The 288,358-nt window shown below is 42.8% G+C and overlaps 1 protein-coding gene and 1 pseudogene across 2 annotated transcripts; both read left to right on the forward strand.

Annotated features, from left to right (window-relative positions):
- The first annotated feature begins 68,301 nt into the window (after positions 1-68,301).
- Positions 68,302-229,638, forward strand: LOC310824594 (cytochrome P450 3A27-like; annotated as a pseudogene). The gene is made up of 10 exons: positions 68,302-68,328; positions 223,284-223,397; positions 223,878-223,966; positions 224,077-224,225; positions 224,547-224,674; positions 224,797-224,872; positions 225,096-225,256; positions 228,373-228,592; positions 228,796-228,958; positions 229,522-229,638. The product of its transcript is annotated as a cytochrome P450 3A27-like (transcript).
- A 36,648-nt stretch (positions 229,639-266,286) lies between these two features.
- On the forward strand, positions 266,287-267,594 carry LOC310824596 (uncharacterized protein; the record flags this gene model as incomplete). Its single annotated transcript, XM_083697861.1, has 2 exons — positions 266,287-266,527; positions 266,728-267,594. The coding sequence occupies 2 exons, from the start codon at positions 266,287-266,289 to the stop codon at positions 267,162-267,164; spliced, it is 678 nt and encodes a 225-aa protein (XP_083553987.1). The 3' UTR covers positions 267,165-267,594.
- Between the last annotated feature and the right edge of the window lie 20,764 nt (positions 267,595-288,358).

A 288,358-nucleotide genomic window follows, 5' to 3' on the forward strand; every position in this document is an offset into this window, starting at 1 on the left:
AAGATGTCGTGAAGAGGATGAAGACAGAAATGGAGAGAGAGAAGGAGAAGACTGAAAAGAAAAGAGTAATGGCGGCGAACCTGGAGTTTGCCAGAGAGAGCATGGAGAGGGCTTTCCATAAAGGGAAACAAAATACAGGTATGCCCTCTATTATCTGCTTACAGAGCATTCTAATCATGATCCTTTTGGCTTCTCAAATCACCTCAAAATAATTTAGATTTTATCTATACAAATGATAAGACAATTTTTCTCTTTCAGATATTTCAACACAGAGACAATTCTGGAAATCCACAACTATCCCGAACTTACTACCACAATAACTACCCTGCATACTACCACTATATCTACACTTGCCGTTTCAATTCTCTTTCATTAAAGTCATATTCAAAGGCAAACTGTGTGTCATGTTTGAAATGCTGTGTTTTACAAGTTGCATAGCTGTAAACTATGTTGAGTGATGATGAGTTTAGGAAGAAAAGGTATGTAAAAAAATTAATACTCCTGCACACACGATTGTTACCTCTGCTTATTTATTGTGTCGACGTTTCGGTTTATGACCTTTATCAAAACATTTTTATCTGTGAGGTCTGTATTCCTAACACCACAAAAAGACAAAGTGGTGGTGTTTGTGTTTTTTACATTTACAAGTTGAGGAAGAAAAAACATGGCACATGTATGCACATGGGTTAGATTAGAAACAATCTGGGTAAACCTTAATTTGAAGAGGTATGCATGAGGTCTGTTATGTTTTTCTCTATATCCCATAATATTGATTACAATGATCAACATATTTGTACCCTGAAAAGAACCCAAACTGAACAAGTTCCCCATTATAAGTACCTGGGCATTTAGATAGATGATACACTTTTAAAATACATGTTGAAAAAGTGATCAAGAGTTTGCGAGTTAGACTTGTACTTGTTTTGTAAAGAAATGTCTTGCTTCACCTTTGATAATAGGAGGAAGATTGTCTTGGCAACGCTCCTCCCTGTCCGTGATTATGGTGACACAATTTAAAATCACACGACAGCCTCAATTCTTAAACCACTTGACCCGATTTATCACTTCATTTATCAGTTCATTAGTAGGCATGTTTTCTGTACCCACCATTGTCTTTTGTATCAGTCTGTGGGTTGGGATTCTTTGACGTTGAGAAGGGCTTATCATTGGATTTCATCTGTATATAAAGCAGTTCTTTTAAAACTCCCATTTTACCTCACATCATTGCTTTTATGGCGACTTAGTGGCGATCAAACTTGCAGCTTGTTACTATTTAATGTGCTACAAGTGATTACAGAATTGAGAAGAACTTTTTAGCTGCTGTGCTCCTCAGATATGGAATGATCTTCAGGCTAGACTGAGGTTGGAGCACTTGGTCCCTTACACTTGTACCATCATCTGCTTTTTAGTGGACAATATATGCAATAAATACCTTTTTTACACAAACATCTTGAATCAGAATGGGTCAGCCCTAGCCTCTTACACAAACAGGGTCACAGTCAATGGGTACAAAACTGGAGCAAACGTGTGTATACCAAGATACTGTACCTCGACTCCTTTCCATTCCAAAAGAAATGTGTGCTTCCCTTTCCCTTCACTCAAATGTTGTGGATGACATGTACATAAAGCTATACACTGGTGCAGGTGTGATGTTATGAGAGCTTTAGCATTTAGCATTTCCTGTGTCCAGGCGTTCTATTCACTTCTAATAGGACAAATGAAGGTACACTTGCCTCATAAGGCTCATTCTTGTTTCATTTGTCCTATTAGCTCCTACTGACCTCACTTTACACAGACACAGAGGAGGAGAGACTCAGACTCATTAGAAGTTTATTACTGGATCAGTTTACAAAACAAAACAAAACTGCATGGAGTGTACAGTACAGCAGAGCTTGGAGTACCAGACATGAACACACACCTCACATGCACACACACATCGGAGCTGTCACAGTGGTATACCTTGGATCACACACAGACACACACACACACACACACACACACACACACACACACACACACACACACACACACACACACACACACACACACACACTCACTCTCTCTCAGGGCTGCATGCGGATAGCTCCATCCAGTTTGTTGACCTCTCCATTGATCATGGGGTTCTCGACCAGTGATGTCACCAGGTGGGCAAACTCTGCAGGGTCTCCCAGGCGCGAGGGGAAGAGCACTTGGCGGGCCAGGAATGAACGCACCTTCTCAGGTTAACCCGCCAGGAGAGGAGTGGAGAACAGACCTAAGGAGAGGGAGAGAGAGGTTGTCTGATATGGAGAGGAAGGGGGGGGGGGGGGAGGAGTGTGTGAAAGAGTGCGTATGTATGTGTGTGTGTTTACTGACTGGGTGCGATGGTGACCACACGGATGTCCATGGGTGCCAGGTCTCGGGCGATGGGTAGAGTCATCCCAACAATACCCCCCTTAGAGGCTGAATACGCAGCCTGACCCACCTACATAGAGAGAGAGTGAGAGTGAAGGAAGGGGCTGTTGAGACAGTGTTTGTGTGTGTGTGTGTGTGTGTGTGTGTGTGTGTGTGTGTGTGTGTGTGTGTGTGTGTGTGTGTGTGCGTGCGTGCATGGTGCAATGGAGGTCTTGGCGATCTGTTGGTTCTTGTGTGTGATTGGCTGACGGTACTGCAGCATGTTGACCTCTTCCTCACTGCAGGGTCTACTACAGTTGGAGCAGTCAGAGAGCACAGCCTGGGCCCCTGCAACCAAACATACACCCTGAAATATGGTTTGGACAAAGGATCCCAATGTCAAGATAATATTGCTGTAGGGAGGCTAGTCTATGACACAATACCATGTGGAAATGTCAATGATTTTCTAAAGATGAGTGGATAGTGGATAGTGGATAGTGGATAGTGCCTGGTGAGGTCGCAGACTTCAGGCAGATTGTTGACCTAATACGAAACATTAGTATTTTATTTGGACATTATATGATACTTTTGAAGCCCTGAAATAGTGGGAGTATGTTTACAAATGTTTTTTTAAAAACCCATTGAATTAAAGTTGAGAATCTCTACTTTGACCCCATAATAATTGTTTGATTTCAAATCCAAGTGTAGAGCTAAAAGAACAGAAAATGCTTCCTCTTTCCAATACTTATGAAGAGCACTGTATTCATGTTAATCAGTTGCTTCATTACTGTAATATGTGATGTGTTTTGAACTAGTATTTTGAAATACTGTTTTTAGGAGCCAATGATATAAAACAAGTGCATACATGTAAAGAACATAACACATTTTTAGAGGAGTTCAAATATGTAAAATTCAGTATTACTCGAAAGAAAATATTTGGCCAAAAATATTTGCCCCATAGTCCTTCTTGAATCAATGGGTCTGCAAACTATTAAAACCCGATAGGGATCAAACAGGCAGCAACTATTAGCAGGATGTTAAGATAAAGGCCGACAATAACATCACTGAGTTTTGCCCTCTGCGCAGGGATCCCCTTTCAATCATTCACTAGCCATGGCTTCAACTTCACCTCTCACATACTCTTTCGCCTGTGTTTCATGATCTGAAACACAGGTGTCATGACGGGATAAAATAATCACTTCAGCAGACGTGTCCGGGGTTACTCAGAAGAAGCGATTGAACCTGTAAAGATGGGTTACCTTCCGTACTTCTCCACCGAGACATGGACTCTCCTTGTCTTACTCATCTCTCTGATCGTAGTGTAAGAAGTTTTAATAAAAAATATTATTTGTTAGTTAGTTAGTTGTGATAATACATACAAATGATAGTATTGATAATTACAGTTATCTAACAGTTTCAATGATACCTATGACTTGATCGTTTTGCTTTTGTTTCAAGTCAGATTGTTGATTTATATTTGTTCTGACCAGGTATGGATACTGGCCATATGGAATATTCAAAAAACTAGGCATTCCTAGTCCTAAACCCATCCCTTTCCTCGGGACGATAATGGGATATAAGAAGGTTTGTAGAGATTAAGCCCATAAACAACAACATTGTAGACTCATCCATGATGTGTGTTGTTGTGGTGAAAGCCATGGGAGCTGAATATGAATTGTTTTACCCAGAAAAATGGGCAATAAAGCTTTTGAACGAAAACGAAAAGAGAGGAGTGAGAGCCGGTCTGTAGTGGAAAAGGGCCATCATAAACTAAGCCACAGTTCAGGTTTATGACAAGCATTTATGAACTGGCTATTTTTTTGTTTAGTTTTTTTGTTCCCAGGGTGGTTTCACCAATTTTGACACAGAGAGCTTCCAGAAATATGGGAAACTGTGGGGCTGAGTCTGCTAAACTGATCCTGGTTATTGTTAACTATGATGGATATATGTATCTCTCAGTGTCTACAGTATACACTCTTAAACCAGGCGGACACCGTGCGATTTTCACAAACACAGACGATCCAACCGACGAAATGGTCTCATACACCAAGACAAATGATCTGTCTTGATGCAAGTACACTGCCCAAGCAACAATTTCATGCTTCCACATTAATAATTTGAATCTGTTATTGAGCGATTTAAGTTTTAAGCTTTTAAGTATTCTGTAGTATGGTCCCAAACACAACTTGTGCGTTGCCAATGTTTGACAACATCCTGGATTCTCATTGGTTGAGGCTCCTATATTGCCTCTGAGCACGTCTCAAACTGCATGAATAAAGAGGAGCCACGACATGTCAGAATTCAAATCGGAAGTGATTGTGTCTTCCCTCCATGTCATTGAAAGGGCAAAAATGTAATTAAAAAAATAAAGAAAAAAAGGGTTCTAAAAGGATTCTTTGGTTGAATAACTCTTATGGGTTCCATTTGCAGTGCCCTGCGTAAGTAATGGGCCAAGCATTTTTTCTTCTTTTGCATTATGCAAATGTCCAAATTAAGCACTCATGTTCAGTATTTGGTCCCCAATCCTTTGTATGCAAAAGTGCAAAAGTCTGTGACCCATTGACCCAACCAGACGCTGGGTATCTTCTCTGGTAATGCTCTGCCAGACCTATATTGCAGCGATTGTTGTTTGTTTTTTTAGGATGTTTTGCCCTCCTCTTCAGCAAATTAAATGCATGTTCTATAGGATTCTATAGGATTCTCTTTTTGGCCCTGAATAATTTCCTAGTTGCTATGGCAGTATGTTTTGGGTCATTGTCCTGCTGTATGGTGAAATGCCGTCCAATGAGTTTGGAGCAATTAACTTGTACTTGGACTGACAAGATGTTTCTGAACACTTCTGAATTCATCCTCATCAAAGGAGACAAGTGAGCCAGTTACAGTGGAAGCCATACATGCCCAAGCCATAACACCCCCTCCCCCATATTTCACAGATGATGTGGGATGCTGTGGATATTGGGCAGTTCCTTTTTTTCTCCACACTTTACACTTGCCATCACTCTGGTACATGTTTTTCCAGAACTCTGCAGGCTCTTTTAGGTACTTTTTAGCAAACCGTAACCTGGCCAGCCTGTTTTTGTGGCCAAGTAGTGGTTTGCACCTTGCAGTGTAGCCTCTGTAGTTCTGCTGGTGATGTCTTCTGCGGATGGTAGTCTCTGACTCATTGACGCCTACCTCCTGGAGAGTGTTCCTAATCTATGGGGCAGTTTTTTTTATTTTTATTTTTTTATTATGGTGAGCATTTTTTGGTTATCCACTGGAAGTCTTCCTTGCCATTTGCGATTTCTTAGCTCACCAGTGCTTTCTTTCCTTTTAATGAAGTTCCAAACTGTTGATTTTGGTAGGTTTAAGGTTTTGGCTATGTTTCATTTTTTTCTGATATTTCAGCATCATAATGGCTTCCCTGACTTTCAATAACATCTCTTTGGTCCTCATGTTGACAAGACACCAATAGCAGACTGCACAAATTATGTGATGGAACACACCTGACGAACACACCTGTCAAGCCAATTGTCCCATCACTTTAGTGTAGCCTGAAATAGGGGGATTATGCATAAAAATGTTGTAATTTCTGAATGATAAACCAATATGTACACAAATAACATCAAATAAAAGATGAGAATCTCTACGTTCTCATTTCAACTCCAAAAAGAAGAAAAAATGCTTCACTGTCCCATTACTTTCGCACGGTACTGTATAACCTTCTGTGGAAAAGGGTTCTACATGGAACCCAAAAGGTTTCTTCAAAGGGAGAGTGGAAGAAGAACCCTTTTTGGTTCTAGGTAGCACTTTTTTTCTAAGAGTGCAGGATCTGTGATGGGTCTGTCTGTCTCTATCTACGGTATATTCGCTTGAATGCCACAGCCTATTTGAGTATTGTTGCTGACCATGTGCATCCCTTCATGGCCACAATTGACCCATCTTCTAATGGCTACTTCCAGCATGATAATGCACCATGTCACAAAGCAAAAGTTGTCTTAAACTGGTTTCATGAACATGACAATGAGTTCAGTGTTCTTCAGTGGCCTTCCCAGGATCTGAATCCAATAGAACACCTTTGGGATGTGGTAGAACGGGAGATTCACATCTTGAAAGTGAACCTGAAAAATCTGCAGGAATTGAGTGATTAATTAATTAATCCAAGACAAATTTTCATCCGGGACAATAAAGTATATTTGATCTTATCTTCGATAAATTCAGTGGTCAGATGACAGAGTATAGAATAATAGTTCATCTTTGGAGTCACTTATTCTTTGACATAATGTATCCTGTATGGATGTAAATTCTCAGGCTATATAAACATTAAAATAATTCCTGTTTCAAACATGATATTAATATATGTTTTGCACATATTAATCCACGTATCAATCATGATATTTTTCCATGTATCCTTCCCAACTCAGATGTTCGGGATCATGAAGCAGCACTCTGGTAACTTGGTCAGCAATCTGAAGAAGACGGCTGATAACGATGAGCCCATTGAACTAAAGGAGTGAGTATTTATCTCCGAGACGATAAGGTGAATTTGTAATTTCAGTGAACTCCCCCTTTAATTTTGTGGTTGTGGTTCTGGTAGTCAGAGATTGTGTGGTTGTGTTCCAGGTTCTTTGGACCATACAGTATGGATGTGGTCGTCAGTACTTCATTCAGTGTCGACATCGACTCCCTCCACAACCCCTCCGACCCCTTTGTGACCAACATCAAGAAAATGCTCAAGTTTGACATCTTCAGCCCACTGTTCCTCACAGTCGGTACAACTGCCCCCATATAACTTTCAGTCATTTTGTGCTTAATAAATGAAGCTATTGATTTCATTGATTAGACTGACATAAACCACACTGCCAATGGTTTGCGCTCTACTCATTTGACAAACACATGGGCCCTGTCCAGAACCAACCTCTAGTTCCTAAATGCTGGACACTTGGAGATCTGAGTGGATTGGATACAGAAGTGTCTAGGGATAGAGCCTAGGAGTTGTTTCTGGACAGGGCTGTGCATTGAATAGGATTGGAGTCACGTATCATGGTATTTCCTGTTCCTGTTTGTAACCGTGGCATTTCCTGTCCGTCCAGCATTCTTCCCCTTCATGGGTCCTGTTATGGCAAACAAGGAGGTATCCCTATTCCCTGCCTCGGTCACAGATTTCTTCTACGCTGTCTTTCAGAAGATCAAGTCCAATCGCGTGGCTAGCACCAGGAAGGTATGTAAATATATCTGATCAAATATACGATCTTCAGCCAGTATTGTGTAATACAATTGTAGAGATTTGGTAGCATCTGGTAGTTCTCATGTGATTTTGATCTGACGTAAGCCTGCTTCCAGAGTCGGGTAGATTTCCTGCAGCTGATGATAGACTCGCAGAAAGACAGCAACTCAAAGGGAGAGGAGCAGAGTAAAGGTGCCTGCCTTAAACACACACACACACACACACACACACACACACACACACACACACACACACACACACACACACACACACACTGTATACTAGCATCTAACACACACACATACAGTACCTGCCTCAAACACCTATACCTACAAACACACCTACCACCCCATTTCTCCCATCATCATAGGATTGAGTGACCATGAGATCTTGTCCCAGGCAATGATGTTCATCTTTGCTGGCTATGAGACCACCAGTAGCTCTCTGTCCTTCCTGGCCTACAATCTGGCAACCAACCCTCACATTATGACCAAGCTGCAGGAGGAGATAGACACTGTGTTTCCCAACAAGGTAACCCCTCTGCAGACTCCTATATAGTACTATTCATGTGGAACAGGTGATAGTGACAGTGACAGTGTGATAGTGACATGATAGTGACAGTGTTTTAGAGGGTACTGATGAGTGTGTAACCCCTGTGCACTGCAGACTCCTACAGATGGTTAGATAGGTAACAGTATTTTGCAGTGTGCTAATGTGTCTGTAGCATCCCTGTGCAGACTTCTGCCCAGTATTATTCATTTGAAACAGGAAGTAGATAGGTGTTGTTGGAATCTTCAGAATAGTTAAAAGGCCAGTACCTGAGGACCTGAGGGATCTACAGGGTATATACCTTAAAAGCATGTCTGACATGCAGTGGTGTGCATGACCATAGAGTGATTTCTAAACTAATACAATTATCTTAAAATAAATTATAAAACTAACAGGTAATCAGTGCAGAGACTTGTGTGATATGTGCTCTCCATCTGACTCGTGCTGCTGCATTTTGTATCATTTGCCAAGAGCTTTCTTTGGTCGACCAGACAGGAGAGTGTTACAGTAATCAAGGTTGCTAGTAATACAAGCATGCATTCGTCTCTCAGTGTCAGCCTGGGAGAGGAAAGGTTGCACCTTTACAGCTGTGTTCTGTAAAGGTCCATGTAATATTCAAGCGTTCTAAAAGCTTCCTAACGGTTGTAATGACTATCTTTAATCGGTAGCGATCAGGGAACAAGATCCCTTATAATAAATCCCTTATGAATAAAAACACGCTTTTTAAAATGCAGTGTCCTACCTGACATTCGGTTTGCATATAAACATGTTGTGAGTGCCAGGGGTGTTCTAGGGGAGTAGACTGACCTTTCTCTGGTGGCTGCCTCTCCCAATCGTGTGCGCATGTAGAAACACAACAGCTAATGTCCAACACTGCAAGTTCATTTCGGGGGGATATATTATTATTAGGGAGGATGTTGTTGTTTGGACAACTTCAGACAGAATTTCTCCACGATGGCAGATTTCCGGCAAACTTACTTACTCTTCTTTAAGTGATACAAATATGTTTTAGTCACATTCTTGATATGGGTTTCAAAATTAAGATCTGAGTCAATGGTAACACCTTGTTTTTTTGCCTAGTGCTTAGTGTTACTGTAAGTAGTGTCTTTAAGTGTGCAGACAGTTTGACCAGGACAAGGACAAAGAGCATTTTGGCATCAGCATTAATTAATTAATTCTAAGGACATTAAGAACCTAGTTAATAACTTAACAACATAGTGCTATCTCAGTGCTATGATCGGCACAAAAGCCAGATTGGAACATGTCAAAGGTACAGTTGGGAAGAAGGAGATTATTTAACAGTTTGAACACCTTTTTTTCAAGAATTATTATTTTTTTGCTTAAAAAGGGAAGGTTGGAGATTGGCCTAAAATCGCTAAGGACTGAAGAGTCTAAGTTACTTTTCTTCAGGAGGGGTTTCACCATGGTAGTTTTAGGTGCAGATGAACAGACCCCCACTTTGCTGAGCATTTCTGTATGACCACTGCAAAAGAGTTCATAGTGCTTCCATGTGGTGGAAGGTGGGGTAACAAGTCATCAAACACATCTTCAGGTCTTGCCTGAGTGATCCTCCTCACCTAATATTGGTTCTCTTATCTCAGAAGTATGTTGCAAATTCCTCACATTTGTAGGTGGAGAGCAGATCACCAGGTGTCTTGTGGGCGGGATTTATAAGGCTGTCAATCGTTGAAAAGAGCACTGTTTGAGTTGTTATGATTCATTATCAATTTTGAGAAATGATCCCGTCTGTCTTGGCGTTTTTTTATTGCCTTATTAAAAGCAGAAAGATGCTCTCGAAGAATATCAAGGTGGACCTGCAGTTTTTGTCCGCTCAGACTTTCTGCAAATTCTTTTAAATTTGGCCACAGCCTTTTTCAGTTTGACTGGTGCTACAGAGTCGATAGTTGCCCTTAGTTTGGTGTTGAAGCTGGTTGCTAAATCATTATCACAGGAGGAAGCTGTTGATGGTGTACTATTCATATTCATATTCATCATGAAATTCTCATCTGCTCAGCGACATGGCTAGATAAATAATAGAGTGAAAATATATTTTTCCCCACTTCTAATAGACTGACATGCATTCATGTTTAGCCAGGTTTCAGATAAAAACATTACAGTGCAGCTTTCGCTCTGAGATAAGATCAATAAAGGTTTTGCCAGATAGGGACCTAATATTCAAAAGCACCATGGTAATGTTCTCTGGGCTGTTCGGTGCTGCCCGGCCACAGTTAATGGAATGGATACCAAGTTATTCACATTTGAACCACCTGACAGTTTTCTTGTAGTCTGTCGACTGTGATAGGAAATAATAGACTGTAGCACATTCAGTATTCCAAGCAGTCAATCCACTAAAAGCAGCCCAGTTTAGTGGCATTTTGACTTCTGATTGATCCTTGTGTACATCTATCATTTACATTGTTCAGTGGAATCTAAATGTATTTTCTTCTAACTATCAAGATAACATTATTTAGCGATTTTTTTGTTTATTCATGTATAACAAAAAAGCAAGACACTATTACACACGTACATTGAAAGTAATGGCGTTCTGTATGCGGGTGTCATGAAATTAGGCTATGCAGATTAGAATAAGTATAGTACTGTGTTCATTTCCCCCCCAAAAAACACAAAAAACTAACAGCTCTTCAGATTTGCGACGAAAAAGAGTTAGTTCTGGGCTACGGCTACGTGAACGACCAATCACTAGTGCTCATGTGAGTGTAATATCCCTGTGCAGGCTCCTATCCAGTACGAGGCTCTGATGCAGATGGACTATCTAGACAGCGTGATCAACGAGTCTCTCAGGTTGTACCCCATCGACTTGAAAGAGTCGCCAAGAAATCTGTTGAGATCAGCGGCATCACCATCCCCAAGGGTATGGTCGTCATGATACCCATCTGGACCTTGCACCGTGACCCCGATGTGTGGGAAGACCCAGAGGAGTTCAAACCAGAGAGGTAATGGGCCACATCTTAACCACAACCACAATATCAATCACAACAGCAACGATAAGAGCAGTGTTCCACAAACAACCATAAAACAAACCTAAATGCGACGACCAAACACAAACAGGTTTCTTCAACCATGTATAACCATCATATTACTGTGATTTAATTGATATGTTCTTTAACCCCTCCTCCTCTGAACTCTCCGTGTGTAGGTTCAGTAAGTAGAACAAGGAGAGCATCGACCCATACACCTACATGCCGTTCGGGTTGGGCCCACGGAACTGTATCGGGATGCGATTCACTCTGGTATTGATGAAACTGGCGATGGTGGAGATTCTACAGAGGTTCAACTTCACCGTCTGCAAAGAGACAGAGGTGAGACAAAATAATGATACAATGATTGTAAATATAATTTTGTACCTATGACTTTGTTGCGTTTCTATATGTAGCAGAGGTGATTTTGGAATCACACTCGCGTGATGAGGTAGCCCTGCCTGAGACATGTAAACTGAAGTGTCGCCCTCAGACCTTGAGGATGTCCTCTTGGCTTAATAGTAGCGTTTGTGTCTTCCACATGGGAGACCCGGGTTTGAACCCCCATACTACAATTCTGTACTTGCGTACTGCATGAGTATGTACTCCCCATTTAATTTCCCAGATTGCATTTTTCAGTACTAGGCGCCAATCATCCTCAGTGTAGGCTACCTACTAAATGATGGAAGTGTGAGTTTTAAAAAAAAGCTATTTGTATTTCTGCAAAACTCCCTCGAGACTTCATAGGGCCATTTTAATGTATGTCGACCCAAGAGAGGTTGTCCAGGAGTTTGAGTTTATTTGAATTTATAGTGCAATGCTACCCGAACGTAACAGTGACACTGTATTAGGTAACATTCATAGTGTAACGCTGACATCTGTTTTACTCGTTCCTTCATACTTTAACTGTGTGTCAACTCTCACCAGATCCCCATTGAGATGGACCTACAGAACACTCTGATGCCCATACGGCCCATCAAACTCAAGCTGCTGTTCCGCTGCCAGGAGTCCAACGACAACCAGCTCAAAGCAGACAGCCAGTGATGAGGACCTGCCCTGCTGCAGGTCTCTCAGTTATTATGTTACACATAGATCTAGGATCAGCCCCAACACTGGCTACTTTCAAAAATGGAAAAAAAAAAAAAAAAAAGGGCTTCGCTTTTGCCTTAAATTGAAACTAAATTGGCGCTAATAATTGCACTGTGACCCTAAAATGCACTGTGACTTTTATTCTTTTTTTTATGTCTTTTATGCGTTTTTATTCTAATTTTTCTTTCATGCTCTTTCCTTTTTATCTATTTTACGTAAAGCACTTTGAATTGCCTCTGTGTATGAAATGTGCTATATAAATAAACTTGCCTTGCCTTGCCTTGCCTCGCCTCGCCTCTGGGCTCTGCTGCTACTGTATGCTGCTCTCTTTGTATCTGTCTATTAGTGGAGGTCCAGGACTCGTTGTACAGAGACAGTTGTTGTCTGTCGTCTGCAGTGCAGGGATTTGCATGTGACTTGTGTATGTTTTGTACTCGTCTGGTAGTGGGTCTCTATCATCACGCTAAAAACGTGTGTATAATCACAAACTAAATCATAACATGAGAATGAACAACATGCCATCAAAACATGACAATAAATAGGTGTTAGATTAGATTCAACTTTATTGTCATTGTGCAGAGTACAAGTACAGAGACAACGAAATGCAGTTAGCGTCTAACCAGAAGTGCAAAAAAGCAGAAAAGTGCAATGTGAACAATATATACAGGTAGAGCAGTATAAGCAATATATGAGCAGTATAAGCAGTATATGAGCAGTATAAGCAGTATATGAGCAGTGTAAGTAGTGCAGTATAAGCAATATATGTATTAACAGTAACATTATAAGCAGAATAAATATAGAATGCAGTATGAACAGTATAAGCAGTATATGAGCTGTATAAGTAGTGCAGTTACCAATGTATTGGGTCTATCTATGGGTATCGTAGTGCAGCAGTAGTCAAAATGTACCTGCATTTTATCGGTTGAAGTGCCATCTCATCTGTCATAAGATTTGACTTGTAAAACTGAAAAGTAGGATACAACTAATAGCCTAAATGTATAAACACAGACCACAACCAAAAAACAACATGGGAAAATCGTTTACGCATCCTCTGCAGCAGGAACAGTGCAGAGAAAAAGTATGTACAGTAAACCCCATAACTGAATACACTTCATACGCTTCAGCGCGACACAGAACGCCTATACTGCAACAAAGTAAAAAGATGACAGACACGTGTCTTCAATAACTTGCATGTTTAATCAAAATACAAGCATTCGGCACATCGTTAACTTGTAGGAAAGTTTAATCAGGTTTTATCAATTGTATTATTTTAAATGTGAAATAAATAGCATCAGTGTGTGACCAACTGGTAGTTTATAAGGTCTTGGCTCTGGAGTGCACGACAACGCCACCTGGGGCCTTTCCCACCAGGATATTACAGAGGTAAGCTGTTACACACCTTGCTTGAGACAAGCGGGTTCCCACACAGATACGAAACAAAGTAAGGACAGAGACGTGATCTCAATTATAAAAATAAACAAGATTTATTTATAAATAACAGTAAAAGGCCACTCTGTCATTTGTTTAGTTATGCCTTAGCAAAGAGAGGGGGGGTAATGGCTGCCACCAGGTAGGTAACTGTTACAACACAGCAAAGATATAGTAGAGCTGTTGGGGAAGGGGCGGTTACCTGTCCATGAGAAGTAGATGACACACCACTCGTGCTCTCGTTTCCAGTGCCTATCCACACAAACACACACACACAGGCACAAGACACTGCAAAATGTAGGTGATCACAGATATGGTGAATAAGTGCAGATTACCACTACAAAAACACAGTGCGCAGTGCAGGGGGAAGACTTGACTCCGGCGACCTGTCCCATGAACAGCTTCACTAGCTCTGGAAGGGAGAAGGGACAAGGAAAGCTGGACGTTAGATGTTGTCTTAAATGCAGCAGACTACCGGGACAGCCAATACCCCATGTATCTCAATGCCGTGGGGGAGGGAGCCAAAAAGAGGCAACTAGGTAGACGGCCGATTCAGATAATACAAAACTAAACAACCAGAGAAAGAAACAAAACCAAAAGGGGCAAAAGCTTCTATTACATCGTAAACTTATGGTAGGCAAAACAGCAGTGGCAACTGCTACCTGAGGACACAAACAGACAGAGTGAGCCATACATGAATACACAGCATGAACATAATTAACAATATTAATTACAAGGTGCACTAGGCATTATCCTACTATACACTTAAATAACAGGCTAATGACATGGTAAGCTCACAAGAGCTGTTCAATAACCAAAAGGCCGTGCTTCAGCTTAAGACAGAATACCAATTCCATAGTTAACAGACAACATTTGTATGGATAATGTTACCTTTGTTGACTGTCTCCAAGGCAACACTACAGTACGGTCGCTGAGCGTCTTTTCACCCGAGACCTACGTTAAGACATGCTATTAAATGTACGCAGAAACCTCTGAACAAGGCAGCCTGATGTTAACCAACCAGTAATACAAATGTAAATGTAAATACCTTCAGTAGTGCTAACGTAGCCGACTACTCGGAAGCGTCTGGTGACAGTAGAACGCCTGTAGCCCACAATTTAGCATTTAGACAGAACGTTAAACATATGCAGTGGTACAGCGTAACAGAGGAGGCAGTGGCACATACCTTTTTACTGACGAGCGCTGTGAAAACAGATAAGAGCTGCAACGTATACAGAACCCAGGAATGTCCAATAGCCTACTTGTGAGCTTGTTTTATAGAGTGGCTTTGCCGCTAATAGATGATTAGCCGCTGACCGGCTAGCTGAGGGGCGTGTCAGAGGGAACTTGGGCTACGGCACTCACAAGAGGACAAACCTCATATGGCAGCGGTTCTGCTGGTTACAAGTGCAGAGGCTATAACACACTACAAAAGTCACATTAAATCACGGAAAGTAGGCTAGGCTAATTAACGGAACTATATGAATATACAGCCCGAGCCCAGTCCAGGGTTCTGAAAGCGACAAGTAACAAGTGTGCCCATCAACTGTCTAGATATTAGGCCTATACGTAACATTTAGTCCTCCACTTTATATCACAGGTAGTATAACGTTTAAAATGACTACAAAACAAAAGCAATATAGTCTACAGTGAACGGCGCATTGTCCATTTGTCATACATGTCCAAACCTCTCGATGACTTTACTGTTGAAATCCATCTGTCCCTGGATCAATGCATTTTCAATGGAAATCATGTCAAGGCCGTTCAGTCGCTGGTGTCTGTTCTGTTCTGACAGATGTATAATGTCTTTGAATCCAGCCGATGCCCAAATAGTCTCCACCAAAAATCATACATGGGAAACAGAACAGCGCATGTTTCGAGGTGGTAGCGGTTAGCCATCTCTTTTTGTCAAACCATTCCTGTTGGCCCTAAACGTTTTATCTCCAACTTCTCTTCCAAAGGCAATGTACTGAACCGCATGGTCAACAAATAATCTACACGATTCATTGTGAAAACTTTAGCTAGCTAGCATTAGCGATAGACGTACAGTAGATGAACTGAATTGCTTTGTGATTATTTCCTGTCATGTCAGACCACGTTAACGACATTAGCGTTTAATAGTTTTTCGCCACCTGTTGCTAGGCAGAATTCATACCCAATATAATTTGCGTGAGGTTTTCCCTGCTTACGCCAATCACGCTCACGTTGTTCCCCTCGCAACGATGGGGCAGAGTGCTCCGCTGCCCCACAGCAGAAAGACGGGAACAGAGAGCGCAGTCCGCACACACTAGTAATTACTAGTAATTAGTAATTACTCCAAAAACAGCACTATACGAATTATGAGTCAAGTTTATTATATTTATACACACCAATTTCACCATTTAATCTATTTTGTATTAAATATAAAAGACTTATTATTATTACTAATAAAAAATAGGACTAATAATTGTTTCGAATTTGTAATGTACTTTATGAGACTTTATGTTTGTAATGTACTTTATAAAGAAAAAAAACCTGTATATCCCCAAATTTGATTCTATGCAATATGTTTTTTCAAATGTTGTATTTGTCTTGTAGGCTACTTTTGTGTAAGCCGTATATTGTGGGTAAAATGCACTATAAATTCAAATGAACTTAAACTTAAATGTGTATTGCAGTGGAATCCTAACTCGAGATCCGCGTGTAAATCGAATCAATTTCCCATTGACATGAATGCAAGATTTACGCGCGCGGATTTGGAGTTAGGATTCCACCCAAAATGCGTTGCTATTGGTATCATTATGACGTTGATATGTACACAGAATTGAGAATGTTCTGCAATAATACACAAAGTTCTTGAACTTTTAGTTCAGTGGCATAACGAGCTAAGACGCAACCTGAACCTGTGCAATCAGTATTACCAGAGTGAGATATAAAGAGATTATAACCGGAAGATTCGGCGCTTATACACAGCCTACTGACTGAGGTAGGCTAATGTAGGCCAGAGATGTAGTATAGTTGACATATAGTATAGTTTTATAACACTTGTATTTGTAAATACTTGAGACGGCATAGGCCGACTACCTTTACAGCATTTGGACAAGGGACGCGTAAAAATGTCACTGAGAGATATCTGTCACTAGGAGATGATATTCCCATTAAGTCGAATTCAGCGTTGGATATTTCTATATGCCTAAAAACTCACATCTTTAGAAAGGCCTTCCTTTAGGTCCTGTCCTCTTGTTGTTGTTAGTGTTTTGTTTGTGTTTTTGTTTGTGTGTCTATTGCACTCAACTGCACAGGCTTTGAAATTGTCGGCTACAAATGAAAAACACATTCCAAATCAAATATATTTTTTATTATTGTAACGACCCTGTGTAAGGCCCGTTAGCAGCTCCGCCAAGTGAGTTAACTCTCTTGGTGTTGTGGCTAGCGCGGCCGGTTTGTAAGCGGAAGGTTGCGAGTTCGATACCCGCTTAAGGCAAGCTGCTCTGCCCCGCCGTTCGTTACATTGGTGGTAGAAGTGGGATGGCGCCCGTGAGGCCATCGGAGAGGCGTGTCCACGTGAGAGACTTGTATAGTGAAGCGTGAGGGCACGCTCTCCCGAACGGAGGGGATAGTGTAACGACCCTGTGTAAGGCCCGTTAGCAGCTCCGCCAAGTGAGTTAACTCTCTTGGTGTTGTGGCTAGCGCGGCCGGTTTGTAAGCGGAAGGTTGCGAGTTCGATACCCGCTTAAGGCAAGCTGCTCTGCCCCGCCGTTCGTTACATTGGTGGTAGAAGTGGGATGGCGCCCGTGAGGCCATCGGAGAGGCGTGTCCACGTGAGAGACTTGTATAGTGAAGCGTGAGGGCACGCTCTCCCGAACGGAGGGGATAGTGTAACGACCCTGTGTAAGGCCCGTTAGCAGCTCCGCCAAGTGAGTTAACTCTCTTGGTGTTGTGGCTAGCGCGGCCGGTTTGTAAGCGGAAGGTTGCGAGTTCGATACCCGCTTAAGGCAAGCTACTCTACCCCGCCGTTCGTTACATTATTATTAGAGACCTAAATGCATGAATTGAATTAGGGCTATTTTAATTTTGCGGAGGTCTTCTGCTTCTTTGCCTATAGGCTCCTACCTGTACCAGGCCGATTCCAGTTAATAAAATGTGCCCATTATATGGCCACTGATATTTGACCTGTTGACCACAATTGTAGGCTATATTTCAAGGCGTGTCAACAAACATAGCCAGCCAACCCACACTGGAAGCTTTTGCTGACTCTAACATAGGCCTCTGACAGGACCAAGTCACTTCGAACCATTGCATCGAACGCTGATAAGAGTTGTTAGCCAGTGAATTACCATGATAGTCATTCCAAACCCATTATGACGCCAGCCGAACGCACATTATAGATAATAACATTTCTTTGCTGCCAATCGGTGTACTGGTATTTGTTGACTGATTCAGAAGGGCAAACTCAAAGATTGTTATCCCTTTCTCATTTGGGGAATCTTTCAGACATTCCTGTTGCATTATAGTATGGGTGTGTGGAGATTATTTCAATCATTTTTGTTTGTGTTCTATCTACTGTAGGTGCATAAAAACAATGGAGGTGAAAATATATATGAGTATTGAGGATATTAGGAAGGAGCATGAGAGGATTAAGACAGAGAAGGCAGAGTTTGAGAAAAAGATAGAGGAATATGAGAAACAAAAGAGAAGGGACCAAAAAGTTAGGCAGAGGGAGGAGGAGATCCTGGCCAGAAAGGCAGAAAGACTGCAGGAGGACAGGAATGAGTTCAATAGGGAGAGGGAGGAGATGGACAGTGGGATCAAGATCCTCATGATGGAGATTGAGAAAGAGAAGGAGTCCTCAAAGGAGATACTTAGAAAGGCTGAGAAGGCAGAGGCAGAGTTAAATATGATGAGGAAGGAGAGTGTGAAAATCCAAAGAGACTGACAGAAGGTGGAGCAAGAAATGCTCAGGATGTGGAAGGAGAAGGAGACATTTCTCAAGGCCAAGAAACAGATGGAGAAAGAGATGGAGAAAAATATGGTGGCAGTCAAGAGGAGAGAGGCCCTGGTGATGGAGGCCGAAGAAAGACTTAAGCTGAGCAAGGAAAAAGAGAAGGAAGAGCAGGAGATGGAGACCTCAAAGGAGATGCTAAGAAAGACAGAGAAGGTCGGAGCAGAGTTGCAAATGATAAAGAAGGAGTGGATGAAAATCAAAAGAGACGGGCAGAAGGTGGAGCAAGAAATGCTCGGGATGTGGAAGGAGAAGGAGACATTTCTCAAGGCCAAGAAACAGATGGAAAAAGAGATAGAGGCCATCAAGAGGAGAGAGGCCCTGGTGATGGTGGCTGAAGAAAGAGCGAAACAGAGTCTGGAAAAAGAGAAGCTAGAACAGGAGAGGGAGACATTGAAGAAGGTGAGCATGGTGACGATTAGAGAGATGGTAGAGAACCTATAGACTAAGTAGATGAAGGTGATTGTTGCTAGCTTTACTATAGCATTTAGTCCATGACCTTCAACTCTCAGTTGAATTTGTCCAATTCTTGTCTCACCTTGCACTCCCCTCTGATGTTACTTTTTTAATTTCAGATGAACGATGGCTCCAGATATGCCCCAACCCTCATGTTCTTGTTGAGAGCGACTCCTCTGATGGCTCAGCTGGTACACAATCAGGCAAACCAGGGGACGAGCCTTTCTGTCAAAAGCCTTGTTGATGTGGCCCTGGCTGAGAGCGTGTGGGGGTGCAGAGATAAGACAGGGGACTGCACATGCCGACACCGTTAGCCTGGAACCCTCAACACAATTGGCCGCTATTTAGGGATACATAGCAAATCAATTTATATAGTTGTCTTAAGTTCAATAAATTAAGTTGAACATTAAATTAAATTGACTTCCTTTCTCTACCACTGTGACTGCTTGTGGCATTTATTATTATAGAAAGTCTTACTTGTGATGACCGTGATGTAGCTATTTATTTTAAGTCGCTCTGGATAAGAGCTTCTGCTAAATTACTCAAACGTAGGCCTGAAGTACATCCGTAAAATAATGTATCCATTTCCTGTTAACCATCTCTAAACCCTAGATGGCAGTATTTACTCTTACACCAGAAACGTGACCAGTTGCACGTGTGGATGCAGAAGAAATAGCCTCCCAGTCTGTTTCTGCAAGGAACTTCTAATTTATGGATTCTGTACATTGTTTTATGTTGAGAGTCTTGTCAAGTCTGAATATCTTAGAGTTGGGGTTTGTCCTCTACCTCCAAATATAAACGAGGACAATCACTTTGTTTTTCATACAGGTACCACTATTGTATGTATTTCTATAATCTATGTTTCTATTACTTTACCATACTATGAAACTAATTGAATATGTTTTTAAGCGTTGTTAGAAATTATTTTTATAAAAACAGTTGCATCATAATGCTCAATAGCAGACGAGTAAATAAAGCTATTCAGTTCTTTATTTAGGGTGATTAAATTTACTAATTGTATTTGATATTCCATATGCAAATCAATTGAATTTATATGTTTTTTAATCATCTGAAATGTACTAATGTGATGGCCTGTTGAGATGAATCAAGCATTAAATGAGATGAATCAAGCATTAGTTCCATGGTACTTGGATTAATACATGAAGAGGTAAGGGTCAGGTCATCAAGATAGATGCTCCAACACACACATAACATAAGAATGATGTAATGGAAAAATACTAGGGTAGGAAAGGACAAATCAGAGTAGGTGTATGTTTTCTTCAACAGGTCAACTCGTCCCTCAAAGGGAACGGACCGGCGATATCTCCACCTGGAACGGATCGAGTGTCAGGGGCTGGGACCAGCCTAAAACACCAACAAGAGGAGAGCCAAGTCTAAACCGCGGCTCCTCCCCAACCAAACAGCCAATCATAATCATTCTGTTTACTGTAAAATGCTTGGTTTGACATTTTGAATGTATCCATTTTTGGAAGGTTGGTTACAGATTAACAGCTTGCTGACTGTGATTTTCTTCGCCAAAAGTGGTCCTTGTACAAGTCTAGAATTTTGACATATAAATAAATAGCTAAAATTAAGAAGTAGTTTGTCTTCTCCTTCAAATAAAGAACACGTTTTCTCACAAATTTGGTGACGTCCCGACGTGATTTGAAGAGAAGAAATTGGACCGAATTGAACCGACGGCGAAGTCCGGGAGACGGAAGCCAGACGGAGTTGTTTTCTTGTAACCCCTCAACACTCACAGAGGCTGGCCAAAAACAAAAAGGTAAGCAGAAACCTGTTGTTATAAACCGAATTCTGCATAGTTAACTTTGAATAGTGTAGACTGTGAGTGTGGAGGAGGTAAGAGTAAACCAACTACCAAATTTACAAATCTATGTATACGTAATGAAACCGTTAATGAAAATTTAACAATCAAAGTAATATATGTCAGAATTCTATTGTTCAGGGTTAAAGTCCCTGTACATTTTTTGTTTTAGGTTCAAGTCCTTTCAGGTTAAAGTCCTGATAAATGGGTTAGAGGCCCTCAGGGTTAAAGTCCCTGTACATTTTTTGTTTTAGGTTCAAGTCCTTTCAGGTTAAAGTCCTGATAAATGGGTTAGAGGCCCTCAGGGTTAAAGTCCCTGTACATTTTGTGTTTTAGGTTCAAGTCCTTTCAGGTTAAAGTCCTGATAAATGGGTTAGAGGCCCTCAGGGTTAAAGTCCCTGTAAATTTTTTGTTTTAGGTTCAAGTCCTTTCAGGTTAAAGTCCTGATAAATGGGTTAGAGGCCCTCAGGGTTAAAGTCCCTGTAAATTTTTTGTTTTAGGTTCAAGTCCTTTCAGGTTAAAGTCCTGATAAATGGGTTAGAGGCCCTCAGGGTTAAAGTCCCTGTAAATTTTTTGTTTTAGGTTCAAGTCCTTTCAGGTTAAAGTCCTGATAAATGGGTTAGAGGCCCTCAGGGTTAAAGTCCCTGTAAATTTTTTGTTTTAGGTTCAAGTCCTTTCAGGTTAAAGTCCTGATAAATGGGTTGGAGGCCCTCAGGGTTAAAGTCCCTGTAAATTCTATTGTTCTGGGTTGGAGGCCCTCAGGGTTAGAGTCCCTGTAAATTCTATTGTTCTGGGTTGGAGGCCCTCAGGGTTAGAGTCCCTGTAAATTCTATTGTTCTGGGTTGGAGGCCCTCAGGGTTAAAGTCCCTGTAAATTCTATTGTTCTGGGTTGGAGGCCCTCAGGGTTAGAGTCCCTGTAAATTCTATTGTTCTGGGTTGGAGGCCCTCAGGGTTAAAGTCCCTGTAAATTCTATTGTTCTGGGTTAGAGGCCCTCAGGGTTAAAGTCCCTGTAAATTTTTTGTTTTGGGTTAAAGTCCCATTCAGGTTAAAGTCCTGATAAATTATATTTGTTGTGTGTTAGAGTTAATGTTGTTATGAGTGGAGAGCGTATGGGACCAGGTTGTGTGAGTAAGTAAAGCATTGAAGCTGAGGGAGGTGAGAGCGTTTGGAGAGTAATTGTGTTTGAAAGTAAAAGAAAGTGACATACTGATGAAAACATGTTGGTGTAAACTGTTATAAAAATTGTGCGAGCGTTCGCTCTACTGTTGTTGTGGTTGTTCAGTAAGTGGGAGGCCGGCCCCACCCTGAAAAGTTTTCTTTGTCTCGTTACTTCCTTAAAGCAGAGCAACTAGTGTTTTGGCTTCATCTAGTGTTCAAGTTCAGCTTTATTGACTAGCTCCATTTAATGTTCATGTTTAGCAATTATTGATTAGCTCCAACTAGTGTTCATGTTCAGTAATTAATGATTAAGCTCCATTTAATGTTTATGTTCAGCAATTACTGATTAGCTCCATATAGTGTTCAAGTTTTGGAACTACTGCTTGACCCCATCTATACAGGCCGGTGATTGACACTAATTTGATTAAAATCAAAATTCATCCATACATGACCAGCATGGTGGAAAACTATGTGACAGAATGTGACACATGCAATGACCACGACCCAAAGATGGTCTACAAGTGTCCCATGGGAAAGTTCCCAGTACCAGACGCACCATTCAAGGACATCAGATATGGGTGCAGACAACAGAGTGAAAGGCTACAGATACCTACTAGTAATGGTAGATAGGCTCACTAAGTGGGTGGAAGCCACTCCCTGTAAAAAAGAGACAGCCAGCACTGAAGTAAAATGGCTAAATTCCCAACCAGTATGCCACGACACCAGATTGACATGGCTAGATGTACTTCCCCTAGCACTGATGTTGATGAGGAACTCATCAAACAGCAAAACACATCTAACACCTCATGAGTTGTTGACAGGTCGCTCAAATGCCAGGTCCTCCAAGACATGGAGGCCACCTGCCGTCCTTAGACATTTGGCACATAAATTGCAATGACTACATGAATGCATTGACTAACTTGTCTCGAGTTTTGTCTAACTAGGTACGGCAGGTGGAGGCAGAGCCTGAGACCGCAACACCCAAGACTCCTGTGGTAAAGGTTTAGTTCACACCTTAAGGGGTGTGAAAGGAGGGTTTTGTTGAGAATGTTTTATAAAAAACAATTTATTTTTGGTTCACACCTTAAAAGGTGTGAAAGGAGGGTTTTGTTAGAAATTATTTTTATAAAAACAGTTGCATCATAATGCTCAATAGCAGACGAGTAAATAAAGCTATTCAGTTCTTTATTTAGGGTGATTAAATTTACTAATTGTATTTGATATTCCATATGCAAATCAATTGAATTTATATGTTTTTTAATCATCTGAAATTTACTAATGTGATGGCCTGTTGAGATGAATCAAGCATTAGTTCCATGGTACTTGGATTAATACATGAAGAGGTAAGGGTCAGGTCATCAAGATAGATGCTCCAACACACACATAACATAAGAATGATGTAATGGAAAAATACTAGGGTAGGAAAGGACAAATCAGAGTAGGTGTATGTTTTCTTCAACAGGTCAACTCGTCCCTCAAAGGGAACGGACCGGCGATATCTCCACCTGGAACGGATCGAGTGTCAGGGGCTGGGACCAGCCTAAAACACCAACAAGAGGAGAGCCAAGTCTAAACCGCGGCTCCTCCCCAACCAAATAGCCAATCATAATCATTCTGTTTACTGTAAAATGCTTGGTTTGACATTTTGAATGTATCCATTTTTGGAAGGTTGGTTACAGATTAACAGCTTGCTGACTGTGATTTTCTTCGCCAAAAGTGGTCCTTGTACAAGTCTAGAATTTTGACATATAAATAAATAGCTAAAATTAAGAAGTAGTTTGTCTTCTCCTTCAAATAAAGAACACGTTTTCTGACAGCGTCCAAAAAGCATTGATACCAGCACTCCAAGAATCATTTTGCGTTGCTGCTGCAGCAGCCGCGCAATGTCAACACTTTACACACGCACTGGTGTAGCATGTAACATTAAAATCCATCAACTTCATATCACACCATTGATGATTGGTGAACTTGTTGGATCAGTTAAGGCCTGTGCCAGAAATCAGTACACACACCAATCACACAATGGGACTATAACAGGCACATACACTGCATTCTGAAAGTATTCAGACCCCTTCACTTTTTCCGTATTATGTTATGTTACAGCCTTATTCAAAAATAGATGAAATTATTTTTTTTCCTCATTAATCTACACACAATACGCAATAATGACAAAGGTGCTTCAACAAAAAACGTAAAGGGTCTGAATACGTATGTAAAGGTGATATTTCAGTTTTTTATTTTGAATAAATTAGCAACAATTTCTAAAAACCTGTTTTTGCTTTGTCGTTATGGGGTATTGTGTGTAGATTGATGAGGAAAAAGGCTGTAACATCACAAAATGTGGAAAAAGTGAAGGGGTCTGAATACTTTCAGAGAGCACTGTATTTACATCTTGATTCACAGAATCACACCTCGTACACACTTGCAAGTGATAGCAACGCCTATCACCTGTCCCAATAAAGGGATGCTACAAGCGCACCATTTCATCCTTTCCACTCTTCACTCTCTGACTGTCTGAAGTGTACTGTAGTTGTGTTGTTGTAGCTGGGTACACCTCAGCCTATGATTCTCATGTGGCGTTAGGTTGAAAAGTGTACTGTAGTTGTGTTGTTGTAGCTGGCTACACCTCAGCCTATGATTCTCATGGGGCGTTAGGTTGAAAAGTGTACTGTAGTTGTGTTGTTGTAGCTGGCTACACCTCAGCCTATGATTCTCACGGGGCGTTAGATTGTCTCTGATAGAATCCTACGGTTCAGCTCAACGATGATTTTCACCTTCTGAGCACCTGTTAACTCTCTGAGCTAACAGGCTAACCTGTGAGCTCTCAATTCTTTGTTATTGTTGAACCCTAGCTCGACGATAATTCCTCAGGTTATTATTAGAACTTGCAAGGTCACATGTGTAGGCTACAGCTAGCACTTGGGACAGACGGCTAACTAAGTTACTTGTTGTTTCCGGACCGTTGAGAACCTTGGCTAGCTTTGACAAGGTAATATTGAGAAATATTAGCACCCTGTTTGCAGGAGGGTTGGTCAGCTTGTGTTTGTAGCCCTAGGACTACTGAGCACTTTCTAGTAATTAATAATTTACTAGCTAGTTACCTCGTATAATGATCTGGAACATACCAGTTCTCTCTGGTGTGGGACCAGCACCATATCTAACTATATGGGTACCAGTTCCCTGGGGTGGCACGTGGGTGGAGCAATGCTGAGGTGTGCTGATATTATAACTGTTTGTTGCATCGTGCGCTGTATCTAAACTAACCCCACAACTAAGTCAACTAATAAACATGGGCTACGCATATCTTAAACATGCCTCTGTGTGTGTGTGTGTGTGTGTGTGTGCGTGCGTGCGTGCGTGCGTGTGTGTGTTTGTGCGTGCTTGCGTACATGTGTTTTTTCGGGGATGCAGAGAAAGTCTTCCAGCTGTTCCAATGACAACATCCATCCATCCATCCATACATAGACCTATGCATTTAATTCTGGTTTGTTTATAACTAAGAGGAAGACACATTTATCATCAAAAACCACTAGTTATCATCAAAAAGGATGGTCACAGTTTGCTAAAAAAGAGTCCCTAAAAAGCCTGCAGAGGTCTCGTAAAAGATATTGTGGACAGATGAGATGAATATTATCATGGACTAGAGTGACAAAAGTTTGGAGAAAAAAGGATCTGCCCAAGATCTACAGCATACCACCTCATCTGTGAAACATGGTGCAGGGGGTGTTAGGTGTGGGCATGTATAGTTGCCATTAGAACTTGCTAACTTGTCTTAATTGATGATTGTACCTGCTGACGGCAGCAGCAGAATGTATTCTGAAGTGCACAGAAACATCTTGTCTGCTTGAGTGCAAGCAAATGCCTCCAAATGCATTGGATGGAGCCACACCATACAATAAAACAATGACCCAAAACACTGCCATAGCAACTAGTGGAAAGATCTTGATTGGCCAAGTCAATCTTCAGATTAAAATTCAATTGAACATGCATTACATTTCCCTAATGATAAGAATTTAGGCAAAAAGACCTCAAAACAAACAACAACTAAAGATGGCTGCAGTACAGGCCTAGCAGAGCATCACCAAAGAAGATGCCCAGCGTCTGGTGGGGTTAGTGGGTTGCAGACTTCAGGCAGTTATTGTCCACTAAATACTAGTGGATTGTCCACTAAATACTAAACATGACTGCTTCATTTAGACATTTGATAAGTCTGTCCCATTACTTTTGGGTACACTGAAATAGGGGGATTATGCATAAAAGTGGGGTAATTTCTAAATGGTGAAACCAATGTGTATACAAATACCATCAAATAAAAGTTGAGAATCTCTACTTTAACCTTGTAGTAATTGTTTAATTTCAAATCCAAACGTTTGATAAAGTTCTTCATAACCAACATCAGGGAGATGTGACCAGAGAGTGGATCCTGGCTATAAGGGCACACTCTTGCCAACACACATTCTGGTGTGACATGTGGGATGTCTTATTGATCTATGTTGCTTTGGCTGTCTCCATGTGTGGATCATTGTAATCAGGGGTGGGGCTGGCCTTTTAAACACCTGTGCTTTGTTTCATTCAGGGAAAACAAAGAGATTTTTAACATTTCTTTTAAAGAGACAACACACATTTTCTGCCATGCCTCTGTCAATTGATTTGGCTTTAATCAATGGTTTCTTCTTGATGTTGTGTACATGTTTTCAAGCCTATGTCACCTTTCAGAGGAAATCAAGGAACCTATCCAGATCTGATGTCGTATTAGATGAGTCAAACCCTGTCAGAACATAGTTTGCTTTTGCTAGATTCTTTTCTTTTCTTTTGTCTAGTATTGGTATACATGGTCGAAATTATGCACTCATATTTAGTATTTGGTCGACAATACTTTGTATGCAATAACCGTCTGGGACCCATTGACCCCACCAGGTGCTGGGTATCTTCTCTGGTGATATTCTGCCAGGCCAGCCATCTTTTTGCCAGGTCTTTTTGCCCAAAATCTTACCATCAGATAATGAAATGCATGTTCAATAGGATTTAAATCCAAACATTGACATGGCCAGTCAAGAACTTTCCACTTTTTCGCCCTGAAAATCTCCCTAGCTCCAATGGCAGTATGTTTTGGGTCATTGTCTTACTGTATGATGAATCGCCATCCAATGAATTTGGAAGCATTGCTTTTACTCGACCAGACAAGATATTTCTGTACACTTCAGAATACATTCTGCTGCTGCTGTCAGCAGTAACATCATCAATTATGATAAGTTAGCAAGTTCTAGTGGCAGCTATACATGCCCAAACCATAGCATCCCCTCCACCATGTTTCACAGATGAGATGGTATGCTGTAAACCTTGGGCAGATCCTTTTTTCTCCAAACTTTCCTCTTGCAATCACTCTGATAATATTCATCTTATCTGTCCACAAGACTTTTTTCCACACCTCTGCAGGCTTTTTAGGTACTTCTTAGCAAACTGTAACCTGACTATCCTTTTTAAGAATAACTAGTGGTTTGCATCTAGCAGTGAAGCCTCAGCCATTTGCAATTGCTGAGCTCATCAGTGCTTGATTTTGGCAAGTCTAAGGTTTTGACTATGTTTCAGATTTTTCAGCTTTCACCATTTGTCAATTCCTTTGCTATTGTAATGTATCTCACACCTTGTCCTTTGTTGGGAATGATATTTAAGGAGAGGGACAGCGAGATATTCTTTGAGTTTTGGGTTAGGCCCACCACGGGCATCATTCTCCCGCGTTGTCCTTGACGCACGTTAACGTATGGTTAAAACTTACAGACGTATGTTGTTTTAAATTGTGTTAAATTGGTTATTTTGTTGATACTCTATTCTCATTCTTCCTATGGGCATTAATGTGATGTGCGCTCGATAAAGGTTCTGTTAATCAGGGTTGGCTCTAGCCATTTTGGTGCCCAAGCATTTTTCCTTCTTTTGCATTATCAAATGTCTAAATTAAGCACTCATGTTTAGTATTTGGTCCCCAATCCTTTGTATGCAAAAGTGCAAAAGTCTGTGACCCATTGACCCAACCAGACGCTGGGTATCTTCTCTGGTAATGCTCTGCCAGACCTATGTTGCAGTGACTGTTGTTGTTTTTTTAGGATGTTTTGCCCTCAGTCTCCTCTTAAACTATGGGAGCCTTTGCCTCCGAGAACTGTGCGCCCGAATGAAGGAAAGAAAGCAGCTATGGAGTCTAGAGAGGCGACCCATACACCCACGCTAGACAAAACGGCTAGCTGGCGAGGTGGAATACCTATAACTCCCCCACCCCAAATGTCTGACTCGATGGTTTTAATGGTAACTGAGGAGGAGAAGAGTGACAGTGGGTCTGAGGAGGAAATGTTGATGGGAAAGGGAATGAGAAAGAGGGCATTTGTAGGACAACCGAACAAAATGGCCAGCTGGCAGAAAATCAAAGAAAGGAGGAAAGGAAAAAAGAAAAGATGATGTTGAAAATGACATACACTTTAATTCACTTGTTTATGATGGTCACGATTGCCTCACTTAATGTCAATGGTTTGAATGACATGGAGAAAGTAGAGGAAGTCCTGGCAAGATTTACAACAGACATTTTGTTAATACAAGAAACAAAGTGGTCAACAGAAAAAATCACAGAAGTCAAAGGAAAATGGAGGGGTTTGTTGTTTGTAAATTATGGATTGGGGAAATCATGTGGGGTTGCAATATTTGTAAAAGAAAATGTGGTGCAAAATATAACAGAGGTTTTGAATGATGGGAAAGGGAGAGTGCTAGGTGTAGAGTTTGATGTCAATAATGTAAAGTATAGATTGATAAATGTGTATGCACCAAATAGGGAGATTGAAAAGAGAGAGTTTTTTGTTTCACTGGGTGTGCACTGTAAGGGAAATTGTATTCTGGTGGGGGATTTCAATGTATGTTGCACCAAGTTAGATACATATAGGGTAGATAGTTTTAGGCAGGATTCAGGGAGGAGGGGCTTATTAGAAATGATTGAGGTTAGGAATTTGATAGATGTATGGAGGGAGGGAAATGCGAGTAAAAGGGAATTTTCAAGGAGGCAGATAGTTAATGGGGTTTTGAAACAGAGTAGGATAGATTTAGTTTTAGCTTTTCAAGAAATCACAAAAGAAATAACTAATATACAGTACACATTTACAGGATATAGCGATCATGCAGCAATCACATTTCAATTAGGAAACAGGCAGAAAGGGAAAGGGGGGGGAGTGTGGTGTTTGAATGCGAGTGTGTTAGCAGAAAAGGAGTATAGAGAGATGGTGATGAAGTGTGTTGTGGAGCAAAGTATGTGTGAAAAGTATGAGGAGGATGTGTGTGAATGGTGGGAATGTGTAAAAAAGCAAGTGAAAAGTTTAAGTATGAGGTATTGTAGGAAAAGGAATCAAGCAAGAAAGAGAAAAGAATGGGTATTGAGAGAAAGAATGGCTGAAGAACTAAGACAAATAGAAAGGAATCCGAATAGAAACATAGCAGAATATATAGGTATCAAAGGGGAATTAGAAGCACATGAAAAAGAAAAATGTAAAGGAGCAATAGTTAAGAGTAGGGCACAATATGCGGTGGAAGGGGAAAAATGCACATCTTTTTTTTGGGGGTTAGAGAAACGGACACAGTGTAGGAGTTATATAGAAGAAATAGAGAATGAAAGAGGAGAGATAGTGAATGATTATGTAGGGATATTGGAAACAGTACAGGGGTTTTATAGCGATTTATTTAAGAAAGGTAGTGTAGATAAAGATAGTGTAGATGAGGTATTAGGGACAGTTGAGCATAGGTTATCAGATAGTGATAGGGGAGTGTGTGAGAGTGAGTTGTCAGGATTTGAAGTGAATGCGGCCATCAGAAGTCTATCTAACAACAAAAGCCCAGGCTCTGATGGCCTGCCAGGTGAGTTTTATAAATGTTTTAGCGAGTTATTTAGTCCAATTTTGTTAAAGGTATATAGGGAAATGGAAAGGATAGGGAAGGTTAGTGAAACAATGTCAACAGGTTTAATTACAATATTATATAAGAATAAGGGTAGCAAGTTGCGTGAGTGTAGACTTCAACAAGGCATTTGATAGAGTAGAACACGAGTTTATGTTTAGGACATTAGAGAGATTCGGGTTTGGAAATAGATTAGTGAATTGGATTAGATTATTGTATAGTAGCGCAAAGAGTAGGGTGAAGTGTAATGGGGTAGTGACAGATAGTTTTAGTTTAGAAAGATCAGTTAGGCAGGGGTGTCCATTATCATCTTTATTATACAGCAGAACCATTAGCCACCATGTTAAAAAAAGATCAACACATACAAAGCATCAATATTCCAGGGGGAGGGAGGAGTTTAATTCATCAATATGCAGATGACACAAACATAACAGTGAAAAATGTAGGCAGTTTAAATAGGGTTATGTATTTATTAGAGGAATATGGGAAAGCATCAGGGGCGAGAATGAACATAGAGAAATCAGAAATGATGTGTGTAGGGAATGTAGATATGAGGGAATTTGAGGTACCAATGAAAGTTGCGAAAGGGATGATAAAAGTGTTAGGAGTGAATGTAGGTGAGAATGAAAAGGAAGCAAGGGATGTTACATGGGCAGGGGTAGTGAATAAGGTAAAGCAGAATTTGAATTTATGGAAAATGAGGAAGTTAAAGTTGAGGGGCAGGGTTATAGTAGTAAATTGTTTAATTTTATCACGGGTGAATCACGTGTTGAGTGCACTAGAGCTGCCGTTGTGGGTTGTGAATGAGTTAAATAGGGCCATTAATAGTTTTTTGTGGGATGGGAAGCAGGCAAAAATTAGGCACAAGGTATTAATGAATGGGTTTAAGGATGGAGGGTTAAAATTGATAGATGTAGAGGTGAAAAAAAGGGCTTTGAGGGTTAAAACGATAAAAAAATATTTATATAATAGGGATGAGTATTGTTGGATGGGTTTTTTTGAGGATTACTTGCACAGGTGTGGTGGATGTGGTGTGAATGGTCTTTTTATGGTTTTTAACAAACCAAGGTGTGAGGGAATATCAGATTTTTATAAGGAGGTTTTTGAAGCGTGGGGGAAATATTTAAAACATGTGAAGTATGAGTGTGTGGACAAGGGTGAGGTGTTAAATCAACCAATCTTTCACAACACAAAAATAACTCATAACAATGCAATTCTGGTAAATAAACATTTTGAAAAAGCAATAACAATTTCAAATCAGAACAGGAAATCATACAGGGAATAAGAAGAGTAGATAAGGATGTAAGAAAGCAGGTTATTATAGGAATGTACAAGAGAATTAGGGACAGCATTAGTAATGGGTGGAAAATATTAATGTTAGGACAGGGAGAGGTAGGTGAATCAAACAGGATGGTAGAGTTGAGTGTAGAGAGGAAGGGTTTTAGGGTTAAATTTGAAAATGTCACAACTAAATGTATATACATGGATTTACTGGGTGATGGGATGGAGAGGCCAGCGTCAGAAAAGGTGTGGGAAAAGGTTTGAGGGGTTGAATGTCAAAGAAGTATGGGGAAATTTGAATGTAAAATATAATAGTATTGAATGTGAGCACAATGATTTTAAAATTAGGCACAATAGGGTTTTCACAAATGTTGTTTTGCACCAAATTGATAAGAATGTATGTAGGAAATGTGATGTATGCAAAAGGGAAGATGAAAATTTTGATCACTTATTTTTTGAATGCTCAATGTTGTCTGTACTGTTTGTGAATGTGAGAAATCTGTTGAATGTACACTGTGGGGTGAAAATTGAAAATGAAATGAAATGGAAGAAAATATTGTTATTTGGAATATGTGGAATAAAGAAAAATGTTAATATTAATTAGGTAAATATAATCATGAGCAATTTAAGATACGCAATTATATGTAGGAGGAATATAGCGCACTATGACCGAGGTGGTCGCCAGGCACCGCGACGTCTTCTCCTCCACCGCCGGGCGCACCACCCTGATCACCCACCCCATCATAACAACCCCAGGGAAAACGGTAAAACTCAGGCCCTACCGTATCCCCGAGGCCCGAAAGACGGCCATAAACCAGGAGGTGCAGGCGATGCTGGAGGCTGGCATCATAGAGCGGTCGCGGAGCGCCTGGAGCAGCCCCATCGTGCTGGTGCCCAAGCCCGACGGGAGCATTCGCTTCTGTAATGACTTTCGCCAGCTCAACGCGATCTCGCAATTTGATGCCTACCCCATGCCACGGGTCGACGAGCTGATCGAGAGGCTGGGCAGGGCCCGGTACATCACCACCCTGGACCTCACTAAAGGGTATTGGCAGGTGCCCCTCGCACCTGAGGCCAGAGAGAAAACTGTGTTCTCCACCCCGGACGGACTATTTCAGTTCGTCCAGCTACCGTTCGGGCTTCACGGGGCGCCGGCCACGTTCCAGAGGCTCATGGATCACGTGCTCCGTCCCCACCGCGAATATGCGGCCGCCTACATTGACGACATCATCATCCACGGAGAGGAGTGGGGGGCCCACCTGAAACAGATGGAGGCTGTGCTGCAAGCCCTACGAGAGGCGGGGCTCACCGCAAACCCAGCCAAGTGTCGGCTCGGCCTCCAAGAAGCAAACAAGTCGAGGCGATCCGCGGGTGGCCCCGCCCCCAGACAAAGAAACAGGTACGGGTTTTCGTAGGGCTTGCCAGCTATTATCGGCGCTTTGTTCCCCACTTCTCTTCCCTGGCAGGACCCCTCACCGACCTCACCCGCGCGCGCATGCCGGATCGGGTCGAATGGACGCCGGAGGCGGAACAGGCGTTCGCAGGGCTGAACGAGGCCCTCTGCACGGACCCAGTGTTGGTGACCCCGGACTTCCAACAGCCGCTAGTGGTACAAACGGACGCATCGGAGACCGGGGTGGGTGCCGTCCTTTCTCCGCTAAGAGAAGGCGAGGAACATCCCATCATGTATATCAGCCGTAAATTGTTCCCAAGAGAGAAAAATTACTCAACGATAGAGAAAGAATGCCTGGCCATTAAATGGGCACTGGAGTCCCTCCGGTATTACCTACTGGGGCGGCAGTTCACCCTGGTCACCGATCACGCACCACTGGTATGGATGGCGAGGAACAAAGACAGCAACGCCCGGGTCACCCGCTGGTTCCTCTCCCTTCAGCCCTACTCCTTCGACGTGGTCCACCGAGCCGGGGCCGCGCATGGGAACGCCGACGCTCTCTCACGGCGGGACGCACTAGGAGGCTGGGCCGCCCCTCCCACGAGGTCGGAGCTCAGGAGGGGGATATGTGGCGCCCGCCCCGTGCCTAAGCCCATGCGCGAGTGTGGGACGGTGGTAAATGGAGTATATATCTCGCCTCGCTTTGTCTCTGCTGTTTCTGCTGTCCCTCTCTTGCCCCGTGTTGTCTGTGGCAGGACCATGTATGGAGTTCCTGCGCCCCAAGGGGCCACAGCTGCAACCCGTGGAGATAATCACCGTATGCCCATACATGGAGTTCCTGATAATCAAGGCACAGCTGAAGGGCATCAGCAGGAGCAGCAGAGACCGTACAAAAGGAGCCAACGGAGCACCCAGTGGAGAAGAGTTGCTACGGCGAACCACGGAGCAGTTGATGAGAGAAAGAGTAAGCCAAGTCACCGTTGTCCTGTGTTTGATCCCTGACCATAGAAGAGCCCCCTTTGAAGCCCGACCCCGAGAACGACTGAGAGCCCGCTACGTTGCCAACCTTCGCCTGTCTGACTACACCGCTGCCGCCCCGAACTGGAACGTAAGAGGACCACCCACCGTGTACCGAACCCCCGGCTATCTTCCCGACGACGGATCTCCTGCGAGGCCCTTGAACGACACGACGCCTTCTCACCCCCACCCTCTCTCTATCATTTCCCTCTCCCCGCTAATCGAATAAATATTGTTGACTGTAATTCTGGTGTGGACCTCTCTGATTACACTGTGTTTGGGTCCGTGACGCGCCCGCACACCCCGGCGGTCGTCACACACTTTTAAAAAAGAATATTAGATTAGTGTACCCTTTTGGGAGGGTGGATTTTGAAAAATTCTTTGTAAAAAACAGCACGCTAATATCAGTAACCGGATCTGGGGATTTAGGTTTTGATGTGTAGCATTGGGCACTTTTTTTTTAGTTCTTTGATTTGATGGAGGCCCCCAGGCAGTTGTAGACACCGGGTGGGTACTCTGTCTTGTTTTTGGTAGGGGAATGTTGATTTCTTTGTTTTGACTGCGGGCTTGCGGGCTTGCGGGCAAAAAAACAGAAGCCTGTCGAGTTCCAAGGTCACCGTTTTATTATATTGGTTTCTTTGATTTGGATAGGAGATGGCGTTCAGGCATTTATAAGTCCTGGCAGGTCACTTCGCCACACGGGGTTTTGTTTTGGGGGTTGAGTACAATTTCACAAATGTTCTGTGTGTGTTATGTCCGTCACGTTTAATGTAGTGTGCTAATGTCATGTCCATGTTAGATGTATTGAACACCTGCTGTAAATAATGTAAAATATGCTTTGTAATATGTATTTTTGATAATAAAAAGATTAAAAAAAAAAAACACGCCCGATCTCGTCCGATCTCGGAAGCTAAGCAGGGTCGGGCTGGGTTAGTACTTGGATGGGAGACCGCCTGGGAATACCCGGTGCAGTAAGCTTTTCCTTATTTCGACCAGTAGGGTGTACTATTGTATCACCACTGTAGTTTGAACAGTTTCATATTGTTAGTACAGCTCCAGTTTCATATTGCTGTTTTTGAACAGTTTATACAGTTTGCTCCAAAACCACCTGCTAAGAATTGGTGCCTCACTCAGCCTTCTCTTGAGCTCGATTCTAGACTGACAACTATGAACTATGAGCTGTGGAGTGGTAAAGCAATGTTAATTGCAGTTTTGGTGTTTTCCCCAGATAACTCCCAGCCTTCTGCGTATCAACTGCAGTATTGTTTGTGTTGTCAAGTGGCGGGCGTCTCCTTTCCTTGACGTTATATATACAGTGCAGATGGCTGGGAATCTCGCTTACGGCCATACCACCCTGAACACAGCTGTGAGCGATTGCCAATCACAGTGTTTGGAGTGAGTGTGCGTGGAGGAGTGTGAGAGAGAAGAGAGTCGCTAGTGAGAGCGTTTAGGAAAGTGAAATCTTTATTTACTTGTTTTTTTCTAAGTTTAAGTGAGTTCCCCGACAGCCTTGTGCTGTTCGGGGATCGGAGATTGAAAAATGGATAACATGGCGTCGACCGGCGTGATTGAACCGACTATGAGAAAGGATAATAGACAAACGGGAAATGAAGAGAAAAAGTTAAAAAAAAAAAGTAAAAAGTACGAGAAAAAGCTAACGGTGGCGGTGGAGATTCAGGGGAAACAGAAGATTTCGATGATGGAGCTATTGAGAGGAATAACGGTGGTGTGTGGGAAGGTGGAGGGGTGTCGCTTCAAGGGAGACCAGAAGTATGAGGTGACCCTGACTTCGATGAGAGGGAAGGAGAAGTTGTTGGATGGATTTAAGATAAAGGAGGCAAACATTCTGGCAAAGGATTTGGTGGTGGACGAGATGGTGGTCTCCTTTTTAAATCTGCCAGTTTATATGAAAGATGGAGTCATATTGGAGAGGCTGAAGGAGTGGGGAGTGTCAGCGGCGTCTCCAATAAAGAGAAGGATGTGGCCGGGGACGGACATTGCAGACGGAACACGGTTTCTAAAGGTGAAATTCACGGAGACGGTGAGGTCGCTGCCCTACTCTACGAAGTTTATAACCCTTGAAGGAGTGGAGCACTTCAGGGTGATCCATGATAAGCAGGAGAGAGTATGCAGACTATGTATCAGGCCCGGACATGTTCTTAGAGATTGTCCTGATTTCATTTGCTACAAATGTCACGTGCAGGGGCATTACGCCAGGGAGTGCCATGAGAGGAGGGAGGACGGTGCTGGAGTGAGAAGGAGAGGAGAGGGCGAGGAGGACGAGGAGGAGTTGGAGGAGCGTGGGGAGGAATGCGAGCTGATCGTGGAGGAGACCCAGGGGAAGGAAGAGGTAGCTGGATCGCAGCCGCTGACTGGATCGCTGGGGGACAAGGAGATTCTTGGTGCTAGCCTGGATGCGGCAGGGAGAGATGGGCAACTGGATGGTGTGGAGGTCGGTGTGAGAGACGATGGTGTGGATTTGGGAGTAGCTGCGGAGGGGCTTCCAAGGGTTGGAGAGGCGAAAGCGGTGGAACCTGGGGGAGATGAGAGGGGGGATGCGGCAGGAGATCGGGCGATGGATGACAAGCGGAAGAGGCAAGAGGGTGAGGACGATGTAAGTATTGTTGAAGTGGAGAGGGTGAGGGCTAAGCCGTGGAGTAATACAGTGGAGAATGCAGGGAAAGGGAAGGGGAAGAGGCATGGCAGCGGACGGAGATGACGCACTTGATCTTACTTTGGCAATTGTTTATGGCTACGGTCTCTGTAGTTACAATCAATGCTAATGGTCTCAGGTCAATGGGCAAACTGGAGACGGTGTTGGCCGCATGTGAAGAGGACATTGTGTGCCTACAAGAGACACACTGGACTGAGGGCATGATGGAAGGAGTGAGGAGGAGGTGGGAAGGGCAGGTTTTTGTCAGCACTGGGACTGTGAGGGCTTGTGGGGTGGCGGTTATGATTAAGACAGGGGTGGTTGAGAATGAACGGTTTTTATTTAATGATAATGATGGAAGGGTGGTGGGAGTGGGATTTGAGCACCAAGCAATTGCTTATACACTGTTCTCTATTTATGCTCCGAATGAGGAGGGGGAGAGGAAGTTTTTTTTTGAGTCCATTAAGCAACACTGTGTGGGGAATTGTATTATGTTGGGTGATTACAATGTTAAGTTGGATAGGTTGGACGTGTCAAGGGGGATGAGTTTTAGGGCGGATACATCCAGGACGTTACTGATGGACTTGATGGATAGTAGTGGAATGGTGGACGTGTGGAGGGAGGGGAATCCTGGGGTTCAAGGGTTTTCCAGACGGCAGAGTGTGATGGGGGTGTTAAAACAATCACGGATTGATTTATGCTTGGTGAAGAGGGAGGTAATGCACCTGGTGGGAGAGGCGGGATATCGATTGGTGGCATTTAGCGACCATGATGCGCTGTCTTTCCGGCTGGGGGCAGCACAGACAGGGGGAAGGGGTGGGTCATGGTGTTTTAATGCTAGTTTACTTAAGGAGGAGGGGTTTGGGGAGGGGGTGAGGGTGAGGGAATGTGTGAGGTTGGCTATGTTAGATCGGGCATATGAGAGTGATGTGTGTGAGTGGTGGGAGGGTCTGAAGGCTAAATTGAAATTGGTTATTGTAGCCTATGCAAAGCGGTTAGGGAGAGAGAAGGTGAGGGTGCAGAGGGAGTTGAGGATGAGGTTAGGGAGGGAACAGGAAAGGGTTGATAATATACCTGGGTATGATATTTCTGAGTTTCTGAGGGTGAGGGAGGAGTTGAGGGGTTTAGAGAGGGAAAGGTGTGAGGGGGCTGCGGTAAGGAGTAGAGCTCAGTATGTGGTAGAGGGGGAAAGGAACACAGCATATTTTTGGGGGTTAGAGAAGAGAAGGAAGGAGAAAGGTAGAATTGTGGAATTGATAAATGAGGAAGGGGTAAATGATTTGGTGGGGATTATGGAAACGGTGGAATCATTTTATAGGGATTTGTATACTTCAGAGGGAGTGAATCAGGACTGCATGGACCAGATGTTAGGTGTGTTAGAAGCCAGGGTGTCAGCAGATGATGCAGAGATGTGTGACTCAGGCTTGAGGGTGGAGGAGATAAAGATAGCGATAATGGGGTTGAATTTAAATAAGAGTCCAGGTTCGGATGGGCTGACAGCTGAGTTTTACAGGGGTTTTGTTGACATCCTGGCTCCAATACTGTATAAGGTTTATGTATGTATGGAGAGCACGAGGGTGATGCCGGATTCTATGGGCCTGGGGGTGCTTACGTTGCTATATAAAGGTAAAGGACAGAAAACCAGGTTACAGAATTATAGGGCACTGTCTGTGATGAACAGTGATTATAAGGTATTAGCAAAAGTTTTGGCAAATAGATTGAATAAGGTTATGGCGAGCATAATAGCACCTACACAGGCCTATGGAGTCCCGGGGAGGGATGTGGCTGATACATTGGCTACACTGAGAGATGTGTTAAAGGATATGAGGGGGAGGGGGGGAGTGGTGTTATGTTTAGACTTTAATAAAGCCTTTGATAGGGTGGAGCATTCTTTTTTGTTGAGAGCAATGGAGAGGTTTGGGATTGGGGTTGGTATGAGGGAATGGATACGTCTGTTATATGGAAATGCTAGGAGCAGGGTAAAATGTGGGGGGTTGCTCACTGACTCCTTCCCCCTGGGCAGATCTATACGGCAGGGTTGTCCTTTATCAGCTCTGTTGTACAGTATGTCAGTGGAACCCTTGTCGGCTTATATCAAGGCACAGAAGGATATTAGGGGTGTGGATATGCCGGGGGGAGGAGTCAGTGTAATTCACCAGTATGCGGATGATACAACTTGTACGGTGCTTGATATGGGGAGTGTAAATGGAATTATGGGGTGTGTGAATGTGTTTGGGAGGGCCTCAGGGGCCAAGGTAAATGTGGAAAAGTCGGAAATGATGGTGTTGGGTCGGGTGGAGGTTGGGAATTGCACTTTTGATTTGAAAACTGTCAACGACAGGATGAAGGTTTTGGGGGTTTATTTTGGGAGGGATGAGCGGGAGGCGTGTGTGTTTACATGGGCTGAGGTGATGAATAAAATCAAAACCACCAATTTGATGAGGGGAAAAGTGGTGGTGGTGAATGCTTTGTTGATGTCAAAGTTTGTGTATGTGTTAAGTGTTTTGAATGTGCCAGAGTGGGTATTAAAGGAATGTAGGAGGTTAGTGTCTGATTTTCTGTGGGGGGGGAAAGGTGTGAAAATTGCTTATGATGTGTTGATAGCGGATTATGAGAGAGGAGGGTTGAGGTTGGTGGATTTGGAGGTGAAGATGAGGGCTCTGAGGGTAAGGAGAGTGAAAAGATTTCTATATGGGGAGGAAGGGCATGGGTGGAAAGGGTATTTTAGGGAGTGGGTGGAAAGGTGTGGGGGGTGTGGCGATTTCGGGTTATTGATGTGTATGAAGGCAGGTATGTATGAGGGAGTGCCAGATTTTTACAAAGAGGTGTTTGGGGCGTGGGGGGAGTTTTTGGTTAAGGTAAGGTATGAGTGTGTGAGGAGTGGAGAGATGTTGAATATTCCGGTTTTATTGAATCCGGTTTTGAGAAGTGAAGGGAGGATGTTGGATATGGTTTGTTTCAGAAGGGCAGGTCTGATTAAAGTGAGGGATTATAGATATGAGGTGGTGCCTGGTTTTTTGCCAGAACAGGCAATTGTCGACCTGGTTTAGGAGAAGGATGAGGGGGTTAGAAGAGGAATGATAGTAAATATGTATAGGAAGATTAAACTGAGTGTACCGGAGGAGTGGAATAGGAGGATGGATAGGGAGGTAGGTGTAGTGGAACAGGCTCGTTTACCAAAGCTACGGGTAGGGCAAGGGGAGACAGAGAGGGATTTTTCAGGGGTAAAGGTGAGGGAGTTTTATTGGAATTTATTAGAAAGCAGAGTGAGGGAGCCGGCAGCTGAGAGGGTGTGGGTGCAGGTGTTTCAGGGGTTGGACGTGAAGAAAATTTGGAGGAATGTAGCGGTTAAGTACAATAGCATAGAGTGCACTCATTTTGATTTCATGCTTAGGCACAATAGGGTGTTTACGAAGGTAGTGTTGCACCAGGTGGATCGGTTAGTGTCAAGGGTGTGTGATGTGTGTGGTGTGAGTGATGAAAATTTGATGCATTTGTTATTTGATTGTATAGAGGTGGTGGGTTTTCATGATAGGTTGAGGGGATTGGTGGAGGAGCACTGGGGGGTGGAGTTGGTGGCGAGGCAGGAGTGGAGGAGGTTTTTGTTATTCGGTTTATGTGATAGGAAGAGGGGATTGAATGTGGGGTGTTTGAATTTTGTGTTGTCGAATGCAAGGTATGCAATCTATGTGAGGAGGAATATGGCGAGGTTTGAGGGGAAGAGGGTTAATGTATGGGCGGTCTTTGAGAATTTAGTAAGGAAGAATGTGGGAGAAAAAAAAAATCAGCAGACAGCCGTGTGTTCTTTAGTCATGAGCCTGTTGTCAAAACGGCAGAAAGAAATGGTCACAAACGAAATATTGTTTCTACACTTAAAATGAACAAAGAAAAAATGAGCTAGCCTGATATAAGTCATGTTCATGACGATGCAAATGTAACGAGATTTCGAACTGTTCTGTTGCACACGTTGGGACTCATTTTATTTTTCTACAAAAAAAATTTGCCATGACGGGAATCGAACGCGGGCCGCCCTGCGTTACAAGGCAGATTCCTATCCGCTAGACCATTTGGGAAGACGTGATATGTGCACCCTAAGATATCTAAGTGTCATTTCGGTGAGGTCTGTAGCAGAGGCCATAGAGCACACCAAACAAATAATCATGTGTTTAAATATCCTTGTCGTTTTGAAAAAAACCCATTGTCACCTGCACAGGAATGCCATGCGGCCAACATTGAAGAAATGTGCTTCTCAAATCTGTCATTAACACTGTTTTCCACACGCTTTTTTCATTGCATTGCCATATAATCAATTGGTCATTGATGCGTCACGAATAACGACAATGCGTCGAAAATTAAAGAAATGTAAACATGAATTATGTTATTACTGTCTAAGCATCGCAAAGCTGTATGCGTAAAGGCGTCTGACGTCACAGTGGCTTGCCTGAAACAAAGGAATTAGAGAAACATGTGCTTACAGGGGCATCGAACCGGCTTCTCCCCATGATGGAGCAAAGTTGCTACAGTGACAAAGACAAGCTCCGCGCTCATGGGCAATTTATATGGGGCAACTGTGCTGCGAGTATCTAAGCAGTCGTCGTGCATGGATAAAATGCAATGTTTCAAACAGATCTGATGAATTCACCTACTTTGAAAAAGTGTGCGTTAGGGAGTCCTTTTGACACAAAGCGAAAATCTACAGTCAAGCGTCAATCAGCAGACAGCCGTGTGTTCTTTAGTCATGAGCCTGTTGTCAAAACGGCAGAAAAAAATGGTCACAAACGAAATATTGTTTCTACACTTAAAATGAACAAAGAAAAAATGAGTTAGCCTGATGTAAGTCATGTTCATGACGATGCAAATGTAACGAGATTTCAAACTGTTCTGTTGCACACGTCGGGACTCATTTTATTTTTCTACAAAAATCATTTGCCATGACGGGAATCGAACCCGGGCCGCCCTGCGTTACAAAGCAGATGCCTATCCGCTAGACCATTTGGGAAGACTTGATATGTACACCCTAAGATATCTAAGTGTCATTTCGATGAGGTCTGTCGCAGAGGCCAAACAAATAATCATGTTTAAATATCCTTGTCGTTTTGAAAAATTACCATTGTCACCTGCACAGGAATGCCATGCGGCCAACATTGAATTTACAAGAAGGGACAGAGCCTGCTGTACTTCCTGAGGAGGCTGCGGTCCTTCAATGTCTGCAGCAAACTCCTAGGGATGTTTTACCAGTCTGTGGTCGCCAGCGTTCTCTTCTATGCAGTGGTGTGCTGGGGAGGAAGCACTAAGAAGAGGGATGCCGAGCGACTGGACAGGCTGGTAAGGAAAGCTGGCTCTGTTGTGGGAGCTGAACTGGAGAGCATCACTTCAGTAATGGAAAAAAGAACTCTGAGCAAACTGCTCACCATCATGGACAATGAAGGTCACCCACTGTACCACACCATCATCCAGCAGAAGAGCTTGATCAGCTGGAGGCTACGAGCACTGACAAGCAAAACTGACAGACTGACTAAATCATTTGTCCCCAGAGCCATACAACTCTACAATAGGTCAATCAAGGGCAAAGAGATGGACTTCTCTGCATAACCTCCACCCTCTGTATCATATCACTATCATGTATCATGTCACTGTTTCACCTCATTATCTACAATGTTTACTAGCTATGCTAGGTCTCATACACAGCCCCTACCTCCCTCCACCAGCCTGGACTAAATGCACTTTTAAATAGTCCATATTTATGTAGCCCGTATTTAGTTTTTAGTATTTAATGCTATAATTGCACTGTCTGCCTTACCTTTTTGCACCTCACCTAACTGCAAAGACATTTACAACTGCACCTCGCCTGTATAAAATGCTGCTAATGTTGTATGTTGTATGTGTATGTTATGTGTGATACCCCTATGTCTGTATGCTACTTGGAACCTGAATTTCCCATTGGGATAAATAAAGTTTCTATCTATCTATCTATCAATGTGTCCCGGCTGTAAACACATGCGACACACTTTCACTTGTCTGTCATGTGTCACCCGAAAATATTCGGCACCCTTCTCTGTTTCAAATCTCGTTGAATACGGTAAGGACTTAACAGTTTCCGTGAACTTTACCTTGACAAAACGAGTGCCTTCACACATCCTCCTCTAAATAGGCGAAATTGCCTTCACTCCCCAGTCCAAAAGTTTTTTAAAAATGTCCCAGTCCGTGATATAAACCGGCAGTCCCAAGAACGAAACCACCATCTCATCAGTGGTTAAATCTTTCGCCATAATCCTTGTGTTCTTCATTTTGAAACCATCCATCAGTCTCTTATTCCCGTTGGGGTGACTCCTCGTCAGTTCATATTTATTAACTCCGGTAAATCGACATCCCAAGACCAGTCCACAGATATCTTTAGTCGTTTTCAGTAATTCCATCATCGTTATCCTGTCCTCTCCCACCAGCTCGACTGACACTGTCAAGTCTTTGCTGTAGCTCGGCCCCTCCGTCGCTGTCTCCTTCTCTCCACCTGTCTCGTCTTCCTCCGCATTCACTGCTTATTTTCCGCTCTCATTTTCTCCGCTCTCCCCTCCAAACGCACACCCTCCTTCAATTGACCATTTTCCGTGCCTTATTGTCCGCCGTTCCGTGTTCAAAAACCATGTCATCCGCCCGTGAAACAAAACCGTCGACAAATACCCCCCCAAACAGCACAAGCTGTTGGAATACACAAAAAACTGAACTAACTTTCACTCAAACAAACAAACTCCAATGCTTCCGCTCGCTGCAGGCTTCCCGGACTCCTTTGCACTAAGGGCGTGTTCAGGGTGGTTTGGCCGTAAATAAAGTTCGCAGCGGACCGTACTGCATATAAAGTTAAGGAAAGGAGGCATCCGCCACTTTACAATAAAAACAATACAATAGTTGATACACAGAAGGCAGGGAATTATCTCGGAAAACTGCAATTAAGATTGCTTTACCGCTATACAGCTGAAAAAGATTCATCTTACAGAAGACAATTGCTTGCAAACATTTGATTCTAAACTGAGAAGAGGGTGTGCCGTCAAGACATCATGCACCACTTTACGAAAAGGAGATCAATAGTATATACACTATCTTTAAACACAGTATTTGTCGACGGTTTTGTTTCACGGGCGGATGACATGGTTTTTGAACACGGAACGGCAGATCATTATAAAAAATAAAAAAAGCATTAAAATGCAATCACTCAATCTCCCCCTTGCACATAGGCCTAACCTATAATTGCCGTAATCACATAGAATTAGACAAAGATCTATCTTTCAGTGTCTTAAAAGAGCTGACAGACATTTTCTTGATCACCAGACCAAACATGTGGGGTAGATGGTAGGATGATTCATTGTTGTCAGTCTAGAATCTAGATCAAGAGAAGGCTGAGTGAGTCTCCAATTCTTATTCAGAATTATTAGCAGGTGGTTTTGGAGCAAATTTGGAGCAAACCAGAGTTTGCGAATTAGTGGTTATTTGCTTGTTTATGTCAAGTATTCTCGCTAAAAACAGTTTAGCGTACATATCGTACAGCCGACGAGAACTTTTGGACATCGGTTCCTGCATTCCAGACATCTTTATCAACGTAATACCTGAGATTGCCAAAACAGCGGGAGCAGCTACCTCCGCTACACCGACCGGGAGTAACCCCAGACCGGCTAGGAAACGTAAACACAGGCGTGGTAGCCGAGGTGTGCTGAGAGCTAGGCTCAAGCTAACTCCACATCGACTCTCACTACCAAGGCTTTTCCTCGGCGAACAAAATGGATTAACTGCGGCTGCGGATCACCACACACAAATAGATTATGGACTGTAACATGATGGTTTTCACGGAAACCTGGCTCAACAGCGAGGTACCCGACAATGCTATTAAGCTAGCAGGGCGCTACGTCCTCCGAGCAGACAGAACAGCGGGGGACTCCGGTCAGACCAGAGGTGGAGGTTTGTGCATTGATGTGAACAAGACGTGGTGCACGGTCACTACCATCACCGAGAGTCACTGCTCAGCTAACCTCGAGTTTCTCATGGTTCAGTGGAGACCTTTCTATCTGCCCAGAGAGTTCACATCCACTGTTATCACGGCAGCCTATATCCCCCCGGATGCTAATGCTAAGATTGCCATGAAAGAACTGCATACTGCCACTATTGACAGGGCCTACACACATCTGTATAACTATTGCGAGATATACTGTATTGTATGGATTGTGAGTTAAATAAATATCTACTATTAATAGCTTCTATAGCGTATTTTATTTTCTAAATGAAATGAAATGATTTCTCCAACATAAGCCTCCACATGTTTCCATTAACATTGACACCAAAACCCTTGTGATGCATCTGATCCCCGTCATTTGCAGCTACGACAGGTCTAAACTACAACAGGCAAGTCTAAACTACAACAGGCCTTATGGGTAGTGAAGTCTCAACTACGACAGGCCTTATGGGTAGTGAAGTCGAAACTACGACAGGCCTTATGGGTAGTGAAGTCGAAACTACGACAGGCCTTATGGGTATTAAAGTCTAAACTACAACCGGCCTTATGGGTAATGAAGTGGCGTCGTCAGTGGATCTGTTTTGCCTGTAGGCAAATTGGTGAGGATCCAGGGTGCAAGGGAGCATGCTGCAGATCTGGGCCTTGACATGCCTCTCAAAGCATTTGCTCACGATGGGAGTGAGAGCGACAGGGCGCCAGTCGTTTAGGCATGCTACCTTGTTCTTCTTCGGCACTGCGACAATGGTGGATGACTTGGAGGGGACTGTTCCTGTAAAGAGGGAGAGGTTGAATATGTCCGTGAACACACCAACCAGTTGCGCTGCGCACACAATGATCACCCGGTCTGGGAAGCCGTCTTGTCCGGCCGCTTTGCGGATGTTGACGCGCCCGAACTGCCTGCGCACCTCTGCTTCGGTGATGACCAGAGCGCTGGCAGCGCTGACCGCGGTGTGTGTCCTCTCTGGTGGAATGGCGTTGGAGTTCTCGAAGCGGGCGTAGAAGCTATTCAGCTCGTCCGGGAGAGAGCTTTGAAGTCCGATGGTGTGTAGCCCTTACCACATGCTGCATGAGTTGTTGCTGCATAGTTGTGACTCTATCCTTTTGCTGTATTCCCGTTTGGGTACCTTGATCACTCTGCAGAGGTCGTAGCGGGCTTTCTTGTCGCTGGTGATGTCACCGGATCCACGGTTTCTGATTTGGAAACAGCTGGACAGTCTTTGTGGGGACAACTTCCTGAATTCCATGTTGTATGAATCCCATGACTCCTTGCGCGTACTCGTGGATGTCATCATTCATCTTGCGGTAGATGTCCCAGTCCGCGTCGTCCAGGTAGTGTTGTAGCCTCGGACTCCTTGGACCAAATCTGGATCGTTCTCATGGTGGATGTCGGGAGTTTCAGCTTGTGTCTGTAGGCGGGCAGGAGCAGGATGGAGGAGTGGTCTGACCGAACGGAGGTCGAAGGAGGGGTTTGTAGGCATGACGGAAGGGGGTGTAGCAGTGATCAAGAATACTTCCGGCATGCGTGTTTACGTCAATGGTGTTTGGGGAAGTTTGACTCTTTCCAGACATACATTGATACATCAAGTGCACTCCATGTAAACATTTATCCATTGAAGTTACATAATTGAATATTTCACCACTGGGGGTGCTCTTGAGCCAAAAGGGGTCCCCTAAATAGTCTGAACATATCCAAAGATTACCTCATTGGACAGAAAGGGGTGCCCGTCTCCATGTCTATGGGCATCAGCGAAGGATTGTCTGGTTCAATCAGGCAAGAAATTGATTGATAATCAGAGCAGTATGATAACTACACACTCAACACTCAAAACAAAACATGAGGTAAAGAATTTGTAATTAAAACTTCCATAGTGTACCTTTAAATAAGACACATTGTTAAATAAGACAGATTAAAGAAGTGACAGATGAACAGGTTTAAGTACAAGGCTTAGGAAGCTTTAGAGACGAACACTTTTTTTGGGCCATCCAAATAGAATAGGGGAATGGGCTGGGCCCTGTCTGGTTTGGGCCCTGTTTGGGCTGGGCCCTGTCTGGTTTGGGCCATGTCTGGTTTGAGCTGGGCCCTGTCTGGTTTGAGCCCTCTGGTTTGTGCCCTGTCTGGTTTGGGCTGGGCCCTGTCTGGTTTGAGCCATGTCTGGTTTGGGCCATGTCTGGTTTGAGCTGGGCCCTGTCTGGTTTGAGCCCTCTGGTTTGTGCCCTGTCTGGTTTGGGCTGGGCCCTGTCTGGTTTGGGCCATGTCTGGTTTGGGCCATGTCTGGTTTGAGCTGGGCCCTGTCTGGTTTGAGCCCTCTGGTTTGTGCCCTGTCTGGTTTGGGCTGGGCCTTGTCTGGTATGAGCTGGGCCCTGTCTGGTTTGGGCCCTGTCTGGTTTGGGCTGGGCCTTGTCTGGTTTGGGCCCTGTCTGGTTTGAGCCCTCTGGTTTGGGCCCTGTCTGATAGCTGATGGCATATCACAGATGGCATATTACTGGAGTGCTGCACATTTTCAAGAGTGTGGGCAGAACAAGTTTCACCCTTCCCCTCTTACTTTAGGGTTAAGTTTTGCAAACCCTCCTCTTGTATTAACACTGATCAAAGTTATACATCGAGATAATGATGAACTCACCTTCTTCAGTAGTCCTGTCTTCTAGTATCCTGTCTTCTGAAACTGAGCTGTGTATCCTTAAAATCAATGATATTCATTGAATACAACAATGTGCCTGTGTTGATTGAGCAAAGTCAACTGAGTAAACTTTATGTCTGCGTCCATAGCGTCCATAGCGTGCTTATGTCAGTGTTTGAATAATTCATCACACCCAGGGACGGACTGGGGGGCGATATGCTGCACGAAGCTCACATATCGCGTCGCTCACCGGCCCCGCAGTCCACAGGTAGACCAGCACATCCACCGACCCCAAACTTTTCAAGAAGAAGAAAAGTAACAAGAAGAGCAAGAGATGGGAATTAAATACTTGTGATGAAAGGTTTACTGCTGTCACTGTAGCTAAATCAAACATTAAACTGAAAGCTCATTGTCTACTGCGCTGCAGATTGTGCTGATCGTATGCGAAAGACCTAGCTCCAGTGAGTGCCTTACTGTAGTGAGAAGTAGTCTTTACTATCTACAGAACTATGAGTAGGAGGTATACATTCATTGCAGTACCCAAACAATAAAACATGAACATCTGCCTTTTAACTTACAGGTAATATTCACATCTACCTAAAGGAGGCATGTCCAAAGTCCGGCCCGCGGGCCAATCACGGCCCGCCGTCAGATTTCACACGGCCCGCAGCTTCGGTTTTATAATGTATTCTTTATGGCCCGCTAGGACTGTCAAACTGAATAAATAAATCATAAAAGGTTCAAAATGCAATTTCTCCTTTCACCGCATGGTGAACTCTAACTCTATATGGCTCTGTGACCTTGCTGTGAACACTTCTCGCTAGTTTCTGCCATGGCGCCTGTAAATAAAAAGAGGAAAGTTAACAGTGAGGGCCGACGCTTCGAACAAATTTGATCATGTTATGAAACTCGTGGTAAAGGCAATCAATTCTATTCGCTCTAAAGCCCTATACATATACATATTTGTGTGAGCAGACGTTATCTGTCATGAACTTAAACAAGAACTGCTTGAGGTCAAGACTAAGTGACTTCCACCTACGTGACTGTAACAAAGTCCGTTTATACACAGAGGCAGACGCAGTATCACGATAAGGGAATTGGTCCCGTTTATTCATAAAGTATTCCGTTGGAAGTGTTTGGGCTTTCCAGCCTCGTCAAAAAGTCTCTCGCTCCCGTCTCAGCTCTCGGCTCTCCTCGATCGCCTCGCCTTCTCCAGCTTAGCTCGCCTACTGAAATGGCAGAAGCACACACATCTTAAACATTCGCCGACGAGACTTAATTCGCAGCAGGTGTGCAACAAAAGTCTCGCCGACACAACCCCGGCCACGGTCCTGTAGCTCCCTCTACAGGCCGAACGCTGCATGTCCCCCCACATACCCCCACCGCCCGACATAGGCCGGGGACCCGACGGCCTACTCCCCCCCCCCTGCACAGGAGAGGAAGTCTGCCACGACCATCTGCGCCCCCGGTCTGTGCACGACGGAAAAGTTGAAGGGCTGCAACGCGAGGTACCACCGGGTGATCCTCGCGTTTACATCCTTCATGCGGTGGAGCCACTGGAGAGGGGCATGGTCGGAGTAGAGGGTGAAGGCGCGACCCAGCAGGTAGTAGCGGAGGGTGCCGACCGCCCACTTGATGGCCAGGCACTCCTTCTCCACGGTGCTGTACCGGCCCTCCCTCTCCGACAGCTTGCGGCTCAGGTACAGCACCGGCCGGTCGGCCCCCTCCACGCGCTGGGTCAGCACTGCTCCCAGCCCTCTATCCGACGCGTCCGTCTGTAGGGAGAAAGGGAGGTTAAAATCAGGCGCATACAGGACCGTTTCTCCACAAAGAGCCCCCTTAAGGGCCTCGAACGACCCCTGGCACTGGCCCGACCATTGGACCGGATCCGGGGCTCCCTTCCGGGTGAGGTCCGTCAAGGGACTGGCCAGCTCTGAAAACCCTGGTACGAACTGGCGGTAATATCCCGCCAGCCCCAGGAAGGCCCTCACCTCCTTCTTTGTCTTGGGCCGGGGAGAGGCGGCGATGGCCGCAGTCTTTTCAATCTGCGGTCGCACCTCCCCCCGTCCCAAGTGGTACCCCAGATACCGGATCTCCCTCCGCCCGATCACGCACTTTTTCGGGTTGGCCGTTAGCCCCGCCTGCCTCAGGGACCGCAGAACAGCAGCCACACTCCGCACATGCTGCGGCCAGGTGTCACTGTGAATGACAATGTCATCTAGGTAGGCCGCAGCATAGGCGGCGTGCGGCCGCAGAATACGGTCCATGAGGCGCTGAAAAGTGGCTGGGGCTCCGAACAACCCGAAAGGGAGCACGGTGAACTGGAATAACCCGAGCGGAGTGGAGAATGCCGTTTTCTCCCGGGACACCGGCGAGAGTGGAATCTGCCAGTATCCCTTCGTGCAATCCAATGTCGTGAAGTACCTGGCCGTACCAAGCCGGTCCAAGAGCTCGTCGACCCGGGGCATCGGATATGCATCGAACTTGGAGACCGCATTAACCCGTTTATAATCCACACAGAACCGTATAGCCCCATCTGGCTTGTTGACAAGCACGATGGGGCTACACCAATCACTGCGGGACTCCTCGACCACACCCAGCTCCAGCATGGCTTCCAACTCCGTGCACACAACGTTTCGTTTGTGCACCGGCAACCTATAGGGACGCGTGCGCACCGTTAAACCCGGCTGCGTTTCTATATGGTGGTCGATGAGCGTAGTCCGACCGGGCAGGGGAGAGAACACGTCAGCGAACTTAAGCTGCAAATCTGCAACGTCCGCGGCCTGGCTAGCAGAGAGATGGTTATCAATATCGACCGGAGTGCTAACTTTCGATTTTGGGACTTCCGGACCGAACTCCTCTCTCTCCGGAATTACCGTAGCCAGAGCAACCGTGACCACGTCGTTCCATTTTTTTAGGAGATTGACGTGATACACCTGCAAGCTATCCCCCCGGTCCGAGCGTACAACCTCATAATCCACGTCCCCCATGCGACGTGTGACCACAAACGGCCCTTGCCACTTCGCGAGTAATTTCGTGCTGGAGGTGGGTAACAGTACGAGCACCTTGTCTCCCGGTGTAAACTCTCGTAGGGTAGTCCCCCTGTCATACAGGCGTTTCTGACGCTCCTGGGCTTGCAGCAAATGCTCACGTGAGATAGCCCCTAGGGCGTGGAGCTTTGTGCGCAAGTCGAGGACGTACTGGATCTCGCTCTTACTGTCGCTAGACCCTTCCTCCCAATTTTCTTTAAGCAGGTCTAGGACACCCCGGGCTTACGCCCGTAGAGTAATTCAAACGGGGAAAACCCGGTGGAAGCTTGGGGAACTTCCCGCACCGCAAACAACAGGGGATCTAGCCATTTATGCCAATTCCGACTATCCTCGTGGACAAACTTCCGGATCATTGACTTCAAGGTCCGATTGAACCGCTCACAAAGGCCGTCAGTGGCCGGGTGGTAAACACTGGTTCGAATCGCCTTGATGTTCAACAAGCCATACAGTTCCTTGAGGGTGCGTGACATAAAATTAGTGCCCTGATCGGTGAGAATCTCTTTCGGGATTCCCACGCGGGAGATGACTTGAAACAATGCTTGCGCTACACTCCTGGCAGAGATATTGCGCAGAGGTATTGCCTCGGGGTATCGGGTGGCGTAATCTATCAAGACCAACACAAATCGATAACCCTGTGTGCTCCGGTCAAATGGCCCGATAATATCCATCGCAATGCGGTCGAACGGGTTCTCGACCAATGGTAAGGGCTGCAAGGGGGCCCGTGGAATGGCCGGGGGATTTACTAACTGACATTCCTGACAGGAAGCGCACCACCTACGCACCTCTGCCCGAATCCCCGGCCAATAAAATCGAGCCATTATACGGTGCAGTGTTTTGTCATACCCTAGATGGCCCCCCATGGGGTTGAAATGAGCCGCCTGGAAGACCATTTCGCGGCGGCTGCGGGGAACCAGCAACTGGGTTACTTCCTCCTGACTATGTGAGTCACGACTTACTCGATATAACCTGTCACTGATAATCGCAAAATAGGGGTGGGCGCGCGCCGTGTCTGGCCGTATCAAAGTACCATCAATTGCTATCACTTGGTCAAAGGCTGATCTTAGGGTCTCGTCACGAGACTGCTCGAGGGGGAAGTCGCCTAGCAGCGGATAGTTCGGCGGGGAAGTCTCGGGGTGAGGCGCCCCCGCCGGCTCCGGCTCCCCGGCAGTGTCGCGAGGCGCCGCCTCGGCACAGAGCACATTACACGCCACACACCTCCCTAGCTGTCGTGCACGCATCCCGGTAGCCCTCTTTACCGCTTGAGGAAACCCCTCCCAATCCACACCTAGAATCAGGGGATGCGTGAGGCGTGGGCTAACCGCCGCCTGTACACTATGGTTTTTCCCCTCAAAATGAATTTCGATAGCGACCACCGGATATTCGTGAATGTCCCCATGCACACACCTCACCCGCACCCTCGATGCCTTCAACAATGCCCCCGGCCGAACCAGGCGCTCCTGGATCATGGACTGCATGCAGCCCGAATCCAAGAATGCCTGGTGCGTATCATGTTGTATCCTTACCGGAATACGATACGCCGCTCCTGGTCCGGGGGGAGGGCCCGGTATGTCGCCGATGCGGACAACCTGTCCCACGTCCATCGCCCGACACTCGGCCTGCACGTGGCCCGGCCGTCCGCACCGCCAACACACCCCCCCTGTCGCTCGAGGTGCTCCCTGTGGGGCCGGGGTCGGTTCCGGATAGGTGGGCCCCTGCCATCTCGTCCTCGGGGCGGGCGCCGGCCTCTCTCCTTCTGCTCCTCCGGTTCCTCCTGGGCGTTGGCCCCCCCCCCCTTGCCGCGGGGCCGGGGTTGGTCATTGTGGCCCCCGCGGTGGGAGGGAGAGATGGTCCTCGGCCAGTCCCACGGCTGTCTTGAGGTCCTGGGGGCGGTGGTACTGGACCCAGGCGGCGGTGCGGGCCGGGAGCCCCGCGAGGAACTGCTCCATTACCACCCGGTTCCCGACCTCCACCGCCGAGTTGTTCTCGGGGTCCAGCCACCGCCATGCGCTGTCCCCCAGCCGCTGGGCGAAGGCGAAGGGCCGGCACCCCTCCTCCATTGTCATGGCCCGAAACCGGCGCCGGTGTTCCTCCGGTGTCAGGCCCAGGCGGTCCCGAATCGCCCGGGCCAGGGACTGGTAATCCCGTTGGGCGGCCGCCGGCAAACTGTGGGCCGCGAGCTGCGCCTCCCCTGACAGGAGGGGCAGCAGATGGTAGGCCCACTCTCGGTCCGGCCACCCCGAGATCCTCGCTGTCCCCTCGAACACCGCGAGGAACGCCTCTGGGTCGTCCAGGTCCCCCATCTTCTGCAGCTGGACCTTGGGGGGACCTGGTGCCCGCCGGCCCTGGTGAAGTCCTGGAGGAGGGCCCTGTCCGCGACCCTCGCCGCCGTCAGCTCCTCCAGCGTCGCCTGCTGGGTCTGCTGCAGGGCCGTCTGTTGCTCGAGGACGAGCGTTATCCTCGATATTGCCGCTGTTAGCGTGTCCATCTTGCCTTTATTCTGTGTCCCAGGTTGGGCGCCAATGTAACAAAGTCCGTTTATACACAGAGGCAGACGCAGTATCACGATAAGGGAATTGGTCCCGTTTATTCATAAAGTATTCCGTTGGAAGTGTTTGGGCTTTCCAGTCTCGTCAAAACGTCTCTCGCTCCCGTCTCAGCTCTCGGCTCTCCTCGATCGCCTCGCCTTCTCCAGCTTAGCTCGCCTACTGAAATGGCAGAAGCACACACATCTTAAACATTCGCCGACGAGACTTAATTCGCAGCAGGTGTGCAACAAAAGTCTCGCCGACACAACCCCGGCCACGGTCCTGTAGCTCCCTCTACAGGCCGAACGCTGCATGTCCCCCCACAGTGACATTTTACACATCTCAACCACTGCCCTCAAACCAGACCTGGCCTGTCTACTGAAATCCAGATCTCATTGTCACCCTTCTCATTAGTGTCAGTAAGTTACCTGTTTCTTGGTCAATCTGAAATTCTGAGTGTTTTGAATGGTAACATCTGCCACTATTAACAGTGAAAAGCCAAAAGCACAGTTATAAATATATGCACTTGGACTTATAGTGCCATAAGTCCAAGTGCATATATTTATAACTGTATTAAACTTTTGAATAGGTTTGCCTGCTGATGTTATGTACCTGTAAAAATATTACTTTCTGAATGATCTTGTGAAAGACAAGAGCAAGTCATATGTTTTAAACTTAAATGTTAACAGACTTTGCATTACTCATAATAAGTCATGTTTAAAATGAACATGAGGTTAAGATTTTTATCAACTAAATGGAAGTTTAAGGTATTCCATACAGTTTGTTCTATGTTATCTGACTCCAGATGTGAAAGAAAGGCAGAATTTTGTATTTCTTTTTTAGATTTGTTCACGCCTTGAGTGGCTTACATTTGGTTCCATTGCAATTTTAAAAAATGATAATTGTGACAATGAAAATAAAATAGTTATAGAACAGTGCATTTGTATGTAACTTTTATTGTTAAAAAAAATGTCAGAAGGGACCATTGGCCCCCGAGCATCTTCACATTATCAAATCTGGCCCTCTTTAAAAAAAGTTTGGACACCCCTGACCTAAAGGGAATAATGCTCAACCATCATCAGTGTTTCCAGCAAGCTTCTTTAATGATATTTCAACATTTTCAGTTTTGTGGTTTTGGCCAATATTCCCCAACTAATTTCAACACATTTTTAATCTTTCCCTTCATTTTAAACAGTAGATCAATCAAATTTAAATCTCCCATCTAAAAGAACTATCCATGTTTTCAACAGAGCCATATTTTCCTCTTAATAATATAATACAAATATAATGTCTAGACAAAAATAATAAAAATACAGATTACATAAATATTTTAGGGATACCTTGCAGTCTTTTATTTTTTCGTAGTTTCTGTTAATACATGATTGTATGATGTAGAAAGCAGGAGAAAAAAAACAAGGAAATGTGAAGATTGCTCTTACTTTAAGATGCAGTGTTGGTCATAATTGTACACATTTTTACATTTAAAATAGTCCATAGAAGTCCTTTTAAAAATAAATAAATACAAAAAACAATTATTTTCAGCTTTTGTTTTGTAGTTTACTTCTTTTTCCATCCAAGAATCCAAGCCACAACTTCATATGTGCACACAATCTTCTGGCTGGGCTAACGGAATAAAAGTAATATATTTTTTGTGCCTTGCAGTCTCTTCTCAATCCAACCATGAAATTGCTTATTTGTGAGTGAAGAGTTCCTCAGTAGCTTGTATCCATGTACAGTAACGTAGAGAGTTTGAGATCTAAAAACAGTAAAAAGGAAGGTTGGTACAGTTTACAGCAACTGGGCACAGAGCTGAGGGGACATGCCCCAGTGTAGGGGGGAGAGGAGGAGGGGGGTGTCCCTGTCATTAGGAATGAAATGAATACGACATGACTTCGGGGAAAGTTAATACCAGGAATGATACTGTCCTCTTGTAGTCTGCTATGTCACGCCACGTAGTCCCCAAGGACCACTAATGCAAGTCTGAGAAGATACAGTCACACCAAAAGGTGAAAAAATAGATCTCTTATCACCTCACCACTAGCAGCATATCACTGAAATATCTCTAGAGCCAAAAGGGATTTTATTTTCATATAGCGTCTTGTGGTCTCTCTCTCCTCTCATGGACATGTCAAAAAACATCAATGATCTCAACAGTAGCCCCCTTTTCCCTATCTGCTGTGAGCCAGACTCCACTTGGTAAATGGAGCTCATGCAAACACATGAGGATCAAACTCCTCCATGGATAGATATGGGGTGGATGAGTGGTAGGGGCATGGGGATGACTAGGACAGGAGGCTGTGTCTCCCCTCCTCCTCTGTCACTCCTCTGTCCTTTTGATGTGGAGGTGAAGGAGGACCTGTGTCATCATTAACTCTTATCTGGAGGAAAAGAGCAAGAGAGGGGGGGGGGGTCTTTGAGATTAGTGTATGTTGAAAGACTACTTTTTGAATTGTTGAGTGCATAGGAGAGAGCAAAATCAACAGCACTTGAAGTTGTTGACACCAATTTAGCTCTAGTTGAACAGATGAACGTACAGATGGATGGATGGGTAAAATTCGATGATGCATTCAATGGGTAAATGGCAGAAAATATGCAATGGATAAATGGACAGCCTTACAACCAGATGTCTTGATACCTTGTGTGAGACTTGATGAGGACAATTATTAGAGCTTTATTTACAGAGCGTAAGTAATGGGACAGTGAAGCATTGTTTTCCTTTCAGTTCCACACTCCAAAAGTTTGTATTTGAAATCAAACAATTACTGTGAGGTTAAAGTAGAGATTCTAGCTTTTATTTGATGGTATTTCTGTACATATTGTTTTTCGCCATTCAGAAATTACAACACATGCATAGTCACCCTATTTTAGGGTAACCTATATAGCTCATTGCAATGCATTTCATTCAAAATGTTTACAGACCTTCAGTTCCTGCAGGTTAGCCTGTTGGAGTCGTAGGTGGGTCATGATCTGCTGGCTGTGGTTGGGGCTGGCGCCCCCTGTCTGTGAGGAAGAGGACAGCAGCTTCTTCAGGTCGATGCCAGAGTCAGTCACATGATGAAAAGCAGAACTAGCCAATTGAGCATTCAGCAGTCAGCACGGCTTGCCAAAATAAATCTCTTACCATGAAGTATCAACTCAGTTAGTTTGCGATGAATAACTGAAATGAAATTTCACGAGTAACAATATATATTTAGTGTTAAAAATGTCCCAGCCCACTCACCGTACTCCTCTGATGTCTCGAAGAAACCCGTGTCACCAGAGGGCAGTTCGGGGGTGCCTTCCTCCCTCCTTCCCGCCTCTCCTGGCCTCTCTGGGCCGCCGTTCTCGGAGGAGACTGTAGAGGGCGCTGTGGTCCTGGAGCCAGAGTCACCGCTGTCCTCCGGGAACTGTAGGGAGGTAGTCCTCAGCAAGCGGCCCCCGGGGGCTCGGCCCTTCCTCTGCTCCTTCTCTCCCTCCTCTTCAGTCACCATGTGGTTGAGGAGGATCTGCCTCAGGGCTGCCACTGGGAGATGGGGGAGACATGGCTGTTACAGTGGAGATACAATCTCTAGCAGGGTTGAGGGTCGTCAGTTCACATTTTAAATTAACTTGGCTCACAAAGTGAATTGAAATTCAGTTTCTGAATTCACAATTCCTTGTGTAAATCAATGGGCCCAAGAATGGGTCGGTCTTGGACCAGGTCTCTCTTGAAAAATCGATTTTATCTCAATGAGACTCACCTGGATGAATAAAGGTTAACTCACCAACTGCCAAAGAGTTCCGGAACAGTCACCACCTAGACTGCCAAGTGTTTTATGTGGTATCTACCTATCAACAACACTTTGATTGGCCACAAAATGAAGCATCATACACGTTATTGCATTTTTGGTGAATAAAGTCACCCTGGGTAAATGAGTTAAATTAAAAAATCTAATTATGGATTGAATTTCAATTCACTGCTAATATGTAGTCATTAGTGTGGTGGGAATAACACAATTGAGGCAATGACAGCTGTCAAAATAGGTATGCACAGTCCTGTATGCAGAAGGTGTACAATGTAAGTGTTCTGCTTAACTCATTTAGTGCCGAGGATGAATAAAGTTGCCAAAATTGTCAACATTACAAGTGCCAAGAATGACTTTATTCACAAAAAATGCATAAATTATAATGCTTAATATTGTAGCCAATCAAAGTGTTGTTGCTCAGTAAAATACCACATAGAACACTTGGCACTCTAGGTGGTGAGTGTTCCGGAACTCTTTGGCAGTTGCTGTGGTTAAACCCTGCCGCTGGCCATGTCATACAACACTGGGTTTAATCGTATCATGATAATTCATTTATTAGATACACTGCAACACTCACAGTAAACAGAGGGTGTGAACGTATTCTGCTTAAAGGGATAGTTCACCCAAATTACAAAATCACAATCGGTTGGTCAAGGACAAACTTCAATCCAAAAAAAAAATGTCTCAGGGCCTCCTCGGCTTTAGACGGGGAGGATCCCAAAGGCGTCAGGTTCCTGGTGGTCGACGGCGATGCCCTGACGTGACCTCTCCTGGAGGAAGGGTAGTCTGTCTGCCAGCTCGCCCTCTAGGACGGCTCCTTCTTCCACCTCCTCCTCCTCCTCTTCCTCCACCACCACTTCCATCACCTCTTCCTCCTCTCCCCTATCTGGCAACGGCGACTCTTCCTCCTCCTCCTCCTCCAATTTGACACCCTCAAATGGATTGGACCCTGTGGGCGGGGCTTGCAGACCCGGGGAGGAAGTGACTTCTTTTTCTAGGGGACACAAAGATGTTGGTGGAATCTATGTTCTTTCAGTCAGGTTTCAGGTTCACAACTTTAAAAAAATGTCAAATTTAAAAATCAAAATGAGAAGTGAATGAATTAACTCAAATGCAGTATTCTCTCTTTGCGCTAAAACACATTTCATTCATGTCAACGTACTGATTGTCTTGTCTTTGTTGACCTTCCAGGAGAGAGGTCCCTCATGCACCATCTTCCTCTTGGTGAGATCCACATTCTACAGGAGAATGTGAATGTGAAGACAGGTCTAACCGTCTCTGGTAGTCCTCTCGTCTCTGTAAGGATAGGAACGCGCACACACACACACACACACACACACACACACACACACACACACACACACACACATTTATGAGCACTAAACAATCACACATGTTGTCCTGTGGTAAATTATTAATCATTATATTACGAACCAAAACAATGAACATACCACATAAGTAATGACAGGTGCTTGCTAATATGCGTTCTGACCAACTTGCGCAGCTCAGTGGCATTCTAAACCACCTGTTCCATCATTTTAAGTATTTAAATCGCACTCCTGGTTGTCTGATCACAAATATCATCCGATTACCAGTATCAAGTCCGAATTTACAGAAACAAGTAATATGAGATCGGCACACCCCTCATCAGCATGTGACCACCAATGTTGGGTCTAATCAATGGCGTCTATTCACACGGTCCTTCTTACCTGTTTGTTCTCTGCCTCTTTGACGGCCTGGTTGACATAGTTGAGTATCTTCCTGCAGCAGTCTCCTGTCCTCTTCACCTTGTCCCTCTCCTCCATCTCCTCTAGGGGTCAAAAACAACAACCAAACGTCAACCGGTCATCCATCATCAACTCACCATCTCATTGTTAATGTGGGCCGATAAGTGCACTACACCAGAAAGTGAACAAGAGTTTTGAGCTGGAGGGGGTGGGTTGGGGGGTGTTAGGTAAAGGGGGCGGGGGTGCAAAAAAGAGAGGTGAAAGACAAAGCAGTTTTAAAAAGACAAGGTTTAAAAAGTGTGCAGGTGAGGCTAAAAACACGTAGGCTTGATACTATAAACCCAGACATTAAATATTAGTGAGGGGTGCTCAGTGGCGTAGCACACTAACGCGCATACCATATCATCGCAAGGTCCCTGGTTCGATTCCGGCCATCGACATATCCTGCATGTCATCCCTCCTCTCTCTCACCCATCCTTCCTGTCAATCTCTACTATCTCTATCCCAATAAAGCAGAAATGCCCTAAAACATATATTAAAAAAATATTTGTGAGAGAAGACATGAGAAGAAGGCCCTAAACAAGTGAGCAACCATGTTACTGCCGGGGGTGAAACAAGCAGAACAGTGTAACACATTTTAAATGGCTTTTTCAAGCTGTATTGCGTTGAAATATTTAAGAGATTTGTCAAGCTAGGCTTATTCAAAATGCCAAATGAGACAAGGTATTTGCAGTACGAAACGGCTCTATTGATGCTAATTTGTAACTGCGTGTGTGTGCGCGCACACGTACATGCCTGCGAGTGTGCGTGTGTGTGCATGTTTCAACGCATATGTGTTCTTATGTGCATCCATGTGTGTGTTCAGTGCTGAACCATGCCTTCATCTTGGGCAGGAAGTTGATGGGGACTAGTTTGGGTTCAAGGCTGCGAGGCTCCTTGACCTTCACCCCCAGGTGCTTCACATAGGTCAGGATCACATACTGCATGGTGGTGCTGAGACACAACATGTTACACAACCAGTTAACCAGTAGCTAGTTAGCATACGGTACGGCTTGTTAACAGCAACTTGGGCATATTATTAGTTATACAGTATATCAATCAATGATATACCCTATTCCCAAAATAGCCTACCCTACCTTCTGTCTTGACCATCTCAAGTCTCCAAACATGCACTCACTCACACACTCACACACACACACATGTACACACACGCACACACGCCATCTGTCCTAGCACACTGTCTCTTAGCCTGCATGACGATGCTGTAACCATATGGGTTATGGTCTATCATCATACCTACGATGACTCCACTCTATTATTCTGTAACTTCATAAATCTCTCCATTGGGCATACCAGTTCTAATCCATCTAATCTAACCCACATACGCACAGTACAGTATCCGCAACTGCTGCTTGAAAGTTAATTAACTTACTCTGTCATTAGCTTGGTCGTCCTGGCCTAGTTGGACTTTCTGCTTCTTTTTATTCCTCTTGGGAAGCTGAAATGTGAGATCAAATGAAACATAATATCTATCAATAGTCCCAGGTGAGAAAACATCAAGTCATTGAATTGTTAGAAATTATATCGGTGTGCTGCACAGAAGTTCAAACCGAGCATCAGAATGGGGAAGAAAGGTGATTTAAGTGACTTTGAACGTGGCATGGTTGTTGGTGCCAGACGGGCTGGTCTGAGTATTTCAGAAACTGCTGATCCACTGGGATTTTCACGCACAACCATCTCTAGGGTTTACAGAGAATGGTCCGAAAAAAAGAGAAAATATCCAGTGAGCGGCAGTTCTCTGGGCAAAAATGCCTTGTTGATGCCCGAGGTCAGAGGAGAATGGCCAGACTGGTTCGAGATGATAGAAAGGCAACAGTAACTGAACTAACCACTCATTACAACCAAGGTATGCAGAAGACCATCTCTGAATGCACAACACTTCGAACCTTGAAGCAGATGGGCTACAGCAGAAGACCACACCGGGTGCCACTCCTGTCAGCTAAGAACAAGAAACTGAGGCGACAATCCGGACAGGCTCAGAAGAAGATTGGAATAGAAGATTGGAAAAACGTTGCCAGGTCTGATGAGTCTCGATTTCTGCTGCAACATTCAGATGGTACGCTCAGAATTTGGCGTAAACAACATGAAAGCATGGATCCATCCTGCCTTGTATCAACGGTTCAGACTGGTGGTGGTGGTGTAATGGTGTGGGGGATATTGTCTTGGCACACTTTGGGTCCCTTAGTAACAATTGAGCATTGTTTAAACGCCACAGCCTAGCTGAGTATTGTTGCTGACCATTGTCTCCCGGCAAAAGTTGAGTTCCAGTTTAAAATATAAAATTCACAAACCAGAACTCATAGCCCAGTACAGGGCTCCGGTACCAACCCTCTAGTAACAGGTTTGGACCATAGGGGTCCGGGGTAGGTTGGTGGTGGTGGTTAGATTAACTCTGCTGTTAACAGCCTAAAAATCCCATAGTTTCCCCAAATCTTCCTTCACTCCCTTCCAAATGCACTGAAAAGTCACCCCTATAAAACCGTGCATCGAAGCAAATGACCTCTATGGTTGACGGCTGCTCTAACCTTAATGAGTCCCCGCAGGGCTTCAGCCTTGCCCCTGACAGGCAAAATCCAGAAAAACTACTAAAATTATTTTCTTTTGGTATTGATTGAAGAATCCTGAATTCTAGACGATCCTGAACTCCCAATGATCCGGAACTCCAATTGATCCTGAAATCCAAATGATTCTGAAATCCTGTGTCCAATATTATCGGTGAAACTGATGAGAGCTCCTGTAACAATACTATATCCAAGGGGGTTCCTCTTAAAACAATAATACTTAGAAAACAACAAAACTGTAATAATTGTTCCTTCGTGTGAAAACCTATGATAAATGCTCCTCAGAGTGAAAACCTGTGACAATAGTTCCTTGGTATTACCTAAAGCCACAGCCCCAACAGCTAAGGGTTAAGCCCCGTGCTGAAAGAGAAGCTGTGGAGTTCTCAAATTTTGGTCTATTCCCTAAACTGAATTCCAAATACTTATCAAGAAAACTCGTCTCCAAAAGTTGTTCAGCGGTGGCAATCCGTAAGTCAGAATATAATCAGAGTATGAGCTCCGGGCTTGGTCTCCAACACACTCAATCCTGCTCCAATGCCTCAAGTATTACGCTCTGCAGCGGGGGTGCGCGCGCCCAGCGAAATGCCCCAAGAAGCATGTTTTATACCCCGGCTAAGGTACCTCCCTGTCTGGGACATTGCGTCGATGCCTGAATCACTGGGCCTAAGCCTGAATCATTGGGTCTATGTCTGGACATTGTCTATATCTGGATATTGCGGGTCTAGGTCTGCTTGCACAGTACATATCTATGTTTTGCATGCAGAACTTCTCTATCTGTTGTACATCTATGCCTTGGTTACAGTGCATCTATTACACTATTACACATCTTATTACACACTTCACATAGTTTGATTCTCTGGTTGGTACACAGCAGGCCTGCAATGTTTTCCTTTCCAGAAGTCAAAAGATAAGAAGGTGGGGGCTGCTGTAGCTCCAAATGTAGCAACCCTGTGGTGAGGCCGTTATCCCTTCCCCCAACCAGTATGGCTTCCAGGCTCCATTATCAACGCACTTTCCTATCGTATAACATATAGTAATTAATCATGTTAAAAGCCTTAAAACCAGCAAATCACTATATTTCTTATATTAATAATATCACACTTCACACAGCATATTTCTACTTGATTTTGGACGCCATGGCACTGTCCAGCTGGGGACTTTCCATCACCTGACCTGACCTTTAGACGGGTCTCACTTCCCATTTTCTCTCCTACAGCCGTTGCCCTTTGTACACATGACACCAACTTTCCAAAGATATATTGCCTTGTCTCAGCAATCAACTCTGAGCAAGAATACACAGTTAAATATGGTTAATTCTAGCACTTTCTTTGTTAGTGGGCCCACTTTATACACAAGGCCTAAGCAGCTATAGTGACTCTGGGTCACACTTGCATTCTAATTCCTCTTATTTAGTTATGCAATTACACATATTGAAAACTACTCATTATTTGCAGGTTAAGTATATAGTTATATAGTTGCTCTACTTCTAAATCATTATACTTTCTTTAAGCAATTCTTGGATACATATTTATTATTGGCCAACTTTCAACTATCATTCCACTTAGTCCAGGAGGATAGAGTCGAGGAAGGGATCCATCCCTTCTTCCAGGTCCGGCATTTCAACAGTTGGCAGGAGAAACTCATAGATGTCAGAGAGATCGATATCAAAAGACACTGCTTCTTCACAAGGGGGGGTCTGCATCATATCCTCCTCTAAGGTACCAATAACAGTAACCTCTCTCTCGGGAACGGGGATCTGCAGGGCAGCCTGAACTCCAGCCACAAATGCCGCAACTGTTTCCTCCACGACCGGTGTTGGTCTAACCAATCAATTTCTGCGAGGGGGAGAGAGGTTAGGAGAGAGAGGATAGAGGAGAGAGGCAAGTAAGTGGGTACTAGGGGGTCCAGCTGCAGCCGGTGTATCCCCAGTCCAATCGTTCTGGACGGGTGAACTTTGACGGGAGGTTACTTCATCCAACACCACCCAGCCGGGTGGCAGTTCTACACTCTCCATTTCCTCCCCCACTGCGGGGTGGTAAACAAGATGTCTGATCAAATCCTCTGGTGTGCCCAAAGAGGCTGGTGAACCTGGTGTGGGTGATGGTATATCCGCCTTCCTTTCCTGAGCCCTGTGGCTTTTATGTGGCCCTCCAATAGGTCTAAAACCCATACGTCTATCCATTCTACGCATTCTACTCATACGTTTCTCTAACCTTTGCCCACTGGGCCTAGCCCCTGGCCTATACTCAGAAACATCAGATTCAGAGTCAGTTGACTCGGTGTCAGTATCCGTGGTAGAGGTCAGTTCACTAGGCAGTCGTGACCTCCCAGCTATACGGGGTCTCAACTCTCGTCCAATGCTTACCGGCTTAGTCTCTATGGCCTTGCTTTCAGCTGAGTCTGGCTCCACCTCCTGGGTGTGTACGGGTAATGTCTCTTCCTCAATGGATCCCTCCTGCTTACAAAGTCCCACTGGTGCCCCGGCTCCTATCTCAAATGGCTTTGGTATAACACGGTAGGTGTTCTCGGCTCCCCCATCCGTAGGCATTTCCTCCGGGATACATTCCCACAGCACATACTCTGATTTCTCACTACTGCTTGAGTGTGGTGCTGAGGCCGGGTAAAGGCCATACTAGGCTCGCCCTCGGCGACACCATGTCCATCCCTTTATGACCACAGTGTACCCATCTTCTGAGGGCTACTTCCAGCAGAATAATGCGCCATGTCACGAAGCTCAAATCATCTCAAACTGGTTTCTTGAACATGACAATGAGTTCACTGTACTCCAATGGCCTCCAGTCACCAGATTTCAATCGAATAGAGCACCTTTGGGATGTGGTGGAACGGGAGATTCGTATCATAGATGTGCAGCCGACAAATCTGCAGCAACTGCGTGATGCTATCATGTCAATATGGACCAAAATCTCTGAGGAATGTTTCCAGCACCTTGTTGAATCTATGCCACAAAGAATTAAGGCAGTTCTGAAGGCAAAAGGGGGTCCAACCCGGTACTAGCAAGATGTACCTAATAAAGTGGCCGGTGAGTGTATATATATCTTTAAAAATGGATGAGGGTGGAGGATTAGACTGAGGATTTAACCCGTTAGACGGAGGGCTGGACCGGGACTCCTGTATAGGGTCTAATACCGGGAGACATAAGGCATATATGTTGGTGATGTTAACCATTGAATGTTATTGCTGAATTGAAAACACTGACTCACCAAGGGAAATATTTCCAAGGTTACAGCAGCTTGGAATAGGAACTGTGGAAGGGTGATTCGGAGATTGTGGGTTCGTGGAAGGCTCGTATGTCTTTGAAAACTGAACAACGCCATAGATAACTTTGTTCTGCTAGCAGAACTATGCTACTCCACACTCAAGTTCACTCGAGGCTTGTCAAAGTAACCCTTGTCTTTTATATTCGCAATAATGGAAATAAGCAATTCTAAGCAGATCTTTCAAAGTAAAATTACTTTTAAAGCATTTCTTCACACGTGGCAGGAATCTTCAGCGCATAGTACATACAGGTCTGATCAGTACGAGCTAACACGGAAAAGACAGAGCGCTATGATTTTTCCTTGATCCAAAGAAGCGTAGGGCGGATCTACACTTCTGATTGGTTAACTCACAACGAGACTAGGGTTCTCATTGGTTGATTGAATAGTTTCTCAATTATGCAAAAAGTAATGAAATATTGTGAAATAATAATGATGTCATCCACAAATCACCTTTCCAAGTTCATGAAATACCATTTCCAGTTTTTAACCATGAATATATCCCATATCAACTTATCTTTTATACATTTCCTGTGCACAGGTTAAGCGGTTTAGAATGTGTACGCGGTATAGGATTTCATTTATTCTATTTTTTATGCTCAATGAGTAAAAATGGTATGAAAAAGAGAGAAGGTTATGTTTGTATGGGTTAGAAGGTTAGTTAGAATGTTGTATGGTTGGGTAGTTCAGTGGAGTGTGTAGAGGTTGGTTAACCGGATGAGATCTTACAAAAAGCTTAATAGTTTTAAAAGTTTAATAGATATCAGAAAGCTTTGGTTGGTTGGTTGGATGCATGGATAAATGAAAGCGGATGGATAAATGAGAGAGGGGACATATAGATAGATCAATACAATTAAGAAGTTAATCAGTATGGATTATACTGAGTGAAGCAGTAGTGACTGGTGAAAGGAAAAAAAGGATGATGTTAGGTTAGAGAGACTTACGGTTGGAAAGATAGAAGGTTAGATATATAGTATGTTAGAAGATCATAGATAGATAAATAGATTGAGCTTGGGGTAGTTCAGTGGAGTCGGTAGAGGATGGTTGAGTGGTTGAGAGTGGTAGAGTTGGTTGGTTAAGTGGTTGCGAGTGGTTTCAGCGGGGTAGAATTTCTAGCCAAGAGCTAGTGCATTGTTGTGTAATAATTCTAAGAATATTTACATTTACATTGATGGCATTTAGCAGACGCCAAAGCGACTTAAAACAAATACATTTGTCTAAGTAAGTGAATCATCTCTCCATCAGCCATCAAAAGAAAAAGTAATCTATGGTAGGACCAGGGGCTATTGGCAGTTACGATGCTAGAAGAAGGAAGAATTACTTATTTTCTTTTTTCTTTTTTTACAGGAGAGAAACTTGTAAAGGGGGTAGTGGGGATGAAGAGGTCTTTAGGAGGGACAGTTCAGATGCAGCCTGAAGAGATGGGTCTTGTGGTGGAAGTCTAGGATTTACCACTCTGTACTTCAGCTCTTCGGAGGTAAGTATCAAGAAACAAGTCCTGAGTAGCCACAATATCTGAGTCCGGTATTTATTGCTTGCAAACAAGAGACAAGAGCGTAACAGCAGCCCAGCGTAGATCCGGGGGCCTGTTCAGCACGAGTCTGAAGATGCGATTATCAAGGTTGTCTTTTATACAGTTTAAACATAATGGTAGGCGCCGCCAAGGCTATCGGCTGATGGGCCTGTGCTTACGCAGGGAGGGGTCGAGAGAGCAAAAACAAAGGGGAGACTGTCTCACTGATCAATCGGCGTTCAACATTTCACAACTATCGGCAAGATATATCTGTTCTCCCATTACTGCGCTCCCTCACCACTCACTCCGAAATCACCGCTGTTCATATGGTAAATTATACAGTGCTTCTCAGAACAATGGCTATAGAACTTTAGAGGCGTGGCAAGAGAAAATGTAATCACAGTATTTACACAAGTTGTATCAGTCATATGAAAGTGTATAACCTGAAAACAGTTCTATCAATGTATTTTCCATAACAGTCTTCAATCTACGGCGGAAGATTGGTAGTGACTCTGCAGTCATGACAGCAGTGGGAAGCTCATTCCACCAGCGGGGTGCCAGGACAGTGAAAAGCCGTGACTGAGTAGCACGGCTGCTGCATCCACGTAGAGGCGGCGGTGTCAGGCGGCCAGCCGAGGTGGAAGAGCGGAGTGATTGGGCAGGGGTTTGGGGGCTAACCATTGCTTGCAAATAGAGAGGGGCTGTTCTGCTTGCCACCCGGTAGGTGAGCATCAGGGTCTTGAATCTGATGCAAGCTGCTACTGAGAGCCAATGAAGGATGCGAAGGAGGGGAGTGACATGGGAGAATTTGGGGAGATTGAACACCAGACGGGTGGCAGCATTCTGGATGAGCTGCAAAGGCCTAATGGTGGAGGCGGGGAGACCGGCCAAGAATGTGTTGCAGTAGTCGAGCCGAGAAATCACAAGTGTTTGGGCCAAAAGTTATGCTGCTTCTCTGGTGAGGAATGGATGTATCCTTCTGATGTTGTAGAGGAAGAATCTACAGGAGCGTGCTGTTGCTGTGATGTTCGCCACACAGGATAAGTGGTTGTCAAGGATCACCCCAAGGTTCTTGGCTGTATGGGAGGAGGTCACATTAGAGTCTTGTTAAGGTTGAGCTTGAGGTGGTGGGCTGACATCCAAGCAGAAATGTCTGCGAGACACGCAGAGACATGTGTTGCCACCTGTGGGTCAGAAGGGGGGAAAGAGAGAAAGAGTTGAGTGTCATCTGCTTAGCAGTGGCAGGAGAAACCATGTGAGGAAATTACCGAGCCAAGAGATTTGGAATAGAGGGAGGACAGTAAGGGCCCAAGGACAAAGCCCTGGAGGACCCCAGTGGTGAGGGCTCGTAGAGAGGACAGTGATTCTCTCCACGTCACCTGGTAAGAGCGATTGGCTAGGTAGGCTGCAAACCAGGAGAGGGCAGAGCTGATGCCTAATTCTGAGAGGGTGGAGAGAAGGATCGGGTGGTTTACTGTGTCGGATGAAGCAGACAGGTCCAGAAGAATGAGAACAGAAGAGAGGAAGGAAGCTCAAGAAGGGTGGAGGGCCTCCGTGACAGCAAGGAGAGCAGTCTCAGTAGTAGCCTTAAAATACCCAGTGGTGAGCGTCAAGGAGGTTGTTCTGAAGGAGGTAGTGATACAGTCGGTTAGAGGCAGCACGTTCAAGGGTTTTAGATAAGAAGGAGAGAAGGGATACCGGTCTGTAGTTATGGACAGCAGACGGGTCAAGAGTTGGTTTCTTGAGAAGAGGTTTGACTCTGGCTGTCTTGAAGGCCCCTGGGACAGATCCTGTGGATAGAGAAGAATTGATTAAGGTGGTAAGGAACAGAAGGAAGTCTTTGGAGATGGATTGGAGAAAGGGGGAGGGGATAGGATCAAGGGGGCAGGTGGTTGCCCGCTTGGATGTGACCAGTTTTAGAATATCTTCAGGGGAAAGGGGGGGAAAAGCTGAAAAACCAGAGACTGCGTGTAGCGCAGTGGGTTTGGGAGGAGAGGTAGCATTGTTGGTGAGAGGTAGAGAGAAAGGGCTGCTAATGTCATCAACCTTCTTTTCAAAGTAGGTGACAAAGTCATCCGCAGACAGGGAGGAGGGGGAGGAGGTGGTTTGAGGAGTGAGGAAAATGTGGAGAACAGTTTCCTTGGGTCAGAGGCAGAAGATTGAATTTTGGAATGGTAGTAAGAAGCTTTAGCAGCTGATGCAGATGAGGTGTCGTTGAGGAGGAGAGAGATAAAGTTCTAGGTCATCAGGGAGGCCAGTTTTTCTCCATTTCCTCTCAGCTGCCCGGAGCCTTATTCTACAAGCTTGCAGGGTTTCAGACAGCCAAGGAGCGCGTGGAGAGGATCGTGCCGGCCTTGAGGTCTGTGGACAGAGAGATTCGAAGGATGAGGAAAGAGTGGACATGAGGGTGGAGGAGGCTGCATCAGTGGATAGAAGGATTCAACAGAGGGTAGGGAAGATAAGACAGAGGAAGAGAGAGCGGTGAGTGAGAGGGTACGCAGGTTGCGACGAGAGGATACAGTGTGGGTAGAAACTGACTGAGAGGAGGAGGATTTGAGAGGAACGGAGAAGGATACAAAATGATGATCAGAAACCAAAAGGGGGGTAACAGTAAGGTTGGAGGTATGGGAGGATCTGGTGAAGACAAGGTCAAGCTGACTGCCTGCCTTATGAGTCGGAGGACAGTGGGACAGGGCGAAGAAGAGTAAGGTCAAGTACTCCAGACGAGTGAAGCTTCTCTGACTGGATGTTGAAGTCACCCAGTAGTGTGAGCGGTGTGCCGTCCTCAGGGAAGAAGCCGAGAAGGACATCCATCTCATCTAAGAAGTGGCCAAGCTGACCTGGTGGACGATAAATAACGACAATGTGAAGTTTGACAGGGGAGGTGACAGAAACAGCATGGAATACAAAGGTGGATATGTACAGGTGTGACAGGGGAAGGACATTATGTGACCACTTTGGTGAGATGAGGAGTCCTGTTCCTCCCCCTCAACCAGAGAGTCGAGGGGAATGAGAAAACAAGGAGGCATCAGACAGGGCTGCAGGTTTCCTGTTGTTTTTATTCAAGAGTTCTGACAGTTCCATAGCAGTTGTAGAAACAATGGTGGCTCTCAGAATGTTGGCAGAAATCAACATTTCATCATGTTAACTGGATGAGAGTTTTTGGAGTTACAAAAAGCTTAATAGTTCAAAAAGTTTAATAGGTATCAGAAAGCTTTTATCAGGGTTGATGAATATGTTTTCGGTAGTTGAAAGAAAGTGAGATAGGTTGGTTGGTTGATTGGAAGGATGAATAGATAGATGAAAGAGAATGAATAGATGAGAGAGAGTATAGGTAAATCTAACAATTAAGAGGGTAATCAGTATGGGGTATACTCAGTGAAGCAGTAGTGACCAGTGAAAGGAAGAAAGGATGATGCCAGGTAGTTGAAAGCTTAGATAGATATAAGGTTGGAAAGACAGATAGCAGTTTAAAAGGTCATAGAGTCACAGATAGACAGGATGAGCCTGGGGTATTTCAGCGGAGTGGGTAGAGGGTTAGTTGGTTGGTTAAATAGTGGTTTTAGTGGGGTAGAACTGGTAGCCAAGGGAGTGCATTGTTGCGTAATCATTCTAAGAATGTGTTTTGCATAACAGTTGCAGTAACAATGGGGATCTCAGAATGTTCGCCTACATCAACACCATGATGTACGTTAAAAAACCACCATGTTAAAAAAATAAGACTTTTTGAGTTACAAAGAGCTGAATAAATATAATGAGTTTAAAATATATTAATCAAGTTAGACCTCTCTGCACGTTTTAAAGTTTGATTAGTGTAAACAGCCTAAAAGCTGGAAGAGGAGTAGCATACCAAAAAATCGGAAGAATTGGAATAATAATGATAAGAAAAAGAAGTATGAGCAATAACAATTAGACTCTCTCTGAACGACAGTTAGAGAACCACTCAATATTTGTTGTGAAACAACACACCACAAACCCAAAATGTAGGTGACTAGCAAGCTAGCTAGTTCAAGCTAAAGCTAACAATGCTACCATTGCTACCAACTGACAAAGTGTCATGCCATTACCCAGATACATTTGTTGACTGTGTCTACTACTGTAAAATGTAATTAAACGTCACATACCCGCTTCGCTGTCCTCACAACTGGAGCCCTGCAAAAAAAGAAAACAAGAACAACAACCTGTCATAGAAACGGCTGCCCCCAGTCCACGCACAGCCAATCCTGAAAAACACGAAGGCATTTTTCAGTCCTTCTTTGCTAATGCTAATGGCTGAGTAATGCTCGCTGTCAGAAAACCAGCTGGGTCTCAATGTAAACATCAATATCAAGTGTATTGCTGTGTAGCGCTGGATGAAACATTCCATAGAATGCTGTTCAAGTCTTTATGATACATGTCATCTATGATTATTATGAATTGTTTTCAAAATTGTGTGTTGCTATGTAACCTTTCAATATAGAACATTAGCAACATTCTATGGAATGTTCAATCCGCTCCAGATAACAACAAACTTCAGTTGATGTTTACATCGACACAAACCAGCTGATTTTCGGAGCAAAACGGGCTGAAAAATGCCTCAGTGTTTTTCAGGTTTTGACTGCGGCCTGCCGTTTTTACTTCCGTGTTTTCTTTTTTGCTGGGTCCGCGATCGTGAAGAGGGAAGCGACGGCAGCGACTTCGGAGAGGGTATGTGACGATAGTTGGACCATATCTGAACGATAGTTAGACAACCACTCGATACGTGTTGCTAAAACAACACGGCACAAGTCGAACATGCATGTTGGTGACGAGCAAGCGAGCTAGTTCAAGCTAAAGCTAACAATGCTACCACCGTTGCTACTGACGGACTAACAGTCATGCCATTACACAGATGCATTTGTTTACCACGTGTCTACTGTAAAATGTAATTAAACGTGACATACCTGCTTCGAAGTCGCTGTACTCTCAAAAAGAAAACAGGAACAACAACCTGTCGTAGAAATGGCAGTCCGCTATCCATGCACTCCCGCAGCCAAACCTGCGTTTCTCAGTACCTTTCGTTGCTAATGCTAGTGGCGTAGTAATGCTAGCGCTCAGAAGACTAGCTGGGTCTCGTCAATGTCAACATCATCAGAGGTGTGTTGCTGCGTAGCGCTGGATCAAACATAGAAGGCTGCTCATGTTCTATTTCTAGAGGTCACATGGTAACGCATTTTTGAAAAGTGTTGATGATACATGTCATGCATCATTATTACTCATTATTTTCAAAACGGTGTGTTGCTATGCAACCTTTCAATATAGAACATTAGCAACATTCTATGGAATGTTCAGTCCGCTCCAGATAACAACAGACTTCAGTTGATGTTCACATCGACACAAACCTGCTGATTTTCTGAGCAAAACGGACTGAAAAATGCCTCGGTGATATTCAGGATTGGCTGCGCGAGTGCGTGGACTGCGGTCTGCCGTCTCTACGACGGGTTGTTCGTGTTTTCTTTTTTGCAAGGTTCGCGATCGTGAAGAGGAAAGCGACAGCGACTTTGAAGAGGGTATGTGACATTTAATTACATTTTACAGGAGACACATATCTCACAAATTGTGTGTGCAATGATTATTTTGCCAGTTAGAAGCAATGATAGCATTGTTAGCTGCTAGGTGGCTAAGTAACCCGTTGACAGTGTCTAAGGGCGTTGCTAAGAGTTACCTTTAGCTTGAACTAGCTAGCTTGCTAGCCACCTCCATGCATTTTAGCTAAAGAGATGTGTGTATGTGTGTGTGTTGTGAGTAGCAGACAGACATCTCTGTGGTGAATACCGTCCTGCGTATGGGACCGGATGGGCAGCTGTCCTCCACTGCGTGGTCGGGGGCTGACTCTTTCTCCACACCCGCTCAGCAGCAGTACACTGATCCTGAGCCACAGGGCCAGAACTGCTATGAGGTCAAACTTAACACTTAAGCCTTTACCATATTATCAAGCCTTTACCATATTATCACTTAGTAACTCCACCGGTTTACATGCGTCATTCTCTCCCATAGCCTCTATTTGACCACCAAGAGGACTGAGGACATTGCCCTGAGGGTCACCACCCTACGCCAGGCCTTCACAGTGAGTCAACCACCCTTTCTCTGTGCTTTCTCTCTTCTGTCTTCTGTCAGATGGTGTCTCACTATTTTTTTCCCCCTTTACCAGAGCAAGAACCAGCTGTACGTGGCTGGGAAGGTCCTGCTGGGAGCACTGGTTCAGGCCAATCACAAGGTAAGACATTGGCTTCCTCCAACAGAGTGAATTATCAAGAGAAAATGTAACAACCGTTTACTGACATTGTCTCTCTTGTTCTGTATAGGACGAGGCACAGTTCATCCGTGCCTATGATGACCTTGTTGGGTACCTGAGTGATCCCTCCAAACAGGGTGACATTGAGATGGAGCTGGCAGAACATCAGGTTAGTTCATTCACTTCAGTAGTCTCACATTGATTACCTGTGCCTGTATTGGGTCCTTCTTTTTAATATCATTGCTATTTTGTTGTAAATGTTTTTGTCTTTTGTTAGATTAGCCATGTCAACCTCATAGACATCCTCTATGAGCTGGTTCTGTTTGGGGTGATGGTGGGGAGGCCCCTGGTGGTGGTGAGTACTGTTCTTATACTGAAGACTGTTACAGGGTGACTTTGTTGACAAGTTCATATGACTCTCTGCTCTCTCCTCCTATGTTTGCTGTTAGCAACCTGGTGGTTTTGTGGAGCGTCTGTACTCTCTCCTACACTCCTGCCTGCCTGCCAGCAACATGAAACCAGAGGCTGAGAGATGCCTGCTGCACCTGAAGGTACAGACAAGTTCTGATGTTGTTACTGTTCCTTCTCTCTAGTATTTAGCATCCAATCTATTGTTCAGTTTAAATGAGTACTGTGAACTAGCAGTAACTCAGAGCCTTACCTCAGGGCGGGCTGATGATGCTTCTGGACGACATGTTTGGTCAGGAGGTTCCCTGGTACTTCAACACGGAGTCTCTGGTCGTTGGAGTCTCGAGCCTCCTGGAGCACCACCTTCAGCTTCTCATGGCGTCCTTCTGAGGGGGCACGCACACACACACACACACACACACACACACACGCTATTAAGTAATCGGAATAAGTCATTTTAAATGATTGGAAGTAATTTTATTCTTACCACTAAAGTTGCACTCCCCCTCCCCCTCTCTTTCTCTTTTTTTCTGTCTTTCTTTTTTTAGGAATTCCACAGGGTCAAACTCCATCAGTAACCGCAAAGGATACTTCAGTGAAATCCAATAAGTATTCTAGTTAAAGTTTAAATAATAACCTCACATGCCTTCTTGTTATGTCCCCCCCTCTCTCCCTTTCCCCTCTCTCCCTTTCCCCTCTCTCTCTCTGATATGCAGGGCCACCGGAGTCTCATTGTCTTTACTTACAGACACTTATTACATATATTTGCAAATAAATGAGTGATAGAGTATCTCAAATTGATTTAATGTCTCTGTGTTTTCTTTTCTTTTGGTGACACTTAACACTAAGGTTTCCTTTTATAATGGGTTTATAATTCAGTTTGCACATTATAAGCATGTGTTGCATTTATAGCATTAGTAACAGTGCAGCCACATATTTTCAAATTATTTGAATTGTCACTATCTATGAATGAATCATTAAAGAGAAGCTACGGGATATGGCAATAACTATTTCTGTATTATTTAACCTCTTATTTTGTGTCTGAATTATCAATGCATAGTTTGTACAAATATAATCAATTGAATCACTGTTTTATCTCATTCAGCCACAGACTCCCTAGTTTATCATCGCCAACTTTAGAAGCAGCATTACTGTTAAGTGTGTCGATGTCATTGGTCTACGTGGAATCCACACACATACGCACCACACTGAGGGCATGTAACAGGGACCCGTTTCCAACTCATTAGCGCTACGTTGAGAACTGTAGGCTGAGATTATAGAAATTATCTCGTAGAATCACTTTAATAGTCAAGAAACTACTCAGAAATCATACCACAATTAAACTTGAAAAAGTTCCAGAAGAAACATTGTTTCTCTTTAACAGAGCAATATCCAAGACTGCGTAAAGAGGGAGAAAAATGTCTTTCTTAAAGATCAGATTTTAGTAAATAGATATTATTGCACAAAATTGGGCTATAAGAATCTCAAAGACAGAATCAAACATTTCACTCTCTATAGTAGTGATTTTGGTGTCTAGTGTCAGAGGAACATATTTCATCCCCACATTAAGTAAACACAAATAAACTAATTCATATGTAATGTCCTCCAACTTTCCATCAAGAATAAAGACACACTGTGTACTGTGTACCAGTATAGTAACACTACTACTAGAATATATAGACTTGCAATGGAATTTGGCCTTGGAGGGCTACAGGTCCTAGGCCCCCCATTCCCCAGCATCTGATTTCATGTCTCTGCATTGTGTACTGGTTATGGCATGGTACCACTAGGTGAAAGGTCGAGAGGCACATAGAATATTGTACAATTCCAACAGTCCCCTCTTTGATTATTTTAAACAAAGTATAATAATCAAGAATTACCAAAATGAATAATAAAAACATGAAAAAATATAAAAGTAACAACAGGAAATATAAAAGAACCACTTTCCTCATCTTACTAGTGAGTGAGATCTGCTTGTCCTATTTCACACATACAATACGTTGAGTTGACACCATGAGCATGCATGATGTACAGGACTGAGTGAGCGCTGCAAAACATGTTTGTCTACTGATGCTGTATCTTGAACCGTCATCTGCGTTTAACTCACTCACCGCCAAAGAATTCCGGTACACTCACCACCTGGAGTGCCAAGTGTTTTATGTGGTATAGGGAAGCCAATAGGGAAAGCCCTTATTAATACATTGGAAACACAAAGTTGTAATAATGCCAATACATTAGTGACATATTTTTGAAAAGTGTTGAAAATACATGTCATGCATCATTATTACAAAATTAGTGCTACTGACAATTGTCGTTGCTAGGATTGCGTCTTTCTTGTGCCATTTCCCCAGCAACGTGTGTGTAAGACTAGAGTGGTAGGTTAGAACAGAGCCAAATGAGGTGTAATTAAGCCATTACAACAACAACAATCAAATGACCACACACACCTGACATCACTGTCCTGCCCTCCCATCAGGCAGAATATCTAGCATGTGTGTGTGAGTGTTGTACATAGTCAGAAGGTAGTCCTAGATGATGTACCAGGAAGAACGAAACCCAGATAACAATTCCCAAACCTATCACTAGGTAACATAGAGTAGGCCATTAGAACACAAATCCAATAAGTGTTGTTCAATATGCTTAAGCTGGGTAGTTGAGACCTAGTGACTTTGGAGTCTGCTATTGATGTCTGTCAACATGAAATCTGTCAAGAAATCTGCCTTATTTCACTCTATGGGAAATCCCATAGGAATGACTTTCGTCCAGTGGAGAGATAGAAATAGAAATTTAGTAAAGTGTCTTATTGGTCAATAATGGTCTGTAATGAGAGTTGGTGTCATTACAGATTCACACAAAACAAACTCAAGCAGTAGTCAGTCACCATTTCAAGTTATATTTAATAGTCTAAGACAGTTCAGATTAAAATACATGTTCATCTGGGTTTAAAGGTGAGAGCATAAAACCTCTTCTGATAGAGAGGGACTTCAGAAATGTAATTGGATATAGGGCCATCGCAGATTTTGTCCACAGCCACTCCCATGGCAGTCATAAAAAAACAATTCAAAAAAACATTGCTAATGCTTATATGTGAAACACCAAATTTCCTGATTCATGGCTCATTCTGAGAATTGGAATCATATACCAGCTATATACTAACTATGTATAACTTTGGTTTGTGGTCTCACTGAGGTCCAGCTCTCCACCCAGGGCACTGCAGAGGGACACAGCACGCCTCACCGCCCCCCTCTCACCTCTCACAGGGACCAGGTACAGGAGCTGCAGGAGGAGGGCTTTGCTGGAGCTGAGGGGAGACAGAGGAGGGAGCATACATTGTACAATGAGAAATCCTCCTCATCAGAGATCAGTGTGTCTGTCCTTACGCCAGACGGACTGTGTCTAAGTGGAATAGCTGGTCTCGTCTGGCCTCCTCCACCTCACAGTCTTAGTTAAAGCTAAAGCTAACAATGCTACCACCGTTGCTACTGACGGACTAACAGTCATGCCATTACACAGATGCATTTGTTTACTATGTGTCTACTGTAAAATGTAATTAAACGTGACATACCTACCACCGAGGCATTTCTCAGTACCTTTCGTTGCTAATGCTCATGGCTTAGTTATGCTAGCTCTAAGAAAACCAGCGGGGTCTCGTCAATGTAAACATCAACAGAAGTGTGTTCCTGCGTAGCGCTGGATCAACCATTCCATAGAATGCTGCTCATGTTCTATTTCTAGAGGTCACATGGTAACGCATTTTTGAAAAGTCTTTATGATGCATGTCATCTATGATTATTATGAATTATTTTCAAAACTGTGTGTTGCTATGCAACCTCTCAATATAGAACATTAGCAACATTCTATGGAATGTTCAATCCGCTCCAGATAACAACAAACTTGAGTTGATGTTTACATCGACACAAACCAGCTGATTTTCGGAGCAAAACGGGCTGAAAAATGCCTCAGTGTTTTTCAGGTTTTGACTGCGGCCTGCCGTTTTTACTTCCGTGTTTTCTTTTTTGCTGGGTCCGCGATCGTGAAGAGGGAAGCGACGGCAGCGACTTCGGAGAGGGTATGTGACGATAGTTGGACCATATCTGAACGATAGTTAGACAACCACTCGATACGTGTTGCTAAAACAACACGGCACAAGTCGAACATGCATGTTGGTGACGAGCAAGCGAGCTAGTTCAAGCTAAAGCTAACAATGCTACCACCGTTGCTACTGACGGACTAACAGTCATGCCATTACACAGATGCATTTGTTTACCACGTGTCTACTGTAAAATGTAATTAAACGTGACATACCTGCTTCGAAGTCGCTGTACTCTCAAAAAGAAAACAGGAACAACAACCTGTCGTAGAAATGGCAGTCCGCTATCCATGCACTCCCGCAGCCAAACCTGCGTTTCTCAGTACCTTTCGTTGCTAATGCTAGTGGCGTAGTAATGCTAGCGCTCAGAAGACTAGCTGGGTCTCGTCAATGTCAACATCATCAGAGGTGTGTTGCTGCGTAGCGCTGGATCAAACATAGAAGGCTGCTCATGTTCTATTTCTAGAGGTCACATGGTAACGCATTTTTGAAAAGTGTTGATGATACATGTCATGCATCATTATTACTCATTATTTTCAAAACGGTGTGTTGCTATGCAACCTTTCAATATAGAACATTAGCAACATTCTATGGAATGTTCAGTCCGCTCCAGATAACAACAGACTTCAGTTGATGTTCACATCGACACAAACCTGCTGATTTTCTGAGCAAAACGGACTGAAAAATGCCTCGGTGATATTCAGGATTGGCTGCGCGAGTGCGTGGACTGCGGTCTGCCGTCTCTACGACGGGTTGTTCGTGTTTTCTTTTTTGCAAGGTTCGCGATCGTGAAGAGGAAAGCGACAGCGACTTTGAAGAGGGTATGTGACATTTAATTACATTTTACAGGAGACACATATCTCACAAATTGTGTGTGCAATGATTATTTTGCCAGTTAGAAGCAATGATAGCATTGTTAGCTGCTAGGTGGCTAAGTAACCCGTTGACAGTGTCTAAGGGCGTTGCTAAGAGTTACCTTTAGCTTGAACTAGCTAGCTTGCTAGCCACCTCCATGCATTTTAGCTAAAGAGATGTGTGTATGTGTGTGTGTTGTGAGTAGCAGACAGACATCTCTGTGGTGAATACCGTCCTGCGTATGGGACCGGATGGGCAGCTGTCCTCCACTGCGTGGTCGGGGGCTGACTCTTTCTCCACACCCGCTCAGCAGCAGTACACTGATCCTGAGCCACAGGGCCAGAACTGCTATGAGGTCAAACTTAACACTTAAGCCTTTACCATATTATCAAGCCTTTACCATATTATCACTTAGTAACTCCACCGGTTTACATGCGTCATTCTCTCCCATAGCCTCTATTTGACCACCAAGAGGACTGAGGACATTGCCCTGAGGGTCACCACCCTACGCCAGGCCTTCACAGTGAGTCAACCACCCTTTCTCTGTGCTTTCTCTCTTCTGTCTTCTGTCAGATGGTGTCTCACTATTTTTTTCCCCCTTTACCAGACCCTGCGCAGTTCCACCCAGAGCAAGAACCAGCTGTACGTGGCTGGGAAGGTCCTGCTGGGAGCACTGGTTCAGGCCAATCACAAGGTAAGACATTGGCTTCCTCCAACAGAGTGAATTATCAAGAGAAAATGTAACAACCGTTTACTGACATTGTCTCTCTTGTTCTGTATAGGACGAGGCACAGTTCATCCGTGCCTATGATGACCTTGTTGGGTACCTGAGTGATCCCTCCAAACAGGGTGACATTGAGATGGAGCTGGCAGAACATCAGGTTAGTTCATTCACTTCAGTAGTCTCACATTGATTACCTGTGCCTGTATTGGGTCCTTCTTTTTAATATCATTGCTATTTTGTTGTAAATGTTTTTGTCTTTTGTTAGATTAGCCATGTCAACCTCATAGACATCCTCTATGAGCTGGTTCTGTTTGGGGTGATGGTGGGGAGGCCCCTGGTGGTGGTGAGTACTGTTCTTATACTGAAGACTGTTACAGGGTGACTTTGTTGACAAGTTCATATGACTCTCTGCTCTCTCCTCCTATGTTTGCTGTTAGCAACCTGGTGGTTTTGTGGAGCGTCTGTACTCTCTCCTACACTCCTGCCTGCCTGCCAGCAACATGAAACCAGAGGCTGAGAGATGCCTGCTGCACCTGAAGGTACAGACAAGTTCTGATGTTGTTACTGTTCCTTCTCTCTAGTATTTAGCATCCAATCTATTGTTCAGTTTAAATGAGTACTGTGAACTAGCAGTAACTCAGAGCCTTACCTCAGGGCGGGCTGATGATGCTTCTGGACGACATGTTTGGTCAGGAGGTTCCCTGGTACTTCAACACGGAGTCTCTGGTCGTTGGAGTCTCGAGCCTCCTGGAGCACCACCTTCAGCTTCTCATGGCGTCCTTCTGAGGGGGCACGCACACACACACACACACACACACACACACACGCTATTAAGTAATCGGAATAAGTCATTTTAAATGATTGGAAGTAATTTTATTCTTACCACTAAAGTTGCACTCCCCCTCCCCCTCTCTTTCTCTTTTTTTCTGTCTTTCTTTTTTTAGGAATTCCACAGGGTCAAACTCCATCAGTAACCGCAAAGGATACTTCAGTGAAATCCAATAAGTATTCTAGTTAAAGTTTAAATAATAACCTCACATGCCTTCTTGTTATGTCCCCCCCTCTCTCCCTTTCCCCTCTCTCTCTCTGATATGCAGGGCCACCGGAGTCTCATTGTCTTTACTTACAGACACTTATTACATATATTTGCAAATAAATGAGTGATAGAGTATCTCAAATTGATTTAATGTCTCTGTGTTTTCTTTTCTTTTGGTGACACTTAACACTAAGGTTTCCTTTTATAATGGGTTTATAATTCAGTTTGCACATTATAAGCATGTGTTGCATTTATAGCATTAGTAACAGTGCAGCCACATATTTTCAAATTATTTGAATTGTCACTATCTATGAATGAATCATTAAAGAGAAGCTACGGGATATGGCAATAACTATTTCTGTATTATTTAACCTCTTATTTTGTGTCTGAATTATCAATGCATAGTTTGTACAAATATAATCAATTGAATCACTGTTTTATCTCATTCAGCCACAGACTCCCTAGTTTATCATCGCCAACTTTAGAAGCAGCATTACTGTTAAGTGTGTCGATGTCATTGGTCTACGTGGAATCCACACACATACGCACCACACTGAGGGCATGTAACAGGGACCCGTTTCCAACTCATTAGCGCTACGTTGAGAACTGTAGGCTGAGATTATAGAAATTATCTCGTAGAATCACTTTAATAGTCAAGAAACTACTCAGAAATCATACCACAATTAAACTTGAAAAAGTTCCAGAAGAAACATTGTTTCTCTTTAACAGAGCAATATCCAAGACTGCGTAAAGAGGGAGAAAAATGTCTTTCTTAAAGATCAGATTTTAGTAAATAGATATTATTGCACAAAATTGGGCTATAAGAATCTCAAAGACAGAATCAAACATTTCACTCTCTATAGTAGTGATTTTGGTGTCTAGTGTCAGAGGAACATATTTCATCCCCACATTAAGTAAACACAAATAAACTAATTCATATGTAATGTCCTCCAACTTTCCATCAAGAATAAAGACACACTGTGTACTGTGTACCAGTATAGTAACACTACTACTAGAATATATAGACTTGCAATGGAATTTGGCCTTGGAGGGCTACAGGTCCTAGGCCCCCCATTCCCCAGCATCTGATTTCATGTCTCTGCATTGTGTACTGGTTATGGCATGGTACCACTAGGTGAAAGGTCGAGAGGCACATAGAATATTGTACAATTCCAACAGTCCCCTCTTTGATTATTTTAAACAAAGTATAATAATCAAGAATTACCAAAATGAATAATAAAAACATGAAAAAATATAAAAGTAACAACAGGAAATATAAAAGAACCACTTTCCTCATCTTACTAGTGAGTGAGATCTGCTTGTCCTATTTCACACATACAATACGTTGAGTTGACACCATGAGCATGCATGATGTACAGGACTGAGTGAGCGCTGCAAAACATGTTTGTCTACTGATGCTGTATCTTGAACCGTCATCTGCGTTTAACTCACTCACCGCCAAAGAATTCCGGTACACTCACCACCTGGAGTGCCAAGTGTTTTATGTGGTATAGGGAAGCCAATAGGGAAAGCCCTTATTAATACATTGGAAACACAAAGTTGTAATAATGCCAATACATTAGTGACATATTTTTGAAAAGTGTTGAAAATACATGTCATGCATCATTATTACAAAATTAGTGCTACTGACAATTGTCGTTGCTAGGATTGCGTCTTTCTTGTGCCATTTCCCCAGCAACGTGTGTGTAAGACTAGAGTGGTAGGTTAGAACAGAGCCAAATGAGGTGTAATTAAGCCATTACAACAACAACAATCAAATGACCACACACACCTGACATCACTGTCCTGCCCTCCCATCAGGCAGAATATCTAGCATGTGTGTGTGAGTGTTGTACATAGTCAGAAGGTAGTCCTAGATGATGTACCAGGAAGAACGAAACCCAGATAACAATTCCCAAACCTATCACTAGGTAACATAGAGTAGGCCATTAGAACACAAATCCAATAAGTGTTGTTCAATATGCTTAAGCTGGGTAGTTGAGACCTAGTGACTTTGGAGTCTGCTATTGATGTCTGTCAACATGAAATCTGTCAAGAAATCTGCCTTATTTCACTCTATGGGAAATCCCATAGGAATGACTTTCGTCCAGTGGAGAGATAGAAATAGAAATTTAGTAAAGTGTCTTATTGGTCAATAATGGTCTGTAATGAGAGTTGGTGTCATTACAGATTCACACAAAACAAACTCAAGCAGTAGTCAGTCACCATTTCAAGTTATATTTAATAGTCTAAGACAGTTCAGATTAAAATACATGTTCATCTGGGTTTAAAGGTGAGAGCATAAAACCTCTTCTGATAGAGAGGGACTTCAGAAATGTAATTGGATATAGGGCCATCGCAGATTTTGTCCACAGCCACTCCCATGGCAGTCATAAAAAAACAATTCAAAAAAACATTGCTAATGCTTATATGTGAAACACCAAATTTCCTGATTCATGGCTCATTCTGAGAATTGGAATCATATACCAGCTATATACTAACTATGTATAACTTTGGTTTGTGGTCTCACTGAGGTCCAGCTCTCCACCCAGGGCACTGCAGAGGGACACAGCACGCCTCACCGCCCCCCTCTCACCTCTCACAGGGACCAGGTACAGGAGCTGCAGGAGGAGGGCTTTGCTGGAGCTGAGGGGAGACAGAGGAGGGAGCATACATTGTACAATGAGAAATCCTCCTCATCAGAGATCAGTGTGTCTGTCCTTACGCCAGACGGACTGTGTCTAAGTGGAATAGCTGGTCTCGTCTGGCCTCCTCCACCTCACAGTCTTAGTTAAAGCTAAAGCTAACAATGCTACCACCGTTGCTACTGACGGACTAACAGTCATGCCATTACACAGATGCATTTGTTTACTATGTGTCTACTGTAAAATGTAATTAAACGTGACATACCTACCACCGAGGCATTTCTCAGTACCTTTCGTTGCTAATGCTCATGGCTTAGTTATGCTAGCTCTAAGAAAACCAGCGGGGTCTCGTCAATGTAAACATCAACAGAAGTGTGTTCCTGCGTAGCGCTGGATCAACCATTCCATAGAATGCTGCTCATGTTCTATTTCTAGAGGTCACATGGTAACGCATTTTTGAAAAGTCTTTATGATGCATGTCATCTATGATTATTATGAATTATTTTCAAAACTGTGTGTTGCTATGCAACCTCTCAATATAGAACATTAGCAACATTCTATGGAATGTTCAATCCGCTCCAGATAACAACAAACTTGAGTTGATGTTTACATCGACACAAACCAGCTGATTTTCGGAGCAAAACGGGCTGAAAAATGCCTCAGTGTTTTTCAGGTTTTGACTGCGGCCTGCCGTTTTTACTTCCGTGTTTTCTTTTTTGCTGGGTCCGCGATCGTGAAGAGGGAAGCGACGGCAGCGACTTCGGAGAGGGTATGTGACGATAGTTGGACCATATCTGAACGATAGTTAGACAACCACTCGATACGTGTTGCTAAAACAACACGGCACAAGTCGAACATGCATGTTGGTGACGAGCAAGCGAGCTAGTTCAAGCTAAAGCTAACAATGCTACCACCGTTGCTACTGACGGACTAACAGTCATGCCATTACACAGATGCATTTGTTTACCACGTGTCTACTGTAAAATGTAATTAAACGTGACATACCTGCTTCGAAGTCGCTGTACTCTCAAAAAGAAAACAGGAACAACAACCTGTCGTAGAAATGGCAGTCCGCTATCCATGCACTCCCGCAGCCAAACCTGCGTTTCTCAGTACCTTTCGTTGCTAATGCTAGTGGCGTAGTAATGCTAGCGCTCAGAAGACTAGCTGGGTCTCGTCAATGTCAACATCATCAGAGGTGTGTTGCTGCGTAGCGCTGGATCAAACATAGAAGGCTGCTCATGTTCTATTTCTAGAGGTCACATGGTAACGCATTTTTGAAAAGTGTTGATGATACATGTCATGCATCATTATTACTCATTATTTTCAAAACGGTGTGTTGCTATGCAACCTTTCAATATAGAACATTAGCAACATTCTATGGAATGTTCAGTCCGCTCCAGATAACAACAGACTTCAGTTGATGTTCACATCGACACAAACCTGCTGATTTTCTGAGCAAAACGGACTGAAAAATGCCTCGGTGATATTCAGGATTGGCTGCGCGAGTGCGTGGACTGCGGTCTGCCGTCTCTACGACGGGTTGTTCGTGTTTTCTTTTTTGCAAGGTTCGCGATCGTGAAGAGGAAAGCGACAGCGACTTTGAAGAGGGTATGTGACATTTAATTACATTTTACAGGAGACACATATCTCACAAATTGTGTGTGCAATGATTATTTTGCCAGTTAGAAGCAATGATAGCATTGTTAGCTGCTAGGTGGCTAAGTAACCCGTTGACAGTGTCTAAGGGCGTTGCTAAGAGTTACCTTTAGCTTGAACTAGCTAGCTTGCTAGCCACCTCCATGCATTTTAGCTAAAGAGATGTGTGTATGTGTGTGTGTTGTGAGTAGCAAACAGACATCTCTGTGGTGAAGACCGTCCTGCGTATGGGACCGGATGGGCAGCTGTCCTCCACTGCGTGGTCGGGGGCTGACTCTTTCTCCACACCCGCTCAGCAGCAGTACACTGATCCTGAGCCACAGGGCCAGAACTGCTATGAGGTCAAACTTAACACTTAAGCCTTTACCATATTATCAAGCCTTTACCATATTATCACTTAGTAACTCCACCGGTTTACATGCGTCATTCTCTCCCATAGCCTCTATTTGACCACCAAGAGGACTGAGGACATTGCCCTGAGGGTCACCACCCTACGCCAGGCCTTCACAGTGAGTCAACCACCCTTTCTCTGTGCTTTCTCTCTTCTGTCTTCTGTCAGATGGTGTCTCACTATTTTTTTCCCCCTTTACCAGACCCTGCGCAGTTCCACCCAGAGCAAGAACCAGCTGTACGTGGCTGGGAAGGTCCTGCTGGGAGCACTGGTTCAGGCCAATCACAAGGTAAGACATTGGCTTCCTCCAACAGAGTGAATTATCAAGAGAAAATGTAACAACCGTTTACTGACATTGTCTCTCTTGTTCTGTATAGGACGAGGCACAGTTCATCCGTGCCTATGATGACCTTGTTGGGTACCTGAGTGATCCCTCCAAACAGGGTGACATTGAGATGGAGCTGGCAGAACATCAGGTTAGTTCATTCACTTCAGTAGTCTCACATTGATTACCTGTGCCTGTATTGGGTCCTTCTTTTTAATATCATTGCTATTTTGTTGTAAATGTTTTTGTCTTTTGTTAGATTAGCCATGTCAACCTCATAGACATCCTCTATGAGCTGGTTCTGTTTGGGGTGATGGTGGGGAGGCCCCTGGTGGTGGTGAGTACTGTTCTTATACTGAAGACTGTTACAGGGTGACTTTGTTGACAAGTTCATATGACTCTCTGCTCTCTCCTCCTATGTTTGCTGTTAGCAACCTGGTGGTTTTGTGGAGCGTCTGTACTCTCTCCTACACTCCTGCCTGCCTGCCAGCAACATGAAACCAGAGGCTGAGAGATGCCTGCTGCACCTGAAGGTACAGACAAGTTCTGATGTTGTTACTGTTCCTTCTCTCTAGTATTTAGCATCCAATCTATTGTTCAGTTTAAATGAGTACTGTGAACTAGCAGTAACTCAGAGCCTTACCTCAGGGCGGGCTGATGATGCTTCTGGACGACATGTTTGGTCAGGAGGTTCCCTGGTACTTCAACACGGAGTCTCTGGTCGTTGGAGTCTCGAGCCTCCTGGAGCACCACCTTCAGCTTCTCATGGCGTCCTTCTGAGGGGGCACGCACACACACACACACACACACACACACACACGCTATTAAGTAATCGGAATAAGTCATTTTAAATGATTGGAAGTAATTTTATTCTTACCACTAAAGTTGCACTCCCCCTCCCCCTCTCTTTCTCTTTTTTTCTGTCTTTCTTTTTTTAGGAATTCCACAGGGTCAAACTCCATCAGTAACCGCAAAGGATACTTCAGTGAAATCCAATAAGTATTCTAGTTAAAGTTTAAATAATAACCTCACATGCCTTCTTGTTATGTCCCCCCCTCTCTCCCTTTCCCCTCTCTCTCTCTGATATGCAGGGCCACCGGAGTCTCATTGTCTTTACTTACAGACACTTATTACATATATTTGCAAATAAATGAGTGATAGAGTATCTCAAATTGATTTAATGTCTCTGTGTTTTCTTTTCTTTTGGTGACACTTAACACTAAGGTTTCCTTTTATAATGGGTTTATAATTCAGTTTGCACATTATAAGCATGTGTTGCATTTATAGCATTAGTAACAGTGCAGCCACATATTTTCAAATTATTTGAATTGTCACTATCTATGAATGAATCATTAAAGAGAAGCTACGGGATATGGCAATAACTATTTCTGTATTATTTAACCTCTTATTTTGTGTCTGAATTATCAATGCATAGTTTGTACAAATATAATCAATTGAATCACTGTTTTATCTCATTCAGCCACAGACTCCCTAGTTTATCATCGCCAACTTTAGAAGCAGCATTACTGTTAAGTGTGTCGATGTCATTGGTCTACGTGGAATCCACACACATACGCACCACACTGAGGGCATGTAACAGGGACCCGTTTCCAACTCATTAGCGCTACGTTGAGAACTGTAGGCTGAGATTATAGAAATTATCTCGTAGAATCACTTTAATAGTCAAGAAACTACTCAGAAATCATACCACAATTAAACTTGAAAAAGTTCCAGAAGAAACATTGTTTCTCTTTAACAGAGCAATATCCAAGACTGCGTAAAGAGGGAGAAAAATGTCTTTCTTAAAGATCAGATTTTAGTAAATAGATATTATTGCACAAAATTGGGCTATAAGAATCTCAAAGACAGAATCAAACATTTCACTCTCTATAGTAGTGATTTTGGTGTCTAGTGTCAGAGGAACATATTTCATCCCCACATTAAGTAAACACAAATAAACTAATTCATATGTAATGTCCTCCAACTTTCCATCAAGAATAAAGACACACTGTGTACTGTGTACCAGTATAGTAACACTACTACTAGAATATATAGACTTGCAATGGAATTTGGCCTTGGAGGGCTACAGGTCCTAGGCCCCCCATTCCCCAGCATCTGATTTCATGTCTCTGCATTGTGTACTGGTTATGGCATGGTACCACTAGGTGAAAGGTCGAGAGGCACATAGAATATTGTACAATTCCAACAGTCCCCTCTTTGATTATTTTAAACAAAGTATAATAATCAAGAATTACCAAAATGAATAATAAAAACATGAAAAAATATAAAAGTAACAACAGGAAATATAAAAGAACCACTTTCCTCATCTTACTAGTGAGTGAGATCTGCTTGTCCTATTTCACACATACAATACGTTGAGTTGACACCATGAGCATGCATGATGTACAGGACTGAGTGAGCGCTGCAAAACATGTTTGTCTACTGATGCTGTATCTTGAACCGTCATCTGCGTTTAACTCACTCACCGCCAAAGAATTCCGGTACACTCACCACCTGGAGTGCCAAGTGTTTTATGTGGTATAGGGAAGCCAATAGGGAAAGCCCTTATTAATACATTGGAAACACAAAGTTGTAATAATGCCAATACATTAGTGACATATTTTTGAAAAGTGTTGAAAATACATGTCATGCATCATTATTACAAAATTAGTGCTACTGACAATTGTCGTTGCTAGGATTGCGTCTTTCTTGTGCCATTTCCCCAGCAACGTGTGTGTAAGACTAGAGTGGTAGGTTAGAACAGAGCCAAATGAGGTGTAATTAAGCCATTACAACAACAACAATCAAATGACCACACACACCTGACATCACTGTCCTGCCCTCCCATCAGGCAGAATATCTAGCATGTGTGTGTGAGTGTTGTACATAGTCAGAAGGTAGTCCTAGATGATGTACCAGGAAGAACGAAACCCAGATAACAATTCCCAAACCTATCACTAGGTAACATAGAGTAGGCCATTAGAACACAAATCCAATAAGTGTTGTTCAATATGCTTAAGCTGGGTAGTTGAGACCTAGTGACTTTGGAGTCTGCTATTGATGTCTGTCAACATGAAATCTGTCAAGAAATCTGCCTTATTTCACTCTATGGGAAATCCCATAGGAATGACTTTCGTCCAGTGGAGAGATAGAAATAGAAATTTAGTAAAGTGTCTTATTGGTCAATAATGGTCTGTAATGAGAGTTGGTGTCATTACAGATTCACACAAAACAAACTCAAGCAGTAGTCAGTCACCATTTCAAGTTATATTTAATAGTCTAAGACAGTTCAGATTAAAATACATGTTCATCTGGGTTTAAAGGTGAGAGCATAAAACCTCTTCTGATAGAGAGGGACTTCAGAAATGTAATTGGATATAGGGCCATCGCAGATTTTGTCCACAGCCACTCCCATGGCAGTCATAAAAAAACAATTCAAAAAAACATTGCTAATGCTTATATGTGAAACACCAAATTTCCTGATTCATGGCTCATTCTGAGAATTGGAATCATATACCAGCTATATACTAACTATGTATAACTTTGGTTTGTGGTCTCACTGAGGTCCAGCTCTCCACCCAGGGCACTGCAGAGGGACACAGCACGCCTCACCGCCCCCCTCTCACCTCTCACAGGGACCAGGTACAGGAGCTGCAGGAGGAGGGCTTTGCTGGAGCTGAGGGGAGACAGAGGAGGGAGCATACATTGTACAATGAGAAATCCTCCTCATCAGAGATCAGTGTGTCTGTCCTTACGCCAGACGGACTGTGTCTAAGTGGAATAGCTGGTCTCGTCTGGCCTCCTCCACCTCACAGTCTTAGTTAAAGCTAAAGCTAACAATGCTACCACCGTTGCTACTGACGGACTAACAGTCATGCCATTACACAGATGCATTTGTTTACTATGTGTCTACTGTAAAATGTAATTAAACGTGACATACCTACCACCGAGGCATTTCTCAGTACCTTTCGTTGCTAATGCTCATGGCTTAGTTATGCTAGCTCTAAGAAAACCAGCGGGGTCTCGTCAATGTAAACATCAACAGAAGTGTGTTCCTGCGTAGCGCTGGATCAACCATTCCATAGAATGCTGCTCATGTTCTATTTCTAGAGGTCACATGGTAACGCATTTTTGAAAAGTCTTTATGATGCATGTCATCTATGATTATTATGAATTATTTTCAAAACTGTGTGTTGCTATGCAACCTCTCAATATAGAACATTAGCAACATTCTATGGAATGTTCAATCCGCTCCAGATAACAACAAACTTGAGTTGATGTTTACATCGACACAAACCAGCTGATTTTCGGAGCAAAACGGGCTGAAAAATGCCTCAGTGTTTTTCAGGTTTTGACTGCGGCCTGCCGTTTTTACTTCCGTGTTTTCTTTTTTGCTGGGTCCGCGATCGTGAAGAGGGAAGCGACGGCAGCGACTTCGGAGAGGGTATGTGACGATAGTTGGACCATATCTGAACGATAGTTAGACAACCACTCGATACGTGTTGCTAAAACAACACGGCACAAGTCGAACATGCATGTTGGTGACGAGCAAGCGAGCTAGTTCAAGCTAAAGCTAACAATGCTACCACCGTTGCTACTGACGGACTAACAGTCATGCCATTACACAGATGCATTTGTTTACCACGTGTCTACTGTAAAATGTAATTAAACGTGACATACCTGCTTCGAAGTCGCTGTACTCTCAAAAAGAAAACAGGAACAACAACCTGTCGTAGAAATGGCAGTCCGCTATCCATGCACTCCCGCAGCCAAACCTGCGTTTCTCAGTACCTTTCGTTGCTAATGCTAGTGGCGTAGTAATGCTAGCGCTCAGAAGACTAGCTGGGTCTCGTCAATGTCAACATCATCAGAGGTGTGTTGCTGCGTAGCGCTGGATCAAACATAGAAGGCTGCTCATGTTCTATTTCTAGAGGTCACATGGTAACGCATTTTTGAAAAGTGTTGATGATACATGTCATGCATCATTATTACTCATTATTTTCAAAACGGTGTGTTGCTATGCAACCTTTCAATATAGAACATTAGCAACATTCTATGGAATGTTCAGTCCGCTCCAGATAACAACAGACTTCAGTTGATGTTCACATCGACACAAACCTGCTGATTTTCTGAGCAAAACGGACTGAAAAATGCCTCGGTGATATTCAGGATTGGCTGCGCGAGTGCGTGGACTGCGGTCTGCCGTCTCTACGACGGGTTGTTCGTGTTTTCTTTTTTGCAAGGTTCGCGATCGTGAAGAGGAAAGCGACAGCGACTTTGAAGAGGGTATGTGACATTTAATTACATTTTACAGGAGACACATATCTCACAAATTGTGTGTGCAATGATTATTTTGCCAGTTAGAAGCAATGATAGCATTGTTAGCTGCTAGGTGGCTAAGTAACCCGTTGACAGTGTCTAAGGGCGTTGCTAAGAGTTACCTTTAGCTTGAACTAGCTAGCTTGCTAGCCACCTCCATGCATTTTAGCTAAAGAGATGTGTGTATGTGTGTGTGTTGTGAGTAGCAAACAGACATCTCTGTGGTGAAGACCGTCCTGCGTATGGGACCGGATGGGCAGCTGTCCTCCACTGCGTGGTCGGGGGCTGACTCTTTCTCCACACCCGCTCAGCAGCAGTACACTGATCCTGAGCCACAGGGCCAGAACTGCTATGAGGTCAAACTTAACACTTAAGCCTTTACCATATTATCAAGCCTTTACCATATTATCACTTAGTAACTCCACCGGTTTACATGCGTCATTCTCTCCCATAGCCTCTATTTGACCACCAAGAGGACTGAGGACATTGCCCTGAGGGTCACCACCCTACGCCAGGCCTTCACAGTGAGTCAACCACCCTTTCTCTGTGCTTTCTCTCTTCTGTCTTCTGTCAGATGGTGTCTCACTATTTTTTTCCCCCTTTACCAGACCCTGCGCAGTTCCACCCAGAGCAAGAACCAGCTGTACGTGGCTGGGAAGGTCCTGCTGGGAGCACTGGTTCAGGCCAATCACAAGGTAAGACATTGGCTTCCTCCAACAGAGTGAATTATCAAGAGAAAATGTAACAACCGTTTACTGACATTGTCTCTCTTGTTCTGTATAGGACGAGGCACAGTTCATCCGTGCCTATGATGACCTTGTTGGGTACCTGAGTGATCCCTCCAAACAGGGTGACATTGAGATGGAGCTGGCAGAACATCAGGTTAGTTCATTCACTTCAGTAGTCTCACATTGATTACCTGTGCCTGTATTGGGTCCTTCTTTTTAATATCATTGCTATTTTGTTGTAAATGTTTTTGTCTTTTGTTAGATTAGCCATGTCAACCTCATAGACATCCTCTATGAGCTGGTTCTGTTTGGGGTGATGGTGGGGAGGCCCCTGGTGGTGGTGAGTACTGTTCTTATACTGAAGACTGTTACAGGGTGACTTTGTTGACAAGTTCATATGACTCTCTGCTCTCTCCTCCTATGTTTGCTGTTAGCAACCTGGTGGTTTTGTGGAGCGTCTGTACTCTCTCCTACACTCCTGCCTGCCTGCCAGCAACATGAAACCAGAGGCTGAGAGATGCCTGCTGCACCTGAAGGTACAGACAAGTTCTGATGTTGTTACTGTTCCTTCTCTCTAGTATTTAGCATCCAATCTATTGTTCAGTTTAAATGAGTACTGTGAACTAGCAGTAACTCAGAGCCTTACCTCAGGGCGGGCTGATGATGCTTCTGGACGACATGTTTGGTCAGGAGGTTCCCTGGTACTTCAACACGGAGTCTCTGGTCGTTGGAGTCTCGAGCCTCCTGGAGCACCACCTTCAGCTTCTCATGGCGTCCTTCTGAGGGGGCACGCACACACACACACACACACACACACACACACGCTATTAAGTAATCGGAATAAGTCATTTTAAATGATTGGAAGTAATTTTATTCTTACCACTAAAGTTGCACTCCCCCTCCCCCTCTCTTTCTCTTTTTTTCTGTCTTTCTTTTTTTAGGAATTCCACAGGGTCAAACTCCATCAGTAACCGCAAAGGATACTTCAGTGAAATCCAATAAGTATTCTAGTTAAAGTTTAAATAATAACCTCACATGCCTTCTTGTTATGTCCCCCCCTCTCTCCCTTTCCCCTCTCTCTCTCTGATATGCAGGGCCACCGGAGTCTCATTGTCTTTACTTACAGACACTTATTACATATATTTGCAAATAAATGAGTGATAGAGTATCTCAAATTGATTTAATGTCTCTGTGTTTTCTTTTCTTTTGGTGACACTTAACACTAAGGTTTCCTTTTATAATGGGTTTATAATTCAGTTTGCACATTATAAGCATGTGTTGCATTTATAGCATTAGTAACAGTGCAGCCACATATTTTCAAATTATTTGAATTGTCACTATCTATGAATGAATCATTAAAGAGAAGCTACGGGATATGGCAATAACTATTTCTGTATTATTTAACCTCTTATTTTGTGTCTGAATTATCAATGCATAGTTTGTACAAATATAATCAATTGAATCACTGTTTTATCTCATTCAGCCACAGACTCCCTAGTTTATCATCGCCAACTTTAGAAGCAGCATTACTGTTAAGTGTGTCGATGTCATTGGTCTACGTGGAATCCACACACATACGCACCACACTGAGGGCATGTAACAGGGACCCGTTTCCAACTCATTAGCGCTACGTTGAGAACTGTAGGCTGAGATTATAGAAATTATCTCGTAGAATCACTTTAATAGTCAAGAAACTACTCAGAAATCATACCACAATTAAACTTGAAAAAGTTCCAGAAGAAACATTGTTTCTCTTTAACAGAGCAATATCCAAGACTGCGTAAAGAGGGAGAAAAATGTCTTTCTTAAAGATCAGATTTTAGTAAATAGATATTATTGCACAAAATTGGGCTATAAGAATCTCAAAGACAGAATCAAACATTTCACTCTCTATAGTAGTGATTTTGGTGTCTAGTGTCAGAGGAACATATTTCATCCCCACATTAAGTAAACACAAATAAACTAATTCATATGTAATGTCCTCCAACTTTCCATCAAGAATAAAGACACACTGTGTACTGTGTACCAGTATAGTAACACTACTACTAGAATATATAGACTTGCAATGGAATTTGGCCTTGGAGGGCTACAGGTCCTAGGCCCCCCATTCCCCAGCATCTGATTTCATGTCTCTGCATTGTGTACTGGTTATGGCATGGTACCACTAGGTGAAAGGTCGAGAGGCACATAGAATATTGTACAATTCCAACAGTCCCCTCTTTGATTATTTTAAACAAAGTATAATAATCAAGAATTACCAAAATGAATAATAAAAACATGAAAAAATATAAAAGTAACAACAGGAAATATAAAAGAACCACTTTCCTCATCTTACTAGTGAGTGAGATCTGCTTGTCCTATTTCACACATACAATACGTTGAGTTGACACCATGAGCATGCATGATGTACAGGACTGAGTGAGCGCTGCAAAACATGTTTGTCTACTGATGCTGTATCTTGAACCGTCATCTGCGTTTAACTCACTCACCGCCAAAGAATTCCGGTACACTCACCACCTGGAGTGCCAAGTGTTTTATGTGGTATAGGGAAGCCAATAGGGAAAGCCCTTATTAATACATTGGAAACACAAAGTTGTAATAATGCCAATACATTAGTGACATATTTTTGAAAAGTGTTGAAAATACATGTCATGCATCATTATTACAAAATTAGTGCTACTGACAATTGTCGTTGCTAGGATTGCGTCTTTCTTGTGCCATTTCCCCAGCAACGTGTGTGTAAGACTAGAGTGGTAGGTTAGAACAGAGCCAAATGAGGTGTAATTAAGCCATTACAACAACAACAATCAAATGACCACACACACCTGACATCACTGTCCTGCCCTCCCATCAGGCAGAATATCTAGCATGTGTGTGTGAGTGTTGTACATAGTCAGAAGGTAGTCCTAGATGATGTACCAGGAAGAACGAAACCCAGATAACAATTCCCAAACCTATCACTAGGTAACATAGAGTAGGCCATTAGAACACAAATCCAATAAGTGTTGTTCAATATGCTTAAGCTGGGTAGTTGAGACCTAGTGACTTTGGAGTCTGCTATTGATGTCTGTCAACATGAAATCTGTCAAGAAATCTGCCTTATTTCACTCTATGGGAAATCCCATAGGAATGACTTTCGTCCAGTGGAGAGATAGAAATAGAAATTTAGTAAAGTGTCTTATTGGTCAATAATGGTCTGTAATGAGAGTTGGTGTCATTACAGATTCACACAAAACAAACTCAAGCAGTAGTCAGTCACCATTTCAAGTTATATTTAATAGTCTAAGACAGTTCAGATTAAAATACATGTTCATCTGGGTTTAAAGGTGAGAGCATAAAACCTCTTCTGATAGAGAGGGACTTCAGAAATGTAATTGGATATAGGGCCATCGCAGATTTTGTCCACAGCCACTCCCATGGCAGTCATAAAAAAACAATTCAAAAAAACATTGCTAATGCTTATATGTGAAACACCAAATTTCCTGATTCATGGCTCATTCTGAGAATTGGAATCATATACCAGCTATATACTAACTATGTATAACTTTGGTTTGTGGTCTCACTGAGGTCCAGCTCTCCACCCAGGGCACTGCAGAGGGACACAGCACGCCTCACCGCCCCCCTCTCACCTCTCACAGGGACCAGGTACAGGAGCTGCAGGAGGAGGGCTTTGCTGGAGCTGAGGGGAGACAGAGGAGGGAGCATACATTGTACAATGAGAAATCCTCCTCATCAGAGATCAGTGTGTCTGTCCTTACGCCAGACGGACTGTGTCTAAGTGGAATAGCTGGTCTCGTCTGGCCTCCTCCACCTCACAGTCTTAGTTAAAGCTAAAGCTAACAATGCTACCACCGTTGCTACTGACGGACTAACAGTCATGCCATTACACAGATGCATTTGTTTACTATGTGTCTACTGTAAAATGTAATTAAACGTGACATACCTACCACCGAGGCATTTCTCAGTACCTTTCGTTGCTAATGCTCATGGCTTAGTTATGCTAGCTCTAAGAAAACCAGCGGGGTCTCGTCAATGTAAACATCAACAGAAGTGTGTTCCTGCGTAGCGCTGGATCAACCATTCCATAGAATGCTGCTCATGTTCTATTTCTAGAGGTCACATGGTAACGCATTTTTGAAAAGTCTTTATGATGCATGTCATCTATGATTATTATGAATTATTTTCAAAACTGTGTGTTGCTATGCAACCTCTCAATATAGAACATTAGCAACATTCTATGGAATGTTCAATCCGCTCCAGATAACAACAAACTTGAGTTGATGTTTACATCGACACAAACCAGCTGATTTTCGGAGCAAAACGGGCTGAAAAATGCCTCAGTGTTTTTCAGGTTTTGACTGCGGCCTGCCGTTTTTACTTCCGTGTTTTCTTTTTTGCTGGGTCCGCGATCGTGAAGAGGGAAGCGACGGCAGCGACTTCGGAGAGGGTATGTGACGATAGTTGGACCATATCTGAACGATAGTTAGACAACCACTCGATACGTGTTGCTAAAACAACACGGCACAAGTCGAACATGCATGTTGGTGACGAGCAAGCGAGCTAGTTCAAGCTAAAGCTAACAATGCTACCACCGTTGCTACTGACGGACTAACAGTCATGCCATTACACAGATGCATTTGTTTACCACGTGTCTACTGTAAAATGTAATTAAACGTGACATACCTGCTTCGAAGTCGCTGTACTCTCAAAAAGAAAACAGGAACAACAACCTGTCGTAGAAATGGCAGTCCGCTATCCATGCACTCCCGCAGCCAAACCTGCGTTTCTCAGTACCTTTCGTTGCTAATGCTAGTGGCGTAGTAATGCTAGCGCTCAGAAGACTAGCTGGGTCTCGTCAATGTCAACATCATCAGAGGTGTGTTGCTGCGTAGCGCTGGATCAAACATAGAAGGCTGCTCATGTTCTATTTCTAGAGGTCACATGGTAACGCATTTTTGAAAAGTGTTGATGATACATGTCATGCATCATTATTACTCATTATTTTCAAAACGGTGTGTTGCTATGCAACCTTTCAATATAGAACATTAGCAACATTCTATGGAATGTTCAGTCCGCTCCAGATAACAACAGACTTCAGTTGATGTTCACATCGACACAAACCTGCTGATTTTCTGAGCAAAACGGACTGAAAAATGCCTCGGTGATATTCAGGATTGGCTGCGCGAGTGCGTGGACTGCGGTCTGCCGTCTCTACGACGGGTTGTTCGTGTTTTCTTTTTTGCAAGGTTCGCGATCGTGAAGAGGAAAGCGACAGCGACTTTGAAGAGGGTATGTGACATTTAATTACATTTTACAGGAGACACATATCTCACAAATTGTGTGTGCAATGATTATTTTGCCAGTTAGAAGCAATGATAGCATTGTTAGCTGCTAGGTGGCTAAGTAACCCGTTGACAGTGTCTAAGGGCGTTGCTAAGAGTTACCTTTAGCTTGAACTAGCTAGCTTGCTAGCCACCTCCATGCATTTTAGCTAAAGAGATGTGTGTATGTGTGTGTGTTGTGAGTAGCAGACAGACATCTCTGTGGTGAATACCGTCCTGCTGGGAGCACTGGTTCAGGCCAATCACAAGGTAAGACATTGGCTTCCTCCAACAGAGTGAATTATCAAGAGAAAATGTAACAACCGTTTACTGACATTGTCTCTCTTGTTCTGTATAGGACGAGGCACAGTTCATCCGTGCCTATGATGACCTTGTTGGGTACCTGAGTGATCCCTCCAAACAGGGTGACATTGAGATGGAGCTGGCAGAACATCAGGTTAGTTCATTCACTTCAGTAGTCTCACATTGATTACCTGTGCCTGTATTGGGTCCTTCTTTTTAATATCATTGCTATTTTGTTGTAAATGTTTTTGTCTTTTGTTAGATTAGCCATGTCAACCTCATAGACATCCTCTATGAGCTGGTTCTGTTTGGGGTGATGGTGGGGAGGCCCCTGGTGGTGGTGAGTACTGTTCTTATACTGAAGACTGTTACAGGGTGACTTTGTTGACAAGTTCATATGACTCTCTGCTCTCTCCTCCTATGTTTGCTGTTAGCAACCTGGTGGTTTTGTGGAGCGTCTGTACTCTCTCCTACACTCCTGCCTGCCTGCCAGCAACATGAAACCAGAGGCTGAGAGATGCCTGCTGCACCTGAAGGTACAGACAAGTTCTGATGTTGTTACTGTTCCTTCTCTCTAGTATTTAGCATCCAATCTATTGTTCAGTTTAAATGAGTACTGTGAACTAGCAGTAACTCAGAGCCTTACCTCAGGGCGGGCTGATGATGCTTCTGGACGACATGTTTGGTCAGGAGGTTCCCTGGTACTTCAACACGGAGTCTCTGGTCGTTGGAGTCTCGAGCCTCCTGGAGCACCACCTTCAGCTTCTCATGGCGTCCTTCTGAGGGGGCACGCACACACACACACACACACACACACACACACACGCTATTAAGTAATCGGAATAAGTCATTTTAAATGATTGGAAGTAATTTTATTCTTACCACTAAAGTTGCACTCCCCCTCCCCCTCTCTTTCTCTTTTTTTCTGTCTTTCTTTTTTTAGGAATTCCACAGGGTCAAACTCCATCAGTAACCGCAAAGGATACTTCAGTGAAATCCAATAAGTATTCTAGTTAAAGTTTAAATAATAACCTCACATGCCTTCTTGTTATGTCCCCCCCTCTCTCCCTTTCCCCTCTCTCTCTCTGATATGCAGGGCCACCGGAGTCTCATTGTCTTTACTTACAGACACTTATTACATATATTTGCAAATAAATGAGTGATAGAGTATCTCAAATTGATTTAATGTCTCTGTGTTTTCTTTTCTTTTGGTGACACTTAACACTAAGGTTTCCTTTTATAATGGGTTTATAATTCAGTTTGCACATTATAAGCATGTGTTGCATTTATAGCATTAGTAACAGTGCAGCCACATATTTTCAAATTATTTGAATTGTCACTATCTATGAATGAATCATTAAAGAGAAGCTACGGGATATGGCAATAACTATTTCTGTATTATTTAACCTCTTATTTTGTGTCTGAATTATCAATGCATAGTTTGTACAAATATAATCAATTGAATCACTGTTTTATCTCATTCAGCCACAGACTCCCTAGTTTATCATCGCCAACTTTAGAAGCAGCATTACTGTTAAGTGTGTCGATGTCATTGGTCTACGTGGAATCCACACACATACGCACCACACTGAGGGCATGTAACAGGGACCCGTTTCCAACTCATTAGCGCTACGTTGAGAACTGTAGGCTGAGATTATAGAAATTATCTCGTAGAATCACTTTAATAGTCAAGAAACTACTCAGAAATCATACCACAATTAAACTTGAAAAAGTTCCAGAAGAAACATTGTTTCTCTTTAACAGAGCAATATCCAAGACTGCGTAAAGAGGGAGAAAAATGTCTTTCTTAAAGATCAGATTTTAGTAAATAGATATTATTGCACAAAATTGGGCTATAAGAATCTCAAAGACAGAATCAAACATTTCACTCTCTATAGTAGTGATTTTGGTGTCTAGTGTCAGAGGAACATATTTCATCCCCACATTAAGTAAACACAAATAAACTAATTCATATGTAATGTCCTCCAACTTTCCATCAAGAATAAAGACACACTGTGTACTGTGTACCAGTATAGTAACACTACTACTAGAATATATAGACTTGCAATGGAATTTGGCCTTGGAGGGCTACAGGTCCTAGGCCCCCCATTCCCCAGCATCTGATTTCATGTCTCTGCATTGTGTACTGGTTATGGCATGGTACCACTAGGTGAAAGGTCGAGAGGCACATAGAATATTGTACAATTCCAACAGTCCCCTCTTTGATTATTTTAAACAAAGTATAATAATCAAGAATTACCAAAATGAATAATAAAAACATGAAAAAATATAAAAGTAACAACAGGAAATATAAAAGAACCACTTTCCTCATCTTACTAGTGAGTGAGATCTGCTTGTCCTATTTCACACATACAATACGTTGAGTTGACACCATGAGCATGCATGATGTACAGGACTGAGTGAGCGCTGCAAAACATGTTTGTCTACTGATGCTGTATCTTGAACCGTCATCTGCGTTTAACTCACTCACCGCCAAAGAATTCCGGTACACTCACCACCTGGAGTGCCAAGTGTTTTATGTGGTATAGGGAAGCCAATAGGGAAAGCCCTTATTAATACATTGGAAACACAAAGTTGTAATAATGCCAATACATTAGTGACATATTTTTGAAAAGTGTTGAAAATACATGTCATGCATCATTATTACAAAATTAGTGCTACTGACAATTGTCGTTGCTAGGATTGCGTCTTTCTTGTGCCATTTCCCCAGCAACGTGTGTGTAAGACTAGAGTGGTAGGTTAGAACAGAGCCAAATGAGGTGTAATTAAGCCATTACAACAACAACAATCAAATGACCACACACACCTGACATCACTGTCCTGCCCTCCCATCAGGCAGAATATCTAGCATGTGTGTGTGAGTGTTGTACATAGTCAGAAGGTAGTCCTAGATGATGTACCAGGAAGAACGAAACCCAGATAACAATTCCCAAACCTATCACTAGGTAACATAGAGTAGGCCATTAGAACACAAATCCAATAAGTGTTGTTCAATATGCTTAAGCTGGGTAGTTGAGACCTAGTGACTTTGGAGTCTGCTATTGATGTCTGTCAACATGAAATCTGTCAAGAAATCTGCCTTATTTCACTCTATGGGAAATCCCATAGGAATGACTTTCGTCCAGTGGAGAGATAGAAATAGAAATTTAGTAAAGTGTCTTATTGGTCAATAATGGTCTGTAATGAGAGTTGGTGTCATTACAGATTCACACAAAACAAACTCAAGCAGTAGTCAGTCACCATTTCAAGTTATATTTAATAGTCTAAGACAGTTCAGATTAAAATACATGTTCATCTGGGTTTAAAGGTGAGAGCATAAAACCTCTGATTCTGATAGAGAGGGACTTCAGAAATGTAATTGGATATAGGGCCATCGCAGATTTTGTCCACAGCCACTCCCATGGCAGTCATAAAAAAACAATTCAAAAAAACATTGCTAATGCTTATATGTGAAACACCAAATTTCCTGATTCATGGCTCATTCTGAGAATTGGAATCATATACCAGCTATATACTAACTATGTATAACTTTGGTTTGTGGTCTCACTGAGGTCCAGCTCTCCACCCAGGGCACTGCAGAGGGACACAGCACGCCTCACCGCCCCCCTCTCACCTCTCACAGGGACCAGGTACAGGAGCTGCAGGAGGAGGGCTTTGCTGGAGCTGAGGGGAGACAGAGGAGGGAGCATACATTGTACAATGAGAAATCCTCCTCATCAGAGATCAGTGTGTCTGTCCTTACGCCAGACGGACTGTGTCTAAGTGGAATAGCTGGTCTCGTCTGGCCTCCTCCACCTCACAGTCTTAGTTAAAGCTAAAGCTAACAATGCTACCACCGTTGCTACTGACGGACTAACAGTCATGCCATTACACAGATGCATTTGTTTACTATGTGTCTACTGTAAAATGTAATTAAACGTGACATACCTACCACCGAGGCATTTCTCAGTACCTTTCGTTGCTAATGCTCATGGCTTAGTTATGCTAGCTCTAAGAAAACCAGCGGGGTCTCGTCAATGTAAACATCAACAGAAGTGTGTTCCTGCGTAGCGCTGGATCAACCATTCCATAGAATGCTGCTCATGTTCTATTTCTAGAGGTCACATGGTAACGCATTTTTGAAAAGTCTTTATGATGCATGTCATCTATGATTATTATGAATTATTTTCAAAACTGTGTGTTGCTATGCAACCTTTCAATATAGAACATTAGCAACATTCTATGGAATGTTCAATCCGCTCCAGATAACAACAAACTTGAGTTGATGTTTACATCGACACAAACCAGCTGATTTTCGGAGCAAAACGGGCTGAAAAATGCCTCAGTGTTTTTCAGGTTTTGACTGCGGCCTGCCGTTTTTACTTCCGTGTTTTCTTTTTTGCTGGGTCCGCGATCGTGAAGAGGGAAGCGACGGCAGCGACTTCGGAGAGGGTATGTGACGATAGTTGGACCATATCTGAACGATAGTTAGACAACCACTCGATACGTGTTGCTAAAACAACACGGCACAAGTCGAACATGCATGTTGGTGACGAGCAAGCGAGCTAGTTCAAGCTAAAGCTAACAATGCTACCACCGTTGCTACTGACGGACTAACAGTCATGCCATTACACAGATGCATTTGTTTACCACGTGTCTACTGTAAAATGTAATTAAACGTGACATACCTGCTTCGAAGTCGCTGTACTCTCAAAAAGAAAACAGGAACAACAACCTGTCGTAGAAATGGCAGTCCGCTATCCATGCACTCCCGCAGCCAAACCTGCGTTTCTCAGTACCTTTCGTTGCTAATGCTAGTGGCGTAGTAATGCTAGCGCTCAGAAGACTAGCTGGGTCTCGTCAATGTCAACATCATCAGAGGTGTGTTGCTGCGTAGCGCTGGATCAAACATAGAAGGCTGCTCATGTTCTATTTCTAGAGGTCACATGGTAACGCATTTTTGAAAAGTGTTGATGATACATGTCATGCATCATTATTACTCATTATTTTCAAAACGGTGTGTTGCTATGCAACCTTTCAATATAGAACATTAGCAACATTCTATGGAATGTTCAGTCCGCTCCAGATAACAACAGACTTCAGTTGATGTTCACATCGACACAAACCTGCTGATTTTCTGAGCAAAACGGACTGAAAAATGCCTCGGTGATATTCAGGATTGGCTGCGCGAGTGCGTGGACTGCGGTCTGCCGTCTCTACGACGGGTTGTTCGTGTTTTCTTTTTTGCAAGGTTCGCGATCGTGAAGAGGAAAGCGACAGCGACTTTGAAGAGGGTATGTGACATTTAATTACATTTTACAGGAGACACATATCTCACAAATTGTGTGTGCAATGATTATTTTGCCAGTTAGAAGCAATGATAGCATTGTTAGCTGCTAGGTGGCTAAGTAACCCGTTGACAGTGTCTAAGGGCGTTGCTAAGAGTTACCTTTAGCTTGAACTAGCTAGCTTGCTAGCCACCTCCATGCATTTTAGCTAAAGAGATGTGTGTATGTGTGTGTGTTGTGAGTAGCAGACAGACATCTCTGTGGTGAATACCGTCCTGCTGGGAGCACTGGTTCAGGCCAATCACAAGGTAAGACATTGGCTTCCTCCAACAGAGTGAATTATCAAGAGAAAATGTAACAACCGTTTACTGACATTGTCTCTCTTGTTCTGTATAGGACGAGGCACAGTTCATCCGTGCCTATGATGACCTTGTTGGGTACCTGAGTGATCCCTCCAAACAGGGTGACATTGAGATGGAGCTGGCAGAACATCAGGTTAGTTCATTCACTTCAGTAGTCTCACATTGATTACCTGTGCCTGTATTGGGTCCTTCTTTTTAATATCATTGCTATTTTGTTGTAAATGTTTTTGTCTTTTGTTAGATTAGCCATGTCAACCTCATAGACATCCTCTATGAGCTGGTTCTGTTTGGGGTGATGGTGGGGAGGCCCCTGGTGGTGGTGAGTACTGTTCTTATACTGAAGACTGTTACAGGGTGACTTTGTTGACAAGTTCATATGACTCTCTGCTCTCTCCTCCTATGTTTGCTGTTAGCAACCTGGTGGTTTTGTGGAGCGTCTGTACTCTCTCCTACACTCCTGCCTGCCTGCCAGCAACATGAAACCAGAGGCTGAGAGATGCCTGCTGCACCTGAAGGTACAGACAAGTTCTGATGTTGTTACTGTTCCTTCTCTCTAGTATTTAGCATCCAATCTATTGTTCAGTTTAAATGAGTACTGTGAACTAGCAGTAACTCAGAGCCTTACCTCAGGGCGGGCTGATGATGCTTCTGGACGACATGTTTGGTCAGGAGGTTCCCTGGTACTTCAACACGGAGTCTCTGGTCGTTGGAGTCTCGAGCCTCCTGGAGCACCACCTTCAGCTTCTCATGGCGTCCTTCTGAGGGGGCACGCACACACACACACACACACACACACACACACACGCTATTAAGTAATCGGAATAAGTCATTTTAAATGATTGGAAGTAATTTTATTCTTACCACTAAAGTTGCACTCCCCCTCCCCCTCTCTTTCTCTTTTTTTCTGTCTTTCTTTTTTTAGGAATTCCACAGGGTCAAACTCCATCAGTAACCGCAAAGGATACTTCAGTGAAATCCAATAAGTATTCTAGTTAAAGTTTAAATAATAACCTCACATGCCTTCTTGTTATGTCCCCCCCTCTCTCCCTTTCCCCTCTCTCTCTCTGATATGCAGGGCCACCGGAGTCTCATTGTCTTTACTTACAGACACTTATTACATATATTTGCAAATAAATGAGTGATAGAGTATCTCAAATTGATTTAATGTCTCTGTGTTTTCTTTTCTTTTGGTGACACTTAACACTAAGGTTTCCTTTTATAATGGGTTTATAATTCAGTTTGCACATTATAAGCATGTGTTGCATTTATAGCATTAGTAACAGTGCAGCCACATATTTTCAAATTATTTGAATTGTCACTATCTATGAATGAATCATTAAAGAGAAGCTACGGGATATGGCAATAACTATTTCTGTATTATTTAACCTCTTATTTTGTGTCTGAATTATCAATGCATAGTTTGTACAAATATAATCAATTGAATCACTGTTTTATCTCATTCAGCCACAGACTCCCTAGTTTATCATCGCCAACTTTAGAAGCAGCATTACTGTTAAGTGTGTCGATGTCATTGGTCTACGTGGAATCCACACACATACGCACCACACTGAGGGCATGTAACAGGGACCCGTTTCCAACTCATTAGCGCTACGTTGAGAACTGTAGGCTGAGATTATAGAAATTATCTCGTAGAATCACTTTAATAGTCAAGAAACTACTCAGAAATCATACCACAATTAAACTTGAAAAAGTTCCAGAAGAAACATTGTTTCTCTTTAACAGAGCAATATCCAAGACTGCGTAAAGAGGGAGAAAAATGTCTTTCTTAAAGATCAGATTTTAGTAAATAGATATTATTGCACAAAATTGGGCTATAAGAATCTCAAAGACAGAATCAAACATTTCACTCTCTATAGTAGTGATTTTGGTGTCTAGTGTCAGAGGAACATATTTCATCCCCACATTAAGTAAACACAAATAAACTAATTCATATGTAATGTCCTCCAACTTTCCATCAAGAATAAAGACACACTGTGTACTGTGTACCAGTATAGTAACACTACTACTAGAATATATAGACTTGCAATGGAATTTGGCCTTGGAGGGCTACAGGTCCTAGGCCCCCCATTCCCCAGCATCTGATTTCATGTCTCTGCATTGTGTACTGGTTATGGCATGGTACCACTAGGTGAAAGGTCGAGAGGCACATAGAATATTGTACAATTCCAACAGTCCCCTCTTTGATTATTTTAAACAAAGTATAATAATCAAGAATTACCAAAATGAATAATAAAAACATGAAAAAATATAAAAGTAACAACAGGAAATATAAAAGAACCACTTTCCTCATCTTACTAGTGAGTGAGATCTGCTTGTCCTATTTCACACATACAATACGTTGAGTTGACACCATGAGCATGCATGATGTACAGGACTGAGTGAGCGCTGCAAAACATGTTTGTCTACTGATGCTGTATCTTGAACCGTCATCTGCGTTTAACTCACTCACCGCCAAAGAATTCCGGTACACTCACCACCTGGAGTGCCAAGTGTTTTATGTGGTATAGGGAAGCCAATAGGGAAAGCCCTTATTAATACATTGGAAACACAAAGTTGTAATAATGCCAATACATTAGTGACATATTTTTGAAAAGTGTTGAAAATACATGTCATGCATCATTATTACAAAATTAGTGCTACTGACAATTGTCGTTGCTAGGATTGCGTCTTTCTTGTGCCATTTCCCCAGCAACGTGTGTGTAAGACTAGAGTGGTAGGTTAGAACAGAGCCAAATGAGGTGTAATTAAGCCATTACAACAACAACAATCAAATGACCACACACACCTGACATCACTGTCCTGCCCTCCCATCAGGCAGAATATCTAGCATGTGTGTGTGAGTGTTGTACATAGTCAGAAGGTAGTCCTAGATGATGTACCAGGAAGAACGAAACCCAGATAACAATTCCCAAACCTATCACTAGGTAACATAGAGTAGGCCATTAGAACACAAATCCAATAAGTGTTGTTCAATATGCTTAAGCTGGGTAGTTGAGACCTAGTGACTTTGGAGTCTGCTATTGATGTCTGTCAACATGAAATCTGTCAAGAAATCTGCCTTATTTCACTCTATGGGAAATCCCATAGGAATGACTTTCGTCCAGTGGAGAGATAGAAATAGAAATTTAGTAAAGTGTCTTATTGGTCAATAATGGTCTGTAATGAGAGTTGGTGTCATTACAGATTCACACAAAACAAACTCAAGCAGTAGTCAGTCACCATTTCAAGTTATATTTAATAGTCTAAGACAGTTCAGATTAAAATACATGTTCATCTGGGTTTAAAGGTGAGAGCATAAAACCTCTGATTCTGATAGAGAGGGACTTCAGAAATGTAATTGGATATAGGGCCATCGCAGATTTTGTCCACAGCCACTCCCATGGCAGTCATAAAAAAACAATTCAAAAAAACATTGCTAATGCTTATATGTGAAACACCAAATTTCCTGATTCATGGCTCATTCTGAGAATTGGAATCATATACCAGCTATATACTAACTATGTATAACTTTGGTTTGTGGTCTCACTGAGGTCCAGCTCTCCACCCAGGGCACTGCAGAGGGACACAGCACGCCTCACCGCCCCCCTCTCACCTCTCACAGGGACCAGGTACAGGAGCTGCAGGAGGAGGGCTTTGCTGGAGCTGAGGGGAGACAGAGGAGGGAGCATACATTGTACAATGAGAAATCCTCCTCATCAGAGATCAGTGTGTCTGTCCTTACGCCAGACGGACTGTGTCTAAGTGGAATAGCTGGTCTCGTCTGGCCTCCTCCACCTCACAGTCTTAGTTAAAGCTAAAGCTAACAATGCTACCACCGTTGCTACTGACGGACTAACAGTCATGCCATTACACAGATGCATTTGTTTACTATGTGTCTACTGTAAAATGTAATTAAACGTGACATACCTACCACCGAGGCATTTCTCAGTACCTTTCGTTGCTAATGCTCATGGCTTAGTTATGCTAGCTCTAAGAAAACCAGCGGGGTCTCGTCAATGTAAACATCAACAGAAGTGTGTTCCTGCGTAGCGCTGGATCAACCATTCCATAGAATGCTGCTCATGTTCTATTTCTAGAGGTCACATGGTAACGCATTTTTGAAAAGTCTTTATGATGCATGTCATCTATGATTATTATGAATTATTTTCAAAACTGTGTGTTGCTATGCAACCTTTCAATATAGAACATTAGCAACATTCTATGGAATGTTCAATCCGCTCCAGATAACAACAAACTTGAGTTGATGTTTACATCGACACAAACCAGCTGATTTTCGGAGCAAAACGGGCTGAAAAATGCCTCAGTGTTTTTCAGGTTTTGACTGCGGCCTGCCGTTTTTACTTCCGTGTTTTCTTTTTTGCTGGGTCCGCGATCGTGAAGAGGGAAGCGACGGCAGCGACTTCGGAGAGGGTATGTGACGATAGTTGGACCATATCTGAACGATAGTTAGACAACCACTCGATACGTGTTGCTAAAACAACACGGCACAAGTCGAACATGCATGTTGGTGACGAGCAAGCGAGCTAGTTCAAGCTAAAGCTAACAATGCTACCACCGTTGCTACTGACGGACTAACAGTCATGCCATTACACAGATGCATTTGTTTACCACGTGTCTACTGTAAAATGTAATTAAACGTGACATACCTGCTTCGAAGTCGCTGTACTCTCAAAAAGAAAACAGGAACAACAACCTGTCGTAGAAATGGCAGTCCGCTATCCATGCACTCCCGCAGCCAAACCTGCGTTTCTCAGTACCTTTCGTTGCTAATGCTAGTGGCGTAGTAATGCTAGCGCTCAGAAGACTAGCTGGGTCTCGTCAATGTCAACATCATCAGAGGTGTGTTGCTGCGTAGCGCTGGATCAAACATAGAAGGCTGCTCATGTTCTATTTCTAGAGGTCACATGGTAACGCATTTTTGAAAAGTGTTGATGATACATGTCATGCATCATTATTACTCATTATTTTCAAAACGGTGTGTTGCTATGCAACCTTTCAATATAGAACATTAGCAACATTCTATGGAATGTTCAGTCCGCTCCAGATAACAACAGACTTCAGTTGATGTTCACATCGACACAAACCTGCTGATTTTCTGAGCAAAACGGACTGAAAAATGCCTCGGTGATATTCAGGATTGGCTGCGCGAGTGCGTGGACTGCGGTCTGCCGTCTCTACGACGGGTTGTTCGTGTTTTCTTTTTTGCAAGGTTCGCGATCGTGAAGAGGAAAGCGACAGCGACTTTGAAGAGGGTATGTGACATTTAATTACATTTTACAGGAGACACATATCTCACAAATTGTGTGTGCAATGATTATTTTGCCAGTTAGAAGCAATGATAGCATTGTTAGCTGCTAGGTGGCTAAGTAACCCGTTGACAGTGTCTAAGGGCGTTGCTAAGAGTTACCTTTAGCTTGAACTAGCTAGCTTGCTAGCCACCTCCATGCATTTTAGCTAAAGAGATGTGTGTATGTGTGTGTGTTGTGAGTAGCAGACAGACATCTCTGTGGTGAATACCGTCCTGCTGGGAGCACTGGTTCAGGCCAATCACAAGGTAAGACATTGGCTTCCTCCAACAGAGTGAATTATCAAGAGAAAATGTAACAACCGTTTACTGACATTGTCTCTCTTGTTCTGTATAGGACGAGGCACAGTTCATCCGTGCCTATGATGACCTTGTTGGGTACCTGAGTGATCCCTCCAAACAGGGTGACATTGAGATGGAGCTGGCAGAACATCAGGTTAGTTCATTCACTTCAGTAGTCTCACATTGATTACCTGTGCCTGTATTGGGTCCTTCTTTTTAATATCATTGCTATTTTGTTGTAAATGTTTTTGTCTTTTGTTAGATTAGCCATGTCAACCTCATAGACATCCTCTATGAGCTGGTTCTGTTTGGGGTGATGGTGGGGAGGCCCCTGGTGGTGGTGAGTACTGTTCTTATACTGAAGACTGTTACAGGGTGACTTTGTTGACAAGTTCATATGACTCTCTGCTCTCTCCTCCTATGTTTGCTGTTAGCAACCTGGTGGTTTTGTGGAGCGTCTGTACTCTCTCCTACACTCCTGCCTGCCTGCCAGCAACATGAAACCAGAGGCTGAGAGATGCCTGCTGCACCTGAAGGTACAGACAAGTTCTGATGTTGTTACTGTTCCTTCTCTCTAGTATTTAGCATCCAATCTATTGTTCAGTTTAAATGAGTACTGTGAACTAGCAGTAACTCAGAGCCTTACCTCAGGGCGGGCTGATGATGCTTCTGGACGACATGTTTGGTCAGGAGGTTCCCTGGTACTTCAACACGGAGTCTCTGGTCGTTGGAGTCTCGAGCCTCCTGGAGCACCACCTTCAGCTTCTCATGGCGTCCTTCTGAGGGGGCACGCACACACACACACACACACACACACACACACACACACGCTATTAAGTAATCGGAATAAGTCATTTTAAATGATTGGAAGTAATTTTATTCTTACCACTAAAGTTGCACTCCCCCTCCCCCTCTCTTTCTCTTTTTTTCTGTCTTTCTTTTTTTAGGAATTCCACAGGGTCAAACTCCATCAGTAACCGCAAAGGATACTTCAGTGAAATCCAATAAGTATTCTAGTTAAAGTTTAAATAATAACCTCACATGCCTTCTTGTTATGTCCCCCCCTCTCTCCCTTTCCCCTCTCTCTCTCTGATATGCAGGGCCACCGGAGTCTCATTGTCTTTACTTACAGACACTTATTACATATATTTGCAAATAAATGAGTGATAGAGTATCTCAAATTGATTTAATGTCTCTGTGTTTTCTTTTCTTTTGGTGACACTTAACACTAAGGTTTCCTTTTATAATGGGTTTATAATTCAGTTTGCACATTATAAGCATGTGTTGCATTTATAGCATTAGTAACAGTGCAGCCACATATTTTCAAATTATTTGAATTGTCACTATCTATGAATGAATCATTAAAGAGAAGCTACGGGATATGGCAATAACTATTTCTGTATTATTTAACCTCTTATTTTGTGTCTGAATTATCAATGCATAGTTTGTACAAATATAATCAATTGAATCACTGTTTTATCTCATTCAGCCACAGACTCCCTAGTTTATCATCGCCAACTTTAGAAGCAGCATTACTGTTAAGTGTGTCGATGTCATTGGTCTACGTGGAATCCACACACATACGCACCACACTGAGGGCATGTAACAGGGACCCGTTTCCAACTCATTAGCGCTACGTTGAGAACTGTAGGCTGAGATTATAGAAATTATCTCGTAGAATCACTTTAATAGTCAAGAAACTACTCAGAAATCATACCACAATTAAACTTGAAAAAGTTCCAGAAGAAACATTGTTTCTCTTTAACAGAGCAATATCCAAGACTGCGTAAAGAGGGAGAAAAATGTCTTTCTTAAAGATCAGATTTTAGTAAATAGATATTATTGCACAAAATTGGGCTATAAGAATCTCAAAGACAGAATCAAACATTTCACTCTCTATAGTAGTGATTTTGGTGTCTAGTGTCAGAGGAACATATTTCATCCCCACATTAAGTAAACACAAATAAACTAATTCATATGTAATGTCCTCCAACTTTCCATCAAGAATAAAGACACACTGTGTACTGTGTACCAGTATAGTAACACTACTACTAGAATATATAGACTTGCAATGGAATTTGGCCTTGGAGGGCTACAGGTCCTAGGCCCCCCATTCCCCAGCATCTGATTTCATGTCTCTGCATTGTGTACTGGTTATGGCATGGTACCACTAGGTGAAAGGTCGAGAGGCACATAGAATATTGTACAATTCCAACAGTCCCCTCTTTGATTATTTTAAACAAAGTATAATAATCAAGAATTACCAAAATGAATAATAAAAACATGAAAAAATATAAAAGTAACAACAGGAAATATAAAAGAACCACTTTCCTCATCTTACTAGTGAGTGAGATCTGCTTGTCCTATTTCACACATACAATACGTTGAGTTGACACCATGAGCATGCATGATGTACAGGACTGAGTGAGCGCTGCAAAACATGTTTGTCTACTGATGCTGTATCTTGAACCGTCATCTGCGTTTAACTCACTCACCGCCAAAGAATTCCGGTACACTCACCACCTGGAGTGCCAAGTGTTTTATGTGGTATAGGGAAGCCAATAGGGAAAGCCCTTATTAATACATTGGAAACACAAAGTTGTAATAATGCCAATACATTAGTGACATATTTTTGAAAAGTGTTGAAAATACATGTCATGCATCATTATTACAAAATTAGTGCTACTGACAATTGTCGTTGCTAGGATTGCGTCTTTCTTGTGCCATTTCCCCAGCAACGTGTGTGTAAGACTAGAGTGGTAGGTTAGAACAGAGCCAAATGAGGTGTAATTAAGCCATTACAACAACAACAATCAAATGACCACACACACCTGACATCACTGTCCTGCCCTCCCATCAGGCAGAATATCTAGCATGTGTGTGTGAGTGTTGTACATAGTCAGAAGGTAGTCCTAGATGATGTACCAGGAAGAACGAAACCCAGATAACAATTCCCAAACCTATCACTAGGTAACATAGAGTAGGCCATTAGAACACAAATCCAATAAGTGTTGTTCAATATGCTTAAGCTGGGTAGTTGAGACCTAGTGACTTTGGAGTCTGCTATTGATGTCTGTCAACATGAAATCTGTCAAGAAATCTGCCTTATTTCACTCTATGGGAAATCCCATAGGAATGACTTTCGTCCAGTGGAGAGATAGAAATAGAAATTTAGTAAAGTGTCTTATTGGTCAATAATGGTCTGTAATGAGAGTTGGTGTCATTACAGATTCACACAAAACAAACTCAAGCAGTAGTCAGTCACCATTTCAAGTTATATTTAATAGTCTAAGACAGTTCAGATTAAAATACATGTTCATCTGGGTTTAAAGGTGAGAGCATAAAACCTCTGATTCTGATAGAGAGGGACTTCAGAAATGTAATTGGATATAGGGCCATCGCAGATTTTGTCCACAGCCACTCCCATGGCAGTCATAAAAAAACAATTCAAAAAAACATTGCTAATGCTTATATGTGAAACACCAAATTTCCTGATTCATGGCTCATTCTGAGAATTGGAATCATATACCAGCTATATACTAACTATGTATAACTTTGGTTTGTGGTCTCACTGAGGTCCAGCTCTCCACCCAGGGCACTGCAGAGGGACACAGCACGCCTCACCGCCCCCCTCTCACCTCTCACAGGGACCAGGTACAGGAGCTGCAGGAGGAGGGCTTTGCTGGAGCTGAGGGGAGACAGAGGAGGGAGCATACATTGTACAATGAGAAATCCTCCTCATCAGAGATCAGTGTGTCTGTCCTTACGCCAGACGGACTGTGTCTAAGTGGAATAGCTGGTCTCGTCTGGCCTCCTCCACCTCACAGTCTTAGTTAAAGCTAAAGCTAACAATGCTACCACCGTTGCTACTGACGGACTAACAGTCATGCCATTACACAGATGCATTTGTTTACTATGTGTCTACTGTAAAATGTAATTAAACGTGACATACCTACCACCGAGGCATTTCTCAGTACCTTTCGTTGCTAATGCTCATGGCTTAGTTATGCTAGCTCTAAGAAAACCAGCGGGGTCTCGTCAATGTAAACATCAACAGAAGTGTGTTCCTGCGTAGCGCTGGATCAACCATTCCATAGAATGCTGCTCATGTTCTATTTCTAGAGGTCACATGGTAACGCATTTTTGAAAAGTCTTTATGATGCATGTCATCTATGATTATTATGAATTATTTTCAAAACTGTGTGTTGCTATGCAACCTCTCAATATAGAACATTAGCAACATTCTATGGAATGTTCAATCCGCTCCAGATAACAACAAACTTGAGTTGATGTTTACATCGACACAAACCAGCTGATTTTCGGAGCAAAACGGGCTGAAAAATGCCTCAGTGTTTTTCAGGTTTTGACTGCGGCCTGCCGTTTTTACTTCCGTGTTTTCTTTTTTGCTGGGTCCGCGATCGTGAAGAGGGAAGCGACGGCAGCGACTTCGGAGAGGGTATGTGACGATAGTTGGACCATATCTGAACGATAGTTAGACAACCACTCGATACGTGTTGCTAAAACAACACGGCACAAGTCGAACATGCATGTTGGTGACGAGCAAGCGAGCTAGTTCAAGCTAAAGCTAACAATGCTACCACCGTTGCTACTGACGGACTAACAGTCATGCCATTACACAGATGCATTTGTTTACCACGTGTCTACTGTAAAATGTAATTAAACGTGACATACCTGCTTCGAAGTCGCTGTACTCTCAAAAAGAAAACAGGAACAACAACCTGTCGTAGAAATGGCAGTCCGCTATCCATGCACTCCCGCAGCCAAACCTGCGTTTCTCAGTACCTTTCGTTGCTAATGCTAGTGGCGTAGTAATGCTAGCGCTCAGAAGACTAGCTGGGTCTCGTCAATGTCAACATCATCAGAGGTGTGTTGCTGCGTAGCGCTGGATCAAACATAGAAGGCTGCTCATGTTCTATTTCTAGAGGTCACATGGTAACGCATTTTTGAAAAGTGTTGATGATACATGTCATGCATCATTATTACTCATTATTTTCAAAACGGTGTGTTGCTATGCAACCTTTCAATATAGAACATTAGCAACATTCTATGGAATGTTCAGTCCGCTCCAGATAACAACAGACTTCAGTTGATGTTCACATCGACACAAACCTGCTGATTTTCTGAGCAAAACGGACTGAAAAATGCCTCGGTGATATTCAGGATTGGCTGCGCGAGTGCGTGGACTGCGGTCTGCCGTCTCTACGACGGGTTGTTCGTGTTTTCTTTTTTGCAAGGTTCGCGATCGTGAAGAGGAAAGCGACAGCGACTTTGAAGAGGGTATGTGACATTTAATTACATTTTACAGGAGACACATATCTCACAAATTGTGTGTGCAATGATTATTTTGCCAGTTAGAAGCAATGATAGCATTGTTAGCTGCTAGGTGGCTAAGTAACCCGTTGACAGTGTCTAAGGGCGTTGCTAAGAGTTACCTTTAGCTTGAACTAGCTAGCTTGCTAGCCACCTCCATGCATTTTAGCTAAAGAGATGTGTGTATGTGTGTGTGTTGTGAGTAGCAGACAGACATCTCTGTGGTGAATACCGTCCTGCTGGGAGCACTGGTTCAGGCCAATCACAAGGTAAGACATTGGCTTCCTCCAACAGAGTGAATTATCAAGAGAAAATGTAACAACCGTTTACTGACATTGTCTCTCTTGTTCTGTATAGGACGAGGCACAGTTCATCCGTGCCTATGATGACCTTGTTGGGTACCTGAGTGATCCCTCCAAACAGGGTGACATTGAGATGGAGCTGGCAGAACATCAGGTTAGTTCATTCACTTCAGTAGTCTCACATTGATTACCTGTGCCTGTATTGGGTCCTTCTTTTTAATATCATTGCTATTTTGTTGTAAATGTTTTTGTCTTTTGTTAGATTAGCCATGTCAACCTCATAGACATCCTCTATGAGCTGGTTCTGTTTGGGGTGATGGTGGGGAGGCCCCTGGTGGTGGTGAGTACTGTTCTTATACTGAAGACTGTTACAGGGTGACTTTGTTGACAAGTTCATATGACTCTCTGCTCTCTCCTCCTATGTTTGCTGTTAGCAACCTGGTGGTTTTGTGGAGCGTCTGTACTCTCTCCTACACTCCTGCCTGCCTGCCAGCAACATGAAACCAGAGGCTGAGAGATGCCTGCTGCACCTGAAGGTACAGACAAGTTCTGATGTTGTTACTGTTCCTTCTCTCTAGTATTTAGCATCCAATCTATTGTTCAGTTTAAATGAGTACTGTGAACTAGCAGTAACTCAGAGCCTTACCTCAGGGCGGGCTGATGATGCTTCTGGACGACATGTTTGGTCAGGAGGTTCCCTGGTACTTCAACACGGAGTCTCTGGTCGTTGGAGTCTCGAGCCTCCTGGAGCACCACCTTCAGCTTCTCATGGCGTCCTTCTGAGGGGGCACGCACACACACACACACACACACACACACACACACGCTATTAAGTAATCGGAATAAGTCATTTTAAATGATTGGAAGTAATTTTATTCTTACCACTAAAGTTGCACTCCCCCTCCCCCTCTCTTTCTCTTTTTTTCTGTCTTTCTTTTTTTAGGAATTCCACAGGGTCAAACTCCATCAGTAACCGCAAAGGATACTTCAGTGAAATCCAATAAGTATTCTAGTTAAAGTTTAAATAATAACCTCACATGCCTTCTTGTTATGTCCCCCCCTCTCTCCCTTTCCCCTCTCTCTCTCTGATATGCAGGGCCACCGGAGTCTCATTGTCTTTACTTACAGACACTTATTACATATATTTGCAAATAAATGAGTGATAGAGTATCTCAAATTGATTTAATGTCTCTGTGTTTTCTTTTCTTTTGGTGACACTTAACACTAAGGTTTCCTTTTATAATGGGTTTATAATTCAGTTTGCACATTATAAGCATGTGTTGCATTTATAGCATTAGTAACAGTGCAGCCACATATTTTCAAATTATTTGAATTGTCACTATCTATGAATGAATCATTAAAGAGAAGCTACGGGATATGGCAATAACTATTTCTGTATTATTTAACCTCTTATTTTGTGTCTGAATTATCAATGCATAGTTTGTACAAATATAATCAATTGAATCACTGTTTTATCTCATTCAGCCACAGACTCCCTAGTTTATCATCGCCAACTTTAGAAGCAGCATTACTGTTAAGTGTGTCGATGTCATTGGTCTACGTGGAATCCACACACATACGCACCACACTGAGGGCATGTAACAGGGACCCGTTTCCAACTCATTAGCGCTACGTTGAGAACTGTAGGCTGAGATTATAGAAATTATCTCGTAGAATCACTTTAATAGTCAAGAAACTACTCAGAAATCATACCACAATTAAACTTGAAAAAGTTCCAGAAGAAACATTGTTTCTCTTTAACAGAGCAATATCCAAGACTGCGTAAAGAGGGAGAAAAATGTCTTTCTTAAAGATCAGATTTTAGTAAATAGATATTATTGCACAAAATTGGGCTATAAGAATCTCAAAGACAGAATCAAACATTTCACTCTCTATAGTAGTGATTTTGGTGTCTAGTGTCAGAGGAACATATTTCATCCCCACATTAAGTAAACACAAATAAACTAATTCATATGTAATGTCCTCCAACTTTCCATCAAGAATAAAGACACACTGTGTACTGTGTACCAGTATAGTAACACTACTACTAGAATATATAGACTTGCAATGGAATTTGGCCTTGGAGGGCTACAGGTCCTAGGCCCCCCATTCCCCAGCATCTGATTTCATGTCTCTGCATTGTGTACTGGTTATGGCATGGTACCACTAGGTGAAAGGTCGAGAGGCACATAGAATATTGTACAATTCCAACAGTCCCCTCTTTGATTATTTTAAACAAAGTATAATAATCAAGAATTACCAAAATGAATAATAAAAACATGAAAAAATATAAAAGTAACAACAGGAAATATAAAAGAACCACTTTCCTCATCTTACTAGTGAGTGAGATCTGCTTGTCCTATTTCACACATACAATACGTTGAGTTGACACCATGAGCATGCATGATGTACAGGACTGAGTGAGCGCTGCAAAACATGTTTGTCTACTGATGCTGTATCTTGAACCGTCATCTGCGTTTAACTCACTCACCGCCAAAGAATTCCGGTACACTCACCACCTGGAGTGCCAAGTGTTTTATGTGGTATAGGGAAGCCAATAGGGAAAGCCCTTATTAATACATTGGAAACACAAAGTTGTAATAATGCCAATACATTAGTGACATATTTTTGAAAAGTGTTGAAAATACATGTCATGCATCATTATTACAAAATTAGTGCTACTGACAATTGTCGTTGCTAGGATTGCGTCTTTCTTGTGCCATTTCCCCAGCAACGTGTGTGTAAGACTAGAGTGGTAGGTTAGAACAGAGCCAAATGAGGTGTAATTAAGCCATTACAACAACAACAATCAAATGACCACACACACCTGACATCACTGTCCTGCCCTCCCATCAGGCAGAATATCTAGCATGTGTGTGTGAGTGTTGTACATAGTCAGATACATAGTCAGAAGGTAGTCCTAGATGATGTACCAGGAAGAACGAAACCCAGATAACAATTCCCAAACCTATCACTAGGTAACATAGAGTAGGCCATTAGAACACAAATCCAATAAGTGTTGTTCAATATGCTTAAGCTGGGTAGTTGAGACCTAGTGACTTTGGAGTCTGCTATTGATGTCTGTCAACATGAAATCTGTCAAGAAATCTGCCTTATTTCACTCTATGGGAAATCCCATAGGAATGACTTTCGTCCAGTGGAGAGATAGAAATAGAAATTTAGTAAAGTGTCTTATTGGTCAATAATGGTCTGTAATGAGAGTTGGTGTCATTACAGATTCACACAAAACAAACTCAAGCAGTAGTCAGTCACCATTTCAAGTTATATTTAATAGTCTAAGACAGTTCAGATTAAAATACATGTTCATCTGGGTTTAAAGGTGAGAGCATAAAACCTCTGATTCTGATAGAGAGGGACTTCAGAAATGTAATTGGATATAGGGCCATCGCAGATTTTGTCCACAGCCACTCCCATGGCAGTCATAAAAAAACAATTCAAAAAAACATTGCTAATGCTTATATGTGAAACACCAAATTTCCTGATTCATGGCTCATTCTGAGAATTGGAATCATATACCAGCTATATACTAACTATGTATAACTTTGGTTTGTGGTCTCACTGAGGTCCAGCTCTCCACCCAGGGCACTGCAGAGGGACACAGCACGCCTCACCGCCCCCCTCTCACCTCTCACAGGGACCAGGTACAGGAGCTGCAGGAGGAGGGCTTTGCTGGAGCTGAGGGGAGACAGAGGAGGGAGCATACATTGTACAATGAGAAATCCTCCTCATCAGAGATCAGTGTGTCTGTCCTTACGCCAGACGGACTGTGTCTAAGTGGAATAGCTGGTCTCGTCTGGCCTCCTCCACCTCACAGTCTTAGTTAAAGCTAAAGCTAACAATGCTACCACCGTTGCTACTGACGGACTAACAGTCATGCCATTACACAGATGCATTTGTTTACTATGTGTCTACTGTAAAATGTAATTAAACGTGACATACCTACCACCGAGGCATTTCTCAGTACCTTTCGTTGCTAATGCTCATGGCTTAGTTATGCTAGCTCTAAGAAAACCAGCGGGGTCTCGTCAATGTAAACATCAACAGAAGTGTGTTCCTGCGTAGCGCTGGATCAACCATTCCATAGAATGCTGCTCATGTTCTATTTCTAGAGGTCACATGGTAACGCATTTTTGAAAAGTCTTTATGATGCATGTCATCTATGATTATTATGAATTATTTTCAAAACTGTGTGTTGCTATGCAACCTTTCAATATAGAACATTAGCAACATTCTATGGAATGTTCAATCCGCTCCAGATAACAACAAACTTGAGTTGATGTTTACATCGACACAAACCAGCTGATTTTCGGAGCAAAACGGGCTGAAAAATGCCTCAGTGTTTTTCAGGTTTTGACTGCGGCCTGCCGTTTTTACTTCCGTGTTTTCTTTTTTGCTGGGTCCGCGATCGTGAAGAGGGAAGCGACGGCAGCGACTTCGGAGAGGGTATGTGACGATAGTTGGACCATATCTGAACGATAGTTAGACAACCACTCGATACGTGTTGCTAAAACAACACGGCACAAGTCGAACATGCATGTTGGTGACGAGCAAGCGAGCTAGTTCAAGCTAAAGCTAACAATGCTACCACCGTTGCTACTGACGGACTAACAGTCATGCCATTACACAGATGCATTTGTTTACCACGTGTCTACTGTAAAATGTAATTAAACGTGACATACCTGCTTCGAAGTCGCTGTACTCTCAAAAAGAAAACAGGAACAACAACCTGTCGTAGAAATGGCAGTCCGCTATCCATGCACTCCCGCAGCCAAACCTGCGTTTCTCAGTACCTTTCGTTGCTAATGCTAGTGGCGTAGTAATGCTAGCGCTCAGAAGACTAGCTGGGTCTCGTCAATGTCAACATCATCAGAGGTGTGTTGCTGCGTAGCGCTGGATCAAACATAGAAGGCTGCTCATGTTCTATTTCTAGAGGTCACATGGTAACGCATTTTTGAAAAGTGTTGATGATACATGTCATGCATCATTATTACTCATTATTTTCAAAACGGTGTGTTGCTATGCAACCTTTCAATATAGAACATTAGCAACATTCTATGGAATGTTCAGTCCGCTCCAGATAACAACAGACTTCAGTTGATGTTCACATCGACACAAACCTGCTGATTTTCTGAGCAAAACGGACTGAAAAATGCCTCGGTGATATTCAGGATTGGCTGCGCGAGTGCGTGGACTGCGGTCTGCCGTCTCTACGACGGGTTGTTCGTGTTTTCTTTTTTGCAAGGTTCGCGATCGTGAAGAGGAAAGCGACAGCGACTTTGAAGAGGGTATGTGACATTTAATTACATTTTACAGGAGACACATATCTCACAAATTGTGTGTGCAATGATTATTTTGCCAGTTAGAAGCAATGATAGCATTGTTAGCTGCTAGGTGGCTAAGTAACCCGTTGACAGTGTCTAAGGGCGTTGCTAAGAGTTACCTTTAGCTTGAACTAGCTAGCTTGCTAGCCACCTCCATGCATTTTAGCTAAAGAGATGTGTGTATGTGTGTGTGTTGTGAGTAGCAGACAGACATCTCTGTGGTGAATACCGTCCTGCTGGGAGCACTGGTTCAGGCCAATCACAAGGTAAGACATTGGCTTCCTCCAACAGAGTGAATTATCAAGAGAAAATGTAACAACCGTTTACTGACATTGTCTCTCTTGTTCTGTATAGGACGAGGCACAGTTCATCCGTGCCTATGATGACCTTGTTGGGTACCTGAGTGATCCCTCCAAACAGGGTGACATTGAGATGGAGCTGGCAGAACATCAGGTTAGTTCATTCACTTCAGTAGTCTCACATTGATTACCTGTGCCTGTATTGGGTCCTTCTTTTTAATATCATTGCTATTTTGTTGTAAATGTTTTTGTCTTTTGTTAGATTAGCCATGTCAACCTCATAGACATCCTCTATGAGCTGGTTCTGTTTGGGGTGATGGTGGGGAGGCCCCTGGTGGTGGTGAGTACTGTTCTTATACTGAAGACTGTTACAGGGTGACTTTGTTGACAAGTTCATATGACTCTCTGCTCTCTCCTCCTATGTTTGCTGTTAGCAACCTGGTGGTTTTGTGGAGCGTCTGTACTCTCTCCTACACTCCTGCCTGCCTGCCAGCAACATGAAACCAGAGGCTGAGAGATGCCTGCTGCACCTGAAGGTACAGACAAGTTCTGATGTTGTTACTGTTCCTTCTCTCTAGTATTTAGCATCCAATCTATTGTTCAGTTTAAATGAGTACTGTGAACTAGCAGTAACTCAGAGCCTTACCTCAGGGCGGGCTGATGATGCTTCTGGACGACATGTTTGGTCAGGAGGTTCCCTGGTACTTCAACACGGAGTCTCTGGTCGTTGGAGTCTCGAGCCTCCTGGAGCACCACCTTCAGCTTCTCATGGCGTCCTTCTGAGGGGGCACGCACACACACACACACACACACACACACACACACGCTATTAAGTAATCGGAATAAGTCATTTTAAATGATTGGAAGTAATTTTATTCTTACCACTAAAGTTGCACTCCCCCTCCCCCTCTCTTTCTCTTTTTTTCTGTCTTTCTTTTTTTAGGAATTCCACAGGGTCAAACTCCATCAGTAACCGCAAAGGATACTTCAGTGAAATCCAATAAGTATTCTAGTTAAAGTTTAAATAATAACCTCACATGCCTTCTTGTTATGTCCCCCCCTCTCTCCCTTTCCCCTCTCTCTCTCTGATATGCAGGGCCACCGGAGTCTCATTGTCTTTACTTACAGACACTTATTACATATATTTGCAAATAAATGAGTGATAGAGTATCTCAAATTGATTTAATGTCTCTGTGTTTTCTTTTCTTTTGGTGACACTTAACACTAAGGTTTCCTTTTATAATGGGTTTATAATTCAGTTTGCACATTATAAGCATGTGTTGCATTTATAGCATTAGTAACAGTGCAGCCACATATTTTCAAATTATTTGAATTGTCACTATCTATGAATGAATCATTAAAGAGAAGCTACGGGATATGGCAATAACTATTTCTGTATTATTTAACCTCTTATTTTGTGTCTGAATTATCAATGCATAGTTTGTACAAATATAATCAATTGAATCACTGTTTTATCTCATTCAGCCACAGACTCCCTAGTTTATCATCGCCAACTTTAGAAGCAGCATTACTGTTAAGTGTGTCGATGTCATTGGTCTACGTGGAATCCACACACATACGCACCACACTGAGGGCATGTAACAGGGACCCGTTTCCAACTCATTAGCGCTACGTTGAGAACTGTAGGCTGAGATTATAGAAATTATCTCGTAGAATCACTTTAATAGTCAAGAAACTACTCAGAAATCATACCACAATTAAACTTGAAAAAGTTCCAGAAGAAACATTGTTTCTCTTTAACAGAGCAATATCCAAGACTGCGTAAAGAGGGAGAAAAATGTCTTTCTTAAAGATCAGATTTTAGTAAATAGATATTATTGCACAAAATTGGGCTATAAGAATCTCAAAGACAGAATCAAACATTTCACTCTCTATAGTAGTGATTTTGGTGTCTAGTGTCAGAGGAACATATTTCATCCCCACATTAAGTAAACACAAATAAACTAATTCATATGTAATGTCCTCCAACTTTCCATCAAGAATAAAGACACACTGTGTACTGTGTACCAGTATAGTAACACTACTACTAGAATATATAGACTTGCAATGGAATTTGGCCTTGGAGGGCTACAGGTCCTAGGCCCCCCATTCCCCAGCATCTGATTTCATGTCTCTGCATTGTGTACTGGTTATGGCATGGTACCACTAGGTGAAAGGTCGAGAGGCACATAGAATATTGTACAATTCCAACAGTCCCCTCTTTGATTATTTTAAACAAAGTATAATAATCAAGAATTACCAAAATGAATAATAAAAACATGAAAAAATATAAAAGTAACAACAGGAAATATAAAAGAACCACTTTCCTCATCTTACTAGTGAGTGAGATCTGCTTGTCCTATTTCACACATACAATACGTTGAGTTGACACCATGAGCATGCATGATGTACAGGACTGAGTGAGCGCTGCAAAACATGTTTGTCTACTGATGCTGTATCTTGAACCGTCATCTGCGTTTAACTCACTCACCGCCAAAGAATTCCGGTACACTCACCACCTGGAGTGCCAAGTGTTTTATGTGGTATAGGGAAGCCAATAGGGAAAGCCCTTATTAATACATTGGAAACACAAAGTTGTAATAATGCCAATACATTAGTGACATATTTTTGAAAAGTGTTGAAAATACATGTCATGCATCATTATTACAAAATTAGTGCTACTGACAATTGTCGTTGCTAGGATTGCGTCTTTCTTGTGCCATTTCCCCAGCAACGTGTGTGTAAGACTAGAGTGGTAGGTTAGAACAGAGCCAAATGAGGTGTAATTAAGCCATTACAACAACAACAATCAAATGACCACACACACCTGACATCACTGTCCTGCCCTCCCATCAGGCAGAATATCTAGCATGTGTGTGTGAGTGTTGTACATAGTCAGAAGGTAGTCCTAGATGATGTACCAGGAAGAACGAAACCCAGATAACAATTCCCAAACCTATCACTAGGTAACATAGAGTAGGCCATTAGAACACAAATCCAATAAGTGTTGTTCAATATGCTTAAGCTGGGTAGTTGAGACCTAGTGACTTTGGAGTCTGCTATTGATGTCTGTCAACATGAAATCTGTCAAGAAATCTGCCTTATTTCACTCTATGGGAAATCCCATAGGAATGACTTTCGTCCAGTGGAGAGATAGAAATAGAAATTTAGTAAAGTGTCTTATTGGTCAATAATGGTCTGTAATGAGAGTTGGTGTCATTACAGATTCACACAAAACAAACTCAAGCAGTAGTCAGTCACCATTTCAAGTTATATTTAATAGTCTAAGACAGTTCAGATTAAAATACATGTTCATCTGGGTTTAAAGGTGAGAGCATAAAACCTCTTCTGATAGAGAGGGACTTCAGAAATGTAATTGGATATAGGGCCATCGCAGATTTTGTCCACAGCCACTCCCATGGCAGTCATAAAAAAACAATTCAAAAAAACATTGCTAATGCTTATATGTGAAACACCAAATTTCCTGATTCATGGCTCATTCTGAGAATTGGAATCATATACCAGCTATATACTAACTATGTATAACTTTGGTTTGTGGTCTCACTGAGGTCCAGCTCTCCACCCAGGGCACTGCAGAGGGACACAGCACGCCTCACCGCCCCCCTCTCACCTCTCACAGGGACCAGGTACAGGAGCTGCAGGAGGAGGGCTTTGCTGGAGCTGAGGGGAGACAGAGGAGGGAGCATACATTGTACAATGAGAAATCCTCCTCATCAGAGATCAGTGTGTCTGTCCTTACGCCAGACGGACTGTGTCTAAGTGGAATAGCTGGTCTCGTCTGGCCTCCTCCACCTCACAGTCTTAGTTAAAGCTAAAGCTAACAATGCTACCACCGTTGCTACTGACGGACTAACAGTCATGCCATTACACAGATGCATTTGTTTACTATGTGTCTACTGTAAAATGTAATTAAACGTGACATACCTACCACCGAGGCATTTCTCAGTACCTTTCGTTGCTAATGCTCATGGCTTAGTTATGCTAGCTCTAAGAAAACCAGCGGGGTCTCGTCAATGTAAACATCAACAGAAGTGTGTTCCTGCGTAGCGCTGGATCAACCATTCCATAGAATGCTGCTCATGTTCTATTTCTAGAGGTCACATGGTAACGCATTTTTGAAAAGTCTTTATGATGCATGTCATCTATGATTATTATGAATTATTTTCAAAACTGTGTGTTGCTATGCAACCTTTCAATATAGAACATTAGCAACATTCTATGGAATGTTCAATCCGCTCCAGATAACAACAAACTTGAGTTGATGTTTACATCGACACAAACCAGCTGATTTTCGGAGCAAAACGGGCTGAAAAATGCCTCAGTGTTTTTCAGGTTTTGACTGCGGCCTGCCGTTTTTACTTCCGTGTTTTCTTTTTTGCTGGGTCCGCGATCGTGAAGAGGGAAGCGACGGCAGCGACCTCGGAGAGGGTATGTGACGATAGTTGGACCATATCTGAACGATAGTTAGACAACCACTCGATACGTGTTGCTAAAACAACACGGCACAAGTCGAACATGCATGTTGGTGACGAGCAAGCGAGCTAGTTCAAGCTAAAGCTAACAATGCTACCACCGTTGCTACTGACGGACTAACAGTCATGCCATTACACAGATGCATTTGTTTACCACGTGTCTACTGTAAAATGTAATTAAACGTGACATACCTGCTTCGAAGTCGCTGTACTCTCAAAAAGAAAACAGGAACAACAACCTGTCGTAGAAATGGCAGTCCGCTATCCATGCACTCCCGCAGCCAAACCTGCGTTTCTCAGTACCTTTCGTTGCTAATGCTAGTGGCGTAGTAATGCTAGCGCTCAGAAGACTAGCTGGGTCTCGTCAATGTCAACATCATCAGAGGTGTGTTGCTGCGTAGCGCTGGATCAAACATAGAAGGCTGCTCATGTTCTATTTCTAGAGGTCACATGGTAACGCATTTTTGAAAAGTGTTGATGATACATGTCATGCATCATTATTACTCATTATTTTCAAAACGGTGTGTTGCTATGCAACCTTTCAATATAGAACATTAGCAACATTCTATGGAATGTTCAGTCCGCTCCAGATAACAACAGACTTCAGTTGATGTTCACATCGACACAAACCTGCTGATTTTCTGAGCAAAACGGACTGAAAAATGCCTCGGTGATATTCAGGATTGGCTGCGCGAGTGCGTGGACTGCGGTCTGCCGTCTCTACGACGGGTTGTTCGTGTTTTCTTTTTTGCAAGGTTCGCGATCGTGAAGAGGAAAGCGACAGCGACTTTGAAGAGGGTATGTGACATTTAATTACATTTTACAGGAGACACATATCTCACAAATTGTGTGTGCAATGATTATTTTGCCAGTTAGAAGCAATGATAGCATTGTTAGCTGCTAGGTGGCTAAGTAACCCGTTGACAGTGTCTAAGGGCGTTGCTAAGAGTTACCTTTAGCTTGAACTAGCTAGCTTGCTAGCCACCTCCATGCATTTTAGCTAAAGAGATGTGTGTATGTGTGTGTGTTGTGAGTAGCAGACAGACATCTCTGTGGTGAATACCGTCCTGCGTATGGGACCGGATGGGCAGCTGTCCTCCACTGCGTGGTCGGGGGCTGACTCTTTCTCCACACCCGCTCAGCAGCAGTACACTGATCCTGAGCCACAGGGCCAGAACTGCTATGAGGTCAAACTTAACACTTAAGCCTTTACCATATTATCAAGCCTTTACCATATTATCACTTAGTAACTCCACCGGTTTACATGCGTCATTCTCTCCCATAGCCTCTATTTGACCACCAAGAGGACTGAGGACATTGCCCTGAGGGTCACCACCCTACGCCAGGCCTTCACAGTGAGTCAACCACCCTTTCTCTGTGCTTTCTCTCTTCTGTCTTCTGTCAGATGGTGTCTCACTATTTTTTTCCCCCTTTACCAGACCCTGCGCAGTTCCACCCAGAGCAAGAACCAGCTGTACGTGGCTGGGAAGGTCCTGCTGGGAGCACTGGTTCAGGCCAATCACAAGGTAAGACATTGGCTTCCTCCAACAGAGTGAATTATCAAGAGAAAATGTAACAACCGTTTACTGACATTGTCTCTCTTGTTCTGTATAGGACGAGGCACAGTTCATCCGTGCCTATGATGACCTTGTTGGGTACCTGAGTGATCCCTCCAAACAGGGTGACATTGAGATGGAGCTGGCAGAACATCAGGTTAGTTCATTCACTTCAGTAGTCTCACATTGATTACCTGTGCCTGTATTGGGTCCTTCTTTTTAATATCATTGCTATTTTGTTGTAAATGTTTTTGTCTTTTGTTAGATTAGCCATGTCAACCTCATAGACATCCTCTATGAGCTGGTTCTGTTTGGGGTGATGGTGGGGAGGCCCCTGGTGGTGGTGAGTACTGTTCTTATACTGAAGACTGTTACAGGGTGACTTTGTTGACAAGTTCATATGACTCTCTGCTCTCTCCTCCTATGTTTGCTGTTAGCAACCTGGTGGTTTTGTGGAGCGTCTGTACTCTCTCCTACACTCATGCCTGCCTGCCAGCAACATGAAACCAGAGGCTGAGAGATGCCTGCTGCACCTGAAGGTACAGACAAGTTCTGATGTTGTTACTGTTCCTTCTCTCTAGTATTTAGCATCCAATCTATTGTTCAGTTTAAATGAGTACTGTGAACTAGCAGTAACTCAGAGCCTTACCTCAGGGCGGGCTGATGATGCTTCTGGACGACATGTTTGGTCAGGAGGTTCCCTGGTACTTCAACACGGAGTCTCTGGTCGTTGGAGTCTCGAGCCTCCTGGAGCACCACCTTCAGCTTCTCATGGCGTCCTTCTGAGGGGGCACGCACACACACACACACACACACACACACACACGCTATTAAGTAATCGGAATAAGTCATTTTAAATGATTGGAAGTAATTTTATTCTTACCACTAAAGTTGCACTCCCCCTCCCCCTCTCTTTCTCTTTTTTTCTGTCTTTCTTTTTTTAGGAATTCCACAGGGTCAAACTCCATCAGTAACCGCAAAGGATACTTCAGTGAAATCCAATAAGTATTCTAGTTAAAGTTTAAATAATAACCTCACATGCCTTCTTGTTATGTCCCCCCCTCTCTCCCTTTCCCCTCTCTCTCTCTGATATGCAGGGCCACCGGAGTCTCATTGTCTTTACTTACAGACACTTATTACATATATTTGCAAATAAATGAGTGATAGAGTATCTCAAATTGATTTAATGTCTCTGTGTTTTCTTTTCTTTTGGTGACACTTAACACTAAGGTTTCCTTTTATAATGGGTTTATAATTCAGTTTGCACATTATAAGCATGTGTTGCATTTATAGCATTAGTAACAGTGCAGCCACATATTTTCAAATTATTTGAATTGTCACTATCTATGAATGAATCATTAAAGAGAAGCTACGGGATATGGCAATAACTATTTCTGTATTATTTAACCTCTTATTTTGTGTCTGAATTATCAATGCATAGTTTGTACAAATATAATCAATTGAATCACTGTTTTATCTCATTCAGCCACAGACTCCCTAGTTTATCATCGCCAACTTTAGAAGCAGCATTACTGTTAAGTGTGTCGATGTCATTGGTCTACGTGGAATCCACACACATACGCACCACACTGAGGGCATGTAACAGGGACCCGTTTCCAACTCATTAGCGCTACGTTGAGAACTGTAGGCTGAGATTATAGAAATTATCTCGTAGAATCACTTTAATAGTCAAGAAACTACTCAGAAATCATACCACAATTAAACTTGAAAAAGTTCCAGAAGAAACATTGTTTCTCTTTAACAGAGCAATATCCAAGACTGCGTAAAGAGGGAGAAAAATGTCTTTCTTAAAGATCAGATTTTAGTAAATAGATATTATTGCACAAAATTGGGCTATAAGAATCTCAAAGACAGAATCAAACATTTCACTCTCTATAGTAGTGATTTTGGTGTCTAGTGTCAGAGGAACATATTTCATCCCCACATTAAGTAAACACAAATAAACTAATTCATATGTAATGTCCTCCAACTTTCCATCAAGAATAAAGACACACTGTGTACTGTGTACCAGTATAGTAACACTACTACTAGAATATATAGACTTGCAATGGAATTTGGCCTTGGAGGGCTACAGGTCCTAGGCCCCCCATTCCCCAGCATCTGATTTCATGTCTCTGCATTGTGTACTGGTTATGGCATGGTACCACTAGGTGAAAGGTCGAGAGGCACATAGAATATTGTACAATTCCAACAGTCCCCTCTTTGATTATTTTAAACAAAGTATAATAATCAAGAATTACCAAAATGAATAATAAAAACATGAAAAAATATAAAAGTAACAACAGGAAATATAAAAGAACCACTTTCCTCATCTTACTAGTGAGTGAGATCTGCTTGTCCTATTTCACACATACAATACGTTGAGTTGACACCATGAGCATGCATGATGTACAGGACTGAGTGAGCGCTGCAAAACATGTTTGTCTACTGATGCTGTATCTTGAACCGTCATCTGCGTTTAACTCACTCACCGCCAAAGAATTCCGGTACACTCACCACCTGGAGTGCCAAGTGTTTTATGTGGTATAGGGAAGCCAATAGGGAAAGCCCTTATTAATACATTGGAAACACAAAGTTGTAATAATGCCAATACATTAGTGACATATTTTTGAAAAGTGTTGAAAATACATGTCATGCATCATTATTACAAAATTAGTGCTACTGACAATTGTCGTTGCTAGGATTGCGTCTTTCTTGTGCCATTTCCCCAGCAACGTGTGTGTAAGACTAGAGTGGTAGCTTAGAACAGAGCCAAATGAGGTGTAATTAAGCCATTACAACAACAACAATCAAATGACCACACACACCTGACATCACTGTCCTGCCCTCCCATCAGGCAGAATATCTAGCATGTGTGTGTGAGTGTTGTACATAGTCAGAAGGTAGTCCTAGATGATGTACCAGGAAGAACGAAACCCAGATAACAATTCCCAAACCTATCACTAGGTAACATAGAGTAGGCCATTAGAACACAAATCCAATAAGTGTTGTTCAATATGCTTAAGCTGGGTAGTTGAGACCTAGTGACTTTGGAGTCTGCTATTGATGTCTGTCAACATGAAATCTGTCAAGAAATCTGCCTTATTTCACTCTATGGGAAATCCCATAGGAATGACTTTCGTCCAGTGGAGAGATAGAAATAGAAATTTAGTAAAGTGTCTTATTGGTCAATAATGGTCTGTAATGAGAGTTGGTGTCATTACAGATTCACACAAAACAAACTCAAGCAGTAGTCAGTCACCATTTCAAGTTATATTTAATAGTCTAAGACAGTTCAGATTAAAATACATGTTCATCTGGGTTTAAAGGTGAGAGCATAAAACCTCTTCTGATAGAGAGGGACTTCAGAAATGTAATTGGATATAGGGCCATCGCAGATTTTGTCCACAGCCACTCCCATGGCAGTCATAAAAAAACAATTCAAAAAAACATTGCTAATGCTTATATGTGAAACACCAAATTTCCTGATTCATGGCTCATTCTGAGAATTGGAATCATATACCAGCTATATACTAACTATGTATAACTTTGGTTTGTGGTCTCACTGAGGTCCAGCTCTCCACCCAGGGCACTGCAGAGGGACACAGCACGCCTCACCGCCCCCCTCTCACCTCTCACAGGGACCAGGTACAGGAGCTGCAGGAGGAGGGCTTTGCTGGAGCTGAGGGGAGACAGAGGAGGGAGCATACATTGTACAATGAGAAATCCTCCTCATCAGAGATCAGTGTGTCTGTCCTTACGCCAGACGGACTGTGTCTAAGTGGAATAGCTGGTCTCGTCTGGCCTCCTCCACCTCACAGTCTTAGTTAAAGCTAAAGCTAACAATGCTACCACCGTTGCTACTGACGGACTAACAGTCATGCCATTACACAGATGCATTTGTTTACTATGTGTCTACTGTAAAATGTAATTAAACGTGACATACCTACCACCGAGGCATTTCTCAGTACCTTTCGTTGCTAATGCTCATGGCTTAGTTATGCTAGCTCTAAGAAAACCAGCGGGGTCTCGTCAATGTAAACATCAACAGAAGTGTGTTCCTGCGTAGCGCTGGATCAACCATTCCATAGAATGCTGCTCATGTTCTATTTCTAGAGGTCACATGGTAACGCATTTTTGAAAAGTCTTTATGATGCATGTCATCTATGATTATTATGAATTATTTTCAAAACTGTGTGTTGCTATGCAACCTCTCAATATAGAACATTAGCAACATTCTATGGAATGTTCAATCCGCTCCAGATAACAACAAACTTGAGTTGATGTTTACATCGACACAAACCAGCTGATTTTCGGAGCAAAACGGGCTGAAAAATGCCTCAGTGTTTTTCAGGTTTTGACTGCGGCCTGCCGTTTTTACTTCCGTGTTTTCTTTTTTGCTGGGTCCGCGATCGTGAAGAGGGAAGCGACGGCAGCGACTTCGGAGAGGGTATGTGACGATAGTTGGACCATATCTGAACGATAGTTAGACAACCACTCGATACGTGTTGCTAAAACAACACGGCACAAGTCGAACATGCATGTTGGTGACGAGCAAGCGAGCTAGTTCAAGCTAAAGCTAACAATGCTACCACCGTTGCTACTGACGGACTAACAGTCATGCCATTACACAGATGCATTTGTTTACCACGTGTCTACTGTAAAATGTAATTAAACGTGACATACCTGCTTCGAAGTCGCTGTACTCTCAAAAAGAAAACAGGAACAACAACCTGTCGTAGAAATGGCAGTCCGCTATCCATGCACTCCCGCAGCCAAACCTGCGTTTCTCAGTACCTTTCGTTGCTAATGCTAGTGGCGTAGTAATGCTAGCGCTCAGAAGACTAGCTGGGTCTCGTCAATGTCAACATCATCAGAGGTGTGTTGCTGCGTAGCGCTGGATCAAACATAGAAGGCTGCTCATGTTCTATTTCTAGAGGTCACATGGTAACGCATTTTTGAAAAGTGTTGATGATACATGTCATGCATCATTATTACTCATTATTTTCAAAACGGTGTGTTGCTATGCAACCTTTCAATATAGAACATTAGCAACATTCTATGGAATGTTCAGTCCGCTCCAGATAACAACAGACTTCAGTTGATGTTCACATCGACACAAACCTGCTGATTTTCTGAGCAAAACGGACTGAAAAATGCCTCGGTGATATTCAGGATTGGCTGCGCGAGTGCGTGGACTGCGGTCTGCCGTCTCTACGACGGGTTGTTCGTGTTTTCTTTTTTGCAAGGTTCGCGATCGTGAAGAGGAAAGCGACAGCGACTTTGAAGAGGGTATGTGACATTTAATTACATTTTACAGGAGACACATATCTCACAAATTGTGTGTGCAATGATTATTTTGCCAGTTAGAAGCAATGATAGCATTGTTAGCTGCTAGGTGGCTAAGTAACCCGTTGACAGTGTCTAAGGGCGTTGCTAAGAGTTACCTTTAGCTTGAACTAGCTAGCTTGCTAGCCACCTCCATGCATTTTAGCTAAAGAGATGTGTGTATGTGTGTGTGTTGTGAGTAGCAGACAGACATCTCTGTGGTGAATACCGTCCTGCGTATGGGACCGGATGGGCAGCTGTCCTCCACTGCGTGGTCGGGGGCTGACTCTTTCTCCACACCCGCTCAGCAGCAGTACACTGATCCTGAGCCACAGGGCCAGAACTGCTATGAGGTCAAACTTAACACTTAAGCCTTTACCATATTATCAAGCCTTTACCATATTATCACTTAGTAACTCCACCGGTTTACATGCGTCATTCTCTCCCATAGCCTCTATTTGACCACCAAGAGGACTGAGGACATTGCCCTGAGGGTCACCACCCTACGCCAGGCCTTCACAGTGAGTCAACCACCCTTTCTCTGTGCTTTCTCTCTTCTGTCTTCTGTCAGATGGTGTCTCACTATTTTTTTCCCCCTTTACCAGACCCTGCGCAGTTCCACCCAGAGCAAGAACCAGCTGTACGTGGCTGGGAAGGTCCTGCTGGGAGCACTGGTTCAGGCCAATCACAAGGTAAGACATTGGCTTCCTCCAACAGAGTGAATTATCAAGAGAAAATGTAACAACCGTTTACTGACATTGTCTCTCTTGTTCTGTATAGGACGAGGCACAGTTCATCCGTGCCTATGATGACCTTGTTGGGTACCTGAGTGATCCCTCCAAACAGGGTGACATTGAGATGGAGCTGGCAGAACATCAGGTTAGTTCATTCACTTCAGTAGTCTCACATTGATTACCTGTGCCTGTATTGGGTCCTTCTTTTTAATATCATTGCTATTTTGTTGTAAATGTTTTTGTCTTTTGTTAGATTAGCCATGTCAACCTCATAGACATCCTCTATGAGCTGGTTCTGTTTGGGGTGATGGTGGGGAGGCCCCTGGTGGTGGTGAGTACTGTTCTTATACTGAAGACTGTTACAGGGTGACTTTGTTGACAAGTTCATATGACTCTCTGCTCTCTCCTCCTATGTTTGCTGTTAGCAACCTGGTGGTTTTGTGGAGCGTCTGTACTCTCTCCTACACTCCTGCCTGCCTGCCAGCAACATGAAACCAGAGGCTGAGAGATGCCTGCTGCACCTGAAGGTACAGACAAGTTCTGATGTTGTTACTGTTCCTTCTCTCTAGTATTTAGCATCCAATCTATTGTTCAGTTTAAATGAGTACTGTGAACTAGCAGTAACTCAGAGCCTTACCTCAGGGCGGGCTGATGATGCTTCTGGACGACATGTTTGGTCAGGAGGTTCCCTGGTACTTCAACACGGAGTCTCTGGTCGTTGGAGTCTCGAGCCTCCTGGAGCACCACCTTCAGCTTCTCATGGCGTCCTTCTGAGGGGGCACGCACACACACACACACACACACACACACACACACGCTATTAAGTAATCGGAATAAGTCATTTTAAATGATTGGAAGTAATTTTATTCTTACCACTAAAGTTGCACTCCCCCTCCCCCTCTCTTTCTCTTTTTTTCTGTCTTTCTTTTTTTAGGAATTCCACAGGGTCAAACTCCATCAGTAACCGCAAAGGATACTTCAGTGAAATCCAATAAGTATTCTAGTTAAAGTTTAAATAATAACCTCACATGCCTTCTTGTTATGTCCCCCCCTCTCTCCCTTTCCCCTCTCTCTCTCTGATATGCAGGGCCACCGGAGTCTCATTGTCTTTACTTACAGACACTTATTACATATATTTGCAAATAAATGAGTGATAGAGTATCTCAAATTGATTTAATGTCTCTGTGTTTTCTTTTCTTTTGGTGACACTTAACACTAAGGTTTCCTTTTATAATGGGTTTATAATTCAGTTTGCACATTATAAGCATGTGTTGCATTTATAGCATTAGTAACAGTGCAGCCACATATTTTCAAATTATTTGAATTGTCACTATCTATGAATGAATCATTAAAGAGAAGCTACGGGATATGGCAATAACTATTTCTGTATTATTTAACCTCTTATTTTGTGTCTGAATTATCAATGCATAGTTTGTACAAATATAATCAATTGAATCACTGTTTTATCTCATTCAGCCACAGACTCCCTAGTTTATCATCGCCAACTTTAGAAGCAGCATTACTGTTAAGTGTGTCGATGTCATTGGTCTACGTGGAATCCACACACATACGCACCACACTGAGGGCATGTAACAGGGACCCGTTTCCAACTCATTAGCGCTACGTTGAGAACTGTAGGCTGAGATTATAGAAATTATCTCGTAGAATCACTTTAATAGTCAAGAAACTACTCAGAAATCATACCACAATTAAACTTGAAAAAGTTCCAGAAGAAACATTGTTTCTCTTTAACAGAGCAATATCCAAGACTGCGTAAAGAGGGAGAAAAATGTCTTTCTTAAAGATCAGATTTTAGTAAATAGATATTATTGCACAAAATTGGGCTATAAGAATCTCAAAGACAGAATCAAACATTTCACTCTCTATAGTAGTGATTTTGGTGTCTAGTGTCAGAGGAACATATTTCATCCCCACATTAAGTAAACACAAATAAACTAATTCATATGTAATGTCCTCCAACTTTCCATCAAGAATAAAGACACACTGTGTACTGTGTACCAGTATAGTAACACTACTACTAGAATATATAGACTTGCAATGGAATTTGGCCTTGGAGGGCTACAGGTCCTAGGCCCCCCATTCCCCAGCATCTGATTTCATGTCTCTGCATTGTGTACTGGTTATGGCATGGTACCACTAGGTGAAAGGTCGAGAGGCACATAGAATATTGTACAATTCCAACAGTCCCCTCTTTGATTATTTTAAACAAAGTATAATAATCAAGAATTACCAAAATGAATAATAAAAACATGAAAAAATATAAAAGTAACAACAGGAAATATAAAAGAACCACTTTCCTCATCTTACTAGTGAGTGAGATCTGCTTGTCCTATTTCACACATACAATACGTTGAGTTGACACCATGAGCATGCATGATGTACAGGACTGAGTGAGCGCTGCAAAACATGTTTGTCTACTGATGCTGTATCTTGAACCGTCATCTGCGTTTAACTCACTCACCGCCAAAGAATTCCGGTACACTCACCACCTGGAGTGCCAAGTGTTTTATGTGGTATAGGGAAGCCAATAGGGAAAGCCCTTATTAATACATTGGAAACACAAAGTTGTAATAATGCCAATACATTAGTGACATATTTTTGAAAAGTGTTGAAAATACATGTCATGCATCATTATTACAAAATTAGTGCTACTGACAATTGTCGTTGCTAGGATTGCGTCTTTCTTGTGCCATTTCCCCAGCAACGTGTGTGTAAGACTAGAGTGGTAGGTTAGAACAGAGCCAAATGAGGTGTAATTAAGCCATTACAACAACAACAATCAAATGACCACACACACCTGACATCACTGTCCTGCCCTCCCATCAGGCAGAATATCTAGCATGTGTGTGTGAGTGTTGTACATAGTCAGAAGGTAGTCCTAGATGATGTACCAGGAAGAACGAAACCCAGATAACAATTCCCAAACCTATCACTAGGTAACATAGAGTAGGCCATTAGAACACAAATCCAATAAGTGTTGTTCAATATGCTTAAGCTGGGTAGTTGAGACCTAGTGACTTTGGAGTCTGCTATTGATGTCTGTCAACATGAAATCTGTCAAGAAATCTGCCTTATTTCACTCTATGGGAAATCCCATAGGAATGACTTTCGTCCAGTGGAGAGATAGAAATAGAAATTTAGTAAAGTGTCTTATTGGTCAATAATGGTCTGTAATGAGAGTTGGTGTCATTACAGATTCACACAAAACAAACTCAAGCAGTAGTCAGTCACCATTTCAAGTTATATTTAATAGTCTAAGACAGTTCAGATTAAAATACATGTTCATCTGGGTTTAAAGGTGAGAGCATAAAACCTCTGATTCTGATAGAGAGGGACTTCAGAAATGTAATTGGATATAGGGCCATCGCAGATTTTGTCCACAGCCACTCCCATGGCAGTCATAAAAAAACAATTCAAAAAAACATTGCTAATGCTTATATGTGAAACACCAAATTTCCTGATTCATGGCTCATTCTGAGAATTGGAATCATATACCAGCTATATACTAACTATGTATAACTTTGGTTTGTGGTCTCACTGAGGTCCAGCTCTCCACCCAGGGCACTGCAGAGGGACACAGCACGCCTCACCGCCCCCCTCTCACCTCTCACAGGGACCAGGTACAGGAGCTGCAGGAGGAGGGCTTTGCTGGAGCTGAGGGGAGACAGAGGAGGGAGCATACATTGTACAATGAGAAATCCTCCTCATCAGAGATCAGTGTGTCTGTCCTTACGCCAGACGGACTGTGTCTAAGTGGAATAGCTGGTCTCGTCTGGCCTCCTCCACCTCACAGTCTTAGTTAAAGCTAAAGCTAACAATGCTACCACCGTTGCTACTGACGGACTAACAGTCATGCCATTACACAGATGCATTTGTTTACTATGTGTCTACTGTAAAATGTAATTAAACGTGACATACCTACCACCGAGGCATTTCTCAGTACCTTTCGTTGCTAATGCTCATGGCTTAGTTATGCTAGCTCTAAGAAAACCAGCGGGGTCTCGTCAATGTAAACATCAACAGAAGTGTGTTCCTGCGTAGCGCTGGATCAACCATTCCATAGAATGCTGCTCATGTTCTATTTCTAGAGGTCACATGGTAACGCATTTTTGAAAAGTCTTTATGATGCATGTCATCTATGATTATTATGAATTATTTTCAAAACTGTGTGTTGCTATGCAACCTCTCAATATAGAACATTAGCAACATTCTATGGAATGTTCAATCCGCTCCAGATAACAACAAACTTGAGTTGATGTTTACATCGACACAAACCAGCTGATTTTCGGAGCAAAACGGGCTGAAAAATGCCTCAGTGTTTTTCAGGTTTTGACTGCGGCCTGCCGTTTTTACTTCCGTGTTTTCTTTTTTGCTGGGTCCGCGATCGTGAAGAGGGAAGCGACGGCAGCGACTTCGGAGAGGGTATGTGACGATAGTTGGACCATATCTGAACGATAGTTAGACAACCACTCGATACGTGTTGCTAAAACAACACGGCACAAGTCGAACATGCATGTTGGTGACGAGCAAGCGAGCTAGTTCAAGCTAAAGCTAACAATGCTACCACCGTTGCTACTGACGGACTAACAGTCATGCCATTACACAGATGCATTTGTTTACCACGTGTCTACTGTAAAATGTAATTAAACGTGACATACCTGCTTCGAAGTCGCTGTACTCTCAAAAAGAAAACAGGAACAACAACCTGTCGTAGAAATGGCAGTCCGCTATCCATGCACTCCCGCAGCCAAACCTGCGTTTCTCAGTACCTTTCGTTGCTAATGCTAGTGGCGTAGTAATGCTAGCGCTCAGAAGACTAGCTGGGTCTCGTCAATGTCAACATCATCAGAGGTGTGTTGCTGCGTAGCGCTGGATCAAACATAGAAGGCTGCTCATGTTCTATTTCTAGAGGTCACATGGTAACGCATTTTTGAAAAGTGTTGATGATACATGTCATGCATCATTATTACTCATTATTTTCAAAACGGTGTGTTGCTATGCAACCTTTCAATATAGAACATTAGCAACATTCTATGGAATGTTCAGTCCGCTCCAGATAACAACAGACTTCAGTTGATGTTCACATCGACACAAACCTGCTGATTTTCTGAGCAAAACGGACTGAAAAATGCCTCGGTGATATTCAGGATTGGCTGCGCGAGTGCGTGGACTGCGGTCTGCCGTCTCTACGACGGGTTGTTCGTGTTTTCTTTTTTGCAAGGTTCGCGATCGTGAAGAGGAAAGCGACAGCGACTTTGAAGAGGGTATGTGACATTTAATTACATTTTACAGGAGACACATATCTCACAAATTGTGTGTGCAATGATTATTTTGCCAGTTAGAAGCAATGATAGCATTGTTAGCTGCTAGGTGGCTAAGTAACCCGTTGACAGTGTCTAAGGGCGTTGCTAAGAGTTACCTTTAGCTTGAACTAGCTAGCTTGCTAGCCACCTCCATGCATTTTAGCTAAAGAGATGTGTGTATGTGTGTGTGTTGTGAGTAGCAGACAGACATCTCTGTGGTGAATACCGTCCTGCTGGGAGCACTGGTTCAGGCCAATCACAAGGTAAGACATTGGCTTCCTCCAACAGAGTGAATTATCAAGAGAAAATGTAACAACCGTTTACTGACATTGTCTCTCTTGTTCTGTATAGGACGAGGCACAGTTCATCCGTGCCTATGATGACCTTGTTGGGTACCTGAGTGATCCCTCCAAACAGGGTGACATTGAGATGGAGCTGGCAGAACATCAGGTTAGTTCATTCACTTCAGTAGTCTCACATTGATTACCTGTGCCTGTATTGGGTCCTTCTTTTTAATATCATTGCTATTTTGTTGTAAATGTTTTTGTCTTTTGTTAGATTAGCCATGTCAACCTCATAGACATCCTCTATGAGCTGGTTCTGTTTGGGGTGATGGTGGGGAGGCCCCTGGTGGTGGTGAGTACTGTTCTTATACTGAAGACTGTTACAGGGTGACTTTGTTGACAAGTTCATATGACTCTCTGCTCTCTCCTCCTATGTTTGCTGTTAGCAACCTGGTGGTTTTGTGGAGCGTCTGTACTCTCTCCTACACTCCTGCCTGCCTGCCAGCAACATGAAACCAGAGGCTGAGAGATGCCTGCTGCACCTGAAGGTACAGACAAGTTCTGATGTTGTTACTGTTCCTTCTCTCTAGTATTTAGCATCCAATCTATTGTTCAGTTTAAATGAGTACTGTGAACTAGCAGTAACTCAGAGCCTTACCTCAGGGCGGGCTGATGATGCTTCTGGACGACATGTTTGGTCAGGAGGTTCCCTGGTACTTCAACACGGAGTCTCTGGTCGTTGGAGTCTCGAGCCTCCTGGAGCACCACCTTCAGCTTCTCATGGCGTCCTTCTGAGGGGGCACGCACACACACACACACACACACACACACACACACACGCTATTAAGTAATCGGAATAAGTCATTTTAAATGATTGGAAGTAATTTTATTCTTACCACTAAAGTTGCACTCCCCCTCCCCCTCTCTTTCTCTTTTTTTCTGTCTTTCTTTTTTTAGGAATTCCACAGGGTCAAACTCCATCAGTAACCGCAAAGGATACTTCAGTGAAATCCAATAAGTATTCTAGTTAAAGTTTAAATAATAACCTCACATGCCTTCTTGTTATGTCCCCCCCTCTCTCCCTTTCCCCTCTCTCTCTCTGATATGCAGGGCCACCGGAGTCTCATTGTCTTTACTTACAGACACTTATTACATATATTTGCAAATAAATGAGTGATAGAGTATCTCAAATTGATTTAATGTCTCTGTGTTTTCTTTTCTTTTGGTGACACTTAACACTAAGGTTTCCTTTTATAATGGGTTTATAATTCAGTTTGCACATTATAAGCATGTGTTGCATTTATAGCATTAGTAACAGTGCAGCCACATATTTTCAAATTATTTGAATTGTCACTATCTATGAATGAATCATTAAAGAGAAGCTACGGGATATGGCAATAACTATTTCTGTATTATTTAACCTCTTATTTTGTGTCTGAATTATCAATGCATAGTTTGTACAAATATAATCAATTGAATCACTGTTTTATCTCATTCAGCCACAGACTCCCTAGTTTATCATCGCCAACTTTAGAAGCAGCATTACTGTTAAGTGTGTCGATGTCATTGGTCTACGTGGAATCCACACACATACGCACCACACTGAGGGCATGTAACAGGGACCCGTTTCCAACTCATTAGCGCTACGTTGAGAACTGTAGGCTGAGATTATAGAAATTATCTCGTAGAATCACTTTAATAGTCAAGAAACTACTCAGAAATCATACCACAATTAAACTTGAAAAAGTTCCAGAAGAAACATTGTTTCTCTTTAACAGAGCAATATCCAAGACTGCGTAAAGAGGGAGAAAAATGTCTTTCTTAAAGATCAGATTTTAGTAAATAGATATTATTGCACAAAATTGGGCTATAAGAATCTCAAAGACAGAATCAAACATTTCACTCTCTATAGTAGTGATTTTGGTGTCTAGTGTCAGAGGAACATATTTCATCCCCACATTAAGTAAACACAAATAAACTAATTCATATGTAATGTCCTCCAACTTTCCATCAAGAATAAAGACACACTGTGTACTGTGTACCAGTATAGTAACACTACTACTAGAATATATAGACTTGCAATGGAATTTGGCCTTGGAGGGCTACAGGTCCTAGGCCCCCCATTCCCCAGCATCTGATTTCATGTCTCTGCATTGTGTACTGGTTATGGCATGGTACCACTAGGTGAAAGGTCGAGAGGCACATAGAATATTGTACAATTCCAACAGTCCCCTCTTTGATTATTTTAAACAAAGTATAATAATCAAGAATTACCAAAATGAATAATAAAAACATGAAAAAATATAAAAGTAACAACAGGAAATATAAAAGAACCACTTTCCTCATCTTACTAGTGAGTGAGATCTGCTTGTCCTATTTCACACATACAATACGTTGAGTTGACACCATGAGCATGCATGATGTACAGGACTGAGTGAGCGCTGCAAAACATGTTTGTCTACTGATGCTGTATCTTGAACCGTCATCTGCGTTTAACTCACTCACCGCCAAAGAATTCCGGTACACTCACCACCTGGAGTGCCAAGTGTTTTATGTGGTATAGGGAAGCCAATAGGGAAAGCCCTTATTAATACATTGGAAACACAAAGTTGTAATAATGCCAATACATTAGTGACATATTTTTGAAAAGTGTTGAAAATACATGTCATGCATCATTATTACAAAATTAGTGCTACTGACAATTGTCGTTGCTAGGATTGCGTCTTTCTTGTGCCATTTCCCCAGCAACGTGTGTGTAAGACTAGAGTGGTAGGTTAGAACAGAGCCAAATGAGGTGTAATTAAGCCATTACAACAACAACAATCAAATGACCACACACACCTGACATCACTGTCCTGCCCTCCCATCAGGCAGAATATCTAGCATGTGTGTGTGAGTGTTGTACATAGTCAGAAGGTAGTCCTAGATGATGTACCAGGAAGAACGAAACCCAGATAACAATTCCCAAACCTATCACTAGGTAACATAGAGTAGGCCATTAGAACACAAATCCAATAAGTGTTGTTCAATATGCTTAAGCTGGGTAGTTGAGACCTAGTGACTTTGGAGTCTGCTATTGATGTCTGTCAACATGAAATCTGTCAAGAAATCTGCCTTATTTCACTCTATGGGAAATCCCATAGGAATGACTTTCGTCCAGTGGAGAGATAGAAATAGAAATTTAGTAAAGTGTCTTATTGGTCAATAATGGTCTGTAATGAGAGTTGGTGTCATTACAGATTCACACAAAACAAACTCAAGCAGTAGTCAGTCACCATTTCAAGTTATATTTAATAGTCTAAGACAGTTCAGATTAAAATACATGTTCATCTGGGTTTAAAGGTGAGAGCATAAAACCTCTGATTCTGATAGAGAGGGACTTCAGAAATGTAATTGGATATAGGGCCATCGCAGATTTTGTCCACAGCCACTCCCATGGCAGTCATAAAAAAACAATTCAAAAAAACATTGCTAATGCTTATATGTGAAACACCAAATTTCCTGATTCATGGCTCATTCTGAGAATTGGAATCATATACCAGCTATATACTAACTATGTATAACTTTGGTTTGTGGTCTCACTGAGGTCCAGCTCTCCACCCAGGGCACTGCAGAGGGACACAGCACGCCTCACCGCCCCCCTCTCACCTCTCACAGGGACCAGGTACAGGAGCTGCAGGAGGAGGGCTTTGCTGGAGCTGAGGGGAGACAGAGGAGGGAGCATACATTGTACAATGAGAAATCCTCCTCATCAGAGATCAGTGTGTCTGTCCTTACGCCAGACGGACTGTGTCTAAGTGGAATAGCTGGTCTCGTCTGGCCTCCTCCACCTCACAGTCTTAGTTAAAGCTAAAGCTAACAATGCTACCACCGTTGCTACTGACGGACTAACAGTCATGCCATTACACAGATGCATTTGTTTACTATGTGTCTACTGTAAAATGTAATTAAACGTGACATACCTACCACCGAGGCATTTCTCAGTACCTTTCGTTGCTAATGCTCATGGCTTAGTTATGCTAGCTCTAAGAAAACCAGCGGGGTCTCGTCAATGTAAACATCAACAGAAGTGTGTTCCTGCGTAGCGCTGGATCAACCATTCCATAGAATGCTGCTCATGTTCTATTTCTAGAGGTCACATGGTAACGCATTTTTGAAAAGTCTTTATGATGCATGTCATCTATGATTATTATGAATTATTTTCAAAACTGTGTGTTGCTATGCAACCTCTCAATATAGAACATTAGCAACATTCTATGGAATGTTCAATCCGCTCCAGATAACAACAAACTTGAGTTGATGTTTACATCGACACAAACCAGCTGATTTTCGGAGCAAAACGGGCTGAAAAATGCCTCAGTGTTTTTCAGGTTTTGACTGCGGCCTGCCGTTTTTACTTCCGTGTTTTCTTTTTTGCTGGGTCCGCGATCGTGAAGAGGGAAGCGACGGCAGCGACTTCGGAGAGGGTATGTGACGATAGTTGGACCATATCTGAACGATAGTTAGACAACCACTCGATACGTGTTGCTAAAACAACACGGCACAAGTCGAACATGCATGTTGGTGACGAGCAAGCGAGCTAGTTCAAGCTAAAGCTAACAATGCTACCACCGTTGCTACTGACGGACTAACAGTCATGCCATTACACAGATGCATTTGTTTACCACGTGTCTACTGTAAAATGTAATTAAACGTGACATACCTGCTTCGAAGTCGCTGTACTCTCAAAAAGAAAACAGGAACAACAACCTGTCGTAGAAATGGCAGTCCGCTATCCATGCACTCCCGCAGCCAAACCTGCGTTTCTCAGTACCTTTCGTTGCTAATGCTAGTGGCGTAGTAATGCTAGCGCTCAGAAGACTAGCTGGGTCTCGTCAATGTCAACATCATCAGAGGTGTGTTGCTGCGTAGCGCTGGATCAAACATAGAAGGCTGCTCATGTTCTATTTCTAGAGGTCACATGGTAACGCATTTTTGAAAAGTGTTGATGATACATGTCATGCATCATTATTACTCATTATTTTCAAAACGGTGTGTTGCTATGCAACCTTTCAATATAGAACATTAGCAACATTCTATGGAATGTTCAGTCCGCTCCAGATAACAACAGACTTCAGTTGATGTTCACATCGACACAAACCTGCTGATTTTCTGAGCAAAACGGACTGAAAAATGCCTCGGTGATATTCAGGATTGGCTGCGCGAGTGCGTGGACTGCGGTCTGCCGTCTCTACGACGGGTTGTTCGTGTTTTCTTTTTTGCAAGGTTCGCGATCGTGAAGAGGAAAGCGACAGCGACTTTGAAGAGGGTATGTGACATTTAATTACATTTTACAGGAGACACATATCTCACAAATTGTGTGTGCAATGATTATTTTGCCAGTTAGAAGCAATGATAGCATTGTTAGCTGCTAGGTGGCTAAGTAACCCGTTGACAGTGTCTAAGGGCGTTGCTAAGAGTTACCTTTAGCTTGAACTAGCTAGCTTGCTAGCCACCTCCATGCATTTTAGCTAAAGAGATGTGTGTATGTGTGTGTGTTGTGAGTAGCAGACAGACATCTCTGTGGTGAATACCGTCCTGCGTATGGGACCGGATGGGCAGCTGTCCTCCACTGCGTGGTCGGGGGCTGACTCTTTCTCCACACCCGCTCAGCAGCAGTACACTGATCCTGAGCCACAGGGCCAGAACTGCTATGAGGTCAAACTTAACACTTAAGCCTTTACCATATTATCAAGCCTTTACCATATTATCACTTAGTAACTCCACCGGTTTACATGCGTCATTCTCTCCCATAGCCTCTATTTGACCACCAAGAGGACTGAGGACATTGCCCTGAGGGTCACCACCCTACGCCAGGCCTTCACAGTGAGTCAACCACCCTTTCTCTGTGCTTTCTCTCTTCTGTCTTCTGTCAGATGGTGTCTCACTATTTTTTTCCCCCTTTACCAGACCCTGCGCAGTTCCACCCAGAGCAAGAACCAGCTGTACGTGGCTGGGAAGGTCCTGCTGGGAGCACTGGTTCAGGCCAATCACAAGGTAAGACATTGGCTTCCTCCAACAGAGTGAATTATCAAGAGAAAATGTAACAACCGTTTACTGACATTGTCTCTCTTGTTCTGTATAGGACGAGGCACAGTTCATCCGTGCCTATGATGACCTTGTTGGGTACCTGAGTGATCCCTCCAAACAGGGTGACATTGAGATGGAGCTGGCAGAACATCAGGTTAGTTCATTCACTTCAGTAGTCTCACATTGATTACCTGTGCCTGTATTGGGTCCTTCTTTTTAATATCATTGCTATTTTGTTGTAAATGTTTTTGTCTTTTGTTAGATTAGCCATGTCAACCTCATAGACATCCTCTATGAGCTGGTTCTGTTTGGGGTGATGGTGGGGAGGCCCCTGGTGGTGGTGAGTACTGTTCTTATACTGAAGACTGTTACAGGGTGACTTTGTTGACAAGTTCATATGACTCTCTGCTCTCTCCTCCTATGTTTGCTGTTAGCAACCTGGTGGTTTTGTGGAGCGTCTGTACTCTCTCCTACACTCCTGCCTGCCTGCCAGCAACATGAAACCAGAGGCTGAGAGATGCCTGCTGCACCTGAAGGTACAGACAAGTTCTGATGTTGTTACTGTTCCTTCTCTCTAGTATTTAGCATCCAATCTATTGTTCAGTTTAAATGAGTACTGTGAACTAGCAGTAACTCAGAGCCTTACCTCAGGGCGGGCTGATGATGCTTCTGGACGACATGTTTGGTCAGGAGGTTCCCTGGTACTTCAACACGGAGTCTCTGGTCGTTGGAGTCTCGAGCCTCCTGGAGCACCACCTTCAGCTTCTCATGGCGTCCTTCTGAGGGGGCACGCACACACACACACACACACACACACACACACACACGCTATTAAGTAATCGGAATAAGTCATTTTAAATGATTGGAAGTAATTTTATTCTTACCACTAAAGTTGCACTCCCCCTCCCCCTCTCTTTCTCTTTTTTTCTGTCTTTCTTTTTTTAGGAATTCCACAGGGTCAAACTCCATCAGTAACCGCAAAGGATACTTCAGTGAAATCCAATAAGTATTCTAGTTAAAGTTTAAATAATAACCTCACATGCCTTCTTGTTATGTCCCCCCCTCTCTCCCTTTCCCCTCTCTCTCTCTGATATGCAGGGCCACCGGAGTCTCATTGTCTTTACTTACAGACACTTATTACATATATTTGCAAATAAATGAGTGATAGAGTATCTCAAATTGATTTAATGTCTCTGTGTTTTCTTTTCTTTTGGTGACACTTAACACTAAGGTTTCCTTTTATAATGGGTTTATAATTCAGTTTGCACATTATAAGCATGTGTTGCATTTATAGCATTAGTAACAGTGCAGCCACATATTTTCAAATTATTTGAATTGTCACTATCTATGAATGAATCATTAAAGAGAAGCTACGGGATATGGCAATAACTATTTCTGTATTATTTAACCTCTTATTTTGTGTCTGAATTATCAATGCATAGTTTGTACAAATATAATCAATTGAATCACTGTTTTATCTCATTCAGCCACAGACTCCCTAGTTTATCATCGCCAACTTTAGAAGCAGCATTACTGTTAAGTGTGTCGATGTCATTGGTCTACGTGGAATCCACACACATACGCACCACACTGAGGGCATGTAACAGGGACCCGTTTCCAACTCATTAGCGCTACGTTGAGAACTGTAGGCTGAGATTATAGAAATTATCTCGTAGAATCACTTTAATAGTCAAGAAACTACTCAGAAATCATACCACAATTAAACTTGAAAAAGTTCCAGAAGAAACATTGTTTCTCTTTAACAGAGCAATATCCAAGACTGCGTAAAGAGGGAGAAAAATGTCTTTCTTAAAGATCAGATTTTAGTAAATAGATATTATTGCACAAAATTGGGCTATAAGAATCTCAAAGACAGAATCAAACATTTCACTCTCTATAGTAGTGATTTTGGTGTCTAGTGTCAGAGGAACATATTTCATCCCCACATTAAGTAAACACAAATAAACTAATTCATATGTAATGTCCTCCAACTTTCCATCAAGAATAAAGACACACTGTGTACTGTGTACCAGTATAGTAACACTACTACTAGAATATATAGACTTGCAATGGAATTTGGCCTTGGAGGGCTACAGGTCCTAGGCCCCCCATTCCCCAGCATCTGATTTCATGTCTCTGCATTGTGTACTGGTTATGGCATGGTACCACTAGGTGAAAGGTCGAGAGGCACATAGAATATTGTACAATTCCAACAGTCCCCTCTTTGATTATTTTAAACAAAGTATAATAATCAAGAATTACCAAAATGAATAATAAAAACATGAAAAAATATAAAAGTAACAACAGGAAATATAAAAGAACCACTTTCCTCATCTTACTAGTGAGTGAGATCTGCTTGTCCTATTTCACACATACAATACGTTGAGTTGACACCATGAGCATGCATGATGTACAGGACTGAGTGAGCGCTGCAAAACATGTTTGTCTACTGATGCTGTATCTTGAACCGTCATCTGCGTTTAACTCACTCACCGCCAAAGAATTCCGGTACACTCACCACCTGGAGTGCCAAGTGTTTTATGTGGTATAGGGAAGCCAATAGGGAAAGCCCTTATTAATACATTGGAAACACAAAGTTGTAATAATGCCAATACATTAGTGACATATTTTTGAAAAGTGTTGAAAATACATGTCATGCATCATTATTACAAAATTAGTGCTACTGACAATTGTCGTTGCTAGGATTGCGTCTTTCTTGTGCCATTTCCCCAGCAACGTGTGTGTAAGACTAGAGTGGTAGGTTAGAACAGAGCCAAATGAGGTGTAATTAAGCCATTACAACAACAACAATCAAATGACCACACACACCTGACATCACTGTCCTGCCCTCCCATCAGGCAGAATATCTAGCATGTGTGTGTGAGTGTTGTACATAGTCAGAAGGTAGTCCTAGATGATGTACCAGGAAGAACGAAACCCAGATAACAATTCCCAAACCTATCACTAGGTAACATAGAGTAGGCCATTAGAACACAAATCCAATAAGTGTTGTTCAATATGCTTAAGCTGGGTAGTTGAGACCTAGTGACTTTGGAGTCTGCTATTGATGTCTGTCAACATGAAATCTGTCAAGAAATCTGCCTTATTTCACTCTATGGGAAATCCCATAGGAATGACTTTCGTCCAGTGGAGAGATAGAAATAGAAATTTAGTAAAGTGTCTTATTGGTCAATAATGGTCTGTAATGAGAGTTGGTGTCATTACAGATTCACACAAAACAAACTCAAGCAGTAGTCAGTCACCATTTCAAGTTATATTTAATAGTCTAAGACAGTTCAGATTAAAATACATGTTCATCTGGGTTTAAAGGTGAGAGCATAAAACCTCTGATTCTGATAGAGAGGGACTTCAGAAATGTAATTGGATATAGGGCCATCGCAGATTTTGTCCACAGCCACTCCCATGGCAGTCATAAAAAAACAATTCAAAAAAACATTGCTAATGCTTATATGTGAAACACCAAATTTCCTGATTCATGGCTCATTCTGAGAATTGGAATCATATACCAGCTATATACTAACTATGTATAACTTTGGTTTGTGGTCTCACTGAGGTCCAGCTCTCCACCCAGGGCACTGCAGAGGGACACAGCACGCCTCACCGCCCCCCTCTCACCTCTCACAGGGACCAGGTACAGGAGCTGCAGGAGGAGGGCTTTGCTGGAGCTGAGGGGAGACAGAGGAGGGAGCATACATTGTACAATGAGAAATCCTCCTCATCAGAGATCAGTGTGTCTGTCCTTACGCCAGACGGACTGTGTCTAAGTGGAATAGCTGGTCTCGTCTGGCCTCCTCCACCTCACAGTCTTAGTTAAAGCTAAAGCTAACAATGCTACCACCGTTGCTACTGACGGACTAACAGTCATGCCATTACACAGATGCATTTGTTTACTATGTGTCTACTGTAAAATGTAATTAAACGTGACATACCTACCACCGAGGCATTTCTCAGTACCTTTCGTTGCTAATGCTCATGGCTTAGTTATGCTAGCTCTAAGAAAACCAGCGGGGTCTCGTCAATGTAAACATCAACAGAAGTGTGTTCCTGCGTAGCGCTGGATCAACCATTCCATAGAATGCTGCTCATGTTCTATTTCTAGAGGTCACATGGTAACGCATTTTTGAAAAGTCTTTATGATGCATGTCATCTATGATTATTATGAATTATTTTCAAAACTGTGTGTTGCTATGCAACCTTTCAATATAGAACATTAGCAACATTCTATGGAATGTTCAATCCGCTCCAGATAACAACAAACTTGAGTTGATGTTTACATCGACACAAACCAGCTGATTTTCGGAGCAAAACGGGCTGAAAAATGCCTCAGTGTTTTTCAGGTTTTGACTGCGGCCTGCCGTTTTTACTTCCGTGTTTTCTTTTTTGCTGGGTCCGCGATCGTGAAGAGGGAAGCGACGGCAGCGACTTCGGAGAGGGTATGTGACGATAGTTGGACCATATCTGAACGATAGTTAGACAACCACTCGATACGTGTTGCTAAAACAACACGGCACAAGTCGAACATGCATGTTGGTGACGAGCAAGCGAGCTAGTTCAAGCTAAAGCTAACAATGCTACCACCGTTGCTACTGACGGACTAACAGTCATGCCATTACACAGATGCATTTGTTTACCACGTGTCTACTGTAAAATGTAATTAAACGTGACATACCTGCTTCGAAGTCGCTGTACTCTCAAAAAGAAAACAGGAACAACAACCTGTCGTAGAAATGGCAGTCCGCTATCCATGCACTCCCGCAGCCAAACCTGCGTTTCTCAGTACCTTTCGTTGCTAATGCTAGTGGCGTAGTAATGCTAGCGCTCAGAAGACTAGCTGGGTCTCGTCAATGTCAACATCATCAGAGGTGTGTTGCTGCGTAGCGCTGGATCAAACATAGAAGGCTGCTCATGTTCTATTTCTAGAGGTCACATGGTAACGCATTTTTGAAAAGTGTTGATGATACATGTCATGCATCATTATTACTCATTATTTTCAAAACGGTGTGTTGCTATGCAACCTTTCAATATAGAACATTAGCAACATTCTATGGAATGTTCAGTCCGCTCCAGATAACAACAGACTTCAGTTGATGTTCACATCGACACAAACCTGCTGATTTTCTGAGCAAAACGGACTGAAAAATGCCTCGGTGATATTCAGGATTGGCTGCGCGAGTGCGTGGACTGCGGTCTGCCGTCTCTACGACGGGTTGTTCGTGTTTTCTTTTTTGCAAGGTTCGCGATCGTGAAGAGGAAAGCGACAGCGACTTTGAAGAGGGTATGTGACATTTAATTACATTTTACAGGAGACACATATCTCACAAATTGTGTGTGCAATGATTATTTTGCCAGTTAGAAGCAATGATAGCATTGTTAGCTGCTAGGTGGCTAAGTAACCCGTTGACAGTGTCTAAGGGCGTTGCTAAGAGTTACCTTTAGCTTGAACTAGCTAGCTTGCTAGCCACCTCCATGCATTTTAGCTAAAGAGATGTGTGTATGTGTGTGTGTTGTGAGTAGCAGACAGACATCTCTGTGGTGAATACCGTCCTGCGTATGGGACCGGATGGGCAGCTGTCCTCCACTGCGTGGTCGGGGGCTGACTCTTTCTCCACACCCGCTCAGCAGCAGTACACTGATCCTGAGCCACAGGGCCAGAACTGCTATGAGGTCAAACTTAACACTTAAGCCTTTACCATATTATCAAGCCTTTACCATATTATCACTTAGTAACTCCACCGGTTTACATGCGTCATTCTCTCCCATAGCCTCTATTTGACCACCAAGAGGACTGAGGACATTGCCCTGAGGGTCACCACCCTACGCCAGGCCTTCACAGTGAGTCAACCACCCTTTCTCTGTGCTTTCTCTCTTCTGTCTTCTGTCAGATGGTGTCTCACTATTTTTTTCCCCCTTTACCAGACCCTGCGCAGTTCCACCCAGAGCAAGAACCAGCTGTACGTGGCTGGGAAGGTCCTGCTGGGAGCACTGGTTCAGGCCAATCACAAGGTAAGACATTGGCTTCCTCCAACAGAGTGAATTATCAAGAGAAAATGTAACAACCGTTTACTGACATTGTCTCTCTTGTTCTGTATAGGACGAGGCACAGTTCATCCGTGCCTATGATGACCTTGTTGGGTACCTGAGTGATCCCTCCAAACAGGGTGACATTGAGATGGAGCTGGCAGAACATCAGGTTAGTTCATTCACTTCAGTAGTCTCACATTGATTACCTGTGCCTGTATTGGGTCCTTCTTTTTAATATCATTGCTATTTTGTTGTAAATGTTTTTGTCTTTTGTTAGATTAGCCATGTCAACCTCATAGACATCCTCTATGAGCTGGTTCTGTTTGGGGTGATGGTGGGGAGGCCCCTGGTGGTGGTGAGTACTGTTCTTATACTGAAGACTGTTACAGGGTGACTTTGTTGACAAGTTCATATGACTCTCTGCTCTCTCCTCCTATGTTTGCTGTTAGCAACCTGGTGGTTTTGTGGAGCGTCTGTACTCTCTCCTACACTCCTGCCTGCCTGCCAGCAACATGAAACCAGAGGCTGAGAGATGCCTGCTGCACCTGAAGGTACAGACAAGTTCTGATGTTGTTACTGTTCCTTCTCTCTAGTATTTAGCATCCAATCTATTGTTCAGTTTAAATGAGTACTGTGAACTAGCAGTAACTCAGAGCCTTACCTCAGGGCGGGCTGATGATGCTTCTGGACGACATGTTTGGTCAGGAGGTTCCCTGGTACTTCAACACGGAGTCTCTGGTCGTTGGAGTCTCGAGCCTCCTGGAGCACCACCTTCAGCTTCTCATGGCGTCCTTCTGAGGGGGCACGCACACACACACACACACACACACACACACACACGCTATTAAGTAATCGGAATAAGTCATTTTAAATGATTGGAAGTAATTTTATTCTTACCACTAAAGTTGCACTCCCCCTCCCCCTCTCTTTCTCTTTTTTTCTGTCTTTCTTTTTTTAGGAATTCCACAGGGTCAAACTCCATCAGTAACCGCAAAGGATACTTCAGTGAAATCCAATAAGTATTCTAGTTAAAGTTTAAATAATAACCTCACATGCCTTCTTGTTATGTCCCCCCCTCTCTCCCTTTCCCCTCTCTCTCTCTGATATGCAGGGCCACCGGAGTCTCATTGTCTTTACTTACAGACACTTATTACATATATTTGCAAATAAATGAGTGATGGAGTATCTCAAATTGATTTAATGTCTCTGTGTTTTCTTTTCTTTTGGTGACACTTAACACTAAGGTTTCCTTTTATAATGGGTTTATAATTCAGTTTGCACATTATAAGCATGTGTTGCATTTATAGCATTAGTAACAGTGCAGCCACATATTTTCAAATTATTTGAATTGTCACTATCTATGAATGAATCATTAAAGAGAAGCTACGGGATATGGCAATAACTATTTCTGTATTATTTAACCTCTTATTTTGTGTCTGAATTATCAATGCATAGTTTGTACAAATATAATCAATTGAATCACTGTTTTATCTCATTCAGCCACAGACTCCCTAGTTTATCATCGCCAACTTTAGAAGCAGCATTACTGTTAAGTGTGTCGATGTCATTGGTCTACGTGGAATCCACACACATACGCACCACACTGAGGGCATGTAACAGGGACCCATTTCCAACTCATTAGCGCTACGTTGAGAACTGTAGGCTGAGATTATAGAAATTATCTCGTAGAATCACTTTAATAGTCAAGAAACTACTCAGAAATCATACCACAATTAAACTTGAAAAAGTTCCAGAAGAAACATTGTTTCTCTTTAACAGAGCAATATCCAAGACTGCGTAAAGAGGGAGAAAAATGTCTTTCTTAAAGATCAGATTTTAGTAAATAGATATTATTGCACAAAATTGGGCTATAAGAATCTCAAAGACAGAATCAAACATTTCACTCTCTATAGTAGTGATTTTGGTGTCTAGTGTCAGAGGAACATATTTCATCCCCACATTAAGTAAACACAAATAAACTAATTCATATGTAATGTCCTCCAACTTTCCATCAAGAATAAAGACACACTGTGTACTGTGTACCAGTATAGTAACACTACTACTAGAATATATAGACTTGCAATGGAATTTGGCCTTGGAGGGATACAGGTCCTAGGCCCCCCATTCCCCAGCATCTGATTTCATGTCTCTGCATTGTGTACTGGTTATGGCATGGTACCACTAGGTGAAAGGTCGAGAGGCACATAGAATATTGTACAATTCCAACAGTCCCCTCTTTGATTATTTTAAACAAAGTATAATAATCAAGAATTACCAAAATGAATAATAAAAACATGAAAAAATATAAAAGTAACAACAGGAAATATAAAAGAACCACTTTCCTCATCTTACTAGTGAGTGAGATCTGCTTGTCCTATTTCACACATACAATACGTTGAGTTGACACCATGAGCATGCATGATGTACAGGACTGAGTGAGCGCTGCAAAACATGTTTGTCTACTGATGCTGTATCTTGAACCGTCATCTGCGTTTAACTCACTCACCGCCAAAGAATTCCGGTACACTCACCACCTGGAGTGCCAAGTGTTTTATGTGGTATAGGGAAGCCAATAGGGAAAGCCCTTATTAATACATTGGAAACACAAAGTTGTAATAATGCCAATACATTAGTGACATATTTTTGAAAAGTGTTGAAAATACATGTCATGCATCATTATTACAAAATTAGTGCTACTGACAATTGTCGTTGCTAGGATTGCGTCTTTCTTGTGCCATTTCCCCAGCAACGTGTGTGTAAGACTAGAGTGGTAGGTTAGAACAGAGCCAAATGAGGTGTAATTAAGCCATTACAACAACAACAATCAAATGACCACACACACCTGACATCACTGTCCTGCCCTCCCATCAGGCAGAATATCTAGCATGTGTGTGTGAGTGTTGTACATAGTCAGAAGGTAGTCCTAGATGATGTACCAGGAAGAACGAAACCCAGATAACAATTCCCAAACCTATCACTAGGTAACATAGAGTAGGCCATTAGAACACAAATCCAATAAGTGTTGTTCAATATGCTTAAGCTGGGTAGTTGAGACCTAGTGACTTTGGAGTCTGCTATTGATGTCTGTCAACATGAAATCTGTCAAGAAATCTGCCTTATTTCACTCTATGGGAAATCCCATAGGAATGACTTTCGTCCAGTGGAGAGATAGAAATAGAAATTTAGTAAAGTGTCTTATTGGTCAATAATGGTCTGTAATGAGAGTTGGTGTCATTACAGATTCACACAAAACAAACTCAAGCAGTAGTCAGTCACCATTTCAAGTTATATTTAATAGTCTAAGACAGTTCAGATTAAAATACATGTTCATCTGGGTTTAAAGGTGAGAGCATAAAACCTCTTCTGATAGAGAGGGACTTCAGAAATGTAATTGGATATAGGGCCATCGCAGATTTTGTCCACAGCCACTCCCATGGCAGTCATAAAAAAACAATTCAAAAAAACATTGCTAATGCTTATATGTGAAACACCAAATTTCCTGATTCATGGCTCATTCTGAGAATTGGAATCATATACCAGCTATATACTAACTATGTATAACTTTGGTTTGTGGTCTCACTGAGGTCCAGCTCTCCACCCAGGGCACTGCAGAGGGACACAGCACGCCTCACCGCCCCCCTCTCACCTCTCACAGGGACCAGGTACAGGAGCTGCAGGAGGAGGGCTTTGCTGGAGCTGAGGGGAGACAGAGGAGGGAGCATACATTGTACAATGAGAAATCCTCCTCATCAGAGATCACTGTGTCTGTCCTTACGCCAGACGGACTGTGTCTAAGTGGAATAGCTGGTCTCGTCTGGCCTCCTCCACCTCACAGTCTTAGTTAAAGCTAAAGCTAACAATGCTACCACCGTTGCTACTGACGGACTAACAGTCATGCCATTACACAGATGCATTTGTTTACTATGTGTCTACTGTAAAATGTAATTAAACGTGACATACCTACCACCGAGGCATTTCTCAGTACCTTTCGTTGCTAATGCTCATGGCTTAGTTATGCTAGCTCTAAGAAAACCAGCGGGGTCTCGTCAATGTAAACATCAACAGAAGTGTGTTCCTGCGTAGCGCTGGATCAACCATTCCATAGAATGCTGCTCATGTTCTATTTCTAGAGGTCACATGGTAACGCATTTTTGAAAAGTCTTTATGATGCATGTCATCTATGATTATTATGAATTATTTTCAAAACTGTGTGTTGCTATGCAACCTTTCAATATAGAACATTAGCAACATTCTATGGAATGTTCAATCCGCTCCAGATAACAACAAACTTGAGTTGATGTTTACATCGACACAAACCAGCTGATTTTCGGAGCAAAACGGGCTGAAAAATGCCTCAGTGTTTTTCAGGTTTTGACTGCGGCCTGCCGTTTTTACTTCCGTGTTTTCTTTTTTGCTGGGTCCGCGATCGTGAAGAGGGAAGCGACGGCAGCGACCTCGGAGAGGGTATGTGACGATAGTTGGACCATATCTGAACGATAGTTAGACAACCACTCGATACGTGTTGCTAAAACAACACGGCACAAGTCGAACATGCATGTTGGTGACGAGCAAGCGAGCTAGTTCAAGCTAAAGCTAACAATGCTACCACCGTTGCTACTGACGGACTAACAGTCATGCCATTACACAGATGCATTTGTTTACCACGTGTCTACTGTAAAATGTAATTAAACGTGACATACCTGCTTCGAAGTCGCTGTACTCTCAAAAAGAAAACAGGAACAACAACCTGTCGTAGAAATGGCAGTCCGCTATCCATGCACTCCCGCAGCCAAACCTGCGTTTCTCAGTACCTTTCGTTGCTAATGCTAGTGGCGTAGTAATGCTAGCGCTCAGAAGACTAGCTGGGTCTCGTCAATGTCAACATCATCAGAGGTGTGTTGCTGCGTAGCGCTGGATCAAACATAGAAGGCTGCTCATGTTCTATTTCTAGAGGTCACATGGTAACGCATTTTTGAAAAGTGTTGATGATACATGTCATGCATCATTATTACTCATTATTTTCAAAACGGTGTGTTGCTATGCAACCTTTCAATATAGAACATTAGCAACATTCTATGGAATGTTCAGTCCGCTCCAGATAACAACAGACTTCAGTTGATGTTCACATCGACACAAACCTGCTGATTTTCTGAGCAAAACGGACTGAAAAATGCCTCGGTGATATTCAGGATTGGCTGCGCGAGTGCGTGGACTGCGGTCTGCCGTCTCTACGACGGGTTGTTCGTGTTTTCTTTTTTGCAAGGTTCGCGATCGTGAAGAGGAAAGCGACAGCGACTTTGAAGAGGGTATGTGACATTTAATTACATTTTACAGGAGACACATATCTCACAAATTGTGTGTGCAATGATTATTTTGCCAGTTAGAAGCAATGATAGCATTGTTAGCTGCTAGGTGGCTAAGTAACCCGTTGACAGTGTCTAAGGGCGTTGCTAAGAGTTACCTTTAGCTTGAACTAGCTAGCTTGCTAGCCACCTCCATGCATTTTAGCTAAAGAGATGTGTGTATGTGTGTGTGTTGTGAGTAGCAGACAGACATCTCTGTGGTGAATACCGTCCTGCGTATGGGACCGGATGGGCAGCTGTCCTCCACTGCGTGGTCGGGGGCTGACTCTTTCTCCACACCCGCTCAGCAGCAGTACACTGATCCTGAGCCACAGGGCCAGAACTGCTATGAGGTCAAACTTAACACTTAAGCCTTTACCATATTATCAAGCCTTTACCATATTATCACTTAGTAACTCCACCGGTTTACATGCGTCATTCTCTCCCATAGCCTCTATTTGACCACCAAGAGGACTGAGGACATTGCCCTGAGGGTCACCACCCTACGCCAGGCCTTCACAGTGAGTCAACCACCCTTTCTCTGTGCTTTCTCTCTTCTGTCTTCTGTCAGATGGTGTCTCACTATTTTTTTCCCCCTTTACCAGACCCTGCGCAGTTCCACCCAGAGCAAGAACCAGCTGTACGTGGCTGGGAAGGTCCTGCTGGGAGCACTGGTTCAGGCCAATCACAAGGTAAGACATTGGCTTCCTCCAACAGAGTGAATTATCAAGAGAAAATGTAACAACCGTTTACTGACATTGTCTCTCTTGTTCTGTATAGGACGAGGCACAGTTCATCCGTGCCTATGATGACCTTGTTGGGTACCTGAGTGATCCCTCCAAACAGGGTGACATTGAGATGGAGCTGGCAGAACATCAGGTTAGTTCATTCACTTCAGTAGTCTCACATTGATTACCTGTGCCTGTATTGGGTCCTTCTTTTTAATATCATTGCTATTTTGTTGTAAATGTTTTTGTCTTTTGTTAGATTAGCCATGTCAACCTCATAGACATCCTCTATGAGCTGGTTCTGTTTGGGGTGATGGTGGGGAGGCCCCTGGTGGTGGTGAGTACTGTTCTTATACTGAAGACTGTTACAGGGTGACTTTGTTGACAAGTTCATATGACTCTCTGCTCTCTCCTCCTATGTTTGCTGTTAGCAACCTGGTGGTTTTGTGGAGCGTCTGTACTCTCTCCTACACTCATGCCTGCCTGCCAGCAACATGAAACCAGAGGCTGAGAGATGCCTGCTGCACCTGAAGGTACAGACAAGTTCTGATGTTGTTACTGTTCCTTCTCTCTAGTATTTAGCATCCAATCTATTGTTCAGTTTAAATGAGTACTGTGAACTAGCAGTAACTCAGAGCCTTACCTCAGGGCGGGCTGATGATGCTTCTGGACGACATGTTTGGTCAGGAGGTTCCCTGGTACTTCAACACGGAGTCTCTGGTCGTTGGAGTCTCGAGCCTCCTGGAGCACCACCTTCAGCTTCTCATGGCGTCCTTCTGAGGGGGCACGCACACACACACACACACACACACACACACACACGCTATTAAGTAATCGGAATAAGTCATTTTAAATGATTGGAAGTAATTTTATTCTTACCACTAAAGTTGCACTCCCCCTCCCCCTCTCTTTCTCTTTTTTTCTGTCTTTCTTTTTTTAGGAATTCCACAGGGTCAAACTCCATCAGTAACCGCAAAGGATACTTCAGTGAAATCCAATAAGTATTCTAGTTAAAGTTTAAATAATAACCTCACATGCCTTCTTGTTATGTCCCCCCCTCTCTCCCTTTCCCCTCTCTCTCTCTGATATGCAGGGCCACCGGAGTCTCATTGTCTTTACTTACAGACACTTATTACATATATTTGCAAATAAATGAGTGATAGAGTATCTCAAATTGATTTAATGTCTCTGTGTTTTCTTTTCTTTTGGTGACACTTAACACTAAGGTTTCCTTTTATAATGGGTTTATAATTCAGTTTGCACATTATAAGCATGTGTTGCATTTATAGCATTAGTAACAGTGCAGCCACATATTTTCAAATTATTTGAATTGTCACTATCTATGAATGAATCATTAAAGAGAAGCTACGGGATATGGCAATAACTATTTCTGTATTATTTAACCTCTTATTTTGTGTCTGAATTATCAATGCATAGTTTGTACAAATATAATCAATTGAATCACTGTTTTATCTCATTCAGCCACAGACTCCCTAGTTTATCATCGCCAACTTTAGAAGCAGCATTACTGTTAAGTGTGTCGATGTCATTGGTCTACGTGGAATCCACACACATACGCACCACACTGAGGGCATGTAACAGGGACCCGTTTCCAACTCATTAGCGCTACGTTGAGAACTGTAGGCTGAGATTATAGAAATTATCTCGTAGAATCACTTTAATAGTCAAGAAACTACTCAGAAATCATACCACAATTAAACTTGAAAAAGTTCCAGAAGAAACATTGTTTCTCTTTAACAGAGCAATATCCAAGACTGCGTAAAGAGGGAGAAAAATGTCTTTCTTAAAGATCAGATTTTAGTAAATAGATATTATTGCACAAAATTGGGCTATAAGAATCTCAAAGACAGAATCAAACATTTCACTCTCTATAGTAGTGATTTTGGTGTCTAGTGTCAGAGGAACATATTTCATCCCCACATTAAGTAAACACAAATAAACTAATTCATATGTAATGTCCTCCAACTTTCCATCAAGAATAAAGACACACTGTGTACTGTGTACCAGTATAGTAACACTACTACTAGAATATATAGACTTGCAATGGAATTTGGCCTTGGAGGGCTACAGGTCCTAGGCCCCCCATTCCCCAGCATCTGATTTCATGTCTCTGCATTGTGTACTGGTTATGGCATGGTACCACTAGGTGAAAGGTCGAGAGGCACATAGAATATTGTACAATTCCAACAGTCCCCTCTTTGATTATTTTAAACAAAGTATAATAATCAAGAATTACCAAAATGAATAATAAAAACATGAAAAAATATAAAAGTAACAACAGGAAATATAAAAGAACCACTTTCCTCATCTTACTAGTGAGTGAGATCTGCTTGTCCTATTTCACACATACAATACGTTGAGTTGACACCATGAGCATGCATGATGTACAGGACTGAGTGAGCGCTGCAAAACATGTTTGTCTACTGATGCTGTATCTTGAACCGTCATCTGCGTTTAACTCACTCACCGCCAAAGAATTCCGGTACACTCACCACCTGGAGTGCCAAGTGTTTTATGTGGTATAGGGAAGCCAATAGGGAAAGCCCTTATTAATACATTGGAAACACAAAGTTGTAATAATGCCAATACATTAGTGACATATTTTTGAAAAGTGTTGAAAATACATGTCATGCATCATTATTACAAAATTAGTGCTACTGACAATTGTCGTTGCTAGGATTGCGTCTTTCTTGTGCCATTTCCCCAGCAACGTGTGTGTAAGACTAGAGTGGTAGGTTAGAACAGAGCCAAATGAGGTGTAATTAAGCCATTACAACAACAACAATCAAATGACCACACACACCTGACATCACTGTCCTGCCCTCCCATCAGGCAGAATATCTAGCATGTGTGTGTGAGTGTTGTACATAGTCAGAAGGTAGTCCTAGATGATGTACCAGGAAGAACGAAACCCAGATAACAATTCCCAAACCTATCACTAGGTAACATAGAGTAGGCCATTAGAACACAAATCCAATAAGTGTTGTTCAATATGCTTAAGCTGGGTAGTTGAGACCTAGTGACTTTGGAGTCTGCTATTGATGTCTGTCAACATGAAATCTGTCAAGAAATCTGCCTTATTTCACTCTATGGGAAATCCCATAGGAATGACTTTCGTCCAGTGGAGAGATAGAAATAGAAATTTAGTAAAGTGTCTTATTGGTCAATAATGGTCTGTAATGAGAGTTGGTGTCATTACAGATTCACACAAAACAAACTCAAGCAGTAGTCAGTCACCATTTCAAGTTATATTTAATAGTCTAAGACAGTTCAGATTAAAATACATGTTCATCTGGGTTTAAAGGTGAGAGCATAAAACCTCTGATTCTGATAGAGAGGGACTTCAGAAATGTAATTGGATATAGGGCCATCGCAGATTTTGTCCACAGCCACTCCCATGGCAGTCATAAAAAAACAATTCAAAAAAACATTGCTAATGCTTATATGTGAAACACCAAATTTCCTGATTCATGGCTCATTCTGAGAATTGGAATCATATACCAGCTATATACTAACTATGTATAACTTTGGTTTGTGGTCTCACTGAGGTCCAGCTCTCCACCCAGGGCACTGCAGAGGGACACAGCACGCCTCACCGCCCCCCTCTCACCTCTCACAGGGACCAGGTACAGGAGCTGCAGGAGGAGGGCTTTGCTGGAGCTGAGGGGAGACAGAGGAGGGAGCATACATTGTACAATGAGAAATCCTCCTCATCAGAGATCAGTGTGTCTGTCCTTACGCCAGACGGACTGTGTCTAAGTGGAATAGCTGGTCTCGTCTGGCCTCCTCCACCTCACAGTCTTAGTTAAAGCTAAAGCTAACAATGCTACCACCGTTGCTACTGACGGACTAACAGTCATGCCATTACACAGATGCATTTGTTTACTATGTGTCTACTGTAAAATGTAATTAAACGTGACATACCTACCACCGAGGCATTTCTCAGTACCTTTCGTTGCTAATGCTCATGGCTTAGTTATGCTAGCTCTAAGAAAACCAGCGGGGTCTCGTCAATGTAAACATCAACAGAAGTGTGTTCCTGCGTAGCGCTGGATCAACCATTCCATAGAATGCTGCTCATGTTCTATTTCTAGAGGTCACATGGTAACGCATTTTTGAAAAGTCTTTATGATGCATGTCATCTATGATTATTATGAATTATTTTCAAAACTGTGTGTTGCTATGCAACCTTTCAATATAGAACATTAGCAACATTCTATGGAATGTTCAATCCGCTCCAGATAACAACAAACTTGAGTTGATGTTTACATCGACACAAACCAGCTGATTTTCGGAGCAAAACGGGCTGAAAAATGCCTCAGTGTTTTTCAGGTTTTGACTGCGGCCTGCCGTTTTTACTTCCGTGTTTTCTTTTTTGCTGGGTCCGCGATCGTGAAGAGGGAAGCGACGGCAGCGACTTCGGAGAGGGTATGTGACGATAGTTGGACCATATCTGAACGATAGTTAGACAACCACTCGATACGTGTTGCTAAAACAACACGGCACAAGTCGAACATGCATGTTGGTGACGAGCAAGCGAGCTAGTTCAAGCTAAAGCTAACAATGCTACCACCGTTGCTACTGACGGACTAACAGTCATGCCATTACACAGATGCATTTGTTTACCACGTGTCTACTGTAAAATGTAATTAAACGTGACATACCTGCTTCGAAGTCGCTGTACTCTCAAAAAGAAAACAGGAACAACAACCTGTCGTAGAAATGGCAGTCCGCTATCCATGCACTCCCGCAGCCAAACCTGCGTTTCTCAGTACCTTTCGTTGCTAATGCTAGTGGCGTAGTAATGCTAGCGCTCAGAAGACTAGCTGGGTCTCGTCAATGTCAACATCATCAGAGGTGTGTTGCTGCGTAGCGCTGGATCAAACATAGAAGGCTGCTCATGTTCTATTTCTAGAGGTCACATGGTAACGCATTTTTGAAAAGTGTTGATGATACATGTCATGCATCATTATTACTCATTATTTTCAAAACGGTGTGTTGCTATGCAACCTTTCAATATAGAACATTAGCAACATTCTATGGAATGTTCAGTCCGCTCCAGATAACAACAGACTTCAGTTGATGTTCACATCGACACAAACCTGCTGATTTTCTGAGCAAAACGGACTGAAAAATGCCTCGGTGATATTCAGGATTGGCTGCGCGAGTGCGTGGACTGCGGTCTGCCGTCTCTACGACGGGTTGTTCGTGTTTTCTTTTTTGCAAGGTTCGCGATCGTGAAGAGGAAAGCGACAGCGACTTTGAAGAGGGTATGTGACATTTAATTACATTTTACAGGAGACACATATCTCACAAATTGTGTGTGCAATGATTATTTTGCCAGTTAGAAGCAATGATAGCATTGTTAGCTGCTAGGTGGCTAAGTAACCCGTTGACAGTGTCTAAGGGCGTTGCTAAGAGTTACCTTTAGCTTGAACTAGCTAGCTTGCTAGCCACCTCCATGCATTTTAGCTAAAGAGATGTGTGTATGTGTGTGTGTTGTGAGTAGCAGACAGACATCTCTGTGGTGAATACCGTCCTGCTGGGAGCACTGGTTCAGGCCAATCACAAGGTAAGACATTGGCTTCCTCCAACAGAGTGAATTATCAAGAGAAAATGTAACAACCGTTTACTGACATTGTCTCTCTTGTTCTGTATAGGACGAGGCACAGTTCATCCGTGCCTATGATGACCTTGTTGGGTACCTGAGTGATCCCTCCAAACAGGGTGACATTGAGATGGAGCTGGCAGAACATCAGGTTAGTTCATTCACTTCAGTAGTCTCACATTGATTACCTGTGCCTGTATTGGGTCCTTCTTTTTAATATCATTGCTATTTTGTTGTAAATGTTTTTGTCTTTTGTTAGATTAGCCATGTCAACCTCATAGACATCCTCTATGAGCTGGTTCTGTTTGGGGTGATGGTGGGGAGGCCCCTGGTGGTGGTGAGTACTGTTCTTATACTGAAGACTGTTACAGGGTGACTTTGTTGACAAGTTCATATGACTCTCTGCTCTCTCCTCCTATGTTTGCTGTTAGCAACCTGGTGGTTTTGTGGAGCGTCTGTACTCTCTCCTACACTCCTGCCTGCCTGCCAGCAACATGAAACCAGAGGCTGAGAGATGCCTGCTGCACCTGAAGGTACAGACAAGTTCTGATGTTGTTACTGTTCCTTCTCTCTAGTATTTAGCATCCAATCTATTGTTCAGTTTAAATGAGTACTGTGAACTAGCAGTAACTCAGAGCCTTACCTCAGGGCGGGCTGATGATGCTTCTGGACGACATGTTTGGTCAGGAGGTTCCCTGGTACTTCAACACGGAGTCTCTGGTCGTTGGAGTCTCGAGCCTCCTGGAGCACCACCTTCAGCTTCTCATGGCGTCCTTCTGAGGGGGCACGCACACACACACACACACACACACACACACACACACACACACACACACACACGCTATTAAGTAATCGGAATAAGTCATTTTAAATGATTGGAAGTAATTTTATTCTTACCACTAAAGTTGCACTCCCCCTCCCCCTCTCTTTCTCTTTTTTTCTGTCTTTCTTTTTTTAGGAATTCCACAGGGTCAAACTCCATCAGTAACCGCAAAGGATACTTCAGTGAAATCCAATAAGTATTCTAGTTAAAGTTTAAATAATAACCTCACATGCCTTCTTGTTATGTCCCCCCCTCTCTCCCTTTCCCCTCTCTCTCTCTGATATGCAGGGCCACCGGAGTCTCATTGTCTTTACTTACAGACACTTATTACATATATTTGCAAATAAATGAGTGATAGAGTATCTCAAATTGATTTAATGTCTCTGTGTTTTCTTTTCTTTTGGTGACACTTAACACTAAGGTTTCCTTTTATAATGGGTTTATAATTCAGTTTGCACATTATAAGCATGTGTTGCATTTATAGCATTAGTAACAGTGCAGCCACATATTTTCAAATTATTTGAATTGTCACTATCTATGAATGAATCATTAAAGAGAAGCTACGGGATATGGCAATAACTATTTCTGTATTATTTAACCTCTTATTTTGTGTCTGAATTATCAATGCATAGTTTGTACAAATATAATCAATTGAATCACTGTTTTATCTCATTCAGCCACAGACTCCCTAGTTTATCATCGCCAACTTTAGAAGCAGCATTACTGTTAAGTGTGTCGATGTCATTGGTCTACGTGGAATCCACACACATACGCACCACACTGAGGGCATGTAACAGGGACCCGTTTCCAACTCATTAGCGCTACGTTGAGAACTGTAGGCTGAGATTATAGAAATTATCTCGTAGAATCACTTTAATAGTCAAGAAACTACTCAGAAATCATACCACAATTAAACTTGAAAAAGTTCCAGAAGAAACATTGTTTCTCTTTAACAGAGCAATATCCAAGACTGCGTAAAGAGGGAGAAAAATGTCTTTCTTAAAGATCAGATTTTAGTAAATAGATATTATTGCACAAAATTGGGCTATAAGAATCTCAAAGACAGAATCAAACATTTCACTCTCTATAGTAGTGATTTTGGTGTCTAGTGTCAGAGGAACATATTTCATCCCCACATTAAGTAAACACAAATAAACTAATTCATATGTAATGTCCTCCAACTTTCCATCAAGAATAAAGACACACTGTGTACTGTGTACCAGTATAGTAACACTACTACTAGAATATATAGACTTGCAATGGAATTTGGCCTTGGAGGGCTACAGGTCCTAGGCCCCCCATTCCCCAGCATCTGATTTCATGTCTCTGCATTGTGTACTGGTTATGGCATGGTACCACTAGGTGAAAGGTCGAGAGGCACATAGAATATTGTACAATTCCAACAGTCCCCTCTTTGATTATTTTAAACAAAGTATAATAATCAAGAATTACCAAAATGAATAATAAAAACATGAAAAAATATAAAAGTAACAACAGGAAATATAAAAGAACCACTTTCCTCATCTTACTAGTGAGTGAGATCTGCTTGTCCTATTTCACACATACAATACGTTGAGTTGACACCATGAGCATGCATGATGTACAGGACTGAGTGAGCGCTGCAAAACATGTTTGTCTACTGATGCTGTATCTTGAACCGTCATCTGCGTTTAACTCACTCACCGCCAAAGAATTCCGGTACACTCACCACCTGGAGTGCCAAGTGTTTTATGTGGTATAGGGAAGCCAATAGGGAAAGCCCTTATTAATACATTGGAAACACAAAGTTGTAATAATGCCAATACATTAGTGACATATTTTTGAAAAGTGTTGAAAATACATGTCATGCATCATTATTACAAAATTAGTGCTACTGACAATTGTCGTTGCTAGGATTGCGTCTTTCTTGTGCCATTTCCCCAGCAACGTGTGTGTAAGACTAGAGTGGTAGGTTAGAACAGAGCCAAATGAGGTGTAATTAAGCCATTACAACAACAACAATCAAATGACCACACACACCTGACATCACTGTCCTGCCCTCCCATCAGGCAGAATATCTAGCATGTGTGTGTGAGTGTTGTACATAGTCAGAAGGTAGTCCTAGATGATGTACCAGGAAGAACGAAACCCAGATAACAATTCCCAAACCTATCACTAGGTAACATAGAGTAGGCCATTAGAACACAAATCCAATAAGTGTTGTTCAATATGCTTAAGCTGGGTAGTTGAGACCTAGTGACTTTGGAGTCTGCTATTGATGTCTGTCAACATGAAATCTGTCAAGAAATCTGCCTTATTTCACTCTATGGGAAATCCCATAGGAATGACTTTCGTCCAGTGGAGAGATAGAAATAGAAATTTAGTAAAGTGTCTTATTGGTCAATAATGGTCTGTAATGAGAGTTGGTGTCATTACAGATTCACACAAAACAAACTCAAGCAGTAGTCAGTCACCATTTCAAGTTATATTTAATAGTCTAAGACAGTTCAGATTAAAATACATGTTCATCTGGGTTTAAAGGTGAGAGCATAAAACCTCTGATTCTGATAGAGAGGGACTTCAGAAATGTAATTGGATATAGGGCCATCGCAGATTTTGTCCACAGCCACTCCCATGGCAGTCATAAAAAAACAATTCAAAAAAACATTGCTAATGCTTATATGTGAAACACCAAATTTCCTGATTCATGGCTCATTCTGAGAATTGGAATCATATACCAGCTATATACTAACTATGTATAACTTTGGTTTGTGGTCTCACTGAGGTCCAGCTCTCCACCCAGGGCACTGCAGAGGGACACAGCACGCCTCACCGCCCCCCTCTCACCGGGACCAGGTACAGGAGCTGCAGGAGGAGGGCTTTGCTGGAGCTGAGGGGAGACAGAGGAGGGAGCATACATTGTACAATGAGAAATCCTCCTCATCAGAGATCAGTGTGTCTGTCCTTACGCCAGACGGACTGTGTCTAAGTGGAATAGCTGGTCTCGTCTGGCCTCCTCCACCTCACAGTCTTAGTTAAAGCTAAAGCTAACAATGCTACCACCGTTGCTACTGACGGACTAACAGTCATGCCATTACACAGATGCATTTGTTTACTATGTGTCTACTGTAAAATGTAATTAAACGTGACATACCTACCACCGAGGCATTTCTCAGTACCTTTCGTTGCTAATGCTCATGGCTTAGTTATGCTAGCTCTAAGAAAACCAGCGGGGTCTCGTCAATGTAAACATCAACAGAAGTGTGTTCCTGCGTAGCGCTGGATCAACCATTCCATAGAATGCTGCTCATGTTCTATTTCTAGAGGTCACATGGTAACGCATTTTTGAAAAGTCTTTATGATGCATGTCATCTATGATTATTATGAATTATTTTCAAAACTGTGTGTTGCTATGCAACCTTTCAATATAGAACATTAGCAACATTCTATGGAATGTTCAATCCGCTCCAGATAACAACAAACTTGAGTTGATGTTTACATCGACACAAACCAGCTGATTTTCGGAGCAAAACGGGCTGAAAAATGCCTCAGTGTTTTTCAGGTTTTGACTGCGGCCTGCCGTTTTTACTTCCGTGTTTTCTTTTTTGCTGGGTCCGCGATCGTGAAGAGGGAAGCGACGGCAGCGACTTCGGAGAGGGTATGTGACGATAGTTGGACCATATCTGAACGATAGTTAGACAACCACTCGATACGTGTTGCTAAAACAACACGGCACAAGTCGAACATGCATGTTGGTGACGAGCAAGCGAGCTAGTTCAAGCTAAAGCTAACAATGCTACCACCGTTGCTACTGACGGACTAACAGTCATGCCATTACACAGATGCATTTGTTTACCACGTGTCTACTGTAAAATGTAATTAAACGTGACATACCTGCTTCGAAGTCGCTGTACTCTCAAAAAGAAAACAGGAACAACAACCTGTCGTAGAAATGGCAGTCCGCTATCCATGCACTCCCGCAGCCAAACCTGCGTTTCTCAGTACCTTTCGTTGCTAATGCTAGTGGCGTAGTAATGCTAGCGCTCAGAAGACTAGCTGGGTCTCGTCAATGTCAACATCATCAGAGGTGTGTTGCTGCGTAGCGCTGGATCAAACATAGAAGGCTGCTCATGTTCTATTTCTAGAGGTCACATGGTAACGCATTTTTGAAAAGTGTTGATGATACATGTCATGCATCATTATTACTCATTATTTTCAAAACGGTGTGTTGCTATGCAACCTTTCAATATAGAACATTAGCAACATTCTATGGAATGTTCAGTCCGCTCCAGATAACAACAGACTTCAGTTGATGTTCACATCGACACAAACCTGCTGATTTTCTGAGCAAAACGGACTGAAAAATGCCTCGGTGATATTCAGGATTGGCTGCGCGAGTGCGTGGACTGCGGTCTGCCGTCTCTACGACGGGTTGTTCGTGTTTTCTTTTTTGCAAGGTTCGCGATCGTGAAGAGGAAAGCGACAGCGACTTTGAAGAGGGTATGTGACATTTAATTACATTTTACAGGAGACACATATCTCACAAATTGTGTGTGCAATGATTATTTTGCCAGTTAGAAGCAATGATAGCATTGTTAGCTGCTAGGTGGCTAAGTAACCCGTTGACAGTGTCTAAGGGCGTTGCTAAGAGTTACCTTTAGCTTGAACTAGCTAGCTTGCTAGCCACCTCCATGCATTTTAGCTAAAGAGATGTGTGTATGTGTGTGTGTTGTGAGTAGCAGACAGACATCTCTGTGGTGAATACCGTCCTGCTGGGAGCACTGGTTCAGGCCAATCACAAGGTAAGACATTGGCTTCCTCCAACAGAGTGAATTATCAAGAGAAAATGTAACAACCGTTTACTGACATTGTCTCTCTTGTTCTGTATAGGACGAGGCACAGTTCATCCGTGCCTATGATGACCTTGTTGGGTACCTGAGTGATCCCTCCAAACAGGGTGACATTGAGATGGAGCTGGCAGAACATCAGGTTAGTTCATTCACTTCAGTAGTCTCACATTGATTACCTGTGCCTGTATTGGGTCCTTCTTTTTAATATCATTGCTATTTTGTTGTAAATGTTTTTGTCTTTTGTTAGATTAGCCATGTCAACCTCATAGACATCCTCTATGAGCTGGTTCTGTTTGGGGTGATGGTGGGGAGGCCCCTGGTGGTGGTGAGTACTGTTCTTATACTGAAGACTGTTACAGGGTGACTTTGTTGACAAGTTCATATGACTCTCTGCTCTCTCCTCCTATGTTTGCTGTTAGCAACCTGGTGGTTTTGTGGAGCGTCTGTACTCTCTCCTACACTCCTGCCTGCCTGCCAGCAACATGAAACCAGAGGCTGAGAGATGCCTGCTGCACCTGAAGGTACAGACAAGTTCTGATGTTGTTACTGTTCCTTCTCTCTAGTATTTAGCATCCAATCTATTGTTCAGTTTAAATGAGTACTGTGAACTAGCAGTAACTCAGAGCCTTACCTCAGGGCGGGCTGATGATGCTTCTGGACGACATGTTTGGTCAGGAGGTTCCCTGGTACTTCAACACGGAGTCTCTGGTCGTTGGAGTCTCGAGCCTCCTGGAGCACCACCTTCAGCTTCTCATGGCGTCCTTCTGAGGGGGCACGCACACACACACACACACACACACACACACACGCTATTAAGTAATCGGAATAAGTCATTTTAAATGATTGGAAGTAATTTTATTCTTACCACTAAAGTTGCACTCCCCCTCCCCCTCTCTTTCTCTTTTTTTCTGTCTTTCTTTTTTTAGGAATTCCACAGGGTCAAACTCCATCAGTAACCGCAAAGGATACTTCAGTGAAATCCAATAAGTATTCTAGTTAAAGTTTAAATAATAACCTCACATGCCTTCTTGTTATGTCCCCCCCTCTCTCCCTTTCCCCTCTCTCTCTCTGATATGCAGGGCCACCGGAGTCTCATTGTCTTTACTTACAGACACTTATTACATATATTTGCAAATAAATGAGTGATAGAGTATCTCAAATTGATTTAATGTCTCTGTGTTTTCTTTTCTTTTGGTGACACTTAACACTAAGGTTTCCTTTTATAATGGGTTTATAATTCAGTTTGCACATTATAAGCATGTGTTGCATTTATAGCGTTAGTAACAGTGCAGCCACATATTTTCAAATTATTTGAATTGTCACTATCTATGAATGAATCATTAAAGAGAAGCTACGGGATATGGCAATAACTATTTCTGTATTATTTAACCTCTTATTTTGTGTCTGAATTATCAATGCATAGTTTGTACAAATATAATCAATTGAATCACTGTTTTATCTCATTCAGCCACAGACTCCCTAGTTTATCATCGCCAACTTTAGAAGCAGCATTACTGTTAAGTGTGTCGATGTCATTGGTCTACGTGGAATCCACACACATACGCACCACACTGAGGGCATGTAACAGGGACCCGTTTCCAACTCATTAGCGCTACGTTGAGAACTGTAGGCTGAGATTATAGAAATTATCTCGTAGAATCACTTTAATAGTCAAGAAACTACTCAGAAATCATACCACAATTAAACTTGAAAAAGTTCCAGAAGAAACATTGTTTCTCTTTAACAGAGCAATATCCAAGACTGCGTAAAGAGGGAGAAAAATGTCTTTCTTAAAGATCAGATTTTAGTAAATAGATATTATTGCACAAAATTGGGCTATAAGAATCTCAAAGACAGAATCAAACATTTCACTCTCTATAGTAGTGATTTTGGTGTCTAGTGTCAGAGGAACATATTTCATCCCCACATTAAGTAAACACAAATAAACTAATTCATATGTAATGTCCTCCAACTTTCCATCAAGAATAAAGACACACTGTGTACTGTGTACCAGTATAGTAACACTACTACTAGAATATATAGACTTGCAATGGAATTTGGCCTTGGAGGGCTACAGGTCCTAGGCCCCCCATTCCCCAGCATCTGATTTCATGTCTCTGCATTGTGTACTGGTTATGGCATGGTACCACTAGGTGAAAGGTCGAGAGGCACATAGAATATTGTACAATTCCAACAGTCCCCTCTTTGATTATTTTAAACAAAGTATAATAATCAAGAATTACCAAAATGAATAATAAAAACATGAAAAAATATAAAAGTAACAACAGGAAATATAAAAGAACCACTTTCCTCATCTTACTAGTGAGTGAGATCTGCTTGTCCTATTTCACACATACAATACGTTGAGTTGACACCATGAGCATGCATGATGTACAGGACTGAGTGAGCGCTGCAAAACATGTTTGTCTACTGATGCTGTATCTTGAACCGTCATCTGCGTTTAACTCACTCACCGCCAAAGAATTCCGGTACACTCACCACCTGGAGTGCCAAGTGTTTTATGTGGTATAGGGAAGCCAATAGGGAAAGCCCTTATTAATACATTGGAAACACAAAGTTGTAATAATGCCAATACATTAGTGACATATTTTTGAAAAGTGTTGAAAATACATGTCATGCATCATTATTACAAAATTAGTGCTACTGACAATTGTCGTTGCTAGGATTGCGTCTTTCTTGTGCCATTTCCCCAGCAACGTGTGTGTAAGACTAGAGTGGTAGGTTAGAACAGAGCCAAATGAGGTGTAATTAAGCCATTACAACAACAACAATCAAATGACCACACACACCTGACATCACTGTCCTGCCCTCCCATCAGGCAGAATATCTAGCATGTGTGTGTGAGTGTTGTACATAGTCAGAAGGTAGTCCTAGATGATGTACCAGGAAGAACGAAACCCAGATAACAATTCCCAAACCTATCACTAGGTAACATAGAGTAGGCCATTAGAACACAAATCCAATAAGTGTTGTTCAATATGCTTAAGCTGGGTAGTTGAGACCTAGTGACTTTGGAGTCTGCTATTGATGTCTGTCAACATGAAATCTGTCAAGAAATCTGCCTTATTTCACTCTATGGGAAATCCCATAGGAATGACTTTCGTCCAGTGGAGAGATAGAAATAGAAATTTAGTAAAGTGTCTTATTGGTCAATAATGGTCTGTAATGAGAGTTGGTGTCATTACAGATTCACACAAAACAAACTCAAGCAGTAGTCAGTCACCATTTCAAGTTATATTTAATAGTCTAAGACAGTTCAGATTAAAATACATGTTCATCTGGGTTTAAAGGTGAGAGCATAAAACCTCTTCTGATAGAGAGGGACTTCAGAAATGTAATTGGATATAGGGCCATCGCAGATTTTGTCCACAGCCACTCCCATGGCAGTCATAAAAAAACAATTCAAAAAAACATTGCTAATGCTTATATGTGAAACACCAAATTTCCTGATTCATGGCTCATTCTGAGAATTGGAATCATATACCAGCTATATACTAACTATGTATAACTTTGGTTTGTGGTCTCACTGAGGTCCAGCTCTCCACCCAGGGCACTGCAGAGGGACACAGCACGCCTCACCGCCCCCCTCTCACCTCTCACAGGGACCAGGTACAGGAGCTGCAGGAGGAGGGCTTTGCTGGAGCTGAGGGGAGACAGAGGAGGGAGCATACATTGTACAATGAGAAATCCTCCTCATCAGAGATCAGTGTGTCTGTCCTTACGCCAGACGGACTGTGTCTAAGTGGAATAGCTGGTCTCGTCTGGCCTCCTCCACCTCACAGTCTTAGTTAAAGCTAAAGCTAACAATGCTACCACCGTTGCTACTGACGGACTAACAGTCATGCCATTACACAGATGCATTTGTTTACTATGTGTCTACTGTAAAATGTAATTAAACGTGACATACCTACCACCGAGGCATTTCTCAGTACCTTTCGTTGCTAATGCTCATGGCTTAGTTATGCTAGCTCTAAGAAAACCAGCGGGGTCTCGTCAATGTAAACATCAACAGAAGTGTGTTCCTGCGTAGCGCTGGATCAACCATTCCATAGAATGCTGCTCATGTTCTATTTCTAGAGGTCACATGGTAACGCATTTTTGAAAAGTCTTTATGATGCATGTCATCTATGATTATTATGAATTATTTTCAAAACTGTGTGTTGCTATGCAACCTTTCAATATAGAACATTAGCAACATTCTATGGAATGTTCAATCCGCTCCAGATAACAACAAACTTGAGTTGATGTTTACATCGACACAAACCAGCTGATTTTCGGAGCAAAACGGGCTGAAAAATGCCTCAGTGTTTTTCAGGTTTTGACTGCGGCCTGCCGTTTTTACTTCCGTGTTTTCTTTTTTGCTGGGTCCGCGATCGTGAAGAGGGAAGCGACGGCAGCGACCTCGGAGAGGGTATGTGACGATAGTTGGACCATATCTGAACGATAGTTAGACAACCACTCGATACGTGTTGCTAAAACAACACGGCACAAGTCGAACATGCATGTTGGTGACGAGCAAGCGAGCTAGTTCAAGCTAAAGCTAACAATGCTACCACCGTTGCTACTGACGGACTAACAGTCATGCCATTACACAGATGCATTTGTTTACCACGTGTCTACTGTAAAATGTAATTAAACGTGACATACCTGCTTCGAAGTCGCTGTACTCTCAAAAAGAAAACAGGAACAACAACCTGTCGTAGAAATGGCAGTCCGCTATCCATGCACTCCCGCAGCCAAACCTGCGTTTCTCAGTACCTTTCGTTGCTAATGCTAGTGGCGTAGTAATGCTAGCGCTCAGAAGACTAGCTGGGTCTCGTCAATGTCAACATCATCAGAGGTGTGTTGCTGCGTAGCGCTGGATCAAACATAGAAGGCTGCTCATGTTCTATTTCTAGAGGTCACATGGTAACGCATTTTTGAAAAGTGTTGATGATACATGTCATGCATCATTATTACTCATTATTTTCAAAACGGTGTGTTGCTATGCAACCTTTCAATATAGAACATTAGCAACATTCTATGGAATGTTCAGTCCGCTCCAGATAACAACAGACTTCAGTTGATGTTCACATCGACACAAACCTGCTGATTTTCTGAGCAAAACGGACTGAAAAATGCCTCGGTGATATTCAGGATTGGCTGCGCGAGTGCGTGGACTGCGGTCTGCCGTCTCTACGACGGGTTGTTCGTGTTTTCTTTTTTGCAAGGTTCGCGATCGTGAAGAGGAAAGCGACAGCGACTTTGAAGAGGGTATGTGACATTTAATTACATTTTACAGGAGACACATATCTCACAAATTGTGTGTGCAATGATTATTTTGCCAGTTAGAAGCAATGATAGCATTGTTAGCTGCTAGGTGGCTAAGTAACCCGTTGACAGTGTCTAAGGGCGTTGCTAAGAGTTACCTTTAGCTTGAACTAGCTAGCTTGCTAGCCACCTCCATGCATTTTAGCTAAAGAGATGTGTGTATGTGTGTGTGTTGTGAGTAGCAGACAGACATCTCTGTGGTGAATACCGTCCTGCGTATGGGACCGGATGGGCAGCTGTCCTCCACTGCGTGGTCGGGGGCTGACTCTTTCTCCACACCCGCTCAGCAGCAGTACACTGATCCTGAGCCACAGGGCCAGAACTGCTATGAGGTCAAACTTAACACTTAAGCCTTTACCATATTATCAAGCCTTTACCATATTATCACTTAGTAACTCCACCGGTTTACATGCGTCATTCTCTCCCATAGCCTCTATTTGACCACCAAGAGGACTGAGGACATTGCCCTGAGGGTCACCACCCTACGCCAGGCCTTCACAGTGAGTCAACCACCCTTTCTCTGTGCTTTCTCTCTTCTGTCTTCTGTCAGATGGTGTCTCACTATTTTTTTCCCCCTTTACCAGACCCTGCGCAGTTCCACCCAGAGCAAGAACCAGCTGTACGTGGCTGGGAAGGTCCTGCTGGGAGCACTGGTTCAGGCCAATCACAAGGTAAGACATTGGCTTCCTCCAACAGAGTGAATTATCAAGAGAAAATGTAACAACCGTTTACTGACATTGTCTCTCTTGTTCTGTATAGGACGAGGCACAGTTCATCCGTGCCTATGATGACCTTGTTGGGTACCTGAGTGATCCCTCCAAACAGGGTGACATTGAGATGGAGCTGGCAGAACATCAGGTTAGTTCATTCACTTCAGTAGTCTCACATTGATTACCTGTGCCTGTATTGGGTCCTTCTTTTTAATATCATTGCTATTTTGTTGTAAATGTTTTTGTCTTTTGTTAGATTAGCCATGTCAACCTCATAGACATCCTCTATGAGCTGGTTCTGTTTGGGGTGATGGTGGGGAGGCCCCTGGTGGTGGTGAGTACTGTTCTTATACTGAAGACTGTTACAGGGTGACTTTGTTGACAAGTTCATATGACTCTCTGCTCTCTCCTCCTATGTTTGCTGTTAGCAACCTGGTGGTTTTGTGGAGCGTCTGTACTCTCTCCTACACTCATGCCTGCCTGCCAGCAACATGAAACCAGAGGCTGAGAGATGCCTGCTGCACCTGAAGGTACAGACAAGTTCTGATGTTGTTACTGTTCCTTCTCTCTAGTATTTAGCATCCAATCTATTGTTCAGTTTAAATGAGTACTGTGAACTAGCAGTAACTCAGAGCCTTACCTCAGGGCGGGCTGATGATGCTTCTGGACGACATGTTTGGTCAGGAGGTTCCCTGGTACTTCAACACGGAGTCTCTGGTCGTTGGAGTCTCGAGCCTCCTGGAGCACCACCTTCAGCTTCTCATGGCGTCCTTCTGAGGGGGCACGCACACACACACACACACACACACACACACACACGCTATTAAGTAATCGGAATAAGTCATTTTAAATGATTGGAAGTAATTTTATTCTTACCACTAAAGTTGCACTCCCCCTCCCCCTCTCTTTCTCTTTTTTTCTGTCTTTCTTTTTTTAGGAATTCCACAGGGTCAAACTCCATCAGTAACCGCAAAGGATACTTCAGTGAAATCCAATAAGTATTCTAGTTAAAGTTTAAATAATAACCTCACATGCCTTCTTGTTATGTCCCCCCCTCTCTCCCTTTCCCCTCTCTCTCTCTGATATGCAGGGCCACCGGAGTCTCATTGTCTTTACTTACAGACACTTATTACATATATTTGCAAATAAATGAGTGATGGAGTATCTCAAATTGATTTAATGTCTCTGTGTTTTCTTTTCTTTTGGTGACACTTAACACTAAGGTTTCCTTTTATAATGGGTTTATAATTCAGTTTGCACATTATAAGCATGTGTTGCATTTATAGCATTAGTAACAGTGCAGCCACATATTTTCAAATTATTTGAATTGTCACTATCTATGAATGAATCATTAAAGAGAAGCTACGGGATATGGCAATAACTATTTCTGTATTATTTAACCTCTTATTTTGTGTCTGAATTATCAATGCATAGTTTGTACAAATATAATCAATTGAATCACTGTTTTATCTCATTCAGCCACAGACTCCCTAGTTTATCATCGCCAACTTTAGAAGCAGCATTACTGTTAAGTGTGTCGATGTCATTGGTCTACGTGGAATCCACACACATACGCACCACACTGAGGGCATGTAACAGGGACCCGTTTCCAACTCATTAGCGCTACGTTGAGAACTGTAGGCTGAGATTATAGAAATTATCTCGTAGAATCACTTTAATAGTCAAGAAACTACTCAGAAATCATACCACAATTAAACTTGAAAAAGTTCCAGAAGAAACATTGTTTCTCTTTAACAGAGCAATATCCAAGACTGCGTAAAGAGGGAGAAAAATGTCTTTCTTAAAGATCAGATTTTAGTAAATAGATATTATTGCACAAAATTGGGCTATAAGAATCTCAAAGACAGAATCAAACATTTCACTCTCTATAGTAGTGATTTTGGTGTCTAGTGTCAGAGGAACATATTTCATCCCCACATTAAGTAAACACAAATAAACTAATTCATATGTAATGTCCTCCAACTTTCCATCAAGAATAAAGACACACTGTGTACTGTGTACCAGTATAGTAACACTACTACTAGAATATATAGACTTGCAATGGAATTTGGCCTTGGAGGGCTACAGGTCCTAGGCCCCCCATTCCCCAGCATCTGATTTCATGTCTCTGCATTGTGTACTGGTTATGGCATGGTACCACTAGGTGAAAGGTCGAGAGGCACATAGAATATTGTACAATTCCAACAGTCCCCTCTTTGATTATTTTAAACAAAGTATAATAATCAAGAATTACCAAAATGAATAATAAAAACATGAAAAAATATAAAAGTAACAACAGGAAATATAAAAGAACCACTTTCCTCATCTTACTAGTGAGTGAGATCTGCTTGTCCTATTTCACACATACAATACGTTGAGTTGACACCATGAGCATGCATGATGTACAGGACTGAGTGAGCGCTGCAAAACATGTTTGTCTACTGATGCTGTATCTTGAACCGTCATCTGCGTTTAACTCACTCACCGCCAAAGAATTCCGGTACACTCACCACCTGGAGTGCCAAGTGTTTTATGTGGTATAGGGAAGCCAATAGGGAAAGCCCTTATTAATACATTGGAAACACAAAGTTGTAATAATGCCAATACATTAGTGACATATTTTTGAAAAGTGTTGAAAATACATGTCATGCATCATTATTACAAAATTAGTGCTACTGACAATTGTCGTTGCTAGGATTGCGTCTTTCTTGTGCCATTTCCCCAGCAACGTGTGTGTAAGACTAGAGTGGTAGGTTAGAACAGAGCCAAATGAGGTGTAATTAAGCCATTACAACAACAACAATCAAATGACCACACACACCTGACATCACTGTCCTGCCCTCCCATCAGGCAGAATATCTAGCATGTGTGTGTGAGTGTTGTACATAGTCAGAAGGTAGTCCTAGATGATGTACCAGGAAGAACGAAACCCAGATAACAATTCCCAAACCTATCACTAGGTAACATAGAGTAGGCCATTAGAACACAAATCCAATAAGTGTTGTTCAATATGCTTAAGCTGGGTAGTTGAGACCTAGTGACTTTGGAGTCTGCTATTGATGTCTGTCAACATGAAATCTGTCAAGAAATCTGCCTTATTTCACTCTATGGGAAATCCCATAGGAATGACTTTCGTCCAGTGGAGAGATAGAAATAGAAATTTAGTAAAGTGTCTTATTGGTCAATAATGGTCTGTAATGAGAGTTGGTGTCATTACAGATTCACACAAAACAAACTCAAGCAGTAGTCAGTCACCATTTCAAGTTATATTTAATAGTCTAAGACAGTTCAGATTAAAATACATGTTCATCTGGGTTTAAAGGTGAGAGCATAAAACCTCTTCTGATAGAGAGGGACTTCAGAAATGTAATTGGATATAGGGCCATCGCAGATTTTGTCCACAGCCACTCCCATGGCAGTCATAAAAAAACAATTCAAAAAAACATTGCTAATGCTTATATGTGAAACACCAAATTTCCTGATTCATGGCTCATTCTGAGAATTGGAATCATATACCAGCTATATACTAACTATGTATAACTTTGGTTTGTGGTCTCACTGAGGTCCAGCTCTCCACCCAGGGCACTGCAGAGGGACACAGCACGCCTCACCGCCCCCCTCTCACCTCTCACAGGGACCAGGTACAGGAGCTGCAGGAGGAGGGCTTTGCTGGAGCTGAGGGGAGACAGAGGAGGGAGCATACATTGTACAATGAGAAATCCTCCTCATCAGAGATCAGTGTGTCTGTCCTTACGCCAGACGGACTGTGTCTAAGTGGAATAGCTGGTCTCGTCTGGCCTCCTCCACCTCACAGTCTTAGTTAAAGCTAAAGCTAACAATGCTACCACCGTTGCTACTGACGGACTAACAGTCATGCCATTACACAGATGCATTTGTTTACTATGTGTCTACTGTAAAATGTAATTAAACGTGACATACCTACCACCGAGGCATTTCTCAGTACCTTTCGTTGCTAATGCTCATGGCTTAGTTATGCTAGCTCTAAGAAAACCAGCGGGGTCTCGTCAATGTAAACATCAACAGAAGTGTGTTCCTGCGTAGCGCTGGATCAACCATTCCATAGAATGCTGCTCATGTTCTATTTCTAGAGGTCACATGGTAACGCATTTTTGAAAAGTCTTTATGATGCATGTCATCTATGATTATTATGAATTATTTTCAAAACTGTGTGTTGCTATGCAACCTCTCAATATAGAACATTAGCAACATTCTATGGAATGTTCAATCCGCTCCAGATAACAACAAACTTGAGTTGATGTTTACATCGACACAAACCAGCTGATTTTCGGAGCAAAACGGGCTGAAAAATGCCTCAGTGTTTTTCAGGTTTTGACTGCGGCCTGCCGTTTTTACTTCCGTGTTTTCTTTTTTGCTGGGTCCGCGATCGTGAAGAGGGAAGCGACGGCAGCGACTTCGGAGAGGGTATGTGACGATAGTTGGACCATATCTGAACGATAGTTAGACAACCACTCGATACGTGTTGCTAAAACAACACGGCACAAGTCGAACATGCATGTTGGTGACGAGCAAGCGAGCTAGTTCAAGCTAAAGCTAACAATGCTACCACCGTTGCTACTGACGGACTAACAGTCATGCCATTACACAGATGCATTTGTTTACCACGTGTCTACTGTAAAATGTAATTAAACGTGACATACCTGCTTCGAAGTCGCTGTACTCTCAAAAAGAAAACAGGAACAACAACCTGTCGTAGAAATGGCAGTCCGCTATCCATGCACTCCCGCAGCCAAACCTGCGTTTCTCAGTACCTTTCGTTGCTAATGCTAGTGGCGTAGTAATGCTAGCGCTCAGAAGACTAGCTGGGTCTCGTCAATGTCAACATCATCAGAGGTGTGTTGCTGCGTAGCGCTGGATCAAACATAGAAGGCTGCTCATGTTCTATTTCTAGAGGTCACATGGTAACGCATTTTTGAAAAGTGTTGATGATACATGTCATGCATCATTATTACTCATTATTTTCAAAACGGTGTGTTGCTATGCAACCTTTCAATATAGAACATTAGCAACATTCTATGGAATGTTCAGTCCGCTCCAGATAACAACAGACTTCAGTTGATGTTCACATCGACACAAACCTGCTGATTTTCTGAGCAAAACGGACTGAAAAATGCCTCGGTGATATTCAGGATTGGCTGCGCGAGTGCGTGGACTGCGGTCTGCCGTCTCTACGACGGGTTGTTCGTGTTTTCTTTTTTGCAAGGTTCGCGATCGTGAAGAGGAAAGCGACAGCGACTTTGAAGAGGGTATGTGACATTTAATTACATTTTACAGGAGACACATATCTCACAAATTGTGTGTGCAATGATTATTTTGCCAGTTAGAAGCAATGATAGCATTGTTAGCTGCTAGGTGGCTAAGTAACCCGTTGACAGTGTCTAAGGGCGTTGCTAAGAGTTACCTTTAGCTTGAACTAGCTAGCTTGCTAGCCACCTCCATGCATTTTAGCTAAAGAGATGTGTGTATGTGTGTGTGTTGTGAGTAGCAGACAGACATCTCTGTGGTGAATACCGTCCTGCGTATGGGACCGGATGGGCAGCTGTCCTCCACTGCGTGGTCGGGGGCTGACTCTTTCTCCACACCCGCTCAGCAGCAGTACACTGATCCTGAGCCACAGGGCCAGAACTGCTATGAGGTCAAACTTAACACTTAAGCCTTTACCATATTATCAAGCCTTTACCATATTATCACTTAGTAACTCCACCGGTTTACATGCGTCATTCTCTCCCATAGCCTCTATTTGACCACCAAGAGGACTGAGGACATTGCCCTGAGGGTCACCACCCTACGCCAGGCCTTCACAGTGAGTCAACCACCCTTTCTCTGTGCTTTCTCTCTTCTGTCTTCTGTCAGATGGTGTCTCACTATTTTTTTCCCCCTTTACCAGACCCTGCGCAGTTCCACCCAGAGCAAGAACCAGCTGTACGTGGCTGGGAAGGTCCTGCTGGGAGCACTGGTTCAGGCCAATCACAAGGTAAGACATTGGCTTCCTCCAACAGAGTGAATTATCAAGAGAAAATGTAACAACCGTTTACTGACATTGTCTCTCTTGTTCTGTATAGGACGAGGCACAGTTCATCCGTGCCTATGATGACCTTGTTGGGTACCTGAGTGATCCCTCCAAACAGGGTGACATTGAGATGGAGCTGGCAGAACATCAGGTTAGTTCATTCACTTCAGTAGTCTCACATTGATTACCTGTGCCTGTATTGGGTCCTTCTTTTTAATATCATTGCTATTTTGTTGTAAATGTTTTTGTCTTTTGTTAGATTAGCCATGTCAACCTCATAGACATCCTCTATGAGCTGGTTCTGTTTGGGGTGATGGTGGGGAGGCCCCTGGTGGTGGTGAGTACTGTTCTTATACTGAAGACTGTTACAGGGTGACTTTGTTGACAAGTTCATATGACTCTCTGCTCTCTCCTCCTATGTTTGCTGTTAGCAACCTGGTGGTTTTGTGGAGCGTCTGTACTCTCTCCTACACTCCTGCCTGCCTGCCAGCAACATGAAACCAGAGGCTGAGAGATGCCTGCTGCACCTGAAGGTACAGACAAGTTCTGATGTTGTTACTGTTCCTTCTCTCTAGTATTTAGCATCCAATCTATTGTTCAGTTTAAATGAGTACTGTGAACTAGCAGTAACTCAGAGCCTTACCTCAGGGCGGGCTGATGATGCTTCTGGACGACATGTTTGGTCAGGAGGTTCCCTGGTACTTCAACACGGAGTCTCTGGTCGTTGGAGTCTCGAGCCTCCTGGAGCACCACCTTCAGCTTCTCATGGCGTCCTTCTGAGGGGGCACGCACACACACACACACACACACACACACACACGCTATTAAGTAATCGGAATAAGTCATTTTAAATGATTGGAAGTAATTTTATTCTTACCACTAAAGTTGCACTCCCCCTCCCCCTCTCTTTCTCTTTTTTTCTGTCTTTCTTTTTTTAGGAATTCCACAGGGTCAAACTCCATCAGTAACCGCAAAGGATACTTCAGTGAAATCCAATAAGTATTCTAGTTAAAGTTTAAATAATAACCTCACATGCCTTCTTGTTATGTCCCCCCCTCTCTCCCTTTCCCCTCTCTCTCTCTGATATGCAGGGCCACCGGAGTCTCATTGTCTTTACTTACAGACACTTATTACATATATTTGCAAATAAATGAGTGATGGAGTATCTCAAATTGATTTAATGTCTCTGTGTTTTCTTTTCTTTTGGTGACACTTAACACTAAGGTTTCCTTTTATAATGGGTTTATAATTCAGTTTGCACATTATAAGCATGTGTTGCATTTATAGCATTAGTAACAGTGCAGCCACATATTTTCAAATTATTTGAATTGTCACTATCTATGAATGAATCATTAAAGAGAAGCTACGGGATATGGCAATAACTATTTCTGTATTATTTAACCTCTTATTTTGTGTCTGAATTATCAATGCATAGTTTGTACAAATATAATCAATTGAATCACTGTTTTATCTCATTCAGCCACAGACTCCCTAGTTTATCATCGCCAACTTTAGAAGCAGCATTACTGTTAAGTGTGTCGATGTCATTGGTCTACGTGGAATCCACACACATACGCACCACACTGAGGGCATGTAACAGGGACCCGTTTCCAACTCATTAGCGCTACGTTGAGAACTGTAGGCTGAGATTATAGAAATTATCTCGTAGAATCACTTTAATAGTCAAGAAACTACTCAGAAATCATACCACAATTAAACTTGAAAAAGTTCCAGAAGAAACATTGTTTCTCTTTAACAGAGCAATATCCAAGACTGCGTAAAGAGGGAGAAAAATGTCTTTCTTAAAGATCAGATTTTAGTAAATAGATATTATTGCACAAAATTGGGCTATAAGAATCTCAAAGACAGAATCAAACATTTCACTCTCTATAGTAGTGATTTTGGTGTCTAGTGTCAGAGGAACATATTTCATCCCCACATTAAGTAAACACAAATAAACTAATTCATATGTAATGTCCTCCAACTTTCCATCAAGAATAAAGACACACTGTGTACTGTGTACCAGTATAGTAACACTACTACTAGAATATATAGACTTGCAATGGAATTTGGCCTTGGAGGGCTACAGGTCCTAGGCCCCCCATTCCCCAGCATCTGATTTCATGTCTCTGCATTGTGTACTGGTTATGGCATGGTACCACTAGGTGAAAGGTCGAGAGGCACATAGAATATTGTACAATTCCAACAGTCCCCTCTTTGATTATTTTAAACAAAGTATAATAATCAAGAATTACCAAAATGAATAATAAAAACATGAAAAAATATAAAAGTAACAACAGGAAATATAAAAGAACCACTTTCCTCATCTTACTAGTGAGTGAGATCTGCTTGTCCTATTTCACACATACAATACGTTGAGTTGACACCATGAGCATGCATGATGTACAGGACTGAGTGAGCGCTGCAAAACATGTTTGTCTACTGATGCTGTATCTTGAACCGTCATCTGCGTTTAACTCACTCACCGCCAAAGAATTCCGGTACACTCACCACCTGGAGTGCCAAGTGTTTTATGTGGTATAGGGAAGCCAATAGGGAAAGCCCTTATTAATACATTGGAAACACAAAGTTGTAATAATGCCAATACATTAGTGACATATTTTTGAAAAGTGTTGAAAATACATGTCATGCATCATTATTACAAAATTAGTGCTACTGACAATTGTCGTTGCTAGGATTGCGTCTTTCTTGTGCCATTTCCCCAGCAACGTGTGTGTAAGACTAGAGTGGTAGGTTAGAACAGAGCCAAATGAGGTGTAATTAAGCCATTACAACAACAACAATCAAATGACCACACACACCTGACATCACTGTCCTGCCCTCCCATCAGGCAGAATATCTAGCATGTGTGTGTGAGTGTTGTACATAGTCAGAAGGTAGTCCTAGATGATGTACCAGGAAGAACGAAACCCAGATAACAATTCCCAAACCTATCACTAGGTAACATAGAGTAGGCCATTAGAACACAAATCCAATAAGTGTTGTTCAATATGCTTAAGCTGGGTAGTTGAGACCTAGTGACTTTGGAGTCTGCTATTGATGTCTGTCAACATGAAATCTGTCAAGAAATCTGCCTTATTTCACTCTATGGGAAATCCCATAGGAATGACTTTCGTCCAGTGGAGAGATAGAAATAGAAATTTAGTAAAGTGTCTTATTGGTCAATAATGGTCTGTAATGAGAGTTGGTGTCATTACAGATTCACACAAAACAAACTCAAGCAGTAGTCAGTCACCATTTCAAGTTATATTTAATAGTCTAAGACAGTTCAGATTAAAATACATGTTCATCTGGGTTTAAAGGTGAGAGCATAAAACCTCTTCTGATAGAGAGGGACTTCAGAAATGTAATTGGATATAGGGCCATCGCAGATTTTGTCCACAGCCACTCCCATGGCAGTCATAAAAAAACAATTCAAAAAAACATTGCTAATGCTTATATGTGAAACACCAAATTTCCTGATTCATGGCTCATTCTGAGAATTGGAATCATATACCAGCTATATACTAACTATGTATAACTTTGGTTTGTGGTCTCACTGAGGTCCAGCTCTCCACCCAGGGCACTGCAGAGGGACACAGCACGCCTCACCGCCCCCCTCTCACCTCTCACAGGGACCAGGTACAGGAGCTGCAGGAGGAGGGCTTTGCTGGAGCTGAGGGGAGACAGAGGAGGGAGCATACATTGTACAATGAGAAATCCTCCTCATCAGAGATCAGTGTGTCTGTCCTTACGCCAGACGGACTGTGTCTAAGTGGAATAGCTGGTCTCGTCTGGCCTCCTCCACCTCACAGTCTTAGTTAAAGCTAAAGCTAACAATGCTACCACCGTTGCTACTGACGGACTAACAGTCATGCCATTACACAGATGCATTTGTTTACTATGTGTCTACTGTAAAATGTAATTAAACGTGACATACCTACCACCGAGGCATTTCTCAGTACCTTTCGTTGCTAATGCTCATGGCTTAGTTATGCTAGCTCTAAGAAAACCAGCGGGGTCTCGTCAATGTAAACATCAACAGAAGTGTGTTCCTGCGTAGCGCTGGATCAACCATTCCATAGAATGCTGCTCATGTTCTATTTCTAGAGGTCACATGGTAACGCATTTTTGAAAAGTCTTTATGATGCATGTCATCTATGATTATTATGAATTATTTTCAAAACTGTGTGTTGCTATGCAACCTTTCAATATAGAACATTAGCAACATTCTATGGAATGTTCAATCCGCTCCAGATAACAACAAACTTGAGTTGATGTTTACATCGACACAAACCAGCTGATTTTCGGAGCAAAACGGGCTGAAAAATGCCTCAGTGTTTTTCAGGTTTTGACTGCGGCCTGCCGTTTTTACTTCCGTGTTTTCTTTTTTGCTGGGTCCGCGATCGTGAAGAGGGAAGCGACGGCAGCGACTTCGGAGAGGGTATGTGACGATAGTTGGACCATATCTGAACGATAGTTAGACAACCACTCGATACGTGTTGCTAAAACAACACGGCACAAGTCGAACATGCATGTTGGTGACGAGCAAGCGAGCTAGTTCAAGCTAAAGCTAACAATGCTACCACCGTTGCTACTGACGGACTAACAGTCATGCCATTACACAGATGCATTTGTTTACCACGTGTCTACTGTAAAATGTAATTAAACGTGACATACCTGCTTCGAAGTCGCTGTACTCTCAAAAAGAAAACAGGAACAACAACCTGTCGTAGAAATGGCAGTCCGCTATCCATGCACTCCCGCAGCCAAACCTGCGTTTCTCAGTACCTTTCGTTGCTAATGCTAGTGGCGTAGTAATGCTAGCGCTCAGAAGACTAGCTGGGTCTCGTCAATGTCAACATCATCAGAGGTGTGTTGCTGCGTAGCGCTGGATCAAACATAGAAGGCTGCTCATGTTCTATTTCTAGAGGTCACATGGTAACGCATTTTTGAAAAGTGTTGATGATACATGTCATGCATCATTATTACTCATTATTTTCAAAACGGTGTGTTGCTATGCAACCTTTCAATATAGAACATTAGCAACATTCTATGGAATGTTCAGTCCGCTCCAGATAACAACAGACTTCAGTTGATGTTCACATCGACACAAACCTGCTGATTTTCTGAGCAAAACGGACTGAAAAATGCCTCGGTGATATTCAGGATTGGCTGCGCGAGTGCGTGGACTGCGGTCTGCCGTCTCTACGACGGGTTGTTCGTGTTTTCTTTTTTGCAAGGTTCGCGATCGTGAAGAGGAAAGCGACAGCGACTTTGAAGAGGGTATGTGACATTTAATTACATTTTACAGGAGACACATATCTCACAAATTGTGTGTGCAATGATTATTTTGCCAGTTAGAAGCAATGATAGCATTGTTAGCTGCTAGGTGGCTAAGTAACCCGTTGACAGTGTCTAAGGGCGTTGCTAAGAGTTACCTTTAGCTTGAACTAGCTAGCTTGCTAGCCACCTCCATGCATTTTAGCTAAAGAGATGTGTGTATGTGTGTGTGTTGTGAGTAGCAGACAGACATCTCTGTGGTGAATACCGTCCTGCGTATGGGACCGGATGGGCAGCTGTCCTCCACTGCGTGGTCGGGGGCTGACTCTTTCTCCACACCCGCTCAGCAGCAGTACACTGATCCTGAGCCACAGGGCCAGAACTGCTATGAGGTCAAACTTAACACTTAAGCCTTTACCATATTATCAAGCCTTTACCATATTATCACTTAGTAACTCCACCGGTTTACATGCGTCATTCTCTCCCATAGCCTCTATTTGACCACCAAGAGGACTGAGGACATTGCCCTGAGGGTCACCACCCTACGCCAGGCCTTCACAGTGAGTCAACCACCCTTTCTCTGTGCTTTCTCTCTTCTGTCTTCTGTCAGATGGTGTCTCACTATTTTTTTCCCCCTTTACCAGACCCTGCGCAGTTCCACCCAGAGCAAGAACCAGCTGTACGTGGCTGGGAAGGTCCTGCTGGGAGCACTGGTTCAGGCCAATCACAAGGTAAGACATTGGCTTCCTCCAACAGAGTGAATTATCAAGAGAAAATGTAACAACCGTTTACTGACATTGTCTCTCTTGTTCTGTATAGGACGAGGCACAGTTCATCCGTGCCTATGATGACCTTGTTGGGTACCTGAGTGATCCCTCCAAACAGGGTGACATTGAGATGGAGCTGGCAGAACATCAGGTTAGTTCATTCACTTCAGTAGTCTCACATTGATTACCTGTGCCTGTATTGGGTCCTTCTTTTTAATATCATTGCTATTTTGTTGTAAATGTTTTTGTCTTTTGTTAGATTAGCCATGTCAACCTCATAGACATCCTCTATGAGCTGGTTCTGTTTGGGGTGATGGTGGGGAGGCCCCTGGTGGTGGTGAGTACTGTTCTTATACTGAAGACTGTTACAGGGTGACTTTGTTGACAAGTTCATATGACTCTCTGCTCTCTCCTCCTATGTTTGCTGTTAGCAACCTGGTGGTTTTGTGGAGCGTCTGTACTCTCTCCTACACTCCTGCCTGCCTGCCAGCAACATGAAACCAGAGGCTGAGAGATGCCTGCTGCACCTGAAGGTACAGACAAGTTCTGATGTTGTTACTGTTCCTTCTCTCTAGTATTTAGCATCCAATCTATTGTTCAGTTTAAATGAGTACTGTGAACTAGCAGTAACTCAGAGCCTTACCTCAGGGCGGGCTGATGATGCTTCTGGACGACATGTTTGGTCAGGAGGTTCCCTGGTACTTCAACACGGAGTCTCTGGTCGTTGGAGTCTCGAGCCTCCTGGAGCACCACCTTCAGCTTCTCATGGCGTCCTTCTGAGGGGGCACGCACACACACACACACACACACACGCTATTAAGTAATCGGAATAAGTCATTTTAAATGATTGGAAGTAATTTTATTCTTACCACTAAAGTTGCACTCCCCCTCCCCCTCTCTTTCTCTTTTTTTCTGTCTTTCTTTTTTTAGGAATTCCACAGGGTCAAACTCCATCAGTAACCGCAAAGGATACTTCAGTGAAATCCAATAAGTATTCTAGTTAAAGTTTAAATAATAACCTCACATGCCTTCTTGTTATGTCCCCCCCTCTCTCCCTTTCCCCTCTCTCTCTCTGATATGCAGGGCCACCGGAGTCTCATTGTCTTTACTTACAGACACTTATTACATATATTTGCAAATAAATGAGTGATGGAGTATCTCAAATTGATTTAATGTCTCTGTGTTTTCTTTTCTTTTGGTGACACTTAACACTAAGGTTTCCTTTTATAATGGGTTTATAATTCAGTTTGCACATTATAAGCATGTGTTGCATTTATAGCATTAGTAACAGTGCAGCCACATATTTTCAAATTATTTGAATTGTCACTATCTATGAATGAATCATTAAAGAGAAGCTACGGGATATGGCAATAACTATTTCTGTATTATTTAACCTCTTATTTTGTGTCTGAATTATCAATGCATAGTTTGTACAAATATAATCAATTGAATCACTGTTTTATCTCATTCAGCCACAGACTCCCTAGTTTATCATCGCCAACTTTAGAAGCAGCATTACTGTTAAGTGTGTCGATGTCATTGGTCTACGTGGAATCCACACACATACGCACCACACTGAGGGCATGTAACAGGGACCCGTTTCCAACTCATTAGCGCTACGTTGAGAACTGTAGGCTGAGATTATAGAAATTATCTCGTAGAATCACTTTAATAGTCAAGAAACTACTCAGAAATCATACCACAATTAAACTTGAAAAAGTTCCAGAAGAAACATTGTTTCTCTTTAACAGAGCAATATCCAAGACTGCGTAAAGAGGGAGAAAAATGTCTTTCTTAAAGATCAGATTTTAGTAAATAGATATTATTGCACAAAATTGGGCTATAAGAATCTCAAAGACAGAATCAAACATTTCACTCTCTATAGTAGTGATTTTGGTGTCTAGTGTCAGAGGAACATATTTCATCCCCACATTAAGTAAACACAAATAAACTAATTCATATGTAATGTCCTCCAACTTTCCATCAAGAATAAAGACACACTGTGTACTGTGTACCAGTATAGTAACACTACTACTAGAATATATAGACTTGCAATGGAATTTGGCCTTGGAGGGCTACAGGTCCTAGGCCCCCCATTCCCCAGCATCTGATTTCATGTCTCTGCATTGTGTACTGGTTATGGCATGGTACCACTAGGTGAAAGGTCGAGAGGCACATAGAATATTGTACAATTCCAACAGTCCCCTCTTTGATTATTTTAAACAAAGTATAATAATCAAGAATTACCAAAATGAATAATAAAAACATGAAAAAATATAAAAGTAACAACAGGAAATATAAAAGAACCACTTTCCTCATCTTACTAGTGAGTGAGATCTGCTTGTCCTATTTCACACATACAATACGTTGAGTTGACACCATGAGCATGCATGATGTACAGGACTGAGTGAGCGCTGCAAAACATGTTTGTCTACTGATGCTGTATCTTGAACCGTCATCTGCGTTTAACTCACTCACCGCCAAAGAATTCCGGTACACTCACCACCTGGAGTGCCAAGTGTTTTATGTGGTATAGGGAAGCCAATAGGGAAGGAGTGCCAAGTGTTTTATGTGGTATAGGGAAGCCAATAGGGAAAGCCCTTATTAATACATTGGAAACACAAAGTTGTAATAATGCCAATACATTAGTGACATATTTTTGAAAAGTGTTGAAAATACATGTCATGCATCATTATTACAAAATTAGTGCTACTGACAATTGTCGTTGCTAGGATTGCGTCTTTCTTGTGCCATTTCCCCAGCAACGTGTGTGTAAGACTAGAGTGGTAGGTTAGAACAGAGCCAAATGAGGTGTAATTAAGCCATTACAACAACAACAATCAAATGACCACACACACCTGACATCACTGTCCTGCCCTCCCATCAGGCAGAATATCTAGCATGTGTGTGTGAGTGTTGTACATAGTCAGAAGGTAGTCCTAGATGATGTACCAGGAAGAACGAAACCCAGATAACAATTCCCAAACCTATCACTAGGTAACATAGAGTAGGCCATTAGAACACAAATCCAATAAGTGTTGTTCAATATGCTTAAGCTGGGTAGTTGAGACCTAGTGACTTTGGAGTCTGCTATTGATGTCTGTCAACATGAAATCTGTCAAGAAATCTGCCTTATTTCACTCTATGGGAAATCCCATAGGAATGACTTTCGTCCAGTGGAGAGATAGAAATAGAAATTTAGTAAAGTGTCTTATTGGTCAATAATGGTCTGTAATGAGAGTTGGTGTCATTACAGATTCACACAAAACAAACTCAAGCAGTAGTCAGTCACCATTTCAAGTTATATTTAATAGTCTAAGACAGTTCAGATTAAAATACATGTTCATCTGGGTTTAAAGGTGAGAGCATAAAACCTCTTCTGATAGAGAGGGACTTCAGAAATGTAATTGGATATAGGGCCATCGCAGATTTTGTCCACAGCCACTCCCATGGCAGTCATAAAAAAACAATTCAAAAAAACATTGCTAATGCTTATATGTGAAACACCAAATTTCCTGATTCATGGCTCATTCTGAGAATTGGAATCATATACCAGCTATATACTAACTATGTATAACTTTGGTTTGTGGTCTCACTGAGGTCCAGCTCTCCACCCAGGGCACTGCAGAGGGACACAGCACGCCTCACCGCCCCCCTCTCACCTCTCACAGGGACCAGGTACAGGAGCTGCAGGAGGAGGGCTTTGCTGGAGCTGAGGGGAGACAGAGGAGGGAGCATACATTGTACAATGAGAAATCCTCCTCATCAGAGATCAGTGTGTCTGTCCTTACGCCAGACGGACTGTGTCTAAGTGGAATAGCTGGTCTCGTCTGGCCTCCTCCACCTCACAGTCTTAGTTAAAGCTAAAGCTAACAATGCTACCACCGTTGCTACTGACGGACTAACAGTCATGCCATTACACAGATGCATTTGTTTACTATGTGTCTACTGTAAAATGTAATTAAACGTGACATACCTACCACCGAGGCATTTCTCAGTACCTTTCGTTGCTAATGCTCATGGCTTAGTTATGCTAGCTCTAAGAAAACCAGCGGGGTCTCGTCAATGTAAACATCAACAGAAGTGTGTTCCTGCGTAGCGCTGGATCAACCATTCCATAGAATGCTGCTCATGTTCTATTTCTAGAGGTCACATGGTAACGCATTTTTGAAAAGTCTTTATGATGCATGTCATCTATGATTATTATGAATTATTTTCAAAACTGTGTGTTGCTATGCAACCTTTCAATATAGAACATTAGCAACATTCTATGGAATGTTCAATCCGCTCCAGATAACAACAAACTTGAGTTGATGTTTACATCGACACAAACCAGCTGATTTTCGGAGCAAAACGGGCTGAAAAATGCCTCAGTGTTTTTCAGGTTTTGACTGCGGCCTGCCGTTTTTACTTCCGTGTTTTCTTTTTTGCTGGGTCCGCGATCGTGAAGAGGGAAGCGACGGCAGCGACTTCGGAGAGGGTATGTGACGATAGTTGGACCATATCTGAACGATAGTTAGACAACCACTCGATACGTGTTGCTAAAACAACACGGCACAAGTCGAACATGCATGTTGGTGACGAGCAAGCGAGCTAGTTCAAGCTAAAGCTAACAATGCTACCACCGTTGCTACTGACGGACTAACAGTCATGCCATTACACAGATGCATTTGTTTACCACGTGTCTACTGTAAAATGTAATTAAACGTGACATACCTGCTTCGAAGTCGCTGTACTCTCAAAAAGAAAACAGGAACAACAACCTGTCGTAGAAATGGCAGTCCGCTATCCATGCACTCCCGCAGCCAAACCTGCGTTTCTCAGTACCTTTCGTTGCTAATGCTAGTGGCGTAGTAATGCTAGCGCTCAGAAGACTAGCTGGGTCTCGTCAATGTCAACATCATCAGAGGTGTGTTGCTGCGTAGCGCTGGATCAAACATAGAAGGCTGCTCATGTTCTATTTCTAGAGGTCACATGGTAACGCATTTTTGAAAAGTGTTGATGATACATGTCATGCATCATTATTACTCATTATTTTCAAAACGGTGTGTTGCTATGCAACCTTTCAATATAGAACATTAGCAACATTCTATGGAATGTTCAGTCCGCTCCAGATAACAACAGACTTCAGTTGATGTTCACATCGACACAAACCTGCTGATTTTCTGAGCAAAACGGACTGAAAAATGCCTCGGTGATATTCAGGATTGGCTGCGCGAGTGCGTGGACTGCGGTCTGCCGTCTCTACGACGGGTTGTTCGTGTTTTCTTTTTTGCAAGGTTCGCGATCGTGAAGAGGAAAGCGACAGCGACTTTGAAGAGGGTATGTGACATTTAATTACATTTTACAGGAGACACATATCTCACAAATTGTGTGTGCAATGATTATTTTGCCAGTTAGAAGCAATGATAGCATTGTTAGCTGCTAGGTGGCTAAGTAACCCGTTGACAGTGTCTAAGGGCGTTGCTAAGAGTTACCTTTAGCTTGAACTAGCTAGCTTGCTAGCCACCTCCATGCATTTTAGCTAAAGAGATGTGTGTATGTTGTGAGTAGCAGACAGACATCTCTGTGGTGAATACCGTCCTGCGTATGGGACCGGATGGGCAGCTGTCCTCCACTGCGTGGTCGGGGGCTGACTCTTTCTCCACACCCGCTCAGCAGCAGTACACTGATCCTGAGCCACAGGGCCAGAACTGCTATGAGGTCAAACTTAACACTTAAGCCTTTACCATATTATCACTTAGTAACTCCACCGGTTTACATGCGTCATTCTCTCCCATAGCCTCTATTTGACCACCAAGAGGACTGAGGACATTGCCCTGAGGGTCACCACCCTACGCCAGGCCTTCACAGTGAGTCAACCACCCTTTCTCTGTGCTTTCTCTCTTCTGTCTTCTGTCAGATGGTGTCTCACTATTTTTTTCCCCCTTTACCAGACCCTGCGCAGTTCCACCCAGAGCAAGAACCAGCTGTACGTGGCTGGGAAGGTCCTGCTGGGAGCACTGGTTCAGGCCAATCACAAGGTAAGACATTGGCTTCCTCCAACAGAGTGAATTATCAAGAGAAAATGTAACAACCGTTTACTGACATTGTCTCTCTTGTTCTGTATAGGACGAGGCACAGTTCATCCGTGCCTATGATGACCTTGTTGGGTACCTGAGTGATCCCTCCAAACAGGGTGACATTGAGATGGAGCTGGCAGAACATCAGGTTAGTTCATTCACTTCAGTAGTCTCACATTGATTACCTGTGCCTGTATTGGGTCCTTCTTTTTAATATCATTGCTATTTTGTTGTAAATGTTTTTGTCTTTTGTTAGATTAGCCATGTCAACCTCATAGACATCCTCTATGAGCTGGTTCTGTTTGGGGTGATGGTGGGGAGGCCCCTGGTGGTGGTGAGTACTGTTCTTATACTGAAGACTGTTACAGGGTGACTTTGTTGACAAGTTCATATGACTCTCTGCTCTCTCCTCCTATGTTTGCTGTTAGCAACCTGGTGGTTTTGTGGAGCGTCTGTACTCTCTCCTACACTCCTGCCTGCCTGCCAGCAACATGAAACCAGAGGCTGAGAGATGCCTGCTGCACCTGAAGGTACAGACAAGTTCTGATGTTGTTACTGTTCCTTCTCTCTAGTATTTAGCATCCAATCTATTGTTCAGTTTAAATGAGTACTGTGAACTAGCAGTAACTCAGAGCCTTACCTCAGGGCGGGCTGATGATGCTTCTGGACGACATGTTTGGTCAGGAGGTTCCCTGGTACTTCAACACGGAGTCTCTGGTCGTTGGAGTCTCGAGCCTCCTGGAGCACCACCTTCAGCTTCTCATGGCGTCCTTCTGAGGGGGCACGCACACACACACACACACACACACGCTATTAAGTAATCGGAATAAGTCATTTTAAATGATTGGAAGTAATTTTATTCTTACCACTAAAGTTGCACTCCCCCTCCCCCTCTCTTTCTCTTTTTTTCTGTCTTTCTTTTTTTAGGAATTCCACAGGGTCAAACTCCATCAGTAACCGCAAAGGATACTTCAGTGAAATCCAATAAGTATTCTAGTTAAAGTTTAAATAATAACCTCACATGCCTTCTTGTTATGTCCCCCCCTCTCTCCCTTTCCCCTCTCTCTCTCTGATATGCAGGGCCACCGGAGTCTCATTGTCTTTACTTACAGACACTTATTACATATATTTGCAAATAAATGAGTGATAGAGTATCTCAAATTGATTTAATGTCTCTGTGTTTTCTTTTCTTTTGGTGACACTTAACACTAAGGTTTCCTTTTATAATGGGTTTATAATTCAGTTTGCACATTATAAGCATGTGTTGCATTTATAGCATTAGTAACAGTGCAGCCACATATTTTCAAATTATTTGAATTGTCACTATCTATGAATGAATCATTAAAGAGAAGCTACGGGATATGGCAATAACTATTTCTGTATTATTTAACCTCTTATTTTGTGTCTGAATTATCAATGCATAGTTTGTACAAATATAATCAATTGAATCACTGTTTTATCTCATTCAGCCACAGACTCCCTAGTTTATCATCGCCAACTTTAGAAGCAGCATTACTGTTAAGTGTGTCGATGTCATTGGTCTACGTGGAATCCACACACATACGCACCACACTGAGGGCATGTAACAGGGACCCGTTTCCAACTCATTAGCGCTACGTTGAGAACTGTAGGCTGAGATTATAGAAATTATCTCGTAGAATCACTTTAATAGTCAAGAAACTACTCAGAAATCATACCACAATTAAACTTGAAAAAGTTCCAGAAGAAACATTGTTTCTCTTTAACAGAGCAATATCCAAGACTGCGTAAAGAGGGAGAAAAATGTCTTTCTTAAAGATCAGATTTTAGTAAATAGATATTATTGCACAAAATTGGGCTATAAGAATCTCAAAGACAGAATCAAACATTTCACTCTCTATAGTAGTGATTTTGGTGTCTAGTGTCAGAGGAACATATTTCATCCCCACATTAAGTAAACACAAATAAACTAATTCATATGTAATGTCCTCCAACTTTCCATCAAGAATAAAGACACACTGTGTACTGTGTACCAGTATAGTAACACTACTACTAGAATATATAGACTTGCAATGGAATTTGGCCTTGGAGGGCTACAGGTCCTAGGCCCCCCATTCCCCAGCATCTGATTTCATGTCTCTGCATTGTGTACTGGTTATGGCATGGTACCACTAGGTGAAAGGTCGAGAGGCACATAGAATATTGTACAATTCCAACAGTCCCCTCTTTGATTATTTTAAACAAAGTATAATAATCAAGAATTACCAAAATGAATAATAAAAACATGAAAAAATATAAAAGTAACAACAGGAAATATAAAAGAACCACTTTCCTCATCTTACTAGTGAGTGAGATCTGCTTGTCCTATTTCACACATACAATACGTTGAGTTGACACCATGAGCATGCATGATGTACAGGACTGAGTGAGCGCTGCAAAACATGTTTGTCTACTGATGCTGTATCTTGAACCGTCATCTGCGTTTAACTCACTCACCGCCAAAGAATTCCGGTACACTCACCACCTGGAGTGCCAAGTGTTTTATGTGGTATAGGGAAGCCAATAGGGAAAGCCCTTATTAATACATTGGAAACACAAAGTTGTAATAATGCCAATACATTAGTGACATATTTTTGAAAAGTGTTGAAAATACATGTCATGCATCATTATTACAAAATTAGTGCTACTGACAATTGTCGTTGCTAGGATTGCGTCTTTCTTGTGCCATTTCCCCAGCAACGTGTGTGTAAGACTAGAGTGGTAGGTTAGAACAGAGCCAAATGAGGTGTAATTAAGCCATTACAACAACAACAATCAAATGACCACACACACCTGACATCACTGTCCTGCCCTCCCATCAGGCAGAATATCTAGCATGTGTGTGTGAGTGTTGTACATAGTCAGAAGGTAGTCCTAGATGATGTACCAGGAAGAACGAAACCCAGATAACAATTCCCAAACCTATCACTAGGTAACATAGAGTAGGCCATTAGAACACAAATCCAATAAGTGTTGTTCAATATGCTTAAGCTGGGTAGTTGAGACCTAGTGACTTTGGAGTCTGCTATTGATGTCTGTCAACATGAAATCTGTCAAGAAATCTGCCTTATTTCACTCTATGGGAAATCCCATAGGAATGACTTTCGTCCAGTGGAGAGATAGAAATAGAAATTTAGTAAAGTGTCTTATTGGTCAATAATGGTCTGTAATGAGAGTTGGTGTCATTACAGATTCACACAAAACAAACTCAAGCAGTAGTCAGTCACCATTTCAAGTTATATTTAATAGTCTAAGACAGTTCAGATTAAAATACATGTTCATCTGGGTTTAAAGGTGAGAGCATAAAACCTCTTCTGATAGAGAGGGACTTCAGAAATGTAATTGGATATAGGGCCATCGCAGATTTTGTCCACAGCCACTCCCATGGCAGTCATAAAAAAACAATTCAAAAAAACATTGCTAATGCTTATATGTGAAACACCAAATTTCCTGATTCATGGCTCATTCTGAGAATTGGAATCATATACCAGCTATATACTAACTATGTATAACTTTGGTTTGTGGTCTCACTGAGGTCCAGCTCTCCACCCAGGGCACTGCAGAGGGACACAGCACGCCTCACCGCCCCCCTCTCACCTCTCACAGGGACCAGGTACAGGAGCTGCAGGAGGAGGGCTTTGCTGGAGCTGAGGGGAGACAGAGGAGGGAGCATACATTGTACAATGAGAAATCCTCCTCATCAGAGATCAGTGTGTCTGTCCTTACGCCAGACGGACTGTGTCTAAGTGGAATAGCTGGTCTCGTCTGGCCTCCTCCACCTCACAGTCTTAGTTAAAGCTAAAGCTAACAATGCTACCACCGTTGCTACTGACGGACTAACAGTCATGCCATTACACAGATGCATTTGTTTACTATGTGTCTACTGTAAAATGTAATTAAACGTGACATACCTACCACCGAGGCATTTCTCAGTACCTTTCGTTGCTAATGCTCATGGCTTAGTTATGCTAGCTCTAAGAAAACCAGCGGGGTCTCGTCAATGTAAACATCAACAGAAGTGTGTTCCTGCGTAGCGCTGGATCAACCATTCCATAGAATGCTGCTCATGTTCTATTTCTAGAGGTCACATGGTAACGCATTTTTGAAAAGTCTTTATGATGCATGTCATCTATGATTATTATGAATTATTTTCAAAACTGTGTGTTGCTATGCAACCTTTCAATATAGAACATTAGCAACATTCTATGGAATGTTCAATCCGCTCCAGATAACAACAAACTTGAGTTGATGTTTACATCGACACAAACCAGCTGATTTTCGGAGCAAAACGGGCTGAAAAATGCCTCAGTGTTTTTCAGGTTTTGACTGCGGCCTGCCGTTTTTACTTCCGTGTTTTCTTTTTTGCTGGGTCCGCGATCGTGAAGAGGGAAGCGACGGCAGCGACTTCGGAGAGGGTATGTGACGATAGTTGGACCATATCTGAACGATAGTTAGACAACCACTCGATACGTGTTGCTAAAACAACACGGCACAAGTCGAACATGCATGTTGGTGACGAGCAAGCGAGCTAGTTCAAGCTAAAGCTAACAATGCTACCACCGTTGCTACTGACGGACTAACAGTCATGCCATTACACAGATGCATTTGTTTACCACGTGTCTACTGTAAAATGTAATTAAACGTGACATACCTGCTTCGAAGTCGCTGTACTCTCAAAAAGAAAACAGGAACAACAACCTGTCGTAGAAATGGCAGTCCGCTATCCATGCACTCCCGCAGCCAAACCTGCGTTTCTCAGTACCTTTCGTTGCTAATGCTAGTGGCGTAGTAATGCTAGCGCTCAGAAGACTAGCTGGGTCTCGTCAATGTCAACATCATCAGAGGTGTGTTGCTGCGTAGCGCTGGATCAAACATAGAAGGCTGCTCATGTTCTATTTCTAGAGGTCACATGGTAACGCATTTTTGAAAAGTGTTGATGATACATGTCATGCATCATTATTACTCATTATTTTCAAAACGGTGTGTTGCTATGCAACCTTTCAATATAGAACATTAGCAACATTCTATGGAATGTTCAGTCCGCTCCAGATAACAACAGACTTCAGTTGATGTTCACATCGACACAAACCTGCTGATTTTCTGAGCAAAACGGACTGAAAAATGCCTCGGTGATATTCAGGATTGGCTGCGCGAGTGCGTGGACTGCGGTCTGCCGTCTCTACGACGGGTTGTTCGTGTTTTCTTTTTTGCAAGGTTCGCGATCGTGAAGAGGAAAGCGACAGCGACTTTGAAGAGGGTATGTGACATTTAATTACATTTTACAGGAGACACATATCTCACAAATTGTGTGTGCAATGATTATTTTGCCAGTTAGAAGCAATGATAGCATTGTTAGCTGCTAGGTGGCTAAGTAACCCGTTGACAGTGTCTAAGGGCGTTGCTAAGAGTTACCTTTAGCTTGAACTAGCTAGCTTGCTAGCCACCTCCATGCATTTTAGCTAAAGAGATGTGTGTATGTTGTGAGTAGCAGACAGACATCTCTGTGGTGAATACCGTCCTGCGTATGGGACCGGATGGGCAGCTGTCCTCCACTGCGTGGTCGGGGGCTGACTCTTTCTCCACACCCGCTCAGCAGCAGTACACTGATCCTGAGCCACAGGGCCAGAACTGCTATGAGGTCAAACTTAACACTTAAGCCTTTACCATATTATCACTTAGTAACTCCACCGGTTTACATGCGTCATTCTCTCCCATAGCCTCTATTTGACCACCAAGAGGACTGAGGACATTGCCCTGAGGGTCACCACCCTACGCCAGGCCTTCACAGTGAGTCAACCACCCTTTCTCTGTGCTTTCTCTCTTCTGTCTTCTGTCAGATGGTGTCTCACTATTTTTTTCCCCCTTTACCAGACCCTGCGCAGTTCCACCCAGAGCAAGAACCAGCTGTACGTGGCTGGGAAGGTCCTGCTGGGAGCACTGGTTCAGGCCAATCACAAGGTAAGACATTGGCTTCCTCCAACAGAGTGAATTATCAAGAGAAAATGTAACAACCGTTTACTGACATTGTCTCTCTTGTTCTGTATAGGACGAGGCACAGTTCATCCGTGCCTATGATGACCTTGTTGGGTACCTGAGTGATCCCTCCAAACAGGGTGACATTGAGATGGAGCTGGCAGAACATCAGGTTAGTTCATTCACTTCAGTAGTCTCACATTGATTACCTGTGCCTGTATTGGGTCCTTCTTTTTAATATCATTGCTATTTTGTTGTAAATGTTTTTGTCTTTTGTTAGATTAGCCATGTCAACCTCATAGACATCCTCTATGAGCTGGTTCTGTTTGGGGTGATGGTGGGGAGGCCCCTGGTGGTGGTGAGTACTGTTCTTATACTGAAGACTGTTACAGGGTGACTTTGTTGACAAGTTCATATGACTCTCTGCTCTCTCCTCCTATGTTTGCTGTTAGCAACCTGGTGGTTTTGTGGAGCGTCTGTACTCTCTCCTACACTCCTGCCTGCCTGCCAGCAACATGAAACCAGAGGCTGAGAGATGCCTGCTGCACCTGAAGGTACAGACAAGTTCTGATGTTGTTACTGTTCCTTCTCTCTAGTATTTAGCATCCAATCTATTGTTCAGTTTAAATGAGTACTGTGAACTAGCAGTAACTCAGAGCCTTACCTCAGGGCGGGCTGATGATGCTTCTGGACGACATGTTTGGTCAGGAGGTTCCCTGGTACTTCAACACGGAGTCTCTGGTCGTTGGAGTCTCGAGCCTCCTGGAGCACCACCTTCAGCTTCTCATGGCGTCCTTCTGAGGGGGCACGCACACACACACACACACACACACGCTATTAAGTAATCGGAATAAGTCATTTTAAATGATTGGAAGTAATTTTATTCTTACCACTAAAGTTGCACTCCCCCTCCCCCTCTCTTTCTCTTTTTTTCTGTCTTTCTTTTTTTAGGAATTCCACAGGGTCAAACTCCATCAGTAACCGCAAAGGATACTTCAGTGAAATCCAATAAGTATTCTAGTTAAAGTTTAAATAATAACCTCACATGCCTTCTTGTTATGTCCCCCCCTCTCTCCCTTTCCCCTCTCTCTCTCTGATATGCAGGGCCACCGGAGTCTCATTGTCTTTACTTACAGACACTTATTACATATATTTGCAAATAAATGAGTGATAGAGTATCTCAAATTGATTTAATGTCTCTGTGTTTTCTTTTCTTTTGGTGACACTTAACACTAAGGTTTCCTTTTATAATGGGTTTATAATTCAGTTTGCACATTATAAGCATGTGTTGCATTTATAGCATTAGTAACAGTGCAGCCACATATTTTCAAATTATTTGAATTGTCACTATCTATGAATGAATCATTAAAGAGAAGCTACGGGATATGGCAATAACTATTTCTGTATTATTTAACCTCTTATTTTGTGTCTGAATTATCAATGCATAGTTTGTACAAATATAATCAATTGAATCACTGTTTTATCTCATTCAGCCACAGACTCCCTAGTTTATCATCGCCAACTTTAGAAGCAGCATTACTGTTAAGTGTGTCGATGTCATTGGTCTACGTGGAATCCACACACATACGCACCACACTGAGGGCATGTAACAGGGACCCGTTTCCAACTCATTAGCGCTACGTTGAGAACTGTAGGCTGAGATTATAGAAATTATCTCGTAGAATCACTTTAATAGTCAAGAAACTACTCAGAAATCATACCACAATTAAACTTGAAAAAGTTCCAGAAGAAACATTGTTTCTCTTTAACAGAGCAATATCCAAGACTGCGTAAAGAGGGAGAAAAATGTCTTTCTTAAAGATCAGATTTTAGTAAATAGATATTATTGCACAAAATTGGGCTATAAGAATCTCAAAGACAGAATCAAACATTTCACTCTCTATAGTAGTGATTTTGGTGTCTAGTGTCAGAGGAACATATTTCATCCCCACATTAAGTAAACACAAATAAACTAATTCATATGTAATGTCCTCCAACTTTCCATCAAGAATAAAGACACACTGTGTACTGTGTACCAGTATAGTAACACTACTACTAGAATATATAGACTTGCAATGGAATTTGGCCTTGGAGGGCTACAGGTCCTAGGCCCCCCATTCCCCAGCATCTGATTTCATGTCTCTGCATTGTGTACTGGTTATGGCATGGTACCACTAGGTGAAAGGTCGAGAGGCACATAGAATATTGTACAATTCCAACAGTCCCCTCTTTGATTATTTTAAACAAAGTATAATAATCAAGAATTACCAAAATGAATAATAAAAACATGAAAAAATATAAAAGTAACAACAGGAAATATAAAAGAACCACTTTCCTCATCTTACTAGTGAGTGAGATCTGCTTGTCCTATTTCACACATACAATACGTTGAGTTGACACCATGAGCATGCATGATGTACAGGACTGAGTGAGCGCTGCAAAACATGTTTGTCTACTGATGCTGTATCTTGAACCGTCATCTGCGTTTAACTCACTCACCGCCAAAGAATTCCGGTACACTCACCACCTGGAGTGCCAAGTGTTTTATGTGGTATAGGGAAGCCAATAGGGAAAGCCCTTATTAATACATTGGAAACACAAAGTTGTAATAATGCCAATACATTAGTGACATATTTTTGAAAAGTGTTGAAAATACATGTCATGCATCATTATTACAAAATTAGTGCTACTGACAATTGTCGTTGCTAGGATTGCGTCTTTCTTGTGCCATTTCCCCAGCAACGTGTGTGTAAGACTAGAGTGGTAGGTTAGAACAGAGCCAAATGAGGTGTAATTAAGCCATTACAACAACAACAATCAAATGACCACACACACCTGACATCACTGTCCTGCCCTCCCATCAGGCAGAATATCTAGCATGTGTGTGTGAGTGTTGTACATAGTCAGAAGGTAGTCCTAGATGATGTACCAGGAAGAACGAAACCCAGATAACAATTCCCAAACCTATCACTAGGTAACATAGAGTAGGCCATTAGAACACAAATCCAATAAGTGTTGTTCAATATGCTTAAGCTGGGTAGTTGAGACCTAGTGACTTTGGAGTCTGCTATTGATGTCTGTCAACATGAAATCTGTCAAGAAATCTGCCTTATTTCACTCTATGGGAAATCCCATAGGAATGACTTTCGTCCAGTGGAGAGATAGAAATAGAAATTTAGTAAAGTGTCTTATTGGTCAATAATGGTCTGTAATGAGAGTTGGTGTCATTACAGATTCACACAAAACAAACTCAAGCAGTAGTCAGTCACCATTTCAAGTTATATTTAATAGTCTAAGACAGTTCAGATTAAAATACATGTTCATCTGGGTTTAAAGGTGAGAGCATAAAACCTCTTCTGATAGAGAGGGACTTCAGAAATGTAATTGGATATAGGGCCATCGCAGATTTTGTCCACAGCCACTCCCATGGCAGTCATAAAAAAACAATTCAAAAAAACATTGCTAATGCTTATATGTGAAACACCAAATTTCCTGATTCATGGCTCATTCTGAGAATTGGAATCATATACCAGCTATATACTAACTATGTATAACTTTGGTTTGTGGTCTCACTGAGGTCCAGCTCTCCACCCAGGGCACTGCAGAGGGACACAGCACGCCTCACCGCCCCCCTCTCACCTCTCACAGGGACCAGGTACAGGAGCTGCAGGAGGAGGGCTTTGCTGGAGCTGAGGGGAGACAGAGGAGGGAGCATACATTGTACAATGAGAAATCCTCCTCATCAGAGATCAGTGTGTCTGTCCTTACGCCAGACGGACTGTGTCTAAGTGGAATAGCTGGTCTCGTCTGGCCTCCTCCACCTCACAGTCTTAGTTAAAGCTAAAGCTAACAATGCTACCACCGTTGCTACTGACGGACTAACAGTCATGCCATTACACAGATGCATTTGTTTACTATGTGTCTACTGTAAAATGTAATTAAACGTGACATACCTACCACCGAGGCATTTCTCAGTACCTTTCGTTGCTAATGCTCATGGCTTAGTTATGCTAGCTCTAAGAAAACCAGCGGGGTCTCGTCAATGTAAACATCAACAGAAGTGTGTTCCTGCGTAGCGCTGGATCAACCATTCCATAGAATGCTGCTCATGTTCTATTTCTAGAGGTCACATGGTAACGCATTTTTGAAAAGTCTTTATGATGCATGTCATCTATGATTATTATGAATTATTTTCAAAACTGTGTGTTGCTATGCAACCTTTCAATATAGAACATTAGCAACATTCTATGGAATGTTCAATCCGCTCCAGATAACAACAAACTTGAGTTGATGTTTACATCGACACAAACCAGCTGATTTTCGGAGCAAAACGGGCTGAAAAATGCCTCAGTGTTTTTCAGGTTTTGACTGCGGCCTGCCGTTTTTACTTCCGTGTTTTCTTTTTTGCTGGGTCCGCGATCGTGAAGAGGGAAGCGACGGCAGCGACTTCGGAGAGGGTATGTGACGATAGTTGGACCATATCTGAACGATAGTTAGACAACCACTCGATACGTGTTGCTAAAACAACACGGCACAAGTCGAACATGCATGTTGGTGACGAGCAAGCGAGCTAGTTCAAGCTAAAGCTAACAATGCTACCACCGTTGCTACTGACGGACTAACAGTCATGCCATTACACAGATGCATTTGTTTACCACGTGTCTACTGTAAAATGTAATTAAACGTGACATACCTGCTTCGAAGTCGCTGTACTCTCAAAAAGAAAACAGGAACAACAACCTGTCGTAGAAATGGCAGTCCGCTATCCATGCACTCCCGCAGCCAAACCTGCGTTTCTCAGTACCTTTCGTTGCTAATGCTAGTGGCGTAGTAATGCTAGCGCTCAGAAGACTAGCTGGGTCTCGTCAATGTCAACATCATCAGAGGTGTGTTGCTGCGTAGCGCTGGATCAAACATAGAAGGCTGCTCATGTTCTATTTCTAGAGGTCACATGGTAACGCATTTTTGAAAAGTGTTGATGATACATGTCATGCATCATTATTACTCATTATTTTCAAAACGGTGTGTTGCTATGCAACCTTTCAATATAGAACATTAGCAACATTCTATGGAATGTTCAGTCCGCTCCAGATAACAACAGACTTCAGTTGATGTTCACATCGACACAAACCTGCTGATTTTCTGAGCAAAACGGACTGAAAAATGCCTCGGTGATATTCAGGATTGGCTGCGCGAGTGCGTGGACTGCGGTCTGCCGTCTCTACGACGGGTTGTTCGTGTTTTCTTTTTTGCAAGGTTCGCGATCGTGAAGAGGAAAGCGACAGCGACTTTGAAGAGGGTATGTGACATTTAATTACATTTTACAGGAGACACATATCTCACAAATTGTGTGTGCAATGATTATTTTGCCAGTTAGAAGCAATGATAGCATTGTCAGCTGCTAGGTGGCTAAGTAACCCGTTGACAGTGTCTAAGGGCGTTGCTAAGAGTTACCTTTAGCTTGAACTAGCTAGCTTGCTAGCCACCTCCATGCATTTTAGCTAAAGAGATGTGTGTATGTGTGTGTGTTGTGAGTAGCAAACAGACATCTCTGTGGTGAAGACCGTCCTGCGTATGGGACCGGATGGGCAGCTGTCCTCCACTGCGTGGTCGGGGGCTGACTCTTTCTCCACACCCGCTCAGCAGCAGTACACTGATCCTGAGCCACAGGGCCAGAACTGCTATGAGGTCAAACTTAACACTTAAGCCTTTACCATATTATCAAGCCTTTACCATATTATCACTTAGTAACTCCACCGGTTTACATGCGTCATTCTCTCCCATAGCCTCTATTTGACCACCAAGAGGACTGAGGACATTGCCCTGAGGGTCACCACCCTACGCCAGGCCTTCACAGTGAGTCAACCACCCTTTCTCTGTGCTTTCTCTCTTCTGTCTTCTGTCAGATGGTGTCTCACTATTTTTTTCCCCCTTTACCAGACCCTGCGCAGTTCCACCCAGAGCAAGAACCAGCTGTACGTGGCTGGGAAGGTCCTGCTGGGAGCACTGGTTCAGGCCAATCACAAGGTAAGACATTGGCTTCCTCCAACAGAGTGAATTATCAAGAGAAAATGTAACAACCGTTTACTGACATTGTCTCTCTTGTTCTGTATAGGACGAGGCACAGTTCATCCGTGCCTATGATGACCTTGTTGGGTACCTGAGTGATCCCTCCAAACAGGGTGACATTGAGATGGAGCTGGCAGAACATCAGGTTAGTTCATTCACTTCAGTAGTCTCACATTGATTACCTGTGCCTGTATTGGGTCCTTCTTTTTAATATCATTGCTATTTTGTTGTAAATGTTTTTGTCTTTTGTTAGATTAGCCATGTCAACCTCATAGACATCCTCTATGAGCTGGTTCTGTTTGGGGTGATGGTGGGGAGGCCCCTGGTGGTGGTGAGTACTGTTCTTATACTGAAGACTGTTACAGGGTGACTTTGTTGACAAGTTCATATGACTCTCTGCTCTCTCCTCCTATGTTTGCTGTTAGCAACCTGGTGGTTTTGTGGAGCGTCTGTACTCTCTCCTACACTCCTGCCTGCCTGCCAGCAACATGAAACCAGAGGCTGAGAGATGCCTGCTGCACCTGAAGGTACAGACAAGTTCTGATGTTGTTACTGTTCCTTCTCTCTAGTATTTAGCATCCAATCTCTTGTTCAGTTTAAATGAGTACTGTGAACTAGCAGTAACTCAGAGCCTTACCTCAGGGCGGGCTGATGATGCTTCTGGACGACATGTTTGGTCAGGAGGTTCCCTGGTACTTCAACACGGAGTCTCTGGTCGTTGGAGTCTCGAGCCTCCTGGAGCACCACCTTCAGCTTCTCATGGCGTCCTTCTGAGGGGGCACGCACGCACACACACACACACACACACACGCTATTAAGTAATCGGAATAAGTCATTTTAAATGATTGGAAGTAATTTTATTCTTACCACTAAAGTTGCACTCCCCCTCCCCCTCTCTTTCTCTTTTTTTCTGTCTTTCTTTTTTTAGGAATTCCACAGGGTCAAACTCCATCAGTAACCGCAAAGGATACTTCAGTGAAATCCAATAAGTATTCTAGTTAAAGTTTAAATAATAACCTCACATGCCTTCTTGTTATGTCCCCCCCTCTCTCCCTTTCCCCTCTCTCTCTCTGATATGCAGGGCCACCGGAGTCTCATTGTCTTTACTTACAGACACTTATTACATATATTTGCAAATAAATGAGTGATAGAGTATCTCAAATTGATTTAATGTCTCTGTGTTTTCTTTTCTTTTGGTGACACTTAACACTAAGGTTTCCTTTTATAATGGGTTTATAATTCAGTTTGCACATTATAAGCATGTGTTGCATTTATAGCATTAGTAACAGTGCAGCCACATATTTTCAAATTATTTGAATTGTCACTATCTATGAATGAATCATTAAAGAGAAGCTACGGGATATGGCAATAACTATTTCTGTATTATTTAACCTCTTATTTTGTGTCTGAATTATCAATGCATAGTTTGTACAAATATAATCAATTGAATCACTGTTTTATCTCATTCAGCCACAGACTCCCTAGTTTATCATCGCCAACTTTAGAAGCAGCATTACTGTTAAGTGTGTCGATGTCATTGGTCTACGTGGAATCCACACACATACGCACCACACTGAGGGCATGTAACAGGGACCCGTTTCCAACTCATTAGCGCTACGTTGAGAACTGTAGGCTGAGATTATAGAAATTATCTCGTAGAATCACTTTAATAGTCAAGAAACTACTCAGAAATCATACCACAATTAAACTTGAAAAAGTTCCAGAAGAAACATTGTTTCTCTTTAACAGAGCAATATCCAAGACTGCGTAAAGAGGGAGAAAAATATCTTTCTTAAAGATCAGATTTTAGTAAATAGATATTATTGCACACAATTGGGCTATAAGAATCTCAAAGACAGAATCAAACATTTCACTCTCTATAGTAGTGATTTTGGTGTCTAGTGTCAGAGGAACATATTTCATCCCCACATTAAGTAAACACAAATAAACTAATTCATATGTAATGTCCTCCAACTTTCCATCAAGAATAAAGACACACTGTGTACTGTGTACCAGTATAGTAACACTACTACTAGAATATATAGACTTGCAATGGAATTTGGCCTTGGAGGGCTTCAGGTCCTAGGCCCCCCATTCCCTAGCATCTGATTTCATGTCTCTGCATTGTGTACTGGTTATGGCATGGTACCACTAGGTGAAAGGTCGAGAGGCACATAGAATATTGTACAATTCCAACAGTCCCCTCTTTGATTATTTTAAACAAAGTATAATAATCAAGAATTACCAAAATGAATAATAAAAACATGAAAAAATATAAAAGTAACAACAGGAAATATAAAAGAACCACTTTCCTCATCTTACTAGTGAGTGAGATCTGCTTGTCCTATTTTACACATACAATACGTTGAGTTGACACCATGAGCATCATGTACAGGACTGAGTGAGCGCTGCAAAACATGTTTGTCTACTGATGCTGTATCTTGAACCGTCATCTGCGTTTAACTCATTCACCGCCAAAGAATTCCGGTACACTCACCACCTGGAGTGCCAAGTGTTTTATGTGGTATTCACCTAGCAATAATACTTGGATTGGCTACAAAATGAAGTCGCCCTTGGTGCTCTAGAATGTTGACAATTTGGCGCAAACAACGCTTAGGTTGTGGGTTATATTTCTGATGGGACCATACATACTGAAAAAATATGCACTCACTGCAATGTAAGTCGCTTTGGATAAAAGCGGTAGCTAAATTGCATATATTATTATATATTAGTCTCATTTCCCAATATTTCTCGTGATTACGTAGTACCATTAGCCAATTTATCCATCTCCTCTGCCAAAGTCCTGATATCAGTCAGGGCATAGTAAACACCTACAGGAGCTACAACAGAGAGAAGAAAATGTTGAATACCTGTAGTGTGAGACAGTTTGAATATTACATCAGTCTTAAGTAAACGTCTAGTGTACTGTCCTCCTTCAAGTGTATCTAACCAAAATTAGACAGCCACAAACAGAAAATAAATTAGACAGCCCAAAAATTAGACAGACACGCAAACACAAAATAAATATAACATTGAGTGCTAAAAACAACGCATTAAATGCAGAGCAGAATAATTAGTGCTATTGACAATTGTCGTTGCTAGGATTGCGTCTTTCTTGTGCCATTTCCCTAGATTCACATGACCGTACCTGTTTTCAATTAGTGGCATTTTGGTTAATAAAATGGAGAGCACGCTCCGAAGTTAGCTCTGGCTTCAGTCTCCGTTATTAAAACCCAACACCTATCACAGAGTTAGAGTAGTAACATAGAGTAGGCCATTAGAACACAAATAAATAAGTGTTGTTCAATATGCTTCAGCTGGGTAGTTGAGACCTAGTGACTTTGGAGTCTGCTATTGATGTCTGTCAACATGAAATCTGTCAAGAAATCTGCCCTATTTCACTCTATGAGAAATCCCATAGGAATGATTTTCGTCCTGTGGAGAGATAGAAATAGAAATGTAGTAAAGTGTCTTATTGGTCAATAATGGTCTGTAATGAGAGTTGGTGTCATTACAGATTCACACAAAACAAACTCAAGCAGTAGTCAGTCACCATTTCAAGTTATATTTAATAGACTAGGACAGTTCAGATTAAAATACATGTTCATCTGGGTTTAAAGATGAGAACATAAAACCTCTTCTGATAGAGAGGGACTTCAAAAATGTAATTGGATATAGGGCCATTGCAGATTTTGTCCACAGCCACTCCCATGGCAGTCATTAAAAAACAATTTAAAAAAACATTGCTAATTATGTGAAACACCAAATTTCCTGATTCATGGCTCATTCTGAGAATTGGAATCATATACCAGCTATATACTAACTATGTATAACTTTGGTTTGTAGTCTCACTGAGGTCCAGCTCTCCACCAAGGGCACTGCAGAGGGACACAGCACGCCTCACCGCCCCCCTCTCACCTCCCACAGGGACCAGGTACAGGAGCTGCAGGAGGAGGGCTTTGCTGGAGCTGAGGGGAGACAGAGGAGGGAGCGTACATTGTACAATGAGAAATCCTCCTCCCTCCTCCTCATCAGAGATCAGTGTGTCTGTCCTTACCCCAGACGGACTGTGTCTAAGTGGGATGAGCTCTGTGCTGTGTCCCTCTGCTCCTATGCTGACAGGTCCACAAAGGAGGAGCAGGAAAAATCCAGCCTGTGCTGCAAAGCCCTGAGCTGCTCTGCTGCTGCCCCCTGCTGGATGTGTGAGGCAGTGCAGCAGTGGAGGAACCTCAGCAGCAGCCTCCTGTCAACACTGCAGCAAGGGATACAGGGTCAGCTGTACCTGGTGGAAGACCTCGTTGATGAAGATGATGTTGTCCCGCCAGCCGGACAGCGTGCTGCTGTTGGAGTGGCTCTTCTCTGGCTCGGCAGGCCCGTTGGGCTCCCCCTCCTCTCCAGTCCTTCTCCTTCCCCTGGAGAATTGCACAACTTTTTTTTATAGATTGGTGTTACAAATTCTTTAGCTGAGTAGTTTTACTGAGTTAATACCTATGTCTGATCTAAATTTCATGTGAATGGCTGCAATGGAAATATGTTGAATTAAACATTTGTTGATGTGTTGAATACTTATTTTCCCGCACTGTATATACACACTCACTGAGCACGTTATTAGGAACACTATACTATACTCGGTAGGGCCTCCCTTTGCTCTGAAAACAGCCTCAATTCTTTGTGGCATTGATTCCACAAGATGTTTATAACATTTCTTTGACATTCTGGTCCATGATGACATGATTGCATCACGCGATTGCTGTAGATTTTTCAGGTGCACTTTCAAGCTGTGAATCTCCCGTTCTACCACATCCCAAAGGTGTTCTATTTGATTCAGATCTGGTGGCTGGGAAGGCCACTGAAGAACACAGAACTCATTGTTATGTTTCTGAAACCAGTTTGAGACGACTTTTGCTTTGCGACATGGTGCATTATCATGCTGGAAGTAGCCATTAGAAGATGGGTAAATTGTGGCCATGAAGGCATGCACATGGTCAGCAACAATACTCAAATAGGCTGTGGCATTCAAGCAATATGATTGATTGGTATTAACAGGCCCAAAGAGTGCCAAATAAACATTCCCCACACCATTACACCACCTCCACCATGAGAATGTGTACAGGTGTTCCTAATAAAGTGTTTGTTGAGTGTATATATAATATATATATATATATATTTGTATTTATTATACTACAGCATATACTTCATCACTTTCATATTTATTTGTGTCTCTGTGTGTGGTTTACATATGTATGTATATATAGTGTGTGATTTTCTCGAATTGTAGGACATCAGCACTTATTACCGTCTACCTTTTTCTAAAATGTTTGTTAATATATCACAACACTTACGCATGGCCACTTTATTATGGGGGTTTTACGTCCTGTTATCTCTAATTGTCTTATCACTATGCGTATTACTAATTTATTACATGTCCCCAGCATTTTCTTTTTATCTTAAAATTGTTATTGTCTATTTATATAGGCAGGCCTATATTTGCACTTTCGCCCACGTAGCACTTCATCTCCTAAAGACCATTTGGGAAGACGTGATATCTGCACCCTAAGATATCTAAGTGTCATTTCGATGAGGTCTGTAGCAGAGGCCATAGAGCACAGCAAACAAATAATCATGTGTTTAAATATCCTTGTCGTTTTGAAAAATGACCATTGTCACCTGCACAGGAATGCCATGCGGCCAACATTGAAGAAATGTGCTTCTCGAATCTATCATTAACGACTGTTTCCACACGCTTTTTTCATTGCATTGCCATATTATCAGTTGGTCATTGATGCCTCACGAATAACGACAATGCGTCGAAAATTAAAGAAATGTAAACATGAATTATGTTATTACTGTCTAAGCATCGAAAAGCTGTATGCGTAAAGGCGTCTCACAGTGGCTTGCCTGAAAAAAAAACAGAGGAATTTGTAGCGCCCCTTTGCTGGTCTGGGCAATTAATAGGGGTGGCTAACCTGAATTCTTTAAATAAAATGTTATCTCTAACTATTATTGTATTTTTACTTTGTCTGTTCACATTAACACAGTCCCACCAATTACATGTCTTTTGTTATTTTATTCAAATCAGTCTTCTTTCACTGATATTAAATCCCCAAAATAGATTGCATGAATTGAAATACAGTAACACAACGTGCACACACAAATATCCAAATGTAAATGGTAAACACTGTAAACCTCAATGAAAAGAAATAAAACCTATTCTAAAGCCGGCAATGATAACTACGACAACAATACCAAAGTCCAGTGCGTTGCAGGCCTGGCGCGTGTAGCTTGCGTGCGTTGTAGCTCACCTAAAATGGCGGCTCCTTCACTCTCACGAGCTAGACGACAAAAACCAAACTCCCAGTTCCTTAAGCCGGCAGCCTCGCGAAGCTCCTCTCTCGGCAACCGGGGTAGTTCTCTCAAACGGCAGGAATCTTTGGTGCCACTGTCTCTCCCGGTGGCTATCGACGTTTTGAACTCCCGTGTTGGTCGAACACACAGCCCATAAGCCTCCGAAGAAAAACTAGCTCTCTCACTGTAGGCTAGGCTAAGCCAGGTGGTTGACCGTCGGAACGGTTACTCCTCTGCAGAGAAATTGTTCCAAAACAGGTCATACGCCGAACGTAATAACTTATAAGATGCACGGGTTGTGCACTCGCATTATTACCTTGTTCTAAACACAGAAATAAGTGGGCTACCTATTTCCACAATATTAACCTTACTCAGCACAGCAGCATATTCCATGCGTTCTCTTCGTTCGCCATCCCGAATCTAACTTCTCCTTCTCATCCACCTGACACCTGACCTTCATCTCACTTTTTCATTGGCTCATGAAAATAAACAAAATGCACAAACTTTACATTTGAATCTTTTCTCACAGAAATCAAAAATAAATTCCTTTACAATATTGCCAGCATTGTGAACACAGTATTTAAGAAAACAAAATACATTTTACATCAGGTAAATAATTCAATACATGAACTTAACCCATGAAACTCTATTCAATATCAAACATAGTAATAGTTTTACCCTTTTTAAGTCCTATGTATTCTATTAATGAACTTATTCTATTTATACTATTTATTAGTTCCTATTTATTAATCAAAGAACTTTTAATAGTTAGGCCTAATTTTCCATAGGGCTACAAATTGGAGACACGTGCTTACAGGGGCGTCGAACCGGCGGCTCCCCTTGATGGAGCAAAGTTGTTACATTGACAAAGACAAGCTCCGCGCTCATGGGCAATTTATAGGGGGCAACTGTGCTGCGAGTATCTAAGCAGTCGTATTGACTGGATGAAATGCAATGTTTCAAACAGATCTGATGAATTCACCTGCTTTGAAAAAGTGTGCGTCAGGGAGTGCTTTTGACACGAAGCAAAAATCTACAGTCAAGCGTCCTTCAGCAGACAGCCTTGTGTTCTTTAGTCATGAGACTTGTCAAAACGGCAGAAAAAAATGGTCACAAACGAAATATTGTTTCTACACTTAAAATGAACAAAGAAAAAATGAGCTAGCCTGATATAACTCATGTTCATGACGATGCAAATGTAAAGAGATTTCGAACTGTTCTGTTGCACACGTTGTGACTCATTTTATTTTTCTACAAGAATCATTTACCATGACGGGAATCAAACCCGGGCCGCCCTGCGTTAAAAGGCAGATTCCTATCCGCTAGACCAAGACGTGATATGTGCACCCTAAGATATCTAAGTGTCACTTCGATGAGGTCTGTAGCCGAGGCCATAGAGCATACCAAACAAATAATCAGGTGTTTAAATATCCTTGTCGTTTTGAAAAATGACCATTGTCACCTGCACAGGAATGCCATGCGGCCACCATTGAAGAAATGTGCTTCTCAAATCTGTCATTATAGTAAATTTAAAGACAAATACTAGCCTTAGTAATCCCACATCTAGGGGAAAAGGTCACAAGGACACCAGATGGTCCTGGAACATCTCAGAGGGGTGAGATCACTTAGGTGGGGGCTGACTAGGGGGTATGGATGCTTTGAAGTAGAGTGGTATACAGCTGTGTAAACATCATCAGGTGATCTGGGGACAGGATGGATGGGTGATAAACACAGTTGTAAACAGCCAAGACAAAAGGGCTTTAGAAAACAGCCTAGATCAATTGATCTCTACAGTAGACTGATCGGCGCCAAGCCAAAGGGGGCGTAGCCCCGGGATGACGAAATGTAGTTCTTGAATATTATTGGTGTATGTAAACAGGAAGTAGACGTTTGTTGAATGAAGGTTGTTGACCTATGTGAAGTCTATAAAAAGACAGGTAACGGAAGTGAAAAGTGTGTTCAACTTTGCAAACCTGACCCGGCTTTGTTCTCTGTGAATAAAGTCTCTGAATGAATCAACAGCTCTGGTTAACGGTATGTTATTTCAAAATACCATGATTTAAATTCCACTACATCATTAACGACTGTTTTCCACACGCTTTTTTCATTGCATTGCCAGATAATCAATTGGTCATTGATGCGTCACGAATAACGACAATGCGTCGAAAATTAAAGAAATGTAAACATGAATTATGTCATTACTGTCTAAGCATCACAAAGCTGTATGCGTAAAGGCGTCAGGAAGACATTCTCGAGTCTGCACCTGTAGTGTGTTCACTGTATGTCCACAGGAGTGTAAAGAGGATCAGGCTGCCCTGATGATGGAGGCAGCAGGACCGGCAGCTTTCGCAGCCTACACCCCACTCCCACAGAGGACATCAAGACGGGCCAGGCACACGAGAGAGAGGGCCAGAATGGCTAAAGAAAGAAAGGAAGAGAAGGAGGGTTGGAGGAGGGAGATGGAGGAGAGAGCGGAAGAGGTGGAGGGAGCCCAAAACCTTCTGCATAAGGTGAAGGAGCACACCGATGCAGAGAAGGAGAGGCTGAAGGAGGAGAGAGAGAGGGTGGACAAGGACAGAGAAATGGTGGACAAGGACAGAGAAATGGTGGAGAGGAAGAGGAAGATAGTCAACCATCTTAAAGATAATATGGAGAGGAAGAGGAAAGTGTTGGATAGAGACACTGAGAAAGTGAATGAATGCAATGCAATACTCAGTCGCATTCAAAAGACGCAGGAAAATAACAAAAAGGATTTGGAGGAGAGGATTGTCCAGTTGGAAATAAAGGCGAAAGAGGTGGAGGAGGTGGAGAAAGTGACAAAGGAGATGGAGGAGACTTTCCAGAGGGAGATGGAAAAAACAAGAAATGAGATGAAGAGGAGAGAGAAGGAGGTGGAGGAGAGAGAGAGGGTGGTGCAGGAGAGAGAGAAGGAGGTAAAGAAGAGCGAAGAGAGATTAAAGATGAGTGAGAAGGAGACCGAAACAATGGAGGTGATGAAGAGAAGGGTAGAAGAGGTTGACAGAGAGATGGAGAGAATCCTAGAGGAGAAAGAAATGGAGGTGAAACAAGTGAAAGAGAGGATGGAGGTGATGAAATGGGCAGAGGAGGAGAGAGAAAAAGACAGGAATGAGAAGAAGAAAGAAAAGGATATTGAATGGATGAGAAAGGAGTTGGAGGCGATGAAGAGAGTAGAGGAGGTGGAGAGAGAGAAGGAGAAAATCCTGGAGGAGAAAGAATGCGACGTTAAACGTGTGAGAGAAGAGATGGATGTGATGATAAAGAATATGGTGGAAAGGAGGGAGAGGGAAGTGAAAGAGGAGATGAGGATGAAGACAGAGATGGAGAGAGAGAGGGAGAAGATTGAAAAGGAGAAAGAAAAGGTTATTGAATGGATGAGAAAGGAGATGGAGGCGGGTATGAAGAGAGAAGAAGAGATGGAGAGAGAGATGGAGAGAATCCTGGAGGAGAAAGAAAGGGAGGTGAAACAAGTGAAAGAGAGGATGGAGGTGATGAAATGGGCAGATGAGGAGAGAGAGAGAAACAGGAGTGAGAAGGAGAAAGAAAAGGATTTTGAATGGATGAGAAAGGAGTTGGAGGCGATGAAGAGAGTCGAAGATATGGAGAGAGAGATGGAGAGAATCTTGGAGGAGAAAGAATGTGACGTTAAACACGTGAGAGAAGAGATGGATGTGATAAAGAATATGTTGGAAAGGAGGGAGAGTGAAGTGGAAGAGGAGATGAGAAAGATTACAGAAGATGTCGTGAAGTGGATGAAGACAGAGATGGAGAGGGAGATGGAGAAGATTGAGAAGGAGAAAGAAAACGATATTGAATGGATGAGAAAGGAGATGGAGGCGGGTATGAAGACAGTAGAAGAGATGGAGAGAATCCTGGAGGAGAAAGAAATGGAGGTGAAACAAGTGAAAAAGAGGATGGAGGTGATGAAATGGGCAGAGGAGGAGAGAGAGAGAGACAGGAGTGAGAAGGAGAAAGAAAAGGATTTTGAATGGATGAGAAAGGAGTTGGAGGCGATGAAGAGAGTAGAGGAGGCCGAGAAAGAGATGGAGAGAATCCTGGAGGAGAAAGAAATGGAGGTGAAACAAGTGAAAGAGAGGATGGAGGTGATGAAATGGGCAGAGGAGGAGAGACAGAGAAACAGGAATGAACAGGAGAAAGAAAAGGATATTGAATGGGTGAAAAAGGAGTTGGAGGCAATGAAGAGAGTAGAAGTGGTCGAGAAAGAGATGGAGAAAATCCTGAAGGAGAAAGAAGATGACGTTAAACGCATGAGAGAAGAGATGGATGGGATGATAAATAATATGGTGGAAAGGAGGGAGAGGGAAGTGAAAGAGTTGATGACAAAGATTACAGAAGATGTCGTGAAGAGGATGAAGACAGAAATGGAGAGAGAGAAGGAGAAGACTGAAAAGAAAAGAGTAATGGCGGCGAACCTGGAGTTTGCCAGAGAGAGCATGGAGAGGGCTTTCCATAAAGGGAAACAAAATACAGGTATGCCCTCCATTATCTGCTTACAGTGCATTCTAAGCATGATCATTTTGGCTTCTCAAATCACCTCAAAATAATTTAGATTTTATCTATACAAATGATAAGACAATTTTTCTCTTTCAGATATTTCAACACAGAGACAATTCTGGAAATCCACAACTATCCCAAACTTACTACCACAATAACTACCCTGCATACTACCACTATAACTACACTTGCCGTTTCAATTCTCTTTCATTAAAGTCATATTCAAAGGCAAACTGTGTGTCATGTTTGAAATGCTGTATTTTACAAGTTGCATAGCTGTAAACTATGTTGAGTGATGATGAGTTTAGGAAGAAAGGGTATGTACAAAAATGAATACTCCTGCACACACGATTGTTACCTCTGCTTATTTATTGTGTCGACGTTTCGGTTTATGACCTTTATCAAAACATTTTTATCTGTGAGGTCTGTATTCCTAACACCACAAAAAGACAAAGTGGTGGTGTTTGTGTTTTTTACATTTACAAGTTGAGGAAGAAAAAACATGGCACATGTATGCACATGGGTTAGATTAGAAACAATCTGGGTAAACCTTAATTTGAAGAGGTATGCATGAGGTCTGTTATGTTTTTCTCTATATCCCATAATATTGATTACAATGATCAACATATTTGTACCCTGAAAAGAACCCAAACTGAACAAGTTCCCCATTATAAGTACCTGGGCATTTAGATAGATGATACACTTTTAAAATACATGTTGAAAAAGTGATCAACAGTTTGCGAGTTAGACTTGTACTTGTTTTGTAAAGAAATTTCTTGCTTCACCTTTGATAATAGGAGGAAGATTGTCTTGGCAACGCTCCTCCCTGTTCGTGATTATGGTGACACAATTTAAAATCACACGACAGCCTCAATTCTTAAACCACTAGACCCGATTTATCACTCTGCTCTGCAGTTCATTTGTAGGCATGTTTTCTGTACCCACCATTGTCTTTTGTATCTGTCTGTGGGTTGGGATTCTTTGACGTTGAGAAGGGCTTATCATTGGATTTCATCTGTATATAAAGCAGTTCTTTTAAAACTCCCATTTTACCTCACATCATTGCTTTTATGGCGACTTATTGGCGATCAAACTTGCAGCTTGTTACTATTTAATGTGCTACAAGTGATTACAGAATTGAGAAGAACGTTTTAGCTGCTGTGCTCCTCAGATATGGAATGATCTTCAGGCTAGACTGAGGTTGGAGCACTTGGTCCCTTACACTTGTACCATCATCTGCTTTTTAGTGGACAATATATGCAATAAATACCTTTTTTACACAAACATCTTGAATCAGAATGGGTCAGCCCTAGCCTCTTACACAAACAGGGTCACAGTCAATGGGTACAAAACTGGAGCAAACGTGTGTATACCAAGATACTGTACCTCGACTCCTTTCCATTCCAAAAGAAATGTGTCCCTTTCCCTTCACTCAAATGTTGTGGATGACATGTACATAAAGCTACACACTGGTGCAGGTGTGATGTTATGAGAGCTTTAGCATTTAGCATTTCCTGTGTCCAGGCGTTCTATTCACTTCTAATAGGACAAATGAAGGTACACTTGCCTCATAAGGCTCATTCTTGTTTCATTTGTCCTATTAGCTCCTACTGACCTCACTTTACACAGACACAGAGGAGGAGAGACTCAGACTCATTAGAAGTTTATTACTGGATCAGTTTACAAAACAAAACAAAACTGCATGGAGCGTACAGTACAGCAGTGCTTGGAGTACCAGACATGAACACACACCTCACATGCACACACACATCGGAGCTGTCACAGTGGTATACCTTGGATCACACACAGACACACACACACACACACACACACACACACACACACACACACACACACACACACACACACACACACACACACACACACACTCACTCTCTCTCAGGGCTGCATGCGGATAGCTCCATCCAGTTTGATGACCTCTCCATTGATCATGGGGTTCTCAGCCAGTGATGTCACCAGGTGGGCAAACTCTGCAGGGTCTCCCAGGCGCGAGGGGAAGAGCACTTGGCGGGCCAGGAATGAACGCACCTTCTCAGGTTAACCCGCCAGGAGAGGAGTGGAGAACAGAACCTAAGGAGAGGGAGAGAGAGGTTGTCTGATATGGAGAGGAAGGGGGGGGGGAGGAGTGTGTGAAAGAGTGCGTATGTATGTGTGTGTGTTTACTGACTGGGTGCGATGGTGACCACACAGATGTCCATGGGTGCCAGGTCTCGGGCGATGGGTAGAGTCATCCCAACAATACCCCCCTTAGAGGCTGAATACGCAGCCTGACCCACCTACAGAGAGAGAGAGTGAGAGTGAAGGAAGGGGCTGTTGAGACAGTGTTTGTGTGTGTGTGTGTGTGTGTGTGTGTGTGTGTGTGTGTGTGTGTGTGTGTGTGTGTGTGTGTGTGTGCGTGCGTGCATGGTGCAATGGAGGTCTTGGCGATCTGTTGGTTCTTGTGTGTGATTGGCTGACGGTACTGCAGCATGTTGACCTCTTCCTCACTGCAGGGTCTACTACAGTTGGAGCAGTCAGAGAGCACAGCCTGGGCCCCTGCAACCAAACATACACCCTGAAATATGGTTTGGACAAAGGATCCCAATGTCAAGATAATATTGCTGTAGGGAAGCTACTCTATGACACAATACCATGTGGAAATGTCAATGATTTTCTAAAGATGAGTGGATAGTGGATAGTGGATAGTGGATAGTGCCTGGTGGGGTCGCAGACTTCAGGCAGATTGTTGACCTAATACGAAACATTAGTACTTTATTTGGACATTATATGATACTTTTGAAGCCCTGAAATAGTGGGAGTATGTTTACAAATGTTTTTTTAAAAACCCATTGAATTAAAGTTGAGAATCTCTACTTTGACCCCATAATATTTGTTTGATTTCAAATCCAAGTGTAGAGCTAAAAGAACAGAAAATGCTTCCTCTTTCCAATACTTATGAAGAGCACTGTATTCATGTTAATCAGTTGCTTCATTACTGTAATATGTGATGTGTTTTGAACTAGTATTTTGAAATACTGTTTTTAGGAGCCAATGATATAAAACAAGTGCATACATGTAAAGAACATAACACATTTTTAGAGGAGTTCAAATATGTAAAATTCAGTATTACTCGAAAGAAAATATTTGCCCAAAAATATTTGCCCCATAGTCCTTCTTGAATCAATGGGTCTGCAAACTATTAAAACCCGATAGGGATCAAACAGGCAGCAACTATTAGCAGGATGTTAAGATAAAGGCCGACAATAACATCACTGAGTGTTGCCCTCTGCGCAGGGATCCCCTTTCAATCATTCACTAGCCATGGCTTCAACTTCACCTCTCACATACTCTTTCGCCTGTGTTTCATGATCTGAAACACAGGTGTCATGACGGGATAAAATAATCACTTCAGCAGACGTGTCCGGGGTTACTCAGAAGAAGCGATTGAACCTGTAAAGATGGGTTACCTTCCGTACTTCTCCACCGAGACATGAACTCTCCTTGCCTTACTCATCACTCTGATCGTAGTGTAAGAAGTTTTAATAAAAAATATTATTTGTTAGTTAGTTAGTTGTGATAATACATACAAATGATAGTATTGATAATTACAGTTATCTAACAGTTTCAATGATACCTATGACTTGATCGTTTTGCTTTTGTTTCAAGTCAGATTGTTGATTTATATTTGTTCTGACCAGGTATGGATACTGGCCATATGGAATATTAAAAAAACTAGGCATTCCTTGTCTCAAACCCATCCCTTTCCTCGGGACGATGATGGGATATAAGAAGGTTTGTAGAGATTAAGCCCATAAACAACAACATTGTAGACTCATCCATGATGTGTGTTGTTGTGGTGAAAGCCATGGGAGCTGAATATGAATTGTTTTACCCAGAAAAATGGGCAATAAAGCTTTTGAACGAAAACGAAAAGAGAGGAGTGGGAGCCGGTCTGTAGTGGAAAAGGGCCATCATAAACTAAGCCACAGTTCAGGTTTATGACAAGCATTTATGATCTGGCTATTTTTTTGTTTCGTTTTTTGTTCCCAGGGTGGTTTCACCAATTTTGACACAGAGAGCTTCCAGAAATATGGGAAACTGTGGGGCTGAGTCTGCTAAACTGATCCTGGTTATTGTTAACTATGATGGATATATGTATCTCTCAGTGTCTACAGTATACACTCTTAAACCAGGTGGACACCGTGCGATTTTCACAAACACAGACGATCTAACCGACGAAATGGTCTCGTACACCAAGACAAATGATCTGTCTTGATGCAATGTACACTGCCCAAGCAACAATTTCATGCTTCCACATTAATAATTTGAATCTGTTATTGAGCGATTTAAGTTTTAAGCTTTTAAGTATTCTGTAGTATGGTCCCTGTGGGGGGACATGCAGCGTTCGGCCTGTAGAGGGAGCTACAGGACCGTGGCCAGGGTGACGTCGGCGAGGCTCCGTTGCACACCTGTTGCAAATGAAGCCTCGTTGACTAGATGGTTTAAGATGTGTGTGCCTCGGCGTTCGAGGGAGAAGGAGGGCGACTGGAAAGTCGCCGAGTGGCGTGTTACGAACATTGAAATTATTACGAACATTGGAATTATTACTAACATTTTATGAAAATAAACGGGATACTCCCAGAAAACAGTACCTCGACTCCGCCTCTGTGTCACAGACTTGTTACAGTGGCGCCCAACGTGGGGCACAGCAAAGGCGGAGAAAAAAAGGGAATGGAGGCGTTAAGCGCGGCTATCGGAAAGGATGGCCCTTATACTGGAGCAGCAGGCCCACCTCCAGCAGGAGCACCAGACCACGGTGAGGGAGATGGTGACGGCAAGGGCTGAGGACCGTACCCTCCTCCTGGAGCTCGTCAGGGCCCTGATGATGGAGGAGGGGAGCCGGCCCTTTGCCTACACCCAGCAGCTGCGGGACAGCGCGCGGCGGTGGCTGGACCCAGGGAACAGCTCGTCGGAGGAGGTCGGGGACCGGGTGGTGTTGGAGCAATTCCCCACGGGGCTCCCGGCCCGGACCGCCGCCTGGGTCCAGTACCACCGGCCCCAGGATCTCGCGGCCGCCGTTACCTTGGTGGAGGACGATCTCTCCTTTCCGCCGCAGGAGCCCCGATGACCAACCCCGGCCCCGCGCCAGGGGGCGGGGGTCCGGCGCCCGGCCCGAGGACGAGATGGCAGGGGCAGGCATGTCGAGAACCAGCCCTGGCCCCACAGGAAGCACCCCGAGCGACAGGGGGGGTGTGTTGGCGATGCGGACGGCCGGGCCATGTACAGGCGGAGTGCCCAGTGAGGGAGGTGGGGCAGGTCGTCCGCATCGGCGACATACCGGGCCCTCCCCCCGGACCAGGAGTGGCGTATCGTGTTCCGGTAAGGATACAACATGATATGCACCAGGCCTTCTTGGATTCGGGCTGCATGCAGTCCATGATCCAGGAGCGCCTGGTTCGACTGGGGGCATTGTTAAAGGCATCGAGGGTGTTGGTGAAGTGTGTGCATGGGGACATTCACGAATATCCCGTGGTCACGATCAAGATTCATTTTGAAGGGAAAAAGCATAGTGTACAGGCGGCGGTTAGCCCGCGCCTCACCATCCCCTTATTCTGGGTGTAGATTGGGAGGGGTTTCCTCAAGCGGTAAGCAGGGCTACCGGGGTGCGTGCACGACAGAGAGGGAGGTGTGAGGCGGGTAATGTGTTCTGTGCTGAGGCGGCGCCTCGCGACACTGCCGAGGAGCCGGAGCCGGCGGGGGGGTCTCAACCCGAGATTCCCCCGCCGAACTATCCGTTGCTAGGTGACTTCCCCCTCGAGCAGTCTCGTGACGAGACCCTACGATCGGCCTATGACCAAGTGATAGCGATTGATGGTACTTTGGTACGGCCAAACGCAGTACGCGCCCACCCCTATTTCGCGATTATCAGCGACAGGTTGTACCGAGTAAGTCGTGACTCACATAGCCAGGAGGAAGTAACCCAGTTGTTGGTTCCCCGTAGCCGCCGGGAAATGGTCTTCCAGGCGGCTCATTTCAACCCCATGGCGGGCCATTTAGGTTATGGTAAGACACTAAACCGTATAATGGCTCGATTTTATTGGCCGGGAATTCGGGCAGAGGTGCGTAGGTGGTGCGCGAATGTCAGTTGGTAAAGCCCCCTTGCGGCCCTTACCATTGGTCGAGAACCCATTCGACCGCATTGCGATGGATATTATCGGGCCATTTGATCGGTGTACACAGGGATATCGATTTGTGTTGGTCTTGATAGATTACGCAACCCAATACCCCGAGGCAATACCGCTGCGCAATATCTCTGCCAGGAGTGTAGCGCAGGCATTGTTTCAAGTAATCTCCCACGTGGAAATCCCGAAAGAGATTCTCATCGATCAGGGCACTAATTTTATGTCACGCACCCTCAAGGAACTGTATGGCTTGTTGAACATCAAGGCGATTCGAACCAGTGTTTACCACCCGGCCACTGATGGCCTTTGTGAGCGGTTCAATCGGACCTTGAAGTCAATGATCCGGAAGTTCGTACACGAAGATAGTCGGAATTGGCATAAATGGCTAGATCCCCTGTTGTTTGCGGTACGGGAAGTCCCCCAAGCTTCCACCGGGTTTTCCCCGTTTGAATTACTCTACGGGCGTAAGCCTCGGGGTGTCCTAGACCTTCTTAAAGAAAATTGGGAGGAAGGGTCAAAGCTCCACGCCCTAGGGGTTATCTCACGCGAGCATTTGCTGCAAGCCCAGGAGCGTCAAAAGTGACTGTACGACAGGGGAACTAACCTGCGAGAATTTACACCGGGAGATAAGGTGCTCGTACTGTTACCCACCTCCAGCACAAAATTACTAGCGAAGTGGCAAGGGCCGTTTGTGGTCACACGTCGCATGGGGGACGTGGATTACGAGGTAGTACGCTCGGACCAGGGGGATAGCTTGCAGGTGTATCACGTAAATCTCCTAAAAAAATGGAACGACGTGGTCACTGTTGCTCTGGCTACAATAATTCCAGAGAGAGATGAGTTCGGTCCGGAAGTCCCAAAATCAAAAGTTAGCACTCCGGTCGGTATTGATAACCATCTCTCTGCTAGCCAGGCCACGGACGTTGCAGATTTGCAAGCTAAGTTCGCGGACGTGTTCTCTCCCCTGCCCGGTCGGACTACGCTTATCGACCACCACATAGAAACGCAGCCGGGTTTAACGGTGCGCACGCGTCCCTATAGGTTGCCGGTACACAAACGAGACATTGTGTGCAGGGAATTGGAAGCCATGCTGGAGCTGGGTGTGGTCGAGGAGTCCCGCAGTGACTGGTGTAGCCCCATCGTGCTTGTCAACAAGCCGGATGGGGCTATACGGTTCTGTGTGGATTATAGACGGGTTAATGCGGTCTCCAAGTTCGATGCCTACCCGATGCCCCGGGTTGACGAGCTCTTGGACCGGCTTGGCACGGCCAACTATTTCACGACGTTGGATTTCACGAAGGGATACTGGCAGATTCCACTCTCGCCGGTATCCCGGGAGAAAACTGCATTCTCCACTCCGCTCGGGCTATTCCAGTTCACGGTGCTCCCTTTCGGGTTGTTCGGAGCCCCAGCCACTTTTCAGCGCCTCATGGACCCTGAGGTCCCTGAGGCAGGCGGGGCTGACGGCCAACCCGAAGAAGTGCGTGATCGGGCGGAGGGAGATCCGGTATCTGGGGTACCACTTGTGTCGGGGGGAGGTGCGGCCACAGATTGAAAAGACTGCGGCCATCGCAGCCACTCCGCGGCCCAAGACAAAGAAGGAGGTGAGGGCCTTCCTGGGGCTGGCTGGCTATTACCGGCAGTTCGTGCCGGGGTTTTCAGAGCTGGCCAGTCCCTTGACGGACCTCACCCGGAAGGGTGCCCCGGATCCGGTCCAATGGTCGGGCAAGTGCCAGGGGTCGTTCGAGGCCCTTAAGGGAGCTCTTTGTGGAGAAACGGTCCTGTATGCGCCTGATTTTAACCTCCCTTTCTCCCTACAGACGGACGCGTCGGATAGAGGCCTGGGAGCAGTGCTGACCCAGCGGGTGGAGGGGGCTGACCGGCCGGTGCTGTACCTGAGCCGCAAACTATCGGAGAGGGAGGGCCGGTACAGCACGGTGGAGAAGGAGTGCCTGGCCATCAAGTGGGCGGTCGGCGCCCTCCGCTACTATCTGCTGGGTCGCGCTTTCACCCTCTACTCCGACCATGCTCCCCTCCAGTGGCTCCACCGGTGGTATCTCGCCTTCAACTTTTCGGTCGTGCACAGACCGGGGGCGCAGATGGTCGTGGCAGACTTCCTCTCCCGTGCAGGGGGGGGGGGGAGTAGGTTGTCAGCCGTCGTGTCCCCGGCCTGTGTCGGGTGGTGGGGGTATGTGGGGGGACATGCAGCGTTCGGCCTGTAGAGGGAGCTACAGGACCGTGGCCAGGGTGACGTCGGCGAGGCTCCGTTGCACACCTGTTGCAAATGAAGCCTCGTTGACTAGATGGTTTAAGATGTGTGTGCCTCGGCGTTCGAGGGAGAAGTAGGGCGACTGGAAAGTCGCCGAGTGGCGTTGTGTTACGAACATTGAAATTATTACGAACATTGGAATTATTACTAACATTTTATGAAAATAAACGGGATACTCCCAGAAAACAGTACCTCGACTCCGCCTCTGTGTCACGGACTTGTTACAGTCCCAAACACAACTTGTGCGTTGCCAATGTTTGACAACATCCTGGATTCTCATTGGTTGAGGCTCCTATATTGCCTCTGAGCACGTCTCAAACTGCATGAATAAAGAGGAGCCACGACACGTCAGAATTTAAATCGGAAGTGATTGTGTCTTCCCTCCATGTCATTGAAAGGGCAAAAATGTAATTAAAAAAATAAAGAAATAAAGGGTTCTAAAAGGATTCTTTGGTTGAATAACTCTTATGGGTTCCATTTGCAGTGCCCTGCGTAAGTAATGGGACAAGCATTTTTTCTTCTTTTGCATTATGCAAATGTCCAAATTAAGCACTCATGTTTAGTATTTGGTCCCCAATCCTTTGTATGCAAAAGTGCAAAAGTCTGTGACCCATTGACCCAACCAGACGCTGGGTATCTTCTCTGGTAATGCTCTGCCAGACCTATATTGTAGCGATTGTTGTTTGTTTTTTTAGGATGTTTTGTCCTCCTCTTCAGCAAATTAAATGCATGTTCTATAGGATTCTATAGGATTCACTTTTTGGCCCTGAATAATTTCCTAGTTGCTATGGCAGTATGTTTTGGGTCATTGTCCTGCTGTATGGTGAAATGCCGTCCAATGAGTTTGGAGCAATTAACTTGTACTTGGACTGACAAGATGTTTCTGAACACTTCCGAATTCATCCTCATCAAAGGAGACGTGAGCCAGTTCCAGTGGAAGCCATACATGCCCAAGGCATAACACCCCCTCCCCCATATTTCACAGATGATGTGGTATGCTGTGAATATTGGGCAGTTCCTTTTTTTCTCCACACTTTCTCCGGTACATGTTTTTCCAGAACTCTGCAGGCTCTTTTAGGTACCTTTTAGCAAACCGTAACCTGGCCAGCCTGTTTTTGTGGCTGAGTAGTGGTTTGCACCTTGCAGTGTAGCCTCTGTAGTTCTGCTGGTGAAGTCTTCTGCGGATGGTAGTCTCTGACTCATTGACGCCTACCTCCTGGAGAGTGTTCCTAATCTATGGGGCAGTTGTTTTTTTTTTTTTTTTTTTTTATTATGGTGAGCATTCTTTGGTTATCCACTGGAAGTCTTCCTTGCCATTTGCGATTTCTTAGCTCACCAGTGCTTTCTTTCCTTTTAATGAAGTTCCAAACTGTTGATGTTGGTAGGTTTAAGTAGTAGTAGGTTTTAATGTTTCATTTTTTTCTGATATTTCAGCATCATAATGGCTTCCCTGACTTTCAATAACATCTCTTTGGTCCTCATGTTGACAAGACACCAATAGCAGACTGCACAAATTATGTGACGGAACACACCTGACGAACACACCTGTCAAGCCAATTGTCCCATCACTTTTGTGTAGCCTGAAATAGGGGGATTATGCATAAAAGTGTTGTAATTTCTGAATGATAAACCAATATGTACACAAATAACATCAAATAAAAGATGAGAATCTCTACGTTCTCATTTCAACTCCAAAAAGAAGAAAAAATGCTTCACTGTCCCATTACTTTCGCACGGTACTGTATAACCTTCTGTGGAAAAGGGTTCTACATGGAACCCAAAAGGTTTCTTCAAAGGGAGAGTGGAAGAAGAACCCTTTTTGGTTCTAGGTAGCACTTTTTTTCTAAGAGTGCAGGATCTGTGATGGGTCTGTCTGTCTCTATCTACGGTATATTCGCTTGAATGCCACAGCCTATTTGAGTATTGTTGCTGACCATGTGCATCCCTTCATGGCCACAATTGACCCATCTTCTAATGGCTACTTCCAGTATGATAATGTCAGCATGATAATGTCACAAAGCAAAAGTTGTCTTAAACTGGTTTCATGAACATGACAATGAGTTCAGTGTTCTTCAGTGGCCTTCCCAGGATCTGAATCCAATAGAACACCTTTGGGATGTGGTAGAACGGGAGATTCACATCTTGAAAGTGAACCTTAAAAATCTGCAGGAATTGAGTGATGCAATCATGTCATCATGGACCAGAATCTCAAAGGAATGTTTCCAACATCTTGTGGAATCAATGCCACGAAGAATTGAGGCTATCTTTGTTTTTGCTGGTCTGTAGGATCTATGATGGCCGTCAGCCCATCCTGTGTATCATGGACACAGCCATGATCAAAACCATCCTCATCAAGGAATGCTACTCCCTTTTCACTAACAGGAGGGTAATACGCTAAATTGAAGTTGTTGTATGGGGAAAAAAACATAAGGGCTCCATAAATAGATAATATCATTGTTATTATAGCATTATTAATAGTAGGTTAATCTTGCAGTTTATAATTATTATTATTTTTCTAGAATATCTATCTCAACGGGCCTCTGTATGACGCCGTGTTTATCGCTGAGGATGATGCATGGAGACGGATCCGCAGTGTCCTGTCTCCCTCCTTCACCAGTGGGCGGATCAAAGAGGTACAGTCCCATCTCTCCTCTCCTTCTTTCATTCATTCCTTTATACAACACAAATAAATGAATGACTGACAACTCTGACGCGCGCGTGTGTGTGTGTGTGTGTGTGTGTGTGTGTGTGTGTGAGAGTGTGTGTGTGATTTGTACTATGTGTATAGTGTGTATTCATTGTTGTTTGTTGTTGTGTGAAGCAGCAACTTTAATTAATTAATCCAAGACAAATTTTCATCCGGGACAATAAAGTATATTTGATCTTATCTTCGATAAGTTCAGTGGTCAGATGACAGAGTATAGAATAATAGTTCATCTTTGGAGTCACTTATTTTTTGACTATATACATAATGTATCCTGTATGGATGTATATTCTCAGGCTATATAAACATTAAAATAATTCCTGTTTCAAACATGATATTAATATATGTTTTGCACATATTAATCCACGTATCAATCATGATATTTTTCCATGTATCCTTCCCAACTCAGATGCTCAGGATCATGAAGCAGCACTCTGGTAACTTGGTCAGCAATCTGAAGAAGACGGCTGATAACGATGAGCCCATTGAACTAAAGGAGTGAGTATTTATCTCCGAGACGATAAGGTGAATTTGTAATTTCAGTGAACTCCCCCTTTAATTTTGTGGTTGTGATTCTGGTGGTCAGAGATTGTGTGGTTGTGTTCCAGGTTCTTTGGACCATACAGTATGGATGTGGTCGTCAGTACTTCATTCAGTGTCGACATCGACACCTTCCAAAACCCCTCCGACCCCTTTGTGACCAACATCAAGAAAATGCTCAAGTTTGACATCTTCAGCCCACTGTTCCTCACAGTCGGTACAACTGCCCCCATATAGCTTTCAGTCATTTTGTGCTTAATAAATGAAGCTATCGATTTTATTGATTAGACTGACATAAACCACACTGCCAATGGTTTGCGCTCTACTCATTTGACAAACACATGGGCCCTGTCCAGAACCAACCTCTAGTTCCTAAATGCTGGACACTTGGAGATCTGAGTGGACTGGATACAGAAGTGTCTAGGGATAGAGCCTAGGAGTTGTTTCTGGACAGGGCTGTGCATTGAATAGGATTGGAGTCACGTATCATGGTATTTCCTGTTCCTGTTTGTAACCGTGGCATTTCCTGTCCGTCCAGCATTCTTCCCCTTCATGGGTCCTGTTATGGCAAACATGGAGGTATCCCTATTCCCTGCCTCGGTCACAGATTTCTTCTACGCTGTCTTTCAGAAGATCAAGTCCAATCGCGTGGCTAGCACCAGGAAGGTATGTAAATATAACTGATCAAATATACGATCTTCAGCCAGTATTGTGTAATACAATTGTAGAGATTTGGTAGCATCTGGTAGTTCTCATGTGATTTTGATCTGACGTAAGCCTGCTTCCAGAGTCGGGTAGATTTCCTGCAGCTGATGATAGACTCACAGAAAGACAGCAACTCAAAGGGAGAGGAGCAGAGTAAAGGTGCCTGCCTTAACACACACACACACACACACACACACACACACACACACACACACACACACACACACACACACACACACACACACATACACACTGTATACTAGCATCTAACACACACACATACAGTACCTGCCTCAAACACCTTTTCCTACAAACACACCGTGGAAATACTCTACTTTGTCCCTTTCTCACACCTACCACCCCATTTCACCCATCATCATAGGATTGAGTGACCATGAGATCTTATCCCAGGCAATGATGTTCATCTTTGCTGGCTATGAGACCACCAGTAGCTCTCTGTCCTTCCTGGCCTACAATCTGGCAACCAACCCTCACATCATGACCAAGCTGCAGGAGGAGATAGACACTGTGTTTCCCAACAAGGTAACCCCTCTGCAGACTCCTATATAGTACTATTCATGTGGAACAGGAAATATGATAGTGACAGTGTTTTAGAGGGTACTGATGAATGTGTAACCCCTGACTTCTACAGATGGTTAGATAGGTGACAGTATTTTGCAGTGTGCTAATGTGTCTGTAGCATCCCTGTGCAGACTTCTGCCCAGTATTATTCATTTGAAACAGGAAGTAGATAGGTGTTGTTGGAATCTTCAGAATAGTTAAAAGGCCAGTACCTGAGGACCTGAGGGATCTACAGGGTATATACCTTAAAAGCATGTCTGACATGCAGTGGTGTGCATGACCATAGAGTGATTTCTAAACTAATACAATTATCTTAAAATAAATTATAAAACTAACAGGTAATCAGTGCAGAGACTTGTGTGATATGTGCTCTCCATCTGACATGTGCTGCTGCATTTTGTATCATTTGCCAAGAGCTTTCTTTGGTCGACCAGACAGGAGAGTGTTACAGTAATCAAGGCTGCTAGTAATACAAGCATGCATTCGTCTCTCAGTGTCAGCCTGGGAGAGGAAAGGTTGCACCTTTACAGCTGTGTTCTGTAAAGGTCCATGTAATATTCAAGCTTTCTAAAAGCTTCCTAACGGTTGTAATGACTATCTTTAATCGGTAGCGATCAGGGAACAAGATCCCTTATAATAAATCCCTTATGAATAAATATTTCATTTACGAACGCTGTTTTGGTTCGGAAAACACGCTTTTTAAAATGCAGTGTCCTACCTGACATTCGGTTTGCATATAAACATGTTGTTAGTGCCAGGGGTGTTCTAGGGGAGTAGACTGACCTTTCTCTGGTGGCTGCCTCTCCCAATCGTGTGCGCATGCAGAAACACAACAGCTAATGTCCAACACTGCAAGTTCATTTCGGGGGGATATATTATTATTAGGGAGGATGTTGTTGTTTGGACAACTTCAGACAGAATTTCTCCACGATGGCAGATTTCCGACAAACTTACTTACTCTTCTTTAAGTGATACAAATATGTTTTAGTCACATTCTTGATATGGGTTTCAAAATTAAGATCTGAGTCAATGGTGACACCTTGTTTTTTTGCCTGGTGCTTAGTGTTACTGTAAGTAGTGTCTTTAAGTGTGCAGACAGTTTCTCTCTTTCGGCTTTTGCTCGAATGACTAGTACCTCTGTCTTATCTTGGTTGAGCTGTATGAAGTTCTGTGACATCCATATTTCACCAGGAAATCAATCAAACTGAAATTGTTGGGTGATACAGAAATGTACAGCTGGGTGTCATCTTCGTAACTGCAGTAATTAATATTGTGCTTCCTGATGACACTGACGAGGAGTACAGGCCCTAAAATTCAACTTTGAGGAACCCCACAGGTGTGGTCACCAATGGGAAACAAAATGGCCAGTTAGGTTGGTCCTACACCAGTTAAGAACTGGACCAGAGAGGCCAACCCACTTCTCAAGTCTATCAATAAGGATATCATGGTCCACAGTATCAAAAGCTGCACTCAGGTCCAGCAGGACAAGGACAAAGAGCATTTTGGCATCAGCATTAATTAATTAATTCTAAGGTCATTAAGAACCTAGTTAATAACTTAACAACATAGTGCTATCTCAGTGCTATGATCGGCACAAAAGCCAGATTGGAACATGTCAAATGGGAATAAGGAGATTATTTAACAGTTTGAACACCTTTTTTTCAAGAATTATTATTTTTTTGCTTAAAAAGGGAAGGTTGGAGATTGGCCTAAAATCACTAAGGACTGAAGAGTCTAAGTTACTTTTCTTCAGGAGGGGTTTCACCATGGTAGTTTTAGGTGCAGATGAACAGACCCCCACTTTGCTGAGCATTTCTGTATGACCACTGCAAAAGAGTTCATAGTGCTTCCGTGTGGTGGAAGGTGGGGTAACAAGTCATCAAACACATCTTCAGGTCTTGCCTGAGTGATCCTCCTCACCTAATATTGGTTCTCTTATCTCAGAAGTATGTTGCAAATTCCTCACATTTGTAGGTGGAGAGCAGATCACCAGGTGTCTTGTGGGCGGGATTTATAAGGCTGTCAATCGTTGAAAAGAGCACTGTTTGAGTTGTTATGATTCATTATCAATTTTGAGAAATGATCCCGTCTGTCTTGGCGTTTTTTTATTGCCTTATTAAAAGCAGAAAGATGCTCTCGAAGAATATCAAGGTGGACCTGCAGTTTTTGTCCGCTCAGACTTTCTGCAAATTCTTTTAAATTTGGCCACAGCCTTTTTCAGTTTGACTGGTGCTACAGAGTCGATAGTTGCCCTTAGTTTGGTGTTGAAGCTGGTTGCTAAATCATTATCACAGGAGGAAGCTGTTGATGGTGTACTATTCATATTCATATTCATCATGAAATTCTCATCTGCTCAGCGACATGGCTAGATAAATAATAGAGTGAAAATATATTTTTCCCCACTTCTAATAGACTGACATGCATTCATGTTTAGCCAGGTTTCAGATAAAAACATTACAGTGCAGCTTTCGCTCTGAGATAAGATCAATAAAGGTTTTGCCAGATAGGGACCTAATATTCAAAAGCACCATGGTAATGTTCTCTGGGCTGTTCGGTGCTGCCCGGCCACAGTTAATGGAATGGATACCAAGTTATTCACATTTGAACCACCTGACAGTTTTCTTGTAGTCTGTCGACTGTGATAGGAAATAATAGACTATAGCACATTCAGTATTCCAAGCAGTCAATCCACTAAAAGCAGCCCAGTTTAGTGGCATTTTGACTTCTGATTGATCCTTGTGTACATCTATCATTTACATTGTTCAGTGGAAACTAAATGTATTTTCTTCTAACTGTCAAGATAACATTATTTAGCGATTTTTTTGTTTATTCATGTATAACAAAAAAGCAAGACACTATTACACATGTACATTGAAAGTAATGGCATTCTGTATGCGGGTGTCATGAAATTAGGCTATGCAGATTAGAATAATTATAGTACTGTGTTCATTTCCCCCCCAAAAAACACAAAAAACTAACAGCTATTCAGATTTGCGACGAAAAAGAGTTAGTTCTGGGCTACGGCTACGTGAACGACCAATCACTAGTGCTCATGTGAGTGTAATATCCCTGTGCAGGCTCCTATCCAGTACGAGGCTCTGATGCAGATGGACTATCTAGACAGCGTTATCAACGAGTCTCTCAGGTTGTACCCCATCGACTTGAAAGAGTCGCCAAGAAATCTGTTGAGATCTGCGGCATCACCATCCCCAAGGGTATGGTCATCATGATACCCATCTGGACCTTGCACCGTGACCCCGATGTGTGGGAAGACCCAGAGGAGTTCAAACCAGAGAGGTAATGGGCCACATCTTAACCACAACCACAATATCAATCACAACAGCAACGATAAGAGCAGTGTTCCACAAACAACCATAAAACAAACCTAAATGCGACGACCAAACACAAACAGGTTTCTTCAACCATGTATAACCATCATATTACTGTGATTTAATTGATATGTTCTTTAACCCCTCCTCCTCTGAACTCTCCGTGTGTAGGTTCAGTAAGGAGAACAAGGAGAGCATCGACCCATACACCTTCATGCCGTTCGGGTTGGGCCCACGGAACTGTATCGGGATGCGATTCGCTCTGGTATTGATGAAACTGGCGATGGTGGAGATTCTACAGAGGTTCAACTTCACCGTCTGCAAAGAGACAGAGGTGAGACAAAATAATGATACAATGATTGTAAATATAATTTTGTACCTATGACTTTGTTGCGTTTCTTTATGTAGCAGAGGTGATTTTGGAATCACACTCGGGTGATGAGGTAGCCCTGCCTGAGACATGTCCTCTTGGATGTCCTCTTGGCTTAATAGTAGCGTTTGTGTCTTCCACATGGGAGACCCGGGTTTGAACCCCCATACTACAATTCTGTACTTGCGTACTGCATGAGTATGTACTCCCCATTTAATTTCCCAGATTGCATTTTTCAGTACTAGGCGCCAATCATCCTCAGTATAGGCTACCTACTAAATGATGGAAGTGTGAGATTTAAAAAAAAGCTATTTGTATTTCTGCAAAACTCCCTCGAGACTTCATAGGGCCATTTTAATGTATGTCGACCCAAGAGAGGTTGTCCAGGAGTTTGAGTTTATTTGAATTTATAGTGCAATGCTACCCGAACGTAACAGTGACACTGTATTAGGTAACATTCATAGTGTAACGCTGACATCTGTTTTACTCGTTCCTTCATACTTTAACTGTGTGTCAACTCTCACCAGATCCCCATTGAGATGGACCTACAGAACACTCTGATGCCCATACGGCCCATCAAACTCAAGCTGCTGTTCCGCTGCCAGGAGTCCAACGACAACCAGCTCAAAGCAGACAGCCAGTGATGAGGACCTGCCCTGCTTCAGGTCTCTCAGTTATTATGTTACACATAGATCTAGGATCAGCCCCAACACTGGCTACTTTCAAAAATGGGCTTAAAGAAAAAAAGGGCTTCGCTTTTGCCTTAAATTGAAACTAAATTGGCGCTAATAATTGCACAGTGACCCTAAAATGCACTGTGACTTTTATTCTTTTTTTATGTCTTTTATGCATTTTTATTCAAAAAAAATGTTCATGCTGTTTCCTTTTTATCTATTTTACGTAAAGCACTTTGAATTGCCTCTGTGTATGAAATGTGCTATATAAATAAACTTGCCTTGCCTTGCCTTGCCTCGCCTCGCCTCTGGGCTCTGCTGCTACTGTATGCTGCTCTCTTTGTATCTGTCTATTAGTGGAGGTCCAGGACTCGTTGTACAGAGACAGTTGTTGTCTGTCGTCTGCAGGGCAGGGATTTGCATGTGACTTGTGCATGTTTTGTACTCGTCTGGTAGTGGGTCTCTATCATCACGCTAAAAACGTGTGTATAATCACAAACTAAATCATAACATGAGAATGAACAACATGCCATCAAAACATGACAATAAATAGGTGTTAGATTAGATTCAACTTTATTGTCATTGTGCAGAGTACAAGTACAGAGACAACGAAATGCAGTTAGCGTCTAACCAGAAGTGCAAAAAAGCAGAAAAGTGCAATGTGAACAATATATACAGGTAGAGCAGTATAAGCAATATATGAGCAGTATAAGTAGTGCAGTATAAGCAGTATATGAGCAGTATAAGCAGTATATGAGCAGTATAAGTAGTGCAGTATAAGCAATATATGTATTAACAGTAACATTATAAGCAGAATAAATATAGAATGCAGTATGAACAGTATAAGCAGTATATGAGCTGTATAAGTAGTGCAGTTACCAATGTATTGGGTCTATCTATGGGTATCGTAGTGCAGCAGTAGTCAAAATGTACCTGCATTTTATCGGTTGAAGTGCCATCTCATCTGTCATAAGATTTGACTTGTAAAACTGAAAAGTAGGATACAACTAATAGCCTAAATGTATAAACACAGACCACAACCAAAAAACAACATGGGAAAATCGTTTACGCATCCTCTGCAGCAGGAACAGTGCAGAGAAAAAGTATGTACAGTAAACCCCATAACTGAATACACTTCATACGCTTCAGCGCGACACAGAACGCCTATACTGCAACAAAGTAAAAAGATGAGACAGACACGTGTCTTCAATAACTTGCATGTTTAATCAAAATACAAGCATTCGGCACATCGTTAACTTGTAGGAAAGTTTAATCAGGTTTTATCAATTGTATTATTTTAAATGTGAAATAAATAGCATCAGTGCAGAGGCTATAACACACTACAAAAGTCACATTAAATCACGGAAAGTAGGCTAGGCTAATTAACGGAACTATATGAATATACAGCCGGAGCCCAGTCCAGGGTTCTGAAAGCGACAAGTAACAAGTGTGCCCATCAACTGTCTCGATATTAGGCCTATACGTAACATTTAGTCCTCCACTTTATATCACAGGTAGTATAACGTTTAAAATGACTACAAAACAAAAGCAATATAGTCTACAGTGAACGGCGCATTGTCCATTTGTCATACATGTCCAAACAGACCTGCACACTTGAATAGGAAAGTAGCGCGGCGGTTCGTTGCTTCAGCAAACCTCTCGATGACTTTACTGTTGAAATCCATCTGTCCCTGGATCAATGCATTTTCAATGGAAAACATGTCAAGGCCGTTCAGTCGCTGGTGTCTGTTCTGTTCTGACAGATGTATAATGTCTTTGAATCCAGCCGATGCCCAAATAGTCTCCACCAAAAATCATACATGGGAAACAGAACAGCGCATGTTTCGAGGTGGTAGCGGTTAGCCATCTCTTTTTGTCAAACCATTCCTGTTGGCCCTAAACGTTTTATCTCCAACTTCTCTTCCAAAGGCAATGTACTAAACCGCATGGTCAACAAATAATCTACACGATTCATTGTGAAAACTTTAGCTAGCTAGCATTAGCGATAGACGTACAGTAGATGAACTGAATTGCTTTATGATTATTTCCTGTCATGTCAGACCACGTTAACGACATTAGCGTTTAATAGTTTTTCGCCACCTGTTGCTAGGCAGAATTCATACCCAATATAATTTGCGTGAGGTTTTTCCTGCTTACGCCAAACACGCTCACGTTGTTCCCCTCGCAACGATGGGGCAAGAGTGCTCCGCTGCACCACAGCAGAAAGACGGGACAGGGAGCTCAGTCCGCACACACTAGTAATTACTAGTAATTAGTAATTACTCCAAAAACAGCACTATACGGATTATGAGTCAAGTTTTATATATTTATACACACCAATTTCACCATTTAATCTATTTTGTATTAAATATAAAATACTTATTATTATTACTAATAAAAAATATGACTAATAATTGTTTCGTATTTGTAATGTACTTTATGAGACTTTATGTTTGTAATGTACTTTATAAAGAAAAAAAACCTGTATATCCCCAAATTTGATTCTATGCAATATGTTTTTTCAAATGTTGTATTTGTCTTGTAGGCTACTTTTGTGTAAGCCGTATATTGTGGGTAAAATGCACTATAAATTCAAATGAACTTAAACTTAAATGTGTATTGCAGTGGAATCCGATCCGCGTGTAAATCGAATCAATTTTCCATTGACATGAATGCAAGATTTACGCGCGCGGATTTGGAGTTAGGATTCCACCCAAAATGCGTTGCTATTGGTATCATTATGACGTTGATATGTACACAGAATTGAGAATGTTCTGCAATAATACACAAAGTTCTTGAACTTTTAGTTCAGTGGCATAACGAGCTAAGACGCAACCTGAACCTGTGCAATCAGTATTACCAGAGTGAGATATAAAGAGATTATAACCGGAAGATTCGGCGCTTATACACAGCCTATTGACTGAGGTAGGCTAATGTAGGCCAGAGATGTAGTATAGTTGACATATAGTATAGTTTCATAACACTTGTATTTGTAAATACTTGAGACGGCATAGGCCGACTACCTTTACAGCATTTGGACAAGGGACGCGTAAAAATGTCACTGAGAGATATCTGTCACTAGGAGATGATATTCCCATTAAGTCGAATTCAGCGTTGGATATTTCTATATGCCTAAAAACTCACATCTTTAGAAAGGCCTTCCTTTAGGTCCTGTCCTCTTGTTGTTGTTAGTGTTTTGTTTGTGTTTTTGTTCGTGTGTCTATTGCACTCAACTGCACAGGCTTTGAAATTGTCAGCTACAAATGAAAAACACATTCCAAATAAAATATATTTTTTATTATTATTATGAGAGACCTAAATGACCTAACCCAGACCTAACCCATGAATTGAATTAGGGCTATTTTAATTTTGCCGAGGTCTTCTGCTTATTAGCCTATAGGCTCCTACCTGTACCAGGCCGATTCCAGTTAATAAAATGTGCCCATTATATGGCCACTGATATTTGACCTGTTGGCCACAATTGTAGGCTATATTTCAAGGCGTGTCAACAAACATAGCCAGCCAACCCACACTGGAAGCTTTTGCTGACTCTAACATAGGCCTCTGACAGGACCAAGTCACTTCGAACCATTGCATCGAACGCTGATAAGAGTTGTTAGGCAGTGAATTACCATGATAGTCATTCCAAACCCATTATGACGCCAGCCGAACGCACATTATAGATAATAACATTTCTTTGCTGCCAATCGGTGTATTGGTATTTGTTGACTGATTCAGGAGGGCAAACTCAAAGATTGTTATCCCATTCTCATTTGGGGAATCTTTCTGACATTCCTGTTGCATTATAGTATGGGTGTGTGGAGATTATTTCAATAATTTTTGTTTGTGTTCTATCTACTGTAGGTGCATAAAAACAATGGAGGTGAAAATATATATGAGTATTGAGGATATCAGGAAGGAGCATGAGAGGACTAAGACAGAGAAGGCAGAGTTTGAGAAAAAGATAGAGGAATATGAGAAACAAAAGAGAAGGGACCAGAAAGTTAGGCAGAGGGAGGAGGAGATCCTGGCCAGAAAGGCAGAAAGACTGCAGGAGGACAGGAATGAGTTCAATAGGGAGAGGGAGGAGATGGACAGTGGGATCAAGATCCTCATGATGGAGATTGAGAAAGAGAAGGAGTCCTCAAAGGAGATACTTAGAAAGGCTGAGAAGGCAGAGGCAGAGTTAAATATGATGAGGAAGGAGAGCGTGAAAATCCAAAGAGACGGGCAGAAGGTGGAGCAAGAAATGCTCAGGATGTGGAAGGAGAAGGAGACATTTCTCAAGGCCAAGAAACAGATGGAGAAAGAGATGGAGAAAAATATGGTGGCAGTCAAGAGGAGAGAGGCCCTGGTGATGGAGGCCGAAGAAAGACTTAAACTGAGCAAGGAAAAAGAGAAGGAAGAGCAGGAGAAGGAGACCTCAAAGGAGATGCTTAGAAAGACAGAGAAGGTCGGAGCAGAGTTGCAAATGATAAAGAAGGAGTGGATGAAAATCAAAAGAGACGGGCAGAAGGTGGAGCAAGAAATGCTTGGGATGTGGAAGGAGAAGGAGACATTTCTCAAGGCCAAGAAACAGATGGAAAAAGAAATGGAGGCAGTCAAGAGGAGAGAGGCCCTGGTGATGGAGGCCGAAGAAAGACTTAAACTGAGCCAGGAAAAGGAGAAGCTAGAACAGGAGAGGGAGACATTGAAGAAGGTGAGCATGGTGACGATTAGAGAGATGGTAGAGAACCTATAGACTAAGTAGATGAAGGTGATTGTTGCTAGTTTTACTATAGCATTTAGTCCATGACCTTCAACTCTCAGTTGAATTTGTCCAATTCTTGTCTCACCTTGCACTCCCCTCTGATGTTACTTTTTTAATTTCAGATGAACGATCGCTCCAGATATGCCCCAACCCTCATGTTCTCGTTGAGAGCGACTCCTCTGATGGCTCAGCTGGTACACAATCAGGCAAACCAGTGGACGAGCCTTTCTGTCAAAAGCCTTGTTGATGTGGCCCTGGCTGAGAGCGTGTGGGGGTGCAGAGATAAGACAGGGGACTGCACATGCCGACACCGTTAGCCTGGAAACCTCAACACAATTGGCCGCTATTTAGGGATACATAGCAAATCAATTTATATAGTTGTCTTAAGTTCAATAAATTAAGTTGAACATTAAATTAATTTGACTTCCTTTCTCTACCACTGTGACTGCTTGTGGCATTTATTATTATAGAAAGTCTTACTTGTGATGACCGTGATGTATGTAGCTGAAGATGAATGTAGCTATTTATTTTAAGTCGCTCTGGATAAGAGCTTCTGCTAAATTACTCAAACGTAGGCCTAAAGTACATCCGTAAAATAATGTATCCATTTCCTGTTAACCATCTCTAAACCCTAGATGGCAGTATTTACTCTTACACCAGAAACGTGACCAGTTTCACGTGTAGATGCAGAAGAAATAGCCTCCCAATCTGTTTCTGCAAGGAACTTCTAATTTATGGATTCTGTACATGGATTCTGTCTTGTCAAGTCTGAATATCTTAGAGTTGGGGTTTGTCCTCTACCTCCAAATATAAACGAGGACAATCACTTTGTTTTTCATACAGGTACCACTATTGTATGTATTTCTATAATCTATGTTTCTATTACTTTACCATACTATGAAACTAATTGAATATGTTTTTAAGCGTCCAAAAAGCATTGATACCATTTCCAAGCACTCCAAGAATCATTTTGCGTTGCTGCTGCAGCAGCCGCGCAATGTCAACACTTTAGACACGCACTGGTGTAGCATGTAACATTAAAATCCATCAACTTCATATCACACCATTGATGATTGGTGAACTTGTTGGATCAGTTAAGGCCTGTGCCAGAAATCAGTACACACACCAATCACACAATGGGACTATAACAGGCACATACAGTGCATTCTGAAAGTATTCAGACCCCTTCACTTTTTCCGTATTATGTTATGTTACAGCCTTATTCAAAAATAGATGAAATTATTTTTTTTCCTCATTAATCTACACACAATACGCAATAAGGTGCTTCAACAAAAAACGTAAAGGGTCTGAATACGTATGTAAAGGTGATATTTCAGTTTTTTATTTTGAATAAATTAGCAACAATTTCTAAAAACCTGTTTTTGCTTTGTCATTATGGGGTATTGTGTGTAGATTGATGAGGAAAAAGGCTGTAACATCACAAAATGTGGAAAAAGTGAAGGGGTATGAATACTTTCCGAGAGCACTGTATTTACATCTTGATTCACATAATCACACCTCGTACACACTTGCAAGTGATAGCAACGCCTATCACCTGTCCCAATAAAGGGATGCTACAAGCGCGCCATTTCATCCTTTCCACTCTTCACTCTCTGACTGTCTGAAGTGTACTGTAGTTGTGTTGTTGTAGCTGGGTACACCTCAGCCTATGATTCTCATGGGGCGTTAGTTTGAAAAGTGTACTGTAGTTGTGTTGTTGTAGCTGGCTACACCTCAGCCTATGATTCTCACGGGGCGTTAGGTTGAAAAGTGTACTGTAGTTGTGTTGTTGTAGCTGGCTACACCTCAGCCTATGATTCTCACGGGGCGTTAGATTGTCTCTGATAGAATCTTACGGTTCAGCTCAACGACGATTTTCACCTTCTGAGCACCTGTTAACTCTCTGAGCTAGCAGGCTAACCTGTGAGCTCTCAATTCTTTGTTATTGTTGAACCCTAGCTCGACGATAATTCCTCAGGTTATTATTAGAACTTGCAAGGTCACATGTGTAGGCTACAGCTAGCACTTGGGACGGACGGCTAACTAAGTTACTTGTTGTTTCCGGACAGCTGAGAACCTTGGCTAGCTTTGACAAGGTAATATTGAGAAATATTAGCACCCTGTTTGCAGGAGGGTTGGTCAGCTTGTGTTTGTAGCCCTAGGACTACTGAGCACTTTCTAGTAATTAATAATTTACTAGCTAGTTACCTCGTATAATGATCTGGAACATACCAGTTCTCTCTGGTGTGGGACCAGCACCATATCTAACTATGCGGGTACCAGTTCCCTGTGGTAGCACGTGGGTGTAGCAATGCTGAGGTGTGCTGATATTGTACCTGTTTGTTGCATCGTGCGCTGTATCTAAACTAACCCCACAACTAAGTCAACTAATAAACATGGGCTACGCATATCTTAAACATGCCTGTGTGTGTGTGTGTGTGTGTGTGTGTGTGTGTGTGCGTGCGTGCGTGCGTGCGTGTGTGCTTGCGTACATGTGTTTTTTCGGGGATGCAGAGAAAGTCTTCCAGCTGTTCCAATGAGTACATCCATCCATCCATCCATCCATACATAGACCTATGCATTTAATTCTGGTTTGTTTATAACTAAGAGGAAGACACATTTATCATCTGATAGAAATTATTTTTATAAAAACAGTTTATTATTGCTATAATAAAAATACATTACTGCAGTGTGCTAAATTTACTAATGTGATGGCCTGTTGACAAATGAGCGATGGATCAAGCATTAGTCCCATAGTACGTTGAATTAATACATGGAGAGGTTAAGCCAGGTCATCAAGAAAGATGTTGCAACACACGCTTACACAAAGAGCTATAGTGGAATAGTACCAGGCTAGGGAGGATAGGCTAGGGAGGACATACCAGAGTAGGTGTCTTATCTCTTACAGAGTGCTGACTCCGCAGCTGGGATGAATGGTGTGATCAGCCCGTGAACAACAAGGGATGCCAAGTCTAAACCATGGTTCCTCCCCAACCAAATAGCCAATCACAATCATTTTGTATACTGTAAATACTTTGTTTGACTGTTTGAATGCATCCATTTTTGGAGGGTTGGTTACAGATTAACAGCTTGCTGACTGTGATTTTCATCGCCAAAAGTGGTCCTTGTACAAGCCTAGAATTCTGACATGTAAATAAATAGCTAAAAGTAAGAAGTAGTTTGTCTTCTCTTCAAATAAAGAACACGTTTTCTCACACATCAAAAACCACTAGTTATCATCAAAAAGGATGGTCACAGTTTGCTAAAAAAGAGTACCTAAAAAGCCTGCAGAGGTCTCATAAAAGGTATTGTGGACAGATAAGATGAATATTATCATGGACTAGAGTGACAAAAGTTTGGAGAAAAAAGGATCTGCCCAAGATCCACAGCATACCACCTCATCTGTGAAACATGGTGCAGGGGGTGTTAGGTGTGGGCATGTATAGTTGCCATTAGAACTTGCTAACTTGTCTTAATTGATGATTGTACCTGCTGACGGCAGCAGCAGAATGTATTCTGAAGTGCACAGAAACATCTTGTCTGCTTGAGTGCAAGCAAATGCCTCCAAATGCATTGGATGGAGCCACACCATACAATAAAACAATGACCCAAAACACTGCCATAGCAACTAGTGGAAAGATCTTGATTGGCCAAGTCAATCTTCAGATTAAAATTCAATTGAACATGCATTACATTTCCCTAATGATAAGAATTTAGGCAAAAAGACCTCAAAACAAACAACAACTAAAGATGGCTGCAGTACAGGCCTAGCAGAGCATCACCAAAGAAGATGCCCAGCGTCTGGTGAGGTTAGTGGGTTGCAGACTTCAGGCAGTTATTGTCCTCTAAATACTAGTGGATTGTCCACTAAATACTAAACATGACTGCTTCATTTGGACATTTGATAAGTCTGTCCCATTACTTTTGGGTACACTGAAATAGGGGGATTATGCATAAAAAGTGGGGTAATTTCTAAATGGTGAAACGAATGTGTATACAAATACCATCAAATAAAAGCTGAGAATCTCTACTTTAACCTTGTAGTAATTGTTTAATTTCAAATCCAAACGTTTGATAAAGTTCTTCATAACCAACATCAGGGAGATGTGACCAGAGAGTGGATCCTGGCTATAAGGGCACACTCTTGCCAACACACATTCTGGTGTGACATGTGGGATGTCTTATTGATCTATGTTGCTTTGGCTGTCTCCATGTGTGGATCATTGTAATCAGGGGTGGGGCTGGCCTGTTAAACACCTGTGCTTTGTTTCATTCAGGGAAAACAAAGAGATTTTTAACATTTCTTTTAAAGAGACAACACACATTTTCTGCCATGCCTCTGTCAATTGATTTGGCTTTAATCAATGGTTTCTTCTTGATGTTGTGTACATGTTTTCATGCCTATGTCACCTTTCAGAGGAAATCAAGGAACCTATCCAGATCTGATGTCGTATTAGATGAGTCAAACCCTGTCAGAACATAGTTTGCTTTTGCTAGATTCTTTTCTTTTCTTTTGTCTAGTATTGGTATACATGGTCGAAATGATGCACTCATATTTAGTATTTGGTCGACAATACTTTGTATGGACTAACCGTCTGGGACCCATTGACCCCACCAGGTGCTGGGTATTTTCTCTGGTGATATTCTGCCAGGCCAGCCATCTTCAGTTTTTTAGGTCTTTTTGCCCATAATCTTACCATCAGAAAATGAAATGCATGTTCAATAGGATTTAAATCCAAAGATTGACATGGCCAGTCAAGAACTTTCCACTTTTTCGCCCTGAAAATCTCCCTAGTTCCAATGGCAGTATGTTTTGGGTCATTGTCTTACTGTATGACGAAGCGCCATCCAATGAATTTGGAAGCATTGCTTTTACTCGACCAGACAAGATATTTCTGTACACTTCAGAATACATTGTGCTGCTGCTGTCAGCAGTAACATCATCAATTATGATACGTTAGCAAGTTCTAGTGGCAGCTATACATGCCCAAACCATAGCATCCCCTCCACCATGTTTCACAGATGAGATGGTATGCTGTAAACCTTGGGCAGATCCTTTTTTCTCCAAACTTTCCTCTTGCAATCACTCTGATAATATTCATCTTATCTGTCCACAAGACTTTTTTCCACACCTCTGCAGGCTTTTTAGGTACTTCTTAGCAAACTGTAACCTGACTATCCTTTTTAAGGATAACTAGTGGTTTGCATCTTGCAGTAAAGCCTCAGCCATTTGCGATTGCTGAGCTCATCAGTGCTTGATTTTGGCAAGTCTAAGGTTTTGACTATGTTTCAGATTTTTCAGCTTTCACCATTTGTCAATTGCTTTGCTATTGTAATGTATCTCACACCTTGTCCTTTGTTGGGAATGATATTTAAGGAGAGGGACAGCGAGATATTCTTTGAGTTTTGGGTTAGGCCCATCACGGGCATCAAAAAATAAATCTCTACGTTTTTATTTCAAATCCAAAAAGAAGAAAAAATGCTTCACTGTCCCATTACTTACGCACGGTACTGTATAACCTTTTGTGGAAAGGGTTCTACATGGAACCCAAAAGGTTTCTTCAAAGGGACAGTGGAAGAAGAACCCTTTTTGGTTCTAGGTAGCACTTTTTTTCTAAGAGTGCAGGATCTGTGATGGGTCTGTCTGTCTCTATCCACGGTATGTTTGCTTGAATGCCACAGCCTATTTAAGTATTGTTGCTGACCATGTGCATCCCTTCATGGCCACAATTTACCCACCTTCTAATGGCTACTTCCAGCATGATAATGCACCATGTCACAAAGCAAAACTCGTCTTAAACTGGTTTCATGAACATGACAATGAGTTCAGTGTTCTTCAGTGGCCTTCCCAGTCACCGGACCTGAATCCAATAGAACACCTTTGGGATGTGGCAGAACGGGAGATTCACATCTTGAAAGTGCACCTGAAAAATGTACAGGAATTGCGTGATGCAATCATGTCATCATTGACCAGAATCTCAAAGGAATCAATGTCACAAAGAATTGAGGCTGTTTTGAGAGCAAAGGGAGGCTCTACCCAGTATTAGTATAGTGTTCCTAATAAAGTGTTGGGTGAGTGTGTATCTAACTATCTTTGTTTTTGCTGGTCTGTAGGATCTATGATGGCTGTCAGCCCGTCCTGTGTATCATGGACACAGCCATGATCTAAACCATCCTCATCAAGGAATGCTACCATCTTTTCAGTAACAGGAGGGTAATACGCTAAATTGAAGTTGTTGTATGGGGAAAAAAACATAAGGGCTTCTTAAATAGATAATATCCTTGTTATTATAGCATTATTAATATTAGGTTAATCTTGCAGTATATAATAATAATTATTTTTCTAGAATTTCTATCTCAACGGGCCTCTGTATGACGCCGTGTTTATCGCTGAGGATGATACATGGAGACGGATCCGCAGTGTCCTGTCTCCCTCCTTCACCAGTGGGCGGATCAAAGAGGTACAGTCCCATCTCTCCTCTCCTTCTTTTATTCATTCCAACAACACAAATAAATGAATGACTAACAACTCTGACGTGTGTGTGTGTTTATGTGATTTGTACTATGTGTATAGTGTGCATTCATTGTTGTTTGTTGTTGTGTGAAGCAGCAACTTTAATTGTCCAAGACAAATTTCTATCCGGGACAATAAAGCATATTTAATCTTATCTTGGATAAGTTCAGTGGTCAGATGACAGAGTATAGAATAATAGTTCATCTTTGGAGTCACTTATTCCTTGACTATATACATAATGTATCCTGTATGAATGTATATTCTCAGGCTATATAAATATTAAAATAATTCCTGTTTCAAACATGATATTAACCCATGTTTTGCACATATTAATCCATGTATCAATCATCATGTTTTTCCATGTATCCTTCCCAACTCAGATGTTCGGGATCATGAAGCAGCACTCTGGTAATTTGGTCAGCAATCTGAAGAAGACGTCCGATAACGAAGAGCCCATTGAACTAAAAGAGTGAGTATTTCTCTCCGAGAAGATAAGGTGAATTTGTAATTTCAGTGAACTCCCCCTTTAATTTTGTGGTTGTGGTTCTGGTGGTCAAAGATTGTGTGGTTGTGTTCCAGGGTCTTTGGACCATACAGTATGGATGTGGTCGTCAGCACTTCATTCAGTGTCGACATCGACTCAGTCCACAACCCCTCTGACCCCTTTATGACCAACATCAAGAAAATGCTCAAGTTTGACATCTTCAGCCCACTGTTCCTCACAGTCGGTAAAACTGCCCCCATATAGCTTTCAGTCTAAATCATTTTGTGCTTAATAAATGAAGCTATCGATTTCATTGATTAGACTGACATACACTGTGGAAACACTCTAATAAGTCCCTTTCTCACACCTACCACCCCATTTCTCCCACTCTCTCCATCGTCATAGGATTGAGCGATCATGAGATCTTGTCCCAGGCGATGATTTTCATCTTTGCTGGCTATGAGACCACCAGTAGCTCTCTGTCCTTCCTGGCCTACAATCTGGCAACCAACCCTCACATCATGACCAAGCTGCAGGAGATAAACACTGTGTTTCCCAACAAGGTAACCCCTCTGCAGACTCCTATATAGTACTATTCATGTGGAACAGGAAATATGATAGTGACAGTATTTTAGAGGGTACTGATGAGTGTGTAACCCCTGTGCACTGCAGACTCCTACAGTATATATTACTGTTGCTTTGGAACAGATGGTTAGATAGGTGACAGTATTTTGCAGTGTGCTAATGTGTCTGTAGCATCCCTGTGCAGACTTCTGCCCAGTGCTATTCATTTGAAACACGAAGTAGATAGGTGTTGTTGGAATCTTCAGAATAGTTAAAAGGCCAGTACCTGAGGACCTGAGGGATCTACAGGGTATATACCTTAAAAGCATGTCTGACATGCAGTGGTGTGCGTGACCATAGACTCTAGAATCTAGATCAAGAGAAGGCTGAGTGAGTCACCAATTCTTAGCAGGTGGTTTTGGAGCAAATTGGATAAACTGTTCAAAACAGCAATATGAAACTGGAGCTGTGTTCACACTACAGCACTGTTATAACTACAGTGGTGATACAATAGTACACCCTACTGGTCGAAATGAGGAAAAGCTTACGGCACCGGATCCTCAACCGACCAATGGTTGAGCGCCGTTGAGCAAAGTTGAGCGCTAAACCACCAATGACTTTGTCTTTTCTATTCCTAAATGAACCAGCTGATCAGGTTTTTTTGTTGAATTGAAAGATGTTTTAATATTTTGTAGCGCTCAACTCACCAATCATTGAGCGAGGAATTTCAAACGTCATCTAATTTATACGGCTCCGGAGGCCACTATCGGTGAATCTCATGTACGACGTTACTGTTACTCAGGTAAGTTTTATCCTCTTCATCCTTCGCTAGTTAGACATTTGTTAGGCATGTATAAAGCTGTGCCGATTTTGTCAAAAGATAAAAGATTGTCTGGAAATCAGCAACTGACCATACCATCGTTGACATATGCGGGATTTGGCTTGTTAATGTGTAATGACAACGTATTGACAACCTGTCAGTAGGCTAGCTGGCTAGCGCTAGCAGCTAACGGGTCTGGTGACACGGAGTTGAGAACGAACAAACATCCCATAAAAAGTGTACCCACACACTTAGAACAAGCGCATGGCGAGAGGTCTCATTGCCCGGTTTCGACGTGCCAATGCTCCTGCGCAAAAAGTCTTATATGCAGACAACAACTGCTGTCGGTAAGTTTAATAACAATTCCATTGAAACCTATGATGAAATTGATAATCCAAGTGATGTACATATCAGTTAACTTCATATAATTTTTTTGCAAGACACACATGGATAACACAGTTATAAAAACATGTAACACACGCACACAAAATGTTGATATAATTTCAGCGGTTCATCCTTCCTGGAGAATCTGTTTGGTGACTGGGTGCAGAGGGGTACTGTGGTCAGACTGGACATCCGACCCTGGCTGCACCTCTGGGATGCTGTTGTCATCAAACAGAGCCACGCCAAGTACGGGGTGTTCATGAGTGCCTTGGCAGGTGCGGTGCTCGCCTACAACAAGGCGGACATGATGCTCCTAGTCCAGGCGGTCAGGAGCGGCAACCAAGAGCTGTACGCCAGGTATTCGGACGAGGAGATGATGGCCTTCCTCAAGCCTCACCAGGTCAGGTCGTATGTCAGGCGCATTACCTGTGGGGTTGTGGTAAGTGTGATATTGATCCATGTATGAATTTCATGAATAAGAAGCAAACATACTTGCTTATTTGTCAATATGGATTCAACTGTACTGGACTAAGGTGTCACTCAGATCTAGTTTTGAAAATAAATGTAAGATCATTAGGAGTAACGACTGATTTAACACTGTGACGGCCCGCTGGCCTGTGCCTTTCCCTTCACCATATTTAACCCTCTGTTTGTCCTCGTTGTTTCTGTGAGTGTTCCAGGTGTGCAGACTCTACCTGTGTCATGCTGTTTCCTTTGTTTTGCCTTTGCTATCTTTTGTCTTTGTCATTTGGATTTGGTGCAGACGTTTTGCCCATTTGTTTGTTTGATAATTGCACCATATGGGAAAATAAAGCCAGTTTTGTTATTGGTAAAACCTACTCCGTCCATCAGTTGTGTTACACTCATTCTAGTTGTGACAACACTCAAAGCTGAGAATATATATGTTACAGGAGACCGCTTTGGTGATTGAGTCCATCATTGCCGAGTTCAGGGGACCAGCAGGCCTTGTTATTGACGGAATCCACCTGTTCAAGTCGACAGAGGCAGTTGATGCTCACTGGGCAACTGCAAGCAAGCATCTCAGTTGCATGCAGGTGGGTTAATGTCTTTGCAGTCATCGTGTGTCATTATAAAACCATTCAAACTTGTATGGCAACATTTCAAAGGACACCAGAATAAATAAGGAACTTGCAATTCGTTGTGCTTTACAGGATCCCCCTGGCATACAGCTGTATGTTTCTGTGAAGGTGGTGGTGCTGAATGGCGTTCGGCTGAACAAGCACAGGTGCCGGCGAGGCAGTAACTCTTTGGAGGGGTTGCACGCACACCTGTACAATGCCATTCCTTCACAGAGATGTGGGATTATGCCATTCCAAGTGAGTAATTAAAAAAAAAAAACACATCGATATAGCGTAGTTTCAATGATGCATTTTATTTCACAGCTTTAGTCATCGCTTCTAAGCATATACAATAACAGTCAAAATGGTCATGTGTTTCAGGTATACCTGATGGCCTTTGCTGTGCAGTGGAACAACCGCATGGCATCACTCCGGGTTGCTGGTGGTCAGGGTCGGCAGACGTCGTGCATGGACATGCGACAGATCCAGCGCATCAGTCAGCAGGCCGAGGTTATCTTCGGCAAGGATCACGTCCTGGAGCCCAACTTTGCTGCTCCAATGCCCGTCCCTGATGGGTACGAGCACCCAGACGAGGAGGAGCTCCTTGGCGTGGAGTATGCCATGTGCCAGTCCACCAGCTTCACTGCTAGGGACTACTGTCCAGAAAGGTACAGTACTTAATCACACACTTACGCAAGGTTATCCTTAGTTATCCATAGTTTTTCATGCATATTCTAGCAATGACGACGAACATGGTATAAAGTTAAGTTTTAAAAGCAAAGAAGCAAAGAAACCGTGCACATTATTGAATGAATCCACAAGTGGTTGTTGTAACTACGCAGACACATTTGTGATTAGTACAATTACATATTTGCAGTTGAGGAAGAGCAGTCTCGTGAGGAGTCAGAGTCGGAGTCGGTTGAACAGGAACAAGGTGAAGATGAGGAGATGGCAGACGAGGGTCTTGGCATGTCTGCAGAGTCAGAGGAGGATCCTATCAACAGCGTCTGTAGGAAGCATGCCATCCTAACCCAGGCAGAACAGGTGGAGGAGGAGGATAGTCCTGCTCTGCAAGATGTGCTCATGAGCCAGAGACATCTGCATCTGCCAGGAATAGAGGAAGTGGAGGCACTGGCCTTGCTGCTTCTAGAACTGGCAGACAACAGCGACCTCCACCTAGTGCCAGCCGACCTCAGGCAGAAGATCGCCACCGCCGCCAGCTCTCTTCACGAGCACGACAAGACCGCCGCCCTATTCGACAAACAGTGCGAGTCCAGGTGGGGCTACACCTTGTTTGGTCGGTGCCTTGTTTGAGTCAAAGTGTTTCAAAGTGTTTTAGCAAGTAGAGCAATACAGTCAGCCTATTTATTTATATTGTAGTTAAAAATGCACTTTGTAGTTTAATTAAAGAATGTTCTTGTCTTTTTTTATTATTTATATTGTAGTTAAAAATGCACTTTGTAGTATTTTTTTATACAAACATGTTCTGGTCTATGTCCAATATCCGGTCCAATCTAACCTCTGTTTCAATCTAACACAATTCATTTACATACCCTTTATTGTTAGTTTATGTTCAATTAATCGGTGTTTTTGTCATGCGTGTCCTCGTGCCGTTTTTTTGTGTGCATGTCCTTGTGATGTTTGTATGTCTTTGTCAGCTCCATGTTTAACTAAATGTTTGTAAATGTTTGTCTCTCGTCATCTCACTCATGGCCTGTACCTTGACGTGGTGAGTGGGCTTTCAACTAAACAGGTCTGCCTACTTGTGTTTGTGTGTCATAAAAATAATATATCTGTGCCCCATACATGGAATCTGAGTGCATATGTAGTAAATGGAAAAATGTGCATGTTGAAACCTTTACATTGGGTTCTTTGTACATTTTGAATGCATTTTCGTTTCACAAAATGCACTGTTCTCATGTCTTATTCAGTAACTGTTGGTGACCATCTGCGGCATTTTAGCAACATTTTAAAGAATAAAACTGTAATACTATTTGGTAATTTGTGAATAACATTTTTAAGTAATAATATAAATAAAAGTATTATAAAAGTATTTCAAGTATTTTGGAGTCTCTGTATGCTTGGGTTTCAGAAAAAAAGAGGAGGGTGGGACATGTCAAAAATGATTGTAGGTGAAACACCTAGAGTATAAGCTCTAAGAAAATACTTTTACCAACACCCAGTTTATTAATTATGGGCTGCATGGTAAGTAGGATGGTGGGGCATATCTCATGTCACACATCATAACACGAGGTGCAAGCATTCAGAAATGGTATGGTTTGTAAGATCAGTTTCCCCTTATAAAGGGGAAATACACTATGGTATTTTTTGGTCAAAGCAATGCATCAATGGTGATCAAGTATTATAGACTACAATTTAATCTGACTCCAATAAGATTAGTAGGTTGACCTCGAATGTAGTTTATCAACTAATAACACATGAGTAAGGCTAAGAAGGGCTACAGAGGAAAGAGATATGAATGATGGTTTATTTAACAGTTACCAATAACCTTAAATGTAACCAAGTAAACCAAATGAGAGAAATCAAGTTACATAAGTTAAAACCAGATAAAACAGAGAAGTTGTCTTTGTGTCTTCTCCCAGACTCAGAGGTGTCAATATGCATTGCTAATTAGATTGTGCTGGCTGCACCCCCTCGGTGGTCATTACAATGAGTCGTGTGAATGGCTCAGATGTCTTCCAGACAAAGTGAGAGTGCATTAAATACATTCTTACACCCTTTATAGTTCAGGCCAAAAATGTAATAAATGTACACTTTTCCACCTAAATATATAAATCTCATCAATCTACATACCTGTTTATACCTGTTTATACTGTTCATACGGCATTCCATTTTTATATTTATTCTGCTATCTACCCTATTGTTACTGTTAATACATATATACTGCTAGACTGCATTGCCTATACAGCTCATATGCTGATACACTGTTCATACTGTAACCTATTTATTCTGCTTATAATGCTACTGCTATTCATTTACTGCTTACACTGCACTACTATACTATACTGCACTACTTACTGCTCACATACTGCACTACTTGTATATACTGTTCATTGCACTTTCTGCTTTTTGCACTTCTGGTTAGACGCTAACTGCATTTCGTTGTCTCTGTACTTGTACTCTGCACAATGACAATGAAGATGAATCTAATCTAATCTAATCATCTACATCAACTCAAACTATGCAAATAATGCAAACAACATTCAGCAGCCAAGTGGATTTCAATCAATTCTTATACATGACATTTCTGTAAATAAAACGTCAGGCCAGTGAACACCAGGGGGCGTCCTTCATTCTGATCAATTTTCATCCGATCCCAGGTTGAGCAATAGGGACTTGGGGGGGTCATGAGCCTAGGGAAGGCAAATGCTCCTCCAAGTCCCTATCCGATCCTCAACCGACCAATGGTAGAGCGCCGTTTAGTAAAGATGATCGCTAACCCACCAATCATTAAGCGAGGAATTTCAAACGTCATCTAATTTATACGGCTCCGGCGGCCACTATCGGTGAATCTCATGTCCGACGTCCCTGTTACTCAGGTAAGTTTTATCCTCTTCATCCTTTGCTAGTTAGACATTTGTTAGGCATGTATAAAGCTGTGCCGATTTTGTCATAAGATAAAAGATTGTCTGGAAATCAGCAACTGACCATACCATCGTTGACATATGCGGGATTTGGCTTGTTAATGTGTAATGACAACGTATTGACAACCTGTCAGTAGGCTAGCTGGCTAGCGCTAGCAGCTAACGGGTCTGGTGACACGGAGTTGAGAACGAACGAACATCCCATAAAAAGTGTACCCACACACTTAGAACAACGCTTTCTTAAAGGAATAATCCATAATACGTTGCAATTATTTTGAGTTGGGGGCTATCAACAAAGTTTTCTGTCATGGTTCATCCGCCCCCCCAAGCCGTGTCATCCGCCCCCCTCCCCGCCACCAGTGTGCTGAACGAGTGGGGCCAGTTCTTGACGACAGTGGTGGTGGCAGCTGAGTCTGAGGGGTGCTACGCGCGCATGGCGAGAGGTCTCATTGCCCGGTTTCGACGTGCCAATGCTCCTGCGCCAAAAGTCTTGCAGACAACTGCTGTCGGTAAGTTTAATAACAATTCCATTGAAACCTATGATGAAATTGATAATCCAAGGGATGTACATATCAGTTAACTTCATATAATTTTTTTGCAAGACACACATGGATAACACAGTTATAAAAACATGTAACACATGTACACAAAATGTTGATATAATTTCAGTGACAGCGGTTCATCCTTCCTGGAGAATCTGTTTGGTGACTGGGTGCAGAGGGGTACTGTGGTCAGACTGGACATCCGACACTGGCTGCACCGCTGGGATGCTGTTGTCATCAAACAGAGCCACGCCAAGTATGGGGTGTTCATGAGTGCCTTGGCAGGTGCGGTGCTCGCCTACAACAAGGCGGACATGATGCTCCTAGTCCAGGCGGTCAGGAGTGGCAACCAAGAGCTGTACGCCAGGTATTCGGACGAGGAGATGATGGCGTTCCTCAAGCCTCACCAGGTCAGGTCGTATGTCAGGCGCATTACCCGTGGGGTTGTGGTAAGTGTGATATTGATCCATGTATGAATTTCATGAATAAGAAGCAAACATACTTGCTTATTTGTCAATATGGATTCAACTATACTGGACTAAGGTGTCACTCAGATCTAGTTTTGAAAATAAATGTAAGATCATTAGGAGTAACGACTGATTTAACACTGTGACGGCCCGCTGGCCTGTGCCTTTCCCTTCACCATATTTAACCCTCTGTTTGTCCTCGTTGTTTCTGTGAGTGTTCCAGGTGTGCAGACTCTACCTGTGTCATGCTGTTTCCTTTGTTTTGCCTTTGCTATCTTTTGTCTTTGTCATTTGGATTTGGTGCAGACGTTTTGCCCATTTGTTTGTTTGATAATTGCACCATATGGGAAAATAAAGCCAGTTTTGTTATTGGTAAAACCTACTCCGTCCATCAGTTGTGTTACACTCATTCTAGTTGTGACAACACTCAAAGCTGAGAATATATATGTTACAGGAGACCGCTTTGGTGATTGAGTCCATCATTGCCGAGTTCAGGGGACCAGCAGGCCTTGTTATTGACGGAATCCACCTGTTCAAGTCGACAGAGGCAGTTGATGCTCACTGGGCAACTGCAAGCAAGCATCTCAGTTGCATGCAGGTGGGTTAATGTCTTTGCAGTCATCGTGTGTCATTATAAAACCATTCAAACTTGTATGGCAACATTTCAAAGGACACCAGAATAAATAAGGAACTTGCAATTCGTTGTGCTTTACAGGATCCCCCTGGCATACAGCTGTATGTTTCTGTGAAGGTGGTGGTGCTGAATGGCGTTCGGCTGAACAAGCACAGGTGCCGGCGAGGCAGTAACTCTTTGGAGGGGTTGCACGCACACCTGTACAATGCCATTCCTTCACAGAGATGTGGGATTATGCCATTCCAAGTGAGTAATTAAAAAAAAAAAACACATCGATATAGCGTAGTTTCAATGATGCATTTTATTTCACAGCTTTAGTCATCGCTTCTAAGCATATACAATAACAGTCAAAATGGTCATGTGTCAGGTATACCTGATGGCCTTTGCTGTGCAGTGGAACAACCGCATGGCATCACTCCGGGTTGCTGGTGGTCAGGGTCGGCAGACGTCGTGCATGGACGTGCGACAGATCCAGCGCATCAGTCAGCAGGCCGAGGTTATCTTCGGCAAGGATCACGTCCTGGAGCCCAACTTTGCTGCTCCAATGCCCGTCCCTGATGGGTACGAGCACCCAGACGAGGAGGAGCTCCTTGGCGTGGAGTATGCCATGTGCCAGTCCACCAGCTTCACTGCTAGGGACTACTGTCCAGAAAGGTACAGTACTTAATCACACACTTACGCAAGGTTATCCTTAGTTATCCATAGTTTTTCATGCATATTCTAGCAATGACGACGAACATGGTATAAAGTTAAGTTTTAAAAGCAAAGAAGCAAAGAAACCGTGCACATTATTGAATGAATCCACAAGTGGTTGTTGTAACTACGCAGACACATTTGTGATTAGTACAATTACATATTTGCAGTTGAGGAAGAGCAGTCTCGTGAGGAGTCAGAGTCGGAGTCGGTTGAACAGGAACAAGGTGAAGATGAGGAGATGGCAGACGAGGGTCTTGGCATGTCTGCAGAGTCAGAGGAGGATCCTATCAACAGCGTCTGTAGGAAGCATGCCATCCTAACCCAGGCAGAACAGGTGGAGGAGGAGGATAGTCCTGCTCTGCAAGATGTGCTCATGAGCCAGAGACATCTGCATCTGCCAGGAATAGAGGAAGTGGAGGCACTGGCCTTGCTGCTTCTAGAACTGGCAGACAACAGCGACCTCCACCTAGTGCCAGCCGACCTCAGGCAGAAGATCGCCACCGCCGCCAGCTCTCTTCACGAGCACGACAAGACCGCCGCCCTATTCGACAAACAGTGCGAGTCCAGGTGGGGCTACACCTTGTTTGGTCGGTGCCTTGTTTGAGTCAAAGTGTTTCAAAGTGTTTTAGCAAGTAGAGCAATACAGTCAGCCTATTTATTTATATTGTAGTTAAAAATGCACTTTGTAGTTTAATTAAAGAATGTTCTTGTCTTTTTTTATTATTTATATTGTAGTTAAAAATGCACTTTGTAGTATTTTTTTATACAAACATGTTCTGGTCTATGTCCAATATCCGGTCCAATCTAACCTCTGTTTCAATCTAACACAATTCATTTACATACCCTTTATTGTTAGTTTATGTTCAATTAATCGGTGTTTTTGTCATGCGTGTCCTCGTGCCGTTTTTTTGTGTGCATGTCCTTGTGATGTTTGTATGTCTTTGTCAGCTCCATGTTTAACTAAATGTTTGTAAATGTTTGTCTCTCGTCATCTCACTCATGGCCTGTACCTTGACGTGGTGAGTGGGCTTTCAACTAAACAGGTCTGCCTACTTGTGTTTGTGTGTCATAAAAATAATATATCTGTGCCCCATACATGGAATCTGAGTGCATATGTAGTAAATGGAAAAATGTGCATGTTGAAACCTTTACATTGGGTTCTTTGTACATTTTGAATGCATTTTCGTTTCACAAAATGCACTGTTCTCATGTCTTATTCAGTAACTGTTGGTGACCATCTGCGGCATTTTAGCAACATTTTAAAGAATAAAACTGTAATACTATTTGGTAATTTGTGAATAACATTTTTAAGTAATAATATAAATAAAAGTATTATAAAAGTATTTCAAGTATTTTGGAGTCTCTGTATGCTTGGGTTTCAGAAAAAAAGAGGAGGGTGGGACATGTCAAAAATGATTGTAGGTGAAACACCTAGAGTATAAGCTCTAAGAAAATACTTTTACCAACACCCAGTTTATTAATTATGGGCTGCATGGTAAGTAGGATGGTGGGGCATATCTCATGTCACACATCATAACACGAGGTGCAAGCATTCAGAAATGGTATGGTTTGTAAGATCAGTTTCCCCTTATAAAGGGGAAATACACTATGGTATTTTTTGGTCAAAGCAATGCATCAATGGTGATCAAGTATTATAGACTACAATTTAATCTGACTCCAATAAGATTAGTAGGTTGACCTCGAATGTAGTTTATCAACTAATAACACATGAGTAAGGCTAAGAAGGGCTACAGAGGAAAGAGATATGAATGATGGTTTATTTAACAGTTACCAATAACCTTAAATGTAACCAAGTAAACCAAATGAGAGAAATCAAGTTACATAAGTTAAAACCAGATAAAACAGAGAAGTTGTCTTTGTGTCTTCTCCCAGACTCAGAGGTGTCAATATGCATTGCTAATTAGATTGTGCTGGCTGCACCCCCTCGGTGGTCATTACAATGAGTCGTGTGAATGGCTCAGATGTCTTCCAGACAAAGTGAGAGTGCATTAAATACATTCTTACACCCTTTATAGTTCAGGCCAAAAATGTAATAAATGTACACTTTTCCACCTAAATATATAAATCTCATCAATCTACATACCTGTTTATACCTGTTTATACTGTTCATACGGCATTCCATTTTTATATTTATTCTGCTATCTACCCTATTGTTACTGTTAATACATATATACTGCTAGACTGCATTGCCTATACAGCTCATATGCTGATACACTGTTCATACTGTAACCTATTTATTCTGCTTATAATGCTACTGCTATTCATTTACTGCTTACACTGCACTACTATACTATACTGCACTACTTACTGCTCACATACTGCACTACTTGTATATACTGTTCATTGCACTTTCTGCTTTTTGCACTTCTGGTTAGACGCTAACTGCATTTCGTTGTCTCTGTACTTGTACTCTGCACAATGACAATGAAGATGAATCTAATCTAATCTAATCATCTACATCAACTCAAACTATGCAAATAATGCAAACAACATTCAGCAGCCAAGTGGATTTCAATCAATTCTTATACATGACATTTCTGTAAATAAAACGTCAGGCCAGTGAACACCAGGGGGCGTCCTTCATTCTGATCAATTTTCATCCGATCCCAGGTTGAGCAATAGGGACTTGGGGGGGTCATGAGCCTAGGGAAGGCAAATGCTCCTCCAAGTCCCTATCCGATCCTCAACCGACCAATGGTAGAGCGCCGTTTAGTAAAGATGATCGCTAACCCACCAATCATTAAGCGAGGAATTTCAAACGTCATCTAATTTATACGGCTCCGGCGGCCACTATCGGTGAATCTCATGTCCGACGTCCCTGTTACTCAGGTAAGTTTTATCCTCTTCATCCTTTGCTAGTTAGACATTTGTTAGGCATGTATAAAGCTGTGCCGATTTTGTCATAAGATAAAAGATTGTCTGGAAATCAGCAACTGACCATACCATCGTTGACATATGCGGGATTTGGCTTGTTAATGTGTAATGACAACGTATTGACAACCTGTCAGTAGGCTAGCTGGCTAGCGCTAGCAGCTAACGGGTCTGGTGACACGGAGTTGAGAACGAACGAACATCCCATAAAAAGTGTACCCACACACTTAGAACAACGCTTTCTTAAAGGAATAATCCATAATACGTTGCAATTATTTTGAGTTGGGGGCTATCAACAAAGTTTTCTGTCATGGTTCATCCGCCCCCCCAAGCCGTGTCATCCGCCCCCCTCCCCGCCACCAGTGTGCTGAACGAGTGGGGCCAGTTCTTGACGACAGTGGTGGTGGCAGCTGAGTCTGAGGGGTGCTACGCGCGCATGGCGAGAGGTCTCATTGCCCGGTTTCGACGTGCCAATGCTCCTGCGCCAAAAGTCTTGCAGACAACTGCTGTCGGTAAGTTTAATAACAATTCCATTGAAACCTATGATGAAATTGATAATCCAAGGGATGTACATATCAGTTAACTTCATATAATTTTTTTGCAAGACACACATGGATAACACAGTTATAAAAACATGTAACACATGTACACAAAATGTTGATATAATTTCAGTGACAGCGGTTCATCCTTCCTGGAGAATCTGTTTGGTGACTGGGTGCAGAGGGGTACTGTGGTCAGACTGGACATCCGACACTGGCTGCACCGCTGGGATGCTGTTGTCATCAAACAGAGCCACGCCAAGTATGGGGTGTTCATGAGTGCCTTGGCAGGTGCGGTGCTCGCCTACAACAAGGCGGACATGATGCTCCTAGTCCAGGCGGTCAGGAGTGGCAACCAAGAGCTGTACGCCAGGTATTCGGACGAGGAGATGATGGCGTTCCTCAAGCCTCACCAGGTCAGGTCGTATGTCAGGCGCATTACCCGTGGGGTTGTGGTAAGTGTGATATTGATCCATGTATGAATTTCATGAATAAGAAGCAAACATACTTGCTTATTTGTCAATATGGATTCAACTATACTGGACTAAGGTGTCACTCAGATCTAGTTTTGAAAATAAATGTAAGATCATTAGGAGTAACGACTGATTTAACACTGTGACGGCCCGCTGGCCTGTGCCTTTCCCTTCACCATATTTAACCCTCTGTTTGTCCTCGTTGTTTCTGTGAGTGTTCCAGGTGTGCAGACTCTACCTGTGTCATGCTGTTTCCTTTGTTTTGCCTTTGCTATCTTTTGTCTTTGTCATTTGGATTTGGTGCAGACGTTTTGCCCATTTGTTTGTTTGATAATTGCACCATATGGGAAAATAAAGCCAGTTTTGTTATTGGTAAAACCTACTCCGTCCATCAGTTGTGTTACACTCATTCTAGTTGTGACAACACTCAAAGCTGAGAATATATATGTTACAGGAGACCGCTTTGGTGATTGAGTCCATCATTGCCGAGTTCAGGGGACCAGCAGGCCTTGTTATTGACGGAATCCACCTGTTCAAGTCGACAGAGGCAGTTGATGCTCACTGGGCAACTGCAAGCAAGCATCTCAGTTGCATGCAGGTGGGTTAATGTCTTTGCAGTCATCGTGTGTCATTATAAAACCATTCAAACTTGTATGGCAACATTTCAAAGGACACCAGAATAAATAAGGAACTTGCAATTCGTTGTGCTTTACAGGATCCCCCTGGCATACAGCTGTATGTTTCTGTGAAGGTGGTGGTGCTGAATGGCGTTCGGCTGAACAAGCACAGGTGCCGGCGAGGCAGTAACTCTTTGGAGGGGTTGCACGCACACCTGTACAATGCCATTCCTTCACAGAGATGTGGGATTATGCCATTCCAAGTGAGTAATTAAAAAAAAAAAACACATCGATATAGCGTAGTTTCAATGATGCATTTTATTTCACAGCTTTAGTCATCGCTTCTAAGCATATACAATAACAGTCAAAATGGTCATGTGTCAGGTATACCTGATGGCCTTTGCTGTGCAGTGGAACAACCGCATGGCATCACTCCGGGTTGCTGGTGGTCAGGGTCGGCAGACGTCGTGCATGGACGTGCGACAGATCCAGCGCATCAGTCAGCAGGCCGAGGTTATCTTCGGCAAGGATCACGTCCTGGAGCCCAACTTTGCTGCTCCAATGCCCGTCCCTGATGGGTACGAGCACCCAGACGAGGAGGAGCTCCTTGGCGTGGAGTATGCCATGTGCCAGTCCACCAGCTTCACTGCTAGGGACTACTGTCCAGAAAGGTACAGTACTTAATCACACACTTACGCAAGGTTATCCTTAGTTATCCATAGTTTTTCATGCATATTCTAGCAATGACGACGAACATGGTATAAAGTTAAGTTTTAAAAGCAAAGAAGCAAAGAAACCGTGCACATTATTGAATGAATCCACAAGTGGTTGTTGTAACTACGCAGACACATTTGTGATTAGTACAATTACATATTTGCAGTTGAGGAAGAGCAGTCTCGTGAGGAGTCAGAGTCGGAGTCGGTTGAACAGGAACAAGGTGAAGATGAGGAGATGGCAGACGAGGGTCTTGGCATGTCTGCAGAGTCAGAGGAGGATCCTATCAACAGCGTCTGTAGGAAGCATGCCATCCTAACCCAGGCAGAACAGGTGGAGGAGGAGGATAGTCCTGCTCTGCAAGATGTGCTCATGAGCCAGAGACATCTGCATCTGCCAGGAATAGAGGAAGTGGAGGCACTGGCCTTGCTGCTTCTAGAACTGGCAGACAACAGCGACCTCCACCTAGTGCCAGCCGACCTCAGGCAGAAGATCGCCACCGCCGCCAGCTCTCTTCACGAGCACGACAAGACCGCCGCCCTATTCGACAAACAGTGCGAGTCCAGGTGGGGCTACACCTTGTTTGGTCGGTGCCTTGTTTGAGTCAAAGTGTTTCAAAGTGTTTTAGCAAGTAGAGCAATACAGTCAGCCTATTTATTTATATTGTAGTTAAAAATGCACTTTGTAGTTTAATTAAAGAATGTTCTTGTCTTTTTTTATTATTTATATTGTAGTTAAAAATGCACTTTGTAGTATTTTTTTATACAAACATGTTCTGGTCTATGTCCAATATCCGGTCCAATCTAACCTCTGTTTCAATCTAACACAATTCATTTACATACCCTTTATTGTTAGTTTATGTTCAATTAATCGGTGTTTTTGTCATGCGTGTCCTCGTGCCGTTTTTTTGTGTGCATGTCCTTGTGATGTTTGTATGTCTTTGTCAGCTCCATGTTTAACTAAATGTTTGTAAATGTTTGTCTCTCGTCATCTCACTCATGGCCTGTACCTTGACGTGGTGAGTGGGCTTTCAACTAAACAGGTCTGCCTACTTGTGTTTGTGTGTCATAAAAATAATATATCTGTGCCCCATACATGGAATCTGAGTGCATATGTAGTAAATGGAAAAATGTGCATGTTGAAACCTTTACATTGGGTTCTTTGTACATTTTGAATGCATTTTCGTTTCACAAAATGCACTGTTCTCATGTCTTATTCAGTAACTGTTGGTGACCATCTGCGGCATTTTAGCAACATTTTAAAGAATAAAACTGTAATACTATTTGGTAATTTGTGAATAACATTTTTAAGTAATAATATAAATAAAAGTATTATAAAAGTATTTCAAGTATTTTGGAGTCTCTGTATGCTTGGGTTTCAGAAAAAAAGAGGAGGGTGGGACATGTCAAAAATGATTGTAGGTGAAACACCTAGAGTATAAGCTCTAAGAAAATACTTTTACCAACACCCAGTTTATTAATTATGGGCTGCATGGTAAGTAGGATGGTGGGGCATATCTCATGTCACACATCATAACACGAGGTGCAAGCATTCAGAAATGGTATGGTTTGTAAGATCAGTTTCCCCTTATAAAGGGGAAATACACTATGGTATTTTTTGGTCAAAGCAATGCATCAATGGTGATCAAGTATTATAGACTACAATTTAATCTGACTCCAATAAGATTAGTAGGTTGACCTCGAATGTAGTTTATCAACTAATAACACATGAGTAAGGCTAAGAAGGGCTACAGAGGAAAGAGATATTTTATTTAACAGTTACCAATAACCTTAAATGTAACCAAGTAAACCAAATGAGAGAAATCAAGTTACATAAGTTAAAACCAGATAAAACAGAGAAGTTGTCTTTGTGTCTTCTCCCAGACTCAGAGGTGTCAATATGCATTGCTAATTAGATTGTGCTGGCTGCACCCCCTCGGTGGTCATTACAATGAGTCGTGTGAATGGCTCAGATGTCTTCCAGACAAAGTGAGAGTGCATTAAATACATTCTTACACCCTTTATAGTTCAGGCCAAAAATGTAATAAATGTACACTTTTCCACCTAAATATATAAATCTCATCAATCTACATACCTGTTTATACCTGTTTATACTGTTCATACGGCATTCCATTTTTATATTTATTCTGCTATCTACCCTATTGTTACTGTTAATACATATATACTGCTAGACTGCATTGCCTATACAGCTCATATGCTGATACACTGTTCATACTGTAACCTATTTATTCTGCTTATAATGCTACTGCTATTCATTTACTGCTTACACTGCACTACTATACTATACTGCACTACTTACTGCTCACATACTGCACTACTTGTATATACTGTTCATTGCACTTTCTGCTTTTTGCACTTCTGGTTAGACGCTAACTGCATTTCGTTGTCTCTGTACTTGTACTCTGCACAATGACAATGAAGATGAATCTAATCTAATCTAATCATCTACATCAACTCAAACTATGCAAATAATGCAAACAACATTCAGCAGCCAAGTGGATTTCAATCAATTCTTATACATGACATTTCTGTAAATAAAACGTCAGGCCAGTGAACACCAGGGGGCGTCCTTCATTCTGATCAATTTTCATCCGATCCCAGGTTGAGCAATAGGGACTTGGGGGGGTCATGAGCCTAGGGAAGGCAAATGCTCCTCCAAGTCCCTATCCGATCCTCAACCGACCAATGGTAGAGCGCCGTTTAGTAAAGATGATCGCTAACCCACCAATCATTAAGCGAGGAATTTCAAACGTCATCTAATTTATACGGCTCCGGCGGCCACTATCGGTGAATCTCATGTCCGACGTCCCTGTTACTCAGGTAAGTTTTATCCTCTTCATCCTTTGCTAGTTAGACATTTGTTAGGCATGTATAAAGCTGTGCCGATTTTGTCATAAGATAAAAGATTGTCTGGAAATCAGCAACTGACCATACCATCGTTGACATATGCGGGATTTGGCTTGTTAATGTGTAATGACAACGTATTGACAACCTGTCAGTAGGCTAGCTGGCTAGCGCTAGCAGCTAACGGGTCTGGTGACACGGAGTTGAGAACGAACGAACATCCCATAAAAAGTGTACCCACACACTTAGAACAACGCTTTCTTAAAGGAATAATCCATAATACGTTGCAATTATTTTGAGTTGGGGGCTATCAACAAAGTTTTCTGTCATGGTTCATCCGCCCCCCCAAGCCGTGTCATCCGCCCCCCTCCCCACCACCAGTGTGCTGAACGAGTGGGGCCAGTTCTTGACGACAGTGGTGGTGGCAGCTGAGTCTGAGGGGTGCTACGCGCGCATGGCGAGAGGTCTCATTGCCCGGTTTCGACGTGCCAATGCTCCTGCGCCAAAAGTCTTGCAGACAACTGCTGTCGGTAAGTTTAATAACAATTCCATTGAAACCTATGATGAAATTGATAATCCAAGGGATGTACATATCAGTTAACTTCATATAATTTTTTTGCAAGACACACATGGATAACACAGTTATAAAAACATGTAACACATGTACACAAAATGTTGATATAATTTCAGTGACAGCGGTTCATCCTTCCTGGAGAATCTGTTTGGTGACTGGGTGCAGAGGGGTACTGTGGTCAGACTGGACATCCGACACTGGCTGCACCGCTGGGATGCTGTTGTCATCAAACAGAGCCACGCCAAGTATGGGGTGTTCATGAGTGCCTTGGCAGGTGCGGTGCTCGCCTACAACAAGGCGGACATGATGCTCCTAGTCCAGGCGGTCAGGAGTGGCAACCAAGAGCTGTACGCCAGGTATTCGGACGAGGAGATGATGGCGTTCCTCAAGCCTCACCAGGTCAGGTCGTATGTCAGGCGCATTACCCGTGGGGTTGTGGTAAGTGTGATATTGATCCATGTATGAATTTCATGAATAAGAAGCAAACATACTTGCTTATTTGTCAATATGGATTCAACTATACTGGACTAAGGTGTCACTCAGATCTAGTTTTGAAAATAAATGTAAGATCATTAGGAGTAACGACTGATTTAACATTGTGACGGCCCGCTGGCCTGTGCCTTTCCCTTCACCATATTTAACCCTCTGTTTGTCCTCGTTGTTTCTGTGAGTGTTCCAGGTGTGCAGACTCTACCTGTGTCATGCTGTTTCCTTTGTTTTGCCTTTGCTATCTTTTGTCTTTGTCATTTGGATTTGGTGCAGACGTTTTGCCCATTTGTTTGTTTGATAATTGCACCATATGGGAAAATAAAGCCAGTTTTGTTATTGGTAAAACCTACTCCGTCCATCAGTTGTGTTACACTCATTCTAGTTGTGACAACACTCAAAGCTGAGAATATATATGTTACAGGAGACCGCTTTGGTGATTGAGTCCATCATTGCCGAGTTCAGGGGACCAGCAGGCCTTGTTATTGACGGAATCCACCTGTTCAAGTCGACAGAGGCAGTTGATGCTCACTGGGCAACTGCAAGCAAGCATCTCAGTTGCATGCAGGTGGGTTAATGTCTTTGCAGTCATCGTGTGTCATTATAAAACCATTCAAACTTGTATGGCAACATTTCAAAGGACACCAGAATAAATAAGGAACTTGCAATTCGTTGTGCTTTACAGGATCCCCCTGGCATACAGCTGTATGTTTCTGTGAAGGTGGTGGTGCTGAATGGCGTTCGGCTGAACAAGCACAGGTGCCGGCGAGGCAGTAACTCTTTGGAGGGGTTGCACGCACACCTGTACAATGCCATTCCTTCACAGAGATGTGGGATTATGCCATTCCAAGTGAGTAATTAAAAAAAAAAAACACATCGATATAGCGTAGTTTCAATGATGCATTTTATTTCACAGCTTTAGTCATCGCTTCTAAGCATATACAATAACAGTCAAAATGGTCATGTGTCAGGTATACCTGATGGCCTTTGCTGTGCAGTGGAACAACCGCATGGCATCACTCCGGGTTGCTGGTGGTCAGGGTCGGCAGACGTCGTGCATGGACGTGCGACAGATCCAGCGCATCAGTCAGCAGGCCGAGGTTATCTTCGGCAAGGATCACGTCCTGGAGCCCAACTTTGCTGCTCCAATGCCCGTCCCTGATGGGTACGAGCACCCAGACGAGGAGGAGCTCCTTGGCGTGGAGTATGCCATGTGCCAGTCCACCAGCTTCACTGCTAGGGACTACTGTCCAGAAAGGTACAGTACTTAATCACACACTTACGCAAGGTTATCCTTAGTTATCCATAGTTTTTCATGCATATTCTAGCAATGACGACGAACATGGTATAAAGTTAAGTTTTAAAAGCAAAGAAGCAAAGAAACCGTGCACATTATTGAATGAATCCACAAGTGGTTGTTGTAACTACGCAGACACATTTGTGATTAGTACAATTACATATTTGCAGTTGAGGAAGAGCAGTCTCGTGAGGAGTCAGAGTCGGAGTCGGTTGAACAGGAACAAGGTGAAGATGAGGAGATGGCAGACGAGGGTCTTGGCATGTCTGCAGAGTCAGAGGAGGATCCTATCAACAGCGTCTGTAGGAAGCATGCCATCCTAACCCAGGCAGAACAGGTGGAGGAGGAGGATAGTCCTGCTCTGCAAGATGTGCTCATGAGCCAGAGACATCTGCATCTGCCAGGAATAGAGGAAGTGGAGGCACTGGCCTTGCTGCTTCTAGAACTGGCAGACAACAGCGACCTCCACCTAGTGCCAGCCGACCTCAGGCAGAAGATCGCCACCGCCGCCAGCTCTCTTCACGAGCACGACAAGACCGCCGCCCTATTCGACAAACAGTGCGAGTCCAGGTGGGGCTACACCTTGTTTGGTCGGTGCCTTGTTTGAGTCAAAGTGTTTCAAAGTGTTTTAGCAAGTAGAGCAATACAGTCAGCCTATTTATTTATATTGTAGTTAAAAATGCACTTTGTAGTTTAATTAAAGAATGTTCTTGTCTTTTTTTATTATTTATATTGTAGTTAAAAATGCACTTTGTAGTATTTTTTTATACAAACATGTTCTGGTCTATGTCCAATATCCGGTCCAATCTAACCTCTGTTTCAATCTAACACAATTCATTTACATACCCTTTATTGTTAGTTTATGTTCAATTAATCGGTGTTTTTGTCATGCGTGTCCTCGTGCCGTTTTTTTGTGTGCATGTCCTTGTGATGTTTGTATGTCTTTGTCAGCTCCATGTTTAACTAAATGTTTGTAAATGTTTGTCTCTCGTCATCTCACTCATGGCCTGTACCTTGACGTGGTGAGTGGGCTTTCAACTAAACAGGTCTGCCTACTTGTGTTTGTGTGTCATAAAAATAATATATCTGTGCCCCATACATGGAATCTGAGTGCATATGTAGTAAATGGAAAAATGTGCATGTTGAAACCTTTACATTGGGTTCTTTGTACATTTTGAATGCATTTTCGTTTCACAAAATGCACTGTTCTCATGTCTTATTCAGTAACTGTTGGTGACCATCTGCGGCATTTTAGCAACCACACTCTCGCAGTTCGTTGGGACGAAACACATTCTAGTTAAAGAATAAAACTGTAATACTATTTGGTAATTTGTGAATAACACTTTTAAGTAATAGTATAAATAAAAGTATTATAGAAGTATTTCAAGTATTTTGGAGTCTCTGTATGCTTGGGTTTCAGAAAAAAAGAGGAGGGTGGGACATGTCAAAAATGATTGTAGGTCAAACACCTAGAGTATAAGCTCTATGAAAATACTTTTACCAACACCCAGTTTATTAATTATGGGCTGCATGGTAAGTAGGATGGTGGGGCATATCTCATGTCACACATCATAACACGAGGTGCAAGCATTCAGAAATGGTATGGTTTGTATGATCAGTTTCCCCTTATAAAGGGGAAATACACTATGGTATTTTTTGGTCAAAGCAATGCATCAATGGTGATCAAGTATTATAGACTACAATTTAATCTGACTCCAATAAGATGAGTAGGTTGACCTCGAATGTAGTTTATCAACTAATGACACATGAGTAAGGCTAAGAAGGGCTACGGAGGAAAGAGATATGAATGGTGGTTTATTTAACAGTTACCAATAACCTTAAATGTAACCAAGTAAACCAAATGAAAGAAATCAAGTTACATAGGTTAAAACCAGATAAAACAGAGAAGTTGTCTTTGTGTCTTCTCCCAGACTCTGAAGTGTCAATATGCATTGCTAATTAGATTGTGCTGACTGCACCCCCTGGGTGGTCATTACAATGAGTCGTGTGAATGGCTCAGATGTCTTCCAGACAAAGTGAGAGTGCATTAAATACATTCTTACACCCTTTATAGTTCAGGCCAAAAATGTAATAATTGTACACTTTTCCACCTAAATATATAAATCTCATCAATCTACATACCTGTTTATACCTGTTTATACTGTTCATACAGCATTCCATTTTTATATTTATTCTGCTATCTACCCTATTGTTACTGTTAATACATATATACTGCTAGACTGCATTGCCTATACAGCTCATATGCTGATACACTGTTCATACTGTAACCTATTTATTCTGCTTATAATGCTACTGCTATTCATTTACTGCTTACACTGCACTACTATACTATACTGCACTACTTACTGCTCACATACTGCACTACTTGTATATACTGTTCATTGCACTTTCTGCTTTTTGCACTTCTGGTTAGACGCTAACTGCATTTCGTTGTCTCTGTACTTGTACTCTGCACAATGACAATAAAGTTGAATCTAATCTAATCTAATCATCTACATCAACTCAAACTATGCAAATAATGCAAACAACATTCAGCAGCCAAGTGGATTTCAATCAATTCTGATACATGACATTTCTGTAAATAGAACTTCAGGCCAGTGAACACCAGGGGGCATCCTTCTTTCTGATCAATTTTCATCCGATCCCAGGTTGAGCAATAGGGACTTGGGGGGGTCATGGGCCATTCCCAGGCGGTCTCCCATCCAAGTACTAACCCGGCCCGACCCTGCTTAGCTTCCGAGATCGGACGAGATCGGGCGTGTTCAGGGTGGTATGGCCGTAAGCGAAGGAACCAGCCCTCTGCACTGTATATAAAGTCGAGGAAAGGAGACGCCCGCCACTTGACAACACAAACAATACTGCAGTTGATACGCAGAAGGCAGGGAGTTATTGTGTAAGTCTCAGCTTATATAAAATGATGGCTACGTCTGGCAGTATCAATCGCGTTTATTAACTGGTACAACAGATAGGACTGATGAGAGAGCGCGAGGCTTCCGCCGTTACATGCTTATATATCATCTCTCTTTCCAATGCGCATGCGTACATACATGACAGTTATCTGGGGGGGAAAAACACCAAAACTGCAATTAACATTGCTTTACCACTCCACAGCTCATAGTTCATAGTTGTCGGTCTAGAATCGAGCTCAAGAGAAGGCTGAGTGAGTCACCAATTCTTAGCAGGTGGTTTTGGAGCAAACTGTATAAACTGTTCAAAACAGCAATATGAAACTGGAGCTGTGTTCACACTACAGCACTGTTCAAACTACAGTGGTGAGACAATAGTACACCCTACTGGTCGAAATGAGGAAAAGCTTACTGCACCGGGTATTCCCAGGCAAATGCTCCTCCAAGTCCCTATCCGATCCTCAACCGACCAATGGTTATGCGCCGTTTAGTAAAGTTGATGCAGTGGTTATGCGCCGTTTAGTAAAAATGATCTCTAACCCACCAATCATTATGCGAGGAATTTCAAACGTCATCTAATTTATACGGCTCCGGCGGCCACTATCGGTGAATCTCATTTACGACGTCCCTGTTACTCAGGTAAGTTTCATCCTCTTCATCCTTTGCTAGTTAGACATGTATAAAGCTGTGCCGATTTTGTCAAAAGATAAAATATTGTCTGGAAATCAGCAACTGACCATACCATCGTTTGCGGGATTTGGCTTGTTAATGTGTAATGACAACGTATTGACAACCTGTCAGTAGGCTAGCTGGCTAGCGCTAACAGCTAACGGGTCCCATAAAAAGTGTACCCACACACTTAGAACAACGCTTTCTTAAAGGAATAATCCATAATACGTTGCAATTATTTTGAGTTGGGGGCTATCAACAAAGTTTTCTGTCATGGTTCATCCGCCCCCCCAAGCCGTGTCATCCGCCCCCCTCCCCGCCACCAGTGTGCTGAACGAGCGGGGCCAGTTCTTGACGACAGTGGTGGTGGCAGCTGAGTCCGAGGGGTGCTACGCGCGCATGGCGAGAGGTCTCATTGCCCGGTTTCGACGTGCCAATGCTCCTGCGCCAAAAGTCTTGCAGACAACTGCTGTCGGTAAGTTTAATAACAATTCCATTGAAACCTATGATGAAATTGATAATCCAAGTGATGTACATATCAGTTAACTTCATATAATTTTTTTGCAAGACACACATGGATAACACAGTTATAAAAACATGTAACACATGTACACAAAATGTTGATATAATTTCATTGACAGCGGTTCATCCTTCCTGGAGAATCTGTTTGGTGACTGGGTTGCAGAGGGGTACTGTGGTCAGACTGGACATCCGACACCGGCTGCACCGCTGGGATGCTGTTGTCATCAAACAGAGCCACGCCAAGTATGGGGTGTTCATGAGTGCCTTGGCAGGTGCGGTGCTCGCCTACAACAAGGCGGACATGATGCTCCTAGTCCAGGCGGTCAGGAGTGGCAACCAAGAGCTGTACGCCAGGTATTCGGACGAAGAGATGATGGCGTTCCTCAAGCCTCACCAGGTCAGGTTGTATGTCAGGCGCATTACCCGTGGGGTTGTGGTAAGTGTGATATTGATCCATGTTTGAATTTCATGAATAAGAAGCAAACATACTTGCTTATTTGTCAATATGGATTCAACTGTACTGGACTAAGGTGTCACTCAGATCTAGTTTTGAAAATACATGTAAGATCATTAGGAGTAACGACTGATTTAACACTGTGACGGCCCGCTGGCCTGTGCCTTTCCCTTCACCATATTTAACCCTCTGTTTGCCCTCGTTGTTTCTGTGAGTGTTCCAGGTGTGCAGACTCTACCTGTGTCATGCTGTTTCCTTTGTTTTGCCTTTGCTATCTTTTGTCTTTGTCATTTGGTTTTGGTGCAGACGTTTCGCACATTTGTTTGTTTGATAATTGCACCATATGGGAAAATAAAGCCAGTTTTGTTATTGGTAAAACCTACTCCGTCCATCAGTTGTGTTACACTCATTCTAGTTGTGACAACACTCAAAGCTGAGAATATATATGTTACAGGAGACCGCTTTGGTGATTGAGTCCATCATTGCAGAGTTCAGGGGACCAGCAGGCCTTGACATTGACGGAATCCACCTGTTCAAGTCGACAGAGGCAGTTGATGCTCACTGGGCAACTGCAAGCAAGCATCTCAGTTGCATGCAGGTGGGTTCATGTCTTTGCAGTCATCGTGTGTCATTATAAAACCATTCAAACTTGTATGGCAAAAATTTCAAAGGACACCAGAATAAATAAGGAACTTGCAATTCGTTGTGCTTTACAGTATCCCCCTGGCATACAGCTCTATGTTTCTGTGAAGGTGGTGGTGCTGAATGGCGTTCGGCTGAACAAGCACAGGTGCCGGCGAGGCAGTAACTCTTTGGAGGGGTTGCACGCACACCTGTACAATGCCATTCCTTCACAGAGATGTGGGATTATGCCATTCCAAGTGAGTAATTAAAAAAAAAAAAAAAAAAAACACTTCGATATAGCGTAGTTTCAATGATGCATTTTATTTCACAGTTTTAGTCATCACTTCTAAGCATATACAATAACAGTCAAAATGGTCATGTGTTTCAGGTATACCTGATGGCCTTTGCTGTGCAGTGGAACAACCGCATGGCATCACTCCGGGTTGCTGGTGGTCAGACGTCGTGCATGGACGTGCGACAGATCCAGCGCATCAATCAGCAGGCCGAGGTTCTCTTCGGCAAGGATCACGTCCTGGAGCCCAACTTTGCTGCTCCAATGCCCGTCCCTGATGCGTACGAGCACCCAGACGAGGAGGAGCTCCTTGGCGTGGAGGATGCCATGTGCCAGTCCACCAGCTTCACTGCTAGGGACTACTATGTCCAGAAAGGTACAGTACTTAATCACACACTTACGCAAGGTTATCCATAGTTTTTCATGCATATTCTAGCAATGACGACAAACATGGTATAAAGTTAAGTTTTAAAAAGCAAAGAAGCAAAGAAACCGTGCATATTATTGAATGAATCCACAAGTGGTTGTTGTAACTACGCAGACACATTTGTGATTAGTACAATTACATATTTGCAGTTGAGGAAGAGCAGTCTCGTGAGGAGTCGGAGTCGGAGTCGGTTGAACAGGAACAAGGTGAAGATGAGGAGATGGCAGACGAGGGTCTTGGCATGTCTGCAGAGTCAGAGGAGGATCCTATCCACAGCGTCTGTAGGAAGCATGCCGTCCTAACCCAGGCAGAACAGGTGGAGGAGGAGGATAGTCCTGCTCTGCAAGATGTGCTTATGAGCCAGAGACATCTGCATCTGCCAGGAATAGAGGAAGTGGAGGCACTGGCCTTGCTGCTTCTAGAACTGGCAGACAACAGCGACCTCCACCTAGTGCCAGCCGACCTCAGGCAGAAGATCGCCACCGCCGCCAGCTCTCTTCACGAGCACGACAAGACCGCCGCCCTATTCGTCAAACAGTATGAGTCCAGGTGGGGCTACACCTTGTTTGGTCGGTGCCTTGTTTGAGTCAAAGTGTTTCAAAGTGTTTTAGCAAGTAGAGCAATACAGTCAGCCTATTTATTTATATTGTAGTTAAAAATGCACTTTGTTGTATCTTTTTTATACAAACATGTTCTGGTCTATGTCCAATATCCGGTCCAATCTAACCTCTGTTTCAATCTAACACAATTCATTTACATACCCTTTATTGTTAGTTTATGTTCAATTAATCTGTGTTTTTGTCATGCGTGTCCTCGTGCCGTTTTTTTGCGTGCATGTCCTTGTGATGTTTGTATGTCTTTGTCAGCTCCATGTTTAACTAAATGTTTGCAAATGTTTGTAAATGTTTGTCTCTCATCATCTCACTCATGGCCTGTACCTTGACGTGGTGAGTGGGCTTTCAACTAAACAGGTCTGCCTACTTGTGTTTGTGTGTCATAAAAATAATATATCTGTGCCCCATACATGGAATCTGAGTGCATATGTAGTAAATGGAAAAATGTGCATGTTGAAACCTTTACATTGGGTTCTTTGTAAATTTTGAATGCATTTTCGTTTCACAAAATGCACTGTTCTCATGTCTTATTCAGTAACTGTTGGTGACCATCTGCGGCATTTTAGCAACCACACTCTCGCAGTTCGTTGGGACGAAACACATTCTAGTTAAAGAATAAAACTGTAATACTATTTGGTAATTTGTGAATAACACTTTTAAGTAATAGTATAAATAAAAGTATTATAAAAGTATTTCAAGTATTTTGGAGTCTCTGTATGCTTGGGTTTCAGAAAAAAAGAGGAGGGTGGGACATGTCAAAAATGATTGTAGGTCAAACACCTAGAGTATAAGCTCTAATAAAATACTTTTACCAACACCCAGTTTATTAATTATGGGCTGTATGGTGAGTAGGATGGTGGGGCATATCTCATGTCACACATCATAACACGAGGTGCAAGCATTCATAAATGGTATGGTTTGTATGATCAGTTTCCCCTTATAAAGGGGAAATACACTATGCTATTTTTTGGTCAAAGCAATGCATCAATGGTGATCAAGTATTATAGACTACAATTTAATCTGACTCCAATAAGATTAGTAGGTTGACCTCGAATGTAGTTTATCAACTAATAACACATGAGTAAGGCTAAGAAGGGCTACGGAGGAAAGAGATATGAATGGTGGTTTATTTAACAGTTACCAATAACCATAAATGTAACCAAGTAAACCAAATGAAAGAAATCAAGTTACATAGGTTAAAACCGGATAAAACAGAGAAGTTGTCTTTGTGTCTTCTCCCAGACTCAGAAGTGTCAATATGCATTGCTAATTAGATTGTGCTGACTGCACCCCCTGGGTGGTCATTACAATGAGTCGTGTGAATGGCTCAGATGTCTTCCAGACAAAGTGAGAGTGCATTAAATACATTCTTACACCCTTTATAGTTCAGGCCAAAAATGTAATAATTGTACACTTTTCCACCTAAATATATAAATCTCATCAATCTACATCAACTCAAACTATACAAATAATGCAAACAACATTCAGCAGCCAAGTGGATTTCAATCAATTCTTATACATGACATTTCTGTAAATAGAACTTCAGGCCAGTGAACACCAGGGGGCATCCTTCTTTCTGATCATTTTTGATCCGATCCCAGGTTGAGCAATAGGGACTTGGGGGGGTCATGGGCCATTCCCAGGCGGTCTCCCATCCAAGTACTAACCCGGCCCGACCCTGCTTAGCTTCCGAGATCGGACGAGATCGGGCGTGTTCAGGGTGGTATGGCCGTAAGCGAAGGAACCAGCCCTCTGCACTGTATATAAAGTCGAGGAAAGGAGACGCCCGCCACTTGACAACACAAACAATACTGCAGTTGATACGCAGAAGGCAGGGAGTTATTGTGTAAGTCTCAGCTTATATAAAATGATGGCTACGTCTGGCAGTATCAATCGCGTTTATTAACTGGTACAACAGATAGGACTGATGAGAGAGCGCGAGGCTTCCGCCGTTACATGCTTATATATCATCTCTCTTTCCAATGCGCATGCGTACATACATGACAGTTATCTGGGGGGGAAAAACACCAAAACTGCAATTAACATTGCTTTACCACTCCACAGCTCATAGTTCATAGTTGTCGGTCTAGAATCGAGCTCAAGAGAAGGCTGAGTGAGTCACCAATTCTTAGCAGGTGGTTTTGGAGCAAACTGTATAAACTGTTCAAAACAGCAATATGAAACTGGAGCTGTGTTCACACTACAGCACTGTTCAAACTACAGTGGTGAGACAATAGTACACCCTACTGGTCGAAATGAGGAAAAGCTTACTGCACCGGGTATTCCCAGGCAAATGCTCCTCCAAGTCCCTATCCGATCCTCAACCGACCAATGGTTATGCGCCGTTTAGTAAAGTTGATGCAGTGGTTATGCGCCGTTTAGTAAAAATGATCTCTAACCCACCAATCATTATGCGAGGAATTTCAAACGTCATCTAATTTATACGGCTCCGGCGGCCACTATCGGTGAATCTCATTTACGACGTCCCTGTTACTCAGGTAAGTTTCATCCTCTTCATCCTTTGCTAGTTAGACATTTGTTAGGCATGTATAAAGCTGTGCCGATTTTGTCAAAAGATAAAATATTGTCTGGAAATCAGCAACTGACCATACCATCGTTTGCGGGATTTGGCTTGTTAATGTGTAATGACAACGTATTGACAACCTGTCAGTAGGCTAGCTGGCTAGCGCTAACAGCTAACGGGTCCCATAAAAAGTGTACCCACACACTTAGAACAACGCTTTCTTAAAGGAATAATCCATAATACGTTGCAATTATTTTGAGTTGGGGGCTATCAACAAAGTTTTCTGTCATGGTTCATCCGCCCCCCCAAGCCGTGTCATCCGCCCCCCTCCCCGCCACCAGTGTGCTGAACGAGTGGGGCCAGTTCTTGACGACAGTGGTGGTGGCAGCTGAGTCCGAGGGGTGCTACGCGCGCATGGCGAGAGGTCTCATTGCCCGGTTTCGACGTGCCAATGCTCCTGCGCCAAAAGTCTTGCAGACAACTGCTGTCGGTAAGTTTAATAACAATTCCATTGAAACCTATGATGAAATTGATAATCCAAGTGATGTACATATCAGTTAACTTCATATAATTTTTTTGCAAGACACACATGGATAACACAGTTATAAAAACATGTAACACATGTACACAAAATGTTGATATAATTTCAGTGACAGCGGTTCATCCTTCCTGGAGAATCTGTTTGGTGACTGGGTGCAGAGGGGTACTGTGGTCAGACTGGACATCCGACACTGGCTGCACCGCTGGGATGCTGTTGTCATCAAACAGAGCCACGCCAAGTATGGGGTGTTCATGAGTGCCTTGGCAGGTGCGGTGCTCGCCTACAACAAGGCGGACATGATGCTCCTAGTCCAGGCGGTCAGGAGTGGCAACCAAGAGCTGTACGCCAGGTATTCGGACGAGGAGATGATGGCGTTCCTCAAGCCTCACCAGGTCAGGTTGTATGTCAGGCGCATTACCCGTGGGGTTGTGGTAAGTGTGATATTGATCCATGTTTGAATTTCATGAATAAGAAGCAAACATACTTGCTTATTTGTCAATATGGATTCAACTGTACTGGACTAAGGTGTCACTCAGATCTAGTTTTGAAAATACATGTAAGATCATTAGGAGTAACGACTGATTTAACACTGACGGCCCGCTGGCCTGTGCCTTTCCCTTCACCATATTTAACCCTCTGTTTGTCCTCGTTGTTTCTGTGAGTGTTCCAGGTGTGCAGACTCTACCTGTGTCATGCTGTTTCCTTTGTTTTGCCTTTGCTATCTTTTGTCTTTGTCATTTGGATTTGGTGCAGACGTTTTGCCCATTTGTTTGTTTGATAATTGCACCATATGGGAAAATAAAGCCAGTTGTTATTGGTAAAACCTACTCCGTCCATCAATTGTGTTACACTCATTCTAGTTGTGACAACACTCAAAGCTGAGAATATATATGTTACAGGAGACCGCTTTGGTGATTGAGTCCATCATTGCCGAGTTCAGGGGACCAGCAGGCCTTGACATTGACGGAATCCACCTGTTCAAGTCGACAGAGGCAGTTGATGCTCACTGGGCAACTGCAAGCAAGCATCTCAGTTGCATGCAGGTGGGTTAATGTCTTTGCAGTCATCGTGTGTCATTATAAAACCATTCAAACTTGTATGGCAAAATTTCAAAGGACACCAGAATAAATAAGGAACTTGCAATTCGTTGTGCTTTACAGGATCCCCCTGGCATACAGCTGTATGTTTCTGTGAAGGTGGTGGTGCTGAATGGCGTTCGGCTGAACAAGCACAGGTGCCGGCGAGGCAGTAACTCTTTGGAGGGGTTGCACGCACACCTGTACAATGCCATTCCTTCACAGAGATGTGGGATTATGCCATTCCAAGTGAGTAATTAAAAAAAAAAAAAAAAAAAATTCGATATAGCGTAGTTTCAATGATGCATTTTATTTCACAGCTTTAGTCATCGCTTCTAAGCATATACAATAACAGTCAAAATGGTCATGTGTTTCAGGTATACCTGATGGCCTTTGCTGTGCAGTGGAACAACCGCATGGCATCACTCCGGGTTGCTGGTGGTCAGGGTCAGCAGACGTCGTGCATGGACGTGCGACAGATCCAGCGCATCAATCAGCAGGCCGAGGTTATCTTCGGCAAGGATCACGTCCTGGAGCCCAACTTTGCTGCTCCAATGCCCGTCCCTGATGCGTACGAGCACCCAGACGAGGAGGAGCTCCTTGGCGTGGAGTATGCCATGTGCCAGTCCACCAGCTTCACTGCTAGGGACTACTATGTCCAGAAAGGTACAGTACTTAATCACACACTTACGCAAGGTTATCCTTAGTTATCCATAGTTTTTCATGCATATTCTAGCAATGACGACAAACATGGTATAAAGTTAAGTTTTAAAAGCAAAGAAGCAAAGAAACCGTGCATATTATTGAATGAATCCACAAGTGGTTGTTGTAACTACGCAGACACATTTGTGATTAGTACAATTACATATTTGCAGTTGAGGAAGAGCAGTCTCGTGAGGAGTCGGAGTCGGAGTCGGTTGAACAGGAACAAGGTGAAGATGAGGAGATGGCAGACGAGGGTCTTGGCATGTCTGCAGAGTCAGAGGAGGATCCTATCGACAGCGTCTGTAGGAAGCATGCCATCCTAACCCAGGCAGAACAGGTGGAGGAGGAGGATAGTCCTGCTCTGCAAGATGTGCTCATGAGCCAGAGACATCTGCATCTGCCAGGAATAGAGGAAGTGGAGACACTGGCCTTGCTGCTTCTAGAACTGGCAGACGACAGCGACCTCCACCTAGTGCCAGCCGACCTCAGGCAGAAGATCACCACCGCCGCCAGCTCTCTTCACGAGCATGACAAGACCGCCGCCCTATTCGTCAAACAGTATGAGTCCAGGTGGGGCTACACCTTGTTTGGTCGGTGCCTTGTTTGAGTCAGTGTTTCAAAGTGTTTTAGCAAGTAGAGCAATACAGTCAGCCTATTTATTTATATTGTAGTTAAAAATGCACTTTGTAGTTTAATTAAAGAATGTTCTTGTCTTTTTTTATTATTTATATTGTAGTTAAAAATGCACTTTGTAGTATTTTTTTATACAAACATGTTCTGGTCTATGTCCAATATCCGGTCCAATCTAACCTCTGTTTCAATCTAACACAATTCATTTACATACCCTTTATTGTTAGTTTATGTTCAATTAATCGGTGTTTTTGTCATGCGTGTCCTCGTGCCGTTTTTTTGTGTGCATGTCCTTGTGATGTTTGTATGTCTTTGTCAGCTCCATGTTTAACTAAATGTTTGTAAATGTTTGTCTCTCGTCATCTCACTCATGGCCTGTACCTTGACGTGGTGAGTGGGCTTTCAACTAAACAGGTCTGCCTACTTGTGTTTGTGTGTCATAAAAATAATATATCTGTGCCCCATACATGGAATCTGAGTGCATATGTAGTAAATGGAAAAATGTGCATGTTGAAACCTTTACATTGGGTTCTTTGTAAATTTTGAATGCATTTTCGTTTCACAAAATGCACTGTTCTCATGTCTTATTCAGTAACTGTTGGTGACCATCTGCGGCATTTTAGCAACCACACTCTTGCAGTTCGTTGGGACGAAACACATTCTAGTTAAAGAATAAAACTGTAATGCTATTTGGTAATTTGTGAATAACATGTTTAAGTAATAATATAAATAAAAGTATTATACAAGTATTTCAAGTATTTTGGAGTCTCTGTATGCTTGGGTTTCAGAAAAAAAGAGGAGGGTGGGACATGTCAAAAATGATTGTAGGTCAAACACCTAGAGTATAAGCTTTTGCAAATGTTACTGCAAATGTTACTTTTACCAACACCCAGTTTATTAATTATGGGCTGCATGGTAAGTAGGATGGTGGGGCATATCTCATGTCACACATCATAACACGAGGTGCAAGCATTCAGAAATGGTATGGTTTGTATGATCAGTTTCCCCTTATAAAGGGGAAATACACTATGGTATTTTTTGGTCAAAGCAATGCATCAATGGTGATCAAGTATTATAGACTACAATTTAATCTGACTCCAATAAGATGAGTAGGTTGACCTCGAATGTAGTTTATCAACTAATGACACGTGAGTAAGGCTAAGAAGGGCTACGGAGGAAAGAGATATGAATGGTGGTTTATTTAACAGTTACCAATAACCTTAAATGTAACCAAGTAAACCAAATGAAAGAAATCAAGTTACATAGGTTAAAACCAGATAAAACAGAGAAGTTGTCTTTGTGTCTTCTCCCAGACTCTGAAGTGTCAATATGCATTGCTAATTAGATTGTGCTGACTGCACCCCCTGGGTGGTCATTACAATGAGTCGTGTGAATGGCTCAGATGTCTTCCAGACAAAGTGAGAGTGCATTAAATACATTCTTACACCCTTTATAGTTCAGGCCAAAAATGTAATAATTGTACACTTTTCCACCTAAATATATAAATCTCATCAATCTACATCAACTCAAACTATACAAATAATGCAAACAACATTCAGCAGCCAAGTGGATTTCAATCAATTCTTATACATGACATTTCTGTAAATAGAACTTCAGGCCAGTGAACACCAGGGGGCATCCTTCTTTCTGATCATTTTTGATCCGATCCCAGGTTGAGCAATAGGGACTTGGGGGGGTCATGGGCCATTCCCAGGCAAATGCTCCTCCAAGTCCCTATCCGATCCTCAACCGACCAATGGTTATGCGCCGTTTAGTAAAGTTGATGCAGTGGTTATGCGCCGTTTAGTAAAAATGATCTCTAACCCACCAATCATTATGCGAGGAATTTCAAACGTCATCTAATTTATACGGCTCCGGCGGCCACTATCGGTGAATCTCATTTACGACGTCCCTGTTACTCAGGTAAGTTTCATCCTCTTCATCCTTTGCTAGTTAGACATTTGTTAGGCATGTATAAAGCTGTGCCGATTTTGTCAAAAGATAAAATATTGTCTGGAAATCAGCAACTGACCATACCATCGTTTGCGGGATTTGGCTTGTTAATGTGTAATGACAACGTATTGACAACCTGTCAGTAGGCTAGCTGGCTAGCGCTAACAGCTAACGGGTCCCATAAAAAGTGTACCCACACACTTAGAACAACGCTTTCTTAAAGGAATAATCCATAATACGTTGCAATTATTTTGAGTTGGGGGCTATCAACAAAGTTTTCTGTCATGGTTCATCCGCCCCCCCAAGCCGTGTCATCCGCCCCCCTCCCCGCCACCAGTGTGCTGAACGAGTGGGGCCAGTTCTTGACGACAGTGGTGGTGGCAGCTGAGTCCGAGGGGTGCTACGCGCGCATGGCGAGAGGTCTCATTGCCCGGTTTCGACGTGCCAATGCTCCTGCGCCAAAAGTCTTGCAGACAACTGCTGTCGGTAAGTTTAATAACAATTCCATTGAAACCTATGATGAAATTGATAATCCAAGTGATGTACATATCAGTTAACTTCATATAATTTTTTTGCAAGACACACATGGATAACACAGTTATAAAAACATGTAACACATGTACACAAAATGTTGATATAATTTCAGTGACAGCGGTTCATCCTTCCTGGAGAATCTGTTTGGTGACTGGGTGCAGAGGGGTACTGTGGTCAGACTGGACATCCGACACTGGCTGCACCGCTGGGATGCTGTTGTCATCAAACAGAGCCACGCCAAGTATGGGGTGTTCATGAGTGCCTTGGCAGGTGCGGTGCTCGCCTACAACAAGGCGGACATGATGCTCCTAGTCCAGGCGGTCAGGAGTGGCAACCAAGAGCTGTACGCCAGGTATTCGGACGAGGAGATGATGGCGTTCCTCAAGCCTCACCAGGTCAGGTTGTATGTCAGGCGCATTACCCGTGGGGTTGTGGTAAGTGTGATATTGATCCATGTTTGAATTTCATGAATAAGAAGCAAACATACTTGCTTATTTGTCAATATGGATTCAACTGTACTGGACTAAGGTGTCACTCAGATCTAGTTTTGAAAATACATGTAAGATCATTAGGAGTAACGACTGATTTAACACTGACGGCCCGCTGGCCTGTGCCTTTCCCTTCACCATATTTAACCCTCTGTTTGTCCTCGTTGTTTCTGTGAGTGTTCCAGGTGTGCAGACTCTACCTGTGTCATGCTGTTTCCTTTGTTTTGCCTTTGCTATCTTTTGTCTTTGTCATTTGGATTTGGTGCAGACGTTTTGCCCATTTGTTTGTTTGATAATTGCACCATATGGGAAAATAAAGCCAGTTGTTATTGGTAAAACCTACTCCGTCCATCAATTGTGTTACACTCATTCTAGTTGTGACAACACTCAAAGCTGAGAATATATATGTTACAGGAGACCGCTTTGGTGATTGAGTCCATCATTGCCGAGTTCAGGGGACCAGCAGGCCTTGACATTGACGGAATCCACCTGTTCAAGTCGACAGAGGCAGTTGATGCTCACTGGGCAACTGCAAGCAAGCATCTCAGTTGCATGCAGGTGGGTTAATGTCTTTGCAGTCATCGTGTGTCATTATAAAACCATTCAAACTTGTATGGCAAAATTTCAAAGGACACCAGAATAAATAAGGAACTTGCAATTCGTTGTGCTTTACAGGATCCCCCTGGCATACAGCTGTATGTTTCTGTGAAGGTGGTGGTGCTGAATGGCGTTCGGCTGAACAAGCACAGGTGCCGGCGAGGCAGTAACTCTTTGGAGGGGTTGCACGCACACCTGTACAATGCCATTCCTTCACAGAGATGTGGGATTATGCCATTCCAAGTGAGTAATTAAAAAAAAAAAAAAAAAAAATTCGATATAGCGTAGTTTCAATGATGCATTTTATTTCACAGCTTTAGTCATCGCTTCTAAGCATATACAATAACAGTCAAAATGGTCATGTGTTTCAGGTATACCTGATGGCCTTTGCTGTGCAGTGGAACAACCGCATGGCATCACTCCGGGTTGCTGGTGGTCAGGGTCAGCAGACGTCGTGCATGGACGTGCGACAGATCCAGCGCATCAATCAGCAGGCCGAGGTTATCTTCGGCAAGGATCACGTCCTGGAGCCCAACTTTGCTGCTCCAATGCCCGTCCCTGATGCGTACGAGCACCCAGACGAGGAGGAGCTCCTTGGCGTGGAGTATGCCATGTGCCAGTCCACCAGCTTCACTGCTAGGGACTACTATGTCCAGAAAGGTACAGTACTTAATCACACACTTACGCAAGGTTATCCTTAGTTATCCATAGTTTTTCATGCATATTCTAGCAATGACGACAAACATGGTATAAAGTTAAGTTTTAAAAGCAAAGAAGCAAAGAAACCGTGCATATTATTGAATGAATCCACAAGTGGTTGTTGTAACTACGCAGACACATTTGTGATTAGTACAATTACATATTTGCAGTTGAGGAAGAGCAGTCTCGTGAGGAGTCGGAGTCGGAGTCGGTTGAACAGGAACAAGGTGAAGATGAGGAGATGGCAGACGAGGGTCTTGGCATGTCTGCAGAGTCAGAGGAGGATCCTATCGACAGCGTCTGTAGGAAGCATGCCATCCTAACCCAGGCAGAACAGGTGGAGGAGGAGGATAGTCCTGCTCTGCAAGATGTGCTCATGAGCCAGAGACATCTGCATCTGCCAGGAATAGAGGAAGTGGAGACACTGGCCTTGCTGCTTCTAGAACTGGCAGACGACAGCGACCTCCACCTAGTGCCAGCCGACCTCAGGCAGAAGATCACCACCGCCGCCAGCTCTCTTCACGAGCATGACAAGACCGCCGCCCTATTCGTCAAACAGTATGAGTCCAGGTGGGGCTACACCTTGTTTGGTCGGTGCCTTGTTTGAGTCAGTGTTTCAAAGTGTTTTAGCAAGTAGAGCAATACAGTCAGCCTATTTATTTATATTGTAGTTAAAAATGCACTTTGTAGTTTAATTAAAGAATGTTCTTGTCTTTTTTTATTATTTATATTGTAGTTAAAAATGCACTTTGTAGTATTTTTTTATACAAACATGTTCTGGTCTATGTCCAATATCCGGTCCAATCTAACCTCTGTTTCAATCTAACACAATTCATTTACATACCCTTTATTGTTAGTTTATGTTCAATTAATCGGTGTTTTTGTCATGCGTGTCCTCGTGCCGTTTTTTTGTGTGCATGTCCTTGTGATGTTTGTATGTCTTTGTCAGCTCCATGTTTAACTAAATGTTTGTAAATGTTTGTCTCTCGTCATCTCACTCATGGCCTGTACCTTGACGTGGTGAGTGGGCTTTCAACTAAACAGGTCTGCCTACTTGTGTTTGTGTGTCATAAAAATAATATATCTGTGCCCCATACATGGAATCTGAGTGCATATGTAGTAAATGGAAAAATGTGCATGTTGAAACCTTTACATTGGGTTCTTTGTAAATTTTGAATGCATTTTCGTTTCACAAAATGCACTGTTCTCATGTCTTATTCAGTAACTGTTGGTGACCATCTGCGGCATTTTAGCAACCACACTCTTGCAGTTCGTTGGGACGAAACACATTCTAGTTAAAGAATAAAACTGTAATGCTATTTGGTAATTTGTGAATAACATGTTTAAGTAATAATATAAATAAAAGTATTATACAAGTATTTCAAGTATTTTGGAGTCTCTGTATGCTTGGGTTTCAGAAAAAAAGAGGAGGGTGGGACATGTCAAAAATGATTGTAGGTCAAACACCTAGAGTATAAGCTTTTGCAAATGTTACTGCAAATGTTACTTTTACCAACACCCAGTTTATTAATTATGGGCTGCATGGTAAGTAGGATGGTGGGGCATATCTCATGTCACACATCATAACACGAGGTGCAAGCATTCAGAAATGGTATGGTTTGTATGATCAGTTTCCCCTTATAAAGGGGAAATACACTATGGTATTTTTTGGTCAAAGCAATGCATCAATGGTGATCAAGTATTATAGACTACAATTTAATCTGACTCCAATAAGATGAGTAGGTTGACCTCGAATGTAGTTTATCAACTAATGACACGTGAGTAAGGCTAAGAAGGGCTACGGAGGAAAGAGATATGAATGGTGGTTTATTTAACAGTTACCAATAACCTTAAATGTAACCAAGTAAACCAAATGAAAGAAATCAAGTTACATAGGTTAAAACCAGATAAAACAGAGAAGTTGTCTTTGTGTCTTCTCCCAGACTCTGAAGTGTCAATATGCATTGCTAATTAGATTGTGCTGACTGCACCCCCTGGGTGGTCATTACAATGAGTCGTGTGAATGGCTCAGATGTCTTCCAGACAAAGTGAGAGTGCATTAAATACATTCTTACACCCTTTATAGTTCAGGCCAAAAATGTAATAATTGTACACTTTTCCACCTAAATATATAAATCTCATCAATCTACATCAACTCAAACTATACAAATAATGCAAACAACATTCAGCAGCCAAGTGGATTTCAATCAATTCTTATACATGACATTTCTGTAAATAGAACTTCAGGCCAGTGAACACCAGGGGGCATCCTTCTTTCTGATCATTTTTGATCCGATCCCAGGTTGAGCAATAGGGACTTGGGGGGGTCATGGGCCATTCCCAGGCAAATGCTCCTCCAAGTCCCTATCCGATCCTCAACCGACCAATGGTTATGCGCCGTTTAGTAAAGTTGATGCAGTGGTTATGCGCCGTTTAGTAAAAATGATCTCTAACCCACCAATCATTATGCGAGGAATTTCAAACGTCATCTAATTTATACGGCTCCGGCGGCCACTATCGGTGAATCTCATTTACGACGTCCCTGTTACTCAGGTAAGTTTCATCCTCTTCATCCTTTGCTAGTTAGACATTTGTTAGGCATGTATAAAGCTGTGCCGATTTTGTCAAAAGATAAAATATTGTCTGGAAATCAGCAACTGACCATACCATCGTTTGCGGGATTTGGCTTGTTAATGTGTAATGACAACGTATTGACAACCTGTCAGTAGGCTAGCTGGCTAGCGCTAACAGCTAACGGGTCCCATAAAAAGTGTACCCACACACTTAGAACAACGCTTTCTTAAAGGAATAATCCATAATACGTTGCAATTATTTTGAGTTGGGGGCTATCAACAAAGTTTTCTGTCATGGTTCATCCGCCCCCCCAAGCCGTGTCATCCGCCCCCCTCCCCGCCACCAGTGTGCTGAACGAGTGGGGCCAGTTCTTGACGACAGTGGTGGTGGCAGCTGAGTCCGAGGGGTGCTACGCGCGCATGGCGAGAGGTCTCATTGCCCGGTTTCGACGTGCCAATGCTCCTGCGCCAAAAGTCTTGCAGACAACTGCTGTCGGTAAGTTTAATAACAATTCCATTGAAACCTATGATGAAATTGATAATCCAAGTGATGTACATATCAGTTAACTTCATATAATTTTTTTGCAAGACACACATGGATAACACAGTTATAAAAACATGTAACACATGTACACAAAATGTTGATATAATTTCAGTGACAGCGGTTCATCCTTCCTGGAGAATCTGTTTGGTGACTGGGTGCAGAGGGGTACTGTGGTCAGACTGGACATCCGACACTGGCTGCACCGCTGGGATGCTGTTGTCATCAAACAGAGCCACGCCAAGTATGGGGTGTTCATGAGTGCCTTGGCAGGTGCGGTGCTCGCCTACAACAAGGCGGACATGATGCTCCTAGTCCAGGCGGTCAGGAGTGGCAACCAAGAGCTGTACGCCAGGTATTCGGACGAGGAGATGATGGCGTTCCTCAAGCCTCACCAGGTCAGGTTGTATGTCAGGCGCATTACCCGTGGGGTTGTGGTAAGTGTGATATTGATCCATGTTTGAATTTCATGAATAAGAAGCAAACATACTTGCTTATTTGTCAATATGGATTCAACTGTACTGGACTAAGGTGTCACTCAGATCTAGTTTTGAAAATACATGTAAGATCATTAGGAGTAACGACTGATTTAACACTGACGGCCCGCTGGCCTGTGCCTTTCCCTTCACCATATTTAACCCTCTGTTTGTCCTCGTTGTTTCTGTGAGTGTTCCAGGTGTGCAGACTCTACCTGTGTCATGCTGTTTCCTTTGTTTTGCCTTTGCTATCTTTTGTCTTTGTCATTTGGATTTGGTGCAGACGTTTTGCCCATTTGTTTGTTTGATAATTGCACCATATGGGAAAATAAAGCCAGTTGTTATTGGTAAAACCTACTCCGTCCATCAATTGTGTTACACTCATTCTAGTTGTGACAACACTCAAAGCTGAGAATATATATGTTACAGGAGACCGCTTTGGTGATTGAGTCCATCATTGCCGAGTTCAGGGGACCAGCAGGCCTTGACATTGACGGAATCCACCTGTTCAAGTCGACAGAGGCAGTTGATGCTCACTGGGCAACTGCAAGCAAGCATCTCAGTTGCATGCAGGTGGGTTAATGTCTTTGCAGTCATCGTGTGTCATTATAAAACCATTCAAACTTGTATGGCAAAATTTCAAAGGACACCAGAATAAATAAGGAACTTGCAATTCGTTGTGCTTTACAGGATCCCCCTGGCATACAGCTGTATGTTTCTGTGAAGGTGGTGGTGCTGAATGGCGTTCGGCTGAACAAGCACAGGTGCCGGCGAGGCAGTAACTCTTTGGAGGGGTTGCACGCACACCTGTACAATGCCATTCCTTCACAGAGATGTGGGATTATGCCATTCCAAGTGAGTAATTAAAAAAAAAAAAAAAAAAAATTCGATATAGCGTAGTTTCAATGATGCATTTTATTTCACAGCTTTAGTCATCGCTTCTAAGCATATACAATAACAGTCAAAATGGTCATGTGTTTCAGGTATACCTGATGGCCTTTGCTGTGCAGTGGAACAACCGCATGGCATCACTCCGGGTTGCTGGTGGTCAGGGTCAGCAGACGTCGTGCATGGACGTGCGACAGATCCAGCGCATCAATCAGCAGGCCGAGGTTATCTTCGGCAAGGATCACGTCCTGGAGCCCAACTTTGCTGCTCCAATGCCCGTCCCTGATGCGTACGAGCACCCAGACGAGGAGGAGCTCCTTGGCGTGGAGTATGCCATGTGCCAGTCCACCAGCTTCACTGCTAGGGACTACTATGTCCAGAAAGGTACAGTACTTAATCACACACTTACGCAAGGTTATCCTTAGTTATCCATAGTTTTTCATGCATATTCTAGCAATGACGACAAACATGGTATAAAGTTAAGTTTTAAAAGCAAAGAAGCAAAGAAACCGTGCATATTATTGAATGAATCCACAAGTGGTTGTTGTAACTACGCAGACACATTTGTGATTAGTACAATTACATATTTGCAGTTGAGGAAGAGCAGTCTCGTGAGGAGTCGGAGTCGGAGTCGGTTGAACAGGAACAAGGTGAAGATGAGGAGATGGCAGACGAGGGTCTTGGCATGTCTGCAGAGTCAGAGGAGGATCCTATCGACAGCGTCTGTAGGAAGCATGCCATCCTAACCCAGGCAGAACAGGTGGAGGAGGAGGATAGTCCTGCTCTGCAAGATGTGCTCATGAGCCAGAGACATCTGCATCTGCCAGGAATAGAGGAAGTGGAGACACTGGCCTTGCTGCTTCTAGAACTGGCAGACGACAGCGACCTCCACCTAGTGCCAGCCGACCTCAGGCAGAAGATCACCACCGCCGCCAGCTCTCTTCACGAGCATGACAAGACCGCCGCCCTATTCGTCAAACAGTATGAGTCCAGGTGGGGCTACACCTTGTTTGGTCGGTGCCTTGTTTGAGTCAGTGTTTCAAAGTGTTTTAGCAAGTAGAGCAATACAGTCAGCCTATTTATTTATATTGTAGTTAAAAATGCACTTTGTAGTTTAATTAAAGAATGTTCTTGTCTTTTTTTATTATTTATATTGTAGTTAAAAATGCACTTTGTAGTATTTTTTTATACAAACATGTTCTGGTCTATGTCCAATATCCGGTCCAATCTAACCTCTGTTTCAATCTAACACAATTCATTTACATACCCTTTATTGTTAGTTTATGTTCAATTAATCGGTGTTTTTGTCATGCGTGTCCTCGTGCCGTTTTTTTGTGTGCATGTCCTTGTGATGTTTGTATGTCTTTGTCAGCTCCATGTTTAACTAAATGTTTGTAAATGTTTGTCTCTCGTCATCTCACTCATGGCCTGTACCTTGACGTGGTGAGTGGGCTTTCAACTAAACAGGTCTGCCTACTTGTGTTTGTGTGTCATAAAAATAATATATCTGTGCCCCATACATGGAATCTGAGTGCATATGTAGTAAATGGAAAAATGTGCATGTTGAAACCTTTACATTGGGTTCTTTGTAAATTTTGAATGCATTTTCGTTTCACAAAATGCACTGTTCTCATGTCTTATTCAGTAACTGTTGGTGACCATCTGCGGCATTTTAGCAACCACACTCTTGCAGTTCGTTGGGACGAAACACATTCTAGTTAAAGAATAAAACTAATGCTATTTGGTAATTTGTGAATAACATGTTTAAGTAATAATATAAATAAAAGTATTATACAAGTATTTCAAGTATTTTGGAGTCTCTGTATGCTTGGGTTTCAGAAAAAAAGAGGAGGGTGGGACATGTCAAAAATGATTGTAGGTCAAACACCTAGAGTATAAGCTTTTGCAAATGTTACTGCAAATGTTACTTTTACCAACACCCAGTTTATTAATTATGGGCTGCATGGTAAGTAGGATGGTGGGGCATATCTCATGTCACACATCATAACACGAGGTGCAAGCATTCAGAAATGGTATGGTTTGTATGATCAGTTTCCCCTTATAAAGGGGAAATACACTATGGTATTTTTTGGTCAAAGCAATGCATCAATGGTGATCAAGTATTATAGACTACAATTTAATCTGACTCCAATAAGATTAGTAGGTTGACCTCGAATGTAGTTTATCAACTAATAACACGTGAGTAAGGCTAAGAAGGGCTACGGAGGAAAGAGATATGAATGGTGGTTTATTTAACAGTTACCAATAACCTTAAATGTAACCAAGTAAACCAAATGAAAGAAATCAAGTTACATAGGTTAAAACCAGATAAAACAGAGAAGTTGTCTTTGTGTCTTCTCCCAGACTCTGAAGTGTCAATATGCATTGCTAATTAGATTGTGCTGACTGCACCCCCTGGGTGGTCATTACAATGAGTCGTGTGAATGGCTCAAATGTCTTCCAGACAAAGTGAGAGTGCATTAAATACATTCTTACACCCTTTATAGTTCAGGCCAAAAATGTTATAATTGTACACTTTTCCACCTAAATATATAAATCTCATCAATCTACATACCTGTTTATACCTGTTTATACTGTTCATACAGCATTCCATTTTTATATTTATTCTGCTATCTACCCTATTGTTACTGTTAATACATATATACTGCTAGACTGCATTGCCTATACAGCTCATATGCTGATACACTGTTCATACTGTAACCTATTTATTCTGCTTATAATGCTACTGCTATTCATTTACTGCTTACACTGCACTACTATACTATACTGCACTACTTATTGCTCACATACTGCACTACTTGTATATACTGTTCATTGCACTTTCTGCTTTTTGCACTTCTGGTTAGACGCTAACTGCATTTCGTTGTCTCTGTACTTGTACTCTGCACAATGACAATAAAGTTGAATCTAATCTAATCTAATCATCTACATCAACTCAAACTATGCAAATAATGCAAACAACATTCAGCAGCCAAGTGGATTTCAATCAATTCTTATACATGACATTTCTGTAAATAGAACTTCAGGCCAGTGAACACCAGGGGGCATCCTTCTTTCTGATCAATTTTCATCCGATCCCAGGTTGAGCAATAGGGACTTGGGGGGGTCATGGGCCATTCCCAGGCAAATGCTCCTCCAAGTCCCTATCCGATCCTCAACCGACCAATGGTTATGCGCCGTTTAGTAAAGTTGATGCAGTGGTTATGCGCCGTTTAGTAAAAATGATCTCTAACCCACCAATCATTATGCGAGGAATTTCAAACGTCATCTAATTTATACGGCTCCGGCGGCCACTATCGGTGAATCTCATTTACGACGTCCCTGTTACTCAGGTAAGTTTCATCCTCTTCATCCTTTGCTAGTTAGACATTTGTTAGGCATGTATAAAGCTGTGCCGATTTTGTCAAAAGATAAAATATTGTCTGGAAATCAGCAACTGACCATACCATCGTTTGCGGGATTTGGCTTGTTAATGTGTAATGACAACGTATTGACAACCTGTCAGTAGGCTAGCTGGCTAGCGCTAACAGCTAACGGGTCCCATAAAAAGTGTACCCACACACTTAGAACAACGCTTTCTTAAAGGAATAATCCATAATACGTTGCAATTATTTTGAGTTGGGGGCTATCAACAAAGTTTTCTGTCATGGTTCATCCGCCCCCCCAAGCCGTGTCATCCGCCCCCCTCCCCGCCACCAGTGTGCTGAACGAGTGGGGCCAGTTCTTGACGACAGTGGTGGTGGCAGCTGAGTCCGAGGGGTGCTACGCGCGCATGGCGAGAGGTCTCATTGCCCGGTTTCGACGTGCCAATGCTCCTGCGCCAAAAGTCTTGCAGACAACTGCTGTCGGTAAGTTTAATAACAATTCCATTGAAACCTATGATGAAATTGATAATCCAAGTGATGTACATATCAGTTAACTTCATATAATTTTTTTGCAAGACACACATGGATAACACAGTTATAAAAACATGTAACACATGTACACAAAATGTTGATATAATTTCAGTGACAGCGGTTCATCCTTCCTGGAGAATCTGTTTGGTGACTGGGTGCAGAGGGGTACTGTGGTCAGACTGGACATCCGACACTGGCTGCACCGCTGGGATGCTGTTGTCATCAAACAGAGCCACGCCAAGTATGGGGTGTTCATGAGTGCCTTGGCAGGTGCGGTGCTCGCCTACAACAAGGCGGACATGATGCTCCTAGTCCAGGCGGTCAGGAGTGGCAACCAAGAGCTGTACGCCAGGTATTCGGACGAGGAGATGATGGCGTTCCTCAAGCCTCACCAGGTCAGGTTGTATGTCAGGCGCATTACCCGTGGGGTTGTGGTAAGTGTGATATTGATCCATGTTTGAATTTCATGAATAAGAAGCAAACATACTTGCTTATTTGTCAATATGGATTCAACTGTACTGGACTAAGGTGTCACTCAGATCTAGTTTTGAAAATACATGTAAGATCATTAGGAGTAACGACTGATTTAACACTGACGGCCCGCTGGCCTGTGCCTTTCCCTTCACCATATTTAACCCTCTGTTTGTCCTCGTTGTTTCTGTGAGTGTTCCAGGTGTGCAGACTCTACCTGTGTCATGCTGTTTCCTTTGTTTTGCCTTTGCTATCTTTTGTCTTTGTCATTTGGATTTGGTGCAGACGTTTTGCCCATTTGTTTGTTTGATAATTGCACCATATGGGAAAATAAAGCCAGTTGTTATTGGTAAAACCTACTCCGTCCATCAATTGTGTTACACTCATTCTAGTTGTGACAACACTCAAAGCTGAGAATATATATGTTACAGGAGACCGCTTTGGTGATTGAGTCCATCATTGCCGAGTTCAGGGGACCAGCAGGCCTTGACATTGACGGAATCCACCTGTTCAAGTCGACAGAGGCAGTTGATGCTCACTGGGCAACTGCAAGCAAGCATCTCAGTTGCATGCAGGTGGGTTAATGTCTTTGCAGTCATCGTGTGTCATTATAAAACCATTCAAACTTGTATGGCAAAATTTCAAAGGACACCAGAATAAATAAGGAACTTGCAATTCGTTGTGCTTTACAGGATCCCCCTGGCATACAGCTGTATGTTTCTGTGAAGGTGGTGGTGCTGAATGGCGTTCGGCTGAACAAGCACAGGTGCCGGCGAGGCAGTAACTCTTTGGAGGGGTTGCACGCACACCTGTACAATGCCATTCCTTCACAGAGATGTGGGATTATGCCATTCCAAGTGAGTAATTAAAAAAAAAAAAAAAAAAAATTCGATATAGCGTAGTTTCAATGATGCATTTTATTTCACAGCTTTAGTCATCGCTTCTAAGCATATACAATAACAGTCAAAATGGTCATGTGTTTCAGGTATACCTGATGGCCTTTGCTGTGCAGTGGAACAACCGCATGGCATCACTCCGGGTTGCTGGTGGTCAGGGTCAGCAGACGTCGTGCATGGACGTGCGACAGATCCAGCGCATCAATCAGCAGGCCGAGGTTATCTTCGGCAAGGATCACGTCCTGGAGCCCAACTTTGCTGCTCCAATGCCCGTCCCTGATGCGTACGAGCACCCAGACGAGGAGGAGCTCCTTGGCGTGGAGTATGCCATGTGCCAGTCCACCAGCTTCACTGCTAGGGACTACTATGTCCAGAAAGGTACAGTACTTAATCACACACTTACGCAAGGTTATCCTTAGTTATCCATAGTTTTTCATGCATATTCTAGCAATGACGACAAACATGGTATAAAGTTAAGTTTTAAAAGCAAAGAAGCAAAGAAACCGTGCATATTATTGAATGAATCCACAAGTGGTTGTTGTAACTACGCAGACACATTTGTGATTAGTACAATTACATATTTGCAGTTGAGGAAGAGCAGTCTCGTGAGGAGTCGGAGTCGGAGTCGGTTGAACAGGAACAAGGTGAAGATGAGGAGATGGCAGACGAGGGTCTTGGCATGTCTGCAGAGTCAGAGGAGGATCCTATCGACAGCGTCTGTAGGAAGCATGCCATCCTAACCCAGGCAGAACAGGTGGAGGAGGAGGATAGTCCTGCTCTGCAAGATGTGCTCATGAGCCAGAGACATCTGCATCTGCCAGGAATAGAGGAAGTGGAGACACTGGCCTTGCTGCTTCTAGAACTGGCAGACGACAGCGACCTCCACCTAGTGCCAGCCGACCTCAGGCAGAAGATCACCACCGCCGCCAGCTCTCTTCACGAGCATGACAAGACCGCCGCCCTATTCGTCAAACAGTATGAGTCCAGGTGGGGCTACACCTTGTTTGGTCGGTGCCTTGTTTGAGTCAGTGTTTCAAAGTGTTTTAGCAAGTAGAGCAATACAGTCAGCCTATTTATTTATATTGTAGTTAAAAATGCACTTTGTAGTTTAATTAAAGAATGTTCTTGTCTTTTTTTATTATTTATATTGTAGTTAAAAATGCACTTTGTAGTATTTTTTTATACAAACATGTTCTGGTCTATGTCCAATATCCGGTCCAATCTAACCTCTGTTTCAATCTAACACAATTCATTTACATACCCTTTATTGTTAGTTTATGTTCAATTAATCGGTGTTTTTGTCATGCGTGTCCTCGTGCCGTTTTTTTGTGTGCATGTCCTTGTGATGTTTGTATGTCTTTGTCAGCTCCATGTTTAACTAAATGTTTGTAAATGTTTGTCTCTCGTCATCTCACTCATGGCCTGTACCTTGACGTGGTGAGTGGGCTTTCAACTAAACAGGTCTGCCTACTTGTGTTTGTGTGTCATAAAAATAATATATCTGTGCCCCATACATGGAATCTGAGTGCATATGTAGTAAATGGAAAAATGTGCATGTTGAAACCTTTACATTGGGTTCTTTGTAAATTTTGAATGCATTTTCGTTTCACAAAATGCACTGTTCTCATGTCTTATTCAGTAACTGTTGGTGACCATC

The sequence above is a fragment of the Argentina silus genome (genome assembly GCF_951799395.1).
Source record: "Argentina silus genome assembly, contig: scaffold_70, whole genome shotgun sequence".
In the NCBI taxonomy this organism is placed as follows: domain Eukaryota; kingdom Metazoa; phylum Chordata; class Actinopteri; order Argentiniformes; family Argentinidae; genus Argentina; species Argentina silus.